This window comes from Malaya genurostris, chromosome 2 (assembly GCF_030247185.1).
Source record: "Malaya genurostris strain Urasoe2022 chromosome 2, Malgen_1.1, whole genome shotgun sequence".
Classification (NCBI taxonomy): domain Eukaryota; kingdom Metazoa; phylum Arthropoda; class Insecta; order Diptera; family Culicidae; genus Malaya; species Malaya genurostris.
In genome coordinates this window covers 233522243-233726613 of record NC_080571.1, presented here as the reverse complement: position 1 = coordinate 233726613, position 204371 = coordinate 233522243, and the positions used below count along the sequence as shown (strand labels likewise).

Sequence of the window (204371 nt, the reverse complement as noted above, 5' to 3'; positions counted from 1 at the left end):
AAATTGGATTTGACAGCCGTCACTGCAACAATGGCTGTCCAGGTAGCCAAAACACTATGCGGGCAGTTTTTGCTATGGCCATCAGCAGGGTTGCCACATATACAGATTAATCTGCATTTTACAGATTTTTCAGATAAATTTGTGACCAAGATTCTGTATATGCAGATTACAGATTTTTGGCAAAAAATAAAGATTTGTACAGATTTTTGATAGCGTGGATTAAAAATTGTATAATGATCGAGTTAAAATATATTAAATAATGGTATTGATTTTTTTTTTCAAAGCGAAAGCATTATCCTGATCGTGTGTTAATTCTAAAAAGAGGATAAAACTCATATAAAAGAGTATGTTAAGGACAGTAAATACAGATGTTATATCTGCTAATAAAGATTTGTTTGTGCTTACTTTTAGTTGCCACTAGTGTAGCGTAATTGCGTACACACTTAGAAAATTTCGCAGAATTCGGTAATTTTTTACCGAATTTTCAACAGCTGAACGTTCGGTAATCAGTTCGGTAATACAATCGATTACCGATCGTTCGGTAATTGCTGAACTGTCAAACAACTACCGTAAACTGTAAACAAAATGGATCTAACTGATTGTTCGGTAATTTGTTGTTTGTTTGTTTTCCTTTGGTTAAAATTCTTTTATTTTCGGATTTCAAAAAACAACACATGTTCACAAAATGAATGAATTTTTAATTTAATTCCAACCTGTTGTGGCTATGGTTTTATTCCACCTTCCAAAACACTGCACAATCCGTCGAGTCCACCAGAAATTACCCTCGAACGATTTGTGTAGGCAGCAAGTGGACAAGTGATACAAAATTATTTTCTGCTTATAAGTAAATAAAAAGCTTTTAGTGATTCTAATGTTTCAAAAATTTTAGCATCTGTACCTCAATCCATTCGATGAACTCTTCAAGTTTTTTTTCGTTTCGTTTATAAAAAGACTCTTACTGAACATTTTATCAATTGTTTGACAGTTAGTTTTCACGACAATCAGTATTTACAGAAGTTCGGTTATTGGAAGATTATTTTACTATACGGACGGTAGGGTTTTACCGTACTCGGCGACTATTCAGATTTACCGTATGAATTGTATATCTATTTACAGAATACGGTAATGAAAACTTGCGTAACACTGATCGTCCGGTAAAAATTTGCATAATTTTTGTAAAATGACGCTCATGTGCCAAAATATCGGTAATTTCTATTGATTACCGAAAGTTTTCGTCAAAAAAATTACCGAACAACGGAATGGAATCTTAGTGTGTATGCTTTCAAAAATTGCTTCTGATAAGATGGAAAGATGATGGCCTCGGCCATAACGTAAGGTAGTAAAGAAGAAAGATTGCCAATTGCATTATACCTAATGAACCAAATTAAAAATAATCAGACTAAGTTCTCACTTTCAGATTGGATTTTAAAAGTTTTTCGTCAAATCATTATTTTGAGAGGCTCAAACGCAAAAACAACTTCCAGCGTTTTCTCAACTACAACATCATAAAATTCAGACTAAGAAAAGTTTTGGTTTCTTTAAATTTGGGTTCTAAAGACTTTTCATTACGTTGTGCTTCGATTTCTTATCACTTCTATATACAGATTTTCAATACAGGTTTTTGAGCTCCCGATACAGATTTACAGATTTTTCTTCTGAAAAATGCAGATTTAAATGTGGCAACCCTGGCCATCAGAGCCATCTGCGATTTTTCCATAATTCGGGTGCTGAAACGCGTTCCACGGAGCGGTTTCTTGTGTCAACCAAAAAAGTCGCAGGGAGCCAAATCAGGAATTCGGTGGTTATTGAATGGTTCATTTTTATTGCTTCACGCAAACGTGGTAAAATTCTCAAATTATACTTCTAATAGGTAATTTGGGATCTACGGTCATCCATTATTTGATTTTATGGTGTTTTCGTCGGTTTTCGATGTCGATGGCCAACCACTTCTCTCATAATCATTCACAGACTCACGGCCACTTCTGAAATGTTTGTGCCACTGATAAATGAAAGACTCTTCTCACTTTTGCAATATCGTCGCACCATTGAAATATTGAATCCGATAACGTGTCGCCGATTCTGTTTGGAGCAGTTTCACTGAAAAAAAAAAACGGAATTTTTCTCGTAAGTATGTGACAATGGATGAAAGCTGGATCCATCACTACACTCCGGAATCAATGTGGTCATCAGCTGAGTGGACAGCGGTCGGTGAGAACAGTGCAAATCGGCTCAAACCGCAAATGTGGGCCGGCAAGGTTATGGCCTCAGTGTTATGGAATGTTCATGGAATTTTGTTCATCGGCTGTCTCGAAAGTTGGAAGACTATCAGGTCGTCGCTATCAGTTGCTAACGACACATTGGCCAATTGATGTGAAATCGGTTAGAAACGACTCCAAATTAAGATGGAAAAAGTGCTCTTTCACGAAGGCAATGCACTGTGTCACATTTCGCCTACACTGAAAGTCGAGTTTACTTTTGTTTTAGGAAAAAATCGTTCATCGTCGAACTTTTCTATTAGCTACCCAAAATAAGGTAGGAAAAAAGTGTGGGTACCACCCAAATTTTAGGTAGACAATCTATTACTCTTTTTAAGTTCATAATAGATAGTAACTGGATCATTATCTACTCAGACTTTGACTTGATCGTAAAAAATAGGTTGCAAGCATTGCCAAAGAGGTCATGCCAACACTTTGGCCATTTACCTAAAAATTAAGGTCATCACCCGCTGGTCCCGTTTATGTTCATCTTTTCGCGCCAGTTTTATCAAAATAATTGGTCGATATGAATAGTTGTTGGTTTCCTTTGTAGTTTAAATAATACAAAATAACGAGAAAATATTGATACAAAAGATGAGAAGGTTTCATGCTTTATTCGTTTTTAACGCAAAATTTAATGTGAACTCGTTGTTGCAAATTTTATTCAATTTAGAAAATTGTACAAAATCGAGGACACGCACAATCGCAGAAACTTTTGTTCATCCCGCTTGTGAGGAATTCTGGCAACCGTCAGAAGGCTGGCTGTATTCCGGCTGCTGTCAAAATTATCCAGGCGAAATTGCGTCATTATTTCGCCGTACGTGTCTTGTTTATTTCCCTCCTCTTTCATTTTTCTTTTTTTATTCGACTTCATTTGATATTCGTCAATCCCGCAAAACGAATCATGAGACGAGGTAAATGAGATTGAAATATGGGTATGTTTGGTAGTGAGAAAGCAATGTTATTGACAATAACATTTTCCATGATTAGTATATATGAAGGGCAATAACTTATGTATCTTTTATTGAAAAAATAAAACCAAGACGCTTAAAATATAGAACCGATTCAAAACGGTTCTGCCAATCTTGTATGGCAAGAATCCGACAGAAACAGAACCGTTAATAACCGCTAGGCGAAATTCTCTGCCGGATACGGTTGTTGCATTGTTGGCAGACATAGCCAGCCGCCTGGGGGGAAATCTGCCCGACTAGTTTTACTGCAGAATTTCTGAAGTTTTCTCCACTTATTTGTTTAAACTAACAATACATACCTGCACAATACTTCTACTTCACGTAGAATAACAACAAATTTTCTTTCTATGTAAAGATAACACTTAATTTTCACACTATTTTTGCAAGAGAAAAAACAACAAACCGTTCAATCTAATTGAACGAATATTTCGTGCAATATGTTGTTCAACAAGCGCTCAAAAACCAACAAAATTGAACGGCCTGCTGAGAGGGTAGTGGTCGTCGAGTACGGTGAGAATCATACCGTCCGTATGGTAAAATTATCTTCCAATAATCGAACCTCCGTAAATGCCGATTGTCGCGAAAACTAACTGTCAAAAAATTATTAAAATTTTCAGTGAGTGTCTTTTTATAAAACAAACGAAAAACATCTTGAAAGGTTCATCGATTGCATTGAGGCGCACAAGTTTTTAAAACATTCGAACTACTCAAAGCTTTTGTTTATTTATAGGCAGAAAATAATTTCATATCACTCCAAGTCCACTTGCTGCCAACACGTATCGTTCGAGGGTAATTTCTGGTGGACTCGACGGGTTGCGCAGTGATCTGGAAGGCACTCATAATTCCGAACAACCGGAACATGAAACTGAATTTTTTCTCAACATTTTTTCAAATTTTTCCCTGATATGCAGTGCCACGACTGGTTCTTTTTTCACAGGTGTATGTCTGGTAACCAGAGTTGCCAGGTTATTTTTTCGAAAATCTGTCAAAATTCAAAAAAATATCTGGATTTGTCTGGGTCTACTATATACAAGGAAATTTTTGTCGGGCTTCATTTTCAGTGAGCAAAAAAATGGTCTCCCCACCTATTGTATAGAGGGCAAAACCGTAAAGATCTAGCAAGATCTGACAAAATCTAGGAAAATTTGGAAAATCTGGGAAAATTTGGCAAATCTGGCAAAAGATTTGGTTACTTTGAGTGTCTGTCGAAGTGAGAAATATCTGGCATTTGCCAGATAAATCTGGCAACCTGGCAACGCTGCTGGTAACGGTGAAGCAGCCGGACACCAGAATCTATTCAGAGAATTCTGCAATAAAAACTTGCGTAAAGGACTATTCACACATATCCGGTCCAGTTCAGTGCCGGCACGACACCGTGCACGGATACTGATATTATTTCATTCGTTTTCTATACGCACATTTACACCTATACGGCACCGTGCCGTTTCAGTGCAGCTCGCCGTCAGTGTACCGTCCGTCCGGCAAACTCAAATTCGTCGTCACCGATATTTTTTTATTTTCACTGAAGCCGGTATGTCATTCCATTGGCTGTGCCGGAACGGAAACAGCACGGAAACGGAACGGAAGGGTTCCGATAAAAAAAGAACACTGACGGCGCACTGAAGGCACTTTCACTGAACCGTCACGGAACTGAAATGTGTGAATAGTCCTTTTGAGTTTGCCGGACGGACGCTACACTGACGGCGAGCTGCACTGAAACGGTACGGTGCCGGATAGGTGTGAATGCGCGCATAGAAAACGAATGAAATAATATCAGTATCCGTGCACGGTGTCGTGCCGGTACTGAACCGGACCGGATATGTGTGAATAGTCCTTAAAACTGATCGCCCGGTAAAAATTGGCATCGTTTTTATAAAATAAAAATCCATGTACCGAAACATCGGTAATTTCTATTGATTACCGAAAGTTTTCGTCAAAAAAATTACCGAACAACGGAATCAAATCTTATTGTGTAGATTACTTAAATTTTAAAAAAGTTGTGGATGCTGGTACATTTGAACAAACTGGTCGATTCCCTAAGACTTTAGCATAGTGAGTAGCTGAATCAGAGATGATAAAAAAAATTGAATGGTAACCTCATTACGCTTTATTTCAATAAACTCAAAACTATCGACTTCTTTACTTATTTTAATGCTATTACGAACGATAGTTTATAATGAAATGGCTGCTATTCCCATGTCTTCACTAAATCGGACCGGAAAGGTTCGAATAGACCATCAATTTTCCTTTATTCAGAGGCGATGGAAGGCCTCTAGGGAGTATACTGGATTTTCACACCTGGAAATGCGTTTTTCTCCATCCCTTCAACATAGTTATGATTAGATGACCGAGGATTGATACGATCTCCCGAATGTCCGTACAGTTTTTTAATTTCGCTTGCGACGTGGATATTGTCATAGGGAAGATTATGAAAACATTCAAAACGACTTCGTTGGAAGAGGATAAATGTATTCTTTATTGTTTTTTTCAAACGAACGGTTCTGCGGGCCACCAAATATTACGTACAGAATGATTTAAGAAATATTGATTCCTTGAGTGGCTTGCGAACTACGATCATGAACCTAGTTTTCGAAGATGCAGGATTAGTTCAGTGCAAATAAAAATTTGTGTTGGAATTTATTTCCCCTTCGTTTAAAAATTAAACTAAAACATAATTACAATATTACGACGATGTGATAAAACATTTTATTTAAACAAATAAAATACATATTGAATGTAATTACAATTAAAATTCAACAAAATATACGAATTGATTTTAGTGATTGCCACCCCTTCAGTACGATAACGATATTGTTCTGATTTTCGATTCATCGCTCAGACCTAGTTCGAGCAAACCCCAACTTTTCAGCGTCAATAAATTGCGGAAAAGCTTGCAACAAGCTTTTCTGCATCCAGTTGCATCTACCAGCAGGATTAGACGCTCAAGAAGAACCCGATTACGTTGGGTACACTGAATTTCGTGCTGTGTGACAATATACACTTGAAGGATCTAAGAAAAAGTCTAAAGCAATTACATTTTGTTACATGTTAGATCTCTAATTCAATTACTCACCGATACCAAATCCTGGAAGGATAAAATAAACTGATTAATGAAATAATAAATGACTTCTATTATAAGAGGAATATGTTTCTACTAGCTTTAGTAAAACAAAACACCGAAAAAATCTTTTATTTTCACTACTCAACTTTAAAATCCATTATTGACGGCTTACACTACAAGTAAAATAATAAGTACGCATTTGTCCCGAATACGACGGATAAATAGTATTATAATGAATCAGTGTTCGGATTTTGATTTACTATAGCATATAGTTCAATACAAACCATATCATGTAAAGTAAATGGTGCTTTCATTGGATATGTATCTGGGCGTTTAGAACCATCGTCAGGAATTACAACAGCTGGAACAGAAGCAGCAGAATCCATGTTAACCTGTTGCGAATTTTTATCTCCTATCATCGCTTCCGGTTGTCTGTTCCTATTATCTGATATACGAATACTATCCATCTGCGGCGTTTCAAAATTTGTTATATTCGGGTCGAGCGGTTGAATATCGTTACCGGTTTCGATCAAGGAAATTCTCGGATACAACTGTGAATCGGGCAAAATAGTCTGGGCAATGGGTATTTCTGGTATCGTGGATAGCTCTTCTATTGCAGCAGGAGCAGTTCTAGACTGCAGTTGGAGTTGTACGTCATTTTCCTCACGACCTTCCATTATCATGTAAAGTTTACCCGCAGTTTGCTCCCGAATCGAGCTAATATCGGCGAAGGTTGTGGACTTATCACGCAGTATCGGCTGCTGCTCTATGTCAGCCACCAGCGATTCACGTGGCACTCGCATTTCATTCGTCGGATGCATCTGCTGAGCGTCTGGATTTCTACGCATTGCTACCAGCGCTTTTATCGTATTACGTCCGGCATCAAACCAGCCAAAATCTTCTAAATCGTCGAAAATTTCAAACTGTTTTCTCAAATCATTTGATTCTCCAATGGAATCATTATACAAGCGTACTTTTTTAACTAGTTTTGGCACTCGCCTCTCAGGTGGTGGCCGATCAACAGAAGACTCAGACGAGGTGGTCGGATTGCCAGGGACGGTTTGTGGCCGGACTGGTTCCTCTTGTAAAATCTGTTCGTCTACTTCAGTCAGCTCTACGTTTCGACCATGTTCTATAAATGGTATCTGTTGGGTGGACAAAATAGCTTGCGGTTCTTTTTCTAGGAGTGCTTCTAGCTGCTGGGTGTTTGAAACGTCTACAGCATGGAATTCTGTAGGAGCATCCACCTGTAAACACCGAATAGATAGTAAAATCTGACAATTCTAGAAAGCCTTTTTACCTGTAATAAACTCCTCGGTTTCAAAGGAGTAGGATCATTAATCGCACTCAAATCCGCTGTTTCAAGACGATCTGCGCCAGGGACTATTCTTCGAATATTACTTATAGGAATGGACGAAATAGGAGTACTAGCTTTCAAACCAACATCTGTTGTTGGGGGCACTAGTAATCCTGTTTCTGCTGCCAGTGGGTTTTCTTCGAAGTCCTCAAACCGTCCGTTGCTTTCCCGGGGACGTAAGCTTGGAAATTCATTTAAAATTTCAGCCCTTACCTGGGGATCAGACAACGGCACAGACTCCAAATCGACAACTATACCCTCTAATTCTGGATTCGCAAGTGTCGTCGTAGTGACGGTTTCTTCAATCAACAATTCCTTTGGGGCCATTACTTGGTACAACTCAATTTCAGGTGAAGATGTATCTAAATCTTTCTCATTTGGTATACTGTCCTGCATATGTCTTTCGGTTTGTTCGTTTGGTTCACGCAAAACATTCTCAAAATCTTCTAATGTCGGTAGCAATCTACCATCAATACCTTCAGAAACTGTTACAATGGGCACATCCACACACACTGGTGGAATTCCACTAGTGGCAGGAACGTTCCTGACAATGACTGCCGGAGGCTTTTTTGTGCGCTTGTTTCGAATGCGTTTTTGATTACGCTCAACCCTCTCTAGAAAAATGAAAACAAAAATAATCTGCGCGTATAACACTAAATAAAAAATTCACAACTTTCTAAATATTCATAATAAATCTGCAAATGATCTCTTTCCGATGAACAGAGTCTATTCAGTTGCGAGCAGTTGTAATTCTGAGCCAAATAATCTTCGAAGGAAGTTGCACTAAAAATAAACAAATTTTCAACTTGACTAAAAAATCTAACAGCTAAATCTTACGCCAGGCGTTTGTATTCCCGATCGGTAAGAACATCTGACTTTTTTGAAGGCTTCGGTTTATACATCAGTTTCTTTAAAATATCTCGTGGACAAGACATTTCAACGCAAATATTTCAAATAAAACTTAAAACAAGCGGAACTCGGAATTTTTAACGGCACTTTTTTATCACTCTGAACCAGCGTTGCCAGGTTGCCAGATTTGTCTGGCAAATGCCAGATATATCTTGCTTCGCCAGACACTCAAACCCAGTAAATCCGAACATCGGACGCATCGTGCACGAAAGCTTTTGATTGCGTTTCGAGCTTACATAGTGTATTGGTAGAACAAAAGAGTGAAGATATACCAAAGCAGAGAGCGGATGTCTCATACTCAGGGGATGGGATATATCGGGGTTGGATTTCCAACCCCGAACATAGGGCCAGAGTCTTTCTGGCCCTAAGAGGCGAATGACCTTAAGGTTAAAGCCTCTATGATCGAATCAAAAGATTTTTTAACATATACATATTGTTTGATATTCCTTCGCTCTGTTTCTCTAGCGATACATAATGTAAACATAAAGCTTTCTTAGGTAGACGCGGTTGATGCAAATGGTGCAGAATTGTCCGATGACGGGCCGATCGAAGCGCTACAATCGGCCCTATATCGTGCTCAATCGGTCCGATAATTGGCCCGATGATCGGGCCGATGCGGGTCGACAACATCCACCGGGAACTAACCTGATCTTTTGCCAGATTTTCCAAATTTTCCCAGATTTTTCAAACTTTCTTAGATTTTGTCAGATCTTGCTAGATCTTTACGGTTTTGGCCTCTATACGATAGGTGGGGAGGCCTTTTTTTTGCTTACTAAAAATGAAGTCCGGCAAAAATTTCGTTGTACACGGAACCGCAAATCAACCTAATTTTAAGTACATTCCACCCAATTTGGGGGTTTCGTTCAATAACCTAATTTTAGGTAAAGTGGCTATAGGTAGTTTTCGTAAGACACGTGCAAAAAAATACTCAAAGATGAGTTATATTTACTCTATAGTTGAGTCAGGTTGAGGTTTACTTAATTTTAGCTTATTGAACGAAACTCTCGTTGTTGGGTGGTTTTGCTCTTTGTATTTTGACAACAATTAAAGGAGCGAATGAAAGAAAGTACTCAAAATTAAGTAAAAAGAAGTCAAATAATAGGTAGTTTTTATTTTCCGTGTACATAGTACACCCTGACAAATCCAGATAAATTTTTGAGTTTTGACAGATTTTTGAAAAATAATCTGGCAACTCTGCTCTGAACAGAGATGCCATGTAAAAAATTCAAACCTCTTCGGACAGGGTTGCAGGCAGAGCTGCCATCTTTTTTTTAAATCTGCACTCAGAAAAATATTATGGTAACAGTTACTACCCGTAAAAAAATAAACCATTGATTTTACTGCATAAACAATTGATTCACATTTAGATATATGGGTTACAATACATGTTATTGTATCTTGACAAGATTTTTTTAAATTTCCAACGATTCAATATATTGCTTCTACGATTCTACAATTGAATTTATTGTACACGTTATGTTTCAGACAATATGCAAACTGTACATTTGATTGTTTACCAAGAAAACATGTATGAGAAAATTTTATGATTTGAATTGTTACGATACTTAACAACCTATACATTTTATTGTAAAAAGCATGTTCACAATTAATTGAATAGTGTACAACAATACATTAAAATATTTTTCAATGATCAAAGCAAAATTGTGAGAGGTTTTGTAACAGCAAATCGTATTGTTTTTCTACAATATTTTTTATTCGGGTATATAGAGGGCCAACCTGACCATGCGAGTATAGTGGTTTTCAGCCGACTATTAAATCAGATGATTTCAACAATAGACAAGTTCATGTTTACTATAAATGGTATCGGCTCTAGAATAGTAATATTGAACAGTATATTGTATGAATAACTAATACGATTGAGATGGTTAGGCTAACCATGACCGAATCTTTATTTACATTGTGGTTTTCGCTATAACCAGAGCCATGGTATTTTTGACATTTCACTTCTAGTTATTTCGAAACTGAAGGCAGTGGTTGATTCAACAATGCTGAAGATCAGCAAAACATGAGCTTATGTTAAAAAGTTTTATGAATTCGAATTCTAGAACAAGAACAACAAAATAGTTTCATTGAATTCTATTTTATTTTTGCAATTATTACAATTTTATTATGATGATGTGCCTGGTGAAATATTGATTATCAACGTAGACACGGAGCAGCATTGCTTGGTTGCAACTGTTGATCCCAGGCTCTGTTCAGTGAAGTTTTTCCTGAAGAAGAAATGGAAGAAATTAATAGCCAAGTCCAGAAACAAACCTCAATACCCACCTGCCATATATTGTTATTTTTTCCGTCGGATTCGAGCGATTTGAATCCGGGAATCGGATGATGTTCGTCGTTTTTAATCAATCGCTTGATGTTGTTTCTACAGCGACCGATAACGAATAATAAAAATTATACAGGACGTCGATTTCACTAGAAAACAGCCATTACCGGCAAAATTGTTGAAAAATTTAATTTCAACGACGGAAACTAGTAAGGATACAAAATTTACTCACCTGCAAGACCTTCCAAATTGCACAATATAAGTCACAATATACATTTTTTTCAAATCATTCACTGATGTGTTACGAAATTGTCTGCTGTATTGCAACTTTATATGACAATAACATAGAACATTCGTTTATTGACAATTTGTATAGTCAGCACAAATGAAATACATAGTCGGTTAAAAAACAAAAAAATCACGATAATGTGATTACTACATAAATTCTGTTGATATGGACTACATGAATAGTGTTTTCAAACTTCATAATCGTCTATCAAACCATGTATCTATTTATGGTAACATTATTATACTGTGAACATATTCACATGGTAGCAATAACTATTTCGCTTCTCATATATCAAGGCTCAAGAGCAATTTCACCTTACTAGAAATTGTGAGTTTAACTATTTGTTTTTATATTTGAGATGACTACCATTGTCAGTATGACCATGCCAGAAATGTCATAAATACAAATAGTTTAGCCAAGTCGTAGTCTTTGTTGTCTAGTAATTTATACAATACAGATGGTGAATAGTCATATATCATGCTCTTTGCTACTATTTTAGCGTATAGTTGAAATGACAATGAAAAACAGGTTGCGGTTACTATGGTTCTTTTCTCAGTGTGTATTCTGAGGAAAAATCTATCTCAGCTGTTTTTCAAAGAACGGCGAAATTAACATTGACAGTAAATGGAGAAAAACATCGATGAATGTTTCGATTTTGGTTTCAAATCGTATTTAGAAATTATCGTATATTCTCAGATCAATTTATGATTAGTCGATAAATTGTTAGTTTATCTTCAAAAGGGATGCAAATTTTACCACTTTCTATCTATATCCACTGAATAGATCAACATAAAAAAATTTTGGCCCTTTTTTTATTTGTTTACTTTTATGCTTCCCCTGTGAATGATAAAGATACGCCCTTGCGCATTTTTCATGAAATTGGCTGGTTTTCGCGACTAAGACAAATCTGCGAGTAATTTAATCGTCTCATTTACTATTTCCAGTGGTAAAAGGCTCGGAAACCATCTGAAATAAAGAAAAAAAAAGTTTCGTTCTTCCTTACTAGCAATTGAAATATCGCCCCGTTTGTTGTCATGGAACACGGAGGGCGAAACTTACGTAAACAAATGGAATGGCAGTTTCGCCCTTTATAGTTCTTTGTATTACAAAGGTTGAGATTTTTGTAGAATCCGAATTTTTAGACAAAATTATAGGATTTTGAAGCTTTTATTGGTAGGTGAGAGAAACTCGATTTGTTTACTTTTATAAGATTCGCCCATCTTTGAAAAACAGCTGATCTGTATAATATCTATCTCGAAAAATCAAGAATCAATTTAGTGAAGATACTAATTATTTTGCGAGCAAAACAAAAAAAGGTCGCTCAACCTGGTTTACCCTGAAAAATCCCTTTAACCTGAAACAAAACTGAAAATCGGCATTGATCTGTCTGAAAATTGAATTATCGGTATTTTAAGAGAGCATATCTGTATTCCTGCATCGGGTAACAAAAATCAGTATAAATACATATAAATCGGTATAGTTGGCAGCGCTGGTTGCAAAAGTGTGAGCAGTGCTGTCAACTGTTTTTTTTCCAAAAATCTGTATTTGGCAATAAAATTGATCTGTACAATATCTTTCTAGAAAAATCAAACATCGATTTACTGCGGAAACTGATTTTGCGACCAAAAAGAAAAAAAGGTCGCTCGACCTGGTTTACCCCTATGGAATCCAACACAAAAACTGAAAATCGGTATTTATCTGTACGAAAATTGAAAAATCGGTATTTTGAGAGAGCATATCTGTATTCCTGTATCAAGTCCAAAAATCGGTATAATTACCGAGAAATCGGTATAGTTGGCAGAGCTGAGTGTGAGTCCGGAAGCAAAGTACACGGAAAATAAAAAACTATCTATTATTTAACACCTTTTTACTTAATTCTCGGTTGATTTTTCATTAGGGCTGCTCAAGGGGCAAATCACTCTAAACTCTAGACAATCTCATACTAATAAACTCATGTCATTCCAAAATAATTTTCTCTAATCTCATTTAATCCCAACTAGTCTAGATAAGTTTGGGTAATTTAAAACTAATCCAACCTAGTTTTACCTAATCTTGTTTGAAATGTATCTGTCATTCGAGCTCCCACGCAGAGATGCCATTTATACAGATTTATCTGTATTATACAGATTTTTACATGCGCATACAGATTTAATACAGATTTCTCAAATTAAATACAGATTTATACAGATACCACAAAAAGTATGAAAGAAATAATGAAACTTTTCTGTCTGAGCGTGTTTGATTGCCCATATTAAAATGAAATTTTTTTCGTGCAGCTGTTTAATGATGAACGCTGAAATACATTTATATCTTAATTTGCAACCAATTTGAACTGATGTTCAAGGAAGTCATGGCGTCATGAGACTTTGTTGTCAGACTGAAAAGTTGTATGACCTGACTTGACGTTGCATATTGGGCGTTTGAATTCCATGTTTGAATTCCAAGTCATCATTTTCAAACGAAAAAAAGTATATGGATTTACAATTCAATTGTGGTTGATAACAAAAACAATTAAATTTCGTCGTTGAATGTTCTTGTCAGTGCGGCAAGGACTTACGATATAAAGGAATGCTCCTTGCATCTGCCATTCTATAACAATAATCTAATGGAATAACATCTTTAAACATCATTTTATTTCCGAAATTTCCTTTCATTGGTGAATACAGATAAATACAGATTTTTTATACAAAGCAATACAGATTTTCCATGAAAATATCTGGCATCTCTGCTCCCACGTTTACAGCTTCTCATGTCAAAATAATGCTTTTCCAGATCTCGGCTAAACTTCTCTAATCCCATTCTAATCCAGTGAGATCCCTGCTTGTTTGAGTTCAGACAAAGTTTAGAGTGATTTGCCCCTTGGGGCTGCTTATACGCCAGTTTCTCTTTAATCACTAATCTCTTTCGATTATTGTGATGTGATTAAAAAGATTTTCTTTGATATCACTATTCTGTTTGAAAGTCGAAAGTTTCGGGTATCATTTCATGCAAAGAGTTGAGTGATAAACATGGAAACCGCTTGGTAATTAATAGAAGAGAAAGTAAACAAAGAGAAACTTTTACTTGTTTATACGCCCTTTTGAAAAATTAACAGAGAATTTTAAATTCTTTTGAATCTCTACGTTCACTCGCTTCTTCAATTGTTGTGAAAATACAAAGAGCAAGAGCAGAGTGACAACTTCTCATCCGTAATGTTGGCAACAATTCAAACATTCCCACATTATCAGATCCGAATGGATTCCGAATCAATTCCGAATCGGCGAGAAATTTTCATTCGGAATTTCATGTGGAAATCATAATGGATTCCGAATCAATTCCAACTCCAGTGCAACAACCGATTCCGAATGAACCGGTTCGCCTACAACCGGTTGATTCGGAAATCATTCGGAATTGAGTGAGAAGATGCGGACTGAATTGTCAATTCGTCTTCTTCTTCTTCTTTCCTGATTTTGCACGCTTTCGTGCTGATTTTCAGTTTATTTTTAAACGAAAACATTATATAACTGACTATACAAATTTAAATCTTCATGGTTTTCGGATATACAGAACTAGTAAATAACCAGTTCTTCTTAGAATCCCAACATAAACTATTGAAATTCGCTGGAAATCAACAAAACGGCCTACCTTAATCAGCATCATCCATTCCTCTAGCTGGAGTGTAGTGAAATGGCTTAAGTCGCTTAAAATTCACACAAACACATTCATAAAATGAGCGAATATTCAATGACATTTATAATGTCACTGTCAATCAGGTTGATCGAGCAGCCAACTCAGGCGAAAATTCTAGCACTGAACCGATCGAGCACTAAAAAATCATGCAGTCGAGTAAGAATTCATTGCTCATTCCGTCATTTCGATAATGTGGGTTTAATCCGGAATATTTGCAGTGTTGTTAGCTTTACACTGTAATTGACAGCAGCGTTGCCAGGTCATTTTTCCAAAAATCTGTTTTCGGCGCAAAAATCTATCTGTACCATATTGGTATAAGGATCCCGTAACATAAGTACCAGGAAAATGTCACCAAAGCCCATTTTTGCGAGCAAAACAAAAGTTCCCACAGCAACCTTTTCTCATGCCTATCCAAGCTAAAAACGAAAACCTGTATTTATCTGTACGATCCGTGAATTATCGGTATTTTGGTCAGTCTGTATAAATATCGAGAAATCGGCATACCCGGCAACGCTGATTGACAGGTCGTTTGCTCGTTTGGAACTGGAATCTGTCATTCCAAATGAACAGTTTTCGTCACTCTGCTTCTGAGATGCCAGATATTTTCATAGAAAATCTGTATTGCTTTGTATAAAAAATCTGTATTAATCTGTATTCACAATAAAATGAAATTCTTACAACAAAATGATGCTAAAACACAGACTAACAGACAGGACACTCAAATTAGATTCTTCAATTATTTTAACGGTCATTTCGAATATTCCTTTATTTGGGACAGTACTCACATGTGTCATGATGGCACCACGTTACCCTATCAAAAACATCCTGTCTGTCATCTAGACTGTGTTTATTTTTTTCATTTACCAACAGAGTTGCCATTCATACAGAATTACCTGTAATGTATTGATTTGTATACGTCCACGCGAATTTCATGCAGGATACAGATTTAAAACATATTGCCAAAACTATATACATAATTGTGCCTACTTCTCATCTTCCAACGCAATACAAAATCGAACCCGTTTTGTTACAATATTTACTTGCTTCTGGTCTGCCGCCACTTAATTTCGGGTGAAAACTACAAAAACAATAAAAAATAGTCTAGATGCACAACGTTGAGTCAAATAAATGGTTACCTTCAAACATCGCGAAAAAGTTAAATATATTATCAACGTAATCCAATAATTTATTGTGACGATTCATTTTCAAATATTTTGATGAAATCAGGCATCCCTGCAAGCAGCTGATCGGTGTTGACAAACGAGGGGAAACCAACTGGTAAAAAAACTTTTACATAACACAAGGGGTGTACAGATAGTAAATAGTTCGCGCAGTACAATATAGGTGGAGCTAGTGCATCACGAAAAATTATTTTATATAAGAATTTACTCATACTGTCATGTCTGTTAGTCTGTGGCTAAAAGATGTTGTTTCAATAGATTGTGGTTGTAGGATGGTAGATTCAATCAGTCATTGCCGCACTCACAAGAATATTCAACAACGAAATGTCATAGATTTTTTTATCCACAACAATTGAATTGTAATTCCATATATTTATCTAGTTTGAAAATGTTGACTTTATAATTTGAATTTAAACGCCCAATATGCAACGTCAAGTCAGGTCATACAACTCTCAGTTTGACAGTAAAGTTTCATGATGCCATTACTTCCCTGAATATCAGTTCAAATTAGTTTCAAATTATAATATAAATGGATTTCACAAGAGATTTCCAAATTAATTTGTGATTCGTCCGTTGATTAATAGACTTTTATCTCGTCACTGGAATCAAATACTAAAAGATAGCTCAGACAGAAAAGTTCAATTTTTTTCTTTCTTACTTCTTGTGAGACCTTTTTTTTTGCTCGCTGAAAACGAAACCCATAACAATTTCCTTCTACATACACTGAAAATAATTTGCACGCTAGTATCATGTGTAAAGCATTTGAACTATCACAACTTGTAGACAGAGATGGCATTTCGCTAGAGTGATACACCAGGGCGTACGTTTCAATTGTACATTGCGGATACATTTGGTGTGCTCCATTAGATAGACTATGAGTGCGTGCTTGTGTTGAAAGGAGCTGGTGCGAGAGAATCACATTCTCTTCGCACGAATCGCTCTCACATGCTCTCGCCTAAATACACCCAAGTGATCACTGGTGCGTGATGGTGAGCGAACACTTCTGTGAACTTCGATTAATAAAGAGTAGCTTTGGCTTGCCATGAAAAAATTGCAAGGAAAAACAAAAATTCAACGATAAATTGTTTTATTTGGCTGATTTTGCGTGCCTCACGTTACTTATATGCAAACCATGAACCACCGTGCATGTACACCTGGCTCACCGGCGTGTACACCTCTGTGAAAGTATCTGCTTTGGTGCGATTCAGTAGAGGAGGTAAAAGGAAATAAACAAACGCACTCATGATGCGTGCACACTTTATACAACAGTGGTGTATATATGTGATAGAGAAGAGCTCTCGTTGAAGTTGTCAGTGCGAGAGGAGAAATTTTACACTGCTCTTCGTCACACAGAGGAGATGGACATCTTTGCTTGTAGAACACAAGAATTTCATGAAAATATACACTTAGCTCATAAAGCGACTGTAAGAACTGTTTATATTTAGTGGAAATCATGCTACATTTAACTTGAATGTACATCAAAAATATAAAATATATCGTTACCTCAGGATTCTATATGAATTTCATACGAATGTCATATTGTTTTTCACATAGATTTCAAGTGAAACACAGATGACCGAGTCAAGTGTTTTGCACATGCATTTGTGATGTACTCATTTCCACTAGAAACACATGTAGTTCGATTCAACAGCAAAACACATTACATCAAAAGGAAAAACACATGGAAGCTAAGTGAAAAATAATCAAATTTTGCATCTTAGCGAATTTGCACTTGAACCGACGACACGACCAGGCACTCCGAGGAAAAACTGACAAGGAAATTGTCCGTTAACGATTCACCACCAGTTACCGCAAATATAGCGACCCCTTGATAATGATGAAAATAACCTTTTCGAGCAACACTGTTTAAGTTTTCCAGGATCTAGTTACCAAGGATCCCCAGAGTAAATAAACAAACAATTTTAAACGCAAAAAATACGAGAAAGCATTTTTCACATAAAATATAATTCATATAAAATATCTGCGTGTATTTCAAGAATAGAATCAGTGACTTCTACATGAAAATTTTATGAAGGGTAACTTTCCATTGTATGCAATTCAAATGCTAACCAGTCAACATGTTCTAGTTTCAGGCGTCTCAAAGACGGGAGTTGCAAATGGGTTTGTAAGAAACACAATTCATTGTCAAGCAATAAAAATAATGCATTTATCGTGAGTTTTTCAATGTTCTGACGATTACGAAGTAGGATACGGCTACAAAAATCAAACAAGAGAATGAAAAAGTAGGTAGTAGCTCAATTTGTTGTCAAACAATCTACTTTATAATTCTTGTTGATTTTTTCATTAAATGGCCTTAACAATAAGTAACAATTTCTTTTGTTTGCTGTCCTTTATTTCAATTACTTAACCATTTCCATGTTTTGTATCATCGTATGTAGGATGCCCGATCATTTAGACTACTAAGTACTTGCCGTACTTAAGAGTTTTCTCTCACGAGCAAAGCCTCAGTTAATTTTCCCAGTTTGACTACGTTAACGCACAAAATCTGCTTCTTTTGCCCGTTCTACTCGATAATCAGCTGGCATGACTCGTGATTGATCACGGCATTTCGAGTGAGGTATTTCCGCATAGTTTTTTTTTTGCTTTTCTCGGCAAACGAGATTCATACCGAAGAATTTGATCTACAATGAAGTGTAAAATTGAGTTGAGTAAAATGTTCATTCAAAGCTAGTACTTGCGAACATGCCATTTTCTACCGCCCGTTCTTGCACTATGTACATCTTGTCGAACAGCTGCTCTATGCTCTACAGTTTCTGCTTTTCAGGGGGTGCTAAACGAAAGCAAGTGCCAAGCAGATCCTAGGGATAATGTAACCAACCGTCCGTATTTCTTCCGGCTCGCAGAAACCTCAAAATTCGTTTTTGTTTTGAGATTATTTATATAGCATGTTTCATATGTAACCATGGTTCTGGTAATTGTTATTTAAAATCAACAGTTTTCGTTTTTTGTTGCCAGTTTCAATAGTTTTTCAATCAATTTCGTTTTGACATTACAAGTTACTGAGGGGTAGTTAAATTTACGATACAGTTTAGATGAACGAGTGGCAGGTCGTGTCGTCGCTTGAACTCTTAAAACAAATCGCTTCGGTTAAGTATTGAAATGGAAAAGCATATTAAATTGAAGTGCTATTTGCAGACGAATCGATCGTGAAAATTTTTATCAGTGTAGTTATGCACAGACAAATCCAGATATCATTTGGAGTTAGAGACAGATTTTTGAAAAAATAACATGGCAACTCTGAACACAACAAAATTGATTTTAATTTGGTTAAATCAAAGATAAACTCAAGATGGAACAGTCTAAGATTTTTCATATACGCTCAAATAAAAATTCACGTTCGATTCACTTGAAAAATCACGTAAAATGGTTTCAAATGTCAAATTGAATATTTTACGTGACGAAAATGAATGTTATACGAACATCCCCTAAAATGAATAGAGTCATCATATAAGGTTTACGTGAATTGACCAAACGTCAAACAATCTACGTGAATTTCCAGTGTGAAAAACTCGATTTTGAAAATGGCGAACAGTGGCCCTCGAAGTGTAAGTAGTGTAAATATTTGCAAGAAAAGTTATTTAATTACAATTTTTTACTCCATCGACCGGAAAAAAGTTTCCATGTGTTCAACTCGACCGAGTGCTTGCGTGAGTCCGGAAGTTTACAGGCTCCTGCTGAATGCTTCAAACAGGCCGTTGGTCCATCGAAAAACGACTTCAAAATCGGTATGAAGCTAGAGACACTGGAATCATGTAATGCGACTTCAACCTGCATCGGTAGTGATGTGGGAGTTCTTGAATCTCGACTTCGGCTTCGGTTGAATGGCAACAAAAACGATTTCTGGAGGCTTGTCGATTTGAGATACAACGACGTTATTAGTTGCTTTTTAAGCCATTGAAATTATATGCTAATTTTCTGAAATAAATGTTTTTATTTTCATTTCATAGATTTATATAAAATCTGAAATCTCCCTTTTGTCTTCAACCAACATATAAAATAGTAATTCTCTGGTATCTAAATTTGATATGAACTGATAGGTAAATGTGATATGAACAGTACATTACATTTTACCTATGAAACACGTAACTTTTACTGGATTATGCATTAAACAGCTTTTAAATGCCAGTCCATTAAAACCTACGTGAAAAGTAGGGTGGAAAATATTCACATAACTTTTCACGTAACTATAACATGATTATTATTTTGAGTGTATCATTCAAATAGGATCCCTCGATGAAATTGAACAATCCAATCAGCGTGGTCACCACGAGATACCCGCATAGCGTTTTGGCTACCTGGGCAGCCATGGCCACCAGAAGGCTACCAAAATTGATTCAGTTACGGTTGTCAAATCCAATTTGACAAAACAAAGTCGCCTGTATCCAAGTTAGCCGAGCGTTTTTATCTTCTCACCTTCGCTGAAAATGTCAAAGATTTCAATGTGGAAAAATCCTGGTGGATACGGTTGTATCGTTTGAGTTGTATTCCTGGCAGCGGTGAGGCAGCCGGTCACCAGAATGTCTGCCAGCCATATTTTTCCAGCTGGCAGCGTTTAGTCAGCCATCTGGCAGCCATGCGTATGCGGGATAGCGTTATGGTGATTGTTTTGACATTTCACATGTATTTTGAAAATTTTTTGACGATTATTTCAATTTACTTGAGTTTGAAATAATGCAGATGGCAAAACCTTACAAATATAGGTAAGAAAAACGATTATTCATGTGTTGTCATCAAACATATGAATTCAAATTGTCCTATACTCTTGACAATCTAGGATGAAATTTGAAATTTTCAGTTCACATACAGATTTGATTTAGATGATAAAACATGAGTAAATAGACTAGTCATAAAACTTTTGATCAGAATTTATCAATTAATCTCAAAATCCAACCCAAAAAACAAAGAATATCCCAGATATGAAAACAGTACCGAACCTCACTTCTTCGAATTTGGTATTTCATGTTACGATTTCTCCATAAATATCAATCAAACATACCACGGAAAGTTACTGAATCATTAATGATCGATTTTTTTACCAAATTTTCACACGTTTTTGTATGTTAGTATTCGATTCATAAGAAAAAATAATAAAAACCCTGCATTTTGTTCGAATCTTCAAGCAAAATCTGAAAATTATCACCATCGCTTAGTTCAAAGCTCGCCACTCGGGCAGCGCTGCGATCGCAAAAGAGTTGGTTGGATTCATCAATTGGTTCACCGTCCCCCACATTATCGAAATGACGGAATGAGCAATGAATTCTTTCTAGACTGCATGATTTTTTAATGCTCGATCGGTTCAGTGCTAGAATTTTCGCCTGAGTTGGCTGCTTGATCAACCTGATTGACAGTGACATTATAAATGTCATTGAATATTCGCTCATTTTATGAATGTGTTAGTGTAAAATTTAAGCGACTTAAGCCATTTCACTACACTCCAGCTAGAGGAATGGATGATGCTGACTAAGGTAGGCCGTTTTGTTAATTTCCAGCGAATTTCAATAGTTTGTGTTGGGATTCTAAGAAGAACTGGTTATTTACTAGTTCTGTATATCCAAAAAACATGAAGATTTAAAGTTGTATATTCAGTTATATAATGTTTTCGTTTAAAAATAAACTGAAAATCAGCACGAAAACGTGCAAAATTAGGAAAGAAGAAGACGAATTGACAATTCAGTCCGCATCTTCTAACTCAATTCCGAATGATTTCCGAATCAACCGGTTGTCGGCGAACCGGTTCATTCGGAATCGGTTGTTGCACTGGAGTTGGAATTGATTCGGAATCCATTATGATTTCCACATGAAATTCCGAATGAAAATTTCTCGCCGATTCGGAACTGATTCGGAATCCATTCGGATCTGATAATGTGGGCCGTTGCAGTACAATTATTATTTGAAACAAAACAACAAGCGTCGAATCGCTAAGTGCGTCGTAGCTATGACAATGTTTGTTGATATAGAATTAATCTTAAGTTGCAATATAAAAGAAATCGCGGTATTTTGCTGCATATCGAGTGGATTTTGAAACAGGATAATAAAAATCAATTGGAATTATTGCTAACAATCTGTTCAATTTGCATTATTCCAGACCCTGTCAGCTTGGAGCGAAGTCAATCTTCAGTTCAGCAACGCCATCGCACGGCATCACATTCAACATATCATGTCAATTGTATGGGTGCGCAACCCTGCTATTTTGGCGCGCACGAATTTGACATTTTTCTCCCCTACTTCTATGTATAAGATTCGATGCGGGCTCGCCTGGGGGCGACATGCTCGCAAAAAAGGATGTTGCCAATGATTTGTTCGGGAAATGTGAGAGCTGGATATCTTGTTAATATGATGTCTTTGATTATTCTTACCTTACGAAGCATTAAAGTGAATGGATGTTACAACATACTTTGTGCGGTATGTTCACTTCCTTCCAAACTTGCTGCTATGGAATTTTGCCGTCATTTTCAAATGTTTATCGACGCTTATTAACGCAGGGTCAACAAAATTACACTATTACTAAGTTCATTGGCTCACGATTGCTGGCCCGATATTTTTCGATGGATCGTATGGGACATTGTAATCTTGAGTTTATCTTTGGTTAAATGGTCATCAGCTTATTCTTCTTCTTTCTGGTTTGCGTTACCTCACTCGAATTGGCAGCAACTTAGGCTATATTGCCAGTTAATTTTCATTTATAGTGAAATGGACTTTCACTGGACTACAAGCAAAAATCTCGCTGTGTGGCTACATTGAGTCGCCAAAGTACGGATAAAAATTCTTTCTTTCTCACAAAATACTCGAATTTTCACCGCACTAACACGATTCAACGTGCTCACTCGTTGATAGATTCGCCGGAAGTCCGTCCTTAGTTTATTAGGCTTTCTGATAGCTCACTTACAACCACAAATGCAAAAGAGATTGGTTTGTTTTCATCTGGAAACGCCAGCATTAAACACGCTTCAATTTTTTTGCCGGATATTACTCACGTACTGAACGTCAAAATGTTCCGTGAACTAGACGTTGTGTGCCTCCATAAGAAGCTTACAATTACTGTTGTTGTTCCGTAACCGTTCCATGCCGGTGAAACGTATTGGTCGCCCATTATTCACTAGGGTCACCGTACATTTTCCACCGGGCATAGAAACCTCAATAAAACTGTTACGTTCTTTTTTCTCGGTGTGTTGTTCCACAAAGAGAGATGATGGCCTGTCATTTTACAGCGGAGAGCAGAGATGCCATTTATACAGATTTATCTGTATTATACAGATTTTTTCATGCGCATACAGATTTAATACAGAGTACAGACACAAACGAATTTCCAGACATGACAGTCACGATCTTTTTTTGGCGCACATCTACGGTCCTCCGTGAAACTGGCACCAATGGTTATAAATTGGTTGCACTGCTGAGTTCCCATCATACATTCATAATGGAAATGTCAAACCGTGAGAACTCTCTCGATTCGGTAGCTCATTTGTATATATTGAGATTTTATGGCACACTTTGGTTGAAATGATAACAATGCAATTAATCTCGCGCTCCACCAAGCGGTGAGTGAGTCGACGTTTGCCGAAGGTACAATATACATATACAAAAATTATATTTTTATGCAAAACAACACTTAAATTTTTTTGTAAGTCATTTCAGAAGGTACCGGGAACGAACCACATTTTTTAAAAATATTTATAAGCACGTACATGTCTTTATTATTTATCTTTGGTACAGATTTCTTGCAGATTTCATAAATTTAATACAGATTTATACAGATTTCACCAAAAGTATTAAGGAAAAAATCAAACTATCTATTAGTATTTGAACTATCTATTAGTAATTGATTGCAATGACGAGATAAACGTTTAGGAATCAACGTACAAATCGCTTTTCAAAATATATATATTTTTTGTGCAGATATTTAATGAAGAACACTGAAATCCATTTATATTAAAATTTGTAACTAAATTGAACTTAAAAGTTAGACAAGTCTTGGCATCATGAAACATTATTGCCAGACTGACAGTTGTATCAAAGATAAATAATAAAGACATGTAAGTGCTTATAAATATTTTTAAAAAATGTGGTTCGTTCCCGGTACCTTCTGAAATGACTGCACTCACCGCTTGGTGGAGCGCAAGATTAATTGCATTGTTATCATTTCAACCAAAGTGTGCCATAAAATCTCAATATATACAAATGAGCTACCGAATCGAAAGGGTTCTCACGGTTTGACATTTGCATTATGAATGTATGATGGGAACTCAGCAGTGCAACCAATTTATCACCATTGGTGCCAGTTTCACGGAGGACCATCGATGTGCGCCAAAAAAATATCGTGACTGTCATGTCTGGAAATTCGTTTGTGGTTGTATTACCTGAATGACGTTGCATATTGGGTTTTGGAAATCCATCTCAACTTATGAAGTGAACATTTTCAAATTAGACAAGTATATGGCACCATAATTCAATTGTTGTTGGTAGGAAAAAACTATAAAATTTCGTCGATGAATATAATATAAGATGCGGGTACACGTCAGATCGAAACATAGATTGCACCCGCATACGCATGGCTGCCAGACGGCTGACTAAACGCTGCCAGCTGGAAAAATATGGCTGGCAGACATTCTGGTGACCGGCTGCCTCACCGCTGCCAGGAATACAACTCAAACGATACAACCGTATCCACCAGGATTTTTCCACATTGAAATCTTTGACATTTTCAGCGAAGGTGAGAAGATGAAAACGCTCGGCTAACTTGGATACAGGCGACTTTGTTTTGTCAAATTGGATTTGACAACCGTAACTGAATCAATTTTGGTAGCCTTCTGGTGGCCATGGCTGCCCAGGTAGCCAAAACGCTATGCGGGCAGATGTAAAACAAATACGAAAAATATCGTGTTGGGTGGGGTTCAGATATTGATACTGGTACTTTACGACTCTCCTAAATCATCGAAAACATAAAAAAAAAATGCGGAAACCTGATTCCGCTTATTATACCTAAATGAAATCAATGTAGTCCGATATAAATGATATATTTTTGCAAAATCAGTTGAAAATCTTGATGCAGCGTGTAATATTTGACATCCCAAGTTGGAATGTCATTTTACTAATAACTGTGTATGTGTTGTTTTCAACTTACCGCTGATCGGTTCAATCCCAAATAGGAACCGACATTCAATTATTGATCATATTTCATTAGATGTAAACGTAAGTTTTCTCCGAATTTATGAATTATAACTATGCCAAAACATCAACAACATTTTGCTCAGACCTTGGAAGAGAAAATTATTATCTTTTAAAAGAAAAATCGGTGAAAACTTCACATATATTTAGACTATTATTGAGCATGCTTCAAAAGTAAAACACTGACGTGTTATTGATTTTTTAAGTTGTCTCCACTCTAGGTGAAACTGCGACTCCCAAAGAAATGGGGAAAAAACGCGTACTAGTTTCGCATCTTCTGCTATTTTTGTGCATCATCATCGAGAACGGAGCTGAAATTCCTCAAACGATTCCAAGTTCGCTGTCCACAAAAAAAGAACGACTAAAGACTGAAAAACTTCCAGCCTGTAAAGCATGTTCGGTGTTGGTAAACTCTTTTCGCGATGGTATGAAACGAACCGAAAGGTCCAAGCACGATGGTGGAGATGCTGCTTGGGAAGAAGAACGGCTCGGGAGCTACAAAACCAGTGAACTTCGCCTAGTCGAAATTCAGGAAAGTCTCTGCAGGGACGTCTCCCGTGGGGAAGATCAGTGTCATCAGTTGGCCGAAGAATATGAATCGCTTATAGAAGACTGGTGGAAAAAACACCAGAATCAATACCCGGAACTTCATCTATGGCTCTGTGTTGAACAGGCTAAAGTTTGCTGCCCAGAGGGGTTTTTTGGACCGAACTGTGAACCGTGTCCAAATTGTTTCGGAAATGGAAAATGTAAAGGTAATGGAACTCGAAAAGGCAACGGTAAATGTGCTTGTGATGAGGGATACGCCGGTGACAACTGCGAAAACTGTGGTCCGGAGCACTACGAGGCGTTTCGCGACACCGACAAGCTGCTCTGCACAAAATGTCATAAAGCTTGTGCGGCCGGAGGTTGCACCGGAGCGGGACCGAATGGTGAGTTTTGCGATTGGTCTAGGATAGTTGAAAGAAAACTTATAACAAATTTTACTAGCTTGCCGCGTTTGCCGAAATGGGTGGCTCATGGACAGTCAGCGAGGTGGATGCACGGATATTAATGAGTGCATCACGGCCAATACGTGCACTAAGCATCAGTTTTGCGTAAACAACGAAGGATCGTTTAGTTGTCTAGGTAGGGTCATCCATTTAGAATCCCGCATCAATGATGTATTTAACATTTTATTCTGAAATTTTGTTGCAGAATGTGATAGATCGTGTGACGGTTGCGACGGAGACGGGCCTGACATGTGCAAAAACTGTGCTGACGGTTTTGAATTAAGAGATGGCATGTGTTCTGGTAGGTTCTAAAAATTATTCAATTTTAGCACTGCCTGGTTTTGCTTGCATGAATTCTTTGTTGCGTTAATTGCTTATTTTCCGTTTCATCAAACACACACGTGTACACGTGTTCTCATTTTTGAAGAATATGTTTAGTAGATAGGCTCCTGCATATTATATGTTGTTTCAAGTACCTATCTAGGATTTCAATGTCCATAGATCGACTCATTGAGTGTTTTGAACTGCATTATTCATTACTTATCGTTGCTTATTCTCGTTCTTCTCATCAGACACTTCTAGTGAGAAACGCAATCAGTACGTCACCTTTACCAGATACCTTACGTACTTTGGTTTGTGCATAGCAACTTTCATCGTGTTCCAGAGCTCTACGTGGCTGGCAGCCCTCGTTGGGATAGCCGTAGGCGTGTATATTACCATGTCCGAAATATGGTTAAAAACTAGCCCCCAGGCCACTACTGCTCCATCACCAACGATACTCGATGATATTCTACAACAGTAGTAATCACATTAGGCAGACGGTACGAGCGTTTCAATATTTCTAAGTCAGGAACAGCATTAGCTACAGTTGTTTCGAAATCGTAATAATGAAACAGAATAAGTGTGGCACTGTGGAATTTTCACTAATACTAGTTTGTTTGTAGTTCTGTAAGAACCGCGTGTGATCAAAGTAACTAGCGCAACAAAGAGACAATTCGAAGTTGATCCAAACCAGTCGATTTCAGACATTATGTAGTATTAAATTGATAGAGGAAAATGTGTAGAATAATAAATACAACCGATTGAAGACAAAATGTGTATCCACTGCTTGTTCGTTACAGCAATCCCTGAGGACATTCAACATTTACCTGATGATGCACCCAGTCCAACAGCAGAAGAAATCAAGGCGAACGATGAACTATGACAAGTGATTTTTAGTAACTTACTATTCAATTTAAATTTAGCATCAATTGGCTTTTTCGACGATTTAAGTGATTAAAGTGATTGGAATGTTCAAGTTCGGTCAACAATGTGATTTAGAATAATTTATTCGATGATTTTAGTTAGTTTTTAGTCAATAAATTATTTTCGCTAAATGGTCGTCAAATGGTGAGATAACTAAGTCCTCACAAGTCCCTATCTCATGCCTCCCCGAGCGTCTATGATGACATTTGGTCAATAGAACGGCGTCGACTGGGTGCTATCGCCTTCTGCGTTAGTAGCAGAATGAGAGGGTGCGAAATGGCTTGTAGGTTGAAGCCCATCCTAAAGTGCAGTGTTTATCATAGTATATTACAACATATAATTGTGTTGTTTATTACATCATGTATTATTATTATTATTTTTATTATTATTATTATTAGAAGAGCGTAACTTACACTGCGACATTACCTGTTATATTGTATCATAGCATATTATTTCATATATTATCGTCTTACACTATTTTGTGTTATTATATAATATGTTGTATGGTATTATACTGCATTGCATTATATCATATTATATTGTATTATATTATATTATATTTTATTATATTATGTTATATTATATTTCTATTATATTATGTTATATTGTATCGCATTATGTTGTATTATATTATATTATATTGTAGGGTTTATTATGAGTAATACTACGTACCTCTGCGCAAAATATAAATTTGTTTTCCTTATAAGTTATCATTTTTAAAGTAACTTTCAACTAAATATCAAGGTCGTCACAAGGTGAGCTTGGTCCTCACTGGATCCTGTTTCATGCCTACACGTGTGTCTGTGGTGACAAATGGTCGATGGAATGCGTTGATGACAGAATGAGAGGATGAGAAATGACATATAAATTCAAGTGATATAATATCATAGCATATCGCAACATATCATTTTATTTATTCTATTATTTATTATATAATTCATTGTACTATATTATATTGTTTTTTATTGTTATTTTCATTATTATATTGATTGTTATTATTATTAATTTGTCATCAATAATAATAACATATATTATTTTTATAGATGTGGATATTATTATTGTTATTAGAAGAGAAATATTCTACTTCCTGCAGTATTGCGAAGATAGAAGAGCATAACTGACGCTCTACATTAACTGTTATTTTATATCATGTTTTATAATATATTATATTATATTGTATGACATTGTATTATATTATTTCGTAATCTATTATATCATTTTATGTTATATTAATTTCATTACACTATGTTTCATTGTATTTATCAATATAAAACATTTTGCACGGGGGCGTAAAGGGGAGGGAACATCAGGGCATCGGACGAATTGATGACTGGACGAGGGATTGTGGATAGCCAGCCCAAGTCACTTGAAGGAAACTTGTTTCCTTCTGAAGGTTTGAAATGAGTCTGACGCGCCCTTCTCAAACAAACCATCAGGCGGGTTCAAGCATGTATAGCGATATTCTTCATCCATGCACTGGATATTATGGTTGGAAGAGCATCTTTTATTCCCGCGGAATACGAGTAAGTGACTCTACTTACGTATCCGCCCAACCCTTTTTGTTCGCTTTTCGGTAACAGCTATAGTAAGAAGGTGAATGGATGAGTCATATCGGGGCTACTGTAAGTCTACCCGCATCCACTGGCAAGTCCTTGAACTGATGGTGGCTTCACTTCACATCACATCACATCACAATAAATTATTTTCGCTAAATGTCGTCTATTTTGAAAAACACTACCCAAAGAAGTAATCTAATCAATTCTAATTATGCGACACAATTTTTTAATAATGGGGTTCTTATGATTCTAAGACCGTTAGTAATCAAACATATTTCGATAACAACAATCGTTCGTGGGATTGGAGCCGATTGTTTCAATGCCTTAAGTCAAGGTAAGGACTGGTCGTGTCGTGTCACATTAGCGATCCTGCCAAAAACCTGAAAATAGCATTTACATTTTCTACGTTATTGGAAACTTTCGAAAGAAAAAGTAATAAAAAAATTGTTTATCGAAGCCAAGCGATTTTTAGAGGTTTAGAACATCGAGAATCAACGAAAACTAAAAAGAGGTATCATAAACGCGGGATTGGAACGGCCGGAATTAACACGTTTTTCAAGCGGATCGGGACAATCGCTAATGAAGTCCCATTGACTCAGGCCGGGACGGTCGTAAGAAACTACAACAATCTACACCATGGGGATGTTATTGATGTGGAATAAGGCAACCGCAATGTCTGTAGCGTACCGAGGAAATTTGGCGCCCCGGGGACAAAATTAGAAATTTGCCGCCCCATCGTTGGTTTAGCGAGCAAAAAAACAAAGCAATTGACCGAGCACATTTTATGGACCTTTATCCACAACGCAAAACTTGTAAGTCTCGAGTGAATAATCAAAAAACAACGAACGCACGAGCTACAAACATAAACTCTGTTCGCCTTAACACTCCAAATACCAAGCCCGAAAAAAAGTTGGAACGGTAACTTTGAGCTGTCATAGCTCAGCTGTTTTTCAACGGATCTCAATAAATTTTACACCCTCGAATTTTGTACAGTTCGTAGATTATTTTAAGTATATCATTATTGACAATTGGTTAGGAAAAATCAATGAAAATGTGATTTTTCCCGTTCTAGGTTTTTTTCAGGCGCAAAAATGCCCTATCTGCTGTTTAATTTTGTTTCCTTTGGCATCAACGTCGCGACTGAATATTGAGAGCTCCAACTTTATCGAGGCATAACTTTGTTGATAGTCAACCGATTTTCAAAATTTGCTCACCATTGGAATGGTACTAGTTTCAGAAATAAAATGCACTAAAACATACGTAAAATATAGTTGCATAACCTGAAGTTATAAAGAAAACTGTAAACAGAAGACCACAAAAAGATGGGATTTTTTACAATGGTCGTAAATATCTCTGAATTCAAAGCGATGACCTATATGTTTTTATACATCATTGGATTGCTAATAAAACCAGTTACAAATAGGGCTAAACTAGCAGTCTTTTTTATTTTCAAAAACATCTAAAAATAAATGACAAACACAAAAAAATTTAAAATTTCAGTTATTTTTACAAAATGCTTAGAAATTAAAGCGGTGACATACACTTTTTATACACTTAATTATTGTTATTAATACTCACGATTATTTATAACAAATTGAACTCAATATTCTTAAGGAGAATCTAAAAGCAAACGGCATAAATACATAAATTTTCAAAACTTTTTGCCTTTCTCATATGGAAAGGTTATGCAATCACTGTGAAAACCGACTTTTGAACCAAGACCCGGAGGGCCGAGTGTTATTCCATTCGACTCAGTTCCTCGAGTACGCAAAATGTCTATATGTGTTTGTGTGTGTGTGTATGTAACATTTTTTTGAACTCACTTTTCTCAGAGATGCCTGAACCGATTTTCAAAAACTTAGATTCAAATGGAAGGTCTTGTAACACCGTATAAAGTTCCTGAATTTTATTCGAATCCGACTTCCGGTTCCGGAATTACAGGATGATATGCGCAAAAAAATGAAAATAAGTGCACTAACTTTTCTCAGAGATAGCTGAACGGTTCCGGAATTACAAGGTGATTAGTATAAAAATTACAATTTCAAATTATTTCATCACTTTGCTCAGAGTGGCGAAACAAAAAAACAAATAAAATTCTAGACTAACCGCGTGACTATTCCAATCGGTAGTAATTATCAGTGGACAAATAAAATAAACCAGTTCTGGCTATCCTGATTCCCGGTTTCCGATTCCGAAAGCACCGGAAAAAGTGTTCATTTATTCCAAAATAAATCTCACTCACTTTCCTCAGCTATGGATTGACAAATTTTCACAAATGAATATACGTTCAAATGAAAAGTCTCGTGGTCCCATGTTGAATTCCTGAATTTCAGCCGACACCAATTCCGGACAACCGGTTGTGGAATTACAGGGTGAAGATTATTAAAATATTTATACCGTTACTAATAGCGCTAAGTAAAACACGTTAACTTATTTCTAAACTTAGCTCAAAACTAGTCCAATCGATAGTCATTGTCAGTAGACGGCCAAACAAATTGATGTCGGCTTTTCTGATTCCCGGTTTTCGATTAACGACCGGATATCGTGACTATAGACTCGGAAATGGATCCCAGTCACTTTTCTCGAACCGACTTCGATTGTACCGGTTCCCGGATTCCTGTTTCGGAAGTACCTACAATAGTAGAACTCGCTTCGTTTTCTCAGAAATGGTCTTATCGATCTGAGAACTGCTTTACTCTGTAGGTTATACTATTTGATGATGAGAAAGGCATCATTACACCACGAGTTCAAGTTCTACTTTCTTATTGTACAAAGCCATCGCAAAAATTATGAATTTACGTTTTATCTAAAAACTAAAAATGTATTGGTGAAATTCAAATTATGAGTCTCTAAGAATTATAGTTTCTATTGAGTGTAAACGATAGAAGTATGAAAACATATTTTGAGACAATAAAATCTCAATTTACGCGAAATTTAATTTACGCACCCACGACTTTGCGCGTAAATTGAAGTTAGAGTGTATACTAAAACGTTGAAGGCATAACAGAAATTTTAAAATTTTCGATCCTGCACCGATTTTTTAGATTTTACGGAAATGTTGGACAAGTTCAAAATTGTAGTAGATATCAATTGAGATTGTTTTATATGTACATAAAAATTATTTGGATCTATTGTTCATTCTTTAGTACAGCACAAAAATCGAAAAAAAATCGAAGCCTTCATTTTTGAGTAAATTGTAAATGAATTGATTTCAAAAAAATATAAATCATATTAGTCAATAACGTAACTGTACTGGCTTGAAATTTTTAGGCAATATATTTCCGCTGATAGAAACTGAATGTATTTCTACCAATTTTTTAGTTGTTTTGAGAGAATATTTAATTTTATTCATCAAAACAATCTTTATGATAATGATTCTAACAATTTAGAACAAAAAATGTACAAGTCATCGCTTTCATTTTTGATTTATGTGTTAAAAATAATTTTTTTGTAATATTTGTCAATATTTACATGTACACTGTTTTTTTTTCAGATTGTTTTTGATGGTGCAAAAACGTCAGCTTAGCATAAATTGTAGCTGGGTTGACTAGCAATCGAATAATGTATAAAAACATATAGGTCATCGCTTTGAATTCAGAGATATTTACGACCATTGTAAAAAATCCCATCTTTTTGTGGTCTTCTGTTTACAGTTTTCTCTATAACTTTAGGTAGAGAACTCTATTTTACGTATGTTTTAGTGCATTTTATTTCTGAAACTAGTACCATTCCAATGGTGAACAAATTTCGAATATCGGTTGACTAACAACAAAGTTATGACGCGAGAAAGTTGAAGTTCTCAAAATTCTATTCACAATGCTGGTGCTGCATAAATGCAGATAGGGCATATTTTGTGCGTGAAAAAAAACTTAGAACGGGAAAAATCACATTTTCATTGATTTTTCCTAATCGATTGTCAATAATGATATACTTAAAATAATCTACGAACTGTACAAAATTCGAGGGTGTAAAATTTATTGAGATCCGTTGAAAAACAGCTGAGCTATGACAGCTCAAAGTTACCGTTCCAACTTTTTTTGAGACTTGGTGCTTTGCGTAACTTTTTGAGGCTTGATATTAGGAGTGTTAATATCAGTATCGAAATCATTCTGAAGATAAACGATTTTTCCTACTTTATGGGATGGGATTAAAGCAGCACAATGAAATACGGAGCCAACAAGAAAGAGTGGAAGAGAGCATGATTTGAAAAGTGACCCGGGAGTTCGGATGAACTTAGGGTCTGCATTTGAAATTCCGTATTTTCCGTAATCAATTGGACGAGATTGCGAACAGTTGTTTGTTCTCAGATACAAACTAGATACAAATTTTAGGCAAATCGATCAGTGCAAAAATGTGAGTTGACATCCCGTGCTATGACCAGACAAATCTTTTGTACGATAACCTACATGAAATCCATACGTCCATTAAATAGCATACTTATTACTTCGTCAGAACTCGTCAGCCAAAAAATTTCCTGGAGCGTGTTCTGGCCAATAGTCCTGTTCAACTGCCCAGAGGCCCAAAATCATCCGTAACAAATCACTCGATCTATTGTAGATAATCCGAAGTCTATGTAAATACAAATGAGACGAAAAACAACGAAATAAAACACGAACATTTGAACAGAGCTAATGTATTTCCGTGAAATCGAATTCAACAAATTCAACTTATCCGAGCCTTATTCTGAACAGAAGATGCCAGCATTTCCTTCTGGAGAAAATGTTATATTTATGAAATATGCAGGTAAAACATATTTAACAGATAGAGTGACGCACACTTAAATGCCAAAATAATAAATCTTCATACTAACACACATGGAGTGATTCTATGGTATGGTTTCATTTCATTATCGAATAAATAAATAAATATGATTATCTCTGCTAATCTTAGCCAGCTGGATAGTTATTAAGATATAAACTATAGAAATTGCCTCCGGCGCATTTATCTAACGTTACAAAATGTTATCTTCGTTTTTTTTTGGTGCAGTCTGTATTTTGATGTATGGAACAGAAAGTACAGTAAGGAAGATCGAAATCCCACAACGAAAATTCGCATGATTCATAGCATTTCTTTAACTTGGCTACATATTATCAGATTGTTATTCAATTGATCGATCTTGGATTATATTGCTAATCATGTAAAATCGGAAATTATCTACCGCCATTTTATCTAGATAGAATTTTATCCACTTATAGATGGAAGATCTGCAAGTGAAAACTGAATTTGATTATATAGATTGCAATAGCAAACGCATATAACTTTTTGCTGTTTTGCGGTATGATAGTTTTAGAGAATATTGATTAGAGTTAGAAAACGTGAACACCTACGTAGCACAATTGAAATTTAAGTTAAATAGCCTATCTGCAATTGTTTTTGATTGATAAAAAACTTGTTTAAATTTGAGAATGCATAGCTATGTAGCTTCGTATTTTGTTATAGTCGATTGAATGCCGTTATCATGTTGCGCGTTATAATGACATTTAAGCTAAACTCGCCCATTTTGAACACCATTACCGTTATTAGGATTTTTAACCTTCGTTGTTCTGTAGGTGTACAGTGACTGTAATGGTACATGCAAAAGCTCGACGATTTGAGTAAAGTTGATTTCTGAAATGAACAAATTATGAAAGATTGAATTGCTGGATTTTGGTTTTATTATAATACCATTTTCTGGAGTAATTATGCCATGTCGGATCATGAAATCAATCACGACTGGACAACTCGTGGTTTTGAAGTCCGGTGCAAAAACTCGTTCTAGACATTCTTTCACCGGCAGTAGCTGGAAGTTCTGCACCTCCCCGTCGCTATTGTCAGGTTCAAAGTCTTCTGGCAGCTCCAAATCGAACACAAACTCCGTGTTAGGGAAGATTCCCCGTTCGCTCTCGAAGAAGAATGAAACACAACCGGCCGACACGAGGTTCTTTATCAAATGTGCCGGAATCGATGCCTCTTCGGCCGCTTCCTTAACGGCAGTTTCGTAGATACCGAAGCCCACGGAGAGTCCACCACTGACCATGTTATCCCATTTGCCAGGCCATGTCTGCTTAGTATCCGACCGTTGCTGAAGCCAAATACACAGACCCTTGGTCGGATGTCGCACGTACCCGTTGATTTCGACGCCATAGTTGCGTACACCGAAAAGACACGTCGCCGAACGGTCCATTTTGAGAAGCGACTCCGTTGTGCTTTTAACATCGTAGCATTCATTGCGCCATCCTTTCAAAGCAACAAACAAACCATCGGTACGGAATTGCTGCAACACCCTATCCACCTGCTCCGAACGCTCGGTGTAGTCTCGAAAGGCCGGATTAAGCTCGACGATTTTCTGTTTGGGAGAAAGAAAGGAATATTTTGAAATATTTCTATGTAGGTATTTCTGATATATGAAAATACAACAGCTAATATTTCTTGGACTCTTGGATTACTCAAGTTTTCAAAAACTTTATTTAAACCAAAGTACAATAATGTTGTATACTTTTGAAGTGAAAGTATTTTGGCTTTCTCATATAGACAGATTATGTAATCACTACAAAATTCGAGTGGTGAAAATAAAGAAATTCGAATATTAAACCCAACCCGTACCCGATCGACAATAAAAATCTTTTACTCATATCCAACCCGAACCCGAGATTAATTTTTCTTGCAAACCCGACCCGTACCCGAAAAAAACCGCACCGAACCCGAAATCCAACTAATTGTTTTTACCCGAACCCGATCATCTCGAATACCATCCAAGTCAGTTCGTCTGCGTGTAAGGGTGGAAAATTTTTCAAAACCTCGCAAACATCACTTATTGCGATTATTTGGGGAACGGTCTGTGCTCATGCACTTCGAGGCCTCAGTCTCTATCTGAATATTTACTTTAGTTCATCTATTGGATGTTGCGGTCGTTCCGGCGATTCAGCATACCATACGGTTTGCCAACGTCCCGACGATTCAAAAGTGGTGCTACACAGCGATGTCAAGTTTCTCCCTATGGATCTAGTCTATACCAAATGATAGGTCCCCAGTGAAGAAGATTCTCCTCAAATCAGCGCTTCCGACATCCGGTTAGAAACCAGTGCTATGTTACGGATCTACTCGTCTAGTATATTCGACGAATCTAGACTGTCTGACGAAGAGTTCCCCGACGAAGAAAATGTCCCTGAAGATGAATCTAAACTACAATGACGAATAGTTTTCTGAGAAAGGAAGTTACTTCGAAATCGATGATTCCGATATCCGTCAGCAAATCGACGGCGATTCCGGTTGAAAGGTGACTTCAGGCTCACTGGCGAACTAACCATCCTGACAAGTGCGAACTACTCTTCTATTTCCCGATGGTAAGCTTAGACGACACCCACAAAGAGTTCCTTGACGAAAAAAGTTTTTTTTTATAAAATTTTAATTCAGGCAAGCAATTCCAAAAATGAGTAGACGAAAAAGTGACAAAATCAGAATCGACCTTCTCCGATTTGGATGAAACTTTGCACATAGCTTCAGTATGGTAAACCATAAGTTTTGAACCTATGGAGAGGTCAATCCGACTCACGACTGATTTTGCATGTATGTATTTTTGCATTTCACAAAAATTGCCTTTTTCAAATCGTTGTAACTCGGAAACCGTTAATTGTACAAAAATGACGTTCAGGAAGAAGTTTTAGGGAATCGATTGGGCACTCTAAAAAAAGTATACACTGAACAAGTTTTGATTTTTTTCTCAATAATTACAAAATAGTTTTAATTTTTTTTGATAATTTTTATTTTAAAGCTGTTATTAAAACCTACAGATTGATGGCTATCCCATCCGTTCCTTTTGAAAAATGAAGAAGTTACAACTAAAACAGTTTACGGGTGCATGCAAATGATCAAGTTCTTCTCGTAATTCGGAAACCGTTAATCGTACAAAAATGACGTCCAGGAAAAAGTTGTAGGGAATCAATTGGGCACTCTAAAACAATATACACTGAAAAAAAATTTGATCTCTTGATCCCGGCATTACTCTGCTGACGTCATCGCTCGTTTTCTATAGTTTCGTTCCTGCTGCGTCCGGTTTGTTTCTTGGCTTTTTTTCGTCCGTTGATTCTCTTGCCTCCGACACAATGTATTTGTTCGCCTTGAATTGGGTGGCTATTTTGTCCTTTGACCACGAGTTTGGCAAGACAACAAACAAACGCACTTTTTCATTCCTAGTGCAATCAGACTCAGCAAACTGCTCTATCATTATAGTAATCACTTCATCCAACTCTGCTGCTTTGAGTAATTCTGGATCTTCTTCATCCGCCGGGAATCCGAATATTTGCTTTTTATACCTCTTGAAATATCCAAATTTTTTCTCGAGGATAATTAACATTCCAGGTTTTCTTCGTTGATATCAGAGACACGTTGATTCCTGCGATGCCCTTGTTGAAGAGTTGTGTGCTCTTGAATACTCCGCCGCGACTGATGCTTCAGAAGATGCTGAGTTGATTGAAGCTGCTGAAGGTACTTCCTCTAAATCGTATTGATATGTGGATGGTTGTGGTTCCGTTGTTGACTGCCCTTCTGTTTCCGACGTATGACTTTCCTTATAAGCCCGCCTACGACAACGATCACAAATGATTAACGTGGTATTCAATTTAACCTTGCACTTTTGAGCTTCTAATTTTCCAATTATGGTTTTTGTTAATTGGAAAAGTTTTCCGGAACGCACAAAACCAGGAAAAGGTTTATAACACTTTGAGAAAACTATATTGTAGTATTGTAACTGTTTCGAAAGAGATTTGTTATAAACTGATATCTGTTCTACGATGCATAGCTATTTATATGTGAAACAGGTAGAATTTAGGTAAGCAATTCGCCGGTACGTACGTTGGTTGTAAACAGTAGGTAGCCATCTGGCACACCTCTTTGATTCTACATGTGTTTATTCGTTTTGACGTAGTTACGTTAGTTCTACTGTTTAAATGATTATTTTTCAAAGAGAACTTGAAATTTCGAATATATCTGTAAATTGTTTTAGTTGTAACTTCTTCATTTTTCAAAAGGCACGGATGGGATAGCCACCAATCTGTAGGTTTTAATAACAGCTTCAAAATAAAAATTATCCAAAAAGAATTAAAAACTGATATTTTTTATTTAACTTTTTCGGATTATATTGTAATTATTTTTCAATGCATATTTTTTTAAAGTGCCCAATCGATTCCCTATAACTTCTTCCTGAACGTCATTTTTGTACAATTAACTGTTTCCGAGTTACAACGATTTGAAAAAGGCAATTTTTGTGAAATGCAAAAATACATATACCCTTTTTAAAAATCAGTCGTAAGTCGGATTGACCTCTTCATCGGTTCAAAACTTATGGTTTGCCATACTGAAGCCATGTGCAAAGTTCATCCAAATCGGAGAAGGTGCAAGCTTTACGTGACCGACTGAGCCACATTTTTGTTAGATACAAATACTTTTTTACTATTAGATCTCGTTGTCGCCTTTGCCTTGGGGAAGAGGAGCTTCCAATTACATCTAGCGAGGATTGAGCAGCACTTTGTCCGTGGCTGGTTTCCGTTTTCTTTTCGTTCTCCTTCGCAGTCTTGAGCTCGTTACTGGTTCCTGTAGATGCGCCTTGTTGTACATTGGGTGCAGTTGCCTGCTGGTTTGATGCTGAAAGCGTTTTTGAAGCATAAGTGCTGGGTTCACTAGTTACCGTTACTGAACGGTTGTTCTTGTCTTTGATTGAAGATGTCCTTTTGCGCATTTTCAATGCAGGGTTTACCTAGCGTGCAGGTTGTTCACAAAAATGAAACGTAATCAGCTGATTCTCATTGGTAAACAGCGATTTACAAGGATGCCTTCCGCCCTGACCTCAAATTACATAAGATGGAATTGCCTTATGCAGTCGCATACGTAGCACTCGCACACCTGGCTTAGTATTCTTAAGTATCTCTGCGAAAGAGCATGTTTGGAGAGATTGTTTCAATTTTTCCCCTCGCATACGTCATGTAGGCCCTTTCTACAGTAGAGACTTTTTCCAATTTTTTTCCGTAATAGACTTCTTCATGAGCCCCTCCACAGTTAGCACAACGAGGTCTGTTGCCACAACGAGAGGCTATATATCCCAATTATTTGCAATTGGTACAACGATACAAACAAACAAACAGCGATGTCCATCTCTTCTGTGTGACGAAGAGCAAGCGAAAATTCTCCCCTCGCACTGACAACTTCAACGAGAGCTCTTCTCTTTCGCACATATAACACATGGATCAATAAGTCCCGAGACTAACAATGGAAACAACATTTTTTATGCAATTTTTTTTTATTCATCAACACAATCACCTTTTAGGGTGATACAATGGTTCCAACGTTTTTCCAATTTTTCAATACCATGTTTATAAAAAAAAATTATCTTTCGCTTCAAAATAAGCTTCAGTTTCAGCGATGACCTCCTCATTTGAGCCTTTTTCCCTGGAGCATTTTTTAAGATCAGCAAAGAGCCAGTAGTCACTAGGGGCTAAATCTGGCGAGTATGGGGGTGGGGAAGCGGATCAAAGCCCAATTCGTTCAATTTCGCCATTGTTTTCATCGACTTGTGGCAGGGTGCATTTTGTTCCATCGAAAGCAATCGCGGTACCCACTTGGAAAAAACCTTTTTCATGAAGGATAGTAAATACACTTCCATATGATATCTGTGTCATCTCAGCAATCTCACGGAGCTTCACTTTACGATCTTTCATTATAATTTTTGTCACTTCACTCACATTTTCCGGTGTACCTAGTTAAAACGAGCCCTTCGAAACGGCATGAGTGCCTCAAAGGAGGCTCAATTTGTCGGAAGGATCTTGATGTCGGTTTTCTGGCATTGTCATGGTATACTTTTGGAGAATTACTTCAAAACAGAACTGCGAGTATTAATGTGCAACATTGAAGCGATTGAGGAACGAAATCGCTGTGAAATGGCCCTATCTGAAGCATATGAGCATCGCTGCCATGGTTAAAATAAACGGTGTACGATTCCAATTATTTGCACGTCCACCTTGTTCACCTGATTTGGCTCCCTCGAACTATTATCTGTTCCCGAACCTTAAACCATCTCTTAGAAATCGATGAGAGCTTCGTTTTGGAATTTTCGACCACTCGTTTCGGAACCAGAAACCGAAACCAGTATAGCCAAAGTTAGTTTATATGGTCATCACGTAATATAACTTACAAATTCAGAAGTTGTTTTCCGTTCTCCTCGACTCGGAGTTCCACCTCTCAAAATCTATCGCATCATCACAAGTAATGTGGATTGTTGTGCTCTATAAATGGACATGGCATAACACTTCCAGTTGAAAAAGTTCTGTCTGTTGAAAACGTGAGCATTATACTTGATCGCGAGCTCTGCCTGGCTTTTGCGCAAGTTTTTACGATGTTTATTGTCTAAAGAAACATTACATTGTACTAGTACGCAATATTTTTGGATACGGAGTTACAATTTGGGCTCATGTTCTCGTCGGTCTTGGGTGAATCGCTGTGCCCTCATAAACGGCACCAGAAAGTTAAAGAATGAAGGTTTAGTTTCGTCTAGTAGATTTCCATCATGGAGCACAGGAGTATCGTTCACCGCGTTTTTATTAAAACTCTTTTTTGAAGAATCAGTCGTGCCTAACAACTATTCGTGAGTTTAACATTTGAAGTTGAAGAACCTGTAATTGTTTCGTATCGGCCTAGTAACGACAATTTTGCTTATTTACCGCGCCGCCAAGGGAAAGCGGGCTTCGTCGCTCATCATTATGTCGCATAGAGAAATCTTACCACGGCCTAGCATTTCGAGCATCTTGTTCGTGAACAATAAAGAGCTTCACAATCCGCCGGTTTCAACTGCTGGGTGATGAAACGATGAATCTTCCTAATCATTCGATGAAAATTCGAGAAATTTGAAGAGCATGTTTCTTACCCTAACGCGCGAGACTCTTCACAACATTTCAACAGCCCTGATGTGGCCCGGAGGTTCTATTTTGATCACAGAACCTGGTTTTACAAAAAATTTCACCCACAGCTTCACAGTATTACGCGAAGGCTCCGTCTTTTTCTGCGTTAATTTAAAATTTTTTACTCACGAACGTACGATGTAACGTACTTCAAAAATGCGGTGAGCGACACTCCGGTATTCCATGATGAAAAACTACTAGACGAAAATAAAATTTCATTCTTCTACTTTCTGATGCCATGTTCTGTTTCTTCCTCCCTTGTTTGGATCCTATGTAACCGGAGAACGAAATGTGTCAGGTTTCATTGCGTAACCCTGTAGTTATCTCTTAGATTGCGTTGTAGAATGCTTGGTACTTTTTCAGACATCCGTTACATCCTTCAAGCATCTTTCATACTCTACTATGCGGATGCAAAAAAATTAAAATAAACCAAGTGGGGCTATTGTTCCAATAGTCATCACATTAATAGAGTCGCCATATTATTTTGCCCATTACTCGACTTTCTATCAACGAATTGTGATAAAAACAGATACAATCAGTTCGCTTTCACGTCTCATCTAAGTCAGTCGATAAAACAAAACAGCTTACGTTCGGGACAGAAGAAACCAACTACAGTATTGTGTAGTGAACAATAGAACGACCTCGAAATGAGTTAACCAAACGAATAAAAGCTACCGCCGACACGGAAGAATACAATTGTTGTTGACTTTAGACAGTGCAAAATTCAACCTTCGATACGAGAACTTGAAGTTTTGCTTAAGGAGCAAATGCAATAAGACCAATAATGTTGTTTACATCCAGTTCTACAAAAAGTTGGATGCAATTCAATTCGCTAAAGACAATAATAATGTGCACTATGTGGAGCATGAAAATATCAAGTAAAACATTCCAGTATATATGGAAGAGAGTGCTATAGAAGTGCGTGTGCATGATCTTCCCTCAAGCGTCATCGATCCTTATATTCGCAAAACTATGTCCCAATACGGAGAGATTCTCTCTATCGAAAAAGTAAAGTGGAAGAATTTTTTCCCCGGTATTCTAAATGGCGTACGTTTGTTACGCATGCGTTTGATGAGGCCTATACCTTCTTATGTGATTTTCGGTCAGTATACAAGAATCCCGTGAAAATCACTTGTTACCTATGACAATCAGATGGCCACTTGTCAATATTGCCAAAAAGCTGTTCACTACAGTAAGCCATGTGATAAACTGGACAAGGAGACAGCTACACCAAATGACAACGTTGCTTCCTTCACACCAACCCCAGTACACCTGTGACAGTCACCAACAACAGTGAAGCATCCCCTTCAACAAAACCATCCAACGTATCTCCTATAGAACAAAGTACACCAGCTGTAGTTAACAACTTACCCTCTAACCAACCATCAACCAACTCTCCCCCTAGAAAAAGGGTGACAACGAGATCCAATACAAAAAAAAATTTCCCTGAAAACCCAGCTAAATCCGCCATGTAAAGCTTGTACGCAAATAGGCCTGAATACAATATCTTTAAAAAAAAACAGATACAATATATTTACTTTGGCTCTAAGTAGCAATACCGCGGAAAATAGAGTTCTAAAAATTGCTCAATACTACTGTTATAGCGACGCGAAAACTCTAAGCAAATGATCTTATTTCCATCTAACCCTTAAGATCATTCTATATTTGATATTCTATATTCTATATATCTAACCTTCAAGATCATTTGATATTTGACATATAAAATTAAAAAAAAAACGTATAAAAATAGATTTCAATTATTGCAGGGAGAAAAGTTGAAAGTTCAACTCGGCTCATTTAAAAGTTCAATATCGCATAAAAAATATAAAGCTGTTTCCTAAACGTACCTGTTTTCCTGGTTCAGTGTTTCTGACGCAGAACACTTCCGGATATTTCAGTAAGTGCTCCAACACATTTTGACTGATAAGACCAACCTGTTGCCCGTTCACAACAAATGGACGGCAATGGCCCTTGACGAGACCTGAAATGATGAGTATCAAGCAGAGGAAAGAAATAATTGATAACAAAAATATACCGAGATCACGCGAATTCGATGACTGTTCAATTTGTCAAAGGACATACACGTGTTACACGTGTTTTTCATGATTGATATAGACAAAAATTATCAGTTATATTTGGTTTTTGTGTTTTCGTTGCTGCACTCCATTATTTTTCAGAAACCTAATCTTATTTTGATAACATTGAAATAAACCAATTGATAAAATCGTATAAACTAACGATACAATTTTATTTGAACGCTTATAAAACATGATTTGTGTGTGTGTGTGTGTGTGTGTGTGTGTGTGTGTGTCAAATGTGCGATGCAGCTCGACTTTGAAAAGCAAAAGGCAACCAAATATTACGAGATGCTGATGATAACTATATGATCTTATTTTTATATGTGGTTCCCAATATTCCATCCTAACGAGAAAAGAAATGTTGTTCATTTACAGCATGAGCATATATAATTTGTCAATGTCAACCCAGTATGGGAAAATAATTGCCGTCATGCAATAGTATGCTGCATGTAAATATTTTTCGCTTTCTGTTTCAAACTAAAGCAGTGACGTACAGTTATTATTTTAGGAAAAGCAAATAAAGAAAACCTCGCTCGTTTACCATTTACCATAACATTATTGACACACAAAAAAAAACAATCTATGTTATTTGAGCAGTATTTTCGGCAAATTTGTTTCTTGTTTTTAGTGCCAAGGTTGATTATAAAGATGACGAAAATCAAATAAACTACCTGTGCGCTCATAGGACTTTGTACGTTCAATAAACCGATAATATTCCGAGATAAGAGCAAGATTGTTAATATTCGACGATTTGATATCGGTTATTATTGCAAACGTATGTTCGGGTTTTCTGTCTCAATTCAAGATTTAAGTGTTCCTTCTTAATGCTTAAAAATATACGATCCAACAAACTAATAGGGATTAATTTACCGTGTGTAGTTTTTGAAAGTGTATATCTGTATAAACTGTCGCTAAAAATAATTAACTTGAAATTTGCGGAGCAACAACTTGGTGGTGCTGCACGGGGAAGGTTCAAGGTTACGCTGTGGAAAAAATGTAAATAATTGCACTTTTTCCGAAATATTATTTTTTTCGTTTTAATATATTAATATTTAAATATCTTCTGAATATCACATAAAAATTTCTCTCAACCATTCAACTTCTTTTCCGACAAAATGGTCACCTTCAAAATATCAGCCGTCGTAAAAGTACTGTACTGAATCGCAGAAGCATGAACAGCTTTCATGAAACATTCTTCGAATAATACTCGAATCATACACATGATAGAAATTTCGTCATCTAATGTTGTTGACCTGAAAGTTTCAGTCCATATCACAATGCTGTGTCGCTATCGATTTTATTCGAGCCATTACTCTGTCGGACTGGCGGCGAAGTATATGAAAAACCACTTAAAATGGTACTTACCATTCAGATAGAAACAATTAAACTTCTGCGCTAATTTCAACAATCTCGACATCTTAGGTTCCTCGTCATCAGTGTTATTTGCACTCATCGTTCAAGGAACGATCGTTGCTTTCTTGGTGCAGCTATATAAATCAGTCAATAAGTCGGCTGCAATGTATGCGCTACTATCCACAGTTAGAACGAACGTCACTTTCAACACAACTATCCACACCAGTCTCGACACAGTCCAAATATCAAACTGCCGCAATCAAATCAAATCTTTCGAGTTGTGTGTTTTGCTTTATACTTCTTTCAACAGTATTATGAAAAAAGCGACCAAAACGAACTGTCAAAATCAGATGTGAAACGTTTCACTGTTCTGCATCCAGTGAAATAATTCGGTTGTTGCTTCGATGCCAGCTTTGGATAGTAAGTGTTAGAAACCCAGTAAATTTTGTCGGGCGGTATCGTAGCGCTACGATCGGGCTGTTATCGGATAATTCTGCATTATTTGCATCAACCTTTTTTTTTAACAAGATTGACTTGTGTATCGCTAGCACAAAAGAAGAAAATACGAAAACAAGGCATAATCAGATCGACGTCACCCCGATAGCGTGCTAAAGACAGTGGGAATCTTTTTCGATTGTTTAAATTTTAACCTAAGCTCATTCGTCTCTTCGAGCTAGAAGAACTCTGACCCTATGCTTGGAGTAGGGAATCAAACCCCGCTGTACCCCCTAGAGCATCGAGCATCCGTCGTGCTACTTGCTTTTGGTATCTCTTCTCTTTTTTGCACTAGCAATCCCAAGTATCACACATTATTACATGGACAGTAACTTATAACAAACAAATTAATGGAACAAGTTGAAGACACAGCAACAAGGGTGCGAAAATTTGACATTTTTTTAAACTGTCGCCAAGCATAAGACAGTCACTGCCAACGAAGCGCGCAGCTGCTACATTCAACAGTAGCCAACGCGCAATGATACGAGAGCTTGGCGAAATCATGAGAGCCACGACACACGACAGCAATATTGAGAGCAGTTAATTTTATCGCACGCTGTCATACTCGTCAAAGCCACAGCGTTTGTTTTGTGGTAGTGTACGTTCATGCTGGATAGGTAGCTGCTGTATTCATTTTCGGTTACGGTTTTCGAGAATGTGACCGCTTTGTGGCAATAAATTAAATGCGAGCGACGGTGTTTCCATCACCAGTTCAATTTTGGTTTTGCGCAGCGTTAAGTAATTCGCATGCGTAAATATATTATTATGATATTTCTATCTGCTTTAAAAATTGGTATGGTAGAAATTCAATCACAAAGCTTGTTCATGCAGATAATTCAAAAATATTACAACTATTTACTTCAGTTTCATACACAAAGTAGCAGGAGCGCAGCATTTGTTTTTCTGGTATGACGCAAAGACAAAAAAATCTTACCGCAGAGATTGCACTCCTGTTACTTCTACAATTCTAGTTTATGCTGAACGGCGTTAAATTGTTTTAATGAAAAAGTGCATTAGAGGTAATCAACCAGCTGGAAATAAAACAAAATCACCCGAACTGCCAAATCAAACCCATCATCCAAATTCTGGAAGTCAAATCAATTATTTACTCTGCAGTTCTCACTGAACCGTTTCCTTCCAACGGTATTGCAGAGAAACAAAACACGAAAACGATACAGAAAAAACCGTCTGCAATGGGAAGCAAGACTTTCATGTGGATGTGCCAATACACCTCATGATAATCGAAGTAAAAAGAATTTGCAAGTAGAGCCTTGTTGGCGACTGTCTCTCGACAACTGTTGAATTTGGAAGGAGCTATTGTTTATTGTGGCTAGCTATTCTCACATTGTAGAGAATAGAACAGCTACCGATGAGAGCACACGGCGACATTCACGAGAGAAAATGTCAGTCTCGGCGAAGTGCTGTCTGCGACTGCTGCTATTTGTGCGGTTTGACTGACTGCGGTTTCATGAGCGTGTTTTATATTTGACGATTCAAAAAGCAAATTTCTTCAAACTGGCAGTACTATCACAGACTAACAGACAGGACACTCAAATTAGATTCTTCAATCATTTTAACGGTCATTTTGAATATTCCTTTATTTGGGACAGTACTCACATATGTCATGATGGCGCCACGTTACCCTATCAAAAACATCCTGTCTGTCATCTAGACTGTGTTTATTTTTTTCATTTACCAACAGAGTTGCCATTCATACAGAATTACCTGTAATGTATTGAGTTGTATACCTCCATGTGAATTTCATGCAGGGTACAGATTTAATACATATTGCCAAAACTATATACATAATTGTGCCTACTTCTCATCCTCCAACGCAATACAAAATCGAACCAATATTTACTTGCTTCTGGTCTGCCGCCACTTAATTTCGGGTGAAACTTCCAACACAATAAAAAATAGTCTAGATGAACAACGTTGAGTCAAATAAATGGTTACCTTCCAACATCGCGAAAAAGTTAAATATATTATCAACGTAATCAAAAAATTTATTGTGACGATTCATTTTCAAATATTTTGATGAAATCAGGCATCCCTGCAAGCAGCTGATCGGTGTTGACAAACGAGGGGAAACCAACTAGTAAAAAAACTTATACATATCACAAGGGGTGTACAGATAGTAAATAGTTCGCGCAGTACAATATAGGTGGAACTAGTGCATCACGAAAAATTATTTTTATAAGAATTTACACATACTGTCATGTCTGTTAGTCTGTGGTACTATTGCACATTGCAGAACTTTCCAGTTAGTGGCTTATCTTACTTATATTGGTTATATCGGTTCACAGTTTCCAGTTCCGAAAGTACCCGAATAGTACTTACTATTCTGCTGCTGCTATGCATGGTCAATGTTATTATCTGTTTCGGTGTCCTTACATTACTGATGACAGCTATTCGCTTCTCGATGATGATGTAGATAATTTTCTAGCAATACGACATCAAAAACTACATACGAAATGCTTTAGTGATTATATGTTGCGCGATGTTATGCGATGGAAATCTCTTGATGCGACCAGAATGCGATGAGAATAGTCTCTAAACGTTAGTTGTGTTCGAGCACCGACCTTGAAGGATTCTTAGTTATAATAGGATCATAGCTCTAGCCATGCAATGGTTCTTTAGGTTAAGAATCGTCTGCGAAGTCAGCAGAAATATAATGATCAAATTTCACAAAAAGTGTGTTATACCAAGACTACAATGATAACATCGTCGCTCCAATAAACAAATTGAAACTTTCTTTTTCGCAGAAAATACGAAGTATCAGTCAATGAAAACACGCACCCGGAAACTTTACACGAAGTTACTCATCAAATCTTGATGTATCATGAATGACGAAATTTACGCCCGAAATGACTTCCGTCAAAGACTTATTAACAAGATATCCAGCTCTCACATTTCCCGAACAAATCATTGGCAACACCCTTTTTTGCGAGCATGGCACCCTCAAGCGAGTTCGCATCGAATCTCGCATCGTGTGAGAAAGAAATGTCAAATTCGTGCGCGCCAAAATAGTAGCATTGCGCACTCATACAGTTGACAAGATATGTTGAATGTGATGCCGTGCGATGGCGATGCTGAACTGAAGATTGATTTCGCTCAAAGCTGACAGGGTCTGCTTCCGTCAAATACAAAAACAAAAATTTATGGGTGGAGCGAGAAGAATGGTGCGAGCATTTCGAAACGAAGTCGAAATTAAATAAAACAAAAGTTTTGTGATCTACAACTAATGACCATTTATCAATTTTTGGAACATTTCAAGAAAATCCGATAATCGGTTTAACTTTTGATGGGTAAGTTTTGGAAATGTGTGTGTGTGTTTATGTGTGTGTGCTAATATAAAATATACCAAAGATCAGGGTTCTACTGGGTCTGAAAAAAGTGATGTGATGCGAAGAAATTTAGAAGGTTAATACTCTCTATTTTTCCCTGGAATTTGCAAGCATCTCCTAATAAGTACTAAACAAAAGAACAAAATTTCCAGTGGTCGCAATTTACTGAATTCGACGTGAACATTTCATAAGGTCACTTAAACGGATGAGAGATTCTCTTTGTTTACTTTCTCTTCTGTTAATAACTCCTTTCTCTTTGTTTACTTTCTCTTCTGTTAATAACTCCTTAATTTTCACGTTTACTGAGAATTTATTTAGAATTAAAGAAAATATTTCCAAAATTGTAACAGTATCAGATTTGTAACGAACAATTGGCATATTGTCGCAAAAATTGAAATGTAGAGGTGTTGCTTGTTTAGAGATGATATTTTCAGCAAGAGCTGTCAAATCGGTAGGAAAATTTTTAATTTCTCCACCTTTTCAACAATTTCTTATGAAAACGGGCAAATTCATTTGAAAGATCACAGTAGAAGTTGAAGAAAAGGTTTTTACTCTGAGGTGGAAAAGTTGATCTAAGTTCATTGTGCGAAATCTACTGTTTATTCAGAATACAGCATTAAACTTGGTTTTATACCATTTTTCAAATGCCTGGAAAAAACAAATAAAGTAATCGAAATAAATAATACTCGATCGCTATACATTCTAGTACTTAAGAAATCAACATTACATTGGTATACGAGGTCTGTTCAAAAAGTTCCCGGAATTTTTTAATTGCGCGCGTCTGGAGAGTCCGGTGGTCAAAATTTTTTTTATTGTGTTGGTACATATGTCCCTAATGTATGGTGAAATTTTCAGCTGTATTCATTGTTTACATTCTGTCTTGTAGCGGCTGGTGTAGACGTGTTTTTTGAGCTCGGCGATTTTTGTTAGTTTAAACAATGGAAGAATTGAAGAGTCAAAGAATTTGTATTAAATTTTGCGTGAAAAATGAAATAAAGTGTAACCAAGTGTGCGAAATGTTACAGAGAGCCTACGGTGAGTCTGCTATGAAAAAAACAAGTGTTTACGAGTGGTATAAGCGTTTCCAAGATGGCCGCGAAGACGTTGAAGACGACGAACGCTCCGGTCGACCCAGCACGTCAATAATCGATGAAAATGTGGGAAAAGTGGAAAAAATGATTATGGATGATCGCCGAATCACTATTAGAGAAGTTGCTGATGAAGTTGGCATATCAGTTGGCTCATGCCATCATATTTTTTCAAATGTTTTGGGCATGAAACGAGTGGCAGCAAAATTCGTTCCAAAACTGCTGAATTTTGATCAAAAAAACAAACGCATTACCATCGCTCAGGAGCTGTTAAACGACGTCAACGACGATCCAAATTTACTTGAAAGGGTCATAACTGGTGATGAAACATGGGTGTACGGTTATGATGTCGAAACAAAAGCACAATCGTCCACGTGAATAGATAAAGGCAGAATCGCTGAGAGTGCTACAGAGCATTACAAAAAGTGACTATCAGGGGTGTTTCGAAGACTGGAACAAACGCTGGCATAAGTGTATTATATCTAGGGGGGATTACTTTGAAGGGGACCATATAGATGTAGACGAATAAATAAATATTTTTTTAGAAAAATGAGAATTCCGGGTACTTTTTGAACAGACCTCGTATGTTAAAAAAAAGTGATCCGAAAAAACCTAACCTTACCCAATTTCACACATTTCTGAAAATTTTCCATGTTTAATCGTAGTTTACACTAAAAAAAGTAGTAGTAATCACTTTGAAATCGATTTTCGTCTACTCCGAGTGTACATTTATTGCTGATATCTATTTGTACTATTTAATAAACGATAAAAATGTTGCAAATCACTACTGAACAAAAACAAAGAGAATCTGTCAATTGTTTTTAAGCCCTTTTTGTTTACGTCGAATTCAAATAATAATCGTACACTTATTTTTTGGACGCCACTGATCTCTTACGCAGTTTATTGTAAGGGATTTGAAGAAGCGCATTCGCCCACGCCATCTCTCCCAACATAAATGCATCGAGAGAACTATTCAGAGAGAGATATAAAAAGGTAGAAAAAACCATGTTATAACACATAAGAAACAAGTATAACATTCTCTCAACTCGCGCTCATCAGTTAGCTCTTAAAACGGGTGAGTCAAAACAAACATAAACAATACTGTAGAATAGGCTAAATTACTACTACATCATACCACTCGATATCTTGGTAGTGGTGAAGCATATCATTTCTAGAATGCGTTATAGCAGTGGATTATCCATCTCACTCTGGCGTATATTGTTCGCTATACAGCAGCTGCTCGCTCCGTCGTTCAGGAAATATAGCTCAGCTGAAAGCACTGTGAAACACAACCAGTGCCAAACAAAACTCGAAGCTTCAGCTTGGTGTTCAGCTTCAGTCTGAAAGGAAAATTCGTGTGAAAAGGATCCTCTGTCGTCTCCTTTGTGCATATTTTTAGCCAGCCTATTCAACCAGCAAAGAATATCTCTCAACTAGGTAGCGAACATAGCACAGCAGAGAACTTTGTTATTTTCTTAAATTGTGCAATTTTAACCTGATTTTTCTTCGCGCTCTACGCTTAGAAAATCACCCAATAGTGTGCAATTTTTAATCGATTTGTTTTTTCTGTTGCTCGCAATAACCGTGATTTGCAAGGATCATTCCTTTTGGACTCATTGACAAAGTGTAAGAAAGGACAAAGTTTTTCTTTTCAACTGTGAAAAAGAAAAGCTACAAGCGAAACAAAGAACAAACAAAACCGTTAGCAAGTGTGACGTGATTCGTTTTTGTGTGGTCAAAGTTTATTTCCAATTGCAACCGATTCGTGAAAAAATTTCAACTCTATAAAAAGAAAACTCATCCCACAGTGTGAAAAACAAGTCCTGTAGCAAAGAAAAAAGAGTAACCCTCTCAACTTTACCCTCGCGTCCGCGCAAAGTTCGCTTAAATGAGTGATACAAATCAGAAATGTTTTGGAAAAACTGGTGGATTCTCTATAAATTTTAATCAAGACTATACGTAAGTAGAACCGTTTCTATTGTTCATTGAAGACAATACCAAGTCTTTCACTGATCGTTTTCCTTCATTGTTTCGATTCATTGTTTGATGCTAAAAAGTGACCTCATATTCATAATCACAACTACAACCACCGTCAGCAGTGATGAGTTCGTCAAAATGAAAAAGACGGAAAAGAAGACATTCACACATACTATCATTGGAAAGCACAAACAACTTTGCTTGTAGTGTAGAATTAAAAAACCACATCTATAGGTGTGTTGGTTGGATTTACCTTACTGAATTGTATCAAATATTACTGCTGGATCAATTATTGAATGTGTGAGGGCGTTCAGTGACAAGGTGAACTAGGATGTGCTTGAAACGATCTCGTTTGGTAAACAACGTCATGGTATGGTATGGCTTTTGTTTTGCTCGATTGAGTATTATGGAACGAAAATAATTATCAGCTGGTGGTTATAATTTTTTTTTGAATATCCATAAGCCTTATCCTAGTTCTTTTACGAAATGGTAACGTAACATCGCACAGTAATACGGTATCGAAGTTTAGTATGTGTTGTGTTGTGAAATTGTTATCAAATTTCACTGTCATCTTAATCATCATCGGGAATTTCGCAATAACGTTATGAAATAACTCTATTATTGAACGTGAGCAATATGTCAAAAACGTTATTTTTTGAAATAGTGGTTATTAATTGATTTTAGCAACAATCAATAAATACTGTAAAAAGTAAAATCAGAAGCATGTGCGAAACAGTATAGAATTCCTAGTTTTCCATCTTCGATTATCTGAATAGTTTTTGATTTAATCTGCTACCTGTGGCCAAGCGTTATCGTGGTGAAATATTTTCGACTCGTGTTTAATCTCATACTTTGTCTTTCGATGCTGACTACAAACGAATTAGTTTAGTTTGATACAATGGTCCCTTAGTTATTTGAACACTCGTAATCAGTTCGAAAAGTATCAACATATTTTTATTTTGGCGTAAATTTGGCCACATCGCAAAGCTTGGTGTGTGCTCAATTGTTTTCCGGATTTTCAAAAAAAAAAAACCACTTTGTTACAAGTAACAGCACGGTGCAAAAACGACATCGTTTCTAGCGGCTGCACTAGCATTTTAAACTTGTAACTTTTGATATTCTCGACTTCATCTTATGATACCCAACTTTTGGATAAATTCCAATACTTTCAAATACAATTATATAGCTAATAATACAGCACTACAGTGCACCAAGTTCTTCTTGTGTTTTGCACTGATCGTCATACAACAATTCCTTAATTTCTTTGCCTTCAAATCAATTCGGTCAAAATCACAACAAATTTTCTGTCATAACATAACATTTCGACAGTAAAAAACCTGTTTTAATTCACCTCAGGGTGTAATGATGCCTTTCTCATTTAAATCATATCTAAATCCATCTGGGGTTGGAGGTTTTATTAAATGTGCATTTTGGCATTTGCAGATCGTTCAGCATCCTTTTGGGAGTGCCGAACGATTTGTTTCTATTTGTTTAGTGTTGTTTTCCCACCTCATACACTACACAATTCCTCTACATGTTCCTCTTATCCTTCCTTTCCCATCAGGAAAATGATGAGAAGCCATATCAAGGCACAAATCACCAAAAAACCAGGGCAGCGTGCCATTTGAGCTAATTTGTTCTGATTCCTGATACTATTGGTATAATTAGACTACATAATATAAACGGAAACTAGCTACTACACATCACACACCGCGTTTTGTCGGTTACATCACTAATACACTAATGTTATTTTTATAGGAGAGTACGGGTGTATAATGTCAGTAGGAAGTACGGGTGTATAATGTCAGAGAGATAACTGAATGCCGTGAATATGAATAAAACTGACACGATTTCTTCATACTTTCCAATTCGAACTGACAGTTGATCTATTGTGTGAATTGTAAAACTTTCCCCCTTTTCACTACTAGAATTTTAAACGATTATTGACGTCGATTATCTCATTTCGGATTTGCATATTTCATTTAAAGAAACTATCAAGATGTTGTACAGGATTCATTTCTGCCTTTTAGAAGGATTAAATTGTGGAAATCTCTACGATATTTAGCACAGTTCGGAACATTTTTCTCGAACTATTTTCGCACAGCGAAAAGTGCACGAAACAAATCAAATAATTTTGAATTTTCACTAAACTGATGATTTTTACCTTCAATTTGCAAAGAAGTAGTAGTCTTAATTGTTCTTTAGATATCATTTAGAGCCATTAGAACGGGCTGATTTTATATAAGGTTGCTTCTCGCCTTGACGACCGGAATGCAAATGAGAACTACGACCTGAGCGTTTGAGGTTTCAAACCACGCAGAAGGTGCGCTGTTTGAATGCGTCTTCTCGCCCCTACGTTTGCTTCTATCCAACGAACAAGAAGAAATGATCGATTTTCGACCACGGTTCACCTTGTATAACGTTCATTTGAAGATATGTACCTGACCACCTCAAAATCGTCGTCCTTGCGCGTCCGCGTTGTTTTCAAATTTTTAGGAAACTTAATTTTTGAGTTTGTGGTTATGTCACACTGTTAAAAAACTTATTCTAAATTCCTGATCATATTTTTGATGAAATAGTGAAAGAATTATGTTGCTGCCATTAATACAACATTCTGCCCATTCTTCCATATGGCTAATTTTGAAAAGGCGCCCCATAGTAAAGTAAGTCGTATCCACAACAAAAAATAGGTTTTCGGTGCCTTTCGGATTTCGGAGGCTTCGTGTTTTAGATAAACTCAAATCCAATAACTTTGCCGACGACATAAACTCTCTATCTCATATAGTTCAGAAGATATGGACGATACTATTTTGTGCGAACAAAAAATTAATTTACATGACTTGACATCACTAGCGGCAGTGGTGCTAGATATATTGTGGAATGAGCCATTATTCGGACCTTGTGTCGGTTTTCCTTCAATAACGTTTTCTGCAAATGTCGGATTGTTTGGCGGTCTTCGAAAGTTTTCTTCCTCGTTCAATTTCCTATGAAAATAACATATACACTGATTTTAGGGGCCCAACATAAACCATTGATTTTACAGCATAAACAATTGATTCACAATTATATAGATCTAGGTTATATAGGTTACAATACATTTTATTGTATCTTGACAAGATTTTTTTTTCATTTCCAACGATTCAATGTATTGTTTCAATTGATTCACAATTGAATTTATTGTACACGTGATGTTCAAACAATATGCAAACTGTACATTTGATTGTTTTCCAAGAAAACATGTATGAGAAAATTTTATGATTTGAACTGTTACGATACTTAACAGCCTATACATTCTGTTGTGAAAAGCATGTTCACAATTAATTGAATTGTGTATAACAATACATTACAATATTTTTCAATGATCAAAGTAAAATTGTGGAAGGTTTTGCAACAAATCGTATTGTTGTTCTACAATTTTTTTTATTCGGGGTGATCTCCAGCCGACTTTTTTGTAAAAAATCAGTTTCCTTATACTAAATCCCATACAAACATCTTAACGCACATACACACAGCCATTTTCCGATCTCGTCGAGCTGAGTCTATTGGTATGTATATAACACTATGGGTCTCCGAGGCTCCATTCTGAAGTCGGTTTGTCCAGCAATTCTAATATCTTATAGAGAAAAACAAAAAGATTTCGCGTGGATTCGATTTCATTTTAGTTTTTGCGTGGATCTGACGCGTTTTCGTTCTAAGAATCACGCGGATTTTGTGTGCTTCGGTTTTGATTTTTTTTGGCAACAATCCTGCAATATGAATAATTGATCTTGTGGCTAACATAATAACGTTCCACATTAGAGGTGTGCAAAACAGCTCATTTTGGTGAACAGCTCCGAACCGATCAGCTCACCAAAGTGAATCGATTCGATGTATCAGCTCATCAGCTCTTTTGGTTTAAACTTAGGGTTCATTTTGTGCGCCGTTTTTCTTATGCACCGGTTTTCTTTCATATGCATGATCGAAATTGAATCATTGATTTGCAATGATGCAATGAATGCAATGCGAATTAACTTATCTTTAATTGATGTCGACTAAATTGAATCTCTTAAAGAGCCGAAGATCCGATCAGCTCGTAGCGTGTTCCCTTCGTCATAATGCAGTGAACTGGGTAGCAAATGAGTGAGCTGGTGAGCTGCGGTTCTTTTGAAAAGAGCTGTGAGCTGTCAGCTCACTTCAATGATTCGATTCACTGGAACAGCTCAGGAGCGAATTGCCCATCTCTATTCCACATACGATAGCAACTATTGTATACTGTGGTATAGAAACTGGGATAACTTTTTTTCGTGCGTGCTTAATGGAAGGAGAAGTCAATTTGATTTACCGAAACATCCGTTTATCGTTTTACAAACAAATAGCTAAACCCTCTTGTAACAGATATCCTTCGTGAACATGCAGCATACGTACGGTAGTTGTTTCGATAACAGTAGCATAATACATGGACCATAAAGATAATATTTTTTGTTCTTTGATAGTTTGTTGACACTAAGTTCTCGGTTGATTTTTTAGAAAACCGTAAGAGCAAGTGACAGTTTCTCTTCGTTTACTTTCTCTTTCGATTGTTGTGATGTGATTATAATGATTTTCTTGGGTTTCACAATTCTGTCCAATGTTGCGAGTATCAAAAAGTCGAGTGATAAACGTGGAAACCGTTTGGTAATTAATAGAAGAGAGAAAAACTTTAAATAACAGTTTTTCATTGTTTGCTTTTTTTCCGTGAATTACCAGAATAACTTTAGATTTGACACTTATTGGAAACTGAAGAATTTTTTTAATAATATTATCGAAAAAAATAGTAACAAAGAAAGGCTCTCATTTGGTTATTCTACGCTCGAATTGTTTATCTGATGTCAAATCTATTATCAAGCTTTTACCCCCACATGCTCTACCCTCCTAGTCCAATAATCGATAGCATACAGCCGACACTGTTCGAAGTGTTTTCATGTTTTATGCGCTGACGGTGTTCAATGGTTGGTTCCACGAGCAGAAAGGAGCGGAAGGAATGAAAGACTCACGCCGAATCGATGCGCAGTAATGGTTTACTGTAGTAGTTTTTAGCAGTGAAGGGAGGGGACAATGAGTTAGTTACTGTTTTCTAGGCTAGGAAAAAGCTTCCAAAACATTCAACACTTTTATGCTGCCTACATTTGCCAGTTTACTGCAGGTTCATTAGGTTAACTGCGTATCTTCCTCACTAAAAACGAAGCTTTTCAAGGCCTGCTTGTTGCCGTCAGAGTCGCTAGCGCGCACTGCTGTTGTTATTATCGGTGTATTTTTTTTTCATTCGTACGCAACGGAACGTTTCAATACAGCACAACTGCATCTGGTTGTGTGCCTTCTTACGGAGCTGGTAAAATGAAAACAAGTTTTGTTTATATTTGTTTGCATTTCCACTTTTGGTGCTAATCGTCATCGCGTTCTACTCGCCTCGGGTGATGTTGCGCGTGTCCCGAGCGTATGGTTAGGATATCGGTTGGCGTCATCATCAGCTGAGTGATTATTATATGTACCTAGGGCTTTCTCGGTCCGCTTTGCGTGGTTCTGGTAGACTGAGATTTCATGTATCGTTTATGTATCGAACTAACCCTGCTAAAGCTATTACATTTGTAAATAATGCAACTAAGAGAAGAGTAGCGATGCTATCGTATTCATAATATCGTTACTATCTGGATCTTTAATTCACTAATGATGAATCCTCCTAAACGGTGCAAATCGCATTTAACTACACTTAGGCTGTGAACCATTTTGCGGTTTAGTTTAACTTTTGGTTAAAATCTGATACTCGAGCGGTTAATTTGATGCTGTCAAAAATAACTCTGCTCGAGAGCATGGTTATTTTTGACAGATCGATGGTTATTTTCCGACACTGAAAAAAATCTTGCAATGAAAATTCTAATATTAATTCTTTAGTTGAAATTATTTCCAGTGGAAAATGAACCCAAATAACTTTCCGTCCTTCAAATTTTGAAATGGGCCGCAGTTTTAATTAAATTTAACTACTCCACACAAAATAACCACTCAAGTGTCAGATTTCAACCAAAAGTTAAATTTAACTGCGAAATGGTTCGCAGCCTTAGAATACAGCTTACGAATGGAATGAGTATAACAATTTAGCAACGGTTCTGTTACTTTCTACTTTCCATTATCGTAACACTAAAATTTTCAACGAGTACGTAATTTAATTCCGACTAAAATTTCTCAAAATGCTGACAACACGGTTGAGAACAGAAATTACGCATTATACTCTGTCCGGTGGTCCGGTGCTATACCTACTACCTACTTATGGCGCATTTTACGTCAACTCATTGTATTGTTTACAAAACATTACAACTGCATTAATCATCGCAGTACATCCGGAGTGAAAACTGTCGAAGCCACTTTATTGTTTTCCCCATGGTGGTGCTACGGAATAGTACCTAGACTCATTATCTCGTTCAACGACTGCCACAAACGCCTGTCCAGGTCAGTGAAAATATGAGCAATACGGCTGACAACGCCATTACCATATTAACCTGAACTGAAACGAACTTCAACGAAGAGAGACTTTGCACTAATAAGGCAATCCGTACAGAAGCAGTGTGTATATCTCTAATCTTTCTGCGAGGGTTTCAAGACATACGGGAAACGAGTATACAGACCGACACTAACGGAAGCGTCGAACCAAAACAATCCGCAATCTAATGGTTTCAAGTTTAGAAACTGCCCAGAAAGAGGAATTGGCTAAAAATATAAACAAAATGCGAGTTGCGAAGAAGATACCGAAAATTAGTGATAAACATATAAATAACAATGTTGCAGTATGCTCCACACTGTAACAAAGAAACACTGTTGTTTGCTCCGAATGCTTTATTATGAACCGTATCGTAGGGATGTTCAAAATCAAAATTTTCACTCGGTTCTACTACTAGTTCGATATCACGATGATACTCAATTTATTGATAATTTAGAAAAGTTTCTGATTAGAAATATTTATATTCATATAAAGTGATGTTTATGAAACCTCCCTACCGTACTTTATCTCCTATAAAATATAGCAACGCGATACGTTTGAGTTAGTATCACCAACGACGAAGTAGATCTGTATGTGCTGCTCGTGAAGTGGTCACGTTCGTGGTAATATTTGTGCGTCGGAATTCTTCACTACTGCTGAATGTAGCAATCAGCTGGTTTCTGTTTTCAGTAACCTCCTTGAATATCGTCTTTCGGGAGGGTGGTGTCTAATAAACGATGACTTTTATTTTCAAAACAATCTCTGAAGGTCTGCTGCCTTGAAGACATGTATTTTTAGCACACAACCGTTCGGGAGGAACTGTTTGAATTTTGTTTTCTGTTTTCATCGAGGGCACGTGAAATTTGCTGACTCTGATGTGACCTTCAGGCTTGACTTTGTGTCAAATCGACATTTTCAATCGAATCCAATTCCATTCTAGATTCCCTGTGCACCTACTTAAAGTTGGCTAATTTTAGACTTGGGGCACAGATTTTGCATTTGGTTTCTGCTATTTTTTTCTTCTGTTTGAGCCTTGAAATTAACTGCTACTAGAGGTACGTGAGAATATTGGCAAATACACCGCTGTACAGACGGTATACAACTGAGCAGCTGGAAACGACGTTTGAATAGCGCTTAGCAATGATTTAAACTTGTTATTCAATCGTAACTTTTTTAATAGTTCTGTCGTGCGACTCATTACTTCAATAATTTTAAAGAATAATTGTCGCAATATGCTTCAATCTAACTTTTACTGTGAGCTAATTTCCATTTGAAACAGAATACATCGTCATGTGATTTCGTGCCCATAATAAAATGTATACCAAAACTACCCAGAGGATAAAGTGCTCAATTGTTATTTCGGTATTGTTTCAATTTAGGTTAGTTATAACCGGTTTATTCAAGTACGTCACATTGCTAGGAATACCACATCGATGCACATTTGAATTGCGAAATGTACTCCGTGTCGAGCATTCAATATTTCACATTGTGAGAAAGAGATGATGATAACTTGGTGTTTCGTGGGTTAACCCTCGAATGTGCGACACTATATTTAAGGACAATAACTTTATTTATGCTACAATCCTAAGTATGTCTACGACATGAAATCTGACGATTGATTGACGGATTCCAATTCCGGAATTCGGAATAAATCATCCTTCCATCGCCCAGCTTCACCAAATTTTTTTTTATGATATGATTTATTTTGACATTGTTTAAATTTACGTTGGATGTTCAGTCACAATTAATGACTTTCCAATACAATTATTTACATTATTTGATTATTCCCATTAAGATATTATTTACTTCCGCGATTCTGTGAATTTTGTTGTTGGAAAAATGATACTCCCACTGGTCGGGAAGATGGTTATAAAAGACTAATAATACAACCAGTCTGTTCAGCGGAAGACTTTTGTCAAATATATTATATATCAATATGGATCACTTCAACGAATCCAATACAATTCGAAAAGGACATCACAGTAACACCATCTCGTGATGAAAAAGGCCATTAGTCCAGTCATGTTAAGCAGTTTGCGGTTAGCGTGCACCTAGAAGTGAAATATAAAAAATAATTGAGCATGATGCTCACATAGAGGTGTGAACTTTTTTATATCGAAGTGTGTGTTTTTTTCTGACGAAAGTAAATAGCGCCTATAAATAATGTAGAATTACGCTTTTTTAGACCTATCGTCTTCACTTTCAAGAGTTAAAAAGCAGTATTCAACTTTGCTCGTGAATGTTATGAATAGTGCTGAAAAGACGAAACCTGTAGCCTATAAGGGCGATCTTTGGCAGATCACTTCTGATATATAGAATATTACAAGTTACTTTGATTGCGAAATTTTTGTCTTTGCGTTCATGACATTGAATTTTAATTAACTGCACATTAATTATTAACATAATACTTACTTCGGAAATGTTGGTAAAATTCTGCAATTAGCATTCAAATTAATTTGTTTAGTTCTGCGTGTACATTTCACACACATTTATATAAATAGGGATTTTCATGAAACAATGTGTTCTCTTCCGAGTTAGTATCAGATTGCAATTCTAAACCGTATTTACAGCTTATTTTTTCGTGCAGTGTATATCGAGAAATATTCCCTATAAGGAGTGTATCGAAAATAATCTTTCAAATTATGATAAAAAACGATATTTTATTCAAACTAAAAATTGATCCTTTATTGTACGAGGTTAAACTTGAGTATAATAAAAACCGGATGAAATTTAAGTTATTTAGGTTAAGTTAAGTTTCGAGAGTGGTTTTGGCATAGTGAGCCGAAGCTAAATCTGGCCAAAACAGTGGAGGTGTACTATGCTTCTTATATAAAGGCAGCAATTTCTTCTGGAGACACTCAGATCGATAGATTTCTGCATTTATAGTTCCGGTAGTGTAAAAAATGATTGACTTCAAACCACAGGAACATATTGCTTGCCATACCAGTACCTTTCGACCGAATTTCTCCACTTGAATCGATCTGTCCGCATCGCTCACATCCTTCCCAACGACGACAGTAAAGTATTGTGGACCTGGAAGGGTTTTTGAATCCTCCTTTACATAAGTCTCATCGTCCATCAAAACGCAATATTGTCAATATTTTTAGCTCTGATGGACGGTCGGTTTATAAGTTATGTAAACTGAAAGATAACTGATAGCTACGAGTTAGAGTTCCGTATCTGTGGTATTTTTTAGCAGTTTTTCATTTCAAAACTTTTTCTATGTTGTTTTTCTCGTTAGGTGCTTTCGAGAAAAACGCGTTTAAAGTTTATTGTCTATAAAATCGAACGAAACAATTTATTACTCAAGGGAGCACGTAGGCTCTAACATTCTCAAGAACCCATATTTTTTCTTTTGTATTTTGTTATAAAAAAACATTTCGAAAATGTTTTGTCAAATTATTAAGTCAATCGAAGCAGAACTCTTGGGCCTGTGTATGCAGCTCTTATTTCTTCGTAGTATGAGATCGGCAAAGATAAAGGCCTATAACTTGCTGAGTTTTGTTCCGACATTCTACAAAATTTCACAGAATATTCTTGAAATGTTTTATTATCAGAAAATAGAAAGAAAATAATAAATGATTTTTCAAATGTGTTAGACCTCACCCGCCCCTTAAGGCTTGAATTAAAGGAATATTAAAAAAAAACTTCAAAAAGCAAGGAATATTAGGAAGCGATCTTAGCCTATCCCAAAAATCGTGAATTATTTTCTAGAAAGCCAGGAAAAAACGGGAAATCCAAATCGGTAATTCACTTACCACCATGTAAAGAGGATCTGCTTAATTTTCTGAGTTTTTACATGCTGCTTAGTTTAACTGACAAAACGATTAACCCTGAGAGAAAAAGTTATGGGGGCGAGCTCCGTATCTTTGGTAGCTTCATCTTATTTCTTCATTTCTGTGATTCTATTGGTCATTTTTTTATCAACCCCGTTGAGTGCTGATAAAATGTTAAAACAAAGCTCAAACGTAAAAAATTGTTTTGATGATTGTGGCATTTTACCAAGCAAGACAAACCAAAATTCAATTTTGTATTGAACGATTTTCCTTAACTTCGAGGCTGTTTATTTCTGTTTTTATTTTCAAATGTAAATTCGATGTCGATTTGAAAGATGTTATGTTTGAATACACTATTCTTCGAATAGGTTATGGCTGATGCCAAGCGTTACCGTGATGAAAAATCATGAGCTTGTGTTGGATCTCATATGATCGAGCTAGTCGAATGATTGATGAACGACCACTGATGTTTTAAAGGTATTTTCGTTCACTCAGAATGACTTGTGGTAAATACGAGTTCTGACATTCGTCCGCAATATTTGAAAGTCATTATTTTATTTATAATGGATTATGAATATATTCGTACTCATCTGATTAGTCCAAATGAAACAATCCCTCGACTAGAGAATGATCAACCGTTCATTTTTATCCCCGTGATCGAGGTATACTCATCATGCGCGTGCTTGAGCATGAAATGTATGCAGATTACCTATAATCACATTTTTCACGTACTAACTAATTGCGACAGCCTATATATTTCAGCCTGACGATTCGTAGAGAGCAACACTGACGACAACCTATGAAATGAGAAAACCCTTTTTTTACCCTCATACCCAGTAAATTCGAACATCGGACGCATCGTGCACGAAAGCTTTTGATTGCGTTTCGAGCTTACATAGTGTATCGGTAGAACAAAAGAGTGAAGATATACCAAAGCAGAGAGCGGATATCCAATACTCAGGTGATGAGATATATCGGGGTTGGATTTCCAACCTCAAACATAGGGCCAGAGTTTTTCTGGCCCTAAGAGGCGAATGACCTTAAGGTTAAAGCCTCCATGATCGAGAGAAAAGAATGTTTAACACTCTTGCACACCCTATCGGGGAGACGTCGGCTCGAAAATGCCATGTTTGATATTCCTTCGTTCTGTTTCTCTAGCGATACATAATGTAAACATAAAGCTTTTTTAGGTCGACGCGATCGATGCAAATGGTGCAGAATTGTCCGATGACGGGCCGATCGAAGCGCTACAATCGGCCCTATATCGTGCTCAATCGGTCCGATAATCGGCCCGATGATCGGGCCGATGCGGGTCGACAACATCCACCGGGTAGATACAATCACCACTAATGATTGCGTAGCGTGCACAGTAGGCGTAGCTTCTCTGCTACTGAATATTCAAATTAAATCGTTTAGTCTTCAATCGTCAATCAATGAAATGCTTGAAAAATCAGCTGTTTCTGTGTTCCCATCTGGCTTGGTCCGTCTAACAATTGTATAAGTGAACATAACTGTAAATAATTTACGGGGAAGACGAGTTAAGGGTTTCAATGGTGAGCACAATTGCTGATTTGGCACGCAACCAAGATAGTAGGAATCAGGCCACGGCTGGCTTACTGCAAGTGTAAAAATACACTGTCCCACTGGTAATGTGTTAGTGTCAGAATGACAGGCGATGATAGACGACCATCTGTAGTGCTGATGCTCAGCTACATACACACTCCTTCACAATATCGTTACCTACCCCTATCAATATCTTGACACGCAATCATCGTACACTCGTAATTGTGATGGAACACACAGGTTTCTGAGCATTGAATGTTCTCAATGATGCGTTTATATAAAACATTACGGTGCAGTTTGCGAACATTTTCATTAGTCTCGATGTTCAGCTGTTGATTTTCATATGCGTCTTCTATTCAGTATTTGAACTATTTTTCCGTTTGAATTTGGTATCTCTTTCCAAATCACTAGTAAGAAGCTAAAGATTAAATTCTTGAACATCATTTAACTTTATTCCTCTGAATACAAATACCTTAGGAACCTTGGTAAAAATGCAAGTTGTTATCGCAATATCGTCAATTTCTACACATTGAACTCACTTGAGTTTCACAACAGTATATTCATAACAGGGAATAGGTAATAAACAAAAAAAACTAAATGAAGATCATATCTCTTTTTGAAACAAATTCAATATTTATGATTCAAAACATTACGTAGAGTGAGAGTGGAAGGAAATTGTTTGAATTATGTTTCTTCAGTTGTAAATCGTTCCATAACGAACTGGTATATTCCAAATGATCGTTTGGTTAAAGTTAGAATTGTTACTAAATTTTAAAAAAATCCAAGGACAACGAGTGTCGGATGTTAATACTGTAAATCGGCACAAGTTTGGCTATCTCACATACGCTTCAATGTATAGTTTTCAAGAATTTTGCCATTGAGAGGCAGTTGTGGTTCCCAGAACGCAAACTCAGACCGCGACTATTCATCAAAGCACACTAACAAATAGCGCGTTTTTTTGCACTGACATGATGAAATCTTCCCGCAAAAACGTGATGAAACCGCTAGTGCCCGCCACAAAAGTTGTCACTAGTCGTTTCACATTATCATCGTCAATGCCTTCCACAGCTGGGCAAACTGCCCGCGAAAACGAATACATGCAGCTATTAGTAAACAGACTAACTGATTTCGCTACCATCAACCGGTTCGTCTACGCCATAGAATCAGGTCGTCGCGGTCTGGCGTTGGCGTACGGTCAAAATCGTTCAGGTACCTCATTCGACAAGTTGTCTATATCTGTTGCCAATTTGACTGGGAGATTCAGAATGAAACAGAAAGTGCTAATAAGTAACTTCTTCGGGTATGCTTAAAAACGTAATAGATCTTCGCTTGTAATTCTTTTACTCGGAATAAAGTTGTTTCTAATTTGTCGCACTGAAACTGAAACGTTATCTACCAAAAAATAAGAGTTATTTTTGCATTGTGATAAAATTGTACAGAGAAAGCGGAATTTCAATTAAATCTAAGACATCATATTATCAAGATATTCAGCTCTCATGTTTCACGAACAAATAAACGACATACTTTTTTACGACCATGGCAGCCCCAGGCGATTCCGATCGAAACTCGTGTGAGGAAAATCCGTGAGCGATGATATGATCACATGATATAATAAAAAGGATACCGTGCGATGGCGTTGCTGAACTGAAGACTTATTTCGCTCTAACCTGACTGGGTCTGACTGAATGTAAATGTCATTAAGATAAAAAAAAACCTAAGAACTGCTCTTAATCCATCTGGTGGTGTGATAATGCATTTTTCTTGTCATTTTGGTAGACCCAAAAATTTCCACATTGATTCGGGTGATTCCAAAAAGTGTGCTTTAACACTTACTTCGTTTACTCGGTAACATTACCGAACCCGACAGTATTAGCAAAAATACATTGGAACTTTCAAACGACATCAAGTCTGTCAAGATCGATTGAGTTTTCTCTGTGCGGCTTGTCGTTTACGTCACTTATACAATTATATTAACAGAACCGTAAGTGTCTACGATTTGATTTTCCAACTTAATCTCAATGATCTTATAGTATAGTAGCTTTCAAACCCGTCTCGGATTCGTAATCTACGAGACCATTGCGCGAATAGAGAAAAAGGTGATTTGTCGGTTACGTCGCTTATATCATATCTTCGAAACCGGAAGTGCCAGCCATTCGATCTTTAATGACTCAACAGTAGCTTTGAAATGAAACCGGTTCAGCCTCCTCATAGAAAATCTATCAAAGGCACATTTATTTTTTGTCATGATTTTTGCATTTTCTCTTCAGTTGCAAAAATTGCATTGGAGCAAGAGGAGTAAAGCATTAAAAATTTTCTCACCTATCACGAAAATCCACACTATTCGCATACTAAGTTGGCGAAATTGTTGAATTTCAAGTCAAATCAACTATCATGAATGTGATGAAAGTTTTCGAAGAACCTTTGTAACAGCCAAAGAGACGGTATCCACCGCCGGAAATCGAACGCCGCAAGTCTTAAAACCATCGAAAAGAGTGATCAGCTACTTCAAGTAGAATTTCTTCGTCCCAGCAGGGTATGTCGTCTACAACTGTGCATCGAGTTAAAAATTAGCCAGGCTACTTCAAGACAGACATTGAACAGCTTCCTGGACAGTAATATTACGCAGAAACTGGATGTTCGAAGATATCTTGAGAGGAAAGGCCATCTGTGGCTTGAAGAATCACAGATTGGAGATCATGTTGGCATCCATCAAGCAACACAGCTGTTCCGTTCTGTATTAGCATGACTTGACATCTAGTCATTCGGGAAAAGGGTCATAATGTGATATGCCGCTAGCAACGTCCAGGCGGTACACAAGGATATTAGCCTTTCCAATCATTCGGATATTGCAAAGCGGAACCTCAATAAGACGAGAAAGACAGTTTTCGGCGATATGCAGTTCAAGACAAACTGGCGTTCTGTGGCGAAGAAAGTGATCAAGGAGACTGCGTTCAACTTGATTGGAAGATTTAATCAGTATCTAATGAGAAAAATGACGTGAATACGAATAAAACTGACATGCTTTTCCTCACTTTGGAAAACTTCTATTTAGTTTTAGAGAACTCTGTACCTATTTGTTATTAAAAAAATATAAAACATACTAGAAATACATTTATGTCTAATCTTACCAAAAATTTTCATTATACTGTATGTAAAATTATGACGTCGTATAACGTAAAAAAAATCAAATTAAACCAAATATTTTTTATTTATAACGTAAAATATTCGTATTGTTGTATTTTCAAGGGTATCAGAAGTATCAGAACATGTTTGGTAAATTGTTGTATCTGAATCATATAGCAATGTTTATGTTATAAATTAAAAATTTCTAAGAATATGCTCGGTTTTGGTTGTTTGAATTTGGAAACTCGAAATTCATAAGAATATTTAAAAAAAAAGCATTTCATGAGATTCATAAGTGATCGGATTCGTCAACTCATAAAGTGGTAGTGTATTGTTATGAATAGCCAAATTTTTACAGTTCGTATTGTCTATGGCAACTACCATGTATCCGAGTATTAAAGAGTTTTTAAGGAATTACATAAATGTTTAGGTAATCAAACGATCACAACAAGTATCACACTCAGCATTCACATCTCTCGCTTGTGGACCGAATGAGCAAAGATTTCGATCTGTAACAAAGAATGAACAATATCGCTATAGGCGAGAAAATCGATTGTAAGAGCTAAATTGACTGTCTTAGACAACATGCAAAAATATGTCTACGGTCTTAAAATACTCATGGTTTATAGCCATCGATAGTTAGTGTCTGCGTTACTAGCGAACAAATCGTGTCGTAAAGCCACAGCACTCAATCACTGAAAATATTCCGTATTTCTATGTATCCGTATTGCACTATACGCTTTGTGCGATGATTCGTTTCGTTGGTGCAGTTGAAATTTTGCGTGCCTTATTTTGGCACTGAATTTCACCTTAATGCTTATTCATACCAAACATTTGAAAAAACTTCAATTTTGAATTATTTGTGGTTATCCAATACTACTGACATTTTTATCATAATAATGATCATATTTCCGATTATATGGATAAACAATTATGTTGCTGCGTTAGATGTTTTTCTGGGGTCGCGATGTTTTTTTTATTGTAAAGAAAATATCTGAAATCTGTAAAATTCCAGACAAAATTGACATCATTTGTATCTACCAGAAAACGTAATTTTCTTTTTGACATAAAAGAAACTGTACAGTGAGTCGTTTTGGATAGTAATGAAGTTCTCTCAATTTCCTATTTGTGAGTAGAAAGGCTTCATATACTGCAGTTTGGATGAAACTTGGCACACATCTTCAGCCTTGCTAAGCACACACTCGGAGAGACCAACTAGGCTAAAGACTGATATAAGTTTTAAATACAAAGTTTGACCAATAATATTTTAGTTTCATTTTTAAAAATTTAACCTAATTTAAATTTTCTTCATTCGAAACAACAGCTTTTGAAGATCTACGATTACTACGGTTTATCTAGGATCCACGTTGATGAATTTTGAGTACTCAAAAGGAATGTCATTTACTGGTCTTCAAATGAAAAGCAAAAAATACACCGATTTAAAATTTTCCTTGCAATATCGCTCATCATATTCTGGATACACTGTTTGCTAATCTGAGAAACCATTTGGTTCTATAATCTCTTAAACTCGCCTTACCTTGTTCATATTCTCTTTTTAACAATTGCCCAATATCAAATGGCGGAATTCAGAGTATTTGGATGGATTGACTCCCGGGTTGGTGGCTAGTTGCCATATGTTCGAGCCCTGACCTGGAAGGATTCATAGTGTCAGTAGGATCGTAGCACCAGCCATGCAATGAAACTGTACGCTATGAATCGACTGCTAAGTCTGTTGAAACATAAGGTCGAATTTCACAAAAAAATGCATTCTTATATCGGGTTTGCTCACACCTCTGTTGCTAAGTGTGAATTCAGCACAGCTTCGTGAAAAGTGTTTCTTTGTGGAAACTACCCTGGGTTAGTTTCAGTTGTTGCCTTTCTCATTGAAAAGGCTATTCAATCACTGTGAAAACCAACTTTTGAACCCGTATAATTCTTCAATTGAACAGATTTGATTTGATTGATGACCAAATACATTGATTTTGGGTGTACCGGATCTTCGTTCTCGGTTCCGGGAGTACCGAAAAAATAGACCGTGTACTCCTAGCCGGAAATCACTACAATTTGTCAGAAACGGCTGAACATATTTTTACAAACTTAAGATTCAAATGAAATGTATTATGTGTCCATAAGTAAGTGTAGCTTTCTGTCTGGATCAGATCTCCGATTCCGGAATTACCGACAATGCAAAATAAAGAAAAAATATTATAAAGTTGGTTTAAAATGGTTTCAATTTGTGATTGTGATAGTTACTGGTCAAACGAACCGATTTAAGCCATGCCGGTTCCCAGTTTCCGGCTCCGGAAGTACCCGAAATATTGGTCAATAACAAAAAAACGGATCATTTCTCAGAGATGACTAAGTAGATTCACCCAAATTTAGATTCAAATGAAAAATTTTATGGTCGCATAGACAGTTAATAACTTTTATTCGGATGGGACTTCCGGTTCCGGAGCAACAGGGTGAAGTGTGTTCAAAATGTTTAACGGCATGTATGCTAACATTTATGCTAGTATATGCTTGAACAAACTTCTTTGTTCGTATTCAAGATTCAAATAAAAGTTTTTTGAAAAATCCCTTACTAACATTTAATTAAACATGAGTTATATGAGAAAGGCATCATTACTCCGAAGGTGAATTGAAACAAGTTTTTTTTTCAAACGAAAATGACATAAATTAATTTATGTAAGACTTCTTCTTCTATCATATAAAGCTAGCAGCAGCATCCACTAGACATACTAGAAGAGCAACGAAATCTTGTTAATTCAGTCGAACTTCTTTCTAAACTTATATCTTCTTGGGAATTGCCTTTTTTCTTTGATTTGTATGGCTTATGATTATTACAGCCGGATGCTTGTACTGCGTAGAGGCTATACATAGATAGTTTGGTTCAGTTAGGTTAATTTCTGCGTGGTATTTCACATGCAAGGTAGTTAATTGGCAAAACGATGATAGGAAAAGTAACGGTTTCGAGTCCTGTTTCTATGGTAAACTTCATTTCTGCTAAAGACTGTCCCAGAAAGTATGGACGCACTTTGATTTCGCTGTAAATAATTCACAAGTGTTAGATATTCAAGTTTTATTCGATATAATGATAATATTGGACTACAACAACAGAATATTATTCTCAACATTTGCTACTTGGCCATTGTAGACTAGCTGGCGCACCTTCTTTCGAACGTTCCTCATTAAATTCCGTACAGATTTCTTGGCGACAATATTTGACTTCGAAGAACATTTGACTTCGAAGTGCCCACTTTTTTGGCCACATTTCGAACTGAAACCTCCTTCTTTTGCTCGAACGCCTTCAGTATACCTACGTTTATTCAACTGAGGGTTAGCAGGATCTTTTTTCGACCCGTTTTCGGTTTATCCTCAAAAGTGTAATCCTCACCGAACTTCCTGATTGCATTTCGCACGGCTTTTTCACTGACTCCTTCCATTTTTGCTATTATTCTCAGTGACAGTCCGCGTTCTGTGCACCATTTGTACACAATTTTTTGAAGTTGTTCTGCTGAAAGTCCATGCATTTCGAAACAAACTAATGAAAACGAATAAACAACTGCAAAAGTAGTTAGAGAAGAGTGTAACCAACAGGACGCAGCCATAAAAATTGACAGATTCTGAACCATTGCGAAAGGGCAGCGGTTTTTGGTTGCGTCTATACTTTCTGGGACAGTCTTTATGCGTTTCGTCCGTTCCTGTTGGGTGCTTTTAAAAGTTAAAGGAGGTATATCTATTATAAAGAGTAATTATCAATGCAATGAAAGGTCTAGCATTGTTTGACGACTAACAAATAAGTAAATTCATTGGAATGAAAAACAAACGGCGAAATCCCAGAGAAATCCATTGTTGATTTTGCTCTGTTTTGACTATACTACGGGATGAAAAGAAAGCTGATAAGGAGATTTCTCTTCTCAGAAAAATGTTTTCCCAGTTTTGTCCTACACAATCATTATTGCTCTGAATAAAAAGCTCGTATGTTTTAGTGACGAAATCGAAACAGAATTGAGACGTACGTTGTTTTGTTTGTTTGAAGCTAGTTTCGAACCAAGTTTCAACGTTGTTAAACTGAAAATCGAGGTTCAAAACTGACTCGATTTTGAGTTCAACAACATTGAAACTAGCTTCAAACAAACGGTTTGACAGCAGTTAGGATGGAAACTGGGTTGGGTTTGGCATCAAGCGAAAACGACAGTAGAAAACATACAGCCAGAAACGTCGCCTACCTCGGTTGATTTCAAGTATCAAACTTTTCGAGATGTTGCATTATTTAATTTAGGTATCGCAATACATTTTGAATCTGGACTAGATGTGTCAAAACTGATGGTAAGCTGTTTGCGTCAATCCTTCGACGAATCAACCACGAACTGTCGGAGTCAAGTGCTGAGTCTCTTGAGAAGCTATTGAACATCTGTGGCGATAAGAGAATCGCCCCGTAAGCTGCCAGTTTAATTGGGTTTCTTAAACATTTCCAGTCCATCATCTGATTGTGGACAAAGAAGTTGTTTGAAATGCCTAGTATGTGGAACAAAAGCTCCATCTGTTCAGTTAGCCTGCTATACATAAAAAAACTGCACGAAGCAAATGCTCACTTCTGATAAGGCCCTTCGTTTTCATTGTCCTACACAGTTCAAGCCTTGTTACAACAACAACAACAAAAAAACATTCCACAAACCATGCTAACGTACCGTGAAAGTCTGCAGGTACAGTACAAAAGTTCGTTTATTTTCACTAGATGCTATTTATTTTAGCGAATGAAACCAAATCGATTGCCTGCAAATAAAATCGTGCCCCGCACCGATCAGCTGTAGAACGAACCAAAACATTTTACCTTGTCTCCCACCCACCCTGCTCCTCGTACTCGTTTTGCTCTGAACCGTGAGGATGTATGAGTTATTCAGCGTCTTTTTGTGCGTTTACTGTTTATACTAACTTCCACCCTAACCGATAACTCTTGCCCCTTATCGGGGCTTCAACGCCAGAGTCACTTCGGCAAAATCACGCGACCAACATGAGACACGAGGCCCAGCGCGCTTGGCTGATTTGTTTGTACGGATTTCGAATTGGTAAACAACATCCGCGGCGGTCGCACCGTGCATCTTTTCAAAATATGAAATTTAAACAAATGCCCGGATCTGGCACAATTTCTCGGCTTATCAATCACTTGCAAATAGTGGGAGCGTCATGTGGCCTAGTTTTCACATCCGCGGACGTTTCGTGGTGTAAGGTCAATTTTTTTCCAACAAAATGCTATTAGTGTCATATGAGTGTAAAGATATAACGCGAAACAAAACGCTCGAAAGTACGGCATCAACAAGGCTGACATACAATGTTCTTATCACACAATTGCTAGTCGTAGCGCAACGACCCCGTTGAATCGCGTATTTTCACGGTCAATGGCCTCGGCTCGGTGCATGTCGATAATTGATGGGCTTGAATTTTGCAGTAAATAAAAAAAAGTTCTTAAGAGAACAATATAGAAAGGGGACATTTATATACAGCCAGGTGAATCATGTTTAGTTCAATCATTATCGATACATAAATGGTATAAACCACCGAGTAGCAGGAAATCAGCCAAATGCGTCATTGAAGATGATGAAACCCGTTGCAAAGTGCAATGACAACGTGATTTGGACCTTGATCAAATAAACTTGTTTCTACTTGTTTTTTCTTATCTTTGATAACCACAGTCGTCTAATAAACGTCGTTTTAAATCCGATAGCGTTTTATATCGATGTGGTCACATGGTCATCTATATCTGAGCATGTTTTACCATGTGTCTCCATTAGGAGATTTTAAAGCAACTAGTATTAGCATTGTTAACCACTCACACATTTCTTTTTGATGTGTTGGAGGTACAAATAAGTCTGGAGAGGTTTTTCATATAATGATAACGCTATTTAAAGAGCTAATCCAGAAATCGACTGTAGAAAAATTGGTAAAATCAGGATTTACTTTGCACACATCATCAGAATTTGAAAAGTGCGTTGTAATCTCTAAAATTTTAATGTGTACAAAAATATTTTCACATCCGCGGATGTAATAAAAAAAATCAATAGGGTGATTTGAAAAAATATATACCTACACTGAAAAAAGCTTTTTTTTTCAAAAAATAGAAAATTAATAAAAATTTTTCAATTTGTTATACGTAATAACTTTAAACCAATAGATGTGATTAATGTCTTTATAAAACAGAAGATAGGGGACGATGCCTTCCATGCAGTCCATCTGGGTTCGGTTCAACCCCGCACATAGGGTCAGGAAGTTTTTCTGACCGGAAGAGGCGAATGACCTTAAGGTTAAAATCTCTATAATTGGAAAAAACAGAAGATGTTATAGTTCAAACAATAGGTTTTGTATTTTTTAAACATACTAATCATCTAAACATATTTAAACATTAAAATATGATTTTACAGTTTATAAGCAATACATTTATTTATGATTTTTTTCTCCTATGAGCACCCCTTGTAGATATATTTAAACTTCATAGAACTCAGATTTTTTGCTTTTCTCTACTGAAAGGTAATAGAATTGCTGAAAATCCCTCGGAGCTTCGGAGACTCATTTGATTCAGCTTGGCGAGATCGGAAAATGTCTGTGTGTGTGGGAACCAGCCAAAAAAAAATTTTTACCCCTCAATTTTCTCGGAAATGGCTTAACCGATTTCAACAACCTTCTGCTTGTTTGAAAGCTATTATTGAGTAAAGGATTAGTTTCGTAAATCAAGTGGTTAACACTCTCGGTTTCTGGTATATCATCGAAGAAGTGACGTAGCCGACCTATTCAGCAAGCCGTACATAACGAACGGTCATCATCAACGACCGAATATATAAAAACAAATGCCTGCTTCCATTCTTTCGGTCCCACCAAGGTGAAACTCTGTTTTGGTCGGATCTAGCATCGTGCCATTGCGTGAACCCACTGATGGGGTGCTACGAAGGCAACGATGTTGTTTTTGTGCCAACAAACTCACCTGAACTTCCTCAATAGAAATTTTTTGGGCGATTTTAAAGGGCAAGCTCTAGCATAGAATCATCACATAAGGTCTACGTGATTTGACCAAACGTCAAACAATCTACTTGAATTTCCGGTGTGAAAAAATCGATTTGAAAATGGCGAACATTAAGGTGTAAGTAGTTTGAAAATTCGCTAGATTTTTTCAATTACAATGTTTTATTACGAAGCAAAAAAAATGCGATTTTGATTTTAATTAATATGTTAACTATGCCGTTTTTGTCAACCTTACAAACCATATTTTCGGCTCTGCGAACAGCCAGTAATCTTTGCCATATGCTGTCGTTTCTTTGCAATTTCAGCTTTCAAACGCTCCAATAACGCTATATAATAGTTAGTGCATTTATTTCCACAATTTTTTGCACATTTTACCCCATAATTCCGGAACCGGAAGTTGGATCCAAATAATATTCAGGAATTTTGTATGGGACCACGAGATCTTTCATTTGATTCTAAGTTTGTGAAAATCGGTTCAGCCATCTCCGAGAAAAGTGAGTGACGTTATTTTCCCATTTTTGGTGCATATCACCCTGCAATTCCGGAAGCGAAAGTCGGATCCAAATCATATTCAGGAATTTTGTATGCGACTATGAAACCTTTCATTTAAATCTAAGATTGTGAAAATCGGTTTAGTAATCTCTGAGAAAAGTGAGTGACATTATTTTCACATTTTTGGTGCATATCATCATGTAATTCCGGAACCGGAAGTCGGATCCAAATAGAATTCTGAAACTTTGTATGGAACCGTGACCATGAATCCTTTCATTAGAGTCTAAGTTTGAGAAAATCGGCTCAGCCATCTACGAGAAAAGTGAGTGACATTATTTTCAAATTTTTATTGCATTATTTTCACATTTTTTATGCATATCACCCTGTAATTCCGGAACCGGAAGTCGGATCCAAATGCAATTCAGGAACTTTGTATGGGACCGTGAGACCTTTCATTTGAATCTAAGTTTGTGAAAATCGGTTAAGCCATCTCCGAGAAAAGTGAGTGACATTTTTTTCACATTTTTAATACATTATTTCCCCCTTTTTGGTACATATCACCCTGTAATTCTGGAACCGGAAGTCGGTTTCAAATGAAATTCAGGAACTTTGTATGGAACCGTGACCATGAATCCTTTCATTAGAGTCTAAGTTTGAGAAAATCGGCTTAGCCATCTCCGAGAAAAGTGAGTGACATTTTTTTTCACATTTTTAATACATTATTTCCCCCTTTTTGGTACATATCACTCTGTAATTCTGGAACCGGAAGTCGGATCCAAATAGAATTCTGAAACTTTGTATGGAACCGTGACCATGAATCCTTTCATTAGAGTCTAAGTTTGAGAAAATCGGCTTAGCCATCTACGAGAAAAGTGAGTGACATTATTTTCAAATTTTTATTGCATTATTTTCACATTTTTATGCATATCACCCTGTAATTCCGGAACCGGAAGTCGGATCCAAATGCAATTCAGGAACTTTGTATGGGACCGTGAGACCTTTCATTTGAATCTAAGTTTATGAAAATCGGTTCAGCCATCTCGGAGAAAAGTGAGTGACAATATTTGTCACACACACACACACACACACACACACACACACACACACACACACACACACACACACACACACACACACACACACACACACACATACACACACACACACACACACACACACACACACACAGAGAGAGAGAGAGAGAGAGAGAGAGAGAGAGAGAGAGAGAGAGAGAGAGAGAGAGAGAGAGAGAGAAAACTAAAGAATTTTGTTTATGCCAAATGTCTTAGAAATGCGTGAAACGTCCGGATCTGGTATAATCCCAATTTTTTTTGCGACAATCGACTTTAGGACCGCGTAACTTCGTAACTTTTTTTTGATGCCGAATGCCTTAGAAATGCATGAAACGTCCAGATTTGGTGCAATTAAAAAAATAATATTTTGTGATTTTCGACTTTAGGACTTCCAAAATCGAAAAATAATCTTGATACCAAATGTCTTAGAAATGCATTAAACGTAGATCTGGTGTCAAATTAAAATTTTTATAAGTGTCGAAGAGATGACTTAAAAAAATTCAGAATATCACAAGATCTGGAAGTTTCAGGTTTTCTCGAAGACAAAACCGCGTAAAAAACCATAAAAAAAAATTCGCGTAAAAAGAAACCGCATAAAAACCGCGTAAAAAAGATCCCAGTGTATTCGCATATTTTTCCTAAAAAACACTAAACAATTATTGACAACATATCCAAAAATAAGCAATTATTGACAACATATCCAAAAATCGAGTGGTTCAAAAGTTATAAATGTGTCAACAACCTCTTTTTTAAAGAAACTGCCGAGTGGTTCAAAAATTAAGATTTTTAACAAAATGTATATTTTGAAGAAATTCGTCAAAATAAAAAATACGGATCTGATATTGGAAATGTAGAACAATTCTTCCAAATATTGCGAAATTCTGAGAGATCTTATATCAGTTTCTCATGGAATTGCTGAATTAATACAACCGCGGCTGAAAACAATATTACAATTTTGTGATCTGGAGACTCTCCGTCCAGTTCGTAGTATGCTAAAACAACTGGTGCTAACTCCCCAGTTTGTTGCTGTCATATGAATTCGCAAAAAATAGTAATCCCTAATTTTAACTCACATTAGGATTACCAATACAGCTGCACTGTCATGAGACTAAACTAAAACTAAAAGTCAAGTGTTTGTTAGAGGATTTAAGATTTCCGAATATGAATCGCATCAGCGACCTTCAAACTGACGGGAAAACTAGTGCTACCATTAGCAGCCGGGTGGTGTACTCACTGTGAATTTAATTTGTACGGTAAAGAGGTAACCGCATCCTAAACCATCTCAGCTCCATATATTGGTTATAGTGAAATCTACCATCTCTGCTCATTGCAATGGCTCATATAATAGGATAGAAATTAGTTCATTCGCTTAGCTATAATAAAAGTATTGTACATTTTTCACTTAACATTTTCTGTAATATTGCATTTTAAGGTCGAAGTAAAAATATTGGCCCGTTGAATGTAGGTTAAATAATCAGCAACATATTGTAATGGATCGACCAATGAGATGACTATTGGTACAATTATCCTACGTAGTTGTTATTCTGATGTACGTAGTTTGTTTTTCGTTGAATGACCCCCTCAGCTATTGATTGGGACAATATAAACAAAACATGCGTCAAGTTCCTCCGGTTCTCCTCCTCACGCGATGCATGGATAGCATAACAAAGTCGATATTATCATAGTTCAGCACGCAAACTAAATAGAATGTATTTTTTGAAGAACCAAATTTATTATTTTCTCACGGACTGGTACGACTTCGGACGATGATGGTGATGATGATGATGATAATGATGGTGACGATAATCGCGCATCGAAAGAAATAAACACACGAAAACGTAGAACATTTAAAATAGCGATTATATTGTTGGTGTTGACGTTCATGCAGAACGGCATTGGCAATGAATTTGAAAATATACATACATTTAGGTTGAACCGAACCAATCGACCGCACAATTTACTCTCGACCTTCATCCATTCGACGGTAGTCTATTCCCGCCCGTGCATGTTTGTATGCATGTATGTATATTCAAAACAATAATAAAGTGCTGACAAAGTGAATAATGATTTATCACCTTTTTGCCAGTGACATTGACATTGATTCGCAGCTCACTGTAACACCTGCTCGTTTGAAGTAAAAGACCCTGTGGGGGCCTGTGTGGGAAGAGTGGCTCTGCGAGATGCTTCTCCGCGCAAAATCTCCTGTCTGAATGTCTCCCCTGCTGCATACAGCTATAGAACAGTTTGCCCCACAGTGATTGACGGGCAACGAACGGTCTGGAATTGAGCGATGATGGCCGACCTAAGGGTGGTAAACGGATGGATCGTTTCGATTAAACAGTGGTACTCGTGTTGGAAAAAAATCAAGGTTATCGACTGCTCCTCGGAACCAACTGAGTCGCTTTAGCAACAATGAAAACTTGTTTCTCCATTTATTCTACCAAGTACAGTCAGTAACTCCTGGTGTAGGTTCAGTAACTAAAGCAAAGTTGTTCTAAACCGACCAATGCATTGTATCAGATAATTATCCGAACACATGTTCAGCCATCAGCAGTTAGCAACGAACTTCGCCTTGTTGGCGCGCACTGTCACTATAGAGCGCAGCTGGGAAAGGTTCATTACCAAGGTCATTGGGTACAAAACCGTATCTATTGTGCGGTTGGAACGTGAGAATGCGATTGCCGCTGCAGCTCGTTTTCCAACCGCAACTGCGCTTCCTTTGTGATGAGTCGCTTTTCATCTCTAGACGAATTTGTTCCTAACATTTTTTATTCTATATTCTAACATTTTTTTAATATAATAACAGTCGAACGACATATTGTTCTGTATAGCATGTTTGATATTGCACAAACGTCCGAATTAAGCGAATTGGCTATTTTCGAATAAGGTAGAGCTTATGAGCAACCCTCCGATTCACACCTCGATAAGTGGTAGGAAAAAATTTACACATACTGACGAGTAGATACATTTTATACACTGGTATACCACACAGAAGCAGATGCCTCTACTTTACATGTAACAACGGTAAACGATACACACCTCCGCCTTTGTTTGGTATGTTGTATACTGTTTTTTTTTGTTTCAGTGCATCATTCTCTGTATGAATGCATGCAAAAGGTAACAAGTGTGGAGGCGATTTAACTGTAGAAACACATCCACCCGACGTTTATATCTACACATACCAATCCTAGATTTGTTAATCAGACTGCTTGCCGTTTTAAAAATATCATTTCACTTAACCTGTTGGGTAACAACAGCTGATATAGAAATGATGCATCAACGATTTCCCGAGAGGGCAAGAACACTAGCCGACGGATGTAGCTGTGTGCAGAAATCTACTTCAATCAGATACATGTTTGCTCTGGTAGAGTCAGTTGCCAAACTAAACTCAAATGAAAGATCCAATAACCCGTAATTAGCCAGAAAATGAATTTCATTTGAATCCTAGTTTCGGTTTGGGAGTTATAGATTGATGGGAGCGATCAACTATTTACCGTTCGAAAAAATCTTGCGATTTTACATCTTATAAGATGCACATAAATGGAACGTCGTATTTCACACAAATTTATAGTCAAGAACATGTAAAAATTGTGTGATTTGTGAATTTCATGGCTTGAATGAAATAAAAAACAAAATATTGATAGCAACTGCCCGACTTGAACCGAGAAACATTAGATCACAGAGCACGCCAGTTAATCGACTGAGCCACAGAACCACATATCTGGTTGTTGAAGAATTGGTACATATAAATACATACAGCGGCACTTGAAATTCTGTGCGAGTTGAATATTGCGTCATTTGAAAAAATAAGTAGTTATGAATTGTGGCGTTTGTAGAATTACGTCACCTATAAAATTCATAATTTTTTACCTTTTTTTATAAATATAAAAAATAGGCATAGAATTCGCTCAAACTTTAGAAAAATTTTCCGAGGCCTGGAGGGCCGAGTGTCTTATACCAATCGATTCAGCTCGACGAACTGAGCAAATGTCCGCGTGTGTGTGTATGTATGTGTGTTGTCAACTAAGAGGTAGAGATCTCAGAGATGGCTGGACCGATTTTGATCAAACTAGTCGCAAATGAAAGGTCTCCCCGTCACCCAGAACGCTATTAAATGGTTTTGAGATCGGATGTTTACTTTTGAGTTATACGAAGTTTTTTGTCAAAATTTTCAGTTTTCTGTCATATTATCTGTCACAATTGACCTTGAAAACAGAATATGTTTTTGGACTTAGATTCCACACGGTATCCAACAAGCCATATATTGTTAAAATCCGTCCATTTTTAACGGAGATATCGATATTTTTGTGTAAGCGACTTTCCCCCTTATTCCAATAGTAGAAATTTTGAACGCTATATGATAATGCAATGCTGGGGAGCAACGTGAAACACGATTTTTTATACTGTTACATACGATTGTTTCTAAGTACCACTAAGACTGTGTACAACATCCTTTTTCATGACATTTTGCCTCGGACCGATTTTAGCACGGTTCGTTTTTTGCAACATAATCGTTCGATTACGACATATGTAAATCAGATGATGGCCAAGCTGGCAGCATTTTCGTGTTAAAAACAATTGCATAATTATATTGATCTAAACTACTGACAGTAATGAATGCTGGAAGAACATAACACCCATATACAATTCGAATCAGTTCGTCGAGATCAGCAAATGCTTGTGTGGAAAATAATTTCACTCAATTTTCTCGGAGATGCCTCAACCATTTTCTACAAACTCAGATTCATACGAGAAGTGCTTCCAAACAAAGTTCCTGAATTACGTCTGGATCTGACTTTTGGTTCCTGAGCCACAGGATGATATGTCAAACGAAATTAAAATAGTGTAACTTATTTTACTCATAGATGGCAGAACCGATCTAAGATTCAAATGAAATCTAAGAACCATCTAAGATTCAAATGAAAGGTTTTAAGGTTCTGCAAAACATCTTGCTTTTTAGTCAGTCTGCACTGATTTTCGAACATTCTGAATCAAATGTAAACTATACAACTCCTCAGGTGAATTTAACTGACTTCGGCTACACTGATTTTGAATTCCGGTTCCAGTATCAAATCGTTTTCTCAAAAAATTGAACTTCAAAAACAAAAATTCAAATTAAAGGACTTATGGTCCCATACAAAATTGGTGAATTTTATCCGATTCTGGAATTACAGGATGATGAGTTTTTAAAATTCATACAGATATAGAAGATGTAAATTGTTTGGCGTATTAATTTATGGCCATACGAATCATTTTGGGTTATGCTAGTTTCTGAATATCGGCTCTGGAAGTACCATAAATAATGACGAAAAACTCTAAAGTGGAACTTACTTCGACATCTCATGGAATGTTCAATCGACTGTCACACGTTAAGATTGATATTCGATACGATTTGCAGTATCGACATTACAGGGTAATGAGTGATTAAAATCTCAATTTGCCGTTTAGAACGACGATAATTAAAATAATGCCCATGCAAAAAACACATGCGGATTGATAGAAAAAGATATCATCTTACTGCTAGGTGGATTAATCACGTTTTTTAAAATAAAGTCGTTTGTCGAAAACTATTCCTTTAATAATTAAATTAAATATTTAAAAATATAAAATTGTTATTTTATGAACATGTTTTCGAGACAAATCAGCTTTGTTACTTTCAAATATTAAATAACTCAAACTTTAGTTCAATGGTAGAATGAAGGAGGTTTATTGGTTTGTGCAGTATAACTTCTCACTTGTCACTTTATCAGTTCAAATTTCACTTTATTCTACTGTCTTTCTAAATCTGTTTCGATTTTTTGTAACATGAATCTCGATCATTATTATAGAGAAGAAGACAGAGGTCGAAGACTACATGTAATTGTAAACTTGTATTATAGTTTTGTTTTCAGCTCAAGTTGATTGTTGATTTGATTGACTTAAATAATTAGTTTATCCAAGGTGGGTTCGTGCATTATTTATTGGGAAATGTGATGCCTCTGTGACGCGGTTCTCCTGGGTAACTTGATAACAGAGCAGGCGTCAACATGTAAGATATGAGACGTAACTTACTTGTTAAATCAACGATTGCTGTGATTTGAGAATTTTACGCCAGATTCGCCTGTACAATATTTTGCATAAAACAGAAACTGAAAGGAATCAAATTTCAAATTAAATTTGGCTGAGAGTTCCGCAGAATAGGGAAATAAAAATATTGAATTACCTCGACAAAAACGAAGGTTTCCTGGTACTCACTTATGTTGTATTTATGTTCAACGTGTATATGTACGTAGAAGCCATATAACAAATGCATGCTTAATGCAAAAGGGATATCGTTATATCGAAAATGAATGGATAAAACCAACGTCGTCGGTTTTCGATGCTGGTAAGAGAATGCGTTTCGATCGATTTAAATTCGAATACCTTGCGTTCTTTCGTTTCAAGTCTGTTGAAAATGATTTATATTATATAGTTTTGCGAATGTGAATTTCCACTCAGTGTTTGGATCCGCTCATTAGTGGTGTATTCCTTCCTTCTAATGCGTGTATTCATATTTGTCCGGTTCATTATCGACATGGAATGGTGCCGGAAAAGTTAATAAGGGCTGCCCCAGAAAGTATGAACTCAATCGAAAACTACTGCCATATTTGGGAATGTGTCAAATGTTATGGCTCATCCGGTTGATTCCACTTTCGTCTCACCACTGATGAAGCCGTTTGTTTGTTTCAAAAATGGAATGGATGGATTAAGTCAGGAGTCAGCAACTAACGGTTCGCGATCCACATTTAAGTTGAAAAACTTGCTTATTAAAAAAACAGCTTCAAAATCTATCTAACTCGATTAACGAGGATTAGATATCATCTTCTGTGACACGCGTCGTAATATATAATATATAATATAATACATATCTCAACGGAAATTGCATTAGCCGCTCTTAATTAGAGAACTACGAATGATTGCAACAGTTTTACTCATTTGAAAATTTTACAGAATTTATTACCGGATTTTCTACAGTTTAATGTCAGTTAAACAGGGTGATATGTTGGTGGTCCGAACCCGACCGTCGAAAATAAAGACTTTCACCCGAACCCGAGAAAAATTTTTCTGCAAACTCGAACACTGCCCGGTAAAAAAATAAAAATTTTCATTCGTACCCGGGCCGAACCCGTTGACATAAAAAATCTTCACCCGTACCTGACCCGAGTCCGACAAAAATATCTTTTTCTGTACCCGGACTCGATCAACACCCGTCGAGTTCGGGTTCGGGTCGGGTTTCGTGTATGATATGTCACATATCATAGAGATGGTCGGGTTCCGGATATTTGTACTCGAAATCCGACCCGAACCCGCATAAAAATGTAAATGAATGCACTATTTTTTCTCGGAGATGGCTGAACCGATTTTCACAAACTTAGATTAAAATGAAAGGTATAATTGTCGCATACAAGGTTCCTTAAATTGATTTGTATCCGAGCTCCGGTTCCGGAATTACAGGGTGATTAGTGTAAAAATTCCAATTTCAAAATACTTCTTACACTTTTCTCATAGATGGTGTGATCGATTTTAACAAAATTAGGTTCAAGTAAAAGGTCTTATAGTTGTTCATCCAGATCCGACTTCCGGTTCCGGAATTACAGGATAAAAACTGTTGAAAAAATGTCAAACAGTTGTACAGAGCGATGAAAAAATATATTTCAAAACTTGGCTCCAATCAATTCGAATCAATTCGATAGGTCAATTGACGGCATAACGAATCGACTTTAGTCCCCGACTTCCTGTTCCGGAAACACCGGAAATAGTGGTCACAAACTCTAAAATGGAACGCACTCACTTATCTCGGTGATGGCTTGATCGATTTTCACACACTTAGACTCCAATTGAAGGTCTTACAATCCCACAGGTTGTTATTGAATTTCATCCGGATCTGACTACCGGTTTCGGAGCTATAAGGTAAAGTGTGTTTAAAATTGCATACCGTCGTTTAGAGCGACGATGCAAAAAGAGGAAAAATTCTTCTAAATTTCGCTCAAAACTGTTTCAATTTGTAAGCTATGTCAGTTATTCACTTCGGTTATACCGATTTTCAGTTTTCGGTTCCGGAAGTACCAGAAATAGTGGTCAAAAGCTCTGAAACAGAATTGAGTCATTTTTTTTCAATAATAGATTGATCGATTTTCACAAACTTAGGCTTAAATGGAAGGTATCATCGCCTCATAGGTTGCTATTCCAGAACTATAGGGTAAAGTGTGTTTAAAATTGCAAACCGACATTTAGAGCGACGATGCATTAAAAGGGAAAATTCTTAATTTGACATTACTGTTTACAAATTGAAAAGGTTATGTTAGTTTATACCCAAAGAAACTTTCTAATTTTATTCGAGTTTGAAATGAAATTTCTGTGACAGAATCCTCTAGTGAGAAAGGCATCATTTCACCACTAGATGAATTCTTAGCTTAGTCCACCTAGCAGTAAGTTGAGATTTGTCACCCAAACCTCCATTTACGTTAACTTTTTTTACGTTACCTCTTTTTACGTAACTCTTTTTACGAACCAAATCCCACATAGGAGGAATGGAATCAGAACAAATTGGCTCAAATGGCACGTTCCCCTTGATATTTGGAGATTTGTGCCTTGCCATCAATATGTTTTTAGCATCATTTTCCCGATATATAAGAGGGAAGGATTGAAAGGAAATGGTAAGGGTTGGACTAGGAGGATGGGAAAAATTGACGACACAAAAACACATAAAAGCAGAAGTAAATTCTGCACCCCTAAGGGATGCCGAACAATCTGCTGAGGATCACATTTAGTGGAAGCAGAAGTAAATTCTGAACCTCTACGAGGTCCCGAACAGTCCGCTGTTAATAAAACCTCCAACCCCCGAGAGGATTTGAAGATCTTACAAAAGCGACACCATTCTGCACTCCCGGAAGAATGCAGAACGATTCGCAGTATGTACGAGCAGAAGTAAATTCGGCACCCCCTAAAAGATGCCAAACAATCTGCTAAACCCTATTTAAGGTAAATACAGAAGGGATTCATTCACTCCAGGAAGAACGATGAACCCTTCTGACTATAGCTCCTTACCACATTGGGTAAGAAACGAGAGAATATCCTTCAATTTTAGCTCCGCATACACAGACTCAACCATGTATGGAGAACCAAAAACCCGGATACGTAGCTGCGTCAATGCGGGACAGTTACATATCAGATGATATGAAGTACCATAATCGCATTCACACAAATCACACGAATAATACTCAGCACGTTGAATAGTAGCCATGTGATAATTGAGTTTGCAATGTCCAGTCAGAGCTCTGACCAGAATACTGCAATGATGCTTGGAGAAATGCAGTAGACACTTTGACATTTTCAGATTTAAATCTGGTAGAAATGCTTTTGTCTGAGCGCAAGTTTGCAAGCTGCGCCAGTAGCTGGCATGTTTGGATACAGCCCAAGAACGAATCTTGTGCTTTATCCAACTAGTTGAAAGTGGTAAAGCTGGTTCAGGACCAACGAAATCATTCGTTGCACCAGCTCTAGCCAACTCATCAGCCCATTCATTTCCAGTAATACCAGAATGGCCGGGTACCCATAAGAAGTAAACAGCATTTGAAATGCTGAGGTCTTCAATTTGAGTTCGACATGCGATCACTAGATTCGACCGTGAGTCATTCGAACTGAGTGCTTTTAAGGCTGCCTGACTGTCGGAACAAAAATAAATTCGCTTACCACAGATCCTCTGCTGAAGTGCCGATTGTACTCCACACAGAATCGCGTAGATTTCTGCTTGAAACACAGTACAGTATCTACCAAGTGAATGAGACTGCTCCAGCCTCATTTCACGACAGTAGACACCAGCACCAGCACGACCATTCAACAGAGAACCGTCCGTATAACAAACTATGTGTTCATCAAGTTGTCGTTCCAGACAACCAGACAACCATTCCTCACGAAAAGGATAGCTCACATTGAATGTTTTGAAAGGAAAACTGCATGTGAGAGTTAGGTCACTAGGAGCGAGTGAATACTCATCCCACGTAACCATTTGAGACCACAAGCGAGTGTGGCTGGTAGCATAATCTAATGGGTTACTGTTCCAAAGCCCTGTAACCTTAAGACGATATGCACAAGATAATGCTTCTTGTTTTAGGAACACATGTAGTGGTTTAATGCACAGTAGCGCCTCTAGAGCAGCAGTAGGAGTTGTCGTGAATGCTCCTGTCATCGCCATTAGGACCATCATTTGGAGATGATTTAGCTTTGACTGAACTGTCGCGACTTCTCCTTTCTGCCACCATACAAGACATCCATATGCTAAAATTGGTCTAACAATAGTTGTGTAGATCCAATGAATATATCTGGGTTTGAGTCCCCATGATTTTCCAAAAGCTCGTCTACATTGGCCGAAAGCCATGCAAGCTCTTTTAATTCTGAAGTCAATGTGAGCAGACCAATTCAGTTTTGAGTCAAGAATAACCCCGACGTATTTAACTTGTTCGACCACAGTGACCTCTGAACCAAAGAACTGCAACGGACGAGCTCCTGTGATTATCCTACGATGAGTGAAAAGCACCATTGATGGTTTGCCCGGATTTACAGATAATCCAACCTGACAACACCATTGTTCAACAGATCGCAGGGCTTGCTGCATTAAATCAAAGAGAGTGTTAATGCTTATACCGGTCATCAATATATGATAATCGTCGGCAAAACCATAAGTCGGAAATCCAAGGTTATTAAGTTTCCTTAACAAACCATCAGCGACAAGGTTCCATAAAAGTGGGGATAGTACACCACCTTGAGGACACCCACAGACACTTAGCTTTCTAATCTCTGCTTGCCGAAGCGATGAACAAAGAAGTCGATTGCTAAGCATTGCGTGTATCCAATTTGTGATACTTGAAGGTATGCCATGACCACGGGCTGCTTCCAGAATTGAATTGAAAGACACGTTATCAAAGGCACCTTCAATATCTAGGAAAACTCCCAAGCAAGATTGCTTTTGTGAGAAAGCTTTTTCAATGTTGTACACAACATCATGTAACAGGGTTGTAGTGGACTTTCCACGCTGGTAAGCATGTTGCATTCCATGTAGCGGATGCAGGCCCAAACTAACATTTCTGATATAGTGATCGACTATGCGTTCCACTGTTTTAAGAAGAAATGAGCTTAGACTGATAGGCCTGAAACTCTTCGCTTCCTCATAAGTGTCGCGACCGCCTTTGGGAATAAATTTGACAATTATTTCCTGCCAGGCTCTTGGAATATATCCTGTCGCAAGACTAAAAGTAAGTATTTTCTTCAAAACATGTTTGAAATGTTCATACCCTTTCTGCAGTAACACTGGGAAAACTCCATCCTTTCCAGGAGACTTGTACGAAGCAAAACTCTCAACTGCCCATTTGACCGATTCAATCGTCACAACGCTTCGAGCAAGGGCCCAAGAATCGTAACTACCTGAAAAAGTCTCGGGAAGAGCTGTCGGTGATGGATCCATACATCCTGGAAAGTGAGTGTTAAAAAGATAGTGAAGTACATCACCTTCATCAGACAAGTGTTCACCATCTGAAGTTCTTAAGAAACTGACATTAAAGTCCTTAGACTTCGAAAGTAACTTATTTAATCTGCTAGCCTCGTTGAGACTAGAGACATTTGTGCAGAGGCTTTTCCAACCACTTCGCTCAGACGATCGAAGAGCATTTTTGTAAGCCCTTCGAGCCAACACGAATGCCTCCGACCCATTTCTGCGACGGTGGTTCCAAGCTCTTCTGCATAGTTTCCTTAGTCTAGCAAGTTCAGCATTCCACCAAGGAGTTCCTCTAGTAGCTCGCACAATCCGAAGTGGACAAGCCTCTTCATATGCTGCAACTATGAGTGAGTTTGTCTCGTCGACAACATTTTCCAAATCAATTGGGGTTTCAATTGTTGGTTGGTACCCGTAAAATCTAGTCGCCAAGCCCTCTTCATAGAGGTCCCAGTTTGTAGATTTGGGATTACGATATGTGATAATATCAAATTTAACGTTTGAATGATCAAAGAATATGTACTTATGATCAGACAACGAAGGTTCGAGCTCATCGGAGACGAGCCAATTCACCAACTCATGCGCAATTCTATCAGAGCAGAGAGTTACGTCCAAAACCTCCTCTCTGCCAGATCTCGCAAAAGTTGGACGGTTTCCTGCATTGACTATGTGCAGGTTTGTACTGCTCACAAATTCCATCATATCAGAGCCTCTCGAATTAATATCTGTGCTGCCCCAAATGATATGGTGAGCATTTATGTCACTGCCGATTACAAGCGGTAAATCACTTTTGCAGCAGTATGATACAACCTTTTTGAAGTCATCGCTTGGCGAAGGTTGGTTATGCGGCAAATATGCCGAACAATAGACATATTTCCTGTCTATGCCATCAGTAGTCATACCAACTGTGACAGCACAAATATCCCGAGTTGTGAGCTCCGATATGAGAGAGACATCGAGAGCACTATTTGCAAGTATGCATGCTCGAGGCATTTCACGTGGATTAGTCATTCCGGTCTTGTTAAAGGCAACAAAGACTGGGTTTAACAATTTTCCAACGTAGAAGTTTCCCTTTTGGAAATATGGTTCTTGAACCAAAGCTAAAGAAGCTTTACCTTCTTGCAGAAGTCTGGATAGATTCATAGTTGCTGTACGTTTATGCTGGAGATTGATTTGTGCTACTCTAACCATTATCAATTAAAGTAACGAACACTCCACCTCCAGCACTTACCGTACAACAACTACAAGAAACCAAATATATTGGCTTATAATCGCCTATAGCGAACCATGTAAGGATTTTTTTAAATGTTTTAATCATTTAAATCCCACGAGTTGCGAAGAAAGAAGTCGTCCACTGTGCCAGAGCTTCGCTTAACACAGTAAGGGAAAATCCCAAGATATTCCGTTCACGACTGCATTGTTTAACCTCCTGCAGCCATTCAGCCATCGGCACGGAAATACACCTTGACTTAGGAGTTCCTATTTTTGTGGCCTTTTACGACATGGAACAGGAAACCAGTGGATCAATTCTTGGTAAAAAATAATTCCGCCGGATGCCACACGGCTTACCTGTTTGGTGGACTTATACCACCGGTACAGGTGGACCGTAGCGTTATTCTTAGCCAGTTGGGAAACCGCTACCGACACTACACGGCTATCTAGGCTGCTCAGAGAGGGAAATTGACATTGATGGTCAACTTCCATGGATGGCCGAGCAGCCGACATGTTATGTTAGTTTATACCCAAAGAAACTTTCTAATTTTATTCGAGTTTGAAATGAAATTTCTGTGACAGAATCCTCTAGTGAGAAAGGCATCATTTCACCACTAGATGAATTCTTAGCTTAGTCCACCTAGCAGTAAGTTGAGATTTGTCACCCAAACCTCCATTTACGTTAACTTTTTTTACGTTACCTCTTTTTACGTAACTCTTTTTACGAACCAAATCCCACATAAGGTAAACTTCTTTTACGAACCTACTTCGTAAAAAGAGGTTTTTGCATACAAGGAAAATCATTTTCGGCTCATTTACATTCCATGGAAATTACTTCAATATGGCTATTTTCGGAACGGGTTTGATGAGTACAAGTTGGAAAACGATGTTTGAGGTGGTTCTGAATTCCAAAATGGCGACTTCCGGTATATTGGCATTCCTCAAAACATCTTACAATATTCCTCAAAACCCCTACAATAACGGGTTCGATGAGTAGATGTCGGAAGCTATGTTTAGAGTGGTTCTGAATTCTGCTTCAGTTCCTTATATGTAGAATTTCGCTTTATTTAGGACACTTGTTCAGCAGTTTCAACAGTCTACAATCTGATTTGACTGGAATTGTAGATTTTTTTTACTAAATCCGGCTATAATTTGGATCTGCCGTTTCACAAATGTAAATGTCTACTCATGAAAACCGTTGAAAAAATTATTATGAAGGTATTCGAGAAGTTCGAGTAATATCGACAAATATTGTAAAGATTATCAAGAAATATCAATAAACCGGAAGTCGCCATCTTGGAATTCAGAACCACCTCAAACACCGTTTTCCAACATGCACTCATCAAACCCGTTCCGAAAATACCCATATTCTGATGGTTTGTAACGAATATCGATGAACCGGAAGTCGCCATCTTGGAAATTGATGCGACTTAAAACATCCTTCTCCTGCAAATACTAATAGTTTTTGTTCCATAGTTATCCATTATATTATACATATCTAATAATATACATAAACAGGGAAAACTTTTTTTACGTTGAAAATTCCTAACAACTTAAACTTGATTCACGTCATAATTCGATTTACGAAGTCCCGATTATTACGTAAATAGAGGTTTGGGTGTATTAGATTTTACACATTCACATAACAAAGCATAGAAATTGATGCTAGAAAACTGTCTCATGAATGTATAACATCATTTTATGTTGCCAATATAGACAATATCCGTGTTGAACGGATTCCAAGAATATCTGGTCAATTTCATTACATTCTTTATTCCATATATATTTGTGCTAGGATTTGGAAATTATTTTTAAGTTAACAAATTTTTCATTTTCCCATTTTAACAAGAATTAGCATTAGCATTAGCATTAGAGACCGCCCGTGTGTTGCTACTCCGTTATTGATCTGGACCAATTGAGATTGCAAAATGATTTTTTGAAGTAACATGTTTGGGAATAACACATTGTTTCACACTGTGCAAACTGTATTGAACCATGCATGCTGATCAATACCGACGCCGGCCACGTCCGAATGCAGATCTACTTGGGAGGGAAAGGATTGTTAGTTCGATGCATGTTGCTACTAAGAACCGAGGAATCCTCTGCATTCCCACATGCATGTTTTAAATAAAAAATGTAAATGTTTTAATAATGTTATCATGTGTTTATTGCTCTGGGTAGCCGGCTACCAAGAATGTTTTAAAGTATTATCGTTTTATGTGTTACTTTGTGCTGGCAATATAATGCACGAAACAGTCAATCTCCGAAATTGACAAAACTCCGGACAGCCGGCTGTCGAGTATGCAGTCACTCGTTTATGCATCTACCTTTCGCGTTTTTTTTTGTCATGCAAAAAAACACATTCCGATTGATAAAAAAAAGGTATCATCTCACTGCTAGGTGGATTAAGCACGTTTTTATAAATGAAACTACGTGATACAAAATAAACGAGCGAATAGGATTTAGACAAAAAAGTTGATTCATTGCATTGAAATATTCTAAACAGATATTATAAAATCATTTTAAATTACCAAACAAAGGTCAACAGATTTCACACGCGTCTTGATTCTTTATTATTTCCGATTCTTTATTATTTTTATTATTTGAATTGTTTATTGAAATTATTAATTGGTTATATTAGTTGATCTGAGCAGTCGGCTACCGAGAAAAATATTAATTTACTGTTTGCAATATTAATATCAAGTGTTGTTGCGTCGCACTAGTTTTACTGGCGACACTGTTTACCAACACTGCCTTCTGCAGATAGTTGGTGCTACCGTTCATAGAATTATGTCAGTTTCTCAGGCCCTTCTGGCAACTCAGTTTTTCATTTTATCTTCTCGCTCTGTTCACAATCATCAGACCAGTCAGTCTCAAATAAACCTGCATTAGAATCGGACCGTTTTTGATCTATCATAAAGTCCGAAGTGTATCGAACAGCAGAAGTGAAATGCACTAGCAATAGTCAGTGAATAAAGTGACTCAAACGTTAAAATAGTGTAGTTTTTTTATTGGCAAGAGTCCGCCAAGGTTCATCCAGTTGTGAGTTTTATCAGTGCAGCTGTTTGTTTGTGGCTGTTCGTCTTCTGCTCCTTTGGCTGCTTTGGTGACCGCTGTGGCTGTTTGCAGAACCCGTTAGTTGCATTGCTGTTCGCTACCGGTTTACTGCAGTGCGAATGCAAGTAAGGTCGACCGACAAATTGCTGCCGTCGCTTCGCTGAAATATCCTGGTGAGGATTTAATTAAACACAACGTAGGGTCCCGGCTAGCGCCAACAAGTGTTTTTTACTATGTATTCAATATACCGATATATGTTATCTCTGTTATTAACTTTGTAATATAAACGGATTTGCGCAATGGTTGATTTTTATCATTCATTTTATAATCCTGAAAGACAATCAATAACATGGAAGAAGAAATCATTCCTAATAAAACTTTTCTCCGAAGCTAGACGGAAATTGATAGGTTGAATAAAGAGATGATTTAGAAAAATAGAGTAATCAGAAGTAAAACATTGAAAATATCTTATAACTGAAAGGAAAAAGAAACTCCTGCAATTATCGCCTTTTACGACATGGAAGCAGGAACCCAGTGGATCTATTCTTGGTTCATTTTTTTCCGCCGGATTCCACACGGCATCTAGGCTGGTACAGTCCGGAGAGAGCTAATAGGTACTATCAATCTCCTAGTGGACCCCAGCCCCTCATTTTCCCATGTTCACAAGAATTGTTGAAAAACGCAGAAGATATTTTTAAATTTGACGCTATTTCCAAAAGATTCAAGCGATGACTTCGAAAGTTTATGCCAATTCACAGATATCATCAAAAGCTACCATACCCGATTTGACTAAGAATAATTTTGGTCGGCTTACTTTGAAGACGATGAAATAAACTTTCTAAACGTTAATCAGCAACGAAAACATAATATTCATTAAAACAAATTGACTAGCAAGCCATATTTGAATTCAACAAATAGATTGAAAAGTTATAATATCACATTACGGGGAATCAAATATTCTTTCATATAATAACAAAATGGTAATATATAAGGGCATGTTCAGGAGTATTCCAGTTCTAGATGCATAATTTATATCAGTTTTAAAATTTAAATCTGAACATTATAACAAGAGAAACAGGCAGCCCCAACAGCTTTTCACTCGTGTTTAAAAAAATGCAACAGTAGCGTATACCAGTTTTAAATTTGACAGTAGAACTGTTCAAATAAATAAAACTATAAGGCCATGTTCAATAGTGTTTTAGTTCTAGTTGCATAATTTATGTCAGCTTTAAAATTTAAATCTAGAAATCATAGCAAAATAATTTGGCAGCCCCAGCAGCGTTTTATCTGTGTTTCAAATATAGAAAAAATAGAACGGGAGCGTTTACCAGTTTTAAATTTGACAGTAGAACTGTTCGAATAAATAAAACTAAAACGGTTTGCTGGGGATACGTTTGTTTCAGTTCTAGATGCATACTTTATGTCAGTTAAACAAAATTTAAATCTAGAAATTATAACAAGAAAAACTGGCAGCCCCAGCAGCGTTTTACTACACTCAGAAAAATAAGATGGTAACTGCTACCATATGGGAGGTTAGTTTAACCATACGAGTATAGTGGTTTTCAGCACACAATAAAATCAGATGATGTTAACAATATGCAAGCTCATTTTTACTATGAATGTTTTTGGCTCTAGAATAGTAATATTGAACTGTATATCGTATGAATAACTACTACAGTTGGAATGTTTAGCATAACCGTGATAGCATCTTATTTTTAGATTGTACTTATTGTTTTAACTAGTGCTATGGTATTTTTGATACTTCACTTCTGGTTCGTTCGAAACACAGAATTATGGTTAATTTGACAATGGTGAAGATCATTCGAACATGCGAAAATGATCAAAAGTTATATTAATTGAAATTTTGATGCAAGAATAAAAAGAGTACATTAAAACCTGCTTTATTTTCCTTATACATTTTTACACTGATTTAACATTATATAAAGAATTATTCAAAAAATTTTAAGCATTTATGTATACAATCAGAAAAATATTATGGTAACAGTTACTATATAGAGGGCCAACTTGACCATGTGGGTATAAGCAGACCCTGTCAGCTTGGAGCGATCTCGATCTTCAGTTCAGCAACGCCATCGCACGGCGTCTCATTCAACTTGTCATGTCAATTGTATGGGTGCACAGCCCTGCTATTTTGGCGCGCACGAATTTGACATTTCTCTCCTCTACTTCTATGTATGAGATTCGATGCGGACTCACCTGAGGGCGACATGCTCGCAAAAAAGGATGTTGCCAATGATTTGTTCGGGAAATGTGAGAGCTGGATATCTTGTTAATATGATGTCTTTGATATAAGGGTTTTCAACCGACTATTAAATCAGATGATTTCAACAATAATCAAGTTCATGTTTACTATAAATGGTATCGGCTCTAGAATAACAAATACGATTGAGATGGTCAGCTTAACCATGACCGAATCTTATTTACATTGTAGTACATTGTACATTGCTATAACCAGATCCATGATATTTTCGACATTTCACTTCTAGTTATTTCGAAACTAAAAGCAATGGTTGATTCAACAATTTTGAATGCGGGAATCGAATGATATTCGTCGTTTTTTACATCAATCGCTTGATGTTGTTTCTACAGCGACCGATAATGAAGAATGAACCGTATACGAGACGTCAATTTCACTGGAAAACATAGCCATTGCCGGCAAAATTGTTGAAAAATTTAAAAAAAAGGCTACAAACTTTACTCACCTGCAAGATCTACCAAACTACACAATATATGTCACAATATAAAATATTGTTTTCAAATCAATCACTGATGTGTTATCCACGTACTAAATTTTCTGCTATATTGTAACTTTATGTGACAATAGCAAAGTACACCCGTTTATTGACAATTTGTATAGTCAGCACAAATGAAATACATAGTCGGTTAAAAAACACTATACGATAAAGTGCTTACTACATAAATTATGTTGATATGGACTACATGACTAGTGTTTTCAAATTTCGTAATTGTCTTTTAAACCATGTTTCTATTTATGGTAACATAATTATACTGTGAACATGTTTACATGATAGCAATAACTATTTCGCTTCTCATATATATCAAGGCTCGAGAGCAATTTTATCTTACTAAAAATTGTGATTTTAACTATTTGTTCTTATGTTTGAGATGACTACCATTGTCAGAATGACCATGCCAGAAAATTCATAAATACAAATAGTTTAGTCAAGTCGTAGTCTTTGTTGTCTTGTTATTTATACAATTCAGATGGTGAATATTCATATATCATGATTGTTGCTACTATTTAAGCGTATAGTTGAAATGACAATGAAGAACAGGTTACGCTTACTATGGTTTTTTTCTCAGTGTAGTGTTTCAAAATACAAAAAATAGAACGGCAGCGTATACCAGTTTTAAATTTGACTGTAGAACTGTTCGAATAAATAAAACTAGAACGATTGGTTGGGGATACGTTTGTTCCAGTTTTAGTTCTATTATAGATCTCATATAAAACTTCCAGCTGCCCAATTTGCTCTAAGAGGATCTAAACACATTGATGGGAACCTATCAAACAGGCGGCTAACGAATAATTACGGTTTTTGCAAACTTTTATATGGGGAGGCATCACTGTACAGTAGCAAAAAGGAATGTTCGGAAGATAAATTGAAAATATGACATTGTGCAACAAGCTGTTGACCTCGTGGTTATTATTATTTAAGGTTGATGTCATTGAAGAAAATACACGAATCACCGTAGCAGGTGTTTGTTGGTGCGAAAATACACACGTTCGAAATATTCGAATTTTGGCTATTATTCGAACGATGCTCTTATAATTTAATTTTGTTGTTGCAGTCACATCCCTTGACAAATCAGAGTACAAATTTTCTTAGTACAAGTTTGAACAAGTCAGTTCATTGTTGGAGTCACAAAAACCTAATATTAGGAGATAGTTATTTGAATGTGATAATAAAAACACATCTTTCTGGGAAATTTTCGTAATAGCTAGCTTCAGAAAGGAGTAATATTTTAGTAGAAAAACATATGTTTATGCACTGCTTTTGAAGAATACAACGGGTTCAAAGTACACTAACGCCAACGCCACGAATTAAACGGAACCTTTGTTGTATAGAAATCATACATCGCGTTTCACTGCGTTGCATGATTGCTATGCGTTTCATCTACATATACGACTATCATAACCACTAGTTTTTCATTTCAGAAGCTTTCCATAGTCAGCTTGTAGTTTTATTTGCGCACTTACTTATTTCGTTCTCTCTCTCTCTCTCTCTCTATTTATTTCTTGCAGATCTCTTTCGGTTGTATCCAAGCAGGGATACCGGCTGTTTTCGCTTTCATCCGTTGATCGTGTCGACGAAATATTTTGTAGCCATGACGAGGATACAAGAATTGCGGAGAGGTTGTTCAGCAGCAGCTTGGTCGCGGTCGTTACCGCAAGTGAGCCGCACAAACTTAAGGTAAGTTGCAAACTGATGTGAATTATCAGTATCCAATGTCTTGATGAAACGATTTGCAGGTGTGTCACTTTAAGAAAGGGACGGAAATTTGCAACTACAGCTACCCTACGGACATCCTGTCGGTGAAATTGAACCGATCGAGGCTGATCGTATGCCTAGTGGACAGTATTTATATTCATAATATCCGTGATATGAGACTGCTACATTCCATCAACAACATGTCGAATAATCCGGCCGGTTTGTGTACGCTATCGCTATCATCGCACCTGGCGTATCCGATCTCAACGGCGGCCGGGGAGCTGCAGATTTTCGACGCCGGGAATCTGACCTCACGTCTGAAGATCAAAGCCCACGATTCGACACTATCGGCGATGAACTTTTCCTTCAACGGGACGCTGCTGGCGACGGCCTCGGAAAAGGGTACCGTGATTCGCGTGTTCTGCGTGAAGAATGGCCAAAAAGTTCACGAGTTTCGGCGGGGTCTGAAGCGCCATGTTAGCATTGGTTCATTGAACTTTAGCATCTGTGCTAGCTACGTTGTTGCCAGCTCCAACACGGAAACCGTGCATATATTTAGAATCGATCCGAAATCGATTGAGCAGGCGGAACGTCGCAACTGCATCGACAACGGTGCCACGAGCAATAATAATGATGGTGCGTCCGACGGGGATGCCGACGGTGATAAGTCGGATGACTCCGCAAACGCTGGCTGGGGAATGAGCTTTCTCACCAAGGCCGTCACAGCGTACTTCCCGACCAATGTGGTCACGGATGTGTTCTCGCAGGATCGAGCGTACGCTACGGTTCAACTGGCCGAGGCCGGACTGCGTTACGAGTGTGTTATCGCCAAGGTGGAGAAGGAGACACGTCTCCTGTTGGCGAGCGAAGACGGATTCCTCTACATATACGATTTCGACGACTCGAAGGGTGGCGAGTGTAAGCTTATCCGAGCGCACGATCTGCGCTTGCCGTTGCATGGAATCACCGGTAAGTGGTGAATAATTTTAGGGAAGATCTAAATATTAACACATTGACAAGAATTTTGTTGCAAATTTTTTAAATTAAGCCCAGCTTTGTTCGATTTTCTTGTGGTTATTTTCTCACCACAGTTCTGCTATTCGATCGATTTGTAATATTTCGATGAAACAATTAATTCTGTATTTCGCTCGTGTGAAAATTTTACATTGCAATCTTTCTTTTCTACCGCAGAAGTTGACATCGGTGGCAACGAGAATGATACCTCGGTGCTGAACGTGAAGATGACCGCATCGATGCTGCCGGCACCGGGCACGTACGCCGGGGTCCTCAAGGGACGCCCCGGAGACAAGATGTCGGGTTAGTAATCTAGGGCAGCATCCGATAGAATCAGCTGATCTCATTATCGTTCCGTTTGTGCTTTGTTGCTTATTTCAGCAGACTCGGACCGCTGCCGCGATCTGCGTGAGGCCGTTGAGTACCCGATCAAAAACACCATCCCACTTTTCGACGAGATCCAGTTCCCTCCCGTAACACCGATCACCGTCGAATGACTATCGAGCGACGTCAAGACACCCAAAATTAGTTCTCTAGGCAATGGTGCCCGAAAACGTCACGGTAAATAAGTGGCGAATTTCGGACCTTTCACCACTTAGCATAGAAAACAACAAACAACCGAACGAGGACAAAATATGACTAGATGTGAATTCTGTTCCCAACAAAAAAAAACCTGCTTCGAGAAATTTATTTTTTTCTTTTTAATGTACAGCTCTTAAGAATTGTATCTCTTTGTTATTGCTTTTAAATATGCATACTTTTGGTCTGTTGAATTATCGTTTATCATATGTCTTCTAATTTTAAGCTTTTCCTAAATAAATTGAGTTGGACACAAAATCGGCTGATTAAAAAAAATAATGTTTTTCCATAGATTTACATGTGATCGATCAAACTTCCTGCTTTAAATGCATTTTCGTGTTAGATCGAAATTACCCCTTGACACACAATTATTTCTTAAATATTTTCATTCGGAGTTTAAAAAAGCTGTAGCCGCTTGACAAAAAAAATGTCTCTTTCTGAATAACGACACTAACATCTTTTTACTAAAAATATCATATTTAATTACTATTTTATTAACTACAGCACTGAATGGCAGAAGAGCGTACAAGAAATGAAATGAATCTGCTTCTGCCATACAGATACTAGAAAGTGCTTGTAGTGGATAGTGAAAAACCCGTAAAAATGATACCAAAAACAGTATAAAACTTTGTGTAAAAATCTACAAAAATACTCATCGTTAAGTTAAATTTAAGTTTTCAAATGTAAAATATACGGAAAGATGAAAAATATATTTTCTTATTTATTATTTAAATCATGTTGTATATACCTGGAAAAACTTTATTATTTTCCATGCAACAGAGAATCCTGATTATGTTCATTAGCTTATTTCCACTGGTACTTTAGGAAGCACAAGTCTATACTTCAAATACTAAGATAAAGTAAACACAAGCAAAAAAACTAAATAAAATCTTGAGAAGTACCTAAACTTTGAACGACAACAAACGATTAAGTGGTAATCCATCCCGATGAATACATGTACCCAGGAGCATAACAAAACGTAAACGTTGAGCATATGAAACCTAAACCGATCATGAAGCGGAACTAAACCTTACTCAGATAGGAATTATTTATGAGTCAAATTCTAGCTGAAACAAACAGTAGTTACAGGAAGGGCTTAATAGCAATATTACATCTTTTAATCTGGTAGTAGAATTGAATAAAAATAGGTCCTATTCATTATTCTTCCTCTGCCGTGCGCTTCTTTTTCCCACACAGCCTTTAATGGAATGCAGCTATTCGTGCGCAATCAATCACAACACCACTGACGTTGAAACGATGTGTAATTTCAAAATAATATACGATACGCCCACGCGAAAGCGCTACAAAGGTGCGACAGAGCAAGCCATCTTGTTAGAAGTAATCGTAACCTGTTCGGATCGGAGACGTGCAACGTTAAGAGAAATCCCGTTGAAGGAAAAATACCTACTGTAATAACTAGTACTATAACAAAACGAGATCATTGACAAGCAAACGTTTCGGCGTGCTCAGAAAATAAAGATCATGTATTTTCAGAGTTTCCGTGATAAAAAAATTATTGAAAAAATGAATAAAAAAAAATAATTCGTATACCTGACCAGAAAAAAAAACGTAAATTGGTGTTTGATTTCGTCAACATTATTGTAAAGATTCGAAATCCATTCGTCCTCCTTTAGTTATGCCAATAAGCAGTATGGATTATATCACTGCCGATTGATGTTTGCTTGATGTTCGATTTATTTTTTCAAGAACTGGTCATTTCCTACATATTGCACTCAAGTGACATCTTAACCCGGTGAACATCGTCCTGGGGTTCGAGTGAATACGATTGTACTCGAAATGATTTCGTTTCAACGGGCAATAGAGAATTTCTACTCGAATTTCAAGCAATCCCCATTCTCCTGGTTTGTGTCATCCTATTTAAGATGATAATGTTTGATGGCACATCCATTATGATTTATAAGGGCGAAGATCACTCCGAAAGGCAGATTTCTGACGTGACGTGACTTACTTTACTATGGGCGCCTTTTCAAATTCTCTCGGAGAGTGATAGGTTTCGTATCAACATAATTGTTCCTACATGCCTCATTTAATACCACACCCGGCGAACGACCACAATTAGATAAAAGCCGGGTCAAAATAAACGATTTTGTCGTGAATACGACTTACTTTACTATGGGGTGCCTTTTCAAAATTAGCCATATGGAAGAATGGGCAGAACTTAATCGTGAATATCTCGACTTGTATTAATGGCAGCAGCATAATTCTTTCACTATTTCATCAAAAATATGATCAGGAATTTAGGATAATATTTTGAACAGTGTAAGATAACCACAAACAACTCAAAAATTAAGTTTTCTCAAAATTTGGAAACGCGAAAAACTCTTTACTTTCGCTTGGGTTTTTCGCGCAAGGACGACGATTTTGAGGTAGGTTGCTTTCCTTTGGACTTCAATCGTCGAGAGCAGCAGTCGTCAATGCTTTCATTTGGACTTCGGTCGTCAGGTGGAGCAGTCGTCAGGTCACAGAGCCAGTTTCCCTTCGAAGAAGATCGATTACATCATCCTGTTGGTGGTCGTTAGCATTGGAGCAAAATACAACGGAAAATGGACAACAACGTAGAACATTCTGCAAAATCAGCCCTTCTAATGGATCTAAATGTTACCTAAAGAACTACTACTGCTTCTTTGTAAATGTGTTTAAAATCGTTTATATCCAATCAGTATTTAATATCTTAGAAAGTTATACAATTTGGCTCTTCTGGGATGCCAGAAATTAATCCCGTTCAGCATATTGATAGTATCTTTTACTAAAATATTGAAATCCGAAATGAAATTATCGACATCAAAATTCTCTAAGGTGCCATTTAGAACCATAATTTTATACCCAAAGAATTATGCGAAATTTTACTTTACTGTATACGGCCCATTTTTGAACCAATTTTGGTTTGTAGTAAACTTTTAGCAGATTTGTTATATAAAATGCATAGCACCGACTCAGAAGCCATTCATTTCGAATTTGGCTGTCATTGTCATCGTGTTGATTATGGTGCGATCGAGGAATTTCCAAGCGAAATACAAAGCTTGTTACCGCAAGCGGAAGAAGCAGGAGACTCCAACAGAACACATATCAGTTTCGCATTCACGGACAACAGGTCATCCTGGAAATGAAAGACGGAAATCAGCGGTATCCATCGGAAGTCAATGGTATCCATCGGAATTTGAAATAAACTCGTCACTCTCCATCACTAACGACTTCATAAATAATGGGATACGTAATTCGGACGGATATGTAATACACTCGATATAGTAGAGAGAAAAACAAAACGTGTATTGATTGTAAGAAAGTTCGATTGTTAATGCTGTACATCAAGTGAAAAAAAGCTCTAGAAGAGACTGGTCGCCGATGGTGCCAAAAGAAAAAGCTCAAGCACAAATGTCATTAGCAGGGCTGTGTTGTTACCTGTTACTGAAATTGTCTCTCTTCACCCCTGCTCAATTTCTGGAACACCTGATGCCAATCTCCTCCAGAAGACGCTTGAAGGCCACCGAAGGTAGCCCTTTCGTCATCACATCCGCTAACTGCCGTTCAGAAGGTATATACTCGACCGCTATATCGCCTTGCTGCAGTAGCTCACGAATAAAGTTGAATCTGATGTCAACGTGTTTCATGCGACGACTGTCCCTTGGTTCTTCCGCCACACGCATACAGGATTCGTTGTCTTCGTAGTATGTTTCAGCGCCTTGAATAACGATTCCCAGATCCTTCAACAACCTACGCATCCACATGCCCTCGCAGGCGGCTGTGCACAGTGCCACGAACTCGACTTCGGTTGAAGAGAGTGCCACTGTTTGCTGTTTCCGCGTCAACCATGCCACTGTGCCATCAAATACTCGCAGAATATAACCGCTCATCGATCGCCTGTCGTTGATGTCGTTCCCCCAGTCTGCATCACAGAACACCACCAACGCTTTTCCGTTTTTACCGCCTTGGAATTCCAATCCAACATCGAGAGTTCCCTTCACGTAACGAAGAATGTGCTTCAGGTAGCGCCAGTGTACGTCCGTAGGACAACTTTGTAGCTGACTGAACACATTCACTGCAGCACACAGATCCGGGCGGGAAGTATGGGCAACGTATGCCAGACAACCAACCAACTCCCGATAAGGCTTATCCGTCCTCTCCGCTTCAGTTCCCTTTTCCAACTTCAGATGGCACTCCACCGGTGTGGCAACCGGCTTGCAATCCTCCATGGAAAAGCGTCGAAGAAGACTCTCCAAATATCCTTTCTGCGAAATTCTCATGAACTGCTTCTCGACATCCCGCTCGATGCGCATACCAAGGAAGCAGCTTACCTCTCCAAGATCCGACATGGCAAACTCCTGCTTCAAACAGCTTTTGACCGCCGAGATTGCTTTCAAGTCCCGACCAACGATGAGAATGTCATCCACGTAGAGGACTAGAATCAATCGTTCCCCATTCTCCGTTCGCACGTACAGACACTGATCGTTTTCGCTGCGTTTGAACTTCAAGCGAGTGACGAACCGGTGGAATCGTTCGTTCAACGCTCTAGAAGCTTGCTTGAGTCCGTACAATGCACGGTTCAGACGACACACAAGCTTCGATCCATGAGCAAGACCCTCGGGTGGAACCATGTAAATCTCCTCTTGGAGTGTTCCGTTGAGGAACGCCGTCTTTACGTCAAGCTGATGTATCTGCAGACGCTCCTGGTTTGCCACTGCCAGCACAGTTCTCACCGTGTCCAGTCGTGCAACTGGGGCGTACGTCTCTGCGTAATCGTAGCCATACCGCTGCGTAAAGCCGCGAGCCACGATTCGGGCTTTATACCTGTCAGGAGCTTCATTCTCACCTTTCTTTATCTTGAAGACCCACTTACAGGTAATGGGCTTTCTCCCTTCAGGCAACTCAGACAGGGTCCACGTGTTGTTCTGCTTATGGGATTCCATCTCTTCCTGGACAGCGACCTTCCATAGTTCCCAGTCGTCACGCTTCTGCATCTCTGCCAGCGAGTCTGGATAATTCTCCACATAACTTACCGCACTCAAAGCTCACGCAGCATAGTTCAGCTCGTAGTCTTTCTGCCAAACCGGCGGGACACGATTGCGACCCTTCGGCTGTGTTTCAGCAGCTGGAGATTGCTTGCTATCCCCTGCTGAATTATCGCCTTCACTGACACTGTCACCGCAAACCTCGAACTCGTCGACGGTTTCGTCCAGCTCCCGCTCAATTTCCTCCACTTCGCTATCGGACTCCACCAAATGCGGAATGCGAATTTCTTCGACCTTCATCTGCTTCGGTACGTCCTTCTGGATTTCCTCGTTCTTCAGGACATCGCCGGTTTCGTCGACGATAACATCTCTGGCGGCAACAACTTCCTCGCGCTTCGGATCCCAAATCCGATAGCCGTTGCAGTGATACCCAAGGAATACACCCTTCCACGCCTTCTTGTCTAGCTTCCTTCGGTGCTCCTTTGGTATGTGACAGTAGGCCGGACTTCCCCAAACTTTCATCGCTGAAACATTCGGTTTTCTACCCTCCCAAAGTTCGAACGGCGTTTTACCTTCCTTGATCGCGCTGGCCGGACTCCTGTTCACCAGGTAAGCCGCCGTTTCCACGGCCTCACACCAAAACTTCTTATCCACACCTGAGCTGAACAGCATCGACCTGGCCTTTTTTTCCGAACACTTCGTCCTTCGACCGCATCGGGAACACCATCGTGAATCTGCTCCAGTCGTCGATGAAGCTAACATAATACCGACTTCCATCGTGACCGACCGGTGTCACGGGCCCGCACACGTCACTGTGAACAACCTCTAAAATCCGCGTCGCCCGTCTTTCCGAACGTTCACCGAAAGGCTTTCTCGTTTGCTTCGCATCAACGCACGACTCGCAAATGGTTTCGGCTTTGTCTTCACCCGCACATTTTTCCAGACTATTCACCATGTTCTTGTCCATGATCATTCCCAAATTCTTCTCACTTAGATGGCCGTACCGCCGATGCCATAGTTCGTGACATTTGAGAATTTTCCCGCATGAATACAGGGCCGAACCGTTGGCACTCGTCGAATAGAAATCCATTTCGTATTGGAAACCGCGCCGTTTACCGCACGCGAGCACTTCCGAATCGCGAAGAACTTTCACGCCACCTTTTTCGAACACGACTTTCATCCCGGCCATCTCGACTTTCCGAATCGAGAAAAGATTACACCGAATATCAGGAGTAAACAGTACATCTTCCAAGGTACACTCGCGTTGTCTGTTTCCGTTTATCGCAATAACTTTGATTGTTCCCGAATATTCCGCGATCGCAGACTTTCCGTTCAATGCCACTGCTATTTGTATCGGTTTCTTCAATGGCACTAGCTTTTCGAAAAGCTTCCGATCGTTTGCCATGTGTTCCGTCGCACCAGAATCTGCATACCACTGAAGTCTACCACCACTACCATCATCAGCACCAGCGACGAAACAAACACTCTTTTCCGTCACATTCGCACTGCTTTTGTTTTTGTCTTTGTTCGCTTTCTTCAGTGGGCAGTCAATCGCTTTGTGCCCCGGCTTATGGCAAATAAAACACTTCATTTTCTTCACTTCTTCCTTTACGTTTAGGTTCGACTTCCCAGAAAAAGCAGCTGAGTCACGTTTAGATGCACTCGTTTCCGAAACTGACCCCTTGACCTTGATCTCCTCGTCCAAGAGCCGACATTTCACAAATTCGAGAGTCAAATTTTGTTCTGGCATCGTTTCGAGAGCTGTTACCACCGTTGCGTACTTCGAACCCAAGGTCAGCAGCAAATGGCAAACGATATCAATGTCTTCCATCACAGCTCCAGTGCCCTTATACTCACGCACAATACGATCAAACGCCAAGAAATGGTCCTGTAGCTTGCCGCCCTCGTGCTTAAACAGCAACAACTTTTTCTTTGGGTGCAGCCGACTCCCAATACTGCGCCGCGCGAACACTTTTTCCAAAGCGAGCCAAATCGCTCTCGGGGTCGCTTTATCCTGCACGTACTCAAGCATACTGTCGTGTGTCCGCGAAATCAGAATCGATTTGCATCGTCGATCCTTCTTCCGTCGTTTTTCTGCCAGCTCTAGCTTGGCCTGCCGAACGTTGTCGGCGTCCTCCTGCTTCACTTGAAGTTCTTCCACTTCCGCCATTTCGTTCTGGATGCATTCAAGCATCTCATGCTCCTCGAGCACAACTTGAACCCGAAACTTCCATGACGCAAAGTTCGAACCGTCAAAGAGCGGAACGCGTACGACTTCCGATTCGTTTTCCATTTCGATGCGACACTACTTCCACTTAATTACAATTCCGTCACCGCGAAAACTGGGCCCATAACCTAATGGGATACGTAATTCGGACGGATATGTAATACACTCGATATAGTAGAGAGAAAAACAAAACGTGTATTGATTGTAAGAAAGTTCGATTGTTAATGCTGTACATCAAGTGAAAAAAAGCTCTAGAAGAGACTGGTCGCCGATGGCGCCAAAAGAAAAAGCTCAAGCACAAATGTCGTTAGCAGGGCTGTGTTGTTACCTGTTACTGAAATTGTCTCTCTTCAATAAAAGGTTCTTTTCGGAACCACCATTATTTTATCATAAGGAACTATACTGGTTATTTCGTAATATTTGTGTGTCAGAATGTTTAATGTAACAAATCAGTACTGTAGTTTAAGTGTATCGTTTCAATTCTAGTAGTGTAAAAGGGCAAAACTTGCGCAATTTACACTATCGATCAACTAATTTATATTCTAAAGTATAAAGTAAGAGTGTCAATTTTATTTGTATTCACGACATCCTGTTATGTCTCTGACATTACACACCTGTACTTTTTATAATAATAATGCAACGAGCCATCGGAAATATGATTGTCAATTTATGATACAATTTTCAGTTTTATGACATAACCACAAATAATACAAAAATTCATTCTAGCCTGCTTAGATGACAGAGAAGGAAAGTGCATCTAAGCACCTCATTTCAGCTGGTACAGGTCCAGAGCTCTATTCCAGTATCAAGAAATCAGTTCCTGATTATAGTTACAGGTTTCAGGTTTAGAATTCAGTCCCAGATACAGAATTCAATTCCAGAATCAAGCATTCAGTTCAAGATTTCAAGTTCAAGTAGAGAAGCAATATTCTGCTGTTTTTACGTTGTCCGTTCGAGGAAAATGGCATCAATATAGTTGAGCATCCATGTGACTTAATTATGTTCTTTTTAGAGTTTCCACTAATTTGAATGGTAATTTTTGATACTAATGAAATTTTAATTAGAATCTAATCATTTGGTCTCTCATCAGTCCGGCCAAGATCCCTGCATCAAATATTATTTTGTGAAGAAAGTGTGTTATGTAATATTATGCCATTTTCGAAAACAGACATTGCCGATAATATCAACTCGACTTTGGTTGACATTTAATAAATAGTTAGTTTGTTTCAACAACAGTTTATCTTGATGAGAGGAATTAGTTCAAAACAATCATATTCTGGCTAGAAATCATCATAAAATAAATATAAAAATCTACTTACAGTTTTGTTATTCTAAACATTCTCCATTTCTCTGCGTGTAACATAAAAAGACTATGCAATCACTGTAAAAACTGACTTTGTAACCTAGATTTGGAAGTTCAAGTAAACTTTCGACTCAATTCGTCGAGACCGAAAAAATGTCTGCTAATGATTTTTTACCGGGTACTCCGGAATTGTACAACAAAAACGGAAAAAGGTGCACTCACTTTTATCGGAGATCGAATGTTACAATCCAAATTTCAAATGAAAGGTGTTATATTTTCATAGAAATTGAATTTTATTTGGATCCCACTTCCGGAGTGCAGGCTGGTCTCATAAAGAAAGGTGTGTATGTGACAAAAATATACCCTCTTTTTTTACGAGATGGCTGCACCGATTTTCACAAACTTAGGCTAAAACCTGTATAAAATGTTCAAAACGACCCAGTTCGCTTTCACATCTCATCCAAGTCAGTCGATAAAACAAAACCGCTTACGTTCGGGACAGAAGAAACCAAATACAGTATTGTGTAGTGAACAATAGAACGACCTCGAAATGAGTGAACCTAACGAACAAAAGCTACCGCCAACACGAAAGAATACAATTGTTGTTGACTTCAGGCAGTGCAAAATTCGACCATCGATACGAGAACTTGAAGGTTTGCTTAAGGAGCAAATGCATCTTGACATTAAACGTGTGCATTTACTTCAATGCAATAAGACAAATAATGTTATTTACATCCAGTTTTATAAAGAGTTTGATGCAATTCAATTCTCAAAAGACAATAACAATGTGCACTATGTGGAGCACGAGAACATTAAGTACAACATTCCAGTATATATGGATGATAGTGCTATAGAAGTGCGTGTGCATGATCTTCCATCAAGCGTCACCGATTCATACATTCGCAAAACTATGTCCCAATACGGTGAGATTCTCTCTATCGAAAAAGAAAAGTGGAAGAATTTTTTCCCCGGTATTCTAAATGGCTTACGTGTATTACGCATACACTTGAAGAAGGCTATACCTTCTTATGTGATTTTCGGTCAAGATACAAGAATTCCGTGCAAATCACTTGTTACCTATGAAAATCAGATGGCCACATGTCAATATTGCCAAAAAGCTGTTCACTACGGTAAGCCATGTGATAAACTGGACGAGGAGACAACTACACCAAATGACAACGGTGTTTCCTTCACACCAACCCTAAGCAACCCCAGTACACCTGTGACAGCCACCAACAACAATGAAGCATCCCCCTCAACGCAACCATCCAACGTATCCCCTATAGAACAAAGTACACCAGCTGCAGTTAACAACTTACCCTCCAACCAACCAGCAACTGCAACCAATGTACAACAAGGCGCGTCTACAGCAACTAGCAACGAAAAGATACGAACCACGAAGTGCCCCTCAATCCTCGCAGGAGGTAAATGGAAGTTCCTCTCCCCTTAGAAAAAGGGTGACAACGAGATCCAACTCAAAAAAAAATATTTAAAAAATCGGTTCGATCGGCCACGTAAAGCTTGTACGCAAATAGGTCTGAATAAAAATATCTTTTAAATAAAAAAAACGACGAATGTAACAATGAGAGATTCTCTTTGTTTATTTTTTCTTTCGATTATAACGGTACTTTAAGCAACCCTTCTATCCATTTATTTACCGATAATAATAACTAAAGTTATTATCTTTTAATCTGTACTGAAGGAATTACCGGAAAAAGCAGGAATATTTCGCAATAATCGAAAGAGAAAGTAAACAAAGGGAATCTCTCATTGTTACATTCGTCGTTTTGAACATTTTATACATTAATGAAAGGCACTATTGACCCATAGAAATTTCATACGGATCTGACATCCGGCTCCGGAATTACCGGTAGAACCGAAGTCGGTTCGTGTGGTGCTGGCCACTTACGTGACTTATGCATTGGAATAGCATTGGTTCTAATTTTGAAGAATTGTTCCCGCATTCACATTGCTACTCTATACGACACTTCATTTGAATAATTTGAAAGTTTAAGTAAATCGGTTGAGCTATCTCGGAGAAAAGTGAGTAAGTTCCGTTTTGGAGCATATTTTTTCTTGTAATACCGGAAGGTTGAGAAAAGTTAGTACATATTTTTGTCACATGCACACACATACATACACAGTTATTTGCTCAGTTCGTCGAGCAGAATCGAATGGTATATGAAACTCGGCCTCGGTTCAAAAGTCCGTTTTTGTAGTGATTGCATTGCCTTTCTTTATGATTCTTCTTTCCAAAATGGAATTTTCTCACTTTTCTCCGTAATGGCGGTTCCAAACTGATCATAGGTCTTACGGTCCTATACACAGTTTCTAATTTTTTGCTGGATCCAACTTCTGGTTCCGGAATTACCGGGTGATAAGTGTTTGAAATTTCAAGTCGTCTTGGAGCGACGATGCAAAGTAGGGAAAAATATCAATTTACGGGATCATTTGAATTGATGGATATACGACCACAGACTAACAGACATGACAGTATGAGTAAATTCTTATAAAAATATTTTTTCGTGATGCACTAGTTCCACCTATATTGTACTGCGCGAACTATTTACTATCGGTACACCCCTTGTGTTATGTGAATGTTTTTTTACTAGTTGGTTTCCCCTCGTTTGTCAACACCGATCAGCTGCTTGCAGGGATGCCTGATTTCATCTTAATATTTGAAAATGAATCATCACAATAAATTATTGGATTACGTTGATAATATATTTAACTTTTTTAGCGATGTTGGAAGGTAACCATTTATTTTTCTCAACGTTGCTCATCTAGATTATTTTTTATTGTGTTGGTAATTTTTATCCGAAATTAAGTGGCGGTAGACCAGAAACAAGTGAATATTGTAACAAAACTGGTTCGATTTTGTATTGCGTTGGAGGATGAGAAGTAGCACAATTATGTATATAGTTTTGGTAATATGTATTAAATCTGTATCCTGCATGAAATTCGCATGGACGTATACGAATAGCAACTCTGTTGGTAAGTGAAAAAAATAAACACAGTCTAGATGACAGACAGAATGTTTTTGATAGGGTAACGTGGCGCCATCATGACACATGTGAGTACTGTCCCAACTAAAGGAATATTTTAAATGACCGTTAAACTGATTGAAGAATCTAATTTGAGTGTCCTGTCTGTTAGTCTGTGATACGACCTCGGCTTTACCGGTACAAGAAATCTAGTTCCGGAAGTACCGGAAATAATTGCAAAAACCATCAAAATTGAACTCACTCACTTTTTTTCAGAGATAGCAGTACCGATTTTATCAAACTTAGATCCAAATGAAAGGTCCTATGCAGAATATTCCGGTTCCGGAATTACAGGGTGACACAGTTTGAAATTTCAAGCCATCGTGGAGCGATGATGCAAAGAAGGAGAAAATTATTCTGAATTAGGCTCAAAAATATACCAATTTACAACACATGTTCCAGGATCACTTCCAAAAGCCTAACGGACTATTCACACATTTCAGTTCCGTGAAGGTTCAGTGGAAGTGCCTTCAGTGCGCCGTCAGTGTTCTTTTTTGTCGGAACCCTTACGTTCCGGCACAGCAAATGCAGTGACATACCGACTACAGTATCGATGACGACGAATTTGAGTTTGCCGGACGGACGTTACACTGATGGCGAGCTGCACTGAAACGGCATGGTGCCGTATACAGGGTCCGCCATATAACTTTTTTTTAAACATGCAATGAAACCAAAGCTGCAAATTGTCAGTCATGTCAAATGACCTAGTTTTTTACAACATTTTCGATTGTATGCAGCTTTATTTCAGCTATGGCTGCACGAATGTTGTCCTTCAAGGCTTGAATTGTCTCTGGCTTGTCCACATAACACTTACCTTTGACAGCCTCCCAAAGATAATAGTCTAACGGCGTCAAATCACAGCTCCGAGCAGGCATGTCCAAACACTGCACTGCACTGCGTGCTTCATATAACCACCGCCACCGCGTGTATTGAGAATGCCATTGCGTGCCAGTGCACAAAGAGAAACACGAAACGCAATATCCGAAACCACGGTGCTCGTGGCGCTGTTTTATTTTCGGCGCTGGTGTTTCAAGCTTCGGTATACACCGAAACTGCGTGTTTTCAGTTTCGTTAAACACCGGAGCCGAGTGTTTTCAATTTCGCGAAGGCACTGAAGAGCACCCATGCGTTGGTTATAATGTCAATCAATTGAATTCAATTAGACGCGTATTGATGAAAAAAGAATTAATCATTCAAACGCATTTTTCGTCATACCGTGGTGCTATAGGTGCTTATAGTACAAGCAACGTATATGGCAAAATCGGAAACACTCGGCTTCGGTGTTTGCCGAAGTCAGGAACACTCGACTTCAGTGCTGCCCGAAAATCCAAACACCGTTGCTTGGCAATTACACGACCACCGGTACGGGTGCTTTTTCTACTGCGTTCGGTGTGTGTTTTTCAACACGGGCACGAAGCGTAGCATTCAATACTCCTGGTGGTGTGCTCACGAGTGATGGTGAGTACCGTGCAGAACGGATCCGTGTTTTTGCCATGCCTGGCTCCGAGGCGGCAAAACGACATCCGAAATTTCGACTAATAATTCGATCTTCGAAGACTGTGCGCAGAAGATCAATCGTAGCGTTGGCTGTGTGGCACGGGGCGCCGTCTTGTTGGAACCAAATGGTGTCCATGTCTTCCTCTTCAAGTAACGGGAAGAACCAATCGCTAATCATGGCGCGGTAGCGCTCGCCATTGACCGTGGCGGCGGCTCCTGCCTCGTTTTCGAAGAAAAATGGCCCAATGATGCCGCCAGACCAAAATCCGCACCAAACCGTCACTCTCTGAGGATACATCGGCTTCTCCATGATAACCCGCCGAGATGAAAATGTGCCTTCAAATTTTCATACGTAATTTTCGCACACATTCCACAACATTACTATGATTTTCAAAGTTTTACGCGTTCCTCAAGCGTATACACAACCATTTCCGTTCAGCGGAAGGATAAGACTAAGTTTTTGTCAAATCAGAAGTGACATTAAGGTTACCAATGTCGAAATAACCGTTAGTTTAAAAAAAAATGTTAGATGGCGGACCCTGTAGGTGTGAATGTGCGTATAGAAAACGAATGAAATAATATCAGTATCCGTGCACGGTATCGTGCCGGCACTGAACCGGACCGGATATGTATGAATAGTCCTTAAGTGATGATAATTTGGTAGGTGTGATAGTCCTGAGTTCTTAAGTGATGATAATTTGGTACACACTTAGAAAATTTCGCAGAATTCGGTAATATTTTACCGAATTTTCAACAGCTGAACGTTCGGTAATCAGTTCGGTAATTAAATTGATTACCGATCGTTCGGTAATTGCTGAACTGTCAAACAACTACCGTAAACTGTAAACCAAATGGATCTAACTGATTGTTCGGTAATTTTTTGTTTGTTTGTTTTTCTTTGGATGAAATACTGGATTTTCGGATTTCAAAAAACAACACAAATTTACAAAAACGAATGGAGAAAATTCCAACCTCTTGTGGCTATGGTTTTATTCCAGGAAAAAAGGGTCAAATGTTCCAGCTGACCGGAATTATGAGCGCCTTCCGAAACACTTCACAATCCGTCGAGTCCACCAGAAATTACCCTTGAACAATTTGTGTAGGCAGCAAGTGATACAAAATTATTTTCTGCCTATAAGTAAACAAAAAGCTTTTAGTGGTTCTAAAGTTTCAAAAACTTTAGCACCTGTACCTCAATCCATCCGATGAACTCGTCAAGATTTTTCTCGTTTGGTTTATAAAAAACTGTTTGACAGTTAGTTTCACGACAATCAGTTTTCACAGAAGTTCGGTTATTGGAAGATAATTTTACCATACGGACGGTATGGTTTTTACCGTACTCGACGACTATTCAGATTTACCGTATGAATTGTACATCTATTTACGAAATTCTGTAATAAAAATTTACGTAAAACTGATCGTCCGGTAAAAATTTGCATAATTATTGTAAAATAAAACTCATGTACCGAAATATCGGTAATTTCTATAGATTACCGGAATTTCTCGTCAAAAATATTACCGAACAATGGAATTAAATCTTACACACTTAGTTTTCTTTACCGACTTCAGCAATATTTTACCGACTTTTACACAGCTGAACGTACGGTAATCTGTTCAGTAATTTATTAATTGACGAACGTTCAGTAAAACTGAAGTTTGTTCGAATTGTCATTTTTAGCTGTACTGGTCAGCAAATGTTGATGAGGATTCAGTTAATATTGCTGTTTAGTCAGCATTTGTTTTACGTTGAAAAGTTACCGAACCAGCGGTTACAACAACTGATTGAATCAGTAATTTTTACAGTTCAGTGCTGCAGAAAATTAATGTTGAATGATTAAATTATTTCATTTGAAATTTCGGAAAAAAATATCTTGAACAACTGATTGCTCTACGTCCGTTTTATTTTTGATTTAAAAAACATTAATTTTCTTTCATCTCATAGCTTCGGCGAAAATAAAACAAATAAAACAGTTTATCTGCAGGATGGCTTTTACAGTTGAATACTTCAAAACACTGGCACAGCAATCCGAAGCAGTACAGAATATATCCCTCTACTGGAATTTTAAGATCGCGCCAAATAATAGCTCCTGTAAAAATAATAGCTTTGTAAAGTAGTATCAGGATATAATAATTAACCTCAGGAAACGGGTCATCAACCTGGAATAACACATATAAATTCACAGATATAACAGCGTAATTAATTAAAACTAATATTGTATTCGTTCTTTGTGATGGTATTAACAAGACGGAATTTAAAAAACAAAAAATACAGTTATTTACCTTTAACCACTAAATTATACCGTTTAACGGGTTTATTTTTTCTGTATCTGCATCCTTTGTTCTTTTAGCGCCACGAGAATTTTTAATTTCATCCGTTTCGGTATGTTTAGTGTCTTCATTAATTAAATCTGCTGGCTCATTATCCGCTAGTTCCGCATATTCAAATGCAGATTGAAATGACGGGGAATTCACGAGAAATTGCGGTTCTCGGGGATGTTTATCCAAAATATGTCTTTTTAAAGACCAGAACCGAGTATAACGCATATTAAATTTCGAAAATGTACAGTCGTAACGTACAGCGTCAGGAAATATATTCCATTTTACTCACTTCGATCACAGTATACAAAAACCAATATGGCGTGCTATGTGCTTGCGTTTTACAAATTGATTCGGTACTCTACCGAACAATTCGCTAAAAATCGATAAATTACTGATCGATCAGCACGATTTCTATTAAATTTACCGAATAATTTCAAAGTGAAGACAGTTCGGTAGATAATTACCAAATTTTCAGTACATGTTTTTGAAGAGCTGAATTTCGGTAACAAAATATGCTGAATACGTCAATTTTTATAAGAACAGCAGACTAATCGGTATTTTTTATAAAAATAGCGAATTTTCCAGTAAAAATATTACCGAACTGAAAATCCGAAAATAAGTGTGTAGTGTATAACTTGGTAGGTAGTCGAAATAATGTTATATTAAAATGGACAATCGACCAAAAAAGTTTATGATCCCTGCATCTAGGGCCGCCGAGAGGGAGGGTGGGACTTTTTCAGGGGGCCCGGAAAATCCAAGATTCTAATGTTTCTTATTCTTCATTATCAAATCATTCCTTGGGACATTTCTTGTGCTCGTTCAATCCGGAGATGAAGAAGGGGTGAAATCTTTTTTTTTTGCTCACTAAACGAACGGGATCCGTATTGTAATCCTCGCATTTTTTCTCATACACAAGGTATGAAAGACATCTCAATCGGTTATTACATTTTATTCGGCATCCACGTGAATTATTCAACGGTAAGTCAAAGAATTGGCTTATTTCTTTTCTAAGTTACAAGACCAAGTAAATAACATGTAATTCAAAAATAGATTTTACAGGTATATTTCATATATTTTATCTCAATGTACTCAATCGTCTCCAAAACCAATCTGTACTACTGGTTTCGTTTAAAAACAATAAGTTATTTAGTTATCAAATGTACATAAATATGCGAAATCAAAGATTTCGTCTCTTTTGTTGCACGTCCTCGAAATAGTGAAATAAAACATCTATACTATTACAGTCAATGCAAGCGTGAGCCCAACGATTATGCACTTCTTTAGAAATCCTATGCCTGCCCTAGCATCTGAATAAGACTATAACGTAAAAACCATAAAATTGAACGGAGAAACGGGTTAACCGAAAGAATACGTTTTTCCTTTGACCGTTATCTCAATGACAATCAAAAACACTCACTTATAGCTAAAAACTATAAAAATATATGCTGGAAAGTTCCCAACTTAACCAAGGGTTACAAAAACCAGTATGCGGTTTTCTTACCGCACCACCTTTCTACGTCGAGTTTGTTTTAGTAATTTTAAGCTGTTCAAAGGATCTAGGTTATACAATATATGACTTCTGTTATAAACAATTACTACGTCTACTCATTTGCCATCGAAGTCTGCTGCACAGCATCTACTCGAGCACTCTGCACTTTTTAGCTGCTTACCAACGAGTACTCGTCTATCGTTTTTAACTTAATGAACTTATCACTAACCAACACTATCTGCCTGCCATCGGTTGAACCGATGAAAATTTTTTCCCTCGTGGCAAGAATATCGCGAGTTACCCTACGTTCTTCGGGACTTTGCAGTTGCTTATGGTTGGTGAAACACGTCGTGAGATCATCCAGACTAATTGCCAGCAATTCGCCGTTCTGAAAAGTTGTACAGTGGAGACCCGTTGAGTCGGCAGAAAGCGTTGATTCACACAGAATGCTGGAAGAAAAAAAAGTTTTGTTTTATTCAATAAGCAGCCAGTGAAATTCCGAATGTTTGCTTACCTAGTAGATTCCAAGGGAACCTCGTACCCCAAAACCTGGTGCCATGATCGCTTACTCATGTTTATGGCAATGACTTTAATGAGTTTCCGTTTCGGGTTGCCACTAGACGATGGACATAACTGGACAAGGAACAATGCTTTTTCATCCTGAACAGGAAGGAGAAAATTTATGTTGATGTATCAAAAGTATTAGAAATAGAAACTTACGTTTTCTGAGTGGACAAAAGTAACCAGCGGTTGGTGTATGCACACTTTTAAATCAACCGTGAACAACAAGTATCCATTCTCATAGCTCCAAATTACCACCATAGAACTCCCCAATCCAATCAACTGTTCATTGTCCATACATTTGAGAGAATTTATTTTTTGCGTTATGGTTGGAAATTCTCTAATGCTCGCTAGGGTTTCTAAGTCCGGAGTCAAACTGTACTTGCACAGTCCAGTACGGAAATCTGTTTCGGACATTTGCTCATGCCAGCAGATTATAAAATACCGCGAACGTGGCAACGTTACGAATAGTAGATCAGGAAGTTTACTGGAAAGTAGATTTTTAGGTATAAGCTGTCGCCAAACAATGGTAATCGTAAAAAGTATGCCTCACCTTCTCACACTGTCCAGTTGGAGGGATTTCATTCGAACACAATGTTCCTCTTTGTCGTCCTCACTTGTACTCATGAAGTAGTGATTAATGTAAACCGATGCCAGAGGGCACACACGGGATTCATCTTCATCTAGATTTCGTGCTCGCGGTTCCATATAGAATGGTGCATTCTCGTTGAATCCCAAACGCTGTGAGTTTAATGAATCGATTTGAAAATCTGCAAAGAAAAAGGACAAGGTAGATGCATTAGTTAATTGATAAGGATAGTTATAGAATTGTTGAAAAAAATAACGACTTCTGATCCCCACCTACCATTTGACTCAGCTCAACGAAATCGAAGAATGTATGTGTGCGTGTGTTTTTTTTTTTGTGTAAATTTCTAAAAATTTTCTATCCACTCAATTTTCTTGGAGATGGCTAGACCAATTTCAATAATACTAATCTTATTTGGATCATAATGTTGGAAAAAGATTCTCTGTTTCCCGCGTAAGTGACTTGGTTTACGGTGCCGTCTACCCCCTTTTGGTTCCATCACACAGCGGTATGTTGAATTTAGATTACTAATGAAATTTGAAGTTACAGTTGAGTGGTTAGTAAACGACTGGACAATGCGCTCATAGCCTCTTGTCTAGTAACTCCTATCCCTACCTCCCCGCGGAGCCGACTGGAGTACGAGTAATCATAGGAAAGATCGGGTAATCAACCCCGGTGGGACCTTGGTCGTATGCTGACAGAGAAGGGGGTCCTCTTAGGAGGATGTCGGAGCGTCTGTACTCCATGTTAAGAACGGCTTCAGACAGCGTCTGTACTGGTATCCAGCAGCTGAGTATGAAATGCTGTATCCCGTCCAGCTAAATCCAAGGTGGCAATCCCACTAACGGGTTCGTCCTATCAGGAATCAGAACAAATTGGCTCGAATGGCACGTTCCCCTTGATATTTGGAGATTTGTGCCTTGCCATCCATATTATTTGTTTTCATCATTTTCCCGATGTGTTAGAGGGAGGGATCGAAGGGAAATGGTAAGGTTTGGACTAGGAGAATGGGGGAAATTGACGACACAAAAAACATAGAAAGCAGAAGTAAATTCTGCACCCCTGAGGGATGCTGAACAATCTGCTGGGGATCACATTTAGTGAAAGCAGAAGTAAATTCTGAACCTTTGCGAGGTCCCGAACAGTCTGCTCTTAAAGCCTATTCAGGTTTGTTACTATGTACGTTTTTCTGATGAACGATACGTACATAGATTTTCTGAAAACCATAGTTCAGACGGAATTTTGTTTTCTCTAGAAGGCTCATTGAGTCATCGTCGATACTGCAGAAAAACATGCGTTTTCCCACAGTAACCGGACCCGCCTTGAGTAACATCCACCGATTCAACAAAATCCCCGGATTTTGCAGATCTAATCTCATCAGAACATCGGATACAGCCAACCCTTCCTCAGTATCCCAAGGAATAGGAAGGCAAACCCGATTTTGATGTAGACTGTAGGGTTCAATAATGAACTTACTATCGCCAGCCTGCTGGTTTATCAAACCAAGCTTCTGCTTGAGCCAGGCACTGCTCATCTCATTCTCCGGAGAGAACCAGACGATGCCGTACCTAAGTCCACAGCCTTTGAAGCTTGGTATAAACTCCGTAGACGGCGTTGTGAAGAGACATTTGTTCAAGTCTCTTAATAAATGGGCTTTCAGGTCCTCAGTGAACATACCGTTCAACATCCGGACCTGAAAGCGCTCAGTTTGTTCGGACAAGTGGCCTCTAGAAGCAGAAGCCGCCTTTCCGAGAGCTTGTCTTTTGCGAATCTTCTTTTTTAGATTTCGCTCAAAGTTTTTACCTTTGTCTTCGCCTTCTGTTTCAACGGTGGAAGGCGAAGGACCGGGTTGAACATCCATCGCAGTCTGACTACTCTCGAATCCATTCCCTCTGACTTCCATATTCTGGTCGTTCCGACACTTTGTGACGGAACTCCCAGGTTTCTGGCCATCAGACGGTTCGGAATGAGAGCAGTCAGATGATTGGATGTATTTTGTATCCATTTTCCGAAAAATAAAAGAGAAAAAAGCGATACGAATTTAAAGCGTGAAAGCGCGCGAGGAAATACTCAACCTTTCGCTAGTGCGATCCAAAGTAAAAGAAAGCCGAAAGTGCGTTCCAAAAGAACAGAGTTGGATACTCACTAATACTTTAATCCTAATTAGGTAATCCCAAATTCTATGGCAGAGAATTTGTACGCAATTATATTCACAAGTAAATATAAATGCTTCGTATGGACGAGTGTGACAAACTGTCCAAATCTACACACACCGACCGAAGATACACTTGAAGTGTTAAATCGGAGTAATAAATTGTACACACAGTGGTGCAAACGTTCGAGACATGCTCGGCAAACCCGCAGCCCAACTGAAAACCCCAGAGCAGCCCCCCCAAAAGCTGTTATAAACCAACAGAACAATAAATACCACAGAGGTCAAAGTGCAAAAATGACATCTGATTTGCATCCAGTGCACTGTCTCCACAGCCAAGGGAAAAAGGAAGCGACCAGGACATCAATTTGAGCAGCACTGTTCGCGAGCAGTTCCCAAACCGTCCACACCGCGGTGTACAATTTAACACTCCTGTATCTATATAGAACAGCTAGCGCTGGCTTACCGCGCAGATTCCCTGCATGGCGCCAAGTAGTAAAGGGATATAATTTAAATCCAACGATCACACAGCGACAGATCGTGTGGAGATGAGCCAGAATGCTATTTACACATATAGCGAGTGCCCAAACAAAAAAGTTTGAAACTTTACTATCTTACCGGTATTGACCAGTACAAATAGTTTTACACCACCAGTTGCGATTGAAAGGCAACCGATTGGTGTGTATTTTGCATCTGTCACATACCTGAGTGCCCAAAGGCACCGAATGTAATGTGAAGATAGAGTGCAAAAACATTTATTTTTCCTCAGTGACACACATAGGAAGAATAAACTTACCTGAATGGTATGAGTTCATATCAAACCTGTATACTAGCCAAAGGGCTAATGGAATCCTATATACCGATGTTTGACCGGCAATATAATAAAAACACAAACACTGGCTTGCGAAGACGCGATGATCGAAGCGACCATGGCGAAAAAAAAGATCAGCAGCCATCAATTTGGCTGATCGGCACTTTAAAATATGCTGTTTCCAGCCACTAAAATGCACTCATTGCATCATTATAGGGTGCGACAACCCTTTAAAAACACTGAAACCACTTCTATAGCTTCCACTCGCGCAGTTTTCACTCTAATATCTATTGCAATTAATACCGGAGAGAATACGACCCGGAATAATCGGCATAGACCCACGCGATGAAATAAGGACTACCACTGGAAACTTGGAACATGGAACTGCAAGTCGCTAGGTTTCGCAGGCTGCGACAGGATAATATACGACGAACTAAATCCTCGCAGCTTCGACATCGTAGCGCTGCAGGAGCTTTGTTGGACGGGAAATCAACCGGCTACCTTCTATCACAGCTGTGACACAACAAACGAGCTGCGAACTGGCTTTATAATGCTGGGCAAAATGCGTCAGCGAGTGATTGGGTGGCAGCCGATCAACGCTAGGATGTGTAAATTGAGAATTAAAGGCCGTTTTTTCAATAACAGCATCATTAACGTGCACTGCCCAGATTACAGCAACAGCTATTCCGTGCTAATAATAGAAGGAAGTTCTACGAGAAGGTGAACCGTTCGTGCAGAGGCCATGTCCTACAGGCCGATATGTGCAAGGACACCAACGGGAATCTTCTTACGAACGACTGTGAGGTGATCGAGGTTGCGGCAGCATTTCGACGAGCACCTTAATGGCGATGTGGCGGAATACGAAAGTGGCGGCGCGGTAACGAACTTGGGAATGCATGCGGAGGAAGTCGAGGAGGAGGTAAGCCAGTTGACAAATAATAAGGCCACTGGCGTTGACCAGCTACCAAGCGAACTACTAAAACACGATGGTAATGCACTAGTGAAACCACTGCACTGGGTCGTTACCAAGATTTGGGAGGATGAGATTTTACCGGAGGAATGAATGGAAGGAACCGTGTGTCCCATCTACATCAGCCTACGACACAATCGATCGAGATCAGCAATGGAAAATCATGCACGACTACGGATTCCCGGACAAACTGATATCATTGGTCAAGGCTACGATGGATCGAGTGATGTGCGTTGTTCGAGTATCGGGGATAAACTCGAGTCCCTTCGAAACTCGCAGAGGGCTACGGCAAGGTGATGGCCTTTCGTGTCTGCTATTCAACATTGCTTTGGAGCGTGTGATAAGAAGAGCGAGGATAGACACGAGTGGCACGATTTTCAGAAAGTCCGTCCAGCTACTTGGTTTCGCTGAAGATATTGACATTATAGTACGAAACATTGAGAAGATGGAATACACGCACATCGGACTAAAAGCTGAGGTCAAGCGGATCGGACTAGACATCAATGTGTCAAAGACAAAGTACATAAAAGGCAGGGGCTCGAGAGAAGATAATATCAGTCACTCATTACGAGTTCTGATTGGCGGTAATGAAATCGAAATTGGGCTCACTGGTGACTGCCGATAATGACACCAGTAGGGAAATTCAGAGACGCATCTTGTCAGGGAATCGGACCCTCTTTGAAGACGGTACGTGGAGAAGGCGAATGAACCATGAACTGCACCAGTTGCTGGGAGGACCTATCCTCGTCCAAACGGCCAATTCATGACTGTTCGCCGCCAGCGAAGGGTCCGCACGTCGTCCTCAACTTGATCGATCCATCTTGCCCGCTGCGCGCCTCTTATACCGTCGGATCATTATCGAGGATCATTTTAACCGGGCTGTTCTCCGACATTCTAACAGCATGCCCGGCCCTCTTTAACCGTCCGACCGGTTAAAATGATCCTCGATAATGATCCGACGGTATAAGAGGCGCGCAGCGGGCAAGATGGATCGATCAAGTTGAGGACGACGTGCGGACCCTTCGCTGGCGGCGAACAGTCATGAATTGAGTTGAATGGAGACGCCTCCTGTATACAGCAGACACTCGCGAGGTCTACGACTGAAAGAGTAAGAGTAAGTTGAATGGAACTGCATGCACAGCAAGACTAGGACGGTGGCTAGCTATACACATACATACATTTTCAGATTGCCAACTGCCATTCAAGGCGGCATCTTCCGAGCTTCAAGAAATTTGTATGGGATTGTAAAACCTTCCATCTGAAGCTAAGTTCGATAAAATTGGTATAGTCAACTCCGAGAGAAATTGTCATTACACACATATAAAGGTTGTTTTATAGAGTTTTTCCACATCTTCCGATAGATAACTGTCATTCTGGTCATCCAACTATCAATCACTTCTGATGTTTTGTTCAGTAATCTTTGACAATCCATAATGGATAGGTTTACATCAGAAAAACGCTTCCAAATTTGTTTTGGGTACGACAGTTCAATTCGTGAAACGCACAGAAAATTGCGTGACGTTTTTGGCGTTTGTGGACGGTCCACCGAACGTAGCATATTCGGCTCAATTAGTTAGTGAACAAACGAAATTTCCGTTTTTGGATCGAGTACAATCCCCGCGAAGTTATCGACACACCATAACACCCAGAAAAGTTCACTGTTTGGACCAACATTTACATATTTTTTCAACGAAGACAAATCAACGGACGAAGCCGTGATAGGTGAACCAATAATCCACCAAGCCTCGCATAAGAAGGGTATCAAAGTGACCAAGCAAAAAGAAACATCGCACCACGCGCGATGCTTTGGTTTATTAGGACACTTTTAAAGAAGCTTTCCTGCATTAGAAGAAGGCAGAACCGATTCAAAGACTATATGTGGTTGTAGGTTCGAGTCCTGCTTCAATTTTCATGAACTGTCATTGTCACTTTCAGTTAAAGTTTTTGGAGAACCTGAGAGCCGACCGTCTTATACCATTCAATTTAGCCTCAACAACGAGCAATAAATAAATCAATGAAGTACTCACCGGTCTGTGACCGTTTGATCTGGCCGATCAGATGCAACTCCTGTTTGAGCCCAAGCAGAGCAGTCAGTTTGGAACACTCCCAAAAGCTGACCAGCTCTTGCTGAATCACAATTAGTTTGTTGGCTTCGAAGAAAACCATGAGCACTTCCCCGTTTGTTCGGGAGAGCGGATTCTTCATAGTACGAATATCGGTTGGTGCCTTCAATGGTGGTGGTTCCAATGCTGGTGTTTCCTGTTGTTTATGTTCGGCGGACGTCGAACTGCTCACGGCACTATCCACCGACACTCTAGTGGACTGCGAAAGTTGATTTCTGACCGGAACATCCTTTTGTTGCGTTTCCTCTGGTACGCTGAGATTGGTGTCGTTTTGGTGCTTTTCTAACTCTTGCAAGTTTGATTCAGACTTGGATTGAATAGAAACCCCTTTACGGCGTTTCTGTTTTGAACTATTCAGTAGGTTCACGAAGGAAGACTTTTTGCGAACCTTTCCGTTCCGGAGGGAGCTCTTCATCATTAAACGACGTATGCTGCGAAGATTAGAACGAACAACTACGATGGACTTTTTCTTCAATTGCGGCTTGCGCACCTTGTAGCGCAGAGTTTTACCAACCGAAGTTGATCGATTTTTGTCGTAGCGTGACACACGATCAGCTGATTTGGGACGATCTGGTGGCGCTCGAATAGAATTCACATTAGATTCAACTGTTGTTGGTTGCGATAGACTAATTGGTGACAACAAAACGACGGCTACTTTGTTATCGTCGACTTCAGGACGACAACGCAGTTTGGTCAAGAGATCGGGACGATATGCCGGATTTCTGCATAAATATTGTGTGAAAGTTTCCTTTTCAGTGTCGTTGTTAAGGAAGTTAGCGTAAGGATCAGACGGTCCGTTTCCTGGGACACTATCTTCCTCCGCTAGCCGATTGAAGCGCGTGGGAAACTTACAGTAGTTTCTACGCACTTGAATTTGGCTTGAGGCTTTATCGATTTCGGGATTAATTTGAGTCCTCCGAAAATCCAACGTCTCACTTAAGTGTAACGATGGAGACGATGCTTCGCCAGTTAGTGAACTATCGATGGTTCGACGTTTTTTAAAGTTTGATTTCTGATTTTGTTTGAGCTTCAACAAGCTCGGACTGTCACTGGTTTCTGAACCGCTACTACTTTCACCACTCGAAATATGTATGGGATCATCCATGTGACGCTTCACTGATGTGCTGGACTCAATTTCTGCTACTGTCGGAATAGAATACAGTAAATCCTCTTTTGTTACACGCCAATGTTCAATGCGATCCTGTTGAGACATTGCAGGCACCTGTTTGTTAATCCGGTCCAGCAGCAAATCAAATTCCGTGTGTTTTTTGCAATTTTGCACAGAATCATCTTTATCGCTAGTTATTTTCATGCACCCGGAACTAGAAACATCCCAGAACGAATTCGCTAAAGACGAAGGATTGACTTGCGTAGCTGAGCTGGTTTCAGAATCAGTTAGAGTACAATGCTCTTCAGGAAAATCATCAGTACAGTTTGTTTTAGATGTACCGGGTAGAGATTTATCTGCTTCATCCTCCTTCATTAGTTGTGATTCATCTTCTGCCTCCGATAATTCCATTGTAGTATCTTCATTTTCTTCTCGCTCGTCTTCTTCAATTTCAATGGTGTATAGTTTATTCATCTTTGCCTCCTCGTTGCTACTACCTAAATTTGGAGTAAGTGTGGGACTTCCCAGAAGTGCCGTATTTCTCGTTGTATTCGAGCGATGACTAGCTACTGATACTCTTGTTGAATTATTTTTCCCTGAAGGAGTGTGAGAAACCACACTCTCTTCGGAATCTGTTTCCGGCTCTAGGTCAATAATACCCAGAAGTTTGTAGGGTCCATTATTTTTCTCCCGACGATTTATTCTGGTTGGTGTTGCCGCAGCCGACTTGTCGAAAGACCGTCGGATAAATCTTTTTTCATAATGATTTGATGTCATTACTGAAATAAATAAAGATGTTTAACAATGATGTCATCCTAATTGTTTTTGTTCTTTTTTATACCAACCTATTTTTGGCTCTGATACAACAGGTCTACCACCAAATATTCTTGCTGCAGAGAGTTCGCCTGGAGAAGGAGGTGTATCCATAACACTGAAATAATTTTCCTTCGACGGAGTAACCTTTTTATTGTACACTCGATTAAAAATGATTCCAGCAGGGACAGGGTTTACTTCCTGCTGCTGGAAAGCCAGAGGGATCCCTCCGAAAATAGCACGATAGTCATGTATTGGTCTTCGCACCATCGGGCGGTCTTCATTGACTGCTGCACTGCTGGAAGGAGATGTACACTCCTTTGATATTGGAATCGAATGAATCTGGGGAGTGTGAACACTCGACGATGCACATTGGACAGAAGATCTTTCTCTGCTAAAGCTCGTAGCATCCGGTTCATCGTCATCTCCTAAATCAATTGTTGGAATATTCTGTACTGACTGACGCTCGTCGTGTAACTCAATTTGGCTCAAGTCCCATTCGCCCACAGAGTCCCCAACAGCAGAGTTCCTTCCTCGGTTATGAGCATGGTTTGCTTCTTTATTTTTCAAACGAATTCTGTCCCAAATATTATCCCGCAGCTGAGAATACATGTTGTATACACTCGTTTCAATAGCACTAAACTAGAATTGTTTTCGTTTTGTGGCAAACCGTGTACCGTCACAACTCGAAGGGCGACGTGCTTTTCGGTACACGGCTCATGACAGCCGCTAATTTATAATGCTAGTGAAAATTTTTACTTGCCAAATACTGATTATTGTCAGTTTCTCAGAAAAACTCGCTATTTGCACTCACAACCAAGAATGCGCTGTTGATGTTTGTTGGGTAAACAGACCTTTTTTATATGATATGCACCAAGCTTTTCCTTAATAAATTTGGAGAATTTTATTCTCGTAAAAAAATTATTCTTGCAAGAAGTTTCTGATACATCCACACGCGAAGGTTTTACGAAGCCTTCTGATGGACTGTCAAATTTTCCAACATGGTCGACTCAAAGGCATCTGTCTATTACAGGGTCATTTAATGTACACACAGGAATGAAATTGATGAGTAAAAGCTGGTTATCAAACCCAAAAATTGGCTGATTCATTAGCGGCCCTTACACGAGCAATAAAAATGTCATTTTAAATGATGTCATTTAAATGATGTAATTCAAATTTGTTTGAAATTTCGTCATTAGTGCACCATTACACGTTCATTAAAATGACATTATTTTTTATTAATGACATTTTTAATGCTCGTGTAAGGGCCGCTATTAGAACCGACGACACGACCTGCCACTCGCTATTAAAAACTGTATCGCAAATTTAACTACCCCTCAGTAACTGATAATGTCAAAACGACATTGCTTAAGAAATTTTTAAAACTGGCAACACAAACTGATAGATTATTGATTTTGAATAATAGTTATTGTAACCTTGGTTACTGTATATTATGGACCAAATGAATGTGAACAAAACAAATCCCGAATCATTTTTCATATGCGAAATAAATGAATGGTAGAAATCGTTATCCTAGATCACCACCTAAATCGAGTGAAGAGAATAAATTACTCACAATGACGCGTAAGTTAGCGACTGAAAAAGCAAAAGCTTATCTACTCAAGGATGATTTAATTTAAAAAAATTATTGAAAACTGCACTAAACAGTTTACGGCAGGATAAAATATATTGATGGAAAAATCTCGAGGTTATTCGATGAAGAACTGAATCCAAAGAGAATGAACTAACAGTGGCATTTTTTTCGGATGGCATTTCCTACTTATGTCGATTGGCAATTGTTGTATATCTCATATATTTCCATATATTGTAGACATTAGAAAGCACACAAATATATCTTGCAATTTGGCTTTGTAATTGTTCTTATTTCTAAACAATGAATTTAATGTATTACAAAACAGTTTGCAACTATCTCCTTAGAGGCTCCACTACCGCCTGAAACAAGAAGATGTCGGCTGGTTAAAATATATTGGAAAGATTACTGGTGATAGTAAACCTTTATTGGGAGCCATTACATCTATTATTGAACCACTAATAATTTTTTAAACTATTCCAAAAGGCAAATTGATTCACATTTCAAATCTGTTATGCACGCTTGCACATATCTACGTTCTCAAATTGTTTGTTTATTTATTCTTGGACTCCATAGCAACTTGTTCTTAGTAAATTGAACAGTGTTGCTCGAGAAGATTATTTCGATCATTCTCAAGGGGTCACTATATTTATGGTAACTGGCGGTGAATCGTTAACGGACAATTTTCATGTAGATTTTTCTTCGAAGTGCTTGGTCGTGTCGTCGTTCGAACCATAAGCAAAATTAAAAGTATCATTACTAAAAAGTAATGTCATTTTAAGGCAGTAATGATGAATTCTCTACACAAATTTGGAATGTCGTTACTTAGTAATCATTAAAAATGGCATTAAAAATTCTCATGAGTGGACCGCTATACAAATTCTAAATAATTCGGTACTCAGCGAGAAAACGAAGAGGTAAACTAGATTTAACAATTACTGTTAAGAGCAGTCCACGACTGGTTGTCGTTTGTTGTCTTGAAATTCAATTCAAATTATAGAAGTATATATAATATAAGCCCAGAAAGCTCATGTAGAGGCTCGCATGTATAGGTGGGTGAATTTTAGAAATAACCGGATGTTGAGAATACACACAAAGAAATAATATTGTGCTTTTAAAAACGAACAATTTTGCTTTTAACCCTTTTCACGATCATAAGATGTGCTGGACGAAATATGTCAGTATAGGACAATATTTTAGCTGTTGGGAGCGTAAATTAAGAGAATATTACCAGAAAAACATAGCAGTTTGCATAAGTTTCCTATAATTTCATGGGAAATATTTTTCCCTATGATTTTTACAAAAATATAGAAGAAGAGTTCGGTTTATTATATCGTAATTTATTTATTGCTTTAATTGCTTTAATTATCAGAAATATAAAAAAGTTTCTACGAAACGATTACATGTACCCTAAGGTCTTTTTTTATGTGGTCTTTTTTTATGCGACTTTTTTTATGCGAATTTTCAGAGTTATGCTGCTTTTTTATGTGAAGTTTCAGAGTTATGCGGTTTTTTTATGCGAATTTTCAGAGTAATGCGGTTTCCTTTCTGCGGTTTTTTTATGCGAAGTTTCAGAGTTATGCGGTTTTTTATGCGAAGCTTCAGAGTGATGCGGTTTGTTTATGCGGTACGTAAACTCGCATAAAAAAGACTTCAGTGTACTTGTGGACTTGGCACATAACACATTTATTATGTGTTCTATTTTCGATACGTCATTTTGCACAAACTTTTTAGTGCAATAAAGATTGATAGTCCTTTTTACTTATTCGTTCAGAAACACATTTGTCGCCTTGGAAATAAGTTTTCTTTAACATTCAGTAAAAAAACATCGATTTAATAGTAATTGAAGAATCTGTAACGATTTTTATAGAAGGGAAACATATTTCACTTGAGCGTTAAGGGGTTAAAGGTCTCGAATATCATTAATTTAAGCAGAAATTTTTTTAAAATGAGTGGGAAAATTTGCAGTTGAAAGTTTTTCTGATTTCAGAACAATTGTAAAAGTAAAAACTTTCGAAATAACAATGATAGAATTTTTGAACAAGCAAGCAACACTGACTCGGTGCAGTGTATATTTACACAAAAGTGATTAAATTCCTTCAAACGTTCATTTTTCTTTGCTATGTCTTTTTGACAGCTGAGACCGCTTACGGTCCATCTCGCTTTCAAACGTTCATTTCGAATTACTAATTGTTTTGATGCCAAACGATAAAGCTATGAAATCAGAAAATAATTAAGTTCATTAATGCACTAAAAACTCATCAATGCTCATCAAATTCACAAGGCAAAAGACTTCATAAGTATTATTATGCCTACAACATTCGAGCACCAGTTATTTGCCTCTAGAATACAATTGTGATTAAGCATTGACAAAACAATTTACGTTAGCATCATGTGCATCACAATGCTGCACATTTGAACTATCTACTAAAAAAGAAGTATTTAACACATGTAGTTCGATTCAATAACGAAACACATCACATCCAAAGGAGAAACACATCTAGGCTAAATGAAAAACAAACTAAACTTGTACTTCTTTTAGTGAGAAAACTATTTCGAAGTACCATTGAATTCCAATAATTTTACATACTTCAATATACGAAGCCAGAACGTAATAATAAGATTCGTGTTTCGAATGTTAAATACATTCTTTTTCAGTGAAACTGTTCAGAAGTCTGTTAAGCATCACTGAAGACGGATGTAATTAACATCTGAAATACGTATCTGTATTATTATGTCTGTTAAACTTCGTATATTGACGTATATAAATTAATGGAATTCAATGGTATTTCGAATTAGTTCTTTCATTTTACATTCCATTAACAGTTCGAGTTACAATTACTGACTTTTAATGAATTTGCACACTAAATCTTTAAAAAATCTCTTGGTTTTCGGTTGGAATGAAAGAGCTTTTTTCAATTCAGCAGTTAGGGTGGAAACTGGGTTAGGTTAGATATCAAGCGAAAACGACAATAATTTCGTGAGAAAAGTACATACACAGCAAAAACCACCCTAACCCGCCACCATTTTTAATTCATCGTCGTAAATCGACCGCGCCTGTTTTTTTAAACTGGCTACCCGAATAAAAAATATTGTATAGAAAATAATACGATTTTTGGTTACAAAACCTTCCACACGACTTTGACCATTGAAAAATATTTTATTATATTGTTATACACTATTCAATTAATTGTGAACATGCTTTTTACAAAAGAATGTATAGGTTGTTAAGTATCGTAACAATTCGAATCATAAAATTTTCTCATACATGTTTTCTTGGAAAACAATCAAATGTACAGTTTGCATACTGTTCGAAACACCACGTGTACAATAAATTCAATTGTAAATATTAGAAACAATATATTGAATCGTTGGAAATAAAGAAAACCTTTTCAAATCAATGGTTTATTTTTTACAGGTATACCCGAATAAAAAATATTATAGAAAAACAATACGATTTGCTGTTACAAAACCTTTCACAATTTTGCTTTGATCATTGAAAAATATTTCAATGTATTGTTGTACACTATTCAATTAATTGTGAACATGCTTTTTACAATAGAATGTATAGGTTGTTAAGTATCGTAACAATTCAAATCATAAAATTTTCTCATACATGTTTTCTTGGAAAACAATCAAATGTACAGTTTGCATATTGTCTGAAACATCACGTGTACAATAAATTCAATTGTAGAATCGTAGAAGCAATATATTGAATCGTTGGAAATTTAAAAAAATCTTGTCGAGATACAATAACATGTATTGTAACCCATATATCTAAATGTGAATCAATTGTTTATGCAGTAAAATCAATGGTTTATTTTTTTACGGGTAGACACTCGAATTTTTTTTTAATGAAGATTCTTCCCAAACATTTTTATTTTCCGTGTGCGTTACGAGTAATACGTTACGTTAAAAGGCCTAGTATCAGCAAAGATCCCTACAGTTGATTGTCAAATTTATGTATAACAGCAAAAATTTAAAACGGATTAGAATTTTGGAGCGCGGAGCCGGAATAAATCTTATGTTACTATTTTTATCGCGTTTTGTTGAATAGAGAGATATTTTTCAATAACTGTTCGTGATCACTTGTAGTCAATTTTAGCGAAAAATGCCTAGTGAAATTATTACTTTACAATTAGGTCAATGTGGCAATCAAAGTAAGTAAAATATAATTCACTATTTTGAAAAATGCGATTTAGTTTACACGGTCTCGCAACATTTTAGTTGGTTTTGAATTTTGGAAGCGTCTTTGTTTGGAACATGGAATATCGCCCTCGGGTGTATTACAGGATTTTGCTACAGATGGTATTGATCGAAAGGATGTGTTTTTTTATCAGGCCGATGATGACCATTACATTCCCCGCGCTGTTCTCCTGGATCTAGAACCCCGAGTCATTCATACCATCATGACATCGCCGTATGCAAAGGTATTTCATGAGTTTCCTCATAATATTCAATTATTCGTATGATTTCATTCTAGCTTTACAATCCAGAAAATGTATATCTTTCAAAAGATGGAGGAGGAGCCGGTAATAATTGGGCTTCCGGATTCAGCCAAGGAGAGAAGCTGCACGAAGAAGTTTTCGATATAATAGACCGAGAAGCCGATGGTAGTGATAGTTTGGAAGGATTCGTTTTGTGTCATTCTATTGCAGGAGGAACCGGATCTGGAATGGGATCATATATTATGGAACGTCTTTCGGATCACTTCCCAAAGAAACTTGTGCAGACATACAGTGTGTTTCCAAATCAAGACGAAATCAGTGATGTTGTAGTGCAACCATACAACAGTCTTTTGACACTGAAGAGACTCACGAGCTGTGCTGATTGCGTGGTAGTTTTGGACAATACGGCACTAAACAGAATTGCGGCTGATAGGTTACATTTGGAAAATCCTAGCTTTACTCAGATCAATACGCTTGTTTCAACAATTATGTCAGTTAGTACTACCACGCTTCGATATCCTTCGTATATGAATAACAATCTAATTGAACTGATTGCCCCACTGATCCCGACTTCTCAGTTGCATTTTCTTATGACCGGTTATACTCCTCTTACCACCGACACGGATACGGTCAGTGTTCAGAAAACCACCGTTTTAGATGTTATGCGTCGTTTGTTGCAGCCCAAAAACATGATGGTTTCCACCGGACCGGATAAGACAAACCACCACCGTTACATCTCTATTTTGAATATAATTCAGGGTGAAGTAAATCCTACCCAGGTACACAAATCTATCCAGCGAATTCGTGAACGAAAATTGGCCCAGTTCATAAATTGGGGTCCAGCTAGTATCCAAGTGGCTCTTTCACGTAGTAGTCCTTATGTGCAGAGCACCCATCGAGTATCCGGTCTAATGCTTGCTAATCACACCAGCATCTGTTCGTTGTTTGAGCGAGCACTGAATCAATACGATAAACTTTGCAAGCGAGGCGCTTTCTTAGATCAGTTTAAACGCGAGGATAAGTTCAAAGATGATCTGAGCGAATTCGATGAGAGCCGCGATGTAGTGGACGCACTGGTGCAGGAATATGAAGCTGCCACCCAGGCCAACTATCTCAACTGGCATGCGAAGAAAGCAACGGGAGAGTGAAACTGGCCTGTGGCTAGTGGGAAAAATTGAGATTAGTTTTTATTCCAAACACGTTGAAATGTTGCTTCCTCGAATGGAAGACTAACGGTTTTCCATGTGCCAGTGAATTTGTTATGAAAATCGAATGTTTTCTGGGAAACGATGAGTTTACTGTTTGCATCACGCTTATGTAAATAAATAAAGTGTCTAAGCAACAGTTTGCCACCCAGCTGGTAAGGCAGGTTGCACTTTTGTTTAAACTAATTGCTTTAGAAAAGAGTTTCCCAATGGCCTGATGTGTATTCTACTAGTGTTAATAGTTAGGTAAATCACTGAAGCATTTACATTGACCTTCCCAGTGTACGTTGACCGATTGAAGAATACTCAAATTTAAGTTTCTAAAAATCGCTAATATGAATAGCATTGAATAAAAAACTTTTCAATACGACGTAGTGGATTATCACTGACCTTCTGGGATATACATACGAGAGGGAGAAAATGCACTGCAAGCGGTACATCATTACAACACAACATGGTTTCATGCCAAACCAATGCACAATCTTTGGTCTACGGGGCTGCGTATCTAAAATGCCACTGATGAGCTATTGAGGTAGTATATTCTAATTATGTTAATTTTTCTCTGTAGGAATAGACGAGCATTCTGTGAATACCAACTGTTACAAACAGCAAATGATGAAATTGAATCATCAGCATTGCTCGAAATTCGTTCAGAATGCCTCACCAGACATAAGAAAGTCTAAGAAAACCCAGCGTCAACTGGGTGCAATCGCCTTCTGCGTTAGTAGCAGAATGAGAGGGTGCGAATTGGTTTGTATGTAACAACTCATTTGAAATGCGAAAATTATTAAAAAAAATTCAAATAGGTCAAGTATTTTGACTAGACGTCCTATTACTGAAGCGTATTTAAACCTTGAGGTTTTAAATTGGTTTTAATTTATTCGGATTTTGTAAACTTGTTTTTATTGCAGACATAATTAATTCTTCGTATATAACAAAATACGTCTTATGAATGGTAGTAACTGTAGGTTTGGATAAGATTGATAAGAAATAGGAAATCTATTTATTTATTTATTTCCAATCCATCAACACACACACACACACAATTCGGTCCAAATGATAATTCCAAATAATATTCAGAAATTTTGTACGTATTCTGCTTCGTGGCATATTGAAATTAAAAAAAAAACAACAGACTCTTTCGCGTCGTGGGTGGTACGTCGTATACTGCCGTTCTATACATAACAGATCGGCTGAAAAGTTCGTATCGTTTCTATGAGAGGGCGCCACTAGAATTAAATCCATACCATTTTCAGTTAGTACCAACCTTCAAAAGATACGTGTATAAATTTGACAGCTGTCTGATTATAAGTTTGTGAGATATTGCATTTTGAGTGAAGCTACTTTTGTTATTGTGAGAAAAAAAGGAATTTCGTGTGTTGATGAAACACTACTTTTTGATGAAAAAAGTGCCGCCGATACCAAAAAATGGCTTGATGAGTGTTATCCAGACTCTGCACCGGGCGAAGCAACAATTCGTAAGTGGTTTGCAAAATTTCGTACTGGTCATATGAGCACCGAAGACGATGAACGCAGTGGACGTCCAAAAGAGGCTGTTACCGATGAAAACGTGAAAAAAATCCACAAAATGATTTTCAATGACCGTAAAGGGAAGTTGATCGAGATAGCTGACACCCTAAAGATATCAAAGGAACGTGTTGGACATATTATTCACGAATATTTGGATATGAGAAAGCTTTGTGCAAAATGGGTGCCGCGTGAGCTCACAATCGATCAAAAACAACAACGAATTGATGATTCTGAGCAGTGTTTGGAGCTGTTATATCGAAATAAAACCGATTTTTTCGTCGATATATAACAATGGACGAAACATGGCTCCATCGCTTCACTCCGGAGTCCAATCGACAGTCAGCTGAGTGGACTGCACGCGATGAACCGAACCCAAAGCGTGGAAAGACTCAACAATCGGCCGGTAAGGTTATGGCGTCTGTATTTTGGGATTCGCATGGTATAATTTTCATCGACTACCTTGAAAAGGGAAAAACCATCAACAGTGACTATTATATAGCGTTATTAGAGCGTTTAAAGGACGAAATTTCAAAAAACGGCCTTATTTGAAGAAGAAAAAAGTTTTGTTCCATCAAGACAATGCACCGTGTCACAAGTCGATGAAAACCATGCTGAAATTGAACGAATTGAGCTTCGAATTGCTCCCTCATCCACCGTATTCTCCAGATTTGGCCCCCAGTGACTTTTTCCTGTTCTCAGACCTCAAGAGAATGCTCGCTGGTAAAAAATTTAGAAGCAATGAAGAGGTAATCGCTGAAACTGAGGCCTATTTTGAGGCAAAGGACAAATCGTACTACAAAAATGGTATCGAAAAGTTGGAAGATAGCTTTAATCGCTGTATCGCCTCTGATGGCAATTATGTTGAATAATAAAAACGAATTTTGGCAAAAAATGTGTGTTTCTATTAAACGATACGAACTTTTCAGCCGAACTGTTAATTGTCTCATATCCTGTGGAATTTCCTACATAAAGGGTCCTACAATTTGACTTAGAACGGCAGTATAGGAAGTCAAGAAAAGTACTGTTGCGGAGAGCTCTGGGTTACAATCTTCGTTGAGCAAAACGGGACAGTCGATCTTACCGTTGAAGGTATCCGATATCATCAAAGAGTGTGATAATTATTATTATCAATATCATTTATTTTACCCCGGCTTTAACCTTTTGGTCATTCACCGAAAGCAAAGCCTTGGTATTACATTCCTGTGGTGGAATTTGACCTTCTGTTTCAACAGACTTCGCAGCCGATTCAGGGTGTACAGAACCATTGCATGGCTAGTGCTACGATTCTACTGACACTACGAATCCTTCCAGGTCGGGGCTCGAACATACGACAACTTGTTTGTAAGACCAGCGCCCTATGCATTGAACCGCCAACCCGGGGCACCGTTCACCGAGGAGTGTGATAATTTCAGTCGTGCCGAGACCGATTAACAACCCGCGACTTTCATAACTCGGTAGTTGACGAGGATCGTCCCACAGCATCCGACAAAGAGCGAAGCGAACAAATCTGCGTTGTATTGCCTCGATTCTTTGAGCACCGTTCCAAACTGCTGAGCAATATTTGAGAGTTAAACGAACAAGCGAACAGTAAAGGAATTTTAGACAGTGTAAGTCTGTAAAGTGTTTAGTCATCCTCACTAAGAATCCAAAGTTACGGGAAGCTTTAGCTACAATGCAGCCGATATGTTGCTTGAAGATCCTTAACGCTAGTTGACCATCCAATCCAGGGTCCATACAGAAAGCATTCGACATGGAATGGAACTTTTGTCCTCGTGTACGTAGTGACCGAGCACTTGTCGGGATTTGCTATCATACGGTTAGCTTTGCACCACTCTGCGAAAATCAACAATTACCGCTGAAGAAAAGCTGCGTCTTCTAAGTTGTCAATGATGTGGTAGATCCTGACATAATCAGCAAACGATAAGCGAGGATTTTCCAGTCAATTTTGCATCATTGAAGTACAATAAAAATATTAAAGGTTTGAGATGTCTGCCCAGTGGTATTCCGGATAGTTCCTCGCTTCGGAAGTGTGATCGTGAATTTTAATTGCTAAACGAGGTATGACTGTAGCCAACGAATAATGTTCGAACTAAATCCAAGTCTGCCCAATTTAGCAACCGCGATGACGTGGTTGATTATATCGAAAGCGGAGGAAAGATCTGGATAGATAACGTCCGTTTGTAAACCGTTAGGCATCAGTCACATATGACAAAAACGATAGTCAATTTGTGGTTTTAGAGTGGTTATACATGAAATCATGCTGGTAATGGTAATGCACTAGTGAAAGCACTGCACTGGGTCGTTACCAAGATCTGGGAGGACGAGATTTTACTGGAGGAATGGATGGAATGTGTCTACAAAAAGGGCGATAAGCTGGATTGCTGCCATTACCGCGCGATAACTCTGCTGAACGCCGCCTACAAGGTACTCTCCCAAATCTTATGCCGTCGACTTTCGCCGATTGCAAACGAATTCGTGGGACAATATCAGGCAGGATTTATGGGCGAACGTGCTACCACGGACCAAGTGTTCGCCATCCGCCAGGTGTTGCAAAAGTGCCGCGAATACAATGTGCCCACACATCACTTATTCATCGATTTCAAATCAGCCTACGACACAATCGATCGAGAACAGCTATGGAAAATCATGCACGACTACGGATTCCCGGACAAACTAATATCATTTGTCAAGGCTACGATGGATCGAGTGATGTGCGTTGTTCGAGTATCGGGGATAAACTCGAGTCCCTTCGAAACTCGCAGAGGGCTACGGAAAGGTGATGGCCTTTCGTATCTGCTATTCAACATTGCTTTGGAGCGTGTGATAAGAAGAGCGAGGATAGACACGAGTGGCACGATTTTCAGAAAGTCCGTCCAGCTACTTGGTTTCGCTGAAGATATTGACATTATAGTACGGAACATTGAGAAGATGGAATACACGCACATCGGACTAAAAGCTGAGGTCAAGTGGATCGGATTAGATATCAATGTGTTAAAGACAAATTACATAAAAGGCAGGGGCTCGAGAGAAGATAATATCAGTCACTCATTACGAGTTCTGATTGGCGGTGATGAAATCGAAATTGGGCTCACTGGTGACTGCCGATAATGACACCAGTAGGGAAATTCAGAGACGCATCTTGTCAGGGAATCGGACTTACTTTGGACTGCGCAGGACGCTTCGATCGAGCAAAATTCGCCGTCATACAAAGTTAACTATCTACAAAACGCTGATTAGACCGGTTATCCTCTACGGGCACGAGTCCTGGACAATGCTTGCGGAGGATCAACGCGCACTAGGTGTTTTTGAACGGAAGGTGTTGCGAACCATCTTCGGCGGAGTTCGGATGGAAGACGGTACACAGAGAAGGCGAATGAATTATGAACTGCACCAGTTGCTGGGAGGATCAACCCTCGTCCAAACGGCCAAGGTCGGGCGGTTATGGTGGGTCAGGCATGTTGTTAGAATGTCGGAGAATAACCCGGTTAAAATGATTATCGATAATGATCCGACCGGTATAAGAAGAAGAGGCGCGCAGCGGGCAAGATGGATCGATCAAATTGAGGACGACGTGCGGACCCTTCGCAGCTACCGAGGCTGGCGGCGAACAGCCATGAACCGAGTTGAATGGAGACGTGGTCTACGACTGAAAGAGTAAGAGTGAAGTACATATCGTCCTGTAAAAAATTCAGTGAGTGCACATTTTTCTGAGCTCGACGAACAGATTCGAACGGTACATGACATTCGTCTGTCTTTACCTCGGTTCAAAAATCGGGTTTTCGCGATTTCTACCCCAAAGTATGAGAGCAGATGCCAGACAGTTAAATAACAACACGTTACAAGTTAGATTTTGTCTTTATTTGAAATCAATTGTCGGTTTGATATTCCATTTGTTATTGATTTTTCTTTTATTTCATTTTCTGATGTTATTTACCTTCATTGGTATAGTAGATCTTGTAGCTGTTTTCATATTTTTAATTTTGGTTGTAAACCTTTATCGTTCCACTATAAGCAGCGATTTCTTTTTGATCTTGTTTCGCTTGATTGTTTTTTTTGTTTTAATATGAATGAAACCCATCACAGAAGCTTGCTTGTGCTATATAATAGTAATATGATAATCATGATAGTTGTATATGCGTTCAATAGATAGGGTTCGATACACTTTTTTTTCAAAGAAATTTGCCATTTTCCTATCAAGTGGATATATATTTGCTTGCGTTGCCGAGTGACCATAAAAAGGGCTGCCACTGATTAGCTTTTTTACAACATTTTGTTGATTATTCTTTCTTTTTTGTTCTTCAGCATGTTTGAAACAGAAGAAAAGCATTACCAAAATAATTTCTTTTAAGCACATCATCTAATATTTGTGTTCTACCGTCTGTAAACCAGTCTGTTTTCCTTTATCTTATACAAATATTTCACGTTCATTCGCACATCAATTCTTACACTGTATTTGAGCTATTTCAAGACATTATCTGTCATTTAAGGGTTTTCCAAGCACAATGCATTACGTTTCATTCATATGTTTAAACCTTTCAGTTGGAATTTGAACGTAGTGATTCCAAATAAAGATTATTATTGTCCTTTTCTGGACAGACGTGATTTAAAAACAGAACTCTTTTTTTCTTGAACTCGTTTTTATCATTATTGGTTTTATTTTAAAAAAATCCGGCGAAGCAAAATTTGCTCAAGCGTTAAAAAAACGTTAAATGGAAAATAATATATTGGACCAATTCATTAGGACGCGGGTAACGTTTCAGAAGGCAGCAATTTACTTAAAAATTTAGCACGTTCATTTCCTAGTTTTTTTTATCTGCTGTTTAACTCTAGTTTGCTGATTTTATGGTGCTTTTTGCATTTTACGTTCCAATTCCATTATTATCAGTTCCACACAGTACTGCTAATCATACCTGGCATCATTTCAATTCTTTTGGAAAGCACAAATTATAGCTTACACGTATTATATATGTATAAAACAAAATTGTTATTTTTTCACGCAACCCAAGAGGAGGTTCAGTAACTATTTCAAATTTAAATGCGTGTACTTTTCTTAACATGTAATTACAGTTATGCTTTAATTAGTAGTACAGTTGAATGCAAAAAGGCGGCACAGAGGCGATAATATGAATGTAAGTATATATTTTGTTCTTTTTGTAAGTTTTTATATGACGATTTTTGTTAATACTTCGTAGTAATTCAATATTTGAAGGGGCTTAAAATTAAGAACTTCGTGAAGTAATATCTGTATCGAATTATGCTTTCCTTAAGCCTTTGTCTTCTACAAAATTGACTCACAATGTCTTTTCGCCTCGTTAGTTCAAATAATCAGGAAAAAGATGAGGAAAATTTCAACAACTATTGCATTGTTTTTGTGATTATGGTCAGTCATTAACAACATATGAAAGGCATAAGCATTTTTTGTATTTTTCAGATAAAAAAAAATTATGTCCTTTGATTTTTTCTTTCACAGACATTTATTCGAGATCATTTTAAAACGTGGCTTCAGTTGAACTCCATGGACACCAGCATCAGCATCAGGGTTACAAAAAAAAAAAATAAGAAAATTATACAACAGAAATATGGAAACAATTGATCTCGAGTACAAAGTTGTTCAAAAATAGGTGTTTTGACAATGATGTTCTGGAGCAAGGATTACATTTCTTTACCCAAATCTTATCTTGGTCTAGTTTTATTCTAATACTTTTCATTGGTGTCTCCTAGTATGGTCTGATGAAAGCGGTAATGCGAGCGGAAATTGCTGGACATTTTTCGAACATTTTCGGAGCGTTGTAGTTGTTTGGCGATACTGATTATTGAACTCCAATCAATTTCAGAAGCTTGGAATGTGTAAGAGCTAGTTTTGTGATGGTTAGCTCTAGCAAACTAACCATCCATGAAATTTCAATTTCTGTTGGATTTTTTCTTGTGACACGGTTGTGACGGTCATTGCAGTAGCTTTGATTTTGTTTTTTGCTCTCATACAACAAAATTCAAATTATTTACCTCTCCAATCACCCTCATCATACTCAGTTTTCGAGCTTTCTATTGCGTTGCACGGGCCATCTCATTCGTAACTAACATCAATCGACCGGTAAGCATAATCGAATATGAACCAAAACATTTGGTTGCAGTTTAATCCTAGCACTACTGTTCTCCTCACTAATAAATATGTTCCTGTCATTTGGATCGAAATTGTCTTTTCTGCGTTGTTATGGCTGAGCAGTTTCAAAGTACAGTTGTTTATATTTGGACTGTTTCAGACTACTGTTTCGAATATTGTGCATTTTGTGAAGGGTTTATATTGCGAATCAAAATGAAAATTTATCTCGAATAATTGCTGTCAATTTATAAACGCTATGGTATTCGGTTTGATCGTTTCTATTATCGACAGGCAACAAAAAACGATAAACTGGAATAAAAAAAGAACATCTGTGTTTATTGAATTATCATACTAACAATTGGTTAACAGCGATCGGTTATATTTGAACGAGAGATTTGTTTGTTTATGTGGTACTAGAGCAATATACAAAATTTCCAGGGTACACGGAGATTACAATAATTTTACGAATACCGTTTCGAATTTTTTCTTCATAATCGTTTTAATACAACGCATGTTTTATCTGGCAGCAAAAAAAAAGTTAATTGTTATATATAATTATTGTGTCATGTTCTGTGATAGTAGATAGCTTAAGAAAACGACCTTTTGTTGTAACCGTCATTGTGTTAAGTGTGCTTGTTTCAATAACGGGAGTTTGCTTGGTTTTTTTTCTCAACTTTTCCAAAGATAGGCGTATATAGTATATATTTCATTTCATTTAGTAATATAGTATCCTCTTTTTAAGAAGTGTTGTGTTTGTTTCGTTTCTCTATCTATTTTGTGTTGTGGTGGTTAGAGCATTAAACAGTTGTATTTTGATGTTACGCTAGCGTGTGTTTATCGTTTCACGTGCAGTTTTGCGAAAGATATCGCGCATTTGTTTTGTTTTTTTTTTTTAATTTTTTATATACCTGAATGGCCTTTCATACTACTTCTACTATTCGTATTTGGGATCGTTTGTTTTCTCTTGTGTACCAATCATTGCTTGCTGAAAAGGAGGATGTGAAGGAGCTATGTTTGAATAGAATGTTAAAGAGTGAGGGAGTAAAAGGAGGAAGCTCGTAAAATAGCACTAGGGTAACTCTAACCGGAGGACGCGGTGACGCTGTTTTCATCACCCTTTTGAGTTGATAATGCAGCCTTGTTCTGGCGCACAATTTCCGCGCGTCGCTCCTGAAAATTAAATGTAATTGTAAATTAGTATGATTCATTGCGAAATATCTAAATGATACTCCTTTAGGAGTGGGCTTTACAGAGAAAGTGATTGTCGATTTACACCAATCAAAGAAGAAAGCGCATCACGTATCAGAAAAATAACGGTAAATGTTCTGCATCAATATCGCAATTGAATACAGTCATTGAAAGTTGAACAAACATTTAAAGAAGTTGAAAAAACCAGAACAATCCGGTTCGATGTGAGCATTTATTCGAATTTAATTGATCAGTTCAAATCTCCATTCCAATTCAAAGAAAAAACCAGAAAACAGTTAAAAGGTAACGAATTCAGTAGTCATCTCAGCTCCAGTAGTCATCTCATATACGAAAACCATTAGTTAGAGTGAGATTTGCTTTCTCTGTTCGATATATTGACCTTAATGCCCCGTTTACACTTCTGCTGGTTGCCAGCATGCTGGTGTCAGTGTACTGCCTTCTTAGGAAAAAAACGTTCAACGGTGGTCCTTCGTTGGTCTAATACTTTGGATCATTGGACTACAGTTGAACGTTTTTTCCTAAGAGGGCAGTACACTGACACCAGCATGCTGGCAGCCAGCAGAAGTGTAAACGGGGCATAAGGGCAAGCGGAAAATAGTTGCATTCGCTTCGAGTTTTCGCGTCGCTATAACAACAGTATTGAACAATTTCATTTTTTCAGTGATATTGGTGAAGCGAAGATATTGTATCCGATTTTATCTAAATGCGTTGATAAAAAGTCAAGTAATCGACGAAATAATACGGCGACTCTACTAACGAGATGACTGTTGGTACAGTAGACCTAGATTCTCAAAGCTACTGTGTGCTTCCACAAAGCTACTCCGGAAAACTGGTTTGTCATTGAGTTATCTTGGGAATGAGTATGAAATGATTCGAATTTTGTATCTGAATTCAGTCTCAGAACTTAGTTACAGAATACAGGTTTAAAAGTTAAAAGTAAGACTCTGGAACTGAATTCTAATCCTAGATTCTGGGACTACATTTTGGAAACTGGTTTCTTGACTAAATTTTAGTACTGAATTCAGTGGCTTAAGTTCGAAAATTGTGTCCAGAATTCTGATTCAGGAATTCAACTTCAGAATTCTGAAGTAAACCAAGATATGATCCAGATCCGAATCTGAATTCTAATGATTATTTTTACAAAAAATATGCAAACTTTTACCGAACGAATCATTTATACGTAAGTTTTAATTACAGAATTCTGTACATAATTATACAATTTATACGTTAAACCTGAATACCGCTTGAAACGAAAATAAAAAAAAACCTTAATTCACCTAGTGAAGCGATTATGCCTTTCTTTTGCCATGTAAATAGGCTCATCAAAACATTTGTGAGATTCTATCCTCGGTCATTAGTACTGTGAGCTTATCAAATAACCTAATAGTAAGTTTCAAACGAGTCTAATCCTTTTGAAAATGGCTCTTTCATTTCGTAGATATTTTGTTGCAATGTAAAGCATCAGGACTTGTCGGTTACGTCATTTATATCATTATATCTTCAGAACCGGAAAAGACAGAGGTTTGAGCTTGATCAATGACTCAATAGTCATCTCTGAGAAAAATAAGTGGTAAAAAACAACGTGTTTTGTCGGTTACGTCACTTCCTTATAGTTTCCTTATATTACATTTTGGTGGGGAACGGGTTCCAATCAGCTTTTTACAGCCCTGTCCAAAATGTATTGCCCTCCCCGTTAATTTGAATCAGGCCGAATTAGCGCATGCGCGCCATATAAACGCCTCTTTCAATATGAGAAAATTATATTATTACCCAACAGTTTCTATTATTTATTCATGTTGGTTTTCTTACCTTTGGTCATAGTTTATATTCTGTTTTACCTTAATTCCAGTGTTCTATTCAATTGTGTTTCGTAAGTGTCTTTTGTTGTCCTTCTATTTTATTTCCATTCCGTACTTTTGCTGATGCTATATTATTCCCTGAAATGTAAAAGTTAGTTGTATGCAATGGTCTTTTTATTCTTACCGATGTTCCATTTTGTATCTAAGATTTCCTAACAGTGTTAATTAAATTATATTCCAATTTTTCAGCTCCACATTTATCACATTTGTTCCTGCTTTTCTTGAGTATCTTATTCTTTATTCCGAATTTCTTGGTTATGCTCAGTCATCCATTTCCGAAAAAAGAAGAGAGACAAAAAAGGATTAGTGTTTTTTTAATGACATCTTTGTACGGCCGGTCATGATGGTTTGACGGGAAAAAAAACTGAGAACATGCATTTTTATTTAAATTATATTGACCCTTGGGTCCCATAAGTATTGCTACAACATGTTCACATTTAGTTGTCTTCAGTTGATCCTTGACAGTGGCAAGGCACAAATCTCCAAATATCAAGGGGAACGTGCCATTTGAGCCAATTTGTTCTGATTCCTGATTCCTGACCCACAATCGAAATGCATCACTACCAATTTGGTACAACGCACTCAAAGGCACGGTAAAATGTATATTGTATATACACACAAAAACACATACATACACACACAGTCACACACATACACACATGCATACATACCCACATGTATTCCACACGCAAGCATTACAACATTGAGTTACTATTTCTACTCTGATAGATCCTAACTAAAACTAGTGTGCCAATAGTCATCTCATTAGTAGAGTCACCATGTTATTTTAGCGATCACTCGACTTTTAATAATTGATTTGTGATAAATACAAAGTCTTTGCATCGTCTCTAAGAAGCAATAACGCATAGCAGTAGTTCGGAAGTGGTTCAATACTGCTGTTTTAACGAAGCAAAATGCTCCAAATTTCATGTTACTTCTGAAATTAATCTATCAAACAGAGATAACAGAGCTCAATATAACTAATGGTTCTCGTATATGAAATGACTAATGGATTTGAGATGAATGGAGGTACCGTTACCCAATTTCTATCTCTTCTAATGATCGATCGTTAGTCCTGAGCTGAAACGGTGGCCTTTATTACCATTCTTGCATGCACTTACTCTTACATTTCACTCACACATCATCTCACCCATCAGGTCCCAAACGATACATCCTCACAATACAAACTGGATGAACATCGTTTGACAGCTATCAGTGGTTTGCCCATTGGTTAAGTCATTATTATTCCGTTCTATTTTACAATATTCTATCTCATACCACAGTAATCCATTGTAGACAAACCACCAATAAACGTCAAATATGGACTCGATTCACCGTTCACCTGTTGTCATCGTGTGAAACCCAATTGGGATACGTTCACTCTACTTAACTTCTACTTCTATAACACTGGTTATAGGAACCGGTAGTATGAAAATAAAACATAAAAAGAGCTCAGTTAAGCCCTACCGGCCTCTCCAACCCCGGATGTTGGAGCGTAATGCAATCAACATTTCACTCACAATCGAAAGGTATCATAATATACGGTTTGATACAACGCATACATACATACATGTATAAATATATACAGGCACCAAGGCATACTGACGTACACACATATATACATACATATACACACATGTGTACATACATATACATATTTACAAATATGTATTTCACACGCAAATATTGTAACATTGATTAAATAGTAAATTTTAATAGATAATAATTCTAATAGATAAATTCGAATAGATTTTAACTAAATTCATTGTGCCAATAGTCATTTCATTAATAGAGTCACCATATTATTCTACCGATTACTCGACTTTCAATAAATGAATTGTGATGAAATCAAATACAAAATCTTTGCTTCATCTCTGATAAGCAATACCGCATAAAAGTAGTTCAGAAAATGTACGATATCGCTGTTATAGCGACGCGAAATACTCCTAACCTCATCTCACTCTCGAAGTCAATCTATCGAACAGACACAACAGATCTCGCTCTAACCAATGGTTTTCATATATGAAATGACTAATGGATTTGAGATGAATAGGGGTGCCGTCACCCATTTTCTATCTCTTTTATTGGTCGATCGTTAGTCCTGAGCTGAAACGGTGGCCTTTATTACCGTTCTTGCATTCCACTTCACTTATACTTCACTCACATATCACCTCATCCATCGGATCCCACACGAGCACACACAACTTACAGAATAAACGTCAAAGGTGAACTTAATTCACCATTCAACTATTCCGTTATCGTGTGAAACCTGACTGGGGTACGTTCATTTCGCTTAATTCCCACTTCACACCGGTAATAAGGGCCGGTAGTATGAAAATGAAACATAAAAAAGAGCTCAGTTAAGCCCTACCGGCCTCTCCAACCCCGGATGTTGGAGCGTATTGCAATCAACATCTTATTCAAATCGTTTCATGCCTCACTCAATAAACTCAATAATTAAACTAAAAGTTATAACACATATTTATATTAAATTGTAACAATAATTAATCGTATCTGATGATGTTTGCAATACCGTCAAGCCCATCAACCACGGAGGGCGTGTTTTGTCGGTTACGTCACTTATACCATTATATCTTCGAAACCGGAAGTGGCAGCCGTTTGATCTTTGAATTTGATCAATTGACCAATAGTAGTTTTGAAACGAGCTTAAGCTTGTTAAAATTGGTTGAGTCATCTAATAGAAAATTGAACAATAAAAAAACGTGTTTGGTCGGTTACGTCATTTATACCATTATATCTCCGAAATCGAAAGTGGCTCAATAGTAGCCTTAGGTTGTAAAAATCGGTTCTGCTATCTCAGAGAAAATTGCGCGGTGGAAGAAAACTCGTCGGAAGGTGTATGCAACTTTTTCGGTATAAAACAAATTTTTCGGTACGGGTTCGTGTAAAACGTGCCTGGTTGGGAAACAGTATTGTTTTCATTCAGCGCACTCATAAACACCAACTTTTACTTTTGTTTGGAGATGCTTCTGAGAGGGGATTTAGTTGTAAGGAGAATTGAATGCTGCGAAAATCGCCCAGATGATTAGACCTGATATCAGGAATTGGGTGCTTCAAGCGTCCGAAACAACATTATCGAAAATGTCTGGACAGTCGTGAAGAGCAAACTTGTCGATAAGCCTGTTCACTATTTAAAGCGAAATTAAAAATTCCATAAAATTTTACGATAACAATTCAAACAAGCTTCGCTGAAATTTTCGTCGTAAGCTTGGGTAAAAGAATTTGTTTACTTTTTCGTTCGTGAATAATTTCATTAGTAGTTAGACACTTTGGTTGTTGTACGTTCGAAGTGAAAAAAATAATTTCTATTCTTGCGCCGCATGTCTTGTTGAACAGATTATATGTCTCAGGGGATATTAGTGCTTCGTTTATATATTTTTGTCAATTTAAAATGAAATCATGCCCACTGATGGGTGGTACTATGGATTACTTGAGGAATCACGAAATTTTACGAATACTTCCACTTTTGAAATGAATTATAGTCGAAAGGGGCCAAGTCTGGAACGCAGGGCGTGCGTGTGGCGAGAGATCCCTTCAAAGTTCAGAAATGATGTCGTGATCAGAGATGCCAGGTAAAAATAAGCAAGTATGTCTTGCTGGCAGCCATTTCTCTATAAAGTATGATACGCTAAACTGAAAAAAAAAACAAAGTCTGCACAACAAAAAATGTCTGCAGCAGTATGTATGAAATCTGCAAAATTACAGACAAATCTGTAGATCTGGCTTCTCGGGTCGTGATATCAAAATACATTCCCATATTTGCAATGCATTATGGCCGATTCCGAGAAATGTTTGATTCAATTTTATCGTTTGCTGTCGGTAGCTATTAGTGTTTACAGTTTCCTATGGTATGAGCAACTCGTAGTACAAGACACCTTTTTCACCCCATCAAATGCATAGTATCGCTTACGTTCCGAAGCGATTAGTTTTTTTTTCTGTTGATGTCGATGGTTGACCACGGACATTTCATGATTTTCTGCGTTTGAGAAATTTTCAAAATAAAGCCATTTCTTATCTCGTCCCGATCCGGTGGAATGCCGAGAAAAAAATTTTTCTCACTGTTTTTCATTTTCCTTTGTAAATTTTCGGAAATGGCTTTACGACTAACGTTTAGCTTTTCCGCCATTTGCTTTCAATTTTAGATATAGTTGTCGTTCAACAATCCTTGACATCTTCAAATTTAGTTGGTTGAACTGTGCGTTCTTTTTCTTTCACACTGAAATTTTCATTTTCAAGTCGTTTAAACTAACGTTCACAACTCGTGACCGATGAAGCATGTCTTGGCATTACATTCCTTTTATGGAATTCAACCATACAGTTTCAACAGACTTCGCAGCCGAATTTTATCGTAGAATAATCGCATTGCACAGTGGTTCAAAAGCGCAATTTCACGCTCTTAATTGACAACTCATAGGATCGTGACTTTTGAGGCACAGTATCGTCAGAAAAGCTGCTCAGAAGGATACACGCCATCTTTTGGCAAACACTGTTTATGTGATTAATCCCCCTACAAGTGAGACAAAAATTTTATTTTAGCTCAGGGCCAACATAGGGGCTAAGTTACTTCGACAAAGTTGTGCAGAAAGTTATTTCAAACAAGTTTGCTGAATGTACCATTCCCGTAACTTGAGTGTAATTCAAGATATAATGTATCTTCGGAAAAGGGTTTCCAAAAACCTGTTTTTGTAAAAAGACATATATATTTTCAACCCATATGAGTTTTTCATGTTATACAAAGTTTTTCATCTTTAAAAACTACACAACTTTCTTGAACATACTATGCTGCTATCATTTCAGTTTAATGAAATAGAGCAATTTTTCATGTTTTTTTAAATAAAATTCTAACTTGTCTATTATCAAAAGGCGCAGGAAGGTGCAGATGAGACTATTTGCATATTAAACTACTTCAAAAGAGCTTTCATATCGTGGTTGAATTACTCGTCTGCAGGCGAGATATGTTCTTTTCAAATATCCTTGTCCTTGACATTTGCAATGATAAGGTTCATTGTATTTCAGATCAGATTTCAGTATATATTCATTACTATGGTACTTGCCACAAAATATTATTTTTTGTGCACATTGAAGTCTATACATTGAATAGTTTAGTAACTGTTTTGTCACGACTTTTAAAAAAGTCATCATCAAATCGAACTAAGTTATGTCAACTTCTGGTAGCGAAAAGTATGATCAAAACTCATTTTTTAGTTATTTGTATTTATTTTATGACAATGTTCTCAATCAGCTAAAATACTCTTAGCATCGTTCGACAGATTCTTCTTGGACTGTTTTGGCCATTTAAGAATATTTGTAACCAAAGGATCCAATGAAACTAATTACCAATTCGTGGGATCCCGATTCGTAAGTGATCTGGATTGCTCGCGTGTATAATACCCCCGACATCTGTATAAAAGAAACTTCTTAATCATTATGAACAGTACAATATAGCAAGAGTTTATCGATCTCCACTTTAATTGATGAATAGAGGATATTTATCCGCAGAGCTTTTCTATAGAAAAAAAACTTATCAAAAAATTACATAACGTAATTCGACATGATAATATCCTTTTTTCAAAGTCGTGGCTTCTTATCTCACTTTTAAAAAACGTCGGACAGTTTCAAAAAACCGTCTGTAATTATTACTAAACTTTTCTTTTTGTAGACTTCGATGGCCAAAAAAACCTTTTATTGTGAGAGTTTCCATGGTAACGAATATATACTGCACTTTGATCTGATATACAATAAACCTTATCATTGCAAATGTCAAGGACAAGGATATTTGAAAAGAACATATCTCGCCTGCAGACGATCGCAAACGAGTAATTCAACCACGATATGAAAGCTCTTTTGAAGTAGTTTAATATGCAAGTAGTTTCATCTGCACCTTCCTGCGCCTTTTGATAATAGACAAGTTAGAATTTTATTTAAAAAAACATGAAAAATTGCTCTATTTCATTAAACTGAAATGATAGCAGCATAGTATGTTCAAGAAAGTTGTGTAGTTTTTAAAGATGAAAAACTTTGTATAACATGAAAAACTCATATAAATTGAAAACATATATGTCTTCTTACAAAAACAGGTTTTTGGAAACCCTTTTCCGAAAATACATTATATCTTGAATTACACTCAAGTTACGGGAATAGTACCTTCAGCAAACTTGTTTGAAATAACTTTCTGCACAACTTTGTCGAAGTAACTTAGTCCCTATGTTGGCCCTGAGCTAAAATAAAATTTTTATCTCACTTTTAGGGGGATTAATCACATAAACAAAATTTGCCAAAAGATGGCGTCTATCATTCTGAGCAACTTTTCTGACGATACTGTACCTCAAAAATCACGATCCTATGAGTTATCAATTAAGAGCGTGAAATTGCGCTTTTGAACCAATGTGCATTGGCTAGTACAGGGGTTCCCAAAGTGGTCGATATAGACCCCTTGGGGTCGATATCCTTTTGGCGGGGGTCGACGTAAACGAAAACTGACTATGGGGGTCTACGAAGTCTAGAAATCGACCTCCTATTGTTTAATATAAGTTGTTATTTGAAATATTTACGCTAAAAAGTTATGTTAGTTTGACCAACCGCAGAAATTGGTAAGTATTTTACATCAATATTTAAAAAGCAAGAAATTGAATTTTCAAAAAAAATTGTTGATGGGGGTCTGAGGCCTAAGTTAATTTTAGTAAAGGGGTCCATGGCCCAAAATAGTTTGGGAACCCCTGGGCTAGTACTACGATTTCATTGACACTAAGAATCCTTCCAGGTCGGGGCTTGAACATAAGACAACCAGTGTCCTGTGCATTGAACCGCCAACCCGGGACAAAAGGCTTCAAACAACACTTACCGCAAATGTTCTTTATTAGACAAGAATTTCATCATGTTCATTTCACTAAATGTATACGACAACTTGCAATTGACAAACTTAATTTTTTTTTTTTTTTTTTTTTCCTTTATGGGCTGCTCTGGCCGAGGGGGGTGGTTACAACGATCCACACTTTCCATACCAGACGAACTAGGCTATGGTGCCCAAATGAACACTAGTAACGAAGGAGGAAATCCTCCAGCATGTAACCCAAGCGACAGATTCCTTTGCGGCTATCAATTTGCAACGAAAGATACGAGTATCTTCTATTGCAAGTTCGCCAGAGAATTTGTCACTTGAGCAGGAAGTGTGTGCTTCACCCTGTAACCAGTCAATCATTGAGTCGTGCGTCTCTGTCGTATTCGTATTTTGTCATCCTACCAGCTGCTTCTGTGTCTTAAATGTCCTCGTCGATGAAACTTTGCAAATTTCGCATTGTATCCGCTTCGGTCTTGTCCCTGCTTTCCTAAATAGTCTTATATGTCTGAAGCGGTACAAACGATTATTACTTTAAAGTTCCTAAACAGATGTAGATATGTTTGATCTACTAACACTATCCATTCTAATCTGCTCTGATTACTTCTATCTTTGTCGAAGTTACGTTACATTTCCTTTTCCCCATTGCATCGCTTTTTTATTATGCCGGAGAAAAAACCTGTTAATATCTCAATGTGATAATTTATCAAGAATAAAGAAATAAATATTTATAATATTACAATAACAACAACAATAATAATAATGATAATAATAAAAGTAATAATAAAAATAGAAATATTGTGACTTACCAAAAGTTAATATGTCATCAAAAGATTTATTACAATAACATACCAATGTTTCGTCGTTTCACTGGGTCTCTTGATTTGTTTTCAATTTCCTTTTGGTATTCCTGTAGCATCCTAGTATATCCATATCGTTTTTGTCTATAATCTTTTATTTTGATATTTTCTCGTGATAAGAATAAAAGAAAATTAGGTGTTAGTAAGCTTGTTAAATTATATAATGTAAGGATGCGCATTTAACACTAGATTGCCCAGGAAAGTCACAATATGTAAACAATGGAAGGACCGCGTGAAATTCTGTGAACTTTTTTAATTCTTTATTTAACGATATATGCACTTAGGAATACTGCACTAGCTTTTATTTATTCTGTCACAGTTCATATTATTGACTTTCTCTCTTTCCATCATTCTGACTGCCTTTGAGCAGTCTAGGTCTAAACTAAGTGTTGGGCCTTCTAGTGTTGAGCACGCATCCAGGAAACAAGAACTACATGTATTTCGTGAAGAAATACTAGGTGTGATTGGATGAAATGGTCCACGTGAACCGCTCTCTTCCAGAAACACACATCTCACACTCTTAGTTAGAAGGTGACATCTGTGTCCAAGTTTGAGAAATCTAAGTACATTCAAACCTTTCCCGATATGAGAGTGTATTCACACTTGATTAATCAGTTTCGTCATCATTGCAATTTGTAAACATTACCGATACCGAGCCGGATCGGAAAGGTTTGAAAGTTCTTAAACGGTTCATAGGATATCAATTTACTCCTATTCCTGATAACAATAGTCCTCCTTTTAGAATTAAATTCACCAAGCTCAGGACGAATATGATATATTAATATTCATCCCAACTGGATCAAAATAATTCAAATTGGTGACCAATTCCAGGCATAAGAATGCTCGAAACCACCTAATGACCTATTGTCAATTTCAAGCATTATTAGTCCTGTCCACTCCGTGATCGATTCAGACAACACAATAATTTTCATCTTTTAAATTTATAAGCTAACGATCGATCTCGGTATGGTCAGACTTTGTAAATACGCGAAGTGTAAATTGACTCCCACCCCCATCCACCAAGCGGGGGTACGCACCCTGTAGCTCATCATCCAAAGCCTAGGGAACTTGCAATTGACAAACTTAATGTTACAAAAAAAAAATGACACAATAGTTTCGACGGTAAACTAATGCCTGTTTACAGAACTGTTATATTGAAAGATTACCGCATTATGATATGGGTAATCATTTTCTTCTTCTTCTTCTGGTTAGCGTCATCTCACTCGAGATGACGTTGATTGATGGCACAACAAATTGAGCAATTTTGCCAGTTAATTTTCGTTCATACTCCATGGAACGACCAGTGAAACCGCTGTGTCGTAACATCGAGTCGCCAAAGTACGGATAAAAATTATTTCTTTCTTGCAAAATACTCGCACTAACACGAGACAACGTGTTCATTCGGAATTAATCGGAAGTTGATGTCCTAATCTAATTATAGATTAGAATTCAAATTTTGCCTTGTTTAGACAAATGGTTTTCAATGTGGAGACAAGAAAAAAGAGCCCATGGCGTAATCCTTACGTGGTTTTATCGACTAAACATAATGAATAACACAGACACATAGCCGACGTGTATGGTTTGAAATGAGACTCCACAACACCGAAACAAAATAAAAGAAATTAAAACATACATATAATCGTATCTATAAAAGAAAACCTACGTGTTTGCGAATATTTTCCAATTTCTTCTGGAGTTCCTTCTCGCGGTTCTGCTCGGCTGTTGATAATTTATTCTCGATAATACGGGTCTTCTCCTCCAATTTCTGTGATTCAAGCATGTCTACAGTGGTTCGTACTTCTTTCAATTTTTCCGTGTTCTGATGATTATGATCATGGTGAGATGATAGTTATGAGCGGATGAAGTGGTGGATTCATGTTTCATTATCCCATACAAGTCCGCGTCACCAGTCATGACGGTGATGAATCGCAATAAATGCAATGAATAGTTAAATATTTGTAGTTTTTGTGTCATGGTTTGTGTGGTAATGATGGTTGGTGGTGGTAAACATGTTGGTACATGTAGCCGTCGGGTTCAGGACACGTTAACATCGCATAACGCATATGTTTAATCGTATCACATTTACAACGGAGCAATCATTTCATAGTTTCGAATGCCATATGTTCCATGGTTTTGATGAAACGGTGCGACATCGGATGTGAGTGTTACGTGACGGAACAAACATGAAAAGAAAACAGAAATAAATAGAAAATTCGAAATCAAAATTTATTAGAAATCTGAAACACGAATGCAAACACAGAAAACAAAAGCTAATAAACTCATTTATTGCCGTTGTACCCGTTTATATCGACTGTGTGGAGCTTTTTTCAGATATTGCCGTCACGAAAAGGACTTTAGTCGCATGACGATGACCATAATAGAGAAAAAAAAACCGGAGCGAAAGGAAGGTGTTAACGTTATCTTTTCGTGACGACAACATATTTAGAAAGCAGATGAGTGCACTTGTGACTTACATGTTCCTTTAGTCGATCTAGGATTTTCTTGATCTTGTCGTCGCGTAGCGTGGCTGCAGTTCGTAGTTTATCCTCCAACTGCATTTTGAGCTCTTCCGATTTCGTATGTTCCAGACTGTGTCGAGTTTTTTCGATTACGGCAGCCTGCATCTAAGTAAAAGAAATATACATAACACGATTAAGTAAAAGTTTGGAGTATCGAGGCTCCACTAAGCAACTGAGCAATTTTACCTTTAATTTTTCCTTCAACTCAGTGATTTGTGCCTCTCGCTTTTCTTCATATTGTTCCATTTTCTGATCCAGCGTCTCCTTTGCGTGCGTTTTGAACTCTTTATCTAATTCATCCTTCTTGCGAGTTGCTTCCTCGATCTTGGCCTTTTTCTCCGTCCAATCGGCCATTTTTTTGGCTTCGAGTGAAAGGCGTCTTTCTTCGGCAGCCTTCAGTTTTTCTTCGATTTCCACCGCTGAAACGGGCTTTCCCGGTGTTGGCGGTAGTTTCGGAACTGTTACATTTATGGCTGGTTCAGCAAGAATCACTTCATAGCACAGGCCACCTTTTGATTTTTCCTGACAACGGATTTCGGTAGCTATGGGGAGAGAGCGAAAAGTGAACTTTAATAAGACATGACGTGCTGAGAATGCTAAGATCAATTCTTGTACTTCAGTACGCTACGCAGTTCAACATGTCAAGCGATGTTTTCCCAAATCTACTAAAAAGATCATTATAAAAAAGATTAAACCATTTTTACAACAGTTAATATTGGAATAATAGCAGGATGGAAAATATGTATCAATAATTTCAAACCCGAATTTTTTGGTACTTCCAATTTATAAGTTTAAATTTACCATGATTTCTGCGTCAAATATGGAATAAATCATAAATAGTCTAAGGAGATTTTTGAATTCATTTTATTATGAGAAAAGAGCGATCCTTTTGCCAATGTATTTTCGTAATTTCATAACAAATCATCAAGCGTGGTTCTGTAATCACAAAACGAATCAGACAAAAACGATAAAACTCGTATTTTGCATCATATCTCATCAATCAAACATAACATGAATGATTGAAAACAAAATACAATTAATCAGTGAAACTTCAAGGTACAGCATTATTTAAATTGACAACATCGACCCACATCATTAGTCGAAGGCAAAAGGCCAGGAAACATTTCCCAACGAATCCTTGGTGTGAATCTCTACGTGAAACATCAGGGGTGAGTTTTTTTTCTGCTATCACCCGAGTGACAGTCTGGTGCGTGTGATGAAAAACCAAGAAGAATCGAGCCAGGATAGCTGAAACACAGACTACATACAAAACGCAAAATATCGATCCTTCCGCCGTATCGTTCATTTGGTATGCTATTTCCATCCCAACAGGGTGAGAAAACAGCAGCGCTTGTAAAATATATAAATATATGTTCTCATTTATAACTCCTACATAATTCAACACTATTGATGGAATGCCAAAAGTCTTGAAACGAATGTCTCGAAAAAAGATTGTTTGCACAAACATTTCGTTTATTTAAACGAACATCTCGTTGTTTAACTAACAAATTTCGACATTGTGGGTATATGGAATGGAAAGAGCAATTCGAGAAAAAAATTACGTATTTTTGGAGATAGTATGTATATAATGCTAAAGTACGAATTATAGCACATTACCCGGACCGAACAAGTGATTCTTAATATAACAATTTACCTTGCAGCCTGCAATATTTCAGCAAAATAGATGGCTGCTGCCTAACCGAAATTACATGCCGAAATGATAATTTAGAGAAGTAACCGTCAGTGCATAGCATCTCAAACTGAACTGAAATATGAAGCAGATGTAAAATTTGACTCTAGTTAAGTTTAGCGGCTCCAACACTGTGCAGCACTAGCACTTCAATTGAATAATTGAATGCAAAAATTGAAAATTTTTCGAAATTTATTCGAAAACGGAAAATCCGATTAAGTATTTTTGAATGCAAAAAAAACTTATTCTTAATCCACCTAGTGGTGTAATAATGCCTTTCTTTTTTCATCGACACAGTCTCATTAAAACATGTTTTGCCTTTTTAATTCAGCTAACTTCTGACACTAATTTGGGCTTATTTTTAATACTAATTTATTTTCGGGTAGTCCACAAAAGCATACTTCAGCGCTTACGTCACATATTCGGCAATAATTCCCCAAATAAGTGTGAACGTGAGCACACTCTCTGAAATAAAAGCACGCTCTCTGAAATAATTATGCTGATAAGAAAAAAAGATTTGTCGATTACGTCACTCGTACAATTCTATCTCCGAAACTTAAAGAGTCAACCATATGATCTTCGAACTCGATCTAAAACCCAATTTTAGTTTCGATCTAGCCTCTAATTATTGAAATCGGTTCATCCATATCTTAGAAAATAGAGCGGTAATGAGATTGATCGTTTACGTCACTTATACCATGATATCACCGGAACAGTAAGTGACAGCCATTTGAATTTCAAACATGTTTAACGAAACAATAGTATTATTTTTACGTTTCGTCTTTGACTCATCAGTGCAGAGCAGTTCAAATTGAACTGCTTAGTGCTAAACTCGGCAGTTCAATTTGAACCGCTAAGCAGACGTAAAGTTTCTGCTACTTACAGAACACTTTTTGTTTTGCAACGAAGTGCAATGTCTTTTCTGACGTGCCGAACGAAAACGTGTTTTCGACTATTTCTGGCCGATGCAGGTTTGGTCATTTAGGGGTTAGCCAAATTTTGTGCTAGGGCACATAACCGTTTTTATTATTTTTACGTTTCGTCTTTGACTCATCAGTGCAAAGCAGTTCAAATTGAACTGCTTAGTGGTAAACTCGGCAGTTCAATTTGAACCGCTAAGCAGACGTAAAGTTTCTGCTACTTACAGAACACTTTTTGTTTTGCAACGAAGTGCAATGTCTTTTCTGACGTGCCGAACGAAAACGTGTTTTCGACTATTTCTGGCCGATGCAGGTTTGGTCATTTAGGGGTTAGCCAAATTTTGTGCTAGGGCACATAACCGTTTTTATTATTTTTACGTTTCGTCTTTAACTCATCAGTGCAGAGCAGTTCAAATTGAACTGCTTAGTGCTAAACTCGGCAGTTCAATTTGAACCGCTAAGCAGACGTAAAGTTTCTGCTACTTTACTTACTAATTTTGTAAAACTTCTTCGAAGACACGTTAGCTCTTAAACATCAGTGAAAGTCAGTACAGACTTGTGACCGTCTTTTTCCAGTTTTGGACCACTGTGCGCCCTATGTTTCTTAACCATTCATGGTTTCAGCATGGCCATAGTGAAAATGAGTCACACGAATATTACTCAAGATATTGTCATTGGAAAATAAATTTGATAAGGTACATGTTCTCCTATAAGTATTATAAAAGTTAGCTGCATTAAGTTGCATATTTCGCTTCGGCACAAGGTTTTCTACGTAAAAAGTAAAATTATGCATAAATTTTTAAGAAAAGAATAAACTTATGCATTAGCTTCTACAAAATTATGAAATTCTATATTTTCTACAATTATTCCAAACGAAGTATGCATAAAAAATAACTCGAAACAAGTTATGACTAGAAAACTAGTTTTAAGGGGGTTGCCATAATTCAGTAATTAAAACTAACTTTGAAAAGACCTAAAACACCACCTTCAAAATTGTTTTTACGCGATTCTAAACATTATGCTTGTTGTGACACATCACTGACTGGTAGGACACGGTTTACACAGTTTATGGTTTGACAACGAACAGTGAATGGTAACAGAAGGACACTTCGAAAATTTACTATTCATGGGAGGAAATTCTTTGCTGGAATTGACTAGCTTCGGATGCATTCAAATTGTACACGCATAGAAACATGTTTAAAATAACAAAACTACTAACATTTTTAGATTTGATTCATGATGAATTCTTAATAGAATATAATTGTTTTGAACTAATTCTTTGTTTGATTTGAATCAAAATTTCGGTCCAAATTGTTTTGCAACAATTATTTGATGCACAGACCTTGACCGGACTAATGAAGCACCAAAACATTGGATACCAATCAAAATACCCCGGCTTGATTGTGGTATGTGAATAATTTGGTTTTTAAGATTTTTTTAAAATTTATGTCGTTTATTTATACCCGGCTTCAACCTAGTTGCGGTCGTTCGCCAATCCTAAGAATTTGAAAACGAGTCACTACCCAAATTTGATTATTTTTACAATATTTTTCTCTGCGTGTATAGAAATAATTTTTAAAAGAATTTCGACCATCTAGAACAGAACTCGTGTTAAAGTGAATCTCGTATCTATAAATTTATGCCCCTTCCATTTACTGCAGCAGGGTTTACCGATTTATGTTGACCTGCTAGGTGGCATCATAGTTCAACATAAGATGCTGTGGTCTGACGAGACCAAAGCAACAAGTAAAGAAAGAAATGATGTTTTAACAATTTCGACGATATCTCCTATTTCACAGTAATGTGATGATTTATGACGTTATATCTGTATCATTTCACCTAATATTAATAGCGTCTTTGTCTTTAAAAAAATATTTTGAATACATATTTTCGAATTAAATTCCATAAAATAGGATACTGGAAAATGCGAACGACAAATCATGATCTGTATAACACTAATTTGATAAAGTGTTATAGCCAATTAACGCTCCTAATTTTTCGTATAATCTAATCAGTATCTACACGAAGGGTCCTGCACAATAGCTATTAATATCCCCATGAGAGTGTCTCGCAGTTTGACCTATTTACTTAGTCGTAAAACACAGGGCAGATGACCGGATCATTAATAAAGCAATTACAGGAGGAAATAAATCGTCGTACAGCCGTCAACACCAATTCAGTGCGTACATGAACATCCTGCCGCAAATCCGATAACAATGACATCCACTTTAACCGTTCCATATCCACTGACAGTATACTACTTCTGGACCAACAACCGATGACGTGGGAATGACGTCAGTTCTATGTAAAATGAGTGTATATATGATAAGTAATTTTCGAAGTAAATTCTAGTATAAATTGAAATAGCAACAAATTCTTATGAGTGCCAAAGAACTCCGAAAATGCCTCTTTTTTGTTTTACGAATATGTCGATTCCAAGACGATAAGTGAACACCTATATTCGACAAAAAGATTTTGCTTTAAAATTGGTAACATCAAAAGATTACTAAAGTGACGGTACCTCCAATCTAAGGGCAAATGAATGCATTTGCTTCGATTTTTCGCATGGTTATACAGCAGCACAATTGTCGGACTATTATATCGGCGGTATTCCTTCTTATGCCTGAAGCGAAGACATTGTATTCGAATTTATTAGAATCATTTGATTGAAAGTAGAATTATCTGCAAAATAAGATGGTGACTCTACTAATGAGACGACTATTGGTACAATACCCCTACATAATCAACTCGACACAAGCCTTTCAAATTGTTATTCTGCCGTTAGTGGTTGCTTTATTTAAATTCATAGCACTGGGCAGAGCTCCACTTGAATATACGTTCCGCAATCGTTTTAGGTACAATGCGGCATCAATAAAGCACTTGAAAGCTTAGAGGTTTAGGGGAGAACAGATAAAATGGAATATCAAATTTTCTTAGAACAAAGGATACTGTCAACCAAGTGATGTTTTGTACAATTGGAAATGTCCCATTTCAACCCTAATTAAAAAACATGTAGCTACTTTCATCAAAATATTTTGTTTCCCCGAAGCAGTATTGTAGCAAAATGAAGAGTTAGTTCCCCATTGAAATGCATCAACAAAAAAAAGGAAAGTTGCCTTCTGAATCAAAAGATAAGGGTTGGACAAATTTTACATTTGCTTTATTTTCAACTAGTAAAAAATTAAATTGCCGCAAAATTTAACTTATTCGCGAATATCAATGTCCTCTACAGCATGTTCGAAAAAACTTATGCGAATCAATTACCATCCTGCTTCACCCTGCACAGCAAGTCCAGGAAAAATCGTTTGTTTTACTTGGAAAACTGCCATAGAACTATTAAACCGCACCGTAAATAAGTACGTGCTGGACGGATAACACCCAGACAGTAGGGGTTCAGAAAATATGGACATGATTAAAATATAAAACGGTTTCAGGCGAAACTTTTTTGCCGTTTTGTAATTTTTGGAATGCTGAAAATTGAACAGGCAACATTTTTACCACTATATATATTACCGTTTTTTGCATATATATGACTAAAGTTTATTTTTGTTTGCAAGTTTCATATTTTATAAAATATAGTTCAGTTATAAATTTCGTGAACAAGATGCTCGACGCAATTCAAATGCCATGTGATCATTTAATCGACGTTGTTGTTCTAAACCTGTTTATAAATAAACAGCATATAAAAACTATTAGTGAAAATAGACTGAAAGATGACGGAGTTGTTCAATACTGGAATAGGATATTGGATATTGCTGTAAGATTCTGAAATAAGATAGGTTTTTTTGAAAGTCTGTTGAAATGTAACTCTTTTATGGAAATACTGTGGCCACTACTGCAAAACTGCTAATCAAGGCAATTTAGCGCAGATTTTTTGTTTCGTTACAGACCAGAACAGATAACAGTCACTTTTTTACAAATGTTATTTAATTTTTAGTTTGTCGAAAGGGAACGAATAATGTTCGCATTAAAATTCTTTTTGCTGAAGCGAAATACGGAAATGCTTCGTCTCGGTTCTTTTGTTTCGATAATTTATGAATGAGACCGTAAAAAGACTAGCGAGACTGTTGGGTTGGTTCGTTTTATTGAAAGTACTGAACAAATCACTGCTCACTCATACCCGTCGAAATTAAAATCTGCACAAAATTCAACATCAAGGCTAGAAGTGTCCAGTGGAATCTAAAATTATACAATGCGGGTATTTCTGAGAAAAAGATAAGAATTTCAGTTAGGAATCCTTGTGACTGCTGTTTCCGGAATCGACGACTATAGGAAACAAATGATCAGGGCTTGTTAGTTAAAGCTATTTAATATTCAGTATTTTCGATTTTGCCTCTGTGTATGACAGTAATTGTATGGGACTTTTCTAGCCGACGACACTCAACGACATGTAACTCAAGAATCGAAATTCAGAGTCGGGAAACACAATTAATCGGACCATTTATCATATTTAAGATTATTAACACCGGTTTAGCACCCCGGTTTAGAAAAATAAATGCACATTTTTGTCACATACATGATCACACACAGACACACATTTTACAAACTCGAGATTCGAGTAGAATGGACCTCTGGGTTTTGATTCAAAGGTCGATTGTCACAATAAATACGTAGCCTTTATATAGAACATGGGCAAACATATTTACTATTTTCATTGATTCCACTCACTCGGTGCCAGTGTTTTGCCCTGAAATTCGATCAATGAAACGGTTTTGTAAAGTTTGCACTGTTATGTTTTTCGTTTCTGCTGGTATTGGTGTTCACGTTTGCTACTCGGAAAAGAAACCGGATGCAAAATAGTTTTTTTTCGTGCGGTGCAAATCAATGAAACATAGTGCATCTGTTTTGATTGCTCGGCTGCACGAAAAGTGCACGAATCAAACAAAACACTCCACGAGTGTTTTCAATGAAAAACGACATTAGAATCGAAATTGATCGACTTCGCAGCCGAGTAACACATGGACTGAAAAGTCCCGGACCTAACAAATAGATGGCGCTAGTTTTATTGCAGTCACTTTTTTCAGTTAATACTAACCTTTTAAAGACAGCTGTTGAAATTTCATGATATTCTATTCATTAGTTTGTGAGGTATTGTGCTATGAGTGACGTTAGGTCGTCAAATGGTGAGATAACTAAGTCCTCACAAGTTCCTATCTCATGCCTCCTCGAGCGTCTATGATGACATTTGGTTATTAGAACGGCGTCGACTGGGTGCTATCGCCTTCTGCGTTAGTAGCAGAATGAGAGGGTGCGAAAAGGCTTGTAGTTTGAAGTTTTAGTGCAATATTTATCATAGTATAGTGCAACATGTGGTTCTGTTGTTTGTTGCATTATTTGTTATATATTGAATTGAATTATATTACATTGTATTATATATTGTTGTTATTATTATTATTATTATTATTACTATTATTATAATAATAATTATTATTATTCAAAATGAAATATTATATTTCCTGCAGTACTGCGACGAAAGAAGAGCATAACTTACACTGCGACATCAACTGTTTTACATTGTATCATAGCATATTATTTCATATATTATCTTCTGTTATGTTATATTATGTTGTATGGTATTATACTGCATTGCATTATATCATATTATATTATATTATACTGTGTTATATTATTTTATATTATGTTATATCACAGAGAAAAGATATCCAACAAACATTCATACATGCAAAGCCGTGTGCAACGGTGATTTTAAACGGATTTTCACTTGTATGCTTTACACAGCTTTTTAAAGAAGTTTGTACTAGCTTGGATGTCTGTTCTCTGTAGTTATATTATATTATATTATGTTATATTGAATTATATTATATTATATTGTAGTATACTGTATTGCATTATATTATGTTTTATTATATGCTATTTTGTTATATAAATTTATATTATATTATATTATATTGTATTATGCTCAAGTATATCGACAATGGGGAGGGGCAGGGAGTGCATCAGGGTATCTTACAAGTGAATGACTGGATGATGGAGTGGATTGTCAACCTTAGTCACGCAGGGGAAGCTTTGTGTTTCTCCCTAAAGGTCTGAAATGAAAAAGACGCACTCTTCTAACAAACAAACCATCAGGCGGGTTTAAGCTGGTACAGCGAAATTCTTTATTATATGGAAGGATGTTCTTGCTGGAAGGCGCTGGGTCCTCAAAACCCATTTTGGCCTTCCTAACAGCAATTATATGAAAGCTATCTGATAATCAAATTCGGATCTACTGTAAGTCTACCCGCATACACTGGTAATGCCTTGAACTGATGGTGGCTTCACACATACATACATACATACATACATATACATATTGTGCTAAGAGTGACGCTACTGTTGTTATTTTCAGAACAATAGATCAAAAACAATTTCGTGTTTTAATTTTACACTGCTTCTTGATGGGAAAAAATACCGTTCAAGCGAAGCAATGGCTTGAAAAGCGTCATGGAGACTCCCCGCTCGTAGTCGTGGTCGTAGAGACACCGATGATGCAGAACGCAGTGGACGTCCAAATGAGGCGGTAACACCAGAAAACATAACAAAATCCACAAAATCGTTTTGAATTATCGAAAAGTGAAGTATTGACTATGAGAAAGCTCTGTTCAAAGTGGGTGCCGCATTTGTTCACTGTTGACCAAAAACGAGAACGTGTTGATGATTGTGAGCAGTGTTTAGCCATGTTTAAACGTAACAAACCGGAATTTTTGCGTCGATATGTGACAATGGATGAAACATGGATTCATCACTTCACTCCGGAATCAATCCGATCGATCGTCTGGGTGGACAGCAACTGATGAACCTCGTCCAAAGCACAACGATCGGCTGGAAAGGTTATGGTCTCGGTATTTTGGAATGTGTGTGGTGTAATATTTATCGACTATCTTGAGAAAGGAAATACCAATAACAGTGAATATTTTATAGCGTTATTGGAATTGCAAAGAAACGAGCGCATATGGCAAAGAAAAAAAATTGTTTCATCAAGACAACGCACCGTGTCACAAGTCAATCAAAACAATGGCAAAACTACATAAATTGAGCTTCGAATTGCTCTCACATCCACCGTATACGCCAGATTTGACTCCCAGCGACTACTGGCTGTTTGCAGACCTGAAAACAATGCTCGCCGGTAAGAAACTTCTCACGAATGAAGAGGTTATCGCACTTTCAGTTAGAAGGTTATACACATCTCTCATTTTCAGTTAGAAGCTGACATCTGTGTCAAACTTGGACAAATTCAAACCTTCCTGGATCTGATATTTACACCTGTACGAATTAGTTTCGTCGTCATTGCAATGTGTCATAACATCAGTGCCGGCACCGAACCGGATCGGAAAGGTTTCAAAGCTCCTCCACGGTTCATAAGATGTCAATTTATTCTTATTCGTGATAATAATAGTTCTCCTTTTCGAATTAAATTCCCCAACTCAGGACGACTGTGATGCATTAATATTAACCCCAACTGCATCAAGTTAATTCATATTGGTGACCAATTCCAGGCATTAGAATGCTTGAAACCACCTAATGACCTATTGTCTAATCGAATAGTAATATCCACGCTGTGATCGATCTAGAAAATAAAACAATTCTCAATTTTTATATTTATAAGCAAACGATAGATCTCGGTATGCTTTGACTGTGTCCAACTTCTCTACCTTGTAAGAGGTGTAAATTGACTACCATCCCCATCCGCCAAGCGGGATTACGCGTCCTGTAGCTCATCAACCAAAGCCTGGGGACTCAGCGAAAATAATACTTATGTGAATAAATAATAGCAAATAAATGTTTATGAAAAAAAACGTGCTTAATCCACCTAGCAGTGAGATGATACCATTTTTTTTATCAATCCGCACGTGTTTTTTACATGAATATTCTTCGGTGTTTAACATTGTTTTAATGACCGTCATTTTAAGCGGCAATTAGAGATTTCAATCGTAAATCGGATCGAAATTTATTCTAAGCGTGTGACAATCGATTGAGCATTCCATGAGATGTTGAAGTAAGTTCCACTTTAGAGTTTTTCCCATTATTTACGGTACTTCCAGAGCCGGTATTCAGCAACCAGCATAGCCCACAAAGATTCGTATAACCAAAAATTAATATGACGAATAAATTGCAATAGTTTTGAGTCCAACTGTCATCTTCTTAATGGTTTGAATTTTAAAAACTCATCACCTGTAATTCCAGAATCGGAATTCAGAATTGGATAAAATTCATTAATTTTGTATGGGATCCCTTAATTTGAATTTTTGTTTTTGAAATTCGATTTGGCCTGATTTTAGAAAACGATTGAGCTGTGAGAAATGATTCAATACTGTAACCGGAATTCGAAAATCGGTGTCGACGAAGTCGGTTAAATTCACCTGAGGAACTGTTTTTTTCAATGTTTGAAAATCAGTGTAGACATCTTTGAGAAATCGTAGCGGGAATAAAATTTTTGGGATCGGAAAGTTGGATCTGACTAAAAAGCAAGATGTGTTATAGGATCTTAAGACCTTTCATTTGAATCTTAGATGGTTCATCTACGAGAAAAATGAGCTACATTATTTTATTTTCGTTTCACATATCATCCTGTAGTTGAAGAACCAGAAGTCGGATCCAAATGTAATTCAGGAACTTTGTTTGGAAGCATACGACTTTTCATATGAATCTGAGTTTGTAGAAAACGGTTGAGTCATCTCCGAGAAAATTGAGTGGAATTATTTTTCACATACGCATTTGCTGATCTCGACGAACTGATTCGAATGGTATATGAGTGTTATGTTCTTCCAGTATTTATTGCTTCAAGTAGTTTAAGTAAATATAATTATGGAATTACATTCGACTTGAAAATGCTGCCATCATCTGGTTTACATGTCATATTCGAATGATTATGTTGCCAAAAATGAACCATGCTAAAATCGGTCTGAGGCAAAACGTAATGAAAAGAGATGCTGTACACAGTATTTTTTGGTACTTAGAAACAATTGTATGTTCCAGTATAAAAAATCGTGTTTCACGTTGCTCCCAAGCATGGCTTTTTCATACAGCGCTCAAAACTCCTACTACTGGAATAAGGCTTACACAAAAATATCGATATCTTCCTTAAAAATGGACGGACGGATCTCAAAATGTTCAGGATGACGGGGAGATCTTTCATTTGCGACTATTTTGATTAAAATCGGTCCAGTCATCTCTGAGATCTCAACCTCCTTGTTGACAACACACATACAGACACACACACACACACGCGCGGATATTTGCTCAGTTCGTCGAACTGAAACGATTGGTTCATGACACTCGGCCCTCCGAGCCTTGGAAAATTTTTCTGAAGTTTGAGCGAATTCTATACCTAATTTTTATATATATATATATATATATATATATATATATATATATATATATATATATATATATATATATATATATATATATATATATATATATATATATATATATATATATATATATATAAAAGGTTAAACTATGAAAAAAGTGTGCATTTACAATTGATGACCAGGATTAAACTTCTTTTGAGTTGTATGTGATACATAGAAGAGCTATCCGGCTCTGGAGAAGATCACAAGTAGTGATTCTTATGTTCAAGTACATTGTTGCGGTTTTTGACACTTTTCTCTTTGAGTGAACTTTAGGGAAGGATATCTTGGGAAAATATAATAGATAGATGCTCGCTTATAGAGTAACTGAATTCATAGCACAATCGGTAATATCTTTGAGGAATGAATGAAAGAATGAAATCTTTTTTGATGGGAGAAAAAAATTCTGCAATAAAGGGTCGAATATTTTTACCAAGCATTTTGTAGTGTTGTACATAAAAATCATTGTTAGGATAACTCAGAACACGAAACCAGTAATTTGGCACCCGTTTTCGATCTGCATGTCAGTAAACATTGCTTTTGTGCGATATGTATAAAAGTTGCTGTTCATGTAGAGTGTGCACTTTACGCTAGTTCAGCGGTTGACAGTTCAATAGAAACTGGAATGCACTGACGTGTCAAGAACCAAAGTGTAAAGAAAACCAAAGTCGAATTACAAATATTTTTTAATTATATCATCATGCTGTGAAAATTTCCGTTGCTGGTAGTTTTCAGACTCACCGACCCACGGACTTAAATTTAAATGCTGAATTGATTTTTTCATTGTCAAAAATAATCATGCTCGGAAACATGGAACTGAAAGTTTCAGAACGCTTGATAAAATCACTTCTGTATAATTTGTTGTTCATGTTCTATCGCCGGTGAAAAGTGGAAATATATTGTCATTCGGAGTAAGTTTTTCTCAATTTTTTTCTTACGCTTTCTATATTGCAATTATCAGTAACTATTCGCCCCTCACATTAGGAATAGTGTCTATTCAAGAAAGTTGTGAACCCAAGTGGACTGCAGAAACGATTCACGATGCACACACTTATAAATGAATGACATTTTTAAAAAGAAAGGTGAAGCATAGAGTAAGTCAAAAGCACATACTTGTATCATAGAAATGATTTACTAATGATTTCTAGTGCGAATGCATCATTCTATTGGATGCGAGAGCTCATAAATAGCAAACACTTCCTAGTATTATTGCATATTTACCTTTGTTCCTATACCGACTAACAAGGCAGGATGAAACGTTTAACATTTGACAGCTCCGCAAGCGTCGTGAAGTCTATACCATATTGTAAATAGATATTTCCCTTTCTTTTGAAAGTTTATTGACCGTATACACTTTTGTATACTTACGCAAAGTGTTGCGTGCACTTGCCTAGATTCACATCCGTGTATTGTAGCTATAGATATTGGGCATGTGATGATTCCGCTATGGGAAACGATCAGTAACATTATTCGGGATGTTCAACATGGGATCCACATCATTTCTCTACCTTCTTTCGGTTTTACTATACATTTACGATAGTATATTTTATTCAAAACAGCAGGGGAGACGCATTTTTATTATTCCATCTTATCTCTGTATATAAGAGGACCTCCTCCGGCAGTCCCGCTCAAACAAAAAAAACGTAATAAGATGTTTGTATATATTAAATTGAATTACATTTGGATTTCTCTCTGGAACAGCATCTGCACAGTTAGCCGCATGGTAAAGGAAGGCATGTTGTTGAAGTGTGCATCCTACTCGTCCTGTACGCAGAGTGTACGAGCAATTTGGTTCCGCTACTTTGTGTAGGAGTAAAAGTCAGAAAAGAGTGAAAACTTGTATTGTTTGTTCCATATATGTCTGTACATGAAGTCTAACACTATGCATCGCTTTGGGCCCAACAAGACATAGTAATCGTGAAGTTTTCATCTTGAAAAGACAAAACCAGAAATGGAGTAGGGCGATGAACAAGTTCCTTTTGTATAATTCTATTTAATTGTCGATTTGTGTTTAGCCGTGATAAATAATATATTTGGCAAACAAGTGTTCATCATTGAATAAATATTCATGATACGAAGATAGTAAACATGTGGAACAAATATACTATTATTTATTGAGAACAATTGAGAATTTATATCAACCAAAATTGACTTGAGCCGATCAAACACCATTTGCCTAAATAATGCTTGCCTAATTACTCCAGGCGACCAATATAGTGCTACTTGAATCAATTATCCATTTTGCATCGGTCCAGCCCACCGCTTACTGTTAAATAGCTCCCATAAATGCGTCAATAGCGTCACCGATAGGTTAGGTAAAATAAAATTAATGCTTTCTAGATGCCGAACCTTATTTCGAATTATACATATAAAGCATAAAGAGGGGTCCAGAGTATCACACTTTCCGCACATACCACAGTTTATTTTACTTTCATACGACTCAACCCACCCAAAGTATGGAAGACTCACTTCAGAACTCTTCCATGACCGACTAAATAAAGTTACGAATCATTGGAGCGTAGCCCGTTTCTTTTACATGACATTGCTCTATCTAGCAAATAATATAAGTGAGTCTTTGTTGTACAGAAAAACATAACCGGAGACATTAAAGAACCACATTCGTTACAAACTATTTTATTTTTCATTTTGAAAACATACGAATCTCCATAATTCTGTCAACGAAACATACTATTAATGACAGTAGAAATTCATCTCTTTAAGACATTTAATTAATCTGCAGAATCATTGTCATGTCGAATCACCTTAAAGCTCGATCTTTATCTTTCTTTATTTACTACTTCACAACAGATGGAAAAAGACATTGTGTTCTCCTTCGACTTGCCCTCAAACGATAACGCCGTAACACTCCAGACGTATTTTCCCTACCTTAATAAAAGCTTATTTTGTCACGGGAAAGACACCGTTGAGAAGGTAATGAAACATTCTCTTCCTCTTCCTAAGTTAATTGTTACGATGAAAATGTGCTGGTGAAGGGAAAACATTTCAATTTCTTCATTAAGGATGCGACGAAATATTATGCCATATCGTGTTCTTGGTGTCGTAGACTTTGATGGTAGATATACAACTGATAGAGTTGAAAGCCGGGTTGAGAGCCATTAAAACAGGTGGCAGAGTTTTTCGAAGGGCCACCCATTCAAAGGGTGAATGCAATAAAATTTATACTTAATGTATGGTAACCCGACTGCAAAAAGGTGTAAAATTTCAAATTAATGATTATTGGGTGTGAGCTTCATAATTAGCACAAGTAGAAGGTGTAAAGATTTTTGAGAATGTGCGAAGAGATTCAATTAATTTATTTACGTGTAGCAATTGCCTGTATTCGTGAAAATCGAATAAAACAAAAATATAAATATGAATAGGAGGATGAGCATATCGGAGTCGAAATCAATGCTTATATGATACAAACATGGAATTTAATCGATTTTTTATTTGCTAAAAACAGGGAAACGATTTTTTTAATTCAAGAGAAGAAACGTTACTACTGAGTTAGTGTAGTTCGTTATGACGAAAATGTATTATGAACTTAGTGATCAACAGGAAATAAAACTAGATTTGCGACGGTATGAGTCTACGTCTTAACAATACTGAATCGTTAATTTGAAAATGATTTAATGTCAATGGATTAAAAAGCATTGTTATCGTTTACGTGTAGATTCTGCTCCAACACACTTTTTCCTGACTACGATATCACGTTACGATGTGATATCTTTTGAAAAGAACGCACTTTCTCGTCTAATCTACTTAGAACTTAATTATCAATTGTCATCACGAAATTACATCAAACTGAACGGTTACCTATTCCTATTTTTAGATAATGTGTAGGTGCTCTATCTACTCGGGTAGAGCTCTTATGAAAACAAAAAAAAACAACACTTCCGATTCAACTGAACAACCGATATTAATGTTCAGCGAAGAAAATATAATATCTTTCAGTTTCCACAATAAAAGTTTGATAATAAACATTTTGTACCGGATGTATTCAGTATCATTATAATCGCTGCTCCGATAATATCCAGTTTCAAGGAAAACAAATGAACCAGCCACCCTCTTCCCATTTCCTGCTTGTTTGGTGAATCGTTTCCTTTGTTTCAAATTAAATTAGCCTTATCAGATGGCTTCCAGTGGACCCGCTGACCCCGATAATATTCGGTTAGATACAAATTGTGGATAATGTTGCGTTAGTTCTAACTGTTGCTATCAAATAAGGAAAGATTGTTCTTGTACTTATGTTATATGTTAATGAGAGTTATAATCACACTTTTAAAATTTTTGTTTTAAATTTTTCTATCATCACAAATTATAGTCAGCGGATTTGAAATACCACATAAATAAAAGACGTTATTTAGTGCCCATAGAAATAAATATCTTTTTACAATGGTCGATGAAAGTTTTACTGGAATATCTAGTAAGAGCTGAATCTACTGGATAGTGTATATAGTAACGATAGTTTCCATCTGCCAACAATTTATGTATTACTCAATAACGTGAAGTTTGCAAATATTCTTTAAACATGTAAACATCGTAAGTTGTAAAATAAAACTGGTTTTTATCGTACCAAAGAACGCTCTCTAGCAACTCTTCACATGATTCAATCAGTGTCATCAAAGAGAGAAGGTTGGACACAAGTGCGAGAGCAAATTTCTCTCGATAACCCATCTGTAACTCTACTATAATTTAACGTCCTCTTACCAAACTCGAAACAGATACTTCTTGCTCTTCAGAGATTGTCATAAGAGTATTTTTCAATGGAAGGGAGTGTCCGTAGCATGGCGATATAAGATAAAACTAAGCAAATTTGGCAAACATCATCTAACAACTAGTGTTGCTCTGACAGATTTTCTGCGATAATTGTCAACTTGCGATTCTCCCTGTCCACACAGCGCCGATCATTGCAGAAATGTATCTATTCTGGTAAGGGCCGTGAAATACTCAGAGTATGAGGTGAAGCAAAGAAATGTAGAAAAATTCTCTCACGGTTCATACATTGACAGGCAGCGAGTTCTTGTAGCATCATATACCACAATGACGATGTTGTTTACAATGTAGATAAATATAGAGTAGCTCTCTGCCAAATTATCGGCAATGACCAACATTGATAATAGGATTCATAAGCTCCATCTACTAACAGTATCAACGTTTAAACGGTAGTAAATTTCAGTATTATTGAAATTTCATTGACAGTATTGATAGGCGATATTACTGTTTGATTGCTGCAATCTTTTGATACAAAAATGAGGTTTTATGCCTGTTGGAGAGAAAGAGCGAGAGAGATTAAGAGAATCTCTGCTTCATTGGGCCTTTCCATTTCTCATGAAGCATTTCTATTGAAGGCTCATAAAAAAATTCTAGGAAAGAAAAATGTATTAACATAAGTGCTACCTCCAGATTCGAGTCTTGTGCCCTGGGGATTTTTCACAAGTTTTCGCGTTCGTGCATTTCGTTGGGTACTGATTCAAATTTTATCCCATGATTCTTGTGCAATTAAATTCAGCATCTAATGAGAAATACCAACACGCTTTAGACACAAAAACTTATGCTGAGAATTTATTTTCTATTAATTCTCCTACTGTACAGTGACGTGTCAAGTTACTATTAGACAATACACTACTAGTACACAAACAGGCACATATTTCAATCTCTAAATGTGGTTTTCTACAGTGAAAACCTTTATTCCTTATCAAGTTAACTTTTGAATAGTTATGAATAGTAGTGGTATAACTAGCATTTTAACTCTATGAACGTACTTTTGTATTATCTAGATTGTATTCAATGCTAGCTTATATTATAACAACAAAGAAGTGTGAATCACCTGAACATCGAATGAATGAAGCGAGTGCTTCAGAAGGTGGGGATGATAGTCGAGTTGTTTGCAAACATCTATGCACCAATTATGCACGATGACTCGATAAGCAGGTTGCGTGACTGGACCCACTGACTAGTTTCGCCTGTACAGCGTTGGGTGGAAACAGAACTTAGAAACTATGTTTTTGGTTTGTTACTTGTGATATCATTATTACTTATCTTATATTACTACATTTTTTGATTGCTAGTTTTCAGGTTTCATTGCTTGTCCTATGTAATGGATATATTTCAAAAGATCCAGACAATCGAGTTCTAGTAATTTCAAATTTGAGTACAAACTTAACCCGGAATGGAAATGGAGACTATCCTGTGTACAGAAACCTTTTCCAATACATTTAATGATGTGATCACGGCTTTCTCAAAGGAACACATATTACTGTCAAATTCTTTAAAAGATTTTGCTTGATTCTTGTTTAAAAGGAAGAAAATTTATGTTGGCATCAACTTGCATGATCTACAATTTGAAATAATTTAAATACCACAAGACCTGTCATTAAAATCGAAGTTTGTGAAAATCGGTCCAGCCTTCTATGAGAAATCGATGTGAGGCTTATTTTAAAAAAAATCGGTCGTTACTTTTGGAAGCTGAAACCGCGAACTTGTATTGTCGAGGTTAGTTTGTATGACCATCACTTAACAAGACTTTCAAATTATAAAAGTTTTAAGTACAGTTTAATTTTTTTCCATGTTTTACAAATGATGGGTTGAAACCTTGTAACTCAGGAACCAAAAGTTGGATCCGTATATTTTTTCCAAAAAATTGGAATTCAAAACAAAAGTAGGAATCCATGGAAACATAAAACCTTTCTAGGTTCGACAAAATTGATTTAACCTTTCTCGATTTGAATTTCTTTTTGGAGTTTCTTTTACCGCTACTCCGGAACCGGAAACCGGGAACCAGTATAGACGGTCATTACCTAACAATTCCAAAGAAAAGTTTGAAACCAGTTTTAAACGATTTTTTCCGATTTTTTGCTATGTTATTTTCTAATAATATGTTGAAATTGTGAACACTCACTTTATAAATCTGAAAACGGAGTTGGATCAAGATTAAAATAAATAGAAACCTATGAGACCATAAGATCTTTTGTTTTGTTTGACCTTTTGTTTGAACAGACCTCGCAACCGATTCATAGCGTACAGAACCATTTCATGGCTACGTCATATGGCGACTAATACGCAATAAGGATCATAATTGAAGACATGTTTATCATGAAGTTAGTATACTCTAGCGACCAAAGAAACATAATAAAAATCTCGCATATAGGTATCTAGCGAGAGCAATAGCAAAGTCATTGTTCTACATTCCGAAGAGAGTTTGATTTTTTGTTTGAACAGACTTCGCAGACGATTCATGTTACTGTTTCATCATTCTTTCTGCTGTTTTTTTGTTTCATTGGATCATGATAAACGTGAGCCATTGAAATATTATATTGGTTTTGGAAAGGTTCTAACAAAAATTTTCCCAACAAACCTGGTTTTCATTATATATCATGGCATACTACGAAGAAAAGCAACCACTTAATTTCGCCCACAATAGCACTTAAGTTGTCAATGTGCAACTTTGAAAAATCTTCTACACCATACATCGAACCATAGCGGAAGAACTAACGCGAGTTGGAAGAAGAATGAAATTCAATTTATATAGTGCAAAGCTCAAAACGCTCCCACGTTAATTTGACGAAAGACTGTTCTATACTGTGAGTAGTCAAACACATGCAGAATTTCTCATTCTTGATATTACACTTTGTCAGCAGTTTAAAGCAAGTGTAACTCTCACAGGTCTCGTTATCCAGTTTAACACTTTCTGAGGGTTGACAATGAGGTGTCATTGTTTATTCTGTCGACCTTTTTAATAACTCGCTTTAACCATCGCTTTAATTCATAACTTTCGTATACACAAAAGAGTTTCAATTTAGAGCCCCAGCCCCTAGTAGTGAACCCAACTATTTTCCGCAAAAAGAATTTATAATTACACTAATAATTAAAATTCTAGAAGAAGAAAACCTATTCTTAAGCTACGTTGTAGTGTGATAATGCCTTTCTCTTTCATCGAAACAGTCTCATTAACAAATTTTTTGCTTTTTTATTAAGATACTTTTTGACACTAGTTTTGGCTTATTTTTGCCATAAATTTATTCAGAATGATTCGAGTAGTTAACAAAAGCATGCGTCAACTTTTATATCACATATTCAGCAAGATTTCTCAAGCCAAGCGTATGAGTAACATAGGGGAAGATGTTCGGTTGCCGGCACCTCACCGTCACTTTTGACAGAAAGCAGATAGCGTCAATTCGACAAATGTCATGTGTGTGTGTAATAGCAGCACGTTCTTTTTGTGCCGAATAAAGAAGCAAACAGACGCTTGTACTTTTTGCTGCGTTCAAAACAAATTTTAATTGAGCGAAAATCAACACAAAAGTTTTTTCTGATTTTTGTTATAGTATCATAAATGGAAGAGCATCAATCGGAAAGGTGAGTGGATTAAATATTTATGAGGTGAAATCGACCTATTTCGTAATTTTATACCGGATGCTATCAAAATTTTCGCAACAAAAGATTTGTTTTGTTATTTTCAAAATGTCTACCGATTTCGGTTACCGGCACCTCAAGGTGTTCGGTTATCGGTACTACATTTATTCGACAAATCGCGAAAAATTGTCAGTGATATGCAGGCTACTGTCGAGACGAAGCAAGTCAAAGTTTTGGCCAAACACCTAGCTGATCATACAGCAGATGGACCGGCTAAGAAAAAACGTGGAAGACTGGCCAAATCAATACCAAAATACCACCTTACAAATCATCGACCAAGAGAGCCAAGGCGAAGTCACCATCGGACAATGAAGACTTTTGTCCAAAACGCTTCCAAAAAGAAAAAAATCCGTTTGTTCTTTGAATAACTGCAGTCTTTACTTATATTTTTTCCATTTTTAGTGAAATTTCTTGGGGTGCCGGTAACCGAACACCTTTTTTGAAATAGCCAAAAGTTATCGATTTACTGAATTGATAATATTTTTTTTCAATCGATTGAATCAACTTAGTTTCTTAATCAGTTGTTAGATAGATACTTTAGCTTTCCATTGATGTATAGATGGCCGCATAATGTGCACTAAGTCAGAAGTTATGAGCTTAAAATAAAAGTGTGCCGGTAACCGAACACTCTCCCTTAATAACACATTGGAATGTCAGTATCTGAAATAATTATACGGATAGGGAAAAAAACTTGACGTTTACGTCACTTGTACGATTATATCTGTGAAACTTGACGTTTCCACCATATGATCTTCGAAATCGACCCACTGCCTAATTTTAGTCTCGAACGAATCTAAAATTATTGATATCAGTTAATCCATATCCGAGAAAATTTTGCGCTAATGAGTTTTGACATTTATGTCACTTATATCATCATATCTCCGGAACCAGAAGTCACAGCTATGTGGTCTTCGAACTCGATCAATGGCCCAATAGAAACCTTGAAACGGGTCTAAATTTGTTAAAATCGGTTCAGCCATCTTTGAGAAGATTGAGCGATAAAAAACGACGCGTTTTGACGGTTACGTCCCTTATACCATCATATCTCCTGAACCAGAAGTCACAGCCATTTGATATTCGAACTTGATCAATGATCTAATAGTAGATTTCAAACGAGCCTGGACTTGTTGAAATCGATTCAGCCATCTCGGAGTAAATTGAACGGTAAAAAAACAACGCGTTTTGTCGTTTACGTCACTTGTACCATTATATCTTCGGAACCAGAAGTCACAGCCATTTGATCTTCGAACTTGATCAATGGTCTAATAGTAGATTTCAAACGAGTCTAAGGTTCTATTACCTTTCTATAGAGAAAGGCAAGAACGCTGATATTTCATTTCAGAACTGCTATTGAAGCGCAACTAATTACTACTGCAGTGAAGTGGAGTCCTGAGAAAAACATTTCCTTTCAAGAGATTCGTAATAATTTATTTAGCTGACAAACTTTATATTTATATAAAATAGATCAATATTATCATGAAAAGCAAAAATTCTTGCTTAAGTGGAGTACCTTTTACATCTATTATGCTATAAATTGCATTACTGAAATATTCGTCATTCAGTGAATCGTTGGTACTCCAAATAAGTACAAGAGCAAACGTGCTCCAAAATATCAAGAAACGATAATTTCGGTTTGAGATTGTGCGATGGCCAATTGGACCTAAGCGGCGGTTTGTAATATGTTTTTATTTGTTTCTGTACAATCGAGTCTTTCGAAAAATTGCTTTCAAAACAAAAGCTTTTCGCTTACTCAGGTTTAAATGTTGGTCGTAAACACAAAAACTTAATAATAATCAAAACAGGCATTTATACTCAGTACTCAACTGACTATTTCTGGAGACGATGGAATTATACTAAAGCGTGTAAATAACAAAAACATTATATTATCTCTGTGAACACTAACTGGTGCTAACGCTAATTTCAGTCACAGGTGGTTCATAGGCAAATATGTTCGATGCAATTTCTTGTAATAGAATACTTACTGATGAATTTGACTTTCTTCGACGATTTCGGCTGTTTGGTGCGCGTTTTGGTCGGTTTCTTTGTGGGTGCCGAGCGACGATTCACTACAATACACAATCCAGGCAGCGAGTACAAAACAAATACAAGAATAAAAAACTTACAGTAACTACTGGATGAGGATCAAGAGGACAGCGAAAAAGAGATAGGATTATTTTTTCCTCGATGCTGCTCACCATATGCTAACTTAAAAATCCTGAATTGGAGCAGAATATCCAACGAAAATAAGTTAAACAAACCCGTTGATTTGAATTCTTTTGACATCCATGAAAACAATCGCATAAATATTTTTCGGTAATCACAGCGCTATGTACGAATGAATTATGGTACAGTAATGAAATATGCAAATGAGTACCAATGAATAATAAGCTGTGTGCTGTGTCAAAGATATTTGAAAATAGATAGAATAAATAATAGTGTGCATTTCAATGAAAGAGGATAGATGTGGAGCCCCAGGGAAGAAAGATTACTGTAAAGAGAATAGGGTACCCTCGTGTCCTATCAATTTTGCATTTTGCACCACAAGGAGATTGGAACGAATTTGATATAGGAAGGAATTAAAATGTTTTACAACGCCACATGCAACTGGTCATGTTTAGGGAAAATCATTGAATCAAAAGCTTGGGCTGATTACTAGAGACATTTCAATTAATAATCAACTCGATATTGTGTAATAAATTTAAAAAATGATAAAAATAATTTCTATCAAAAAGTCTGGCGACCAAATCCAAAATTATTCGAACGTCGCATTAAACTCAAAGCGGCGCACAGTCTAACTGAAGATTTAGTCGAATTATGCTATTGAAAATAATAATCCTTTCTGAATGAAACTTAAACCTATGGCGGTTCATTCATATAATCTAGAACGGTGCTCGATACCGTCTGATTAGGGCATTGACTACGTTGTACAATGATTCCATAGCCTTCCGTTGGTCCCAACCAACTACTGCATATTTAGAGATGATTTTGCTTTCTGAATAGTTTCATAATCTCCATTCAGGAAAATCTGCTACGTTATCAATGCCTTGCAGACCGGCGTCAGCATTGTATTTCCATATAGGTACCACAGAAGGATACCATTAGCAATGACGATGAAGTCTGTGCAAACAGGAAATGAAATCCTTCTTTCACCCAGTCTGAAGGGGTTTTTATGATGAAGCCATCATGCACTAGTTATTATCTCACTTGGTGCAATGGACGATCAAAATACTACATTGTAGTTCGTTGTTGAACATTCTTGAAGTTTATTTTTTCCATGAGTTCGTCGCTTTTTTCTTCAATGTTTTATTGTAAGTTCAAAGAGTCAGTGTGATTTGTTCACAATACTTAGCAAAGAATCATGTTTATACGTTTTCATTGTTATCATATTTTATACTCGAATATTTTACTCATTCATATCATGTTAACTCTAATCATTTCGATTTAGTTGAAATAATTTTAGATTTTGTCACATGAACATTGAAAATATTCGAGTTTCTTTACAAACGAATGCTGATGATACGGAAAAAAAGCTGGTATCGTCCGCTTCAATTTTGCCATCCCTCAACGACAGTACCTTATTTCATCGAAAATATTTTCGTCGAATGGTTCATTTTTCTTTGATATTTCACCAAAAGACAAGTTAGCGAATTTATAACTTTGCGGTACACATAGTGCTAGGTGTATATTTTTTCCATTTTTTCTTGCTCCAACAGACTAGGATTCTCTATCGAGGGAGTTTATTTAAGATTTCTCACAGACGATTTTAGGAGCAACGAATGTGGATTATAAATCGAAGGAATATACGTCGGTTTTAGGTGAACGATCGCAAATATCACTGATGATCTGTGACCAGCCGACCGTCGCCTGCATGTCATCGTCGATAGCACCGATTACTCCTGCAGAAACCACATCTGAGTAGGTTTATTCGTTTTTCTCGAATAACTCAAAACTAGATTCCATGTGTTCGTTAAATCCGAAGAAGCAGCAGCGAGTTCAGATTAAAAAACGTTTGCTCATAAACAGTATAGCTAAAAATTTTTTCGTCATCGGAAGCACCGATCTTTTTGGATAAAAAGTCTTCAGCAGAAAATAAACCTGTCTAGGTTTACTCATTCTGCCCGTTCGTGCATAGCTAGATTATAGGGCTAAAGTAAACCGAACGAATAGAAGTTAAGTGTAATAAGAAAGATTTACATAAATTTGAAGAAATTACTCTTCCGTCGAAATGGCCTTCGGCGAAATCGTCTTCGTCTAAATGAATTAGAATTAGAACCTTCTTATAACTTTCGTTTCGTTTTCGTTCCAACTTTTTTGTATTCGTTTCTTGTTGTTTTTACAATAGAACTTGATATTTTTCAATGGGGTGATTTTACATTGAGAAAGATCGGAGACAACAACGAACACATTACTACACATGATCTTGATATTAATTCGCATATTACGCGAAATTTATAATCAGTGCATAAAAATCGCCTGTCAAAATTGACTTCGGAGAGTTAAGCCACAGAGAACAGACATCCAAGTAGAGATTTCAATTTATGTAAGCAATTTAACGGTTGTTTTAAAAGGCATTCACCAAGTAGCAAGTCTCCTGTAGAGGCGCTTCGAGCAGCCCTTATGGGCTCTTGCGTTCGAGCTTTTATACAATGGTAATTTATGCGTGCAAAGTCATGTGCAACGGTGATTTTTACCGCATTGTTACTTGGGGGAGGGGTTGTATTTGGATTTTTTATCTCCTGAGAGTTAACATGGGTTTATTTATATCCTTAGAGTTTCACAAATATTCGACCAAAGAAAAAATGTTGGTAATAGTTGCATTTTATCCAGTACAGTCTTTACTAGGATTTATGTTCAAGAGGGCGAAGTTCGATGTTTAATTTGACGTCTTACTGCCCATTAGGATTAGTATGTCAAATGAAAAGAGTGAATTAAATATTTAAAATCACTGTTTTTCAAAATTATAACGAATAACCTACAAACCACACAACGCACAATCGTATAGAAATTCCATCCCCTCTTTCATCGATTCGACTCAAGACTGATTTTTCAAAAGAGCGTATGTATTATTTGCAAGTACGCATGCACTTTCTTCAAATTATTATAACTCAAAAACTACTTTTTTTTCAAAATGGTGTCTAAGAAAAAGTTAAAGGAAATATTTTGAGAACCCTTAAAAAATATCAATGTTTTTTTTTAAGTTAGAAAATTGACCGAAAAAACACAAACTTTAAAATATCGAATCTTTAGTTTTTTTTAAATATTTATTCTTGAAACCTATAACTTCACCTTGAGTACTATTTTTGATAAATTAAAAGTTACAACGGTTTAAAGAAAAACGGTACAATTCTACGAAAACCTGAGCTCTTTGAACCACATGTCCAAATATCTTGAGAACGGCTAGGTCTAGGAGAAAAGTTACTATTTATTGCTTTTGATTTGTAAAATCATATTCTAGTGATTAAATGACAATTTTTAATCAGAAACTTTGCAATTTTTAAGCAGAAGTTTTGCAAATACTATATATTGTCTTAGCTGCAACTTTTTCATTTTTAAAGAGACACTAAACAAGTCAACGCTGTAATAACAAGTTCAAAATAAAAAGACACTTAAACCTCAATTTACGCGAACCTAATTTACGAGAATTTAATTTACGGGACTTTTGTACGCGTTTTATTTGAAATAATGTGATTTTCTATTTAATTTACGAGATGATCGCGTAAAAAAGTTTTTGCATGATAAAGAAAAGTTTTATTTATACGTATACAAAACAATACAACATGCTTCAGTGAATTGAATTTTTTTAAATGTACATTAAGGAATGATTTGGTTCCAAAAAATCTAGTTAATGTCGGAGGCATCCAAGAATTCTCTAGAAAGGAAACCAGTATTTGAACGCGTGACTGATGCATAACTTTTGAGTGCGGTATGTTCTCGTAGTATTACATTCGGCAAATTGACAGACTGTGGTAATGTCTGTGAAGGTTCATGTCCATCCAACACCTCCTTGGAATGTAGGTCTTGAGGTCTACTAACAAAACCGATGACATAAGTGAGTTTCTTTTTTGTGGTCCATACTCGTGGTATCACATTCAATTAATTGGATCATTGTGATGAGTTATGAGGTAGTGCTTGTTCCTCCAAAAACTACTTGGAGTATAGGCCTTAAGATCTACCAGCGTAACCAAGTGAACTATCAAGATCCTTGTACACGGTTTAAGTTCGTGATACCACATGCAAGATCTTGGACTACTGAGAACATATTCAAAATTTGTACGTATTAGGTTAGGGATAGTTATAAGTAGGTAGATATTATATTAATAATTAAAATAAATATTATGATTAAACATTAGTATGTAAAACAAGAGTAACTAAAACACCTATTATTAATAACGAATCGTATGAACAACAAAGATGAAAGGCCAAAGGGTCAAAACACTTGTACTGTAAAACGTTGATGTAATACACAAAAATAAGATTAATAAACAGATATTTATGCAAAAAAATTGATAACATACCTGGAACAGTTATAAATACAGTTTTTGCAATGACTGAGTGGAAACATATATTGGAGAAGCGAAATTAATGAAAAACTTACAGAAAAGATGTTTTTTTTGGAAAAAAGATACGCTCAGAGACAGGACTCGAACCCGCAACCTTATGTATTCCGTCTGGTAGGAAAGGGCAGACTATCATACAACCTTCATAGGGTCTGTCACTGACGATATCCAGCCAACGACTGGCTTCAGTAGAGAAGGTGACAAGCGATTATAAGTACATTCTCCTACTTAGTGCTTGAGCGGAAAATAGGTATAGAGCGAGAAGACTAGTGTTTGATGAACAGAGAAGATGTTTGGATGTACGGTACCGGTCATGAGACGGCCCAGATGTAGGCTATGTTCGATGTACGTTCTAACATGCCTAGTCGTGTTTTAGAGCTGTATCTATCACAAGGCTTAGGGTGGCGAAATGGTAGCGCGTATGCATGGAATGTATAAGAACGCAGGTTCGAATCCTGTCTCTGAGCGTATCCTGTTTCAAAAATTATCTTTTCTGTAAGTTTTTCATTCATTTGGCTTCTCCAATATATGTTTCCACTTAGTCATTGCAAAAACTGAACTTAGTTATGGCGACTTTACGTCAAATAATAAATAGCTATGAATAGACGAGAAAGCAATGTGTAGTTCTAAAAATATGAACAGTAAACACAAAATTTTAAATAACGGGATGTTTTATTTAATTTACGCATCCCCGACTTTGCGCGTAAATTGAGGATTTAGTGTACTAGTAGGAAAAGTAGAATCGTTTTGTGTTTAAATTTCTTTTTTTCGGTTGATTTTTTAATTCCATATCATTAAATTTATTTAGTATATGATTTGTTAAAAGTGTTAAAACGATTTTCTTCAACTTCTATTTGGACCGCATTTTTGTAAAAATGTCTAAATTAAAGGCTTCCTGAGTTACAACGGTTTGAAGCAAGTGCATGTAAAACATGAATCGGCCCTTTTTAAAAATCATTCCTAAGTCGAATCGGTCATTCTATCTGTGAAAAATTAATGGTTTGCCTTACTAAAAAACGTGAAAAAAGTTTAATCCACATCCGAGTAAATCGATCCTTATTCTTCCACTGTATCTGCTGTTAATTTCAGGAATTGTTAAATACTAATAGGATTATGACAAAGATAATCTTAATTTATATATATTTATCACATATAGTGAAGCTATACTTAAGTTACTTTAGTATACATATATACACGTGGGTCTATAGGGCAAAAGAAAAGGATTAACGGTAATTTGATCCCACAAATGATGTTCAAAGAACCTTTTCAAAGGATCACTGTTGTCGCCGAATAGCAATGGACTATCGAATGTGCAAAACAGCCGATTGGTAGGCGAATTATCACAACCTACAAAGGACATCGATATAGCACTCGCTAGACCGTACGGTAGTTAAGGGCAAAATCGATGCATTTTATGGCTCCTCCATGGCGACTTTGCTGGCGACCTATCACCGACTTGTTACACGACAGGGAAGTTCAGTATATGATAGAATGCATAATTTATGCACCATTTTATAGCTGACTGTGGGGGGACAATACCGTTCGTTGTGAGTTGGGGATAATACTACAGTGCAAACGGGTTTAGTTTAACGCGATTTTCCGATCGTCAAACGTTAGTCAGCCATGTTAATTCCAATATTTTTCGCTTTTGTGCGAAAATCTAAGTCTGAATTCACCATGGAAAGGATGTTTAAATCATTTCTGCTAAGCATGGCTCATATGAAAACAGATATGTCGGTTTGTCGTATGTCCACTTTTTTTTTGTTCTGCACACCATGAAAACAGAAACTATATAAAACGAAAGGTATTATTTGGATTCTCTTTTCGTGTCGTCACTGGCGTCTACCGTTCTGCCGTTCTTTTCAATTCAGCTACTTCATTCTGGTGTTACATGCGAAAATCTGGTGCCGGCATGTATGACTCATAATCCTTTTTCCTTATTGGTGCAGAAGTTTGGAAAGGGGAGTGCAGGGATCAGTTTGGAATGCACATGAAAAATGTGAAAAACTTGAAACAAGTAGTGTGGAATGTAGTGGTGCTTGTTAAAAAATATGCTGGTAAAATGACGACTACATAATTATGCGACCAATTGTTACGACACAATCATTTACAAACGAACAATACTAATTTAAGGGGCATCGTAAGACGACGACGTAACGACGTACAAATATTATTATATTATTAATTTTAAAAGAAATAATGAAAAGAAATTTTACTTAAGTTCTTATGACTTCATATTATTGTATAGCTACTTGCGATAATTGTATAATCATTCACTAAGCTTTCCAGTATTTCATGCCTTGCATGCATGATCATTATATTAAAAAAAATTACAAACGTGCAAAGTACAATCATACGAACTGTCGTTTGATAAGCTTTGAATCTACCGTCATTGATTTGTTATAAATCTGCTGCCATTACTATTCTTAATAGAAAAAAAAATCTAGGAATAGATCATTAATAATTTAGAAAAATACATACATTGAATAAAGCACTTTCGGAGAAAGATATTATCTAATAAAGAAAATAAATTTGAATCGTTTTGTACACTGAGTCTTGATCTAGGATGATTAGAGACCTAATGTCGAGGAAGTTTGTGTTATTCTAGATAGATGAGTAATCTTTTGTCATCTACACAGCTAAGGTAGACCAACAGGACCCATAATAATTCGAAAATCTGATAGTTATAAGGAGATTCTCAATGTCGCTAACTGATACGTTTACGACTTAAAATGATTAAAAAGTTGAATTCCGCAGTGCAACTACTTTTACCTTGTATGCCAGAAGGCAACATACACAAGGTTTTGACAAATGTAGATCCTTGACTTACAATGACAGAAACTATAATAACGGCAACTCCGTGAGCAGCATTGGGGAACGGACGGGAATTGGAAAATCGCAGACAAGCGACGAATATCTTACCTGCCGGCAGAATGGGTGCTCGGCACGTGTGGCAGAAACACTGCATAACCGAATCTCGGACTAATCCAATCAACATACTGTCGGTGTGTTGTTAAAACTATTGGTTGGAGAAATTCACTTAAAAATGAGCTTAAGGGCGTAATGTAGCTTTTGATATAAAAATGTTCCACTTTCTACGTTTTTTTTCACTATTTTTGTGTGAGTGTTCGGCGACGACTGCAGCACAACTGATTTTGCGATATAAAAAAATCTTCTCCGGTCTCTTTCACTGGATGACGAAAATTACTGTCTTGCAACAGTCAATCAAAAATTAGGACTGGCACTAATTGAGTATCCTGATCCAACACAGCCAAGGATTGCTTATTGTTTGAAAAAATATCCGCTGAACGCTGCAATAGGATAATTGTGTGGCTCACAGAATTTTTTCCTTACACTCAGGGTGGGGCACACATAACATGAGCACAAAACTTTATCTTTTTCGCCAGAGTGGCTTTCCTCATACACGTCGCTGTTTCTCTTCGCAGTAAGTACGGTCGATTTAACCAGGACTCTCTGTTGCTGTGTGGTGCTTTTCCTTTAGGCTTTTCACTACCACCACGTGCTCCCTCAATGTCCAACCTTGCCGCTTACCTCAACTGCTTCGCCTCGAATGGAGACGACAATCTAACCTAGTGCCAAAGGATCCTTACACATCCAAATCAGAAAAGGAACTGCGCCGTTCTGACCGGCAAGTGGATATTGCTACCGTGTAGAAGCATACATTTTCATATCCTATTCGAGTGAATAGGAGAGCGTTTTCCTGAGCTCGTGGAAAACGTGGAAAATAGGCTCTCTCACACACATTCCCACACGCAATCGGCCGGTGATACGCTTCACGTTTCCCTGAACCTCACTTTTCCAACGAGAATGTACCAAAACGAAACGGAAAAATCAATACTAGTAGCTCATATCCTTGAACAGGCGGGATAATCCTCACCCCACTGCATACCAATACAGATAGATTTGAAAAATAATGTGAGAGAGGCAAGTTGGGAGCTTTCATTTCTCCCGAGCCGATAGGCACACACCGATGATTGGCATGTTCCATTGTAGCGAAATTAAGCGAAACATCTCCTGTGTGCTTTTCTCATCGGTTCCATAAGATGAAATTCAGCCCTACTGTCTCAAAGGAACTGATAGCAATATGTACTGCGACGGCTGTCGTAGCCAGCCATGCCCCATTCAAGCAATATAAGCTTTAATCAATGTTTTTTTTGGTTCTGATGATTCTTGGGATGCTAAACGTTTAGGATAAGTGCATTTTTACCTTTTTATAAATATAAAAAATAGGTATAGAATTCGCTCAAACTTTAGAAAAATTTTCCGAGGCCCGGATGGCCGAATGTCATATACCAATCGATTCAGCTCAACGAACTGAGCAAATGTCCGTGTGTGAGTCTGTATGTGTATTGTCAACTAAGAGGTCGAGATCTCAGAGATAGCTGGACCGATTTCGATCAAACTAGTCGCAAATGGAAGGTCTCCCCGTTACCCTGAATGCTATTGAATGGTTTTGAGATCGGATGTTTACTTTTTGAGTTAAACGAAGTTTTATGGCAAAATTTTCAGTTGTTTGACAGTATCTGTCACAATTGACCTTGAAAACAGAATATATTTTCAATATTTGAGAGCAACATAAAACACTGTATACTGTTACATACATTTGTTTCTATTTGGTGTTCGATTCGGATTTAATTCGCACTACGATTTCTTGAAGAAGTTTACATTGATTTTCAAACATTTTGAAACAAATGTACAGCTACTCAGGTGAATTTATCTGACTTCGGCTACACCGACTTTCGAATTTCGGTTCCAGTATCGAATCGTTTCTCAAAGCTCAATCGTTTTCTCAAAAAAGCCAAATCGACAAAGACATAATTAATTAATTTTATCTAATTCTGACTTCCGATTCTGGAATTATAGGATGATGAATTTTCAAAATTCAAAGCGATATAGAAGATGACAATCCCGAAAAGCTTTAATGTTGGACTCAAAAATATTGCCAATCATTCGTCATATTGCCATACGAATCGGTTTGGGTTATGCTGGTTCCTGAATACCGGCTCTGGAAGTACCATAAATAATGACGAAAAACTCTAAAGTGGAACTTACTTCGACATCTCATGGAATGTTCAATCGATTGATACACTTTTAGATTCAAGAAAACTGAAACACCGAAGAATATTCATGCAAAACACATGCGGATTGATAAAAAAAAAGGTATCATCTCTCTGCTAGGTGGATTAAGCACGTGTTTGTTTATCCATTTGGAATAATTTCAAATAGTTTTAGTTGATTTGTCATAGTTCATTACAGGTTCGTTCTACCATCATTCAATTAGACTAAACCCTGTTTTGTTATTGGAGGAGTAGTACACAAATAATTTCAACACTGTTTTGGGGATAGAAAACAAATGATTGTTTGCAACGATTTTGTACAGTAATTCACTTAGTGTGCCACTAACCCAAAGTAAGTTCAGTTCAGAGTATGGTGTCATAAATCAGTTATCGTGTGTTCGAGCCCAAATCTGGATGTCCCATGTTATTGTTGTTTACTTTCATAAAACGGTTGCAAAATTTGATGAAACAAAAAGACAAATTCCGCTTCGAAATGTAGTACCCTGACTTTGCTTTGTTTTTGCCACAAGGAAGCTTCTTAGGACTTTCTTTATTTATCATGTATAAGAATGACATTGAGCGAGTTTCATCATTCAGGATGATAATAGCATTAGTCATACAATAGTAGGGGTCTATTTCCTCAAAAAAACGTCATACGAAGACTTTACTTACTTTAAGTCTCGGCATTGCAATCCTTTTGTGAAATTTGATCGTTCTGTTTCCAACAGATTTAGCCGCGTACAGAATTATTGCATTGCTAGTTTTCATGTATTGAACCGCCAACCCGGAGTTTAATTAGCTCGAACTAATGTTCGATGCGAAACTTCAATATAAATTTTGTTTCCCCGAAACATATTTTCTTCATATGTCCAATTATTGAATTGTTGAAGCTTTAGCGTCCTATGCTTTGAACCTCCCGGGTTGGTGGTTCAAAGCATAGGATGCTGGTCATACAAGCCAGTTGTCGTATGTTCGAGCCCCGATCTGGAAGGATTCTTAGTGTCAGTAGGATCCACAGTACTAGCAATGTAATGATTCTGTACGCTAAGAATCGGCTGCGAAGTCTGTTCAAACTGAAAGGTCAAATTCCACAAAAGGAATGTAATGCCAAGACTTTGCTTTTTTTGAAGCTTTAGGAAAAATTCCAGAGAAACGTTTTCAAACTGTTTCTTCATACTACATTTCCAATGGCAAATGGAAATATAGTATAAACCGGTAGGGTTCTTGTATCGTGGAAGGTCCCTTCATGGCAGATTGAGGAGTGCAAATATTATGATTATTTGTAAAACAGTTTCGACAGGATCGATGTAAACTTGATAATGGGGTGATTGAACGATAGCGATGATCGGACTGATGAACAAAAAAGAGCATGAAGCATAGTCGACGTGATTCTTGAAACCAAGTTTGTTGTCAAGAATACCTAAGTGATTGACATTGTAATCATATCTAATTATTGAGCATTAGCAGTAATATTTAGATCATTGAGGTAGAGTGAAAATATAAACAGTTCGAAATTACTTCCTTGAGACACTCCAAGACTACCAGCAAATTCAGTTGCTGTAAAGTTTCCTATGTTCACTGACATCTTACAACCTGTTAAATATGAATGCATCCAATCCAGTAAAGTGCCACTAAATGCAAGTCTGAGGAGTTTAGGAATTATTTGATAGTAAATATTAGCAAATAACACATAGAAATCTGAGTATATAGGGTCCACATAGACGCAATTGTAGAACTCTGGATTTTCAGTTTTCATTTTTTATCTTTTTTCAATCTAGAATTGAATTCTATTCATCTATTAATCTCATATTTTTCGCTTTTTTCAGTCAACGTTTGCCGAAAAAAACAATTAAAATCGATAAAGCTGAATTCGAATGATCAAAGCTCTAAGTGTAAAATACTAGGTTTGAAGATGTCAATCTGTCGATCGGCATAACTCCATGTTGAGTTTTAGATATGAAGTTGTTACATTTGTGGGCTATGAAATCGAGAGTAACTATTGCACGGTAATTAGTAATGGTTGTTATTTGTAAAAGTTCAAACGATCTGCAGTAACGTAATTCCATCGTTGTTTTTGAATGTAGTGATGAGCTGATGAGTTATTAAGAAAACATCTTGGGTTGAAAATTTGCTTGATCAAAACTAGATTGTAACCGCGCTGTTTCCTTGTTTATTTTATTGTTCTATTGCATACTTTCCTTGCATTCTAAATTAAGAAACTCGTTTGTAAATTTTTTTCTGATTTAAAATAGATGTAGAATATTAAAGATCACTTAAATGAATCGTATGGGACCATCATCATCCACTCCACGAATCCTGATTGCACAACACTTTCAATAATATACTTTTATAGTGAAAAACCTAAGTCTGATATTACATTATACATACTTGTTTACATAATTTTTGAACTCAATCATTTGTTTTATCTAAAAAGATACATGGAAAACTAAATCAAGAAAACGCATAAAGCGGAAGCTTATACCGTCTACTTCGAACTGGTACATAAAATATTGCAGATACATAAGTACACACCGGTAGCGAATTGAGACATTTTCTTGCATTGCTGCACAGGGGTAAGAATTTCTGCTTTAAATATATATCGACGTTTTGGCGTCCTGTGCGGTTGCTTTACCAATGATTCTGGGTATTGACAACGCTGGACCCAGAGAAGGTACACATCTCTTATATACCTACGTTTCATCGTAGGTACCATATTTATAGCCGGAGATAAAAATGCTCCAGTAGATAACCATCGGTAGCCACCGACGGTAAAATTCATCTTTCGACTTACACTCACGACACAAAGACATACAGGCGAGTGGGGGGAGGCCGCCCAATAAGGAAAACCCCCAAAAGCTTAATTTTGCGGATGGAACGAGACCAAACAACATTTCTGGCAGAGGAAGCAAACAGCTGAAAATCCGGATGAGTCATAGCTTTTCTTGCCGACGACGCGATTTCCTTTTTTTCCTTTGGTAGTCTCCACTAGCACACTGAGTTTTGTAGGCATACATACTGGTGCCACATTCAGACGAAGAACAAAGGACAAATGAAGAAGAAGAGTGAGAGTGCAATCGCTCTGTAACACAAGTTACGAAAGCAATTGCCATTATAGACAAATGAGATGTCTGGCTGGCCCGTTAGTTACTACAATTGAAATTAGATCTGTGTATCACTCCTGACAGCTATGTGAATCGATGTGGATTCAGATCAGAGTTAAGATTAATTAGATGAGTTATAACTAGTATATGACCAGTAGAATGATCCATCCATGATTCATTTATATCTAAATCTATGAAAATCGGGTTAGTCATTTATAAGTTGTATAAAATATATTTCATAAAGGGCATTAGTTCTGCGATGCCAAGGGAAAAATACATTACAGATATCCACTGTGGAAGACTAAAACCAATGGTCAAAACGTTTAAAGTTAATAAAAATGGACTTGCAAACCCGAACACAAAAATTACCGTGATACAAACACAGTCGAACCATCACAAAAGCTTAAAATAAGTACAAGAAGAAAAGTGCCAATTGGATTCTTCATGAGGACAACGACCCGAAACATCGAAGCAAGACCTGTCGCTGATTTTGGATAGATCGTTTCAGTTCCCTGATGCAAATCCTATTGAAACTTTTAGGCTCAAATAAAGACGAAGTTTGGGTGAAACCGACCAGGAAATTTACAGCCCCTTTGGAGATCGTTTTCATAAGAATACACGCACTACTTCGTTTAAATTATGTCTCGATGGTAAGAATTGACGCTGAAAGTGATTGGACCTGCTAATAATGTATTTGCATGAATGAAATAACATTTGAACGAATTTTCGTAGTTTTTTTTTAATTTACGTAAGTGAATGTATGTGAGATTTCCCAGGTAAAAGAACATCGCATTGAAAAAATATTTCACGTGTACATTTTTAAAGTGATTCAAAAAATATTTTTTTCGATTTTTTTCAAAAAAAGAGTAATTTTTGAATCACATCAAAATTTGTTCATGTTGAAAAAAACCTAAATTTTCTGAAATTTAGTATGAAGATATAATGAAACCAAGATTTTGTATCCAAAAAACGCTGTGTTATTTATGGGTAGTAGTGAACTCAATTTTCCCCGGGTTCAAAGCATAGGACGCTGGTCTTACAAGCCAGTTGTCGTATGTTCGAGCCCCGACCTGGAAGGATTCTTAGTGTCAGTAGGATCCATAGTACTAGCCATGCAATGATTCTGTACACTAAGAATCGGCTGCGAAGTCTGTTGAAACAGAGAGGCCAAATTCCACAAAAGGAATGTAATGCCAGGACTTTGCTTTTTTGGTGAACTCAATTTATCCGCGTCCCTTATAGTCAATTAATTGTCAATTCGTCAGCAATGCTATCATTATTGGAAATGTTTCGGTATACTATGGGGCATTCCACGCAAAATCAGCCACCCAAAATTTTTTTTTCATCCAACTATTTTTTTTTCGGTAAAGAACTCGACAATATTCGACACGTATTTTTTTATTCAATATGGTACGTGAAATTTTCGAGATATGATTTTGTGAAATTTCGCGTTTTCAAAAAAAGAGCCTTTTTTCAACAGCCTATACTGTAAAATCTAATAAAGATACAAAAATTCGTCCAAGACATGAAATGTGCGTCTTTTCCTTAGCCTTCAAATAAGCGATTCCATAAACCAACCTTTAAAGTTAATATAATGAAAAAAGTTAATAATTAAAAAACAAATAAAACAAATTCAAACTTGGGCCTAATTTTTTTCTTTTTTTTTTTTGTTGAAAAAAGAAGCCAAACAGCTGAAAATTGAAGATTGTTTTACTCAATCTTGGCAAAGTTTCAGAGTAGACAGATCAATACTTTCGGAGCAGTGAATTCTTCAATCACAACCCGCACGCGCGGACCGTACCGCAGCGCAATTCGCTCGGGTACGGGCTTAACTTGTCGACACATGTCGAGCCACAGATCGAATCTTAAATTGGTCAGTTTATTGTTAGCAACGTTTCAGGCAGAAAGCGAGTAAAATTGGGACAAAGGATTTACGTGAGTAATAAAATAATGGTGACATAAAGCTTTTGCACAGTTGCAATTTGTCTATGATTTGGTTTTACTGATTTACAAAAACTCAATACGTCAAACGTGTCCTGGGAAGAGAAAACTTTTATTTTTAATTCCTTGTCTCCGTGTGGCTCAACATAGTGAAACGATTGTGTTCCAGAAATGGTTTTACATTTTTCGAAACGATTTTTAAGAAATTTCTCTGCATTTAGATAACCTTCCGAACATTTGTATATGATTAAAATATTGGGTAGAGAAGATGCTTTCCTAGCCCACTCGTACAATTCATTCGCGGTCGAAATTTGACAATCATTGATCATTTGTAAACTTCTTTTGATAGTTCCTCCAGCACCGTCACATGGACATTTTTCATGAGCTGTCGTGTGAAAAATCCACGCTGCAAAACGATGAAAATCATATTCGTGATGAAAAATATTCGCAAAGTATTTTACATTTTTGAATTCCTGAGAAGCGCCCTCAGCAAAATAGATGCACTTGCGTATATGTGGATAGTACTGTGAAAAATATTGATTAAGAGCTTCGAGAAAAACATACACAGCTATTGCATCATGTTTCTTGCAATCAGTAATAATTACTAATGTTCTATGATCGATTTTGCTGTTCATTTTATAATAGAAAACAATGGGGAATATAGTCGCTTGGTCGTTGTTCCCATGAAAGCCAGTTATGGCGTTTTGAATAACGAAGGCGTAATTTTCCGCAAACTCGGAAATTATTAAACTTTCGTCACTCTTCATTTTTTTCACATTTTAAAAATATGAAGTTTGTTTTCGAGCAACGCCACAGCCGAAGCAGCTCGGATCGGTCGGATCTGCATAATGCGGATAGCCTTTTAAGCTCGTATCCGAGCGAATTGCGCTGCGGTACGCAAAGTATTGATCTTTCCACTCTGAAACTTTGCCCAGATTGAATTAAACCCCTAAGGCTTCTTTTTTCAACAACAAAAAAAAAGAAAAAAGTTTGAATTTTTTTTATTAGTTTATTAATTATTAACTTTTTCCATTATATTAACTTTAAATGTTGTTTTATGGAATCGCTTATTTGAAAGCTAAGGAAATGACGCACATTTCATGTCTTGGACGAATTTTTGTACCTTTACTAGATTTTACAGTATAGGCTGTCGAAAAAAGACTCTTTTTTGAAAACGCGAAATTTCAAAAATCATATTTCGAAAATTTCACGTACCTTATTGAAATGAAAAAATACGTGTCGAATATTTTCGAGTTCTTTACCGAAAAAAAATAGTTAGATAAAAAAAAATTTTTGGGCGGCTGATTTTGCGTGGAATGACCCATATGCTTTTTCCCGGTTAAATTTATTTTGTTCAGTGGTGAGACTAGTGAAGTAAGAGGTTTATTTTGCGAAGAAATACGCATCATTTAGTCTAAGTAGATTCGAACATGATACCTTGAAAGAAACTCTGTTCGGTCCAGATGATAGGCTTGTTTGTTTGATATGCGTGTATTCCCACTGGTCCAAAAGCTCAATTTTACGCTCTTAATTATTAACATCACAAAAGCGTTATTCGCGAGGTAAAGTACATTATTCAAAGTTAACAAGAATGCTGTCTTAAAATTTCGATTTATGTAAACAAACCCCTAAAAATGAGATACAACTATCATGTTGGCACAGGGTCACTACAGGGGCTTAGTACCATCAACAAAATTGTGTAAAAAGTAAACTCAAAGGAACTATGAAAAGACACCATACGTAAATCAAGTAAAATTCATGATATAAAGCATTTTTTTCCTGAAATTATCACCCATAAACAGTTTTTGAAAAAAAAACGTATTTTTAAATTTTTTGTTGTTGTTTATTATTGAAAATTACACCACTTTTTTGAATATACTATGCCTCCATCATTTAAATTTAATGAAATAGAGGAATAGTACATTTTTAAGCAATAATTCAGACTTGTTTGAGTATGACATTAATAAGTTATTTGAAAAGAATATAACTCTCCTGCAAACGATCGCAGACGAGTAATTCGATCTCGGTTTGAAAGCTCTTTTAAAGTAATTGCATATGTAATTGGTTTCATCTTCATCCTTTTGCTACTTTCGAAAATAAAAAATGTCAGAAATTATGTAAAAAAAATGCATGAAAATTGCTCTATTCAATTGAATTGAAATGATAGAGGTATGCATGAAGTTTTGAATAATAAACAACGATATACAATATGAAAAAACATTGAAGCTTTTAAAATATACGTTTTCTAATAAAAACTTGTTTCGGAAACCCTTTCAAAAAATACCTTTCATCCGCGGGTCCGCGAAGTAGTTTTTGAGGGTCGTGAATTATTTTCATGGACAACTTTTTTTCGTACCGCACCTCATGTCGAGGTCGTATTGATTACCAAGGCGTATCCAGATCTTCTCCCATCTCTTCTAATACAATTACTCTCGTGTGATACATGTAAAGATGCAGTTGTACTCGTGGTCTCTAGAAACAAATGGTAATCGAACTAACATTCGTTCCCTTCCTCAGTTGCAAAGCCTTTGGTCGTTATTGACCATTTAATTAAAGTTTTGAGAGAGCTTGGAATAGAGGACTATTTCATAATCATTAACTTCAAAATTCAGAAAAAATGCAATATGGAAATTAAATTGCAATTTCAAAATTAAAACGAGCGAAATCCGCGAAAAGTTGCAAACTAAAACGCGCGATATTCGAGCGAAGCGATACTACTATTTTTATGCAGGTGTCATAAAACACAATGAATAAGTCCGCATACAACACGTCACTATGAGCAACCCCTTGAAAACGACTTCATGTCTGGCGAACGACTATAATTTTTATTCTCCATCTTTTTCGTTGTCCTTAGTTAATTTATTCTTTCTGATGTATGGAAAATGTTAAAGTAAAAATAAAATTGCTTACAATTGTGATTTCGATAGAAGTTAAACAGATTTCAGTGAAGACATTTTTTTTTACTTCAACATCTTCTTGCTCGGCAAGCCTTCCCTTCCCGGTAAGAAGAATTTTAGGGTAGACCACATCAGGATCACCTAATTAACTCTTTTTAATTTTAGTTTTAATTATTTGTCGCCTCTTGATTAGCTTTTGTTTTCTGAAACAGCGCCTTCTCCTGCTGTCGGATTTTACTCTGAATGCCTTTCTTTTCCTCCTCATCTTTTATTATTTCATTTGAAGAAGGTAAAAGCCCACTGGAGTTAGTTTCAGTCAAACTTGCTCTCCAGCAGGCATAAAACCTCTTCATCTTTTGCATCAACAGATTACAATCATCCAAATGAGACATTTCCTTAAATCTAGTGCTTCTATAGCAACAAAATCTAATGAGATAATAACATGAGGAACGATTACTTAATAACTCGTTATATCCATAATAAGTTCTAACATAGGGAATCCGAAGAAAAAAATAGTATCGAAGATTACGACGTCGAATGCCTAATTATAACAATTGCAATAGCTCGAAGCAATCGATTCGCGACACTGAAGTAGATCTGCCACAAAACTAGCCTTACAAACATCGCGACGAACAGATAATAAATCACGACCAATCAGTTTGCAGCGGTAACTTTAAAGGATATCGTTTTGGTAATATTTCAGAGTTGAGCGAACTAAAGCGCAATACAGAGCATACAAATTGAATTGTTTTAGTAACGCGAAAAATAAATACTAATAGCTTAGAGGCTTTGGAGATAGTAAACTCTATGTGCTCCTAAAATTTACTTTGAAATCCAGAGGAACACCCAGATCCTTGACAGACGATGCGCGTTAGAAAAAAGTTTTTGAAATATTATAATCGAACTTGAATACAGACTTTTGGCGACATTAGTGACATTTGAACCGTTTTGTTGATGTTACACCAATTAGTTACATTATCCAATTGTTTTTGTAGGAACTCAGAGACAGCTGCAGATTTTATAATATGAAATATCGGTGAACCATCGTTTCATACATTTGATCGAAAAATTTAGATCTTTGAGATACAATAAAAATATAAACAGTCCAAGGTGACTTCCTTGAGGAACTCCAGAGGTAACAGCAAATGGTGAGGTTGTACAGAGTCATATTTTCACTATCATTTCACGGCCAGCTAGATATATCTTCATTCGATTTCCACATTAGAATGGGGAAACGCAATCACATATATCGAAAAGTTTTTGTAATTTCTGGTAATAGTAATTTGTACCACTCAAGATCGGAGAGCATAAAATCAAAATTTTGTCCACTGAATTTGCTAGAGCCGCCTTCTCGAAAATTTTGATTTAAAAAAAATCAGTTCGGCCAGCTCGACAAATTGTTGTAACGTTCACCCATTCTTAATTTTTTGGGGTTTCATAAAACTCACAAGCTTCAAAAATTTACAAAAATTTTTTTTTCGAACAAACGATTCACAAATGTGAAATGATGTTTCTAGAAAATCTTAGCAGAAATCGCGCCAAATCCGCGAAATCCGCGCGACCGTTACAACCCTGTAAATTTAATATTGTGTAAATCAGTTTACTGCCAGTATTTAAGACCACCTTTATCTACCACCAGCTCTAATGTTAATCTACTTTTTTTATTTCATCTTAATTGCTCTAGGAAAACGATACGACCATGGAAATGAATTTGATAATTTAAATGAATATAGAAATTCGATTATCAGATCCGATACTGAAAAAATAGGACCCGTCTTATCCATATGAAATAAAATCGATTTGGATAATCTTCAATCTTTTATAATTGGTTTGTTCGAATTACCAATTTGGTAGATTGTATTTTTAATCGAATCATCGTTTACTAATTAGTGGCGTGAGCAAGTGAAAATATGGATACAGTAGTAGAAAAACTCGAACCTTAGAGCGTAATATTTCACATAAAAAATGTATGTATAAATAACACGATATGAAGTGATTTTAAAGTATCAACCACAACAACATCTACCAATTCAAATGTGAAAGTTCGCCATCTAGCTTTACTGCTGCGTTAGCAACCTATGCCCAAACTGATCCATTGAAATAGAAAGCAGTTCCTTATTGCACTGGTCAAAGCTTGGAGTTTAGTTTCTGTATTTGGTGTCACAGTTACGGCCGTATATGCGTGACAAGTTAATTGTCGCTAGAGTAACCGTACTCAAATTATCCAGTTTAAAATACCAAATTTAGATAATCGTTGATTTGCTTCGCATCCGGATAAATATTGTGCATATTAGTTCCAATTGATTCGTAATCCATTGTTTAAAATGCGACTAATCAATAATGAGGGCCCTGCTCAATGCGATTAAAATTGGTACCATCACTTTATCTCTGAGACTGAATTCGATATTCCACTACTCTATTTACCGCTGTATCGAATCAATCTCACCAAGGTAAACATTTACGCAAATTTACGATGCTATTGACTCACCTTCCGCTGATTGGACTTCCTTAACTGCATCGGCCATCGTGTTGGGTTATTAAACCAGTAAGCAGATACCTTGCCTAGAGCTCAAGTTTGAAACAAATAACAAAGCGCGCGGGTGGATAGAGATCGTAGCTAAAAGTATTGTCTGCAAAAAGAAAGGACAGAATAAGATAAAAACCATTATTAAACACATCTCTGCAGTTGTTGTCATGGAAGATGGTACTTGGAATATTCAGTCTGCGGATAAATAAGGCCTTGGCTGTACAGGACGGAGAGAAATCTGTTGGGACATAATTTCTGAATGCTTTTTACGCTTTTTTCCATCTCAATTGATGTAGACGTTTTTTTGATGTAATTTAAATCTCGCAGAATTGAGCCAAAAAAATTACTTTCAAAGCGTTGCTAAATGTAATCCTACGAACTGGTTATTCTAAATCAATTGTTGACAAGTTTCGAGACTACAAAATGATTCCATTTCTCAAACCTTTGAATTAATTTCTATTTCATTCGTGTTTTCTCTGTGTGCAAAGTCGGCGATGAACGGGTCGCTGATATTTAACTTGTTAAACCAGACGCACAAAGTCTAGCATGAATTGCAGTTCCTTCGTTGTCCCCGCTACATCTTCGTAGGTCGTGCGGCATCACGGAAGAAAAAGTTGATCAAGTATGACTCAATGAGTGCAGTATTTAAGGGATATATATACCACGTCCGATAAACAAAATAAATTATATGTCCACAATTAAAAGCCGAACTGTCTTTTCTAGTAACTGACCCGAAATATCAACCCAGAAAGAACAAAAAGGGGTTTTCAACAGTCATTTGAGTTCAAAAGAGTCCGTTTATTTGAACTCTCCGGCGCTCTTTTGTATCTTTCGTGCAGTAAAGAGTGGCTGCAAGCAGGAAGACGAGGAAGTTTGTTGACTCTTGTACTCGCTTTATATGGCAAGACCAGTGAGCTGAATGCGTTCGGTAGGCAGTGATTGGAAATGAACTGATTTAATGAGAAGGTACCACAAGCCATCACAGACCAACTAGTTTCGTTTTTTCTGTACCTACGAGAAAATTCTCTTGGGGCGACGGATAATACCTTTCGCTTGTTAAATTAAGAGAAAAATCTGACGCTAAGCCGTTCAAATAAAACTGTATCATATTGTTATCCATAGAATGAAGTAATTGGACTGAAATCTTTGATTATAGTGCTAATTCGTCGAACATTGGATATGGTTTTAGATAATGTAGAAATAAAATGGATTAACATATCCTTACATTGATTTGAGCTACACTGAGAGGACAATCTTGCGATTTGTCGATAATCTTCCATAATGTAATTTTTTGGTTCAACAAAACTTATAATAAAAACTGAGGCATCTTTGAAAAGCAAGAGCCGTTCGCATATAATTCAAATTGTCGATTACTGTTGTTCTACGCCTAAATGTCCCATATATAAAAACATCCTATAGAATATGGGACAATTATGTGTAGAGCGGCAGATTAGGTCGTAAAACGTATAAGCTACAGTTATGCCATATGTTGTTTTGATTTAGTAATCATTTGCCTATCTAAGCGTACAGTAAGCGTACGTGTCCGTGATAATTGTCACTGTCACTGTCAAGTTCGTGCAGTGATAAAATTGTATAAGTGTAGCGAAAGAGACGTTAGACAATGGAGTCGTGATTTCAATAACGGACGTACCAGTGTTCATGCCTAAGAACGGAGTTGTAGGGTCAGTATGCAAGATTAGTACCTTTACTGATAAATTACCTCGACTTAGACGCATTCCCAACTAACCTAAAGTTCGGACGAAAGGGACTGATTTAGCTTAAGCAGCTTTCAAAGTTCATCAATAGCGTTCTAAGCAGCACATTTTTAAGTAATTATCCACACTTGAAAGTTCGCACGACGCAACTAAACGAACTTCTAAGCTGCTTCTAGAATACATTGTTTAGCTTCTATGCAGCGAGAAAGTTTACGCGGAACTTGTTCTGTACTTTCAAGTTGCCAAAAGTACCACGCGTACTCTTAAGCAGCGAGAAAGTTTACGCGGAACTTTTTCTGTACTTTCAAGTTGCCAAAAGTACCACGTACTCTTAAGCAGCTAGAAAGTTCACGCGGAACTTGTTCTGTACTTTCAAGTTCTCAAAAGTTCCGCGTGTACTTTTAAGCAGCAAGAAAGTAGATGTTTTAAGTAATTGTAGAACTTCTGGTTGCTTGGATTTCTGACTATGTAATTATCACGAAAAACTTGAATACCATAGGTAGTGTCGCTTCTGGACATAGGGGTCACAAAGCTGGTATAAGATTACATTATGGTCATCAAAAGATTACATTATAACCATCAAAAGGACAGATAACTATGTGCTTCCAGGTACCTATCGAATGCTATCGCCTTCTGAGAGGATGTGAATCGGTATGGGAGATATAGGTCATCTCTCGGTTAATTTTTCAAAAGGGCGTATAAGCAAGTGACAGTTTCTCTTTGTTCACTTTCTCTTCTATTAATTACCAAGCTTTTTCCACGTTTATCACTCAACTCTTTGCATGAAATGATACCCGAAACTTTCGACTTTCAAACAGAATAGTGATATCAAAGAAAATCTTTTTAATCGCATCACAATAATCCAAAGAGAGAGTGATTAAAGAGAAACTGTCACTTGCTTATACACCCTAATGAAAAATCAACCGAGATCTATGATAGTTGGATCACTAGCGTCAGGTGATACGGATGGTCAGTTTAATGATGGAGTATATTGTATTGGATTTGAATGCAATGATGATCCCAAGCGTATTTTTTTACTTTGCTCGAGTCCATTCATTTAACATGCGAAACGGTTTGTTTCAGTCGTTAAATTAATCATTAAATCATTTGTATTACTTTTTTTTAAATAACTAATCTATTAATCTATTTTTCCCTTTTCCATGTCCAGAACATCAAAATGGGAACAAATCGAAATCTAATTATGGAGGGCGGGTATAGCATGATGGGATAGTCGATGCCTTTCACGCAGCCCGCCTGGGTTCGATTCTCAACCCCGCATATAGGGTCAGAAAGATTTTCTGGTCCGAAGAGGCGAATGACCTAAGATGTTAAAGCCTCTATAATTGAAACAAAAAAAAATCTAATTATGATAGAAAACATTAAATAGAAATCTTAATATAATTTCAGTTCATTAACTTTTCAATTGATATCACATTATGTTATCACTTTGCTGATCGCTTTTGGAAAAAAACGAGATAAAAGTTTTATTGAACACCAAAAATAATAGTAAAAGGAACAACGTTGCGTTTTAAAAAAATGCTTTGACATCCCGTGGCTGTAGGCTGGAACCATGTGATCAATGAAAAGATTGTTGTCAACATTTTTGCAGAATTTACCATACATCAGTACTAAAATGTGATTATGGCATATCGTGTGATAGGCCCTCACGAATGTTACGAAATATAGTGCTCATTGTTCAGCTCTACAATTTTCATTTACACAATAATCAGTATAATCTCGTAGATAGAAGCCCAATCTACGAAATTTGGCACAATATATTTTAATTCCATGTTTAAAAACTTGAATAATGAGCATTGTTTTTCGTAACTTTCAAGAGAGCCTATCCCACGATATGCCCTAATCACATGATAGTACCGACATCTGGAAGACATTGACATTAGGTTGGCGATCATCGATAGCACGTTCATCTGAAGCTAGTCCATCTCCTTCAAAAATCTGCGAGCATCACAATATCAAAAAGATCTGATCTCACACTCTGCTCGGGTTTTCATACATGTCAATGTAAAAACGAATAAAATCCTAAGTCCCACAACTATCCTAACACTCATCACACTTATAATTCTGTCTCTTGTTAGTTGGTAGTCAAAAAGTCCAAAACGAAACTCGCTTCCTATTTGACGGAGATGGCTTAGCTGACTTTCACAAACCGGAAATAGTGATTGAAAACTCCAAAACGGAACTAATTCACTTTCTCCGAAATTGCACTAACGATTTTCATCTAACTTCCGGAATTACACGGAGATGAATAAAAACAACTGCATATTCAATAGTTTTCTTTTATAGCGGAAAAAAATGAGCTAGTTGTTAAAAAATAGTGAATAAATTCTTCTAGTTAACAGATCTTCTGGTCATACGAACTGAGCACCGGAAATAGTGGTCAAACATTCCAAAACGAAATTCACACACCTTGCTCCGCGATGCCACAAATTCAAGTTTAGATTCAATTTAAAGGCCTTACGGTGCTACAAGGATTTCTTGAATTTCGACCGAATCAGACTTCCAGTTCCGTTCCTGAATGACATCGTGATGAGTTTTAAATTTCAAGCCGTCGTTTAAAGCGACAGTGCAAAATAGGAAAAAAAATTAAATTAGTCGCAAGACGCCCTTCGCAAAACTAAAACAAATCAGTAATATTATATACCAGAACAATATTCGAATGTCTATTAACAGGAAATGTTAGTCTCTGAGGTGTAATTTTCTGACTAATACTATGTTCACACTATGAGTTAAAACATGTTATAACTCTTATTTCATGTTTTAAGCGAAATAACATGTTTTACATTTGCGTTATTTCATATTCATAAACGTCATACTATGTTCACACTATGAGTTAAAACAAGCTTTAACTCTGATTTCATGTTTTAAGCGAAATAACATGTTTTACTTTTGTATTTCATATTCAGAAACGTCACATTAAAACATGTTTTCACCACCCCGGTGGTGCGATTGTCATCTGCATACAATTGGCTTGAAGGCGAAAGTTTTGGTTCTTTTAGTTCTAGTTCGCTGTCAAATGCTGTGTTTAAGCAGTGTTCAAATCTTTCTTCATGCGGTTGCACCAACATAAGGAAATGATATCGATGGAATATAATCAAACTATAACAAACCACTTTTTTTTCTTATTCAAAAAGAAGTCAAATTACTTGTTTTGCATAGAATACTAGACAAGAGTTATATTTATATTGGGTTTGAAGAAATTAACTTTTGACACCAGTGTGGTTTGATTGTATGGTATGAACGTAGCTTAAAATATTGTTGACAACAACGCCACCAAAACAAAATGCGTCGGTTTCAGGAACCAGCTTCCATAGCAGGAGGGTGGTTTTCCCGAAATAACATGACATAATTCATTTAGGGGTTAGCCAAATTTTGTGCTAGGGCACATAACCGTTTTCATTATTTTTACGTTTCGTCTTTGACTCATCAGTGCAGAGCAGTTCAAATTGAACTGCTTAGTGCTAAACTCGGCAGTTCAATTTGAACCGCTAAGCAGACGTAAAGTTTCTGCTACTTACAGAACACTTTTTGTTTTGCAACGAAGTGCAATGTCTTTTCTGACGTGCCGAACGAAAACGTGTTTTCGACTTTTTCTGGCCGATGCAGGTATGGTCATTTAGGGGTTAGCCAAATTTTGTGCTAGGGCACATAACCGTTTTCATTATTTTTACGTTTCGTCTTTGACTCATCAGTGCAGAGCAGTTCAGCCGAGTTTAGCACTAAGCAGTTCAATTTGAACTGCTCTGCACTGATGAGTCAAAGACGAAACGTAAAAATAATGAAAACGGTTATGTGCCCTAGCACAAAATTTGGCTAACCCCTAAATGACCATACCTGCATCGGCCAGAAAAAGTCGAAAACACGTTTTCGTTCGGCACGTCAGAAAAGACATTGCACTTCGTTGCAAAACAAAAAGTGTTCTGTAAGTAGCAGAAACTTTACGTCTGCTTAGCGGTTCAAATTGAACTGCCGAGTTTAGCACTAAGCAGTTCAATTTGAACTGCTCTGCACTGATGAGTCAAAGACGAAACGTAAAAATAATGAAAACGGTTATGTGCCCTAGCACAAAATTTGGCTAACCCCTAAATGACCATACCTGCATCGGCCAGAAAAAGTCGAAAACACGTTTTCGTTCGGCACGTCAGAAAAGACATTGCACTTCGTTGCAAAACAAAAAGTGTTCTGTAAGTAGCAGAAACTTTACGTCTGCTTAGCGGTTCAAATTGAACTGCCGAGTTTAGCACTAAGCAGTTCAATTTGAACTGCTCTGCACTGATGAGTCAAAGACGAAACGTAAAAATAATGACATAATTGTCAGTGAAGCACAACCCTGCTAGCATTTTCCCTCACTTCTCGACTATGTCAATTGACAAGCTGTTTAACAACAGCAGTTTTCCATCAAAGTAGCCTTGTAATCCTAATAAAACAAAACTTGAAACTGGTACCAACGTTGCCAGGTATACCGATTTCTCGGTATTTATACAGATTTTTGACCTCTATACCACAATATAGATATGTACTCCCAAAATACCGATAACTCACGGATCATGCAGATAAGTACCGATTTTGGTTTTTAGCTTGAACAGACATGAGAAAAGGTTGTCTTGGTCTTGACATTTTTTACTACTTATGTAGAAGAGATTCTGATACCGATATGGTACAGATAGATTTTTGCGCCGAATACAGGAAAAATGACCTGGCAACGCAGATAGGTCCAACCATATTTCTTAGTGTGAACAGTGCGGTTTGAACTTTATATTACTATCGTTAAAACATGCTATTTTCAACCGATCTTAACATAGTATCACATTAAAACATGTTTTCCCGAAATAACATGATATATTTGTCAGTAAAGCACAATCCTGCTAGCATTTTCCTTCATTTTTCGACTATGTCAATTGACAAGCTGTTCAACAACAGCAGTTTTCCATCAAAGTAGCCATGTAATCATAATAAAACAAAACTGAAAACTGGTACCAACGTTGCCAGGTATACCGATTTCTCGGTATTTATACAGATTTTTGACCTTTATATCACAATACAGATATGTTCTCCCAAAATACCGATAATTCACGGATCACACAGATAAGTACCGATTTTGGTTTTTAGCTTGAATAGACATGAGAAAAGGTTGTCGTGGGATCTTTTTTTTTCGCTCACCTTTTCTACTACTTATGTAGAAGAGATATTGATACCGATATGATACAGATAGATTTTTGCGCCGACTACATATTTTTGGAAAAATGACCTGGAAACGCAGATAGGTACAACCATTTTTCTTAGTGTGAACAGTGCGGTTTTAACTTTATATTACTATCGTTAAAACATGTTATTTTCGGCCAGTGTGAACATAGTATAAGTTGACTGAATTTGGCAGTTAATTTTTTTCTAATAAAAAAATTAGAGATCACCTAGACTGAACAAAATCCCTCCTTCCCCCTAATAGACAAACTTAGACTTATGATCTGCCATTTCTAAAAAAATTGAGCGGTAAAACGACACTTTCTGTCGGTTTCGTCACTTATACCATTATATCTCCGGAACTAAAAGTGACAGCCATTTGGTTTAGGATAGTAGGGTTTAAAATCAGCTCAGCCATCTCAAAGAAAACTAAGCGATATAAAAAAACATACACACACTCACACAAGCACAAAGACACAAACACTGACATTTTCCGATCTCGTCGTCCTGAGTAGAATGGTATATAACACTATAGGTCTACGAGGTTCCATTCGAATGTCGTTTTTGTCGTGAATACGACTTACTTTACTATGGGGTGCCTTTTTAAAATTAGCCATATGGAAGAATGGGCAGAACTTAATCGTGAATATCTCGACTTGTATTAATGGTAGCAACATAATTCTTTCACCATTTCATCAAAAATATGATCAGGAATTTAGGATAAAATTTTGAACAGTGTGAGATAACCACAAACAACTCAAAAATTAAGTTTTCTCAAAATTTCAAAATAATGCGGAAAACTCTTTACTTTCGCTTGGGTTTTTCGCGCAAGGACGACGATTTTGAGGTAGTCAGGCACATATCTTCAACTGAATGCGTATAAAAGGGGAACCGTGGTGAAAATCGATCATTTCTTTTCGTGCGTTCGATGGGAGCAGACGTCGTGGGAGTTAAACCATCAACCAGCAGCGACGGAGAGAGCGCCTTTTGCGTGGTTAAAACCTCAAACGCTCAGGTAGCAACTTTCATTCGCTTGCTGGCCTTCAAGGCGAGCAGACTGCCATCGCGAGAGTTAAACCATCAGCGACGGAGAGAGCACCTGCCATCATTTGGTTTTCGGTAGTCATAACGAGAAGTTCAATTTTCAGATTGTAGTTCCGCAATATAGGTTTAGAATTCAGAGCCTGCGTGCTGAAACTGGATTCTGGAACTGTATTCCGAAACTAATTTGAGTTTCGAAATTGCAATTCTAGAATTGAAACTGGATTCTGAGTCTGTTATTGGTTCTAAATTTAGTTCTTGAACTCAGGATCCAGTTCTTTATTCCAGACTTCTTCTATTCGGTTCTTTTTAGAACCATAATAATACTCCTAAAGAATTATGCGGAAATTTACTTTAGTGTACTCTATAAAACCCATTCTGGTAGTCATGGCGAAAAAGCGTCTTCATGTTTTAGAGCTTAGTTCTGGAATATGGGTTTAGAATTCAGAGTCTGCGTGCTGAACTAACTAAAATCGTCACCATTTTTTTATTATAAAGAACTATACTGCTTATTTCATAGTATTTAAGTGCGTTTCAGAATGTTTAATGTAACTTATCTGTAATTTAGTCTAGGCGCATCGTTTAAATTTCTAGTAATGAAAGAGGGGAAAGTTGCACAATTCAAACAATCGATGAACTACCAATTCGAATTCGGAAGCATAAATAAATCGTGTCATATTCGTATTCACGACATCCAGTTATGTCTCTGACATTACACACCCGTACTTTTTTTTTCTAGCAATTCTATTGCACGAATAAACCGAATATATATAAATTTCCATTTGTGAAAGTGTGCAAACTGAACTACTTTCATGGTGGCATACACAAAAAAATATTACACATAAATTGTTTTTTGATCTTACGCTTAGACATGCGCGGTCTGATTTTTTTTAAATGTACGGTCTGTTAATAAAAGTATGAACAACATATAACATTCGACTTTCATCGTTAATATCTCAACTGATTAGACGTTAAAAATTGCTAATTAACATAATAGTGGGAAAAGTACAGTAGTGCGTAAAATTTAAGGAAGGAAGCATAAATTATTATGAATTATGAGTAAATTTCTCATTTTTACATGATAGATTTTAAATTTCCAAGATTGTCGTCTAATTTTGTTATAAGTACTCGTCGATAGTCGTGGACAATCTTTACAAGATATTGTAGCTACTTTAAAATTTTGCGAAGAATGGCACTAACACTGATCTGCATGTTAAGAACTATATATGAACTTTATGAGAATAAGTCATAATTGAACATTTCGTAAAATTTTATAACCTAAGCAACAATGAATCCAAGAAAGATAAAGCAAAAAAAAGGCGAGATTCAGTTTTCGGCTTGTAGCTATCAAGCACTATTGTTCCTTTATTTTCACGATTTATAAAAAAAAACTTACCTAGTTATCAACTGAAATATCCTGAACTACAAAACAACACGCAACACTTATTAAAACAAGATTATCTTATAGGTCTAAACGGACTAAAAATTTCCTTCAATCAATTTACACTTCTTAATAGTTTGCACTGCAAAAATTAAGGCAGAAATTCTATAAACCGTTTTCGTTTAACGCTCCACAAAAGTCTACCGAATGTCACACACTTTGAAGTTGAACTGACTAGACTGAGCGATTTGATCGGAGGCTTGAAACAGAGCTCATTGCGCACTCAACTAAACGAAATTGAACAAAAAACAGGACCAACTTTTCAGCCTGCAGAGCAGCGCCTGCTACACACATTTGCAAAAGACGGCGAAGACCAGTGTCGCCATCACATCAGATTTATCTGTAAGTAATAAGTTTTTTACATAAATTATTTAAAACCTTGAAAAATCTCGGGAAATTCCCACGTTTGCTTTTGTAATACAGTGACTATAAAATTTCTGGTTTTAATCAATCAAAATTTGTTTAAAGCAATCTGTTTCAGTAATAAACAACCGCTTTGTTTGAATCTATGACATCTTGGTTTGAGCCAATTATTTTTGAAACTTTTGCGCACTTGTTTTATGGCTTTATAGACTGACTGACTCGTCCTGAGGCGAACACTAAGATAGCATATTTTAATTCGAGCTCACATTAAACATCGTTGGTGTTAGCGAATCGAATATACAAATCAGAATCAAAACTAAACCAAGTTTCATTTTAATGACTTTGAGATGAGGGTGAGTCAATAAACGGTTTTGTGCCTGCCAAAATCGAAATGATAAACTATGGTCTTGAACTTGATTGAGGAGTACAGGTCAACCCGCATTTGACCGATCGTAGCCGGATCGATCTAATGTGTTTTGGCCAAGTATCTGATTGGTGCCTGAGCACTACTTATGTGTGTTAAGGTGTGATTTAGACACTCCTAAGAGCGACCGCCCATTGCACTGAAACTAGATTAAAAACTGGCCTTTAATCAGGGGTTTGACACATGTTGTTGTCAAATCCTGAATGGTTTAAATTTTACACATGCGAAAACGAAATATACAAAATTTCAGCGTGAAACACTTATGTCGTTTTTCATTGAGAACACTCGTGGAGTGTTTTGCTCGATTCATGCACTTTTCGTGCAGTCGGGCAATCAAAACAGGTGCACTGTGTTTCATTGATTTGCACCGCACGAAAAAAATGCACTTTCGAGGCAATTCGCGGGCAACTATTTTGCACCCGTTTTCTTTTACGAGCAGCATGCGTGCAAACCAAACTTTACAAAACCGTTTCATTGATCGGCTGTCAGGGCAAAACACTGGCACTGAGCGAGTGGAATCAATGGAAAACGACATTATTCTTTAGCCCTAACAATTCCTGACCACAATAAATTTGATGGTTTTAACAACTGGCAACCGTGATGAAGACTTGTTAGTAGTGCTTATGGATAAGAAGGGAGTCGAAAAAAAAACAAAGCAAACACATCGACGGACGACGCATCGCAACGGTCAAAAGCAACGTCGTTAACTGGGAGGGTTATTCCTGTTTTCGGGTTCGTTGATGAATTAGGTCACGAATAAATATGGCATTATGATATTTAAACCTACATGTCTTATATTATTTTTCATTTAAAAAAAGCAGTCTTGGCATTACATTTTTTGGTGGAATTTAACCTTTCTGTTTCAACAGGCTTTGTAGCCGATTCTTAGCGTAGCATGGCTAATACTGGAATGGATGGTAATTTCAGTTTTCACTCTGCTACCATCAATTTGTTTGAAATCAGTTTCATCGTCA

General features: G+C 37.1%; 7 protein-coding genes and 1 long non-coding RNA gene across 18 annotated transcripts; 4 read left to right on the top strand and 4 right to left on the bottom strand.

The window, feature by feature from the left end:
• Positions 1 to 5998: 5998 nt before the first annotated feature.
• On the bottom strand, positions 5999 to 8640 carry LOC131432653 (uncharacterized). The gene is made up of 5 exons (XM_058599059.1): positions 8482 to 8640; positions 8318 to 8427; positions 7588 to 8258; positions 6572 to 7534; positions 5999 to 6311 (listed from the first exon to the last, which is right to left on the bottom strand). The coding sequence occupies exons 1-5, from the start codon at positions 8577 to 8579 to the stop codon at positions 6288 to 6290; spliced, it is 1866 nt and encodes a 621-aa protein (XP_058455042.1). The 5' UTR covers positions 8580 to 8640; the 3' UTR covers positions 5999 to 6287.
• A 16442-nt stretch (positions 8641 to 25082) lies between these two features.
• Positions 25083 to 27513, top strand: LOC131428167 (cysteine-rich with EGF-like domain protein 2). Of its 5 annotated transcripts, none has more exons than XR_009229348.1 (6): positions 25083 to 25189; positions 25372 to 26097; positions 26156 to 26293; positions 26363 to 26458; positions 26730 to 27038; positions 27102 to 27251. XR_009229348.1 is itself a non-coding variant. In XM_058591880.1 (6 exons), exons 2-5 carry the CDS (start codon positions 25410 to 25412, stop codon positions 26957 to 26959), a joined length of 1152 nt encoding a protein of 383 aa, XP_058447863.1. In that variant the 5' UTR covers positions 25083 to 25189; positions 25372 to 25409; the 3' UTR covers positions 26960 to 26978; positions 27279 to 27433. The 5 variants fall into 5 exon arrangements, 4 of the variants coding, with proteins under 4 accessions (XP_058447863.1, XP_058447864.1, XP_058447861.1 ...); XM_058591880.1 differs by lacking the exon at positions 27102 to 27251 and adding an exon at positions 27279 to 27433 and having other exon boundaries at positions 26730 to 26978; XM_058591881.1 differs by lacking the exons at positions 26730 to 27038; positions 27102 to 27251 and adding an exon at positions 27279 to 27513.
• Positions 27514 to 33575: 6062 nt separating this feature from the next.
• LOC131428166 (uncharacterized) lies at positions 33576 to 44576 on the bottom strand. The gene is made up of 4 exons (XM_058591877.1): positions 44326 to 44576; positions 42730 to 42863; positions 34623 to 35283; positions 33576 to 34565 (listed from the first exon to the last, which is right to left on the bottom strand). Exons 1-4 carry the CDS (start codon positions 44411 to 44413, stop codon positions 34444 to 34446), a joined length of 1005 nt encoding a protein of 334 aa, XP_058447860.1. The 5' UTR covers positions 44414 to 44576; the 3' UTR covers positions 33576 to 34443.
• A 5969-nt stretch (positions 44577 to 50545) lies between these two features.
• On the top strand, positions 50546 to 98162 carry LOC131428165 (WD repeat domain phosphoinositide-interacting protein 2-like). Of its 3 annotated transcripts, XM_058591875.1 has the most exons (6): positions 50546 to 50680; positions 50840 to 51202; positions 94809 to 94977; positions 95037 to 95964; positions 96187 to 96312; positions 96391 to 98162. In XM_058591875.1, the coding sequence occupies exons 2-6, from the start codon at positions 51132 to 51134 to the stop codon at positions 96504 to 96506; spliced, it is 1410 nt and encodes a 469-aa protein (XP_058447858.1). In that variant the 5' UTR covers positions 50546 to 50680; positions 50840 to 51131; the 3' UTR covers positions 96507 to 98162. The 3 variants fall into 3 exon arrangements, with proteins under 3 accessions (XP_058447858.1, XP_058447856.1, XP_058447859.1); XM_058591873.1 differs by having other exon boundaries at positions 50548 to 51202; XM_058591876.1 differs by having other exon boundaries at positions 50551 to 51202; positions 96394 to 98162.
• A 14818-nt stretch (positions 98163 to 112980) lies between these two features.
• Positions 112981 to 123537, bottom strand: LOC131428164 (uncharacterized). Its single transcript, XM_058591872.1, has 6 exons — positions 122591 to 123537; positions 120542 to 122524; positions 114549 to 114765; positions 114155 to 114482; positions 113949 to 114094; positions 112981 to 113883 (listed from the first exon to the last, which is right to left on the bottom strand). The coding sequence occupies exons 1-6, from the start codon at positions 123168 to 123170 to the stop codon at positions 113604 to 113606; spliced, it is 3534 nt and encodes a 1177-aa protein (XP_058447855.1). The 5' UTR covers positions 123171 to 123537; the 3' UTR covers positions 112981 to 113603.
• A 4571-nt stretch (positions 123538 to 128108) lies between these two features.
• Positions 128109 to 130140, top strand: LOC131428163 (tubulin gamma-1 chain). The gene is made up of 3 exons (XM_058591871.1): positions 128109 to 128309; positions 128377 to 128579; positions 128633 to 130140. Exons 1-3 carry the CDS (start codon positions 128261 to 128263, stop codon positions 129743 to 129745), a joined length of 1365 nt encoding a protein of 454 aa, XP_058447854.1. The 5' UTR covers positions 128109 to 128260; the 3' UTR covers positions 129746 to 130140.
• Positions 130141 to 135175: 5035 nt separating this feature from the next.
• LOC131428160 (GYF domain-containing protein gyf-1) lies at positions 135176 to 202801 on the bottom strand. 5 transcript variants are annotated; one of them, XM_058591866.1, is made up of 7 exons: positions 164207 to 164723; positions 164067 to 164142; positions 163920 to 163992; positions 150922 to 151277; positions 150691 to 150840; positions 149880 to 150035; positions 135176 to 138602 (listed from the first exon to the last, which is right to left on the bottom strand). In XM_058591866.1, exons 1-7 carry the CDS (start codon positions 164227 to 164229, stop codon positions 138513 to 138515), a joined length of 924 nt encoding a protein of 307 aa, XP_058447849.1. In that variant the 5' UTR covers positions 164230 to 164723; the 3' UTR covers positions 135176 to 138512. The 5 variants fall into 5 exon arrangements, with proteins under 5 accessions (XP_058447849.1, XP_058447851.1, XP_058447850.1 ...); XM_058591868.1 differs by lacking the exons at positions 163920 to 163992; positions 164067 to 164142; positions 164207 to 164723 and adding exons at positions 193176 to 193317; positions 202566 to 202801; XM_058591867.1 differs by lacking the exons at positions 163920 to 163992; positions 164067 to 164142; positions 164207 to 164723 and adding exons at positions 173096 to 173179; positions 180593 to 181318.
• Positions 187688 to 196335, top strand: LOC131428161 (uncharacterized). The gene is made up of 2 exons (XR_009229347.1): positions 187688 to 187784; positions 196098 to 196335. It is a non-coding gene; the product is annotated as an uncharacterized LOC131428161 (long non-coding RNA).
• Positions 202802 to 204371: the final 1570 nt, after the last annotated feature.

Bases quoted from the DNA above. Each gene is read 5' to 3' on its own strand.
- LOC131432653 (XM_058599059.1), bottom strand. From the start codon at position 8,579: ATGTCTTGTCCACGAGATATTTTAAAGAAACTGATGTATAAACCGAAG. The intron at 8,428-8,481 runs GTAAGATTTAGC...GTTTATTTTTAG, and splicing joins CGGGAATACAAACGCCTGGC to TGCAACTTCCTTCGAAGATT. The intron at 7,535-7,587 runs GTAAAAAGGCTT...CGGTGTTTACAG, and splicing joins AACCGAGGAGTTTATTACAG to GTGGATGCTCCTACAGAATT.
- LOC131428167 (XM_058591880.1), top strand. From the start codon at position 25,410: ATGGGGAAAAAACGCGTACTAGTTTCGCATCTTCTGCTATTTTTGTGC. The intron at 26,294-26,362 runs GTAGGGTCATCC...ATTTTGTTGCAG, and splicing joins AGGATCGTTTAGTTGTCTAG to AATGTGATAGATCGTGTGAC. The intron at 26,459-26,729 runs GTAGGTTCTAAA...TCTTCTCATCAG, and splicing joins AAGAGATGGCATGTGTTCTG to ACACTTCTAGTGAGAAACGC.
- LOC131428166 (XM_058591877.1), bottom strand. From the start codon at position 44,413: ATGAGTGCAAATAACACTGATGACGAGGAACCTAAGATGTCGAGATTG. The intron at 42,864-44,325 runs GTAAGTACCATT...TCATCATTTCAG, and splicing joins TAATTGTTTCTATCTGAATG to GTCTCGTCAAGGGCCATTGC. The intron at 34,566-34,622 runs GTATTATAATAA...TGTTCATTTCAG, and splicing joins CATAATTACTCCAGAAAATG to AAATCAACTTTACTCAAATC.
- LOC131428165 (XM_058591875.1), top strand. From the start codon at position 51,132: ATGAGTGATACAAATCAGAAATGTTTTGGAAAAACTGGTGGATTCTCT. The intron at 94,978-95,036 runs GTAAGTTGCAAA...AACGATTTGCAG, and splicing joins GTGAGCCGCACAAACTTAAG to GTGTGTCACTTTAAGAAAGG. The intron at 95,965-96,186 runs GTAAGTGGTGAA...TTTCTACCGCAG, and splicing joins GCCGTTGCATGGAATCACCG to AAGTTGACATCGGTGGCAAC.
- LOC131428164 (XM_058591872.1), bottom strand. From the start codon at position 123,170: ATGTATTCTCAGCTGCGGGATAATATTTGGGACAGAATTCGTTTGAAA. The intron at 114,095-114,154 runs GTAAGTTTCTAT...CTTCCTGTTCAG, and splicing joins CTTTTGTCCACTCAGAAAAC to GATGAAAAAGCATTGTTCCT. The intron at 113,884-113,948 runs GTAAGCAAACAT...TTTTTCTTCCAG, and splicing joins GTTCCCTTGGAATCTACTAG to CATTCTGTGTGAATCAACGC.
- LOC131428163 (XM_058591871.1), top strand. From the start codon at position 128,261: ATGCCTAGTGAAATTATTACTTTACAATTAGGTCAATGTGGCAATCAA. The intron at 128,310-128,376 runs GTAAGTAAAATA...GCAACATTTTAG, and splicing joins AGGTCAATGTGGCAATCAAA to TTGGTTTTGAATTTTGGAAG. The intron at 128,580-128,632 runs GTATTTCATGAG...ATTTCATTCTAG, and splicing joins TGACATCGCCGTATGCAAAG to CTTTACAATCCAGAAAATGT.
- LOC131428160 (XM_058591866.1), bottom strand. From the start codon at position 164,229: ATGTATAGTAAAACCGAAAGAAG. The intron at 164,143-164,206 runs GTAGAGAAATGA...CGTTTCCCATAG, and splicing joins TATAGTAAAACCGAAAGAAG to CGGAATCATCACATGCCCAA. The intron at 150,036-150,690 runs GTAAGTCACAAG...CATAATCATCAG, and splicing joins TAGATCGACTAAAGGAACAT to AACACGGAAAAATTGAAAGA.